Raw genomic sequence first — 278532 nt, 5'->3', positions numbered from 1 at the left:
TTTTTTTGAAGTTCTTTTATTATCAACATAATTTAACATAATTTAACTTGACAATTATATTCTTAATAATTCATGAATAATAGCATAGAGTTGAATTGGGACAAAAAACATACTTAAAGTTATGGATGGAGTAAAATTGCAGATGTTTCAGTAATAATTAATAGGCATAGTGAAGATCAAGGTATATAAATTTAAAGGAAAGAAAAATAAAACGAAAGAGAGAGATATGGCATCAAAAATATTTCATTTTTATTCTTATTTATAACTATAAATCACTTTATCATTAAACTTGATACCTAAATGAAACAGGTAGACTTCAAAATAAATAAATAAATAAATAAATATATATATATATATATATATATATATATTGTGTATATATTTATTGTATGTGTAGTTGTTTAAAATCATACGTAGGGTTGAATTTTGGATGATAATTATTAAATTTTGTAACTCCTCTGCTCTTTAGTCTTTGAAGTCAAATGTAAGACAATCCTAGCTTTTTTTGCAACTCCTCAATGTCTTTATTCTTTCTTTTTTTAATCGTTTTTCAATAATATTTTTTTTAATAAAGATCCGCAAAATTTTGCTCAATATCTTTTTTAATTTTTTGATATAGAACGAACAAAGAAGATGATACTGAGAGAAAAGTTTGCAAAGTAATTTAGAAATAGAAATGATTAAATAATAGATAAAATAGGAATTTTATATTTATTACTTTATTGAAAGTCGATCAAGAAACATATTTTATTGGCTTTGGTTCATTGGACTTCTAAACTACCAAGACTTTTTAAAAGTTAATTATCAAAAATTTCACCAAAAACTCTTTATTATTAGTGAAGGCTTTTTTGACTTAGAAGCTCGTTTTGAAGCTACAAAAAACCCAGCGAAACAGGCCTTAAATATTTGCAGACAACACCTACCATTTAAATTCAATTGGGAGATACATGTGGACTTTGGGCTAATCATTCGCGTGTGTATAATGTAATTAGGCTTGTTTGAGGAGAGAAAATCCATAAATGCTAGGCGGGTAGGTTGTGACTTTTGAGCATATATACAAACATACACACCTGTATGCATATACGTGCGCGCCCAAATATGAACTACAGAACTACAAAGAAGAGCTGTAAATGTACATGGAAAACCTCCTTAATCCCGGCATAGTAGGATTCGGAGAAAATAGAACAGAGAATATATATATATATATATATATATCGTATATAACTTGTATAAGTTATGAATATTGAGTGTGAACCTCCTCCTCCTCCTCCTCCTCCTCTTCCTCCTCCTTATCTTCTTGGTCCCTGTAACCATGGATGACCCACCGAAAAAGATGGGGACCAGAATGTCTTGCTGTTTTCCCGTCAATTTCGACGGCTCCTTGAAGCGAAGCTTCAAACTATCCAAGAGTAAGACCTAGCCAGCTGGTGAGAACTTTTTTTCCTTCACTTTAATGGATACCCATTTGAATTTTGACACCCAATATGCAATTTCACGAGAATTAATGGATAATCTGATTAAATTTAGATTATGGTTTTTTTTTTTTTAAATTTATCTATTGAATTTTTATTTGAATTGATCATGTTGTTCCCTTTTAATTGCATTTCTCGCAAACCATTTTGATTTTTGAGGAAAACAAGGTTTGTTTTATATTTATATGGGCATCAGATTTCTTCATAGTGTTTATTTGAGATTGTTTGATTCTGGGTTTATGTGGATTATTTGATTCTTGCAGATTTAATTCTTGAACAAAAGAATGTACTATTGTTGAGCATAATAGGATCACAAGTTGTTTTTGGTCATTAATTATTTGAAGTTCCTGCTGAAGCTTGTTGTATTGTATGTACCGATGTTTTCATGTTTCTTTGAGATTGTTTGAGTGTTTATTCAGTTAAATATGTATCTACTTATTTGAAAGGATTGCTTGATAAATCTATTATCGTTTGCTTTCCGTTTCCAATTATGTGATCTTGTTTTGGTTCATAGATGTGCTAATGTGCATTCTTTTTAAATGGCCCTAATCTTAAATGTGTGCTATTTGCAATTGATACTGACAATTATGTTTGTATCAATCACAGATGACCTTAGAATACAACAACAACAACAATCAATTCTTTTTCTCAACTACTCGAGGTCGATTATATGAATCCTATGTTTCCATTTCGCTCCATTTAAAGCCATAACCTCGGTCAATCCACATGCTATCATACCCTTCATTACTAACTCAAAAAAAAAAAAAAAAAAAAAAAAAAAAAAAAAAAAAAAAATCTCTACCCACTTTAGCTTTGGTCTTCCTCTTCCCCTAGTAGTACCCTCAATGTGGACTATATCACTTTTCTTAACTAGCGCACTTAAAGGTCTTCTTTGCACGTGTCCAAACCATCTTGACCAATTTTCTATCATTGATACTGTGTAGAGAAGAAACCACTGGTGGTTTGCTTTGGGGAACTGTTGATGAACTTTGTGCCGACTGCTGCTGGAGTTTCACTTGCAGAGGCAGACGCTTTTAAGAAAGCTCCGGGTGGGGCTCCTGCTAATGTTGCTGTTGGGATAGCAAGATTAGGAGGTTCCTCAGCTTGTTCAGTTGAAATCCCTAACTAGTTTATTATCACCTCTTGCAAAAAAAATATCCTTGTTAATGAAAGTTTAATGCAATTGCATCAGAGAGTTCTATCTTTTGCTTGCTCCGTAGACTCAACACATTTAATTATGTATTGATGCCACATTTGGAGCTGCAGAACAATCCTTGCCTGCATAAACCAAAAAATTTCATTGGTACTTGTAAGGGAAAGGGTTTTAGGTATTCTGTAAGGGTTATAAGTTTTAGACATTAATAAAAGTTTGATGGGGACTGCAGCCTTTTAGAAGCTAGTGCATTGTTTCAAGGGGTTTCCCTTGTGCTCTTGATAGGATAAGAATTCATATCAGTGGTTCTGGCATAAGTGCTCAAGCAAATGCCGTTATGAACATTTATCTGGTTAGCTCAAAAGCCAAAAACTAATAATAACAAATAAAAAGAAAAACTATAAGTTTCAAGAGAAAATTGAAAAGAAATGTAAATACTCTAATATGCCAATGTCAAAGGCCCTTGAATTTATGATGTGCACCATGAAACACTCATTTTGCTATCATTTTTCTCAGCGTGATCTGTTTGTAGTATGGCCTGTAACATGTTATATGCTTGCGTATGCCTGTCATTTTGCTCCTTGGCATCTTTCTTCTCTGCTTATCCAGTCTGAGTTTTTATGTTCGCGGCGATAAAATTAGCTTGATGCTCTTTCATTTCTGGCTTCAATTTTTTATTCACTTCTCGCAATCTTGTTCTTGTGCATAATTTTACCTTTTCAGCACTTCATGAACCATAGAACCGTCCAAAACTAATTTCTCTGGTTTCAATTCAACCTTTTTTTTTTTTTTTTTTTAACTACTGGTCTTCTTTTGTCTGCACATCAGGTTGGTGAAGATGAATTTGGTCACATGCTATCTGACATTCTGAAACAAAATAATGTTGACAATTCCGGAATCCGCTTTGATACTCATGCAAGGACTGCACTGGCCTTTGTTACACTGAGAGCTGATGGTGAGCGTGAATTCATGTTTTTCCGTAATCCAAGTGCTGATATGCTTCTCTCTGAAGCAGATCTTGACAAAAACCTAATTCAGAAGGTAAAACATCTTGGCGTATCACTGTATCAGAAGCAAGTAGAATGAAAAATGGCTTCCACTGTTTGTTCTAGTAATTTCTAGTAGCCTTTTTTTTTTTATGTCGGGGGTCTCTTGAATCTGAAACTTCTTTAACTAAAAAGAGTATGATAGCCAGAAACTGTTTACCATAAGATGCTGTTTTCTGATTATTATTTATGTAGGCAACCATATTTCATTATGGTTCAATCAGTTTGATCGAGGAACCATGTAGGTCAACTCATATTGCTGCAATGGAAGTTGCCTAAAAGTCGGGTTGTATTCTCTCTTATGACCCGAATCTAAGATTGCCTCTGTGGCCCTCAGAAGAGGCTGCTCGAAAAGGCATCATGAGCATATGGAATGAAGCTGACATGATCAAGGTACTTTCTCAAATGGTGCTCCAGAGTATCTTAGTAGTTTCTTCAACTATAATTTTTAGGTAAACTTTATTTTATGGCTGACCTTTTGTGGCTTTTGCAGATAAGTGAGGAAGAAATTACATTCTTGACAGGAGGTGACGAACCCTATGATGACAATGTGGTGTTACAAAAGCTTTACCACCCAAATCTTAAGCTTTTGATTGTTACTGAAGGGGCAGAGGGCTGCAGATACTACACTAAGGTTCACATCAAATTTTATTCGCCCTAGTAAGATTAATATTTTATTTGTCATCTGCAATTTTTTGTTGCACAATGAAATGGTTCCACTTGGGTTTATGTTGAGATCAGTAGATGATTTTCTGGTTTCCTTCTCTCTTTTGCGTTATGCATACAACCTCTTGATTTCTGTTTGATGTCAACCCAATACTTTCTGCAGGAATTTAAGGGTAGGGTTAATGGTGTTAAAGTTGCGGCGGTTGACACAACAGGTGCGGGTGATGCTTTTGTTGGTGGAGTGCTGCATAGCTTGGCTTCTAACCCTAATTTGTCAAAGGTTCAATTTTTACACCCACCTATTTCTCTTTTCATTAAGTTAATTTGTTTCATTGAAGGCACTTAAAGGAGTGCAACTCATGTATACAAAGTCCAGTAGTCATTCACCCATCTTTACATATCACCAATAAATTGGCATTTGAAATTGTGGATCGGCTCTTCAACTTCACCAAGAGATTGATGTCACTCAAAATACAATTTTTTTTTTTGGGTATGAGAAAAACTAATTTGAACCTCGAATGGGATTAAATATAACTTGTGATGTGTCACCGCAGGATGAGAAGAAATTAAGGGAAGCTCTAGCGTTTGCAAATGGTTGTGGTGTACTCACGGTGACAGAATGAGGAGCTATTCCAGCGCTACTCAGAAAAGAAGCAGTTCTCCAATTTCTCGAAAAAGCTACAACTTAACAAGAGCTACAACTACCATAGTTTCCAGCTCATATATGTGCATTTGTGTGTGTGTGTGTGTGTGTGTGTGAGAGAGAGAGAGAGAGAGAGAGAGAGGGTGTACATATTGAGGTTCCACTGCCTGGCGGCTGGCTATCAAAGTTATCCCTTTCCCTTTAAACTTGCATGGATTCATCTTTCTTGTTGGAAACTTGACTATCATGATCATAATATATTTGTAAAAATGAAGCCCATCTGACCACAGAAGTTGTATAATGAGAAATTACTTCTTGCGGTAATATACATGTATATAATTCCGTACATATATCATGCATATATGTACATATATGTATATATATGCCCTATATATATACAGGCTCAAATGGATTTGATAAAGCCTTGTTCCAAACATAAACCGCACATTCGATATATACATTAAATTTGCAGCATTTCAGTAGAAAGGTCTTCTATACAAAAGAAAATTAAGGAATAGAACCACAATGTAGTAAGTAGTATTTTTTAATCATCTCTTTAATGCATATTTAGAATAAACAGAATGTTACACTCACTATTATTTTATGGTTGCGTGAGTGCAAAATTGTTTATTATAGGCACCTATTTGGCAATACACATAGAAAATTGATGATAAATACTACCATTAAAAATAAATTGCAGACATACACAAGTGGTCTGCATTATTATCAATTACTTTGATGGAGTACGCTTAATTCTCCCTTCTGGTGGACCAATGAATAATTCAGTCTCCACATCTGACTTATCACTACCCTCTGTGCAGGTGTTTTCTCTATCTTCATTCGATCCTTCCTGTGGTTGGCGCACGTACTGAAAATGAACATATATAGAAACAGAATCAATGCCATGCAAATTTTATACCACGAGTAAAACTAATGAAGAAAAGTTGCCCATCCAAGTTTTCTTGGAGTGTGGAGATACGCAATTCCCGTTCGGTTTGGTCCGGTTTTTTGTGCGACTCCAATAAATACTGTCTAATAAGATATCCAAATTCAATGTTCCCAATAGTTCATTTAATTTGTTTCATTAATAGATTATTTGTTCCGATCGCGTCCCAGTCATCTAGCTCATCCGAGGTACCTGACAATATAATCTACCTCGGATCTTCGTCATTCCACTCGGTAAGAGCTCCACCTGTATCTCTTAGTGATTTTCATTACTATCACATCCTTGCAACCTGACCTGAACCTTACACTTTTCGTGAGGCATCCTCTAAGCAGAAAGTAATAAAAGAGTTAGATGCACCAGCCAAAGATTTCAATGCATGCTACAATGCTCGATCGGGACTTAACATCATTTTCATTATTTTGTATATTTTCTGGAGACAAAGGTCACATTTTTCAGCCAATATAACTACCTCTTAATAACTTTAATGAATGCAAGAACATTACATTCTTACTATGATAAAGAACTTCCTTTTGGTTGTTTCATCATGTTTGACACTTCCATAAACCTTCCGAGTCTGTCAACCACAATGCACATATTTGCCTCACTGGGAACTTAGAACTTCCAACCTTGCGTGTGGGAGGAAGAAGAGATACCACTTGAGCTAAACAAATAACCATTCCAAACTCGTAGTTTGTATGATTCAGAAGTTTCCTACTTTCCATTTCTTTTTTTCATTTTCATGACAACCAAAAATGAAGCATAGTGCCCGAGCTCGGAGGAGGAATTGAAAATAACAACAGTAAATAAGCCCAGAAAAGTGTAGGAAGATTAATTACCTTCTCACAAAGCATTGCATTTTCAGCTTCTAGGACTTTCTCCTGAATTTCATTAGGAAAAAATATATAACCAAACAGAATAGGCGTTATCATCAATGAAACAGCATATAAAGTATTTTTTTTGCTTAGTTTTTAAAGTTCTAACATCATACCTTTTCTTTTAGCTGCTCAATCTGTTCCTTGTATACTTGCACCTGAATTTTAGACACGGATGAAAGAAGGTTAGATTGCAAGTTAAAAAAAAAAAAAAAAAAAAAAAAAAAACTAGAAATCTTAGGAAATCAATGTGTTTAGTTTCATAGTGAACCTTTCTTGCGCGAATCTTGGTTACGCTCCGCTCCAACTGCTGTTCAATCTGTTGCAGGTCTTGAAGGGTGCACGAGCTTAGGCATTCTCCCAAGAGTCTCCTGATGCATTACAATTTCAATGTTCGGAGATGCATTAAACTCCAGTCACATATGAACTAAAAAATTGATTCGAGTTCAAGTGCCAAAAAAAAAAAAAAGGTGAAGAATTTAACAGTGTTTGAACCGTTTTGAAACTTCGAGATGCTCTATCTTCTTTGCCATGTTTGCTGCCTCGTGCTGCAAATGCTGGCATTTCAAGTCGAAATTGTGAGAAAACTCAAATTCACTAAGGTTTTTCATTTCTCAAGAAGGTGCGTAAAAAATGAAAAACCATAAAAAAGAGAGAAGAACTTTTGGATGCTTCTTGGCAACCAAATGAATCACAAGCATATATGTTTTTGTGCTATGGTACAAAAAACTCAGTTACAACTTCTAGAAAAAGAATAACTAGAAAAGCTAAAACCGTTGGCAAGGGTGAATATGCTCAGCACCTGAGATCGGATTGATACTCATGGTCTGTAAAGCAATGAGACCTTTTGAATGGTGTTTTTTTTTTTTTTTTTAAACCCAGGACCTTACTTGCTCTGCTACCATGTTTACTACCATCTACTCCGAAAATTTAAGCTGTTAGAGAAGATATAACCTTAATATTTAATCATTCAACAATTTTAATAACAATCAAAATTTCATTTCGAGTGCTTTTAACGACCATCTCAAACCAACAATGGCAAGAAGTACAATCAACCAAAACGGAAAATAAGGTGATACCACTTAAGGTGATTTGGGAGTGTGGAGAAATATATAAAAATGATGTACAAATATCTAATAATGAAGACAAAATATATCTTGTAGTAAAAAAATTTGTATGCTAAACTTCTAACCTAGGTTTTGATGTAGTATACCATAATTTGTGAAGAGAAAATTGGTGTGATTAAAATAGGAGGCATAACCTGCATGTTTTGTTCCATTAATGTGTTGACAGTTCGAACATCTTTCTTGTGCCTCTGATAGCGTTCTATTGTCTCCTGCATGCTGAAGCATTTCAAATCCAACATGAATGTAATTCATTTATTTTTCTTATTTTAGCCTTAAATAAAATACAAAATTAATTCTACACAATAATCACACAAAATTATAAAGATTTTAAGTTAAGATGATCAACCACAAAAAGCTCAATAAAACTAAAACATAAAACTGAAGAAGCTCAATAAAACTAAAACATAAAACTGAAGATTATTTGGTTAAATCTGGCCTCTACTGCGTTACAAATGAATCCCAAATTACTTGATTACCTCAAGTATGAATAAATAAAGGTTTCTTCAATTAAATAAGCATGTTAGATAAATTTGTAGGATAATCTGAAATAGAAATAAAATGTAAAAAAAAAAAAAATGCATTTATTAGACATATAGTGAATAACTTAATAACCAAAACTAGACATTGACCTATCCATTACAAAAAGTGATACAATCTTATAAGTATGAGCTGGTGTTTTTTTTTTTTTTTTTTCATAGAGTTACATGGCAAGAAATAAGTGACTCTTTTGAACTGCGTATATAATAACCTAAGAAAAGTTTCTCAAAAAAATAATAATAATAATAATAAGAACCACAAAATATCAGTGGTGACTAAATCTGCATAAATCTAGTCCTTCCATTCATATATAATCTGATTTATAATTTTCTTTTTTTGTTCCTTGTCGGAAACATAAAAATAATATAAAAAAGTAATTTTTTCATGTCACCCCTCAGAATTAAACAAATTGGACAATGGGATATTCTTCTCTAGGTAAAAAATGACATCTGGTTTGTTCAACTCTATAGCATTTTATAGGCTCTTCATAAACTGGTATATCAACCTAGTGGTAACTTGAGGCCACTGTGGACTAGTGGTATTGAACAGAAGCAAAAGGCTCTCTAAATTGTAATAGTCTTATGTTTAGCTTGTTTGACATGATCGATCACTTGTATTGAATCATCACCTTCATATGCAATTTTGTGATAACTTCACAATTATTATATGTCCTAATAAATAATGGTGAATCAGAATATCTGATTCAGGGCAAAGAATGATAAATTGTTTTGTCTTCCATCTCCATCAGGTTCTTTCTCCATCACAACCTTCCTACTAAGGACAGCAAATCCATGGCTTACCTTCATATTCCTAATATTTTTCTAAATGGGTGCCAATCTGCTCCATATGCGCTCCTACATTCACCTCTACACTTTTTGTGACTTAAATTTTTTTTTTTGTGTGTGATATGTAGGTTAGGCTCGAAGGTTTCATGGTGGTATGACCTTATTTGTGTACGGCTTTTCTCTCAATATAATTTACCTTTTGCTAAACTTTTTGTTTTTTCATTTGAAATTCGACTTGAACTCTCCGTATTTCTTATATTGAAAAGGTGAAAAATATAATTATACTATAACTCTTAATTTTTATAGAAAATTTAGTTTTTTAAAAAAAGAAAGGGAGAAACACCTAGAAATTAGTTTTATTCTTTTTGAAAATTGACTAGATTACTAATAAATATGTATAGGTTTCAAAAAAACACTAATCTACCCGCCACATGCATCAAAAATCACTACTTACACTAACCTGACTAGTTGGACATCCGGACTTATAAAAACTCAATGAGATGAGTTTAAAGTTTTCTAACAAGCGTGTGTGTATATATATACACACAAAAATAGTAAACCTATACTTACTGGAAACAAAAATAGTAAGGGCCTATTTGAAATGTGTTATGATATTGATTTTTTATATATTGGTCTTTAAATTTGGGTCCATATCATGTTTGGGACGGCTGATATTGGTTTAAAATAGTTCATAACATATCAGAATTTTTGGGCCAAATCCATATCACCAAATTAGTGATATTGTGTGTTTTGGTACTGTAGCGGAGGAACTAAAACAAATTTTTTAATTTCCCAAAACAAATTCTCGTTACCGACCATGGTTCTGATTTCTACCCAAAACACTCCTATAACAAAACAGTTGTTTTAGTATTAACCAATAACGCCTAAAACATCTAGCATGCCAAACGGACCTTAAACCTATGGTTATGGTATATAGTCAATGACCATACATTTCAACAAAAAGACACTAGTTTCTAATGTTATACTTTTTACTATTTTAGCCTAATATGATCATGTACTTGCATGAAAAGATTTTAACGTTTTTTTTTTTTTTTTTTTTTTTGGTAAACCCTAAGCAGTATCTGTGATCATATACTTACATGTAAGTGATCAGCTTTAAAAAACAAATATTAAAGAGAAAGTAATGGGATTGGAATGATGAGCTAAATAATTTGGGGCTCAAAATGGAAAATTATAATGGAATAATTAAGGTGAAAGAAGTTTGATGCTTCGTTCAGTAGTAAACAAAAAATTTGGATAGAAGGAAGAAAATAAGAGATGAATGAGACATTCCTAGATAAAAGAATGTGTACTTTCCTCTTTTTGTTCGATTTGATGGGAGAGAAGAGAATAATGTCATAATTTACTATGTTCGAGAAAGAAAGAGGGAGTTTTAATTTAGGATAGTAGTAATTTAAAACTTCTATAATAGCCCCACTTGTCTTCCCTCCTCTTTTCTGCCCCTATTTAGAGAGACGAAAATCTGTAAAGGATGAAGGATGACCCATCCCTCCTATATACTATCATTTCTCTGTTTGTCTCCATTCTACTAAACGATTTGTTCCTTCCTTCCTATCTTCCTTCTACACCTCTTCATTCTTTTTTACCGAACAAAGCATAAGGAAAAACCAAAGGAGAGATGTTTAAAGATACATTGCAGTGGAGTGAGGAAGTGTTACAAATAATTAAAAAAAGAAAAGAAAAAGAGAGAACGTTTTAAAGCAGGGTAAAAATTAAGCAACAAGAAGATTTAATCATGTGTAATAAACTCAAATGTGAAATAAAGAAGATAGTAAGCAAAGCTTACAAAAGGGCTTCTAACACAATGGTATAACTTTCTCATCTCCAAAGAGGAAGGGAGGGGCTCACAAATGTCTTATATGAAAAACTAGGCACAAAAAACGTGAAAAAATATTTGTAAATCAACAAAAAATCAAGATAGACCAAATAAAAACCTAAACCAAATTAGATATGTTAATTAAGAACATAGATAACACAATATTAATCAAAGAAAATGATATATTAATTAGATAAAAAAATATTGTTCAACATCTATTAAATGAGGAGTACCGACTTTGAAGGAAATGAATTTAATATAGGAATGGTAAATAAAAATACCAACAAGGAGATAGAGGACACACTTAAAAAGAAGGGGAATAATAAAGCCGTAAGCCCACATAATATTACCCATTTAAACTTGGAGAACATTAGGTAACATAGGAATTGAGTGGCTAACAAAGTTGTTTAACAATAAATACAAGGCATGATGACAAATGAGTGGAGAAAAAGTACAATAGTACCAATTTACAAAAATAAAGGAGATATACAAAATTGTGACAACTATAGAAGAATTAAATTATTGAATCACAATGAATATATGGGAAAGGTAATAAAACAAAAAAAGGAATCCATGGTATCCCATAACCAATTCGAATTCATGTCGAATGAGATAAACAAAGGAAGTTATATATCTGGTTAGACAACTAGTTGAAGAATATGTGAGTAAGCAACAAGACTTCCGTATTAATTTTATGGATTTTTTTTTTTTTTTTTTAAAAAAAATAAAAAATAAAAAACAACAACATATGATTGGATTCCAAAAGATATAATTTGGTGGTAACTATGAAGATAACAAATTCCTTTACAAATCATAAAAATATCCAAGATATGTGGATGAACACAAAAATTAAAGTACGTACCAAGTGTGGTGAAACTACTGAGTTCTCCGTAAATGTAGGATTGCACCAAGGATCGGAGCTAATCCCATATATTCGCAATAATCTTAGATGAGATAACAAAAGACTTCCAAAATGAGATTCTATGGTACATGATGTTTGTATATGGTATCATGCTCTTCTATAACTCTTACCTCTCTAAAGATAAATTAGCAATAAAAGTAGAAATGTGGTGAAATGTTTTAAAATCAAAAAGGATTGAAAATTAGTTAAACTAAAACAAGTATATGAAGTAAATTAAATAAAGACTTGGATATTGATAACACTTTAAGACCAAAAGATTAGCCAAATAACTACTCTCGCTATATAGGGTCAATAATACAAAAAGATGGAGAGATAGTTATTGATATAATTAATTAGTAAAATTAGAGTAGGTTGGACTAAACTAGTGGGATTTTATGTGATAAAAGAATAACTCTTAGCTTAGAAGAAAATTCTATAGGACCATTATTATACCAATTATATTGCAAGACTGAGAATGCTATGATGGATGAGAGGAGAGACTAGAAGAGATCCATTTATAGGGTCACTAATGAAAGTGTGAGAGAATTAGAAGCGGCATACATTGGTGAAAAGAAATTAGAGAAAGTAGACTTGGGTCGTTTCAACACATACATGGGAGTTAGGGATGGACGTGCTAGTCAAATAGGAAGACTAGTTGTCATAGAAGGTAAGAAATAGAGAGACTGACAAAATATAATATGAAATGAGATCATTAAAAATGACTTTAAAAAGTGAAATATAATAAGTGAAGTGACATAAAATTGAAAAGATTAAAAGACATAAAATTTATGTGGCCGACCCTATTCATATGGAATTAAAAATAAGATGACGAAAATGAATATAAAAAGACAAACAAATATATAAAGGCTTAAGCCTTAACCCTTAACAAGGGGAACTAAATAGCCAAACAAAACAAGGCCTAAGGTTGCTAGGATATGTAGTAATTCCAGAGGAGAAAACAAAGAAAAGTTGATACAAATAGTATTCCGACTAAGAGGGAGAGATCAACAGTACTGTAGCTGGAAAAAATGAGACTGCCACAATAAACCTCCAAGTTGATAAGAGTGGTAATAACACACTTTGAATCAAGATCGAGAGTGCCCATAAAGCAAACAGGAATGTTACTTAAGCTCCATTGAGCAGCAAAAAATACATCCAGCACTAGAAACGACAAAAGACATCATGCCAGCTTGTCCACCTTCTTTCTTGGGATACTTTAGTCAAATCACTATTGTAATTTTTTTAACTTGGTTGGGTTAGTATTGTAATTCTCAAGGAGGAGAAAAAAGTGAGGGTGTCATAGGCAACATTTATTTGGGGATGGAGGAGTAATAAATTAGATATCCCCACTGATTGAGTAGGTTTTCTCAATGAATCGGGATGTATTTGTGACGTTGTGGTCTGAATTTTATTTCATCTCGGGTTGGGTTGCAATCCAATTTCAACTCAAAAAATGAGAGAATTTTTTTGACTCGTCTTTTGCTTGCAGGTCTTGAGCCCTATTTAGAACTCTCTTGTAACTCAATATACAAGGGCGTTTAGAGAGTGAAAGCCATAGTTTTCTCATATTGAAACTTTTTGGCATAATGAAGTTTTTCGTCAGATCTTCACTCTATGTAGGCATTAGACTTAAGTCGAACTACGTAAATCATTCTTTTTGTGTGGCATTTTTACAATTTCTAATGTAATTCGTGATTCATTTTGGTTTGTCCTAACACTCTTCGGTGTATGGAATGGTCCAATACAATTTAAATTCAAAATATAGTAAACTACGTCAAAGATGCAACACCCATGTAATATCGATGCACACACTCAAATTAGGATGTTCCTAGGATTTTTCTTCTTGTAGTGCGTTGAAAATTGAAATAATAGTGTTTAAGCTTCTATTTTAGCATATTAAATTATTGTTTAGTTAATTACTTTGAAAGTATATATAATCATATAAAGCATCTATCCATTGGATAAAATATCTGAGAATAGGAAACAATGTATAAAGATCCGTGTCCTTTAAAGGTATTAGGTATACGTGTAGTAAAAACATGACAGTAATAGAACGTGGAAGTACTACCAATCCATTCATACTTTTCCCCATATAATAAATATATATTTATAGTCATATAGTTCAAAAGAAGTACAAATTTGATTCGATATCTTGATAGTGTGATTAGCGCCTTCAGTGGATTTTGAGAGTGACTTCGACTCTTTACATTTACTAATCTAACTTCTAACCTTTGTTGCTTTGTAAAAAAACAAAAAAAAAAAAAGTACAAATTTTATATTAAATTATTAATTTCTATTTTCTCACTTACAACCAAATGTATTTAATTCAGAAATCCCTTGATGTACATATACACACTCATCCACATATAGTAAACAAAAATTGGAAGTATCAAAGCAAAAAAAACACACACACCACAGAGAATCATATGAAGATCTATGAGACAAAACACATAAGGAACAAAACCCATGAAGCCTAGAAAGCTAGCTGTTTAGAAAGCATATATTATACCAAGTATTTTAACAAATCTGAAAAATAAAAATAATAAATAAATAGAAGCATTAAATTCAGTACTAGGGTATAATTTATTTCCCCCTATTTCTCAACATATGTTGATGGATTAATAATAAACAAAGTATCTGTAAGATGACACCTATGGAGTCAACAAAACAAAAAGTGAGCTAGACCCGATTGCAAACCAAGGGGAGGTCCATTTCTTATAAACCCTAGCTATGGTGTAAAATAGTATATAACCACACTTCTATATACAAATTTATTCACACACATAAATGATCAAGTACTTAATGCGTTGAATAGTGATCAGAATATAAACAATTTTCAGCAACTATAGAGAGATATATATATATATATATACCTTGAACTGGCGAATTCATAGAGCTTTCCCCTAGGAGAGAAGATGATAAGAGCAACCTCGGCGTCGCAGAGAACTGAAAGTTCGAATGCTTTCTTTAGCAGCCCATTTCTGCGTTTGGAGAAGGTGACTTGCCTGCTTGTGGCGTTCTCTATACGCCTCATCTGAGTCTTCCCTCTCACCATCTCAACACCTAAATTACATACATATATATATATATGTATTATGTATAGATAGCCAAGAAGAAAATGAAGCTGCTCAGTATCGATCACATAGAAGAAATCAAACAAATAAATACCATCAAGACTTTTCCAATACAATTAAGTATTATGTGTGTGTGTGAGTTAGAAGAAACATACAGATCCTACAAAATATGAAAAAACCCCATATCAAAATCAAGCTCAAAGAAAGAGAAACAATTTAAACAGCATAAAGAATAATTTAATTTTATTACAAGAAGTTGTCAATAGATCATTTACATATGTGTGTGTATATGTAAGTGTAGAATTGTGTGTGTATATCTAAGGGAAACATAAGAGATCTTACAGATTAGGCAAAAACCCAGATCAACAAAATGATACAAGAAGCTATCAATGTGTAATATAATACATTTGTATATATATCTGTATATATATGAGAAGAATACAGAAATCTTACAGATAAGGCAAAAACCCAGAACAAAATGAAGCTCGAAACAACATCAAGAGATTATTTTCTCAATACATATATATGTGTATGTATATAAGTGTGAGAATTATATGTGTGTGTGTGTATATATACATGCAAGGGGAACATTAACATAGAAAGAAATCTTACAGAATAGGAAAAACCCCAGAAAGCAGTAGTTTGTTGTGGTGGAGTGAAGAGGAGAAGCACAAGTAAGTCAACAATAGGCCAAATAAAGGAAATGACAAATCTGAGAAAAAGAATAAGTGAGGAAAAAACCCAGTCCAGGTGACCTAAAAAGGTTAATAGAGAGGTAGTAGTAGGTGCAGTGATTGATTGATTTAAATCCTGTGTTGTGGGGTACTTATCATCACATAGCATCACATATGTCTAGAGTGAGAAAGTGTAGAGAGAGAAAGAGACTTTCCTTATTCATATACCACGGTTACCACCCCTTCTCACCTTTTTTTGCTTTTCTTAACTTATTCAAACCCCACCCCAACAAAAAGAAAAAGTAATACTAATATTAAAAGACTATAAATGAACAAAGCTTCATTCTTTTGCTTGTTTTGGTAAACCCACAACAGAGACTTCAAATCAGAATTAGGCCCTAGTTCGTAACAGGAATATAAAGGATAAAACCAACCTCTACAGTACTAGTAGTGGAGCTGGGATCTTGTGCCGCACACGTGTAGAAGTTTACAGGTGCAAAATTGATTCGAATGGAGTCTAAAATGAAGTTAAGGTTCTTTTGCACGGTACGTCTGGCACACTTAATATTTATTTTTATTTTTATCATCAATGACTTACTTGTGGCATTCGAGCAAGAGTTGGATTCGTTAAATGTGCACGTGAGAGAATTTGGAATCTGCTGAATATGGTACACCCTCAAAAACGATCTAACTCTTTAAAAATTAGAATAAATATTGAGTGTGCTTGGCCTATTGTGTATCGAACTCATTCAATTTTATAAATATTGTATATGCACAAACAAGTATCGTGCACATATAACTTGGATGAGCCGATACCAAACTCGCTCAATGCATTCTCTTTATATCGTGCATATATAACTTGGATGAGCCGATACCAAACTCGCTCAATGCATTCTCTTTATAACTGATAAGATAGAGAGTTCTGTACTCAATTTTGTTATATGTTACTGTTCTTGGTTACTGATGGTAGAAACAAAAGTTTCTACTTTTACAGTTGAATGGGTTAGGTTTTCGAACCATCATCCTTGAATATATATAATTACGCAATATGATATATATATATATATATATATATATATATATATATATACATGTGACCATGTGTGGGGTGTAATTACTGTGTACTATGTGACTGTTGTAAATGGGTGGTGTCCGTACAATGTTGGGGACCGCACAATATTGCCAGAATGATTATCGTACCAACGAGCCAATGAAAAATCGAAAACTCATAGAGGGTGGACCTTCTGCTTTTGTCAAAACGATGACATGACCACTTACCTATCACGGAAAAGATGACGATACCCATCACCTCCATGACATCTCCCTCTTTCTCTCACTAGGGTGAGAAATAAATCATAGAGAGAGAAAATCACTAGTACATGACAAATTGATCATCATCAACCAATTAAATATGAGAAAGACTGCAGGGTAGTAAAGTTATTTTATTGTGATAAAAAAATCATGAGTTCGAAATATGGTCACAGTAATTTTATTTTTTATGTGAATGTAGTAATATTATGTGTGTACAAATTAACTTCAATAATATTTCATAAAATGTATGGTAAAAGTGACCCCCCAACAAGTAAGGATGTCATACTTTGCCGTCGCGGTATCGTTCACAATTTTGTGAACGAATATTAATATAAATTAGTTAGTTTATATATAAAAATGTATAACGATATCAAACTCTTAAAAAAAATTACAAATCAACTAATAGGTCGCGTATTAATCGATACGACGAACAATAATGAGTAATTAAAGCGTGAGAAAGAAAGTATTGAATATTTTTTATAAAATAAATTTAGTTGATATTAACATATAAAATGAAGATTTATATATAGATAAACTAGCAAAGAGAGAACAATTACAGTTTGTATAGGAGGTAAAAGATAAAAAGGACAACTGAAATTAATATTGGTTGAGTTTATTAGAAATGACCATAATGGATATTTATATAGAATGGAGAAAAGAAATTAATGCAGCCAACTCAATTTATAATATTTGTCCATATAATTGAGGTAAGGATGTACAATGACACCGAGAAATTATAAGTTGTAATAAATAAATAAAAAAGTTAAAGTAAAAAATTTATTAATTTGCAAAATATAAGTTATATATTGTATAAAATTTATTTAATATATTTTAATATTCATCGTCATCATTATCCTTGTCTTTATTCTATATAGATTGGTAATATAAGTCAAAAGAAATATATTTTTTCGGTAGTTTATAAAAATTCATAATAATATGACAATTTTAAATTCAATGTGTGAACTATATAAAATCTAAAAATTATAATTACGTAAACATATTAAAAAATTTGTAATTAAATATTATACGCACTGAAAAAACATATATAATTTATTAAATTAAATTGAAAATTTAATATACATTTTAAAATATTAAAAATTAGTAGTGTGTGTGTGTGTGTGTGTATATATATATATATATATATAAGGTTGGTAGCACCGTAGCGGTCCCCGTGGCGGTGTTGATGGAGAGAGAGAGAGAGAGGATAAGGGGGTGGGGTGAGGGAGTGTTTGATTGAGATTGATCCAACCCTTTTGGATTAAATAGGAGTAAAGATGCAAGAAATTCATACTCTCTTTCTCTCTCTAGAATTCTTACATTTCAACAACAAGATCCTCCCATTCTTTCCATTCCTTCCCTTATTTATAGATATTTACAAGATATTTACAAATATTGACGGATTGCTGGATCTGGGCCCGTTCCTCCATAAGTCCTGGTCACCTTTGATGGGCTTATTCGCGTTCGGCCCATATGGCAGTGTCTTTTTATGGGCCGACCCAGCTGTACGGACCGGATGTAGTGCTTGCAAGTCAGATCCGGCCCATGTCGTCCTGGGCCTCCTCAACTGCCCCCATAATTGCCCCTTATTTAATAAGGGGGTAATTATTGATGGCGTCTCATCATGACGTTGACGGCTCGAGAAAACCACGTGGGGGAACGGACGGTCAGATCCAGAATCAATGTTCCGGGGCTCGATGAATTTCTCGCCTTCCTGACGCTTCGGCCCTCGGGCCCCCCTCGCCTTTATAAGGCTCTAGAATACCACTTCACGTCTTTTTACCGTCTCCATCATCAGTCAAATCTCTCTCTTTCTAGAACAGTGCTAAGCTTTTTCTGGTGAAATCCTTCAAGAGTCATTCTTCCAGCGATCTTGCAGTCCTCTGAGGTTAGTTTTGTTCCTTTTTACTTTCGGCAGGCTTCTATTTACCCCCTTTTAGATCCTTCAAGCACTTCCACCATGGTTGTAGATCTGGATGTTCTTCGTATGAGACTTAGACTTCCTGACAACATCGAGGTTAGGGTTTGCCCTCAGGACGTTAACATTATGACCGGTGCCGGCCTCCTGCCCGGCGAAGTCTTATTCACGAACCTTCAATTGAATGTCGTTAGGTTCCCTCTGCACCCTTTCTTTAGTTATGTCTTCAATAGATTGGGGATATCCCCCCTGCAGGTAAACCCCAATTTCTTTAGAATCATATCCGTTATGCTCCTGTTGATGCGTGACAGAAATCTGGACCTTGACCTCATAGACCTTCTTCTGTGTTATAAGGTCAGTAAGATCCGTACTAATGAACCCTTCTACCACCTCTACCCGTTCGAGAAGATGTCCATATGTACGGACACAATAAAATCTGAAAAGGGTTGGAGGGATAGCATCGTGGGCATTAGTGGGGCTTGGTCTTCGCCGGCTGCAGAGGGTTACCCAATCCCGAGCGCCTTTGGTGTCTGTTCTGTTTCCTCCTATAAGAAATTCAAATCTCATAAACATGATTGCCCCTGCGAAACATGCGTTCCCCGTTTTTGTACTTTCTTATGCTGTTCCTTAGGAATACCTTGTGATGACTTGAGCTACAGTGTTTGCAGGGATAGGAGTAATTACTTGAAGAAATACGTTCTGAACGATATTCCTTCCTGCTCAGATCTCCTCACTTCAGACAACCTCTTAGCGCTCTCATCACTCGGCTACAACATGAGCAGGCTTCAGATTCCTTCTTTTGGCAGGAAGAAAAATACTCCCCCAGCCACTCCTACTGCTGGGGCGACCTCCTCTCCAGCATCAGCCTCTTCCTCAGCCACAATCTCTGACACTATCCCGAGCACAGTGGCTATTAACTCCGTTGTCAGCACCCCTGCTACCAACCCGAGCGCGTCTCCCCAAATTACCACAGCTCCTGTTGCCGCGGGGGGCGTTCGGGATAAAGAACGAGGCAAAAGGCCTCATCCTGACAGTGAAGTCGATCCTGAGGAGGAACCTCTCATAAGAAGGACCCGGGTCTCCGGGCCGGGTGCTCTCTTGCATCGTGCGATCAGAGCTTCTGCTCCCTCTGGGCCTACTGCAGTTGGTGGCTCCGCTTCTGCTTCAGGCCCCCCTTCTATCCCCACCTTACCGCCATGGGCCCCTCGGTACACCCGAACGGATGGGACGTTCTTGAAACCGAACGAGACCATGCTGAAGGATGGCCAGACCGCCATGGCGTACTATAGGAGCATGTGGACTCCGAAAGACCTTGAGGCGGCAAAGGGCCTATCCCAGAAGGATGTGTTCAGCCGCTTTCCCCAATCTGCTATGGAGGTGACTTTTATTTTCCAACTCATGAATTCTCTCATATTATTTGGTCTTGCCTTCGCCCGACCTGACTATTGGCTTAACCGTTCTTAATGTACACCTATGCAGACATTGTTCGGAATGATGGCTATGCAGAAGCAGGTGGAGATGGGGAACGCCAGGGCTCGTAAGTTTTCTGATAGCCTGGAGGTGGCTAATAAAGAAAACGACCTTCTCGCCATGAAGAATACCGAGGTACTGGCTCGGCTTGAAAAAACTGAACAAGAGAGAGATGTCCTGAAGAAGGAGAATGACTCTCTTCAGGATGAGAAGGATGCCCTCCAGCTTGAAAAGAGCGTCTGGCAGACTGAGCGTGACTCAATCAGAAACGAAAAGGCAGAACTCCAGCGCCTTCTGGCTGATGAACAGTCTGCTCGGATGGCTTTTGAGAAAAGAGCTCTGGACGAGCGTACCGCTCTGATCGATGCGATCAGCAGAGTGAGCGGTGGGATGCTGGCTCTTCACGCTCGGTTCTCAAGGGTCGGTGCTCTTAGATATGCTCAAGGATTCCGGGAAGGTTTCGCCGACCGAGTTCCGGATGAGGGACAGACCAGTTCCACCCCAGATGAGGTCGACAAGGATCTAGGGATCGAACCTCTAGGGGTCTATGTCGACCCAGAACCCACCGAAGCGGAGCGCATATTCGATGAGTGCCAGGACATTGCTTCCTCAAGGATCATCACAGCTCCTCCTACCGCTCTGCCTCTGACCGCTCCTCAATCGTCAACTGTGGTACCTTCCATAGCCACTGCTGACGCTGAGCCCCAGCCGAACGATTCAGTCATTCATCTTGATTCTCCGCCTCGTGAAGGTGAGACGGCTGATGGGGCCGAGGAGGCGGGTCGGCACAACCAGGATGCTGTTGGTACTGAGGCGTCTAGCTAGGGCTCCTTCGGACTCTTCGATTCCATATCTTTTTGTAACGATGGACATCTCACTTTTTGTAAACTCAATGCTTAATATCAATGAAATGACAGAACTCTTTTTCCCTTTGTGTTGTGCTCTGTCCAACCTATTTTCAATACATATATATCTTTTCTCTCTTTTCTTTTATATTAGCTTTGCCGTGTGTTTGTTTATGGCAAGTGCCTGGCGCTCGGCTAGAATGCCACTTGCCACTTGGCTTTAAATTTTTAGCAAGTGTCTGGCGTTCGGCTTATGGTGCCAGCTGCCACTTATCTTGCTTAAGTGCCTGGCGCTCGGCTAGAATGCCACTTGCCACTTGACTTAAAATTTTTAGCAAGTGTCTGGCGTTCGGCTTATGGTGCCAGCTGCCACTTATCTTGCTTAAGTGCCTGGCGCTCGGCTAGAATGCCACTTGCCACTTGGCTTTAAATTTTTAGCAAGTGTCTGGCGTTCGGCTTATGGTGCCAGCTGCCACTTATCTTGCTTAAGTGCCTGGCGCTCGGCTAGAATGCCACTTGCCACTTGGCTTTAAATTTTTAGCAAGTGTCTGGCGTTCGGCTTATGGTGCCAGCTGCCACTTATCTTGCTTAAGTGCCTGGCGCTCGGCTAGAATGCCACTTGCCACTTGGCTTTAAATTTTTAGCAAGTGTCTGGCGTTCGGCTTATGGTGCCAGCTGCCACTTATCTTGCTTAAGTGCCTGGCGCTCGGCTAGAATGCCACTTGCCACTTGGCTTTAAATTTTAGCAAGTGTCTGGCGTTCGGCTTATGGTGCCAGCTGCCACTTATCTTGCTTAAGTGCCTGGCGCTCGGCTGGAATGCCACTTGCCACTTGGCTTAAAATTTTTAGCAAGTGTCTGGCGTTCGGCTTATGGTGCCAGCTGCCACTTATCTTGCTTAAGTGCCTGGCGCTCGGCTAGAATGCCACTTGCCACTTGGCTTTTCATTTTTTAGTAGGCCGTTGGAAAAGAAAGTTATTTTTTGTAAATTTCAGTAACTTGCACATTCGTACGTATTTGATTGACAACAAACAACATCCAATTAAAGCCGAAACTTAGCTTTTATTGGTAGTACCTCTTCAGAGACGTGGCGTTCTAGGGCTTGCTGACCAACCTTCCCGCCATGGTTTCCAACGTATATGCCCCCTTGCCTATGACTTCTGCAATTCTGTATGGGCCTTCCCAGGGTGGCATCATTTTTTTGACCATCCCCACCTTTCTTTTCAGAACCAGATCGCCAGGGGCAAAATCCCTGTGTTTTACTCTTTTGTTGTGACTATTCGCCAATATTTGCTGATACGATGCTAACCTTATAGCCGCTGTGTCCCTCCTTTCGTCTATCATATCGAGGTTCAATCTTAACATCTTGTCGTTCTGATCTCGACTCCATGCTAAGCTTCTGATAGTGGGGACCAAATGCTCAACCGGTATAACTGCCTCGGTACCATATGCCATTGCAAACGGGCTCTCCCCAGTCGGCCGCCTTGGGGTGGTTCTGTAAGCCCATAGAACGTTCGGGAGTTCATCCAACCACTTCCCTTTATGGTCTTCCAGCTTCTTCTTAATGCAGGCGAAAATGGTTCTGTTTGTGATTTCTGCTTGTCCGTTGGCCTGAGGATGACTTACTGCGGCCAACTTCTGGTTGATTCCATACTCCTCCAGCAGCTCTCTTACTTGCCTGCTGTCGAGGTTTGTGCCATTGTCCATGACTATTGATCTGGGAACGCCGAAACGGCAGATAATATTGTTCCAAATAAATCGTCTCACATAAGTCTAAGTCACGCTAGGATATGGTTCTGCTTCCACCCATTTAGTGAAGTAATCCGTGGCCAGTAACACATACTTGTTCTGAGCTCTTGCAGTTGGCAGAGGACCGACCACATCCATCCCCCATTGCGCGAAAGGCCATGGCGAGGCCATTACGTGCAATTCCTCAGGTGGTTGGTGGATCAATGGTCCATATCGTTGGCATTTATTGCACCTTCGAGAGAACTCCTCCGCATCTCTTGACATGTATGGCCAGAAATACCCTTGTGTCATTGCTTTATGCGCTAACGATCGCCCCCCAGAATGATTGCCACACACACCCTCATGAATAGCTCGCAATACCTGCTGCGACTCCGCGGGGGTGACACACTTCAAGTATGGGCCAGAGTAGGACCTTCTGTACAGCTGGTTACGCACGATGGCGTACTTTGCAGCATTCTTTTTGAGTCTCCTAGCTTCATCCCTCTGCATAGGCAAAACGCCATCTCGAATATAGGTAATGATGGGGTCAATCCAACTCGGTTCATACGGTATGACGTTGACTTGCCAAGGGTCAGAGTCCAAGGGTTCTTCGAAAATAGATGGCCGGGTCAGTATTCCTACTGGAATCACCCTCGCCAATGTTTCACCGGAACTCGAAGCACTACATGCTAACCGGTCCGCATCTGCATTCTGTTCCCTCGGTAACTGTATGAATTCAATCTTTGCAAAGTCCTTGGCTTTATGCAGAACGGCAGAACGATATGCCCCCATCGTGTCATCCTTGGTCGCGTACTCACCATTTACCTGCCGAACAATCAGCTGCGAGTCACTATACACAGTCAAACTTTTGATATGTAGCTCTCTGGCCAACTTTAATCCATTTAGCAACGCCTCGTATTCCGCTTCATTATTGGTGGCTCGGAACTCAAGTCTGAGTGCTTGACTCAAGGAAGTACCCTCTGGGGTTTGCAGTTTGATCCCAATTCCAGCCCCCATCTGGTTAGAGGAGCCATCCACAAAAAGTTTCCAAGAGCCGCATCTAAGGTCTTCTTCCGTATCCTCGGCATCACATTCTAGCAGGAAATCGGCCACCGCTTGCCCTTTAACAGCTGTTCTCGGCTCATACGTTATGTCAAATGAACTCAACTCTATGGCCCACTTTGTCATTCTGCCCGAGAGCTCTGGCTTGTCCATAAGCGTTCTGATTGGAAAAGTTGTTAGAACAGCTATGGGGTGGGATTCGAAATAATGCCTCAACTTTCTTTTTGCATTTACAAGTGCAAGTACCACCCGTTCGGCCTTTGAGTATCTTTGTTCTGCCTCTGTCATTGTTTTGCTTACATAAAATACCGGGTATTGCACTCCTTCCTTGCAACGAATCAGAACGGCACTTGTCGCGACACCAGATACTCCAAGATATAGAAATAACTTTTCTTCCGGATCTGGGGCTGACAGGACTGGTGGATTCTGCATATATTCCTTCAAATGAGTCAATGCTTGTCGTTGCTCATCCCCCCAGACCTGCCTTCCATGGCTCCGAATCGTGTCAAAGAACGGCTTGCAGTGATCTGACAATTTTGAAATAAATCGACTTAATGCAGCTATTCGTCCTGTGAGGGCTTGCACCTCTCTGATCGTCTTTGGCTCGGCATTCTTAATCAAAGCCTCTGCTTGAGCGGGGCTAACTTCGATGCCTCTGCGGTTGACCACGTGTCCCAGAAACTGTCCGGAACTCACACCGAACGAGCACTTGGTTGGATTGAGCCTCATCCCATATCGCTTCAGTACATCAAATACATCTTGCAGATGCTTTAGATGATCATCCTTCTTCCTACTCTTTACCACCATATCATCAATATAGGCTTCCACAATCTTTCCCATTTGATTCTTAAAAATTTTGCTAACAAGTCTTTGATAAGTTGCTCCCGCATTCTTTAGTCCGAAAGGCATAACTTTGTAGCAGTATGTTCCTCGCTCGGTGACAAAAGAAGTTTTTTCTTCATCTGCGGGGTCCATAGGGATCTGATTATAACCTGAATAAGCGTCCAGAAAGGTTAAACGCTCATACCCGGTGGTGGCATCCACCATTTGATCAATCTTAGGCAGCGGGAAGCTGTCCTTCGGACAGGCTTTGTTCAAATTGGTGAAATCAATGCATACTCGCCATTTCCCATTCTTCTTCTGCACGACAACGACGTTGGACAACCAATCAGGGTAGTGCACTTCTCTGATAAATCCCGCATCAAGCAGCCTATTGACTTCTTCCGCTATGATTTGATTACGTTCTGGAGCAAATCTTCGCTGCTTCTGTTTCACTGGTTTGAAATTGGGATTGACATTCAGGGAATGACAGGATACGGAGGGACTAATTCCAGGCATGTCTAGGTGACTCCATGCAAATACGTCGGCATTGTGGGACAAGAAATCCACTAGCTCTTGCTGCTCTTCTCTGGTCAGTCTTATACCTACTCTGGTAGTTCGTTCTGGCCTGGACTGATCGATCTGCATATCCAGAAGGGGCTCCTCGGTCAAGTCGACTGACTCCTCCACCCTGTTCTGCTCGGGCGGAGGTTCCTGTAATTGCTATCTGGGGCTTGCCGAACGGACGGGCGCCTTCCCTTTCCCAGCATACTTTAGTGTGACGGAATAACACTCTTTGGCTGCAACCTGATCCCCCCGAATGTCTATCACTTTATCTCCATCGGGTCCGAGGCACCTCATGACCTGATGCAGAGTTGAGGGTACACCTTGGACTCTGTGAATCCATCCTCTGCCCATCAGGAGATTATACGAGGGGTGAATTTCTACAACCACAAAAGTTTCCATAAGAGCTCGTTCTGCAGCTTGAACTTCTACTTCCACCATCCCGACGGGCTCCACCCTCTTCCCATCGAACCCTAACAAGGGATTTCCAGTGGACTTGAGCCTCTCTGGTTTAATCTCGAGCCTATCAAATGTGTCCCTCGGCATGACATTCGCACTGCTCCCAGGATCGATCAGAACTCTGCGCACCAAGCAGTCCGCCACTGTCAAACTGACTACCAACGGGTCTTCATGGGGCAGTTGAACACGCTGCAGGTCTGTCCAGTCGAACTTTATCTGCATCGACGGGCTCTGCTGGTGTAGAGTATTCACACTGCTGACCCTTTTCTTCATCTGCGCCTGCCGCAGGCGCGCCCGGAGTAGCTCATCTGACTCTTCACTGGGCTCGGGTCGACCACGGATAGCATTGATTATACGAACTGGTTGTGAATTGTGGGAGCTTTGTTTATGACTCCTTTTTATTTGTTCCACCGGTCGATTCTGCTCTATCGCCGAGCCTTGAACATAACTCGCGAACTCCCCTCTAGCTATCAACATCTCCACTTGCCTCCTCAGGTTCCTGCATTCGTTAGTCTGATGACCGAAATCGGAATGGAAAGCACAATGTTTAGTTTGATTCCTCTGTTCGAGGGGTTGCCTAATTGGCAGTGGTGGATGAAACTTATCTTTGTTCTCCTGATACAGCCTCGCCAGAGTGACCTTCAGCGGAGTAATCAGCTCTTCCTCCCTGGACCTTTTTTCTGCCTTCCAAGAGGTCTGACGTTGCGGCTGAGCCTGCTTCTGCCTGATCTTTGCCTTGGACTTTTCCTCGGTCGACACGAGCGACGCTGTCCGAGCATTAGCTGCCTCCTCTTCTTCTAGGCGCACAAAGCCATCGGCTCTTTCATTGAGTTCATCCATAGTAGTCGGCGTGTTCACTACCAGACTGGTGTGAAACGGAGTTCCACGTGTCATGGCTAACTTGAAGGCTTGAACTGCTGTAGAAGGGTGGCATTCGATCACCATACTCTTAGTGAGATTAAACCTGGTAAGAAAAGCCTGGAGACGTTCATCCTTGTGCTGCCTCATCGTGAATAGGCTCGAGATGTCCTTCGGCGAGCGCTTGTTCCCATAGTACTGGCTTATGAACCGATCGCACAGGTTTCTGAAGCTACCAATGGAGCTCCTAGGCAAGTTTTTGAACCAGCTAAGCGCCGGTCCGGCTAGGCTTGTAGGGAAACATTTGCACATTAAAGAGTCGTTTTCCGTATTCAGGGCCATTTTCAACTGGATATGGTACACATGATCGATCGGATCGGTTGTTCCGTCAAACAGAATAAAGACGGGCATAGCAAACTTCCTTGGATGCGGTGCATTCAAGATCTCGTCAGTGAATGGTGAATCAACCGTCCGAGCTGCGGATCGGAGAGCTTCATTCTCTCTCTGGAGTCCAGCGGTAGCTCTGTGAGTTACGGTTCTGCCCTCCGAACCGCGATGAGTGATAGTAGCCATGGAGGGCCGGTAAGACGGATCGAACGACCGTTCCTCTATGAACTCTCTTTGCCAAGGCGACGCTACTCGACGGCGATCAACCTCTATCACTTCCTCTCGGTCGAACCTTTCCCGATGCGGATCGAAGGTTATGGCTTCATTCCGTCTAATCTGCTCATGTCGCGGATCAACGTGAGTCGATCCTTCGTGATCCTCAACTCGACGAACATTTGGCGGCAAATTGTCCATCATCCTTTCATCACGGTGGTGAGCTGACTGATTGTTCTCGTCCTGCTCGCCTTGACGCGCGATTAGATTGAAGACCTCCTTCACCGACCGGAGGTGGATGCGAAACCGCAGGTATTTGCCGATGTTGCATTCCAGCTTTCAATTCTGCATTCACTTTTTTGAGAGCTTCAATCAAGTTCATCAACTCCTCAAGCTTTGTTTGCTGGACAGCCTCCATCGGATTGGAGCTTTCACCTATCATTATTCCTGAACGGAGTAAAGGCATTAATCTCAAGTTCGCGAGTAGATCCGAGCTTCGTGAGTGGGAATTTTTCAGATCTGGTTTCGAATTCTCCGAATTATGCTCACCGTTTACGAGATCTGAATTGTCTGAACTCTAAATCCGTCAGATCCTGCCACAATCGAACAACTCGTTGTTGCGTAGATTCGAAGCCACTTCTGCCAAAGCTTCAAGAACTGTAATTCCTCCAGAGTAGGTCACAATCGCTCAGATCTGGATCCAAATCCCAAAGATCGAGTCTCGATCAACCGAATTGGTCTGAATCCACTCGATGTTCCTCAATGATCAACCAAACTTCCATGCGATTCCCACAGACGGCGCCAATTGAAGATGCAAGAAATTCATACTCTCTTTCTCTCTCTAGAATTCTTACATTTCAACAACAAGATCCTCCCATTCTTTCCATTCCTTCCGTTATTTATAGATATTTACAAGATATTTACAAATATTGACGGATTGCTGGATCTGGGCCTGTTCCTCCATAAGTCCTGGTCACCTTTGATGGGCTTATTCGCGTTCGGCCCATATGGCAGTGTCTTTTTATGGGCCGACCCAGCTGTACGGACCGGATGTAGTGCTTGCAAGTCAGATCCGTCCCATGTCGTCCTGGGCCTCCTCAACTGAACATGGGCCGGATCTGACTTGCAAGCACTACATCCGGTCCGTACAGCTGGGTCGGCCCATAAAAAGACACTGCCATATGGGCCGAACGCGAATAAGCCCATCAAAGGTGACCAGGACTTATGGAGGAACAGGCCCAGATCCAGCAATCCGTCAATATTTGTAAATATCTTGTAAATATCTATAAATAAGGGAAGGAATGGAAAGAATGGGAGGATCTTGTTGTTGAAATGTAAGAATTCTAGAGAGAGAAAGAGAGTATGAATTTCTTGCATCTTCAATTGGCGCCGTCTGTGGGAATCGCGTGGAAGTTTGGTTGATCATTGAGGAACATCGAGTGGATTCAGACCAATTCGGTTGATCGAGACTCGATCTTTGGGATTTGGATCCAGATCTGAGCGATTGTGACCTACTCTGGAGGAATTACAGTTCTTGAAGCTTTGGCAGAAGTGGCTTCAGATCTACGCAACAACGAGTTGTTCGATTATGGTAGGATCTGACGGATTTAGAGTTCAGACAATTCAGATCTCGTAAACGGTGAGCATAATTCGGAGAATTCGAAACCAGATCTGAAAAATTCCCACTCACGAAGCTTGGATCTACTCGCGAACTTGAGATTAATGCCTTTACTCCGTTCAGGAATAATGATAGGAGAAAGCTCCAATCCGATGGAGGCTGTCCAGCAAATAAAGCTTGAGGAGTTGATGAACTTGATTGAAGCTCTCAAAAAAGAGAATACAGAATTGAAAGCTGGAATGCAACATCGGCAAATACCTGCGGTTTCGCATCCACCTCCGGTCGGTGAAGGAGGTCTTCAATCTAATATCGCGCGTCAAGGCGAGCAGGACGAGAACAATCAGTCAGCTCACCACCGTGATGAAAGGATGATGGACAATTTGCCGCCAAATGTTCGTCGAGTTGAGGATCACGAAGGATCGACTCACGTTGATCCGCGACATGAGCAGATTAGACGGAATGAAGCCATAACCTTCGATCCGCATCGGGAAAGGTTCGACCGAGAGGAAGTGATAGAGGTTGATCGCCGTCGAGTAGCGTCGCCTTGGCAAAGAGAGTTCATAGAGGAACGGTCGTTCGATCCATCTTACCGGCCCTCCAAGGCTACTATCACTCATCGCGGTTCGAATGGCAGAACCGTAACTCACAGAGCTACCGCTGGACTCCAGAGAGAGAATGAAGCTCTCCGATCCGCAGCTCGGACGGTTGATTCACCATTCACTGACGAGATCTTGAATGCCCCGCATCCAAGGAAGTTTGCTATGCCAGTCTTTATTCTGTTTGACGGAACAACCGATCCGATCGATCATGTGTACCATATCCAGTTGAAAATGGCCCTGAATACGGAAAACGACTCTTTAATGTGCAAATGTTTCCCTACAAGCCTAGCCGGACCGGCGCTTAGCTGGTTCAAAAACTTGCCTAGGAGCTCCATTGGTAGCTTCAGAAACCTGTGCGATCGGTTCATAAGCCAGTACTATGGGAACAAGCGCCCGCTGAAGGACATCTCGAGCCTATTCACGATGAGGCAGCACAAGGATGAACGTCTCCAGGCTTTTCTTACCAGGTTTAATCTCACTAAGAGTATGGTGATCGAATGCCACCCTTCTACAGCAGTTCAAGCCTTCAAGTTAGCCATGACACGTGGAACTCCGTTTCACACCAGTCTGGTAGTGAACACGCCGACTACTATGGATGAACTCAATGAAAGAGCCGATGGCTTTGTGCGCCTAGAAGAAGAGGAGGCAGCTAATGCTCGGACAGCGTCGCTCGTGTCGACCGAGGAAAAGTCCAAGGCAAAGATCAGGCAGAAGCAGGCTCAGCCGCAACGTCAGACCTCTTGGAAGGCAGAAAAAAGGTCCAGGGAGGAAGAGCTGATTACTCCGCTGAAGGTCACTCTGGCGAGGCTGTATCAGGAGAACAAAGATAAGTTTCATCCACCACTGCCAATTAGGCAACCCCTCGAACAGAGGGATCAAACTAAACATTGTGCTTTCCATTCCGATTTCGGTCATCAGACTAACGAATGCAGGAACCTGAGGAGGCAAGTGGAGATGTTGATAGCTAGAGGGGAGTTCGCGAGTTATGTTCAAGGCTCGGCGATAGAGCAGAATCGACCGGTGGAACAAATAAAAAGGAGTCATAAACAAAGCTCCCACAATTCACAACCAGTTCGTATAATCAATGCTATCCGTGGTCGACCCGAGCCCAGTGAAGAGTCAGATGAGCTACTCCGGGCGCGCCTGCGGCAGGCGCAGATGAAGAAAAGGGTCAGCAGTGTGAATACTCTACACCAGCAGAGCCCGTCGATGCAGATAAAGTTCGACTGGACAGACCTGCAGTGTGTTCAACTGCCCCATGAAGACCCGTTGGTAGTCAGTTTGACAGTGGCGGACTGCTTGGTGCGCAGAGTTCTGATCGATCCTGGGAGCAGTGCGAATGTCATGCCGAGGGACACATTTGATAGGCTCGAGATTAAACCAGAGAGGCTCAAGCCCACTGGAAATCCCTTGTTAGGGTTCGATGGGAAGAGGGTGGAGCCCGTCGGGATGGTGGAAGTAGAAGTTCAAGCTGCAGAACGAGCTCTTATGGAAACTTTTGTGGTTGTAGAAATTCACCCCTCGTATAATCTCCTGATGGGCAGAGGATGGATTCACAGAGTCCAAGGTGTACCCTCAACTCTGCATCAGGTCATGAGGTGCCTCGGACCCGATGGAGATAAAGTGATAGACATTCGGGGGGATCAGGTTGCAGCCAAAGAGTGTTATTCCGTCACACTAAAGTATGCTGGGAAAGGGAAGGCGCCCGTCCGTTCGGCAAGCCCCAGATAGCAATTACAGGAACCTCCGCCCGAGCAGAACAGGGTGGAGGAGTCAGTCGACTTGACCGAGGAGCCCCTTCTGGATCTGCAGATCGATCAGTCCAGGCCAGAACGAACTACCAGAGTAGGTATAAGACTGACCAGAGAAGAGCAGCAAGAGCTAGTGGATTTCTTGTCCCACAATGCCGACGTATTTGCATGGAGTCACCTAGACATGCCTGGAATTAGTCCCTCCGTATCCTGTCATTCCCTGAATGTCAATCCCAATTTCAAACCAGTGAAACAGAAGCAGCGAAGATTTGCTCCAGAACGTAATCAAATCATAGCGGAAGAAGTCGATAGGCTGCTTGATGCGGGATTTATCAGAGAAGTGCACTACCCTGATTGGTTGTCCAACGTCGTTGTCGTGCAGAAGAAGAATGGGAAATGGCGAGTATGCATTGATTTCACCAATTTGAACAAAGCCTGTCCGAAGGACAGCTTCCCGCTGCTTAAGATTGATCAAATGGTGGATACCACCACCGGGTATGAGCGTTTAACCTTTCTGGACGCTTATTCAGGTTATAATCAGATCCCTATGGACCCCGCAGATGAAGAAAAAACTTCTTTTGTCACCGAGCGAGGAACATACTGCTACAAAGTTATGCCTTTCGGACTAAAGAATGCGGGAGCAACTTATCAAAGACTTGTTAGCAAAATTTTTAAGAATCAAATGGGAAAGATTGTGGAAGCCTATATTGATGATATGGTGGTAAAGAGTAGGAAAAAGGATGACTATCTGAAGCATCTGCAAGATGTATTTGATGTACTAAAGCGATATGGGATGAGGCTCAATCCAACCAAGTGCTCGTTCGGTGTGAGTTCCGGACAGTTTCTGGGACACGTGGTCAACCACAGAGGCATCGAAGTTAGCCCCGCTCAAGCAGAGGCTTTGATTAAGAATGCCGAGCCAAAGACGATCAGAGATGTGCAAGCCCTCACAGGATGAATAGCTGCATTAAGTCGATTTATTTCAAAATTGTCAGATCACTGCAAGCCGTTCTTTGACACGATTCGGAGCCATGGAAGGCAGGTCTGGGGGGATGAGCAACGACAAGCATTGACTCATTTGAAGGAATATATGCAGAATCCACCAGTCCTGTCAGCCCCAGATCCGGAAGAAAAGTTATTTCTATATCTTGGAGTATCTGGTGTCGCGACAAGTGCCGTTCTGATTCGTTGCAAGGAAGGAGTGCAATACCCCGTATTTTATGTAAGCAAAACAATGACAGAGGCAGAACAAAGATACTCAAAGGCCGAACGGGTGGTACTTGCACTTGTAAATGCAAAAAGAAAGTTGAGGCATTATTTCGAATCCCACCCCATAGCTGTTCTAACAACTTTTCCAATCAGAACGCTTATGCACAAGCCAGAGCTCTCGGGCAAAATGACAAAGTGGGCCATAGAGTTGAGTTCATTTGACATAACGTATGAGCCGAGAACAGCTGTTAAAGGGCAAGCGGTGGCCGATTTCCTGCTAGAATGTGATGCCGAGGATACGGAAGAAGACCTTAGATGCGGCTCTTGGAAACTTTTTGTGGATGGCTCCTCTAACCAGATGGGGGCTGGAATTAGGATCAAACTGCAAACCCCAGAGGGTACTTCCTTGAGTCAAGCACTCAGACTTGAGTTCCGAGCCACCAATAATGAAGCGGAATACGAGGCGTTGCTAAATGGATTAAAGTTGGCCAGAGAGCTACAGATCAAAAGTTTGACTGTGTATAGTGACTCGCAGCTGATTGTTCGGCAGGTAAATGGTGAGTACGCGACCAAGGATGACACGATGGGGGCATATCGTTCTGCCGTTCTGCATAAAGCCAAGGACTTTGCAAAGATTGAATTCATACAGTTACCGAGGGAACAGAATGCAGATGCGGACCAGTTAGCATGTAGTGCTTCGAGTTCCGGTGAAACATTGGCGAGGGTGATTCCAGTAGGAATACTGACCCGGCCATCTATTTTCGAAGAACCCTTGGACTCTGACCCTTGGCAAGTCAACGTCATACCGTATGAACCGAGTTGGATTGACCCCATCATTACCTATATTCGAGATGGCGTTTTGCCTATGCAGAGGGATGAAGCTAGGAGACTCAAAAAGAATGCTGCAAAGTACGCCATCGTGCGTAACCAGCTGTACAGAAGGTCCTACTCTGGCCCATACTTGAAGTGTGTCACCCCCGCGGAGTCGCAGCAGGTATTGCGAGCTATTCATGAGGGTGTGTGTGGCAATCATTCTGGGGGGCGATCGTTAGCGCATAAAGCAATGACACAAGGGTATTTCTGGCCACACATGTCAAGAGATGCGGAGGAGTTCTCTCGAAGGTGCGATAAATGCCAACGATATGGACCATTGATCCACCAACCACCTGAGGAATTGCACGTAATGGCCTCGCCATGGCCTTTCGCGCAATGGGGGATGGATGTGGTCGGTCCTCTGCCAACTGCAAGAGCTCAGAACAAGTATGTGTTACTGGCCACGGATTACTTCACTAAATGGGTGGAAGCAGAACCATATCCCAGCGTGACTCAGACTCATGTGAGACGATTTATTTGGAACAATATTATCTGCCGTTTCGGCGTTCCCAGATCAATAGTCATGGACAATGGCACAAACCTCGACAGCAGGCAAGTAAGAGAGCTGCTGGAGGAGTATGGAATCAACCAGAAGTTGGCCGCAGTAAGTCATCCTCAGGCCAACGGACAAGCAGAAATCACAAACAGAACCATTTTCGCCTGCATTAAGAAGAAGCTGGAAGACCATAAAGGGAAGTGGTTGGATGAACTCCCGAACGTTCTATGGGCTTACAGAACCACCCCAAGGCGGCCGACTGGGGAGAGCCCGTTTGCAATAGCATATGGTACCGAGGCAGTTATACCGGTTGAGCATTTGGTCCCCACTATCAGAAGCTTAGCATGGAGTCGAGATCAGAACGACAAGATGTTAAGATTGAACCTCAATATGATAGACGAAAGGAGGGACACAGCGGCTATAAGGTTAGCATTGTATCAGCAAATATTGGCGAATAGTCACAACAAAAGAGTAAAACACAGGGATTTTGCCCCTGGCGATCTGGTTCTGAAAAGAAAGGTGGGGATGGTCAAAAAAATGATGCCACCCTGGGAAGGCCCATACAGAATTGCAGAAGTCATAGGCAAGGGGGCATATACGTTGGAAACCATGGCGGGAAGGTTGGTCAGCAAGCCCTGGAACGCCACGTCTCTGAAGAGGTACTACCAATAAAAGCTAAGTTTCGGCTTTAATTGGATGTTGTTTGTTGTCAATCAAATACGTACGAATGTGCAAGTTACTGAAATTTACAAAAAATAACTTTCTTTTCCAACGGCCTACTAAAAAATAAAAAGCCAAGTGGCAAGTGGCATTCTAGCCGAGTGCCAGGCACTTAAGCAAGATAAGTGGCAGCTGGCACCATAAGCCGAACGCCAGACACTTGCTAAAAATTTTAAGCCAAGTGGCAAGTGGCATTCCAGCCGAGCGCCAGGCACTTAAGCAAGATAAGTGGCAGCTGGCACCATAAGCCGAACGCCAGACACTTGCTAAAAATTTAAAGCCAAGTGGCAAGTGGCATTCTAGCCGAGCGCCAGGCACTTAAGCAAGATAAGTGGCAGCTGGCACCATAAGCTGAACGCCAGACACTTGCTAAAAATTTAAAGCCAAGTGGCAAGTGGCATTCTAGCCGAGCGCCAGGCACTTAAGCAAGATAAGTGGCAGCTGGCACCATAAGCCGAACGCCAGACACTTGCTAAAAATTTAAAGCCAAGTGGCAAGTGGCATTCTAGCCGAGCGCCAGGCACTTAAGCAAGATAAGTGGCAGCTGGCACCATAAGCCGAACGCCAGACACTTGCTAAAAATTTAAAGCCAAGTGGCAAGTGGCATTCTAGCCGAGCGCCAGGCACTTAAGCAAGATAAGTGACAGCTGGCACCATAAGCCGAACGCCAGACACTTGCTAAAAATTTTAAGCCAAGTAGCAAGTGGCATTCTAGCCGAGCGCCAGGCACTTAAGCAAGATAAGTGGCAGCTGGCACCATAAGCCGAACGCCAGACACTTGCTAAAAATTTAAAGCCAAGTGGCAAGTGGCATTCTAGCCGAGCGCCAGGCACTTGCCATAAACAAACACACGGCAAAGCTAATATAAAAGAAAAGAGAGAAAAGATATATATGTATTGAAAATAGGTTGGACAGAGCACAACACAAAGGGAAAAAGAGTTCTGTCATTTCATTGATATTAAGCATTGAGTTTACAAAAAGTGAGATGTCCATCGTTACAAAAAGATATGGAATCGAAGAGTCCGAAGGAGCCCTAGCTAGACGCCTCGGTACCAACAGCATCCTGGTTGTGCCGACCCGCCTCCTCGGCCCCATCAGCCGTCTCACCTTCACGAGGCGGAGAATCAAGATGAATGATTGAATCGTTCGGCTGGGGCTCAGCGTCAGCAGTGGCTATGGAAGGTACCACAGTTGACGATTGAGGAGCGGTCAGAGGCAGAGCGGTAGGAGGAGCTGTGATGATCCTTGAGGAAGCAATGTCCTGGCACTCATCGAATATGCGCTCCGCTTCGGTGGGTTCTGGGTCGACATAGACCCCCAGAGGTTCGATCCCTAGATCCTTGTCGACCTCATTTGGGGTGGAACTGGTCTGTCCCTCATCCGGAACTCGGTCGGCGAAACCTTCCCGGAATCCTTGAGCATATCTAAGAGCACCGACCCTTGAGAACCGAGCGTGAAGAGCCAGCATCCCACCGCTCACTCTGCTGATCGCATCGATCAGAGCGGTACGCTCGTCCAGAGCTCTTTTCTCAAAAGCCATCCGAGCAGACTGTTCATCAGCCAGAAGGCGCTGGAGTTCTGCCTTTTCGTCTCTGATTGAGTCACGCTCAGTCTGCCAGACGCTCTTTTCAAGCTGGAGGGCATCCTTCTCATCCTGAAGAGAGTCATTCTCCTTCTTCAGGACATCTCTCTCTTGTTCAGTTTTTTCAAGCTGAGCCAGTACCTCGGTATTCTTCATGGCGAGAAGGTCGTTTTCTTTATTAGCCACCTCCAGGCTATCAGAAAACTTACGAGCCCTGGCGTTCCCCATCTCCACCTGCTTCTGCATAGCCATCATTCCGAATAATGTCTGCATAGGTGTACATTAAGAACGGTTAAGCCAATAGTCAGGTCGGGCGAAGGCAAGACCAAATAATATGAGAGAATTCATGAGTTGAAAAATAAAAGTCACCTCCATAGCAGATTGGGGAAAGCGGCTGAACACATCCTTCTGGGATAGGCCCTTTGCCGCCTCAAGGTCTTTCGGAGTCCACATGCTCCTATAGTACGCCATGGCGGTCTGGCCATCCTTCAGCATGGTCTCGTTCGGTTTCACGAACGTCCCATCCGTTCGGGTGTACCGAGGGGCCCATGGCGGTAAGGTGGGGATAGAAGGGGGGCCTGAAGCAGAAGCGGAGCCACCAGTTGCAGTAGGCCCAGAGGGAGCAGGAGCTCTGATCGCACGATGCAAGAGAGCACCCGGCCCGGAGACCCGGGTCCTTCTTATGAGAGGTTCCTCCTCAGGATCGACTTCACTGTCAGGATGAGGCCTTTTGCCTCGTTCTTTATCCTGAACGCCCCCCGCCGCAACAGGAGCTGTGGTAATTTGGGGAGACGCGCTCGGATTGGCAGCAGGGGTGCTGACAACGGAGTTAATAGCCACTGTGCTCGGGATAGTGTCAGAGATTGTGGCTGAGGAAGAGGCTGATGCTGGAGAGGAGGTCGCCCCAGCAGTAGGAGTGGCTGGGGGAGTATTTTTCTTCCTGCCAAAAGAAGGAATCTGAAGCCTGCTCATGTTGTAGCCGAGTGATGAGAGCGCTAAGAGGTTGTCTGAAGTGAGGAGATCTGAGCAGGAAGGAATATCATTCAGAACGTATTTCTTCAAGTAATTACTCCTATCCCTGCAAACACTGTAGCTCAAGTCATCACAAGGTATTCCTAAGGAACGGCATAAGAAAGTACAAAAACGGGGAACGCATGTTTCGCAGGGGCAATCATGTTTATGAGATTTGAATTTCTTATAGGAGGAAACAGAACAGACACCAAAGGCGCTCGGGATTGGGTAACCCTCTGCAGCCGGCGAAGACCAAGCCCCACTAATGCCCACGATGCTATCCCTCCAACCCTGTTCAGATTTTATTGTGTCCGTACATATGGACATCTTCTCGAACGGGTAGAGGTGGTAGAAGGGTTCATTAGTACGGATCTTACTGACCTTATAACACAGAAGAAGGTCTATGAGGTCAAGGTCCAGATTTCTGTCACGCATCAACAGGAGCATAACGGATATGATTCTAAAGAAATTGGGGTTTACCTGCAGGGGGGATATCCCCAATCTATTGAAGACATAACTAAAGAAAGGGTGCAGAGGGAACCTAACGATATTCAATTGAAGGTTCGTGAATAAGACTTCGCCGGGCAGGAGGCCGGCACCGGTCATAATGTTAACGTCCTGAGGGCAAACCCTAACCTCGATGTTGTCAGGAAGTCTAAGTCTCATACGAAGAACATCCAGATCTACAACCATGGTGGAAGTGCTTGAAGGATCTAAAAGGGGGTAAATAGAAGCCTGCCGAAAGTAAAAAGGAACAAAACTAACCTTAGAGGACTGCAAGATCGCTGGAAGAATGACTCTTGAAGGATTTCACCAGAAAAAGCTTAGCACTGTTCTAGAAAGAGAGAGATTTGACTGATGATGGAGACGGTAAAAAGACGTGAAGTGGTATTCTAGAGCCTTATAAAGGCGAGGGGGGCCCGAGGGCCGAAGCGTCAGGAAGGCGAGAAATTCATCGAGCCCCGGAACATTGATTCTGGATCTGACCGTCCGTTCCCCCACGTGGTTTTCTCGAGCCGTCAACGTCATGATGAGACGCCATCAATAATTACCCCCTTATTAAATAAGGGGCAATTATGGGGGCAGTTGAGGAGGCCCAGGACGACATGGGCCGGATCTGACTTGCAAGCACTACATCCGGTCCGTACAGCTGGGTCGGCCCATAAAAAGACACTGCCATATAGGCCGAACGCGAATAAGCCCATCAAAGGTGACCAGGACTTATGGAGGAATAGGCCCAGATCCAGCAATCCGTCAATATTTGTAAATATCTTGTAAATATCTATAAATAAGGGAAAGAATGGAAAGAATATTGAAGATGCAAGAAATTCATACTCTCTTTCTCTCTCTAGAATTCTTACATTTCAACAACAAGATCCTCCCATTCTTTCCATTCCTTCCCTTATTTATAGATATTTACAAGATATTTACAAATATTGACGGATTGCTGGATCTGGGCCTGTTCTTCCATAAGTCCTGGTCACCTTTGATGGGCTTATTCGCGTTCGGCCCATATGGCAGTGTCTTTTTATGGGCCGACCCAGCTGTACGGACCGGATGTAGTGCTTGCAAGTCAGATCCGGCCCATGTCGTCCTGGGCCTCCTCAAGGAGCATTTGTCATTTCTTAGTGAAAAAAAAAAAAAAAGGTTGATGTTATATATATTGAAGGGCAAATATGACATTTCACACAAAAGTAAATTGTCAAAGTAGCAATATTTTTTTCATAATCGGGTTGGTGATTGCATTCCAAAGATAAAAATCATTGGAGTACCTGAGAAAAGCAGATATCCTCGGTAGCTTTTTAGAGCAATCTCATAATCCACCGTGCACAGTATTGGTTTTTTTTTTTCTAAAGTTTGTTTTAATGAATTAATGCTGCGTTTGGTTTGGTGCATAAAAATGAAATAGAATAGAATGTTTATTTCAATTATTTTTTTATTTAGTATGCAATTTAAAGTGAAGGACAATATTTGTCTACTCACTAATTAATAAGAAGTACATATTTACCCCTGATGTGGCGTAAAAATAATGTGACAAGTGTCACTAAAATAAAAAATAATAAAAATTAAAAATTTTGAATGCTTACCGAGTCCACCAAAATGGATGCAAATCAAATCCTAATTTAACTCTCCCTCTTTTTCTCTCTCTCAAACTATTGCGCTGAAACCCTAATATGCTAATAGTAGAAGTTTTGACTTTTATCTTTCATGATTTAAAATGTAATCCTTATATATACTTATCAATTATTTTGATCTAAAGTACACCAAATTACATAAAATCTGGTTCACATAGTTTGATAGATAATTTATTGATTACAGGATAGATTGTTATTACTTATTTATGATCTTTTTTTCTTTTAGCGGAAAATAAATATCTATGTATCATTACATTTATAGTTATTCTTTCTATTCATCATCCATAACTTTGTTTGTCTCATTCACTTACTGGACAAAAAGAGTAACGTGAGAGAGGGGAAGAGACTTAGATTTGGATCATATTGGGTTTAATCCAATAACCTCTCAAATCTTTTAATTTTTATTATTTTATATTGTAGGAATACGTGTTCCACTAATTTTGTACCACATCAAGGTAAGCATATACTTCCTACCCAACGGTGAGTAGGCAAGTATTGTCCTAAAGTGAAAATGAAAATTAATTCCACAACTAAACTTATTGAATGGTCATTCCATTCCCAAGTTTTTTTTTTTTTTGAAAAAAAAAAATCAACTTCCCAAAAAACCCTCATGTTCCAAGTCCATAAATCACCATTACCTTTCATGGTTCCACCACAACCACCTCTGCCTTGCACCACCACCACCGCTGACTTCTACCACTACCACCCCCTTCCACCACCACCACCACCACCACCATCGATTTTCACCACCACCACCGCTTTCCACAGCCGTCGCCGCCACCGCTATCACCTTTTTCCACCGCCACCATATTCCACCACCACCACCGCCACCGCCACCACCTTTCACTACGTACAGCCACCACATACCACCACCACCGCTACCTTCCACCACCGCCACCACCTTTCGCCATCACATCGCATTCTACCACTACCATCTTCCATCACCACCACCACCACTGCCTTTCACCACCGCCACCACAGCCGCCTTCCACCACTACCACCACTTTCCACCATCGCCACCGTCACCACCTCCCACCGCCGCCGCCGCCACCACTGCCACCGTTATCGCCACCCCTTCCACTACCGCCACCTTCATTGTCTTCCACTACCACCACAATCACCTCTATTAGCTTCCACCATCGTCACGTCAATTGGCTTCTACCACTGTCATATACACCACAATCTCCTTCCACCACCATCACCACACTATTGCCATCGCTATCTACCAATACCACTGTCGTCTTCCACCACCACCACCACCGATGCCACTTTCCACCATTGCCGCCTTCTAACACCACTACCTACGCCACTACCACTTTTCACCTCCACTACCATTTATTTTTAAAAAAATTTACAAAAAACGTCATTTTGGTAATTTAATTTATTTATTAATAAGAGTGATATTTTGGAGAACTTAATTGAAATTATTCCATTCTAAATTTTAAATTGATCCAACCAAACACTAGAATGGTTATTATTATTCTATTCCTACGCATTTTATATTTACAACCAAACAATAAAATGAGAATAGACATTCCATTCCATTCCCATTGTCATTTCATTCCCACTTGCATGCCATTCCATTCTAAATTTTAAATTAGTCCAACCAAACACTAGAATGGTTATTATCATTTCATTCCTACACATTTCATATTTACAACCAAATAATAGAATGAGAATGGCCATTCCATTCCATTCCGGCCAATCCCATTTTCATTCAATTCCCACCTGCATTTCATTCCATTCTTGCACACCAAACACAGTACAAGGTGAAAGTCTTTCACTCTGTTTTGGCAAATACTTTTTATTTTTTGTTTTTACTAGTGTACTGTAGCGAAGCAAAAGCAGTAAGCATAAAACATATTTGGTAACATTTGCTACCATTTGAATAGTACTGAAGTGCTTATGAAATTGAGGCCAAAATTGAAAGCATAAAAATGATTTTTTTTTTGTTTGCTTCCGTACTGTTAATATATATATATATATATATACTTTCTAAAATGACATTTTTAACTAGCCATTCAAATTTTCAAACTTACAACATTTTCTATAAAACATGCTTTCATGTTTTTGCTTTAAAAAATCTTTTAGCAAATTTATGTTACCAAACAAGTTTCGAAATAGCGTTGAACACGCTCTAAAGCAGAAACAATGCTTTTGCTTCGAATCAAAATAAAAATACAAAAGAAAAGTGGTTGTCAAACGGGCCATGACATTAGACTAATGGATTTGCATATTAAAAACACAAAAAGGGAATAAGAAGCTTAATTAATAGGGATCTTAGAGCATCTCCAATGTAAAATGTTATTTTTTCATGTCAAAGTTATATTTTGAGAAGAGTTAAAGTGTCAAAATGCTATATTTTAGCAATTATGCTCCAGTTGTGCATTTTATCCAAAATACTATATGAAGTGTATTATTTTTATCCACCTGCTATATTTTGAGAAACGGTACTATATGAGAAAAAAAAGACATCTCAAAAATTTTTGAGAGCTGCTATATATGGCAATACTTTTAACAATCTCAAAATATGAGAGGTCTTTTGAGAGCCCATTAGAGTGTATTATTTTCATCCACCTGTTATATTTTGACTTTGAGAGGGCATTGGAGAATGGAGATGCTTTTACCCATTCCACTGACTACTAGTTAGTACCTTTATTAAAGTAGGGCCAACCATGGCACTTCAAGTCCAAATGTCATATCGGCTACTTTTTGTTTCTAAAAAGGATATGAGGTTATGTTTTAAAGTGGCTAGTTGAAGGTTTTACACATTTATACCACAATGTAATTGTGATACCCCTCGGATCCGAGACACGGGTTGATCAGGCCCAGGCCCAAACCCAAAGGAATATCAAACAATTAATATTTTAACGAACACGGAATATAAATTGAATTAAAGAAATAAAAATAATAAGCTGAAAGAAACTAGAATAAAAATCCTCAAAACATAATTATTTAAATCCGTCAATCTAAAACTCCATAAGTTTACAACTCAAGAATCCATCCAGTGGACCCCTTATTAAAACCCAATAGAAACTAAAATATCTGAACTAGAATTTAAGCTAAACATAGAAAAGAATCCTACGTAGTCGGAGGAATGAATATCTGTATTTACTCTGCACGTCCAAGCTCTGACCCTGGAACTGACGGACACCTGAAAAATAAAGAGTGGGTCAGGCCCACATGCAAGTCCTATTCTACTACGATCCAAGCAGTAATCCGATACGCAGATACATCCTAGATAGCTCAACAATATCTATCTAGTCCATACATATATATATCCACACTAAGGGACATTCACTGGACTACAGTAGGGGTCTCAACCTGAATAGAAGGCAACATGCAAAAACGCACCCAAAGGTGGGCATGAGTACCTAGACCTAACATGGTACACCTCAACATACTTTAACCAGCTACGCATCCACTGCATATATGCACCCTAACCAACGAGTCTGAGACTCAAGCTCATCTCGTGGTACCATAAACATATATATAAAGTCCGTCCAAAACCAGGGTATGTCATTCAAATACTTATTGAGATGACATACAATATACAAACTAGTTAGTCACTCAACTTATTCAGTTGATATGACTTAACTACCATCCATTAATCCAGGAAGCCATTCAACTTAGTCGCAGTTGATCTGACTCAATCACAATTTGGATTCAATATTTTTCAATCCATTCTTTAATCCATTAGGGTAGGTTTAAGCGTTTTGAGGTAAACCGTCCCTAGCATGTCACCGTCCCATACCGGTGCATACAATCTTCTATATCCATGTAAATTACAAAACATAATAATAAGCTAGTAATTTACAATCCAAACCATTATCCATATCATTGCAGAAAAGTATATAAAATTTCAACAATATAAATCCCAACATTAATTCATGTAATTGCACTAGAGAATTTGATATTCCAACAATTTACATCCAGAGCATGCATAGTTCAAACTTTAAACATAAAATGATCTATAATGCATCCAATATAAGATTTATAATCTTATTATAATCCATTATGTTGCCCAAAATTAAGCTAAGCAGTTTGGTTCTTTCCATCCATTATCAGTATACTAAGTTGTATGCTTTTATACTGATTCATCCTTTAAATAATTTCTAACAATTTATTTACATATCCGTATTGTTAAATTTCTTAAGCATAAGAAGTGTATTATGCATTCAAGAACCTTCCAAAGTCCATTTAACCTATTTAAATTAATTAAAATAGGTTTCAAAACAATTTTGGGCAATTAAAATTAAAATTCAGGTCGCGGCCCAACTTAGTTGGCTCAATTGCCAACTGAGCAGGCTAAGTTCCTAACTTAGTCGGCTCAGTTCCCAACTGAGTCGGCTAAGTTGCCAACTTAGTCGGCTCAGTTCCCAACTGAGTCGGCTAAATTGATGCTGAAGCCATCTTTTTCATCCGTTCAGCCCCTGTAAGCCCCAGAACTCCATTGTTAAGGCTTCTAAGCCTCAACCTACGTCCCATACGTCCATACTAAATTATTTTAAGTATTTTAATATGCAAATATTTATCTTAAACAACAATTATGCATCAAAACTTCCATAACCATTCAAAATAAGAAACTAAAACTAAAAACATATACCCTCTGTTTTAATCCAGTTAAGCGTGCATGATTAAATCAGTTTTAGCATGTATTTAAACCCTTGAAGTCTAGCTAGGCATGCACAGAACATGAATTAAAGGGAAAGAGCAAGAACAGAAACTTGTCTTTGAGTTTTAGATTTGAAACTCTAATCCACGTCTCTGAACTTCCAACTTTGTTCCACGCCTTTATTACTCTTGGCTAACCCAAAAGCAACCCACTCCTTCCTCCTTGAGCCTCTCTATTAAACCCTCAAAGTTCCCTCTCTGTTGCTCTCTGTATTCCTCTCTGTAACTCTCCGTTTCACAGTATTCGTGAATAGGTTGAATAGGGTTTGTTTTGTAGCCCTTAGCAGATGTATGCTTAGGTATTTATAGGTTTTAATCTAAACCCTACATTAAATCCAAAACCAACAAGAAGTCGGCTCTGACCTAACTACAATGTATAACATAAAACCCTAAGAATGAAGCAGCTAAAATTACATTTAAATTACAAAACCACATAAATAATTAAAACGCTAAAATATAATTAAGTTAAAAAAAAACAAAATATAATTTAAATAACTAATTAAAATAATTCCATCAAAACCATAATAATAAAAGAAAATAAAGCACCATTTAACTAAACCAATCCACAAGTAATTTAAACAACACAAGACAACCAAGCATGTAATCGATTAATAATCAAATAATCAATTAAGTCCAACACACAAGTAACTAAACAATTTAAAAAATTAAAAATTCAATTAAAACAATAAATTAAATACCAGGACTATCCTTCTGAAATTAGGGGTATTACATTCTTTCCCCCTAACAAAAGGAATTCCGTCCTCAGAATTCGCTCTTACTTTCTTCCAATATTTCAGGAAACTGCGAGCGAATGACATCCTCCCGTTCCCAAGTAGACTCAGCCTCATTGTGATGACTCCACTGAACACGCACCAAAGGAATAACCCTATTACGAAGGATTTGATCCTTACGGTCGACAATACGACTCGGTGGCTCCAAATATGTTGCATCCGGCTGCAACTCTATCTCCCCAACATCGATATGCGGATACCGATCCTCATCTCGCAGAAATTTTCGCAACATGGAAACATGGAACACATTGTGTACACGATCCAAAGTATCCAGCAATGCCAACGTATAAGCTACAGCCCCAACTCGATCCGTAATCATGAAAGGACTGACAAACTGTGGTAACAACTTTCCTTTCTTCCCAAAGCGCATTACTCCTCTCATAGGAGACACTTTGAGTAGAACCTGATCCCCAACCTGAAACTCCAAAGCACAAGTACGCCGATCAGCATAACTCTTCTGCCTATTCTGAGCAGTGCGCATACGATCTCGAATAAGAGCTATCTGCTCAGAAGTATCCTTGATAAACTCAGGACCCAAGAATCTACTCTCTCCAACCTCCATCCAACAAACAGGCGATCGACATGGTCGGCCGTATAACGCCTCAAATGGTGCCATCCCAATAGCCTTTTGAAAACTATTATTATAAGCAAACTCCACAAGCGGTAAGTAATCCTCCCAGTGGCCCTTGAAATCAAGCACACACACGACCGAAGCATATCTTCCATAATCTGATTAACCCTCTCAGTCTGTCCATCAGTCTGAGGATGATAAGCAGTGCTAGGGTGCAACTCTGTACCCAAAGCCTATTGAAAACTCTTCCAGAATCCTGACACAAAACTCGAATCTCTGTCCAATATAATAGACACCAGAATACCATGCAGCTTCACAATTTCTGAAACGTAAAGCCTCGCCAACTGCTCTGTAGTGAAATCAGTTCGACTAGGTAGGAAGTGAGCTGATTTAGTCAACCTATCCATGATGACCCAAAATGGAATTATGACCCTTGAAAGAAATGGACAATCCTTCCACAAAATCCATAGAAATGCTTTCCCATTTCCACTTCGGTATTGGTAGTGGCTGTAAAGCTCCTGGCAGCCTCTGATGATCAACTTTAACCATCTGACAGGTACTACACTGAAAAACAAAAAGAGCAATGTCCCACTTCATACCTGCCCACCAAAACTGCCGTTTTATATCCTGATACATCTTGTCTCCTCCTGGATGAGCAGAAAACTCAGAATGATGAGTCTCAGTCATCACGTCCTTCCTCAAATTGTCAGCAGAAGGTACCACGAAGCGTCCCTTGTACCTCAAGCCTCCATCAGTCCCAACATAGTAAAATGGAACCTCCTCAGAATCTATCTCTGTAACTTTGTCAATACACTGCTAATCCGTGAGTTATGCCTTCAAAACCTTGTGAATGATAAAAGGTGTAACTACCATGCAAGCCATAAAAGCATCCGACAACTTCTCCACACTCTTCAAAGCATTCCACTCGGTGGTGAATAAAGCAGAAAGACTACCAACAGGTCGGTGACTGAGTGCATCTGCCACCACATTCGCTTTCCCTGGATGATACTGTATAAAAAAGTGATAGTCTTTTACAAACTCCAACCACCTGCACTGTCTCATATTCAGCTCCCGCTGAGTGAACAAATACTGCAGACTCTTGTAGTCGCTGAATAATCTGAAGGACTCACCTAACAGATAATGCCTCCATATACGTAAAGCAAAAACCACAGCTGCCGACTCCAAATCATGCATTGGATAATTAAGCTCGTGAGGCTTAAGCTTCCGAGATCCATACGAAATCGGTCGCTCCTCCTGCATCAAAATACATCCAAGACCCTGCAACGAAGCATCCGTATAAACAAGATACTCGATCCCATTCTGTGGAGTAGACAGAACCGATGCCGAAGTCAACTTCCTTTTGAGCTCATCAAAAGCTTTCTGACAATGTTCATCCCACACGAACCGCACACCCTTCTTAGTCAGATAAGTGAGTGGTCCCGCAATCTTAGAGAACCCCTTAATGAACCTCCGATAGTATTCTACCAATCCCAGAAAACTTCGAATCTCAGTAGGTGAAGTAGGCTGTCCCCACTCAACCACAGCTGAAACCTTGGCTGGATCAACCGCTATCCCCCTTTCTGACACTACGTGACCCAGAAACCTCACTTCCCGCTGCCAAAATTCACACTTCTCGAACTTGGCATACAGCTGGTGCTCACGAAGCGTCTGCAAGACTATCCGAAGATGTCTAGCATGATCATCCTCCGTCCGAGAATAGATCAAGATATCATCAATAAAGACAATGACAAACTGATCCAAATAAGCCCGGAAAACCTTGTTCATCAAGTCCATGAACACTGTTGGTGCATTAGTCGTCCCAAACAGCATGACACGAAACTCATAAGAACCATATCTCGTGAGAAACGCTGTCTTAGGAACATCCTGCTCCCTAACCCTTAACTGATAATATCCAAAACGCAGATTAATCTTGGAGAAGTATGTGGCTCCCCTTTAACTGATCAAACAAGTCATTAATCCTGGGCAAAGGATACTTGATACGAATCGTAACCTTGTTCAACTCCCTGTAATCTATACACAGGCGAAGCGAACCATCATTCTTTTTCACAAACAGAACCGGTGCTCCCCAAGGTGATGTATTCTTACGAATAAAACCCTGGCTGAGTAACTGTTGAATTTGATCCCTCAGCTCTCTCATCTCCACCGGTGCCATCCTATAGGGTGCCCTAGCAATAGGCTCAGTGCCTGTAGCTAAGTTTATCACAAATTCGATCTCGCGACGAGGTGGCAACCTTGGAATCTCCTGAAAAATATCCGAAAAAAGTCCTGTACAATATACGATCCAATGACACAGTAACCTCCTCTTCCGTTTCCTCCTCCACATGGAACAAATAAGTGCTACCTCCACCACTAGGATATGGCATAGCTACTACATACATATCTTGACCAGGTATGGTGAACATAATAGACCTATCAAAATAATTAACTTAGGCATGGTAGTGAGATAACCAATCCATCCCATGCATCACATCATAAGTGTGCATGTCCAGGACCAAAAGATGGCTAGAAATCTGAGTCTGCCAATATCTAGTGTCACAGGCACATCACCCTCAAGTAAAATGACAATATCGCTTAAAGGTATAAAAACACCATAAGGTCTATCGCATACCTGTGTCACCAATTTAAACTATCAAAATCAACAATGTTGAATACTCCGTAGAGCAAAACACATAACATATATAACATACTCCGAAATCTACTCATAGTTAGAACGTCATTCTATTTTGAGAATTCTTCCTTTAATATCAAATTTATCATATTGATTTAAACAAGTTCTTTTATAACTCGTTAGCAGTCATCGGGTCTCAACCCAACGTACCAATTAGCAACTATCTGTTTACCTATCAAAACCAAATCACTCCACTGTGATGTTCATTTATCATCGCATCATACACAATCCAATATAGTCTAATAAAAACATATGTGTATATATCTCCAAAAATGCTATCACAAAACACAATAATGATAGCTAAAACCGCTAGTTCACTTTATTAAGAACTTTTCCAAACCATAAATTGTCAAACGAATAATCGTAAAATATTCTTTAACACAATCCTAGTGCACACGATTAAATCTGTACTACACTTTTACTAATACCTCCTTTATTACAAGTAATTAAAAGTACTCTTAAAAGAGTAGTCATCCTTGAACTTCGGTGCCCTCTATCTTGGATGCTTCGGTATCTCCTCCATCCTGATCTTTTTCAGAGTCTTCTTCTCCGCTTGGTTCAGTTTCGAGCACCACCGAAGTTGTGTTAGGTCCACAATATGGTGGCTAATCCCGCATACAAGAAACCTTCCTTGGCTTGTACTCCGTAGCAACACCTATTAGAACCAATTCCTTGGTTTCCCATTCTGCCTTCTTGGTTGGCCTTTGCAGGGGAATCATCGGAGTAACCTTCCTCTTCTTTTGGTCCCTCTTTGCTTTCATCGCGGACCACATCTTTTTCTTAGTGTCAAACATTCTGAAATTACAGAATAAACTTGACATCAGTACTTTCTAAACGAACTGTAAATGAATTCAACGAATCCTAAACTTAAGCTCTAATCAAGAGATAACGCTATGCGGAAGACTTAATATGAAACACCCTAGAGACACTTGAACCTGGAGTGCTCTGATACCAACTGTGATACCCCTCGGATTTGAGACACGGGTTGATCAGGCCCAGGCCCAAACCCGAGGAAATATCAAACAATTAATATTTTAACGAACACGGAATACAAATTGAATTAAAGAAATAAAAAAATAAGCTGAAAGAAACTAGAATAAAAATCCTCAAAACATAATTATTTAAATCCGTTAATCCAAAACTCCATAAGTTTACAACTCATGAATCCATCTAGTGGACCCCTTATTAAAACCCAATAGAAACTAAAATATCTGAAATAGAATCTAAAGCTAAACATAGAAAAGATTCCTACGTAGTCGGAGGAATGAATATCTGTATCTATTCTGCACGTCCAAGCTCTAACCCTGGAACTGATGGACACCTGAAAAATAAAGAGTGGGTCAGGCCCACATGCAAGTCCTATTCTATTACGATCCAAGCAGTAATCCAATATGCAGATATATCTTAAATAGCTAAATAATATCTATCTAGTCCATACATATATATCTACACTTAGGGACATTTACTGGACTACAGTAGGGGTCTCAACTTGAATAGAAGGCAACATGCGAAAACGCACCCAAAGGTGGGCATGAGTACTTAGACCTAACAGGGTACACCTCAACCTACTTTAACCAACTATACATCCACTACATATACGCACCCTAACCAACGAGTCTAAGACTCAAGCTCATCTCGTGGTACCATAAACATATATATAAAGTCAGTCCAAAACCAGGGTATGTCATTCAAATACTTATTGAGATGACATACAATATACAAACTAGTTAGTCACTCAACTTATTCAGTTGATATGACTTAACTACCATCCATTAATCCAGGAAGCCATTCAACTTAGTCGCAGTTGATCTGACTCAATCACAATTTGGATTCAATATTTTTCAATCCATTATTTAATCCATTAGGGTAGGTTTAAGCGCTTTAAGCTAAACCGTCCCTAGTGTGTCACCGTCCCATACCGGTGCATACAATCCTCCATATCCAAGTAAATTACAAAACATAATAATAAGCTAGTAATTTACAATCCAAACCATTATCCATATCATTGCAGAAAAGTATTTAAAATTTCAGCAATATAAATCCCAACATTAATTCATGTAATTGCACTAGAGAATTTGATATTCCAACAATTTACATCCAGAGCATGCATAGTTCAAACCTTAAACATAAAATGATCTATCATGCATCCAATATAAGATTTATAATCTTATTACAATCCATTATGTTGCCCAAAATTAAGCTAAGCAATTTAGTTCTTTCCATCCATTATCAGTATGCTACGTTGTATGCTTTTATACTGATTCATCCTTTAAATAATTTATAACAATTTATTTACATATCCGTATTGTCAAATTTCTTAAGCATAAGAAGTGTATTATGCATTCAAGAACCTTCCAAAGTCCATTTAACCTATTTAAATTAATTAAAATAGGTTTCAAAACAATTCTGGGCAATTAAAGTTAAAATCCAGGTCGAGGCCCAACTTAGTCGGCTCAATTGCCAACTGAGCAGGCTAAGTTCCTAACTTAGTTGGCTCAGTTTCCAACTTAGTCGGCTCAGTTCCCAACTTAGTCTGCTCAGTTGATGCTAAAGCCGTCTTCTTCATCCGTTCAGTCCCTGTAAGCCCCAGAACTCCATTGTTAAGGCCTCTAAGCCTCAACCTACGTCCCATACGTCCATACTAAATTATTTTAAGTATTTTAACATGAAAAGATTTATCTTAAATAATAATTATGCATCAAAACTTCCACAACCATTCAAAATAAGAAACTGAAACTAAAAACATATACCCTCTGTTTTAATCCAGTTAAGCGTGCATGATTAAATCAGTTTTAGCATATATTTTAACCCCTGGAGTCTAGCTAGGCATGTACAGAACACGAATTAAAGGGAAAGAGCAAGAACAGAAACTTGCCTTTGAGTTTCAGATTTGAAACTCTAATCCACGTCTCTGAACTTCCAACTTTGTTCCACGCCTCTGTTACTCTTGGCTAACCCAGAAGCAACCCACTCCTTCCTCATTGAGCCTCTTTATTAAACCCTTAAAGTTCCCTCTCTGTTGCTCTCTGTAACTCTCCATTTCCCAGTATTCGTGAATAAGCTGAATAGGGTTTGTTTTGTAACCCTTAGCAGACGTATGCTTAGGTATTTATAGGTTTTAATCTAAACCCTACATTTAATTCTAAACCAATAACAAGTCGGCTCTAACCCAACTACAATGTATAACATAAAACCCTAATAATGAAGCAGCTAAAATTACATTTAAATCACAAAGCCACATAAATAATTAAAATGCTAAAATATAATTAAGTTAAAAAAAATAAAATATAATTTAAATAACCAATTAAAATAATTCCATTAAAACCATAATAATAAAAGAAAATAAAATACCATTTAAATAAACCAATCCATAAGTAATTTAAACAACACAAGACAACCAAGCATGTAATCGATTAACAATCAAATAATCAATTAAGTCCAATACACAAGCAACTAAACAATTTAAATAATTAAAAATTCAATTAAAACAATAAATTAAATACCAGGACTATCCTTTTGAAATTAGGGGTATTAAAGTAATTGTGGCGACCGTGTTAGTGGGTGTGCCGTGGGCTAGTGCGAGTCACTAGTAGGCTACCACACTGGGCGAGTTACGAGTGCACAATCCCATATTGTCTAGGTAATGGAAAGGTGAAGTGCTTATATGTGGTGGTGTTATCTCTAATTGATATGAGGTATTTTGGGATAAAATATAAGAGCAAAACCGTGCGAGTTCGGGCCTAAAACGAACAATATCATACTATGTGGTGGAATGAGTCGTTACAAATACGAACCCAGACCCAAAACAGATAATATCATACCATGTGGTGGAGTGAGTCGTTACGGTAATTTTATCTAAACTAAAATTTCATGTAACTATTGTTTAAATACTTACCTTGGTATGTCTAAATGCCCATAAAGACCATAATTAGCAGGTTTAAGACCTATAAATGGACATCTTTTATGGAAAATAATTACATTTACGTTTTCATCAGTGAGTATGACCACTAATGTAGACCAATGAACACGTGTTATTTTAATTATCAAATCAAAGATGGAAATTAATCCACTATTTCTGATTTGATAAGCACTCAATGTACCCCCACCACTGATTTGGTAATTAAAGATGACGTGTTCATATGTTATTGATTCACGCAGCAGTCTGAAAGAAAAGCATCCTCACCGATAAAGACAAGTATTGTCCATCTTTTAATCAAAGTATAATAAGTGATTATAATAAGGTACTTTATATGTAAGCATATATTGTATTTTAAAATATATATATATTTCTAACAAAGTATAATTAATTATTTTAATACTACATATTAGAAAAGTTGGGGAAAAAAATAGTAGTAAATGCTAGTTAAGGCTCATGGATAAAGCAAATACTCACTTTCTAGTAAAACGTGAGAATAAAAAAATAAAAAAATAAATAAAAAATCACCTTTTATAAAAATAAAAATAACAGTATATTTGATAAAAATTTAACATACAAAGAAGAGTTTTATCATAAGTACATTTATATAGTGTATGTATTAGTTTTTAATTCATTCACTGATTACAATTTTTGTGGCACTGTTGGGTGAGGAAGTGGGGAGTGTGTTTGTTGGGAGTAGTAGCGACTCCCATTTAGCGAGGAAAGGTGGAATTGCTTGGCGAGAGTAAATTTTACTGAGTAAGGTAGAGTATGATGATGGGCTTATTGGTAAAATGGTAAAAGTCTAATTGTGGTGTGTTTGGGACCACTCGGCGTGCAATGCTTACCTTAATTTCTAAATTTAGAGCTTTGGATCTCGCTGTACAAATTGTGTTGGTGGTGGACCTGAATTTTAAACATATAGTACAACGTCATTTTCTTGATATTTGGTGTCGTCAGCTTTTTTTCATTATTAATATAACCTTAACTATGTATTTGGTTTGAATTCACTATCCGATGGTTTCTTCATCCAATTGTAGATGTTCTATGTCCCCCCTCCCTCTCATCAGATGCCAACATCCCTCCCCCACCTCCCCCTCTCGCTCTCTACACACACACACACACACACAAACACACAAACACAAATGTATATAAACATTAAATTAAAAAAAATCTATAATTTAGCGATATCTCATACCGAGAATTCAATTTTTTACTTGAAAAAAGAAAAGAAAAGAAAAAAAAAAAGGTCGAATATATAGCGTTAATACTCTAGCCGAATACAAAACAGACACAAGGCATGTGGGGCCCACTATTTGTACATGGTGAGTCCCAGATGCATTGTGTGGTGTTCCCACCAAGGATGAATTTTTCTTGGATATATACGTACATGGGTCTCACATGCTATCATTTTTGTTCCTCCTATCTAGATTTTCGCTACTAAGTTACATAAAGCTAACTTTTTCACACTTATTAAACCATTAATATAAGCAAAAAGTCTAAAATATCCCTTTGTGTCTGGTTCGACTGTTAGAAGTTCTGTTAAAGATAATTTCTTTTTAAATAGCTGTAGATGGGGTCAACACGGTATCATTTTTTTGCTTCAATCTAGATTTTCACATCTAAGTTACATAAAGATAACTTTTCCACATTTGTAAAGAAGGTTAAGGTGGATCGGTAAATGGAGTAGATTCTGATATGAATTTGATTCCATTAGTCAGATATGGATTGACCAAAAAATCCCATTAAAAACAAATTTTTTTTTTTTTCCCGATCGGGAACAATTTTAATCTTTATCATGAAGATTAAGAAATTAACTTTAGCTAAAATTTTAATAAATCATTTTCAAGTGTGATATATAGAAATTGAAAGGTTGCTATATATATATTACACACACACACATATGGGACTTCAACCTTTCAATTTCTATCATGTGATCTTATCATCGGGGTGGTTCTCATTGTGAAAGGTCACATAAAGAGCCGACCATACTTGGCAAAGGTATACAGTGGACAAAAAACAACTGGTTGTGACTCTTCACACCTCATCTCAAGTAGAGACAAGTGCACGTTCTTTTCTTTGACCTCGGAGCAACTAGCTATATCATAATATAATGCAGTTATATATCAAAATACAACACAGTGACCTTACAAAATATTGCAACACTTAAAACAATAATTTTTAAAAAATTATAAAATATTTATATTAGAGATACAATATTCATGCAACATATTACATTTGTATTGTAACGTTATATAACATTGTTAAATTGAGAAGATAACACATTTACATAATTATTGCATTCATGATTTAAAATTATTGCACTGATAACATGACAAAAGAGAGGATCCTAGTTCGAAAAATAAAATAAAATAAATTACACAAACTTGCTACAAAATTTATCATAATATCTTCCTCTTATTTCAAAAATTATACTTTGTTAACAGAGAATGCAATTTTTTTTTTTTTTTTTTTTTTTTTTTTCCGAACAGAGAATGCAATTTATTGTTTTGCAATTGAAATCTAGATTTATTTTTAATTCAATAGAACAATGTTATATAGACAAAATGGGTATTTTTAAATTTCAATTGCTGATATCAACAAAAATCGTTGTCAACTGGTGGACGGTTAAACTATGAGAGAATCTGGTAAAATCTGACAGAAAAATCTGTAAAATTATATTTACCAAAAAAATTATATTTTTTTCTAACATAAAAAACACACTGTAATAAACACTCATTATTCGCCTTATTAATAAGCAAAAATAATCATCAATTTTGTTAACAAATATATGTTCAGTAGGACCCATCAAACCATAATTCTTGATCCTTTTCTAAAAGGCTTTTTTTTTTTTTTTTTTGTAAAGGTTTCTAAAAGTTTATCATTTCTCTGGATTTGACATTCTATGATTCTGTCTTTGTTGAGCTGTTCCAGTCAAGCTTTACAATGTAACATGTCCAAGCCTGGCTCAAGCCCATTTTGTGAGCTGAATTTTTTTTTTGATAAGTAAAAATAGCATTAAAAAAGGCGTTCAAAAGGGGAACGCGTCCCAATTACAAAAAGGAACCGGGGCTAAGGCCCCAAAGAATTCAAGAAAGTAATTAAATCATCAGAAGAAAAACAAAAGCTCATCTTCACATAATTGAAAAGAGAACGAAGAATGTAAAGTTTGACCATAGTTATAGGCGTCTCATTCCCTTCGAACATCCTATTATTTCTCTCCTTTCAAATACACCACCATACACAATGTGGCACAATTCTCCAGAAATCGCTAACGTCTCTTCTCACTCGACAGCCTCTCCAGACATAAATTAATTCCTTAGTAGAACGTGGCATAACTCAACACATGCCAAACAACCCAATAATGAGATTCCAACAATCATTCGCCACAGGGCAATGCAAAAGGAGGTGATCAACGGACTCCTCATCATCCTTGCATAGACAACATCAATTAACAATACAATTGTCCCTTCTTCTTAAATTATCAATTGTCAGAATCTTTTCCCACACTACAGTCCAAACAAAGAAAGCCACCCTATTTGGAGCCATAAATCGCCAAATAGTTTTCCACGGGAAATCATGATAAGCAAAATTTGATAAACATAAGAACAATGATCTAACTACAAAGCGACCATGGGAAGAAGAAGCCCATAATAAAACATCATTACCATCGTCTACGCCCTCCTGCCGATACAGAAGATCTAGAAAAACACATATCTCGTCCATTTCCCAATCCCCAAAAGAGTGTCGAAAAAGCACATCCCATATAATCCCGTTGCTATCAAGCCGATAACAGTCAACTACTTAGGCGTGTTTATCAACAACAATACTAAATAAGCTGGGAAATGCACAAGATAGTGGTTGTTCCCCACACCAGAGATCTTCCCAAAACCTTATATAACGACCGTCACGAAGTTTAAATCTGATATGAGCTGAAAAAACATCCCATCCCTTCCGAATAGCCTTTCACATACCGACTCCTCCCGTCAGGGTAACCGGACGAGTAGACCAACCTCCAGCCTCTTCCCCATACCAACAAGAAACTAACCTCCACCATGAACGATGTCTTTCCCTTCCATATCCCTATAACCATTTACCCAGGAGAGCTTGATTGAAAGGAACTAAACGTCTTATTCCAAGTTCATCCAATTTCACGGGTTTGCAAACTTCCTCCCATCTAACAAGGTGGTACTTGAACTCATCGTCCTTACCTCCCCAAAGGAAATCCCTTTGAATTTTTCAATCCTATCTGCAACCGAACAAGGGATTTGGAACAAAGAAAGAAAATAAGTGGGAAGGCTCGACAACGTACTCTTGATAAGAATAACTTTACTCCCTTTTGACAAGTATTGCTTCTTCCAACCTGCCAATCTCTTTGCATACCTGTCAATCACGAAATCCCAACACTCCACTATCCTTGAGGAGACCCCTAGGGTCAAGCCCAAATGAGGAATAGGGAATGAACCCTCCCTGCATCCAAGGACAATAGCTAAAGAGGAAATATCCTGAACATTTCCTACTGGGACAAGCACACTCTTAGCCACATTGACCTTAAGCCCGGAAACAGCCTGAAAACAAGTCAAGACACACCTCAAATATCGTAGTTGAGACGCATCGGCATCACAGAAAATGTGAGCTGAAATTGGGGCTCAATTATAGTCTTGTTTGGCTGAAAGGAAAAATAGAAGTAAAGAAGAGCTAGGAAGAAAAGAGAGGGCAATGCAAAATCTTCTCACTCTTAAAAATAACCATCCAAACACCTTTGTCATTGAGTTAACCATTGTAGCACAACATAGATAATACTTTTGGCCATCTACAACATTTTACATCAACTCTTCAGGTAAAAGAACAAACAAAAAAAGGAAAGAAAAAGAAAATATAAAACAAAACCCCGAGCATAATTACTGATACAGGTCAAAAGTAAAAATAAAAAATAAAAAAAGAGAAAGAAATTTGAAATCTCCCCTGCACTAAAATATTGGCAATGGTAGCTTCATCCTCCATCAAGGAACACACAAATGATCCACATTGACCGAACAGCCTATGAAATTGATACTTCACATAATTTACTTTAGCATCCTAGCACCAACTTCTGAGAGCTTGTCACTAATTGAGGTGAGAAAAGTGGTATGATCAACGGATTTTTTCTTAAACAAGTAATAAAATCGTCCTTACTGATCCTCCCATCACCATCAACGTCAAATAAAATGAAGAGTTCATGGTTCTGCAGTGACAAGTATAATGAAGCTCGAGTGAAAAATTAACAAGTGAGAAATTTTTCAAAGAAATGTTGAAAGAAAGCCTCCAAAGTATCTATTTTCCTAGTGTTTTTTTTTTTTTTTCAAATGACATCTATTACTCACCTCATGCTCATTTAAGCTTGGGATTGCCTGTATAATCGATTCTCCTAACTGTTCAAGATGCATATAGGAACCAAGAGTGAGCAAGTTAAAGCTTGGTCAAGTTTAAATATATGGGAAATATCAAGAAAAAGAAAAGAAAGACATACTTGTCGTTCTGAAATGTAATTTTCCTTACTAACGTCACATGCGGAAAATGCTAATTCACAGGCTTGTCGGAAGAATGGCTGCTTCAGGACATGAGCTGATCCAAGCAAGAACTGCAAGCAATTTATACTCCAACCATGAGAAATTTGTGCACCACATTGGCCATGCACACAGATATATTTGGCACCAAAGGTTTCAAACGCAACAACAATGATTTCTTTGAGTTTAATCACAAGGACAGTTGCAGCATGTCAACAACAAAGTTTCACTATACATAAAAGGTAATTTCAACAACTGATCTATCTCAAACTTAAATATTCCAAAAACTAGAATAAATATTACAATAATTTTAACTGAGAAAAGATAAGCTTCCTTCCTTCATGGGGAGATTAGAATGTTGCCACTTCTTCGACAAAAATAACTCCATCACTGAGATTTCGACTATCAATAGTTTAGGTATTAATGTAATTTGAAATCCTCTGCTTTCCAATATTTTCATCTTATCGTTCAATAATAATAAATAACAATGTCATTAATAAAAATAAACCACTGTTATTTTGTGGTTTTATCCTTGAAAAAGAATATTAATGTCATGACCTCTGTCTCTCTATCATAAATGATATCACCCTTGTCTCTATAATTTGTCTTTCTCAGATGTTAAGTGATGGTTAACACAATTCACCTTAATAAAAACCTTTTAGCAACTACTTGGGGTAGGTCACACAAATCCATTTTTCCATTTTGCTTTATCCAAGGTAACCACGGTCAAACCACATGCTAACATATCTTTCTTACTAAATTTACTCATGTTCATTTTAGTTTCCCTGTCGCATGGAGCGCATACTTGGATTGCCTATTCCTCTCAGGTGGTGAGAAATTGTTGGATTCGTTGTCTTCGGTCTGACCCATCCCTTGGGTTGCGAAAGATTTGATCTCTTTATTGCTCAGACTTGTGTTGAACTTGTATATCTTTCTTTACATTCAGAATTTGATCTCTTTGTTACAAGGCAATGACATCACTGCTGTTAGCCTAATGGCATTATCATCACTTGGTATTTAACATAAAACAATGAATAAATAAATAAAAATAATAATTATACAAGCAGCAGTAGCATTATAATTACTTTACAACTTTTTTTCGGTAATTTAAATTTTCTTTCAGGTAATTTATTCTATAACAACTATTATGTTGGTATGTCCAACATAATATATTATTCAATTACAACCATCTTTTACTTTTATTTCTCTATTTACTTCCATTTTCAACCTTCAACTAATTACCTGATACTTAAACTATCCTACCGTTATATTATAAATTCCATATTTAAATCCTGTAATACACCTATACCTTATATGAATTATAATTCCAATCTTACCCTTCTAATTTTTTCTGTGCTAGTAAACTTCCCGTTCTTACCCTTACTATCATTTCTATCAAAATGAAAATAGGAATAGAATATTTAACTACCATCCTTGAAATGTTTAATTAAAGGTATTTTGCTTTATTAGTAATATTTTCATTATTAAATATGTCTGGTTAATAAAATTTTGACATTATATATTTTTTCCCTATATTAATTATTATTTATCAATACTCTTGCATGCCTTCAACTAGGATGCATAAACGCATAATACAGACGGACATATATATATGTAGTAGAGAGAGGATAGAGAGGCTACCTGTTTAAAAGTTATTTTACCATTCTTCTCCACGTCAATGAACCCAAAAATCTGCAGCACAGCACAATCTCCATGAACCAACAAAGATGGAATCTAGTAATAACTAAATTATAAACATGAACCAAATCAAATATCTATTATTGTTTGGTTTGTGTTACAACATGGACAGAAATCGACAATGTTCAAATGAGATTACAGCCAAGCAAAGAAAATCTATTTCACTTTCTTATATATATACATGACAAACACCTAAAATCTATTCTGACACTAAGGCTTAGTTTTCTGTCCATGCTCCATAGTTGTAAAAGGTTTCATTCTCTCAATTTTTGCTGTAACACACACATTGGATCTATATCAGTAATACTTATGTTCCAGTCCTCACAACAAAAGAATAAGCATGACCTAAAGAAGAAAAATGGAAAGCTAATAACAAGTTCAAGAGAAATATGCATCCATGAAGCACACATCAAGAGTTCAAAACAGTGGTTTTAATACTCTATAATATAATTTTGAATTATGATGTGACAACTATTAAACCGCCATTCACAAATCCCAAATTCATGCCCTTTTATATTTAGTATATATTATACTACAGTTTCATGGCGAAAAGATGAACTAAGAAACAAAGAAAACATGCAGACACACTTTTGTTGCTAAAAAATCAGATGGAAAAGAGTTGCACAAAGATAGCATGTGTGTGTGTAGAGAGAGAGAGAGAGAGAGAGAGAGAGAGAGAGAGAGCAACTATTTGGTACTGACCTTTTCAGAAAGCCTACAAGCTTTCAATCTTAGAACCCTGAAGAAGTCATGGATTTCAACATGTCCACTGTGACCAGGATGAAAATAGCGAAAATATGAGTTCTTGCATCAGCACAGTCATTAATAGTACAAACCTTTCACAACAATAAATGCATCATTTGGAGAAACTAAAAAAAATATATTCCCACTCCACTTTTGTAATGTTGCAGTCCACTTGCTTTTTTCAAAGAATGTGATATAATTGTCCAAAAACACTCACACTCCAAATTTATTTCAAAAATTTCCTCTAGCACTCCACTTTTGACACTGAAAATGGAAAGAAGTGAAGATATTGAGAGAAGCACTCTAGCACTGAGAGAAACGCTCAGCTTCTATCAAAAATTATGTCGGTGAATCTTATTTCATAGAACAAAGAAAGTCTAATAGAGTTCAATGCCTTGGATACAAGTAGGGAATTGTAGCAAGCAAAACACTCATGCATAAAATTACGAAACAGCAAAAGTTGCTATATAGAAATTGAATTCAAACAGGTTTGATCAGAAATACATTGTCTATGGTTCCCTCGTAGTCCAGACAATCAAAGCAATACACCATAAGTAAATGTAATTCACATATAATACTAGAAACAAAAATTTCATGCCACCATACCTGGGGTCTGGATTCATGGAAAGAAACTTATCCAGAAAGTCCACAGCTTCCAAAGTGCTTAAATGGAAGGACTGAAATAAAGGGTCACAATTCAATTCATCTTTCATTTCAATTGAGCTAGTATAAGATAATAAAAATAATCCATCAGGATTCGAGTCAGAACAGTTCCACACAAACATCAAGGCTCAATGAGTCATAAATCAAGAAATTTTTTTCAAGTATTTTAAACGGTTCATGGTTTTGCAAGTGCTATAAACAACTGTTCGTCTTTTCCCCTTTCTTTTTGAGAAGTAGAGAAAATTAATTAAAACATAAACGGAGAAAGGGAATGCCCCATGTACACCCAAGTTATACCACATACAAGGCTATCATCCTGAAAGATAAGCTGTTTACTAAATTCATAAAATTCAATCTCCTATAACCCATGGACCTCAATACCACCAACAACCCCCTTTCCTAACACCCCTTTTAGAACACAAATTGTCCCAAAAGCTAAAGTTGTGCAAATGGCTAGGCAAACAGACCAAACTGAGACGATAACACACCTAACCAGGGAACAAATGCATACATGAAGATTGGATAAATGAACCAAGACCTCCCAGAACCAAAGCTTTGATACTATGCAATACAAATTGAGATGTATATCATGTAAAACTAGAGTCGTTAGTGAATAGGCCCAATATGTATATCAATTTCTCACACCCTCCCTCACGTGCAATCCCATCTTGTAAGTTCTGAAACCTTAGTTGAGCACTAACTACCCCAAAAGTTTAAACTGTTTGAGAATGGACCCAATAACATATATCAAGTTCCAAGCCTCCAACAAACCCCCGCCTAACCACAAGAAGAAGAAGAAAAAGGAGAAGGAGGAGGAGGAGGAGGGGGTGGGGGGGAGCAGTTTTACCGAGGTTCTTCAAGCCTGTGCTCCTTCCAAATGTTCCAAAAAACGCACAAACAAGAATCTTACCAACAATGATAAAGCCGACCACAAACACCAACCATCTGCCAAATCCAAGAAACTTCCTTCTCATTGACGAAGTTAATACCAGCATCCCTCCAAACACTGAGAAAGCCAACCCCCCTTAACTCTATATACCAGGCAATGTGATGTGTGGGGCCATTTAACGCCACACTTTGCACATACAGCATCAATTTGACATCATTTACCCACTACTCATTCGATGATCAAAATGTCAAATTTTGTCTGTATGTGCTTCCAGCTCCACCGCCAAGCCCCCCAGCAAATGAGCAATCCCCAAATTTCCTTCATGGAAAACCTACAATAAAAATCCTCCGATGGCATCCTAAATTAGAATCTTAACTAATCATCCAAATGCTCTCAACTTTGGTCCAGTAAAGAACACCAAGAAGGTATCAAGTATCAACTGCCACCAAATGTTTGGTTGACAAAAGTCAGATGTATCCACACACCAAATATAAAGCCAAATGAAGACCCTTGACATATCAAAACACTTAATCTTCTAAAACACCCAAACTGAACCTTCATGGCTTCATGATACCGGTCTGACAGAAGAACCAGAATCCTCCTTAACAAAACAATCATCCCTCCCACGGTCCCACCAACAAAATTCCATCTTCACAAGATCTGTAATTCCACCACAGACCTCAAAACTACTTCCCAGTGAAGTACGTTATTGATGACCCAAAAGGACCAATCCTAACCCCCACAAAGAAACATTTTCCCAACGACCAAATGATATCGAGTTCGACATACACATCCTTTCACAGAAAGGCCTGTGAATCAGTAATAAACAATAAACAATGCAGTAGCTAGGGGATAATGCAATCCACTTTGGTCCAGTACGATGCAGACAGCAGCTATACATTAGATCTTTCAAAAATAACCAATACTTAATTATATAATCCCTCCATCCCAAAATAAAAGACCCTTTTGGGAACTCTTTTAACTTTTTAATGTGTTAAAATTCCAAAACCAGATCTCCAAATTTTAAGGATATAACTTGTTAATTTAGAAAGAAAAAAAAATCAAAACTAAAGGATAATTACGAAAAGTTTCACTTTTTAACATTGACTTTTCCAAGGGGACACTTATTTTGGGACGGAAGAGCAACACTAGTTGTGGAACAAAGGGAGTAATTGGTTCCAAAAATGTACATATAAGAAACATTTTATTGGCAGTTATATAAACATAGGAAGGAACCATTCATTATTCACACATTTCGGTTGGTAAGCATTAACTGCACAGAGCATGCTCTCAGCTTAAGGAGAATGAGTGCTGTCCTCTTAAATTGGAATTGTTCTCTATGTTTCTTACTAACGACAACGTCTACCAGTAAACAAAAAATTCATATTAAGTAATAGTAAATCATTAGAAACAGTAGAAAAAACTGAAAAATAAAAGTACTTCAAAATAAAGACTCACAGATTCCACTCTTGCCATTTCAACCATGTAAAGCGAGGGTTTTTCCTGCAAAATATAACCATGGTGCTTTTGAATCACTAAATGAACACAGCTTCAACTCCAAGCAACCATAAAAGAACAACCCCCAACATGAGCAAAGAGATAAAACAAAGTTTTGTGAACAATGCAGTGTGCTATTAGGTATTTCCTTATTTCTTCTAGTCTTGTATTTGTTGTACATGAACAACTTCTTGAATAATTTATACAAGTTAATTTATTATTTAATTAAAAAGAATGCAAAGGACCTGGTGGATAAGATGAAAAAGTTTGCCAAAAGCTCTCAAGAAAATACCGGGGATGCTAAAGAAACCAATAGTGTCAAGTTGCATCTAGATGACTGTCAAAGCCATTTCTCAAGGCTAGAGAAAAGTGCGCTCTTAATAAATCATTGAATGATATAGCTGAAAAAGTTATATAGTCCATCAGGAACAAGGTTACACATTAGGTATGACCAACTGGGCACATACTTGACCATCACAAGTGCAAGCATACTGTAAGAAAATAAACTAGCAGATAAAATAATACTCCCTGTCCCAAAAAAAAATGTCCCTTTTCGGGAACCTAACTTTTTAAGAGAGTGTAGTTTTTTTTTTTTTTTTTTTTTTTTTTTTTTTTTTTTTTTTCCTAGTTGGTATTTTTAATGTTTTTTTTATTATAGCGGTAGGTAATGAATTTCAAATATACCCTTCTATGGTGGGTCCACATAACTTGAATTGCTTTTGTAACTTCAAGGCAATGATAGTGCATTATAAATGGAAGGTTAGGAATATTAAAAAAATAGTGCATTGGAAGGAGAAGTGGGACAATTATTTTGGGACAGCTAAAAATGGAAAGGTGGACATTTTTTGTGGGACGGAGGGAGTAGTTCGCAACACCGTTTAAAAAAATATATATATGGACCCCAAAGGTACATGCTTCCTTGCAAAGCTTGGGAAGGTGTACGAAACTCACACCGCAAAGCTCAAGTCCAAATTAGATTTAGAGGAACATCTTGCGGCACCACCTAAGGGGAAATGTCTCAGATGTGACCGTGTGAGGTACTGAGGTGTACGTGTCCTGTTCTAGACTTGGATATGTCATGTTGCCTCAAACATTAACAGAGTATTACACCTAGGACTTCAAATACTGTTTACAGCATCCCTATTGACAAAACAATATTGGCTATTGCCAAATCAATATGCAACTATGGCACTTGCTTTAGAATAGCGGCAACATAATGTTTAGTGCTCTTCACTCTTTAGTCAACTTTTTGTTAACCACCATCTGCTCTAAAAGCTTAAGCAGTTAGAGTGTAACTTAAATAATTAAATCCTTCAACACGAGCCTTCTTTTTGTCCAACACGTGTTTCAATTTTAATTATCAAGGTAACACTGAGGTTTGAAAAAAGGGCCTTGCTTGCTATGACCATGTTAACCACCATCTACTCAAAAAGCTTAAGCTGTTAGAGAGGATGTAACTTAAATATTTAAATCCTTCAACACTTTTTAATTAACAACTCATAATACAAGTATACAACGAAAGACATAAGAAACAACAATCCATTACTTAAGTAGTAACTCTTTCAAAACTCAATGTATAATGGAAAGATCTCCTAGATACTGAAAAAGTTCATGACCATTTACTGACAACTTAGTTTTTCCAGTACTTTTTTGCCTCAATTTGCCTATATACTCATTTCAATTTACTGCTAAATCAATTGCGTACCATGCATGTTTACAATATAAACTAAAATAATCATTTAGACAACCATTACTTCCATCTACCGTATCATTTTTAAAAAGTGGATTGCAAGCTTAAGTAGTGTGCTTCAAGAACTATATATGATGCGTTATTTGGTCCATCACGAACAACTGAACAATGAAAATTCCAACATTTTAGAAGGTTCAATATATATAATACTCTTAAGTTCATTTGTTATGAGGACCCTGAAATTAAGTTGAAATGGTTATGGGCTGAAACTTACACTTCATTATATTTTTGAATAGGATAACAAATAAAGATAGTAGAAATGAACCACACTGCTCAACAGACATTGGAAGGCATGGCATATCAAGCAAGAAATGTTTACCTGTTTGGACTGAGACGCTCGGGTAAGAAGCATTAAGTCCCCATAGGAATGAGATGTTTGTATAACATTGAGAGATGTGGCAATAGCATGGCTAGTCTGCATACATGCATAGGCACGAATTTATATATTATAAATGTAATAATTTAAAATAAATAACATAATAGAAAGAAGGGTATATGCCCATGCCAGCTTGTAAAGCATGTATGTAAAGCTCCATATTCGACAGCACTGTAAGAGAATAATCACATCGATGAAAAAGATTCCCACTCCATTTAGCAGCATTTGCAAAAATTACGCAAGGAGATAGTTATAAGAATTGAGTTAAAAAAGACCTCAAATTCCTAGTCTAATTAGGTTTTTATTATTAGCAGAGTTTCTTGTTAGGTAAGCCTTGGGCTCCAACGAATTGTAGTCCTTGTCCAACAAGAAATTGAGTTTAGGACTCTACAGATAGATACCTAGCTAGTTGGGTGTGCGAGGGTCTTGGATCCTCTACCTCACACGACCCATAGAGATGTGGTTTACGGGTCGCTAGAGAGGATTATACACCAATGGCAACAAAGGAGTCTCGTGAATGGTACATGTAAAAGACTCTGGTATCAGCCTTTATAACCTAGAGTGGGAGTTGTGTACACGGTTCGGTGTTGGATTTTTCTCTTAACTTTGTAATTTCTCTACATTATCATAGTGGACTCACTTCTCATCCATGAATGTAGGCCGGATTGTGCCAAACCACATTAAATCTTGTGTTCGTGTGTAATTTCTTATTGTTTGTGATTGGATCTCCAATTTGTTTAGGTTTCGCTTTCTAAACAGTCTACATATCAACCACAACAAAGCAAGCAAAAAGGGAAAATATAAAAACTACTTGGGTTCAATAGAGAACTCTTCTTCCAACTGAAGTTACATGAGGCACAAATTGTTAAGTGCAACCTAATTTGTTACCAAATGGCATGCAACTGGGACCAAATAACAAGCCAAAGTTTTTCTAGCTAGGTTCCCAAAGCTCATGAATGAAAATCTTTTTGTGTATATTTATCATTTAAAGCCAAAGTTTTTCTAGATAGGTCCACAAAGCTCGTGAATGAAAATCTTTTTGTGTATATTTAACATTTAAGCACAATAAATAATCTTTTAAACCCTGACAAGGGATGACCAACTTGGTTGACTATGTGCATAAAGTCCAACAAATAACAAACTAAATAGTTAATGGGCATGAGTGTAAACACGCACCACACAGGGCCCACACATGAGTTGCAATACTTGGGAAGTTCAAACATCCACCAGTTCTGTAATTCATATACAACATGAAACGTCTGATACTTGGATAGAACATCTTAAGTCTTAACAATATAAAGCATTAGGCCTTTATATTGGAAAGAACACATTCAATTTTCTACCAGTAAATAAATGAAACTATGACAGGCACAAAATTGAGCATTCAAGTCTCAGAACAGCCACTTTCTACAAAGTAAAAACAAATGTTAAGTCCGTCTCTAGTCTTCTCCTTCAAGAACTCCACAAAGCCACGTGGGCAGTGGGCATACACTTGATAATGCTTTTCAGATAATTGCCACAATGTGTATGGAATGCATTTGCATATAAAGACACTTTGATGTGTAAGCACATTAAAAAACAATATTTATGACGAAGAAACAAGAGCAAATCAAAATATCAGCGTAGCCTCACCCTCTCTGCAAAATGAACAGCATTTTCCTTCTGATTTTCAAGGGGGAAAACAACAGGAAGATATTCCACCTGTACAATGTTGAAATAGATTGCCTCAATCAATTTTAAGCTAAATACAAGCAATGCAGTAAAAAATTAAAATTAAAATTAAATAGAAGGGCAAGCTTGCTATGTACGTATGCACGCATGTATGTTTAAAAGGAGGATGCCCACTGAAATGTGTACATGTGGTCTATGGGAAGGCATACCTATGGTCTAAAACAAGATTCTAGGATGATATTCAGTTTGAAATGTACAAAAACACCACAGCATGCTTTAAACAATTTATCGCAGCACAGTGTATAAAGACACGATGATAATTCATTGTTAAATAAATGCAGACAACAACTTTGTGGTTTCAAACTTTCCAGAGAAAGCTTCCTCTACCACTCTGGAAATTACCTCTCCTAGTTCAACTCTGCTCTTAAACTACGGCATCTCCTGGCGAAGCTCAAACATTATTTACATTACGAATGATTTTAAGTATAACCCAGGAAGCACGGACACTCCATCGAAGGTGCCGCGACAGTGTCAGATACAGACATGCCAGGGACACGGCTAGAAGTGTCTACATTTTTAGATATAGCCGGCACACGTTTCTGAACACATCGGGGTCAATTTGTGAATAATTTATTTTAAAACCATTGGGCTCAGCTCAAATTTTAAAATCTAATGGGGTAAAAATGTAAAAATTTAAAAATTAAGCTTAAAAACCCAACAACATAAGCATATTCATATCTTTTGTTTGTTCTTTTGCCTATCTTTGTTCTCACTTCTCATATCAAAGTGTAAGGAAAATCAATGAGGGAAAAGTAGAAGAAGAGGAAGAAGAAGAAAAAAAGTGTAGATATAGACGAATAAAAGAAAAATTGGAGACATCCCCTAGAATGTGTATGGTGTTATTGAAAAATTGGTTAAAAATAATTGTAGAATAATATATTTTTATTTGTTTGTTTTTTGGACGTATTATTGCCGTGTTCATGTCCTACTTTTTGAGATTTGCCGTATCAACCGTGTATCGCGTCGTACCCGTATCCCATGTCTAAGTTCGTGCTTCTTTGAGTATAAATACCATCCCAACTTTAGTCCAATGAGGAAGCCATTCATGTGTTGAAGGATTTAAATATTAAAGTTACAGCCTGTCTAACAGCTTAAGCTTTTAGAGTAGAGGGTGATTAACATGATATCAGAGCCAAAGGTCTTGAGTTCAATTGTTCAAACCTCACCGTCACCCTAAAAATTAAAATTGAAAACACTTGTTGGACCAAAAGAAGGCCACACATGAGGGGGGGCGTGTTGAAGGATTTAAATATTAAAGTTACACCCTTTCTAACAACTTAAGCTTTTAGAGTAGATGGTGGTTAACAACATGCATAATTGAATAGTTGTAATATGCATAATTGAATAGTTGTCCTCTTTGTTACACTTCACTTGCAAGAGTGAACTATAGGATTTTCAACGGTGTTGAGTCAGAATCAGAGGTTTTTAGAAGAGTGACAATACATAAATGTGGTGAAAGATATTGCTCATATGATCACCTAGATATTACTTTGTCTGGTCTTAGATATCTTACTTTACTTATAAGGAATACTTTGGATTACAAGATGAATAAAGAAAATAACAGGATAGAAAGAGAAATATCATGACAACCAGCATACTACTTTATTGGAACCAGATCAATCTACTTTTCCAAGAGTAACAAAGAGATTTAATCAACACCATGCACACTAATATATAGAGAAGAAACAGAACCAGGGAAAGGTGGGGGGAGCAAAATATATTAAACACAATGTGTTAACTAATGTCATAAGATGATGAGGAAAAAGAAGGAAACATAAACAAAAAGAAATCATATGCATGGATTATATATGAACATCAGATGTTTGCAGCAGAAATAAATGAATCTAGATAAAGGAAAATTTCGAGAATGAGTTTAATATTTCTCAGGAGATCAAAAAGGTAGATCATCCAAAGGCCTATCATGATTCATAACAATACCAAATTCATATGTATACATATATCATTTGAACACTAGATTATTCATTCAACAAAAAAAAATCGTGTCTTGAGCGCGCACAAAACAAAAACATAAGGGTGTCTGATCAATGGATAATCTAGTGAGATCAATAAAATCATAAGCAAAATTATAGAGCATTAGTGAATGCATATTAATGTAGCAACTAAATATGATTTTACACCTCGAGCATATGGACTAATTGCAAGCCAAGAGAAAGAAAGATGCTGTTGTATACCTCCATAAAATTGTGGAACTGCATGAACATTCTAAACAAGAGCTTCCCCAAAGCAACATGTCCCCTAAACAGAATAGCACACCACATAAAGCAAGGTTGGTAAGATACTCCTAAAGACAACATTAAACAAATTGGAAACAAGAGAAAATCCTACCAGGATTGGTCAAAGTGCACATGGGGATAGCGAACAATTACTGGCTGAATGGGATAATTAGGGATAAATGCACCAAGTTGGAATGAAATAATGACTCTTCCATTGGTCGTGGTTCCCTCGGGAAACAAAAGCAATCGAGGATATCTATTGCAAGATGCCTTTCTCTGTATTCAGATCCTTGAAAGCACAATTCTGTATCAAATAGCTTATAGTTTGATAAAACTTAATAGTTTGGGTTTTGTTTATTTGTTTTTATTTCATTTCATATGATCCAAGAAGAATGTAATGAAAATGGCATGTGCTTATTACAATAATCATCATCCTGAATAACTAAAAGAAATCATGACAAAGATGAGCAAAAAAAATAATCAAGATAAACTAGCTAGTAAAGATATAGAAAAACTCCATACCTTTATATCACTGACTGCTTGCTTCCTTGACGATGGTGAGAACCTATTAACATATATCACCTAATGACAGAAATAACAGAAAGCATGACTCTTATGTCAATTAATTTATTAAATTCAAATGCAAACTAAATCTAAAAATTATTGGTAGTTAATTTACCGAGACAGAACATATCCAAATATGTAACTACCATGTGCAAAAAGCTTCGTAATACCGTATGGAGATATAAGATTACCTGCATTGCTCTGATAATGGTTCCAACAAAGGGCATGGTATCATGCGACTCGGATGCAACAATGGTAGGAAAAAGTTCATAGAAAAAGAAAATAGGTTCAATGTATGACACGTGATTAGATACAACTATAGGAGCAGTCTCCCTTGGAGCAGGTCTTCCTTTTCGTTTTATCCAATGATAACTGAAACATCCCACAAAAAATACTCTATTTAAATTATACTGAGCAGATGCAAAAGGAAAATTTTAACAAGCCAAAACCTTCTTGCAGTTCAACAAACACGGTTAATTTAAGATAAATATCCTTAACTACAAATATATAGAAATTGAAAAGGGAAAGTTGGATAAGACAAATTTTAACATCAGTCACCCATGCCAACGAAAAGGGGATTAAAATACTATAAATCAATTGAACCAAATAAAATTCCAACCAATTGGAGTTGGCAACACACATCTATTCTCATTGTTCAACCAAATCTTAGGATTCATATTCACAAATGGGGTTGGCTTCATGAATTTCATATTATTCAGCCAAATTTCAGGATCTACGTCAGGAGGGTTTCAGAAAAGGTTCACCATTTGTCTACTTATTAAAACCCTCCTACACTAGCACTAAGCAAAATATGCAAAGGTTAAAACTTGTGAATTTATTACCAAAAGATTTTTAACATGCAATAATTATCAAAATTTTAATAAAATTTGGGTTTTGTCCTTCAGAAAATCGTCGTACTTTTTTCCAGAAAATCTTATGAGCATAATATGTTCTATAAAAATACTACAAAATGAAAGTTAAGTGGTTTATAATTTATATATATATCTCTTCGTCACGAGGGCTTTTCTTGTTCCTTCAAAGTTTCCTCACGCTTCCTTCCCATTTAACTGACTTGGATGTTCAGTTTAGGAGGCACTTTTAGGACTGGGAGATTGAGGATGTTACTCGTCTTTTGGAAGTTTTGTACCGTCAGGCGATCATTGTTGGGGATTCGGATTGCTGGTTTTGGGTTCCTAACTCTCACGGTCGGTTCGAGGTTAGGTCCTTCTTTAAGTGCCTTTCCGTTGATTATGGAGGCTCTTTCCCTTAGAAGTCTATTTGGCGGTCTAAAGCCCCCCTTAAGGTTGCCTTTTTTGCATGGACTTCCGTCCTAGGCAAGATTTTAACCCAGGATAATTTGAGGAGGAGGAATCAGGTGGTGGTCAATCATTGTTATATGTGCTTGTGTGATGAGGAGATAGTTGACCACCTCCTTTTGTACTGCAGTATGGCCAGAGATTGTTGGGATTTGATGCTTGGATTATTTGGAATCCATTGGGTTATGCCTAGGTTTTCTAGAGGGTTGATTGAGGCTTGGAGAGGTGTCTCTGTTGGGGCTCTTATTCGGGAGGCTTGGAGGGCTACGCCTCTTTGTATTTGGTGGTGCATTTGGCTCGAGCGAAATAGGAGTTATTTTGATGGAAAGAAGAAATCTATTTCTACGCTTAAGTTCTTTATTATTTCCACTCTTTTTTGTTGGGTGTCAGGGAGAGATTATAAATCCATTGAGGAGATTATTGTATTTTTGGCCTCGTTGAAGATTTAAGGCGCTTTGTGGCCTTTTTGTTATCATTGGTTCCGCTCCCCTTTTTTGAGCGTTTTCAATAAATTTTACTTATCAAAAAAATAAATAAATAATTAAAATAAATGTCTCAACGTAGATATGAATGCATTCATAGCCATTTTTAGTTAGAAATATGAGTTTTTGAGTACACAAAAAGCAAATTCTAGCTTAATATGACCAATGGGCCATTAGCCCAATGGCATAACCTCCCCAACCTCAAAGAGGAGGGGGAGGGGTTCAAGCCTCACCGTGGGCAATGTGTGTGTGAGTACTTATCTGATAATAATAATAATAATAATAAAATCTAGCTTAATATGCCAGAATTAATTTGTAAAAAAAAATAACAACTCATAATAGCAAAAACATTAATTTAATTTTTTTTTTTTTCTTAAATGGAACAACTTAAGAACTAAGACCCCGAACAAAAATGCCCAACCTTTAAGAAATGAAAATTAGTGTTTGACAAAAAAAATCCATCATATTGAAAATCACATGTGTGGAAATAGCTATGACAAATTAAGAATAATGAAAAAGCCACTGCCGGTTGTACTTTTTTTTTTTTTTTTTTTCTGAAAAAAATAGTGGTCCATATCATTTGTAACTAATAGTACAATTTCTGTCTTGGGGTGGTCGGCCTTTTGTGTGGGGTAAGTGGCAAGTGGCGAAGGTAAAAAGCTGGTAGATTAAATTTCATCAATATTCCCAAAAAAATGTTTTCTTTTATTTACCATTTTTTTCATCTACTCATCCTTCTGCAATCCTTCATTCCCCATTTTATAACAAAAACATGGTGGTATTCATGAAATAATCAAATATGAGAATAAATCCCAACAACTCCGTCACTTTACTGAAGTGAATTCCAGCGCAAAAGAAGCACCTTGCACCCTCAATGCACCCATATAAACAATATTTCAATCAATAGGCCACACCCACTGTTTGTTCTGGTAATTGCCAAGATCACCAACTCATATTCTTCATTTCTCTTGGTCAATATGAGGTCCTTCAATAGGAATGATGAAAAGCAAATATGTGGAAACCGGTCGTCATACTTAAGAGAACCCTAATTAGATATTTTGTAGAGCAAGTTACTGGAGGCTAGAGAGTGGTTTCTCGCTTGTTCTATTAGTTCCAGTCAAAGTATCCATTTTCATGCATCTCTCTACCAGTCTTGAAACTTTGACCTAGGGCTTGGGAGTAAGACCCAAAGCCACTACGACAAAGGTAGTCAAAGTATCAATCCATTGTAAATATGCATAAAAATCGGTATCATTAGTGTTCTTCTGGGTATGGGTATGTCGGAAAAAGTCTCAGATTAATAGTAGACAGATAAATATAGTTCATATAATTATTATGACATATAGTAGAATCAGGTATTGAAGATAGTACTTGTAACTTGACAACAGTAAATGATGGGTAAAGGCTGTAGGTTTTTTACTGTTGGAACAAAGGCTAAATTTGCATTCAGGATAGTAAAATTCCTTGCTAATCCCCTGCATTCCAAAATTTGATAGTAATTTTTTTTTCCTACATGCCCATAAATGTAGCTCCAAGTGGGTGAACAACAATAATCAGAAATGTACTAATGTTGCATTACAATTGGCACTTCTAATACTAATCCAATTTCCAAAACTCTTCTCAAACAAAATTCTAGAGGTTTCATAAAAGTTGCCAGACTGAAGATTGGTTTTAATACTTGAATGCAACCAAACTCAGACACCATCACTTCTCCATCAAACAAGGTAAACCCTTTCTTGCCATAGGTTTATAATTAAAACCAACAATAATCCATAATACAAGACCAACTAAAAATTAATGGGATAGTAAAGTTCCAGTTTTCCTGGAAACTGAAAGAAAAAAATGTTGATCAAATTAGTCAGTGTAGGTGTTTCTTCAAATTGTTAGTGTCTCTAGATATTTTCTCCACAGTCCACAATACCAGCAATTAACAACCAAGACAATACAATTGTTTCTAAAATATATGTCTTTCACACACACATTTGCATATACATACATACATATATAGAAAGTATTCATTACAACTACAAACTTACCCAAAACAGAAGAGGATGCACCGGGTACAAATCCGGGTAATCCACATGAGCCTACACCTCCATCTAGGCATTGGGTTCTGTTTATCCTTCCAACCCTGAAGAGCAACCTTGGTGGCCACATACCCGACCATCAAACATAACCCGAACGACACGAGCCGAATCAACGCAATGGGTAAGCATATCACCATCTTCAACCACTCATAAACCCCTTCGATCCTGGGCGTCTGGTTCCGAAACGGGTCGACGGTGGTCGACCCGGGAACGGAGAACCCGCGGGCCCCAATAAACTCGAATGGGTTCTCAATCTCCAAATGATTGCCATTCGTATGGTGATTCTGACTACTGGGTTGATTCTCAAGCTGTTGTTGATGGGTCGAGTTGTGGTCGATAGATTCAAAATCTGATTCGTCGCCGACGGTCAGGATCACTTGGGGCTCATCCGGCGAATGAGAGAAGCGGTCCGAGGGTAATAGAGGACTGACGACGTCGTGTTCCGCCATTGTTGGAAGGAGGTGGTGGTGAAGATGGATGCGAAGCAGGTAATGCTAAAGCTCCAGGGGCAGACTACAAAAAGTTAGAGAGAGAAAAGATAATTATAGAGAGCGTGTGTGGAAGAAGGGAAGGTAGAGAGAGAGAGAGAGGCTTTTCAGACAGTGTAGCGTTTTTCGTGCTATATGCTTGTGGTGTCAATATTTTTTTGATTCTCAATCGTCCGATTTGCGAAAAATGTGTATTCGATAATAAGTGGGTCACGCGATTTGCACGTGGCAAAAGAGTCTACCCTTTTTTGGCAAGTACTACTACTAGTGAAAATAAAATAATCATTTAAATAAATTATCGGGAAATATATATATATTTAAATAATATTTAAATCATTGTAGTATGTCATTTTATAAATGTTAAAATAAGTTTTATAGAGTTGTTAGAGAATGTTTTGGTATTGAATTTTTGTTTTATTTTATGTTATTACTACAATTTATTTTTCTAAATATATTACAACATTTTGCAACTTGCTTTAGTCTAGTCTAATTGTTTGTTACACAAAGTTAACCAATAAGATGTCATTTTCATTAATTATAGTATCAATTATTGTTAATTAATTAGTCACTGTATTATCCTAAAGCCTTAAAAAAAAATACAAGCATGTGAATGTTACAATATCTTAAGAATGATGATTTTCGGATTAACCAACAAAATTAGTCTCTTTTTGACTATTGAATGGTTGGTGAGGCTAATATTATCCAATATCATTTACTAATATTATCAACTTAACCCCACCGCACAAGATAAATTAAAGATCCCAAATCTAAAGTAGATTTTGCTAACTTTAATCACAAGGTTATAGCCACCCAATGATCCTATTTTTACCCATAAGTGAACTATGCAAGTTAGAAAAGTGAAATATAGGAACTTTATATATAAACTAGGTACATGATATTGCTACTACTTTAACTGATTTGGGGCAAGAATTGGAGTGCCTCAATTTTTTTAGAATGTAATATCATTTTATCTTGAAATGATTTATATCAAAATATTTAAAAGTTGTTTTGGATCAAAAAATTGATAGATATACTTATGGATTTGTATAACTGATTAACGCGAGAACATGACAATCATTAACTACACACTTTAAAAGGAAAAGTAATTGTAGTTAGTGCTTCCGATTAATTTTGAAGTGTGCATATACTATGTAATTTTTTCAATTATACATTGAGTATGGTTCACAATTTTGTTCAAAATGCGTTTACATAGTTAATGGGTATTTAAAGGGTGTTTATGCATATGAATGTCAGAAACTTCTCTCCTTTGGGTGACGTGGAACGTCACGTTGACCCATTCTCGCCCTTCCCTATTTAGATATGCTCATCTCTCTATTTTCATCTTGGAAATTAGCTCCGATATCATTTGTTACGATATACCCTACACCGAATACAAATTATTCATTTTGTTCATTCTCCTTTTAGCGTTCACGATTTTACTAAAAAAAATACATCTACAAATTTATAAATACCCACACATATAAATGTCATGAACTTTTCCAAAAAAACTCCGTACATAATAAGTTTGAGAGCCTAAGATGTTCCCATTTACCATTTTTCTTAATAAAACAAATTAAAAGTGAAAACTACCATAAATCTTTATCTAATATAAAAATGGGGCAAAGCCGACACGATTTGAATTGGGCCCAGTTTGAGGTATGTGTCAGATGACAGAACTAGATCCAATCACTGTCTAACAATGCTTATCACTATCACCTTTCTAGTCGGCAAAAGAAAGAAATTATTTCCACGTGTCAATAAAATTAGGCTCTTAATTATGGTATGATAGGCCCATTGGATCAATTAATAAGAGATGGGCCCATTGGATCAATTAATAAGAGATGGGCCCATTGGATAATTTAATTAGCCACTGATCCACAACTACTACTGAAGTGGTTAGACCATTGCTTGTGTAATAAATTACTTTCACACATTCTAGAAACAAAGGAGGGAGGAGGAACGACAAATACAAAATTATAAAAATCAAGGGCTTCCCTGTAATTAGAGTTATTTATTTTTGACATTCTTGTTTTATTTTATTTATTCTTTAAACCTTTTATGTTAATAAAAAATGCGAGACGATGACTGACATTAATACTAGTCATCAATATTTTAATGGAATAATTACAATAAAGGTTTATTTTTAAAAATTCAAATTTTATCAATGAAAATTTATCCATTTATTAGATTTAATGGACCTATAAAAATAAAAGTATATATATATATATATATATATATATGTAACTGGATAGTTTAGTGTGGAGAATTAAAATACTAAATAAAGTAAATCTAACCTGCAAAACTATTATGGTAGATTAATAATTTTTTTTGATTTCCATGATAATAGGAATACAATGCTTGATTGATTTATTTTCTTTGATAAAGCATGTGTCAATCTTTAAGAGACCATTAACTCAATATATATATATATATATATATTTAAAAAAAGACGTTCATGTATTTTTGTCACGAGAGAGAGAGAGAGAGAGAGAGAGAGAGAGAGAGAATAATAATAATAAAAATGATGTATGGATTAGCATTTGACAAACTAGTGTAAATAAACAACTTAACTCATAATTCAAAAGAACATGTTGATTGTAACTTGTTTAATTAAAATCGTTAGTATGGACAGCTGACACAAACTCATATAAACATTCCTCCACTGAACGTCTAGAGGCTTTTCCAAGACACGTAAACTATTTTTATAATAGGAAAAAAGAATCTAATCATTTTCTTATTTATTCATACAGATAAATCAAATATTATATTATTAATTCAGGACATAAGTCATTTTCACATATTTAAATTATTGACAGACGGTTGAAAGTTAAAAACGGGTGCAGAAGACTATATAGGTAGAAGTTGAGAGATTGGGGATTTATTTTCACAAGAGAGAGCTCACAGTTCCTTCCTTAATACTATCATTGTTGACATGGATTTCAAAGTGTGTGGGGTTGGTTAGCACTTTAAAATGGGTAATCAAAACCATATCCAAGTGAGTGAGATTTCTCAGAGCCCAGTTTCAGTTATAAGCACAAAGAGACGCAGTACAAATGAAACAGAGAGTATACCCTCAACCCAAAGTAACTCTAACCTGGCTAGCCACAAGGCCTGTGAGAATCTCAACTTGAAGGATTTACAACAGATAGCCCAGAAGTCTCTGCTTCAATGGATCCTTTCATGAGGTTTAATGGTTACTGGGACAGAAGGCCTCTATATCAAATGGGGCATTCCGGTAGATTACATCATCTACATATCTGACTTCATTACCCTTCTTCACGAAGCTTTAAAGCTCATCCCTTTTTTTGTATTCTAGACCTGATAATCGAACAACACAAGCATCCACTGCAACCGAGAACCAAGATGGTGCTTGTGCTTAGCAGCAAGAAAGAACCAGTTATTCACTGCCGGAGTAAAAATCCTCTCGATTGTTGTCATCATTCGAGTCCGTCTGTGCTTGACTAGTTGTTGCACCATTAACCAAATCACTATCTAGATTGTCAAAGGATTCACGATCTGTAAGAAATTGACTGTCCTCTATGGGCTTATAATTCTTTCCCCTCCATACAACAATCTGCTCTTTCTCAAATGTGACAAGGATACAAGGCACCAAGTCCTGTATCAACATTTCTTAAAGAATTAGGTCACGTTATAGTTTGCAAAGGACAATGTCAAGAAAGAAAATGAACCAAAGAAGTTAAGGTAGATATCTTTCCTCTTTCCTTTTCTTTATTTTCAATAAATCTTTTAAACACTATCATTATATAAGTAATAAAATCTTCAGTAGCATCAATATAAGAAATTAAGGCAAGTGGTCCTCTTCATTGACCAATATAAGAAATATAAGCTCTAGTCTTACTCTTCCCCAAGGAACCCTCAATAATGAACAAACAGATTTTCATTGAAGAGCAATATATATGTATACACACGCACATATGTTTATATGCTTTAAGCCTTTATCAGAGTTAAGGTTAGAGAAGGAAGGTGGGGTGTCCTTTTAGTGATGAATGAGGGGGAAATGCATTGAAATGAAATCAGTGAAGTGTCAGCTCCTACTTTTGGGATTCGCAAACCACGTTCTACCACTTCTTTCCCCAATCAACGTTAGCTCTAGTCTTACTCTTCCCCAAGCATTACCCACAATAATGATCACTTCACTTTCATTCTTTTTTTCTTTTTTTCTTTCCCCAATTGGTGTAGCTCTTGGCCGTTGTTGCACTTAACTAACCCATCTTAATTGTTTTTCTCTCAATTTATTTCTGATTGTTAAAAAAAGGGGAAGAATACGAACATGAAATGACGATTTAAAAACCAAAAAAAAAAAAAAACTCACTAAAAGTTTCTTTTTGTTTTTAAATTCTTCAACCGCATCACCATCTAATAGTAATAGCAATCCAGAATCACTTGATATGGGAGCACGTGATATTTTGATTAAAAAAAAGACCATCCCTTCCCCCCTCCCCTATTGCAGTCTGCAGAAAACATGCAAGTACTATTTTTTTTTTTTTAAATTGTTAAAACATATAATAAGCTACAAAAAGGAGCATCAGATAACACATATTTCATATTGGTAAATAAGAAACCTTCCACGGAGCATGATTAAAAGACCAAGTTAGTGTTCTACCCTCAGTTTGCAGCCAATTTTCTTGTAGTCACTCTTTTCAAGACCTTTGCAGTCTATCCGGACCAGCTCATCTGTGAGAAAAGCATCTCGAACCATGGGTACAAGACTGCTATAATAACCATTTTTAGCTGCAGTTGCAGCTTGCGTTAGACACCATAAAAATAAATGGTACTGAAAACTACTAGATAGAAAGAAAGTCTACCAAGTTTTGTTAAGGCAGAAACAGCAAGTCCTCTCTTTCTCATTTCCTTTGTTTCCTCAATGCTCAGGCCATCAATGGTAGTTTTGATAAGCCTTGGATATATGGGCTCATGGGGCTTCCATAGCATTAATGGAATAACAGGCCTCTTCTTGGGGTTATAGTTCCTACCCCTGTACAGTACCAGTAGTCCACCATGCCTATGGATAATCTTACCAAATGTCTTATCCTAGAAGATGCACATAAAATTTTGATCATATGGAAAATCTCAGAACCAGTCACATAAAAAATAATTGATTTCATAGGATTTGAAAAGAAAATGAAATAGATGCTAACATCTCGTTAACACAAAACCATTGGTAGAAGCACACTATAACACTGTGCATAAAATTCAAGATACCCAAGTACAATATAAGCATGAACTGCCTTCCGAAAAGGAATTCCTCTATTCATTATCCTTTTACAAAAAATTTCTAGAATGACATGAAATAAAAAAACGGAAGTGTTGCAAGTTTTGAGGAAGTAGAATACCTCTAGCTGAGCGCACACGTTTTTCATATCAACAGTGGGTACACCCATACACTTTATCCTGACCGATTCAGCATGTTTCCAATTATTATGGATGTCATTCAACATGTTGTGTGTTAACCCATCCCTCCCTGCAAAGGAACACATGAATGCCGAAAGTGAGAAAAACGTGTGTGCGTGTATGTACATATATATAGAGAGAAGGAGATCTATGGAGAACTACTGGACCATTCTGTTTAATAAAAGAGAAAGGAGCAAGTTGGCATTTGAAACTCATTAATGTCCTAAGAGTGCATTCTTTCAGTCCTAGCAATACTCAACAGAAGAAACATGAGCAGGGAATTAGACTGATGCATTTTTTTGCTAAACCAGTGACACTATGAAATATTACAGTTGGATGACCCTAAACTTCCAAGCTATCATACTCTTTCAGTTTCTGAAAAGAATTATCACTGACATTCAATATAAAATCAGTTGATTGGTCCTACTTCTAACACTAGTGTTTTCATGCATATATATAAGCTACACTTCTAATCAGCACAATTCTTTTCTGTTGAATGTGAACTTCCAATAGCAGCCTCTTTTCAATGTCAAGCATTTCTTATCATTTGTGACTTCATAAAACAAAAGGAAAAACAGAAAAATCCTTGCAAATAAGAGTAAATTTTGGACATTCCTATTGAATAATTATCTTCAAATTATATGCAGACTGAAGTTGGACACCTGTTTCAAATACTTCTTTGCTCTAAATAAAGCATAACTTTTTACACCTACACAAAAGCTTCACATCAGAGTGATAAATATAAAAAAAATAAAATTACATTTTGTCAGCAATTTCACTTGGCAGTCTTCACTACCCCAGTTACTGATGATTTTGACCAAAAACTATGATCAAATCAAATGTCTTCCCAAGTTCTTTAATCTATCGAAACTCAATATTCAATGATCAAATTTATATATTCCAAAATAATCAAAACATTACAAAATAAAAAATAAAAAATTCATACCCAGATTAACCTGCCGCTTTGTTCTATGCCTCTGACACATCTCCACAAGCGCTTTCCTCTCGGCATTCGTCAACGGCTCCCCAAGAATTCTCTCTCTCATCAACTTCCTCTTATCCTCCAACTTCGGGTCCTCCTTCCCCTCCTCGACAGATCTAACTTGCGGATTCACAGCCGGAGCACAAACCCCGGTCCATGGCCGGTTCACTCGGTCCGGTCCGAACGGCGAGTACTTGGGCTCACGGAGCCCAATTGGCCTCACCGCCGGATTCGTTTCCGTGTAACTGAACCGGAAATCGAACGGCAGGTCGGAGCGTAGCGGCTTCTGGCCAGCCCGGTCGAGCGACGAAGGCGGACGATACGGCGGCTTTTGCTTCTTGGTGTTCTTGTTTTCGGTTAGGTTTTTGGAGTGATGGTTAGGGTTAGAACTAGGGTGGAGTGAGAGGGGGGCCTTGAAGGCGTACCTTTCGTGGAGGTTTGAAGAACTAGAGATGGTGGAAGAGGAAGAGAGGTGGCGACTGGATGAGAGAGAAAGTGTGATTCGTTTTCGCCGGAGGATTCGATCGAGGAAGATGAACATTTTGTGAAACAGACGTTTCGCCTGTGATTCTGATATAAGAGAGTACGAGAGAGTTGCTAGTTTAGTAGGAAAGATAAACAGAAAATTATAAACAGAAATGGGGCGCTATATATTTTAGGGTTAAGCGCAAAATAAAAAACAAAGTGCAAAAAGGCCATGTGTGTTATAAAAGTTATCCCTCTACAGAGTCTATACTATCAATTTGATACAAATAAGTACCTATATGGTATAAAATGATAATAATATTCTCACTTTAATTCACTTTAATTGAATAATTTAATAATTATAAATACCAACCATGTAAAATAATCTTTTTATCCAATTTATGTAAAATTATGTTTGTTTGGGATAATTCACTTTAATTGAATAATTTAATAATTATAAATACCAACCATGTAAAATAACATTTTTATCCAATTTATGTAAAATTATGTTTGTTTGGGATAAGAATAAAATAAACCTTAATTTGTATAAAATTAAGATAAGCTAAACCAAAAAAACCTAAAACTAGATATAATAAAAATCGAAACCAAACAATCCCCTACTATATAAGACAAACACTATAGCACTATTTATCCAAAAAAAGCTAATTATCTGAGTCAAATCTAGAATGTATTGTTATTGCATTTCTCCACGATCTTTTGGGGAGGAACTCTCCAAAGAACCATTCCAGAGTCACGGGTAATTCTGTGTGTTCAACCCAGTCTTGCGAGCTACCATATCCAGAAGGAAATCAAGTCTGCCAAAAGTCACAACAAAATTCCCAAAATCACTTATGCCGCTTCCTCCCCACTATGGCCGCCGCCTCCTCCCACCTCCTCCCCACCATGGTCGTCGCCTCCTCCCACCTTCTCCCACTGCCCACAACCATCTCTCTCCTCTCTAAACCTATTAATAATATAGCCATACCTGTCGCACACAATGGCGTATCTAGGGTAGAGCTAGGCTGAGCTCCAGCCCACCCAAAAAAAAATATAAAATAAAGATTATTACTATGGGTTATACCCAGCCCAAAAAAAAAAAGCCATAATAAAAAATTTTGCTTAAGAAATTGTGTTATTAAATTTATGTTTAATTTTAGCCCATCCCATTGACAATTTCTGGATCCGCCCTTGGTTGCATAACCGGCCACCACCATCCTTACCGCAAAACTGCCACCACCGTCCCCACACATAATCACACACTTTAGGGTATTCCTTTGTGTTTACCCTAACATAATTTTAATTATAATTTTATTTTATGTGTTCATTGAATTGATAAAAATTTATAAAAAAAAATTACAGGCATAAGGAATTGATATCCACACTTAACCACTTAACCATTTTCTAACTCTAGAGAGAGAGGGGTGAGGAATTGGGTAGGGGGTTATATGCACAAACCCTATATATCAGGGATTTTTTTGTACTTAACCCTATATTCTATTTAAATTTTTCATCAATAAATGGAGCTTGAACAAATCTGGATCTTTTCTTGGTGGATTTAGGTCAACAAGAGAAATTATTAACGTGACTAATGGAGCCTGTTTGGGGGAGCTCAACAAGAGAAATTATTATATCTTCTACGTTGTTGTCTGGTCAATCACAATTCAGGGCACACGTGTAAAAAGCTGAATAAAACTGATATATTTGGGTGTTTATGAGTGGTAGATGTTTCTTGCTATGAAAAAAAATAAAAAAGACACACAAATCCACTTAATGAGAACATGCTCATTGAAGGATATGGATATGTAGGCTCGCCCGAGTAGTGTGACTCGAGGATAAAAAATGAAGTGAATTTCTTTTAGTCGGATATTTTGTAAATGACACAAGTGGAGCTTGATTCTAAAATCAAGATAATTAAGGATATGTTTGGTAACCGAAAATATTTTGTGTTTTTGTTTTCATTTGAAATGGTAACAACATTTTTAATGTGAAGTTTGTTCATTAGTGTTTGGAAGTACGTTTGATAAAGTAAGATTTTTAGAAGCAAAAATATGAAAACATATTTAGTAAACAAAAAAAAAAAAAAAAAAAAAGGTATTACAAGTTTTAAAATATTAGACAAAATTAAAAAGATCATTAGTCATTTAAGAGTTTTTCAAACATATTTATTTTTTTGATATTGTCCATTGCTACTATACTACAAAAAGATGTAAAAATATCAAATTGGTCACTATTTTTGAAGTGTTTTGATACTGTACAAAATCAATCATTATTTATTAAACATGTTATGGCTAAAACAATACTATAATATCAGCCCAAAACAAAAAAACATAAAACAAACATGCATAATAAACAAGGCCCTAAAGGTAAATTACAATTATATTGGATGTGAAAAATAATAGGACCTTTCTTTTGTTTTGGATAATTGTGAAATTACTTTTATGCCATTACTATTTTAAATAATTTTTAACTCAAAAATATCTTTTTATTGCAATTATTATTATGCTCACATAAAACTGCTTAAAACTCTAATAGACCTAATAATTCTAACACCCATTCCATTGTTTCAAGTGGAGAAAAGCTTGGTTGCGTTCGGTGCATCATGCAATGCACTCACACCCGTGGTGGGATTCACTGGTAGGGTGCACTTTTTGTAAGACAGGGCGCAATCAAATTTTTCTCGTTCCCAAAGTGTTGAAAAGCCAAGCACACAACACAAATATGTATTTGAAATTAGCAAGGGTGTGGATTTGGAAAGCCAAATTATTCTTAGCATAATGCCTAGGGCAAAATAAGAAAAATATGCTTAATGTTTATTTTTTATTTTTATTTTTTGGGCAAATATTATCCATATCCTTTAATTTGGGTATATAAGGGCCCGTTTGGGAAGTGTTGTGTAGTGTAGTGTAATGCTCTAGCCTATAACAGAACAAGTGTTTTATGATGTAGTGTTCTGAAATGAAAACAAAACGTGTTTGGGATGAAAATTTGGAGTGAGAAATTTGGAATAGAAATTTTTATTATTATTATTTTGATGATTAAAATAAATTAATTACAAAACTTGATTAGTTTGCAAAACAAGAATTATAGAGCTTGATTAGTTGATTTAGAAAAAAAAATTAAAACAAAACCCATACACACAGAATTGCAGTTGCAGAGGGAGAAAGACTAGGGTAATTGGGAGGCTGAAATGATTCGCCCTAAAAAAAATTAAAACAAAACCCATAATAGTTTGTAGTTGGAGAGAGAGAGAGAGAGATCGAGAATAGAGATTGAGGCGTTTGGGAGGCTGGAATGATTTGCCCTAAAAAAAAAATAAAACAAAACCCATAATGCTACGTTTGGTGTGCAGGAATGGAGTGGAATGGAATGCTCATTCCAACCATTCAGTTGTTTGCTGTGCAGGAATGGAATGGAATTACCATTCCAATGGAATAAAAATCCATTCCAGGGAACGAAAATCCATTCCGTTAGTAAACCTATGGAATGGCCATTCCATTCCATAGTAAGATAAAATATTTTTGTAATATTCCCAATAAGCCCTTAATCACAATCCAATAACGCAAAAATATTTCGCATTCACTAAAAATCTTTCACATTCCATTTTTCATGTTTATCGGCTTCTTTATTAGATGTGATAAAGGTCTTTCATCTTCCCTCTCTTCTGAACATACCCAGAGCTGTCATTGACAAAAAAGTTACAGGACTTTCAATCAAATTACAAGTATTAATTTCTTTGTTTATTTATTTTTTGATAAGTAGGTATTAAATCTCTTTTATCTTCTGAGTATTTCACTTTTTTATTTATTTTATTTATTTTTATTTTTATTTTTATTTTTTTGTATCTTTGTGTTGAAACATTTGTGTAATCATCTGGAACCAAAAGTGGACTAATTTGACTTTTGAACTGTAATACCCCGATAATTTTAAAAGATTTATTAATTAGGATTAATTATTTTATTTTATTTTTCAATGATTTATTTTATTTTATTGAGTGCTAGATTAATTATCTTATTTTAATTAAGTTATATTTCGTGATTATGTATGATGATTGATTGTTTGTGTGGTTGATTATTGATTGAATTATTGGTGTGTTGATTTTATTGGTATTATATGACTTAGTTGTAAATTCTTGTTTGTTTATGTGCTTCATGTAATTAGTTATTTTAATTTCTGTATTTAATTAATTATCTTATTTATTTAAATTAATTGGATTGGGCTTAAGGAAAGTTGGACCAAAAGATGTGGTCTTGGGCTTGTATGAAACCTTATTGGGTTAATTAATGAAGGTCCGTGGTTATTTAATTATTTAAATGATCACTTTTGTATCAATTATATTTATATATATATATATATAATTATATATAAATATAATTAATTAATAATTGTTATGGAAAGATATATATATATAGATATATATTTATTGATATTTATAAGTATATATGATTTAATTAACTAATGAGTTAATTATGGAAGGAATATATATTTATATATATATATATGTTTATAGATATAAATTATTTAAAGATTATTATTTTAATTCATAATACTAGTTGGAATAGGATTTGGAATTTAAGGTGTATAAAAATACACATAAGGCTTTAGGGTTAAAGGTTTTACACGTTAGAAAAATAAAACAGACAGAGAGAGAGGAAGAAGAAGGGCTGACAAGGAGGAGGTCGGATCTGAAAAGGAGGACGTCGGAATTGGAAGAGATAATTAAAGCTTAAAGCGTCGGTTTCGTTTCGAAACCTTCAGGCGAGTTTTCTCTAACTTTCCTCTTAGAACTCATAAGGATTTCACCTTGAGTATCAAGGCTTTAATTAAATTTATTTGTTTAAAAATTATGGTTAGATCGGAATAATTAAAAAGTATAAACTATTATATTTGATTTTTAGATTATTGGATTTTAATTGATATATATAGGTGTTATGTATATTTTAAAATCAATCTATAGGTGGATTTGTGACCCAAGAGAGTTAATTATGGTTTCTTTATTTTCTAGAATTGTTCTGTAATTTTCTGGAATTTTTCTGATATTTTTAGGAATTTATTAGGATTTATTTTCCTATTATTTGTTAGGAAAATAATTATATATATATATATATATATATATATATATATATATATATATATATATATATACTAGGTAACTGGCGCATGTGGAGCGGCGGCACAATAAAGAATTGATCTAGTGCAGCGCGGTGTAGGATAATAGGGTGTATACGCCAATTAGGGCCATTTGATTAATTAAACTTATGTGAATTGATATGGTGCATCGCGGCGCATAAAACTTTGGTGCGCATGTGTATCTGGACCATAGAAGTGGTCTGGTCAACTATGGGATTATTTGGTGTATTGCAGACAATGAGAAGATGGTACACTCGCTGATCTGGACCTTAGATCTATTATAGTTAATAGAAAATAATCTAGTGTGAGCGTGTTCATTTGCGCACTCATTTATGACCATTGTATGCGGCATAAAGGAAGTGATGGATTCAGTGTGGTGAGCTCACGGTAGCTGAAAGAGCTTAGCCAATACCAGCACACAAGGAGGCTTGAATCCAGCGCGTGCAAGTGCATAGTAAGCACGTGGGCGCGCGTGTGAAACTATGTTGGCCTAATTCGACACTAGAAATTAAAACGGTCATAACTTAGTCATTTTAAATCGAAATTGGGTCATTCTTGAGCTCAAATTCAAGGATTTTTCGTCTTCTTTCCAATGGTACCAATTTCATTATCAGATTCCCATCCTACTAGGAGATATTTATGTTTTAGTGAGAAAGTGTCGGAAAACTATTTAAACCAATATGGAGTATTTAAAGGAAACTATTTCTGACATATTTAGTTGCACTAATTTGTGTAAATATAATAAATTAATAATTTGTTATGGAAGGAAGTGTATATATATATATATATATATATATATATATATATATGTACATTGATTTTAAATAATCAAGGATTATTAAAGAAGGTGTTAAACACATATATACATTAAATAACATATGTGTAGGTATATATATATATATAAATCATTTAAGATAATTAATATTATCATTCTTATTTGGCATATCTTAATAGGCTGGTTGTTAAATTAATGATATGCGTATAATATGCATGTGATGGCTATGTATGATTTAGCGTATTGTTAATTTTAAAGTTAATTCATGGTTAAAGTGTGGGCATGGATGAATTGTCAAGTGATTAAATATATTACCTAAATATTTGTATGAATAGAATACATATATGGAAAGCATGGATGAATTGCTAATTAAATGTATGAATAAATATACCTGTGGAGGCATGGTTGAATTGCCAATGTATAAATATACATACACGGAGGCATGGTTGAATTGCCAATGTATAAATAAATATACTTATGGAGGCATGGTTGAATTGCCAATATATAAATAAAAATATTTACAATGGCATGGTTGATTTGCCAAAGCATAATTACGTTGTTATGTGTTAGATGATTAAAATATCATCTATGGTTGTTGTATGTATGGATTGGATTAGGGTTAGATATTCTTAAATGAGAATAGTTTAGTACTTACTGGTTAGTGTATTATTTTACATTAATAAAATAATATTGGGGAAGACGTGGATGATTTGTCAAAACTTGAATTTTGGATATGTGATTTAAACAATTAAAATCATTATCGGGTTGGGATTAAATAGAGTATTTCTTTTATTATAATTTGTTGTTTAAATGATTAAACAACTGACTAGGATGGGATTAAGGTCAAAGGAGTTTTTATAAAATGAAATGGTAGATTGGTCTAGGTATGAATATTATTTTAATAATTATTTAATAGGTATGGAAATTTAATAAACCTATTAATGGATGTGATTAGTATAGTATATATAATTATATATAGACATGTATATCGTGCTTTATTAAAGTTAAAACTTTATTAGGTTTGGTTTTGATCAGAGATGATCTGCTTATTGGTTTTCAGAGGCCTGGTAGAGTGAACTTGCTCGTAGGGTTTAACCCACGATTTATTTTTCAGGTTATTAGAGGTTCCAGTCTCGAGGTTGAGGATCCGCAGCTGGGAGACTGTCATTCGTCTATTCATCTTGTGTACTTTTAAATAGTATTGGATTATTGGATAATGTTTCAAGGGGTCCTTGAGTTATGGGATTTCTGAATTGTAATTGTTGGAGAATCATTAAGTAATATTTATTTATTAGTTTTCTTCAGCGGTTTATTTATTCTTTATTATTCATCTTTGTATTCTGTGCTTGTTAAATACTTAAATTGTTTTGATATCCCTTGATTTTGTGCGCGGACTTGATCAATCCGTGTTCCAAAATTAGGGGGTATCACATGAACCCTTAGTCAAGTTCATTGTTGGATGATTGGAGAACCTTGCTTGATTAGAATTTTATCAAAACTAGAATTTTTAAGAAATCTACAATAAAAAAAATTATAAAAAAAAAAAAAAATTACACAAGTACTTGGAAATATTATTAGGTTTTTTTGTTGGGTTAATGATTTATTAATTTCCTTAACTTTATTTGAGTTGATCTTATGGTGCACGATTTTTTATAAATTATTAAGATTGATATATCATTATATTATTTTTTAGCCTTTACATCAATTTCTTAGATTAAATATTCAATCATGGTGAGTTGGTTTAGTTATAATTTTTTATTTTTCTTTCCTCCAATGAAAAGGGCATTTTTGAGAAAGTGCATTCCCTTCCAGATTTAATGATACTCAACCAAACAATAAAATAGTAATAACCATTCCATTCCATAACGATTCACCATGTCACACCAAACATTAGAATGGTAATACTCATTCCATTCCATTCTCATTCTCATTCCATTCCAAATTTCATTCCATTCCATTTATGTACACCAAACGTAGCATAACAGTTTGCAGTTGGAGAGAGAGATCGAGAATAGAGATTGAGGCATTTGGGAGGTTGAAATGAATTTGCCCTAAAAAAAATTAAAACAAAACCCATACTCACAATCTAAATTGCAGAGTTCAAAAAAATTGTAGATTTTGAACTTCTGATTCTTGTAGATTTTGTAGTTTGTAGTTGCAGAGAGAGAAGGGGGGGGGGGGGGGGGGGGGAACGAGAATACAGATTGAGGCGGGTTTTGAACTTCTGATCCTTGTAGATTGAGAACGATAATAGAGATAGAGGCGATTGGGAGGCTGAAATGATTTGGCCTAATAAAAATTATCTCCGCTACAGTAAAAAAGATGGGACTGGAACAACATAGAACACCAAATTGTTGTTCCACCTTTTTGGGGCAAATAGTGGATGTGTTCTGAAAGTGTTCCACTACTGTTGAGAACACAACAAAACGGGCCAAACAATATGTGTTCTGAAATGGGCTACTGTAGCACTGTAGGGAACAACACAGAACATGGTAGAACAAACACCAAACAGGCCCTAAGTATGTTAAGTTTAAAAAATGTGGCAAAGAATGAATTAAGGTCTATATTTTGTTAGAAAATGACCTTTAAGAAGTTTATTTTCTTAAAACACCCTTTTGTTTTCTCCAAAATGCCCTTTATACCATTTTATACATAAATCACATTTCCCTCTTTTCGCAAACCCATCAGGGACGGATCTAAGAATTCTTTGTTTTTTTTTTTTTTTTTTGGGGTGGGGGGGGGGGGGGGGGGATTTATATAGAGAGATTTTTTCATAATTTAAAATTTTATGAGTATAAATAAAAAAAGTATAAATTAAGGGGTGTAAAATTCAATAATAAAAAATTTCAATGGGAGCAGCCCTTCACAAATCCGTCACTGAAACCCATCTCCTTCTTACTCTAGCCTATCTCTTTCTCACTTTCTTTATGATCTCTCCTTACTCCAAAATCTTTATTGATTTCAAAGGCAAAGTGAGAAAAACAGTCCTAATGTTTATATTGTGGGTAAATAATACCCATATCATTTATATTTATATTTAGGGTTAGGCATCACCTTTTTTTTTTTCTTTTCTTTTTTTTTCCAATTACATAAGGACACTTTATTCTTTTAATCGTTTCATTGACAACAAGCCCTTATTCGTACCAAAAGTAAATGTTATGAACTTTTAAGAACCTAATAAGAGTTATATACCCTATATGCATACTATAGAGATATTTATTACTCACGATCCTAGTACCTATATAAAGGTAAGAGTACAACGTGTGTGGGTTAGGGGCTCAACCATTGTCCAACTCAACTCAATCATAAATTAAAGATAATTTACCCGAGCCCAATCCATTCTTAATTTTTAAAGCTCGACTTGAATTTAGGCTAAAATTTTGAATTGAATTTGGACTTTTTACTTGAATTAGAATCTCATGTAATAACAAATAAAATAATCTAAACTTTTTCACAAATGAAATAGACTAAGATATTAGCATGACATAAATAATAAATGGATAAAAAATTAATATGTTCAATATGTAATTATAAATAGATATAATAAATTATTATATATATATATATATATATATATATATATATCGGGTTTGTTGGGTTTTGTAAATCCAGAAAGACTTGAATTAGGCTTCAAATTGCTAGTCACATTAACTTGAGACCATCTAAAAAGATAAGCGGGCCTTGATTTTCAATTTGACCTGAAGTGCAATAACCATTGCATCCAATTTCAGAAAATTTCAAGTTGGGTTGGGGTTTAATCCGGCCGAGTGAGTTACAGTAAAGCCACTCGAACTCTCATCGCCCTTCGGATCGGGTGCTTAACATGAGACCGAATTAAAGACTATGTCCTGACTCTAATACAACTGTAACGACTTACTCATTTAACTAAAACTTTAAACTATCAAGTATGGTTATATATCCGTCAATTTACACTCATTTTACTTTTCATGAGTATCTAATGTGAGACAAGCTACCCTTCTTACACTTTATTACATTGACACGTGCAAGCTGGAGAAAAGGGGATCTCCACTTCCTCTCTCACATATTCCTTAATATATTTGGCTCCTAACCCTAACCCCCACCCCATCTCTCCATGGACTCTCTCTGGTTCTGATTTGTTCGTCATGAGGATGCCAAAAGAACAACGGAGTCGGCGCATTGACGCCGGCGGGTCTACACCGCCGCAGCTTCCCAGTCGTCCAAGATCAAGACCAACTACAATAACACATGAGGGACACCGTGATTCATCGATGATGATGCAGCTTGAGGCGAGGCTCACAGCCATAGAAGAAACACAGAAGCAAATTCTCGACCTCTTGGCTCACCGGAATCTCCAAATCCCAATTCCCAATCAAAACCCTAATTCACTTCCTCCTCCTAATTCACAACCATTGAGCTCTGCTAGCATCAACCAGCCCGCTCTTTCACCATTTGAACAGCTCACTGCCATGACCATTGTCCCAAAACATCATTTCGGGGGTTCACTTCCTCCTTATTCACAACCATTGATATCTGCTAGCACCAATCATCTCAGTCCACCATTTGAACAGCTCCTTGCCATGTCCGATGATCCCAAAACACCAGAATATGTCATTGGTCTACCCTATCCTCAAGGTTATGAAACCCCAAAGTTCAAGCTTTTTGATGGCAGGAAGGGAAATGCTAGAGCCCATGTGCTGCAATTCATTGATGCGTTGGGAATTCATGGTGGTGATGAAGAGGTAAGAATGCGTGAGTTTTCCAAATCGTTGACGGATCGAGCTTTCACTTGGTGGTATTGTCACCAACCTCCAGGTTCAATCCCTACCTGGACAGACTTGGTCACTAAGTTTATGGCCAAATATGGAGGGTTACCGGAATGGGATTATCAATATGCAGCCGTCTCCGACTCCGACTCCGACTAGTTGGGAAAAAGACTTGGTTGTGGTTTTCGGTATGGGGGAGTTGTTAGGAAAGGTTTAGTTGATGTTTTTGTTTTGAAAATACAGGCCGACCTAAGTAGTTGGGAAAAAGGCTTGTTATGAAAGTATTTAGCGACCAAGTATTTCGAGTAAAAAAGAAGAAAAGGCTTGGTTATAGTTTTTGTCATGTAAATATGTAGCCGATCCTAAATAGGTGGGAAAAAAAACTTGGTCGTTGTGGATGTATTTCCATGGAGAGGAGAAAATTGGACTGAATGAGTGGTGGTTGTGAAATGTCACATCTTTTGTAGCATGCTTCTTCATGTAATCTTTATATATAATATATGGTTTATTATTCTCAATTCAGATTTCACAGGATGTTCCAAATGCGCTCTGAATCAGATAGCTAGTCTCAATCTTTACTCTTGGTGCTGATCAAATGTTAGATGTGTGTTATTACTAATCATTTGACAAGGATCTATAGGAAGCATCATATTCTTTTTCACGACATTAGTTAGATATAATGTCACATTTGTTTTCGTTGTTTCTTGTTTGAATCCCCTCGTTTTACTAGCCATTAGCTTTTTTTTTTTTTTTTTTTTTTTCTCACTACCATTCTCGAAATCTTGCCTAATGCGTGGGAGATTTCATGACGTCCGGAAATACTTGGGAGATCAGGGAGTTAAGATCCAAAGCCACCACAACAAAGGTAGACCTGTTTGTAGCTATTAGCTTTTTGAATTTACACATTACAATAAGTTGGCTGTTCTCAACTTTCTAATTCAATTTGAATATAGCCAGTTCACAAATGCCTCCATTGATCCTCTTATTAGTTCTGACGATCTCCATTTTCTTCTATGGAAGACTGCATGATGGTGAAAGCTAGTCAGAGTCCAAACAGGAAATTCTTTTCGGTTCAAAAGCGCCCTCATAATCTGATCTCTTCAACAATTAAGAGCAGAGAGTTAAGCTAATACAGTGTATACAACAACAAACCACCAAGCTCTTTCCCAATTACTTGGGTCGGCTACATGAATTCTATGTTTCCATTCCTCCGCTTTATTTAGAGCCATAGCCTTAGTCGATCCATATAGTAGGTCAAAAGTATTTGATAGAAGGTAGATATGAAAACGAAGGTTAAATATTGTGGGAAATTTTCATCAACCAGTTGTTATAGTACCAAGTCTCCAGCAGCCTTAAAACTCAAAGATAAAAAAAAGGAACCTTTATGTCCTTGTGTACCTGAGATTTCAAGACTATTAGAAATGCCAAACAGAATTAAACAATCGTTTAACAAACAAGTTCATGCTAATAAGAGGAAGAATCATTAAACGAGTTCTTGAAATCCCATAGACGCACTAGAACTCAACGCGAGCAGTATCAGAATTGAAAAAGTTCAATCAATTACATATATACAAGCCCTTCAGACATTTGGGCTTTCCTAAATTATTGGTTTTCAAGTTTTGTTCACAATCAACCAGAAGTTATTTGAGTATAATTAACAGCTCTCTCTTTAAGAAGCTTTTAACTGTTCTCATGACCACTAAAACACACAAAGGGCATGACTTGAATTCGACTTCAAGTAAGGGGTTCTTGATGTAATAGACTCATGTTTACATACCATTTCTGCAATCAATGTGATAATGATATCCTGATTATATCAGAAATATTAGTCCTGGACTCATTATCTCTAAGTCTGGCTTTTTAATTGCTTCACCAAAAATATATATATATATATATATAAATGAATCGTATTTGTTAGACAGGTCATAGATGTACATAGTGGCCCCCTATTTGTTAGACAGGTCCATCATGTATCCTTAAAATTGCAGTGGGAAGTTATCTGCTTTACAACAAAAATATCAAACAGAAACACAAACAACAACAAGAACTGCAAATGTTGCAGAGGAAGTTTCTTCCAAAAGTTAAAAACCAACCCTTAGCTATATGGATCATTGACAAAGAGTGCAAAACAAACAAAATTTAATTATCTTCCTTTTACGGTTTCCTATCGAAACACTCAACAACTAGAATTAAGAAGAAGTTAGGGTAAAGTTTCTTATTCTTATCTCTTCTGTTATTGAATTTTTGTTTCTACTAATCCTTCTCGTCTTACTTTCTATATATAGAGAAGAGTGTCTCCACATAGACAACTCAATACAGAGATATATAGCTCCAAGCTTTTTGTCCTGCAAGCATGTTGAGAGATGGATTTATCATTTCCTTTCCATTCCTTTCTTGCCTTCTTTCTCTTATCTTGACAGGTCTTTTAGCTGTAAATGGAGATGTCCAAAAGGTGTCACTAAGTTCTAGCTTCTATTAATTCTCTACATATTTTATGGTCGTGTCATCGAATATCATGACAAATAATTTCACTGCATAACTTGCAGGACTTTTACATTGTTTTCATGAGACATCATCCAGTTAATGAAGAGACTGTGCGTCAGTCTCACATCGACGTCCTCTCAATGTTGAAGGGAAGGTTGGTTGAATCCCTCTCCCCTCTGTGCTCTATCCTTGTATACATATACACACATATATATGTGTGTGTGTGCACATCATCTAAATATATTAATGCACATGGTGAGTGTTTGTGTGTGCGCACATCATCTAAGTATATTGATGCATATGGTGAGTAGCATGTATGTGTATATGTAAGTATATTTGTAAACACAAGCATACACATATCTAAATGGGCACAGTTACATCATCTCCTCTGCCTAATACATAACTATACATATACACACATATATGTGCACATCATCTATACTGATGCATATGGTGAGTAACATACAAAAATATATGTAAGCATTTCTGTATACATAACTATGCAACATCTAAGTTGGGCACATTTTCTTATCTCCCCTGCCTAATGTTGTTTACTCAAAATGTTTCTTGATAAATAAGAGTTTGTTCATAATATATGAAACAGTGATGTTGAGGCTAAGGAGTCCCATGTTTATAGCTATACAAAAAGCTTCAATGCGTTCGCTGCAAAGCTATCTCAAGATGAAGCCAACGAATTATCCGGTCTGTGTTAACTATTGATATTTGATCATGTTTAATTATATAAACAAATCGGATTTAAATTCATTTAAGCTATTGATGTGAATTCATAGGCATGGATGGAGTGCTTTCTGTTTTCGTGAACAAGTATCACAAGCTACACACGACTAAATCATGGGAATTCATCGGATTACCTGCATCAGCAAGAAGAAAACCGAAAATGGAGAGCAATATTACTGTTGGTCTATTAGATACAGGTTCAATGGTCCTGTTTTTTACTCTTATTCCATTTGTTCTTTCTTTTTTAATTTGATGAACAATATAGTAAATATTACTTGTATAATCCGAAAGCGATCATGCTATTGGCTTGCCAGGGATTACTCCACAGTCAGAGAGCTTTAAAGACGATGGATTTGGTCCTATACCCGCGAAATGGAAAGGAGGAAAATGTGGCCACTTTGCTAATTTTTCAGGATGCAACAAGTAAAATATTGGTGTCCTTTTCATTTGGTTTTCTTTTAAAAACAATAATCAACTAAAGGTCTTTTTGTTCACATTGTTTGTGCTATTAAAGGAAGCTCATAGGAGCCAAGTACTTCAAGCTGGACAACAATCCGGACCCAAGTGACATACTTTCTCCTATAGATGTGGAAGGCCATGGGACACACACATCCTCAACCCTAGCCGGAAATGTTGTCGCGAATGCAAACCTGTTCGGACTTGCTAGAGGGGCAGCTCGGGGGGCAGTGCCATCTGCAAGGGTGGCTATGTACAAAGTGTGTTGGGTTAGCAGTGGTTGTGCAGACATGGACATTCTTGCCGCCTTTGATGCTGCTATTCACGACGGTGTTGATGTCATATCCATCTCCATTGGTGGCCTAACGGCTGATTATGTAACGGACACTATAGCAATAGGAGCATTTCATGCCATGCAAAATGGGATCATCACTGTTGCTTCTGCTGGAAATGATGGACCAAACCTGGCTACTGTGGCTAACCATGCCCCATGGATTTTTACCGTGGCAGCAAGTGGTTTGGATCGGCAGTTCAGAAGCAAAATTGTTTTAGGCAACGGAAAGACCACCTCGGTAAGTATTACATATATACATATATGTAGATACACACACACGCTTATATGGTGGTTGAGATTTATAATGATGCCATTACTTGACACGCAACTCTATATGGTGTAAACCAAAATCCCTTTAAGAATTTTCATAGTTACACTAGGGTTGACAGACAGTCATGTACATTTTGGTGACAAAATGGTTACACCCATCAACAATTTGCTATGTAGAGGGAGATTTTATATGCATACATATATATATGTGTGTGTATATAATACATATATATGGTGTATACAAAAATTCCACAAGAATTTTCATATATAGTTACACTAAGGTTCATGGTCATGTACATATTTGGTGATTAAAAATGGTTCCACCCACCAACAATTTGCTATATAGAGGCCGGAGAGTTGAACGAAATGGAGAACCCAAGGCTCCCCATTCCTAAGGTTTTCCATTTATTGCACACACTCAACTAAGAGTGATATGGCACCCACTGTTAAATGGGGCATTCAAACTTTTCGGTATGAGTATCACCTCTCTGTATAAATAGATACTCGTATGGCGAATTGAGAGATGGATATTAGTGCAACAGTAAGGTTGTTTATTGTGACTACGGAGGTAAGATTGTGTTCATCTGACTCTCCACAAACTCATAATGTTGAGAGTTTCGAGCACTAGACTAGAATAGACCTGCTTATGCAGTGAATTGACCAGAAATAAGGCGCGTGTAATGCAGGGAGTCGGAGTGAACACATTCAATCCGAAACAAAAATCATACCCACTTGTCAATGGGGCTGATGCAGCCAAGACTTCTTCAAGCAAGGAGAGTGCAAGGTACCATTTTGTTGATCATTATAGGGCTTTCAAGAAACTAAGAACTATTTTAATTTAGAAATTGTTGCAACTATATATATATATATATATATATGATTACAGTTATTGCACGGAGGACTCAATTGACCCTATGAAGGTGAAGGGAAAGCTTGTCCACTGCAAACTAGGAACATGGGGTGCTGATTCTGTTATTAAGGGTATTGGAGGGATTGGTACTATCATTGAAAGTGATGCCTTCCTTGACGCTGCCCAAATTTTTATGGCACCAGCAACAATGGTCAATGATACAGTTGGTGCAACCATTACTGAATATACGCACTCCACAAGGTATATATATAATTACCCTAAAACACTAGCAGAAGGACTTTTATCCCCTAGATAGGTTTTAATGCTATTCTAGTCGATAAGTTAGATCTAAAACACTAGCCGAATGGATTTAACCCCTTAGATGGGTTTTATGTGATAAACATGGGTCTCATTTGAAATATATTAAAACATATCTAAAGGTAAATAAGACTCAAATACCGTTTTGAGTCTAACTTATCGGCTCAAATACTGTTTTTCATGCTAGAATATAAAAGTTCGACTATTTGATCCAATAAATGACTATTGACCATCTTGTATTCAATTTAGATCACCATCTGCCGTGATATACAAGTCCCAAGAAGTTAAGATCCCAGCTCCTTTTATTGCTTCATTTTCATCCAGGGGTCCTAATCCAGGATCAAAACACATACTCAAGGTGTGTGTGTGTGTTTTAATGTTTCATCCTCAACTGTATGTATGACCAACCATATAGTTGATCATTAAGCCTGTTTCTTTGATGAAAATGAAACTGCAGCCTGATATTGCAGCACCAGGCATTGACATCTTGGCATCATACACCCCTTTCAAGTCACTTACCGGGCTGAAAGGTGACACCCAGTACTCAGATTTCACTCTCATGTCCGGGACTTCCATGGCATGCCCACACGTTGGCGGGGTAGCTGCATATGTGAAGTCGTTCAACCCAAAATGGTCTCCGGCTGCTATCAGATCCGCCATCATGACCACCGGTACTGAAAACGAGCAACCTTAATTCTCTGTTCTTATGCCTAGCAATGTGTATATAACTTTCTTGCTTTTGTAATGTTCGTGTATCAAAGCTACACCTATGAGCAAAAGGGTGAACAATGAAGCTGAATTTGCCTATGGTGTGGGACAAGTGAACCCTAGAAGAGCACGGAGCCCTGGCTTAGTCTACGACATGGATACGATATCATACGTTCAGTTCCTATGCCATGAAGGCTTTAAAGGATCTAAAATAGCCGTCTTAGTAAATGATTCCAAGCCAATTAATTGCTCTGCATTGCTGCCTGGAATTGGTGATGATGGTCTCAACTATCCCACTATGCAACTCCCATTGAAAGACAAAGCGCCAAGAACAGCGGTTTTCCGGAGGACAGTCACTAATGTAGGTCCTTCCAACTCCATCTACAATGCCACCATTAGAGCCCCCAAAGGAGTGGAGATTGTTGTGAAGCCGACGAGTCTCTCATTCTCTCGTGCCTCGCAGAGGCGGAGCTTCAGTGTTATGGTGAAGGTGAAACCAACGTCAAGTACACAGATGATCATTTCAGGTTCACTCGTATGGAGAAGCTCTAGGCACTGTGTTAGGAGTCCAATTGTTATTTATTATAATCCAGAAGATACGGAAATGAAAAAAATGACTGAATTAAGGAGCCAAATGCATGAATAATGAGCAAAATGGAGGATGCATGCATGCTCCAATTACATCATGTACTATATGGAATGTGTGTGTACATGTATATGCTAATGTACTTGTGTATGAAGTGTTGAAAATATGGTATTTGGGTGTAGCATTTATTTTCAATAAGCAAAGGTATTTGAACCCTTTTTAAGTGATTAGTTAGGTTAGTGAAACCCTTTTAGCATTTCTCTTTGCAAATACTTTATCTCATTCTTTTTTTATTCATGAATCAAGAACTAATGTCATTTTATAGCATTACTTATTCCTAACACTTCGATTCTTTTTAGTTATGAATCAAGAACTAATGTCATTTAACTATAAAAATGAAGTGCATTTGTCGGGGGTAAAAAAACAAAGAAGCGCGAATACCACCTCCCTTTTAAAAATCTAGTAAGAGAATCAACCTTTACCACCTACATTTTGGTGTGGGGGAGAGTCACAAGCACTAATATTTGGCAGACTCATTGACTAGAATTGCTCAAGTTTGAAGCATTGCATATCAAGAGGGACAGAGCTTGCAAGATCTCACTAGTCCACATAGATTAGAAAGTTGACATCAGTATCTATAAACACACATGATAATAGCAAATCGCCCATTTGTCATCATCTTAAAGGCACAAAAAACTTTATGAACTAGATTATGGTTCTCCAAACATTAATGGAGCGAGAAATGAATAATTGGCTTCTCTTTTGCAGGGTGGAAACAACATGTCATCCGTTTGTGTACATAAAAATTTAATAAAATATAAGGCATATGTAAAAACAAAAAGAGAGAGAACCAGAGTGACGAGCAGGGCATTTTCTTTCATTTCTATCAGACCTTTTGTTTTCCTTTTCTGAGTCTTTCTAGCTCGGTTTCGGCGTCTTGTAACTGTTTCCTTAGTGTTGATACTCTCTGCTCCAGTTCTTCCACTGTGCCTTTACCGGTTGGAGGTTGATATTTTGATAGAAAATTATGTGAAAATGATTTCAACGCTTCCACCCCGGTAACCTGCAAAACCCACATTTAATGATCAAGGAGCTGATGAAAAGATCCGTGAAATTTCTAACAACTTTATATGGAGTGACAAATTTAGAATCTAGCAGTTAATTGAAGGAAAAACTGGATTTGGACAATAATTTAATGAAACAGGAAGCCAAACTAAAAGTTAAGATGTTACACCATCACTTTTTCAAGTAAGCTGGAAAAGAAAAAAAGAAAAAAAATAAAATGAAAAGCAATAGCCTAATCGGATAATAGTTGAAGCACATTTACTTCATTTTTACTTGAAAATTAATAGAATATTTGGGCTCATGAAGAAATCATATTACAATTATTTGAGATACAGTATTTAAAAAATAATTAAAGAATCTTGAAACTATAGTTTACCTCCTCTGGCAGCAATGGCAACTTAGTGATGTGAAAGTCATCGTACAACATGTAAAACTGATCAAGGTATTTTTGTTGCATCTTCATTCTAGCTTTAAGCAACTTAGACTCAGTACCTACAAAATCAAGATCAATTAGCAGCAAGAATATTAAATGAGAAAGAATTGCTGGTGCAACAGACATTGTAAATGCACCTTCTTCATCAAAAAGTACTTGGTTAATAATGATATTGTGTGTGTCTATCTCAAACTTTGTCAACTCCTGCACGAGTCTCTCTGTTTCATAGAGAGAGAGGAACTCCGGAATGCAAACACAGACAAAGGTCGTCAAGTCCTGCCAATAAGAAATACAAGCGCATTATATAGACAGTGAAACTTAAATATTATCTTCAATTTTTTTTTCCTCAAGTCAAGATATGTGAATATTATCCTATAATTCCGGCGACTCTTCCAGAGCAACAACTTTCATTACCCTTCGGAACTGAATCGAAAAGGCAAAACTAAAAATAAATAAATTATGACTAGATTTCTAAGTTGCATTAGCAAAAAAATTCTAGAGAAACCATCTCTGAGTTACTAATCAACCTATCTGACTTCAAATATGCTGAATATAAAAGACCAACTATAATACTGCTACCTCACCTGAAAGCTTTGAAACACAAAAGCAAACTATATTACCAAAAACCCAACCACAATGCTGTAACATCTCTTAAAAGCTTTGGATCACAAAGCTGACTACATCAAGCTCAGAAGAAGGTTTCCGATAATTGACACAGCACGGTTACCGGAAGTGTCTCTATGTATCAAACATTTCATGATAAATGCATCCAGGAGAGAGAAGCAATCTCCATTTGGTACAACTTCCAAAATAATGTGGAGTCCTTCAAGGGGGGAAGGGTATAGATGGAAGTATTCTATAGGAGGGCCTTTGACATTAAAGTGGCATTTAATGGATTAACAACTTGAAGTTCCTTATTTGCAAACTTCTCTTCCATCGTCAGTATGTAGTTTTGAAGAAAAAAATTAAATATACAATGAAGTCATGCAATATGATTCTTTCTTAATATATACTCCGTATATATATATTTTAAAATCTTTTCATGCTTTAACACTTTCCCATTATTTTTGACGCGGTAATTTTTTTTTTTTACTATTCATAGTAAAGGTCTCTGTTCATGTCCAAAGAATATTCTTTATTTGCTTTTAATGAGCAGGAAAAGGAAAAACTTTACTAACCAGAAGTTGACAAGAATCTAATTCCAAGAATTTGATAAAATGAGATGGGACTCATGATGTTAGATTCATAGATGCTTTGAATGTTTGCAGTAGATGCCCAGATGGAGAGAGCTAAGAAATCTAATATGATGTAGACATATCAAACCTTGAGTTGAATAATTAACCTCTGAAAGACAGAGAGGACATTTCTAGAGCTGATAAACAAACCATCTACTTCTTGCACAGCAGCACAGCTGTGAAAATCATGTATTATTCCTCTCAAGAATTGGCTCCATAAAGAATAAGTTTGTAAATCAAATAAAAAGGAATCAAAGGACTGCTAAATGAGCAGATATGACCAACTAAAGAAATCCAATCTGGTTCAAAATGTTCCACTAAAGTGTCTCCTCAGCTTCCCGAATTTGAGATTTTAAAAGCTACACTGACCAAGTTTACAGAATGAGCTTTTGCAAGAAATAACTTCGTAGCATGAACTCATGAAACAGTCAGAATTTCTCTAAAAGTTCTTCCAGGGCCAGAATCCCATTCCGAGCCTTCCCAAGAAGGCCCTGCCAAGCACACAAAACACTGGCAAAGCATTTTAGAGATCATACATTGAAGACAAAACCATTCATGCTTTCTACATAAAAGTTCACATGATTTTTCTTAAGTTGCAATTCCAAAAGCCTATGATCATGCTATAAACAATTGCAATGTTGCACTTCTAAGATGATGACACTATGCAAGAGCATCTGGAGTACATGAAAGGGTCGAGTTAGCCAACTAAACTACCAAGACTTCCAACTTAAATCTATTTCTTATACTTCAGTTGAAAATTTCTGTTTTATCTTCATTTTATAGATTGCAATAAAGTGCCTACCTTCTGTACTGAAAATTCACAGGAGGAGGTAATTATTTAATTCACCAAGTGCACAAGTTTTAGTCTAAGAGTAGTCACTTATGCAAAATATGAATGATTTGATCTACTACTACCAAGCTACCTCTGTCAGCATCTTGCATAGGAAGGCCTAACAGCTAGTAATGGTTTTTTTAGGTATAGGTTTGAACCTCTTGCAGAAAGTGGGCAGCAGATTGATAACCTAACCGTATAAAAGATTAGATAAGTGATTTTTTGCTTTAGTGGACTTTCTGGATGCCTGTGATACCCTAAGACTGGCAAGTGCTTTTCCTTCACTTTCCTCGCTCAATGTAATACCTCTTTGCCTCCTCCATTTAAGTCTGCTTTGAAGGAGTTCAGAGGAGAAAGTGCTTTTCTTTCACTTTATGAGTATTGCACTCCCTGTGAGGAGAAAGTGCATTAAAGCTTTGTAGCCTATAGGCCCTATACTAGTTAACAAATATAAGGTACTTACACTCTTAATATCATATTCACCTGCATGATAAATTTAGAGTGACAGCTGCTTTATACTTGCTACACAATATCAATAAATACTTCTATGGTTCGAACCCCTTCGTTTCTCTGATTCCCGGCTACTTTTTAAAGCCCCAATTTCCTGCTTACTTCATTTTATACCTTTTGCACCACACATTTGCTCACTCACAGAAGTTTGAATACAATTTACTTAATTTGACACCAGAAAATTCTAGAAATCTTCAAGGTTGATGAATGGTTTTTAATTTTTTATTTTGCTTCGGTATGGTGCTATTGTTTATCAGAAGGAATTGTTAAAAAACAAGAAAAGACAAACATATACAATTTATTGCAACAGAAAAAAACCACTCGAGTATGGGATCTTACTGGATCCTTGAACTGCTTGTTAACTTGTTCAATCATATCTTTCATGCCCTCAAGCCTTCCAAGGATTGCATCCTCACCAAATTCATCACCGACACCGAAGAGACGAGTCATCTGCCATTAACATTTATCAAAATCTGTCAGTTACATGATCGATATTACCAACAAAGAAATACTAGTCATATGACAACAGTTAGAAGATTACAGGTAAAAATTGTGAATAAATAAATTAGACTTCAAACATGATAGAAGATGTTAACCCAAGGAAAAAAACCTACAGACTGATATTAAAGTTGGAGTATCCATATCTAGCAAAAGCAAAAGATACAATGACCATATTGGCATTAACAACATAATTCCGGTTATTAGCATATGAATTTGATGCTCATGCCCAATTACAACCCACTTTGTAATTCAAAAAGTCATAAGAAATTGCTAACCTGCAAAACCTACAGTAATAATGCAGCCATTGTGTGTGCGTGGGTTGGGGGTTAACTTGATTGAACAAAATTGAAAAACAAAGTTCAACATAGTATGCCCAATATCCATTGAAGTGTTGCAGAGAGACGGGAGAAGAGAGAAAAAAGAGTAAACAGAATATGAACGAGTTTGAGCTTTGGCTTTAAGAAGAACTCCTAAAAAGGGGAATGAGAAAGAAAGACAAACTGAACCAATCTGTGAGATGGAGGTTATAGTAGTAGGAGGTGGAAGTCAGAACAGGCTCCCAGTGGGAATCAGACTTGCTGCACTTCTAGACAGCAGAAGGAAAACCTAATTGCTGCTGCTCAAGCCCATCATCTGAATTGAGAGAATCTCAGAAATAAAATAATATTGGTTAAAACTGCTAAAATCAAAGATAGCTGGTCCAATTCATAAATAGTGACCATCTACATGACATTAAATGGTTTGGAAGTCAAAACACTTTGACGTTTTCTGGGACCAGATGACAGTCACAAACAGTTTCACCCGTTAAAACTTCCTTAAACACGAAGGTTCTGCGAATGGGCCACTCAGCCCAGTGGCCCGGTTAAAATAATGTTTTATGGAAAAGTCAAAATTCTAGGGCTATATTAAAGAAAGGGCACCCTCATACGCTTATCACGGGGTTTCCTTTTGAAATCATAAGTCTGCTGTTTTGACTGGATTGTAGGAAACTGTTAGTTGAGCTTAAAAAACTGTTTGGTTGCTCAGAAAATTTGTGTCATGAAAATATATAAATTGTGTTGAATGTATTATAAGATATTTACATTCTCTTGATTTAGACCTTCTGTTAAATTTAGATATTAAAACAACCTCATCAATTTCTAGGCTTTGTTGCTAATTCATTTCAGTGGATTATAGTATAATTTATTAAATAATTAACTAGATTTTATTCATTTTCTTGTAAAAGAAAAAATATATTTTCAAATGTACACAAGCTTTGATGGATAAAAATACGTTTTGGCCTTTGATATTTGAAAATTTTGAGGTTTAATTTCAAATTTTCCTCAGTGTTTAGAATTTAGGTTAGGGTTTCATTTCATAGCAAAAAATTCTCCTTTTCTCGTGGTCCCAATCATGAAAATTGAGATGGAAAGAGGAGGCATAAATTAGAACCCTACCAAATTTAATATGAATTAAAAAGTGAAATTCTTTGTATGATATGTTTGATGTTAGTCCATCATTTTGCCATTAATGTTTTCCATAGATGAATATGGAGAGTCGTGACGAGAAATTACTAGATGATCTTGGACCATATGTCAATTGGTGGTCTAATCAAATTCTTTCTAACATCTTATTGAACTTTAATAAGTTCACTTTTCTTAGTTAGAAAGTTTTGATTGAACTTGACTACATGATCGAATTCCAGCTAACGATTTCTAGAATTTAAAATTTAACTGAGTGTACATTTGATATATATATATATATATATATATATATATATATATATATATTCTGTTTGTTTATCTATTGGAGTCACTAGCATTACTCTATATTTATTGTGGTCATGTGAACATCAACAACCACATTGGCTTAAATGTAATAGAGTCAGTAGGTAATGGGTTCATTTGGGAATGAAGATGCGTTCAATTTCGGAAAAATGCACAACCACATTAGCTTAAATGTAATAGAGTCAGTGGGTAATTGGGTCATTTGGGATTGAAGATGTGTTCAATTTCGGTAAAATGCATTCACGTGCAAGCTAACTAGCTCAGACATAAAGTGAAAGCCCGGTGCAATGAGTAGCTAACTAGATATGCTCTTTCAATATCCGAGAATAAAAATAGATAAGCCCCTCAGCAACCTCGGAATACAGTCCAGGAGTGCTCAAAACCCAAAAGTTGGGAAATATTCAGATTCAAATCCACTAAGCTAAAAGATCACAGATGAAAAATTCTGGCACTGCAAGGGGAGATGAATGAGTTAGATTTTCACCCGCGGAGTTAAATATTAATGAAGTGGAGTCGTCCCAGAACTCTTCTTTCCGGGAAAGAAGAGTTCATGCCCCCTATGTTTACTGGATTCCCAATCCGATTCGTGAGCTCAAAAAAAGCGCATATACTCTTGGTGTTGTATCTATTGGACCACTCCACAGAGGGAGCAAAAAACACTGCAAGCAGTGGAGGGGGTGAAGTTGAAATACATGAAGAGACTACTAATTAAGAGAAGCAAAAATTTTAAGGCGGCATGAGAGGATTGTCTGCATGCTATTTTAGAGTGGGAACCTTCTGCCAGGGTATACCTTCACACATTTATGATGGCACCGAGCTGTTTCTCAGGAACTCCATTGCTTTTGAGCAACGTTACTGGCCGGATTTTGCACTCCACTTCAAATGCTATGCTTTCCTCATGGATAAACTTATCAACACTCCAGAGGAATTTGAATTACTGGAAAAAGCAGGAGTGGTATATAATTATTTGGGTTCCAGAAAAGAAGTGTGTAGTATCTTCAACAATCTCACTAAGGACTGTGTTTTGCCTAATTTCTACTTTGCTAGGCAATGTAAGCAGGTCGATGATTACTGCGAGAGACCCTGTCCTAAGTTTCTAGTCAAACTAAGACGAGATTATTTTGGCACTAGCTTATCAGTTGTTGCTGCGTTCAATATTTTCTGGCTCACATTGGTGCAGAGTGCAGACCATGTACAGCCTCCCTTGTGCTACTGCTAATCATTGACTATATTTTATTTGTTAAAGTATGGAATTTCTTTTATCGTATTAGTATTTGTTTAGAAAATGTATTTGAACAAAAAGATTACTGGTTAATCAGCCAGGAAGCAAGTAGGTTCTTCTTCAAGAAACTGTCCAGCACAAATAATTGCTCGTCTCCGGCTACAAGGGAAAACCCATAATAAATGGTCGGTTGTCTCAAATGATTAGGTCCAGCAATCTCCCCAGGGCTCCATCCCAACTACTATAATTATTATTCCCACTAGAAATCTACTCAAATGGTATCATCCTTATCCAAATTTGGGAACAGAAAACAGTAATATGAACATTCTAGTTGAAGGATCACAATGTTCTTCTCTCCTCTTCCTTGTTTTCCTTCACAAATTGAGGGTGTCAAAAAGATTGGTTCATCAGCAGAGGATCCAAAAATGGACTATATACCAAGACCTGCTGTTTAGGTAAGAAATACTGTAGGGAAAAGTAAATAGGGATCTAAGCAACTAGACATGCCACTTTCACTCAGCCAACAATTTTCAAAAGATTTATGAAAGAGCCACTAATCATCCAAATGAATTATCATCTCATCATTCCATGAGAAAGCAATTTCTGCCTATATGCTTAATGAAGGCTATTTAACATATATACTTATATTAGAAAAAGGAGACAGAGAGAACAAAAAATTGCACTTCAGCATATATGAGAACCTACATGTATTATCTAAGAACTTTCAGACCAGGGAAAGAAGAACAATAATACCTGACTCAACACGCCACCAAATTTATTCTTCAAGGTCATCATTTTACCGAGTCCTTTCTCCAATGTTGATGGAAATTGCAATAACCGGAGAGTGTGGCCAGTAGGAGCCGTATCAAAAACTATGACGGAATAGTCCATTGTTTGGACCAATCTAATTAAAACATAAAGAAAGAGATCAATAGAAGTAAACTGTGCAGCATAAGACAATCTACAATGAAAAATCAGTCAACTTCTAACCGACATATTAAGTTATAGATTACAAAATTCATTTTATAAAAAAATGGAAAGATATGGAATTTGACTAATAATCCCCCGCACTTCAGTGGTGATGGGAAAAGTTAATATCGGTGAGTGTTCCATTGAAAATTAAGCAAATACAATATTGGGAGTTGCCATAATGGCATAATTTCAAATTATCAAATTTGGTAGGAGGGAGGCCTCTCTCATTCGGTGGTCAACATCATAAATTCATAATTGAGGTAAGCTTTTCTACAGTGATAAAATGGTCAGAGCAAGAACTTAGTCATCAACCCATCGTTGTAACCAAAAACTAGTACTCAAATTTGTGGGCATATATCTTAAAATGATACAATCAATCGCCTCTCATAAAACAAAATCCTCCTGGAAATCAGCTAATTTAAGAGCAAACTTTTCAGGTATAAAGCTATCCTTTCCTTTTGAAGATTTTGAGTCACTATGCCCCCCTGATAGCTTACTTTGCTATAATGTTGCTCCATTTTATTTGCTCCTTGGTGACAGGGTTGTTTGAACGATTTCTATCTCTCTTTGCGTCTAATGTACTATTTTCCATGATTAATTTTGTTTTCATATAATAAAATATAAAAGTCCTCACCAAATGGGCAAAGCCCAGCTGGTACAAACCCACCTCCCCTTTGGTTAGGGGTTCGAGCCTCAGTGGAGGTATGGGTGTATGTGAGTTTGCTTAACCTTCTAATACATATATATAAATATATATAAGTCCTCAAAAGTCAAGGTTTGTTGATTAAAAATTAATTGATCAGAAAGCTTCTCAATCCACTTAAACATGACAGAGGTATAGTAACCTGAGGCATTTACTTTATGCAAAGTTATTAAATCAAATAAAACAAGCAACTAACTTCAGCATCTCTGCAAAGCTCATAGCCTCATCAATTCCAGGAATTGAATTCGCTAGATCAGAAAAAAAACCATCCATTCCATCTCCACCATTCATATCTTCGTTCTCCACATTGGGATCCACCTCCTACAGATACAGGAGACAATCATAAAACCAGGCAACAAAGTATTGAACTAAAGTATTAAAAAAAAAAATACAATCAACTAGCAAAGGAGACAACCAAAAAATCTGGACAATTATCATCTATTTGAAGATAAAGCACGTGACCAGAAGTCATAACAACCCTGTAACTCAATCTTCAAAAATAAAAAATAGAAACCTAGATTGTTCAAGTTTTCAACCCAAGCAAGATAAATCCAATGAATGCGTTATTTAAATTCACAACAAGACTTCTCACTCACTGAGCTCCAATCATCACATGCAGGTGCACACAAATCTATATGTATATATGTATATCCATGTGTAAGTATGCATGTGCATATATATATATATATATATATATATATATATATATATATATATATATATAGTACACAATTACAATCACATATACACATGACCATAAAATTTTTAACTTGAACAACAAATTGTACACAGAAATGAGACAAAACATTGTAATTATAAACTGGGCATTTCCCAGATTCATCAAAACCCACATTTTCCTAAAACAACGATGAATTAAAGGGGTTCCCCAATAAGCTGAACCAATGTTGTATAAATTCACAACAATACTTCACTCACTGAGCTCCAATCATCACATGCAGGTGCAAATAAATGTATATGTATATCTATGTGTAAGTACGCATGTGCATATAGAGAGAGTACACAGAACGAAACAAAACATCATAATTATGAAGTGGGCACTGCCCTAATTCATCAAAACCCCACAATTTCCTCAAAAAATGACGAATTGGAGGAATTCCCCAAGAAGCTGAACAAAGAGATAGTAAGTGAATAGAGGAGAAAAGGGTGAGAATGAATGCATACCATGGCGTACAAATTGGTGAACCCATTGACCAAAGTTGGGGTTTTGGTGAACCGCTGTTGGAACGCATCACTGAGATTGTGAGCTGGATCGGTGGAGATGATGAGAACAGTGGATCGAACCCTAGAGAGAAGGATGGAGATGATGGAGCTACAAGTGGTCTTGCCCACGCCGCCTTTGCCTCCAACGAAGACCCACTTGAGACTCTCTTGGTCCAGTACGTTCTGTACCGTCCCTTCCGGCAAGTCCTCCCGATTCAAAGCCATGAATACAAGTTCCTCTCTCTATACTTTCTCTCTCCTCAAGAATCACACAAAACCCAGTAATTGAAGAGAGAGAGCGGTGATGTTGGAAACTCAATTAGATTCGAAACACAGAGAGAGAAAGATAGACGGCGTATGTATCCGGCTACGGTGCTAACGTGCCCGTTTAGCGTACGGTTTGACTGTGTGCTCGTGTCTCGTGGTTGTCACGGATCTGAGTCATTCGTGGGTGCGCGTCACTTTCTATATTTTAAAAATTTTATTTTACTTTATTTTTTTCTCTCTCGTAATTTGAAGCAAATGAAAGGTTAAATCCGGAGTACATTTGTTTCACGTGGTTATATGAAACAATTTTTTATTAATTTCTCCGAAGAAACTGAATTCATGAATATTCTCAAACTCTAGCTTTTTTTTTTTTTTTTTTTTAATAACTCACATTAAAAAAAAAACACTTTGTTTTTCATAAATCCTTAAAAATATTCTCATTTCACAATTGTTCTTCTTCTTTTTTTTTTTTTTTTTTTTTTTACGCATCATTTATTTTATAAAATCAGTAGATTCCTAAAGTACTTTTGATGTATTGTTTTTTAGAATAAAATGAGACATTTTTTTTACTAGTATAAACTTATCTTTGATGCAAATAGTTCCATAAAGATAATTTATAATAAGGTATCAATATAGTTGTGTGACGCCAATCAGTACTTACTTTGACAATTATTTTAAAAAATAAATAAATTGAGATTTTCATTTAAATTGGTCATTTATAATTAGAATTATAGGTATATATGGTTGTCTTTAAAAGAAAATCGCTTGACGTATTTGTGCTGAATAAATTATTTTTACTTTTAAAACTTATGATATAAACCCTTCCAAAGAAAAAAAATAAATAAAAAGAAAAGTGGAGTAAATGAAATCAAAATTGGTTTTCTAGTATGTATTTAGTTAGAATAAAAATTTATCCAAGAAAATTGTAAGAAAATATCAAATTATAATTTAGATACCTAAATTGCCCTTATTTTATAAAAATAGTAAATAAATAAAGAATTAATTAATTGTAAAGCATATAAAAAATGATGGAGTTTTTAATTAATTTAAACCTTACAAACTACTATTTATTTTATTATGCTGGAAAAACAATAAGAAATAGAAGTCAAGTTAATTAAAACCTTATCCATGAAAAAGTTGTTGTTGGATTGCAATTTTTTGAAACCCAGTAAAAAAAAAAACATGTTGGTTTCCAAATATAGATGAAGTTATTGAGTAAAATAATATCAATGATTTAAGTTAAGTAAAATAATAACGCAAAATAAAAAGATGCTATTTTCACATGAAAATAATTTTTCCGTGTTTTGTGTGGAAACATTTTGGGAAAAATAAAGTGATACAAGAATTTTAATTTTCCAGAACTTTTTCTTCTCTATTTAAAGTTTTAATATTTTCTATTTCCTTTATTTCTTTTCTAGTTGATTCTATCTGACCAAACGACACCTAAAGCTAATAGTGTTACTTCTTCGTGAACATGTTTTTTTTTTTTTTTGGGACAAAACTTCAACATGTTACCAAGTGCCATTAACTGACATAACTTCCTCCAACCAAACATAATTAGTAATAATGACTAACAAGCAAAAATGATCATTAATCACCGTGAACAAAACACCCCCAATCTGCCAAGGTTGGTTCATCTTGTGATTGGTCTCTTCACCATTAACATGTACAGTGACAGAGCCATAAATTTTTTTCGTGGGGGCACATTATAGTATTATATACCATAAAATATATTTACAATATAATGTACATGCATATGAGTATATATATATATATATAGAAAGAGATAGTGATATTTTTGGAATTAAATTAATTTACAGATATAGAATATAAGTATTAAGGAAACAATTTAGGAGAAAAAAAACCTATGAAACATATATAGAATTTTATGAAGAATAAGAAAATTCAGGGGGACACTTTCTATATTTTTATAAAAAAAATCTATATTATTATAAAATATATATAGAATAAAAGAGAGGGAGAAAATTCAAGGGGGGCACGTGCCCCCTCTGGTCCTTCTTGCGTCTGACTTATCCAACATGTAAATATATACTTACAGGAAAGAAAAAAAAAATGTTATGTGTGTGTATATATATATATATATTATCTCAGTATATGAACTCGTATTGGCAGCTTCATGCAGAAATGTATGGAAATAAAATGGACATTTGCATCTGCAATATACTAGACTGCATAATTTATCAGGAAGTTTATCAGTAAGCTAGTTTACACATGTACATACACCTTATAATTAAATGTAAGGTGATTAATAGAGATAATTGTAGGTGAAGCAGGTAGCAACAATAGAAGATATACAAATAAAGAGTGAAGGAAGTAGGGTGACATTCAGGAGCGTGCTCATGCCCCAATATCCGGCCAGTGTTATTGTCGCATCTGCAATTACTCGTGCCAGCGTCCCTGCTTCGGTTGAAAGCAGTCCACCATTATAGGTCCCACGCGAAAGCCTTGATGACATGACCCGAGATAGGAGTGATAGGTTAACACCTGCATTGGTGAATAGGTTGACAATGGAGTGAGTGAGGTTTGGAATGTCAATATGGTGGTGTTCTATTAGCCACTTGATCACATTGGAGATTATTTTGTACAAAAAAAGAACAAGGAGTCTCGTGCACTAGGTTAGCCGTTTTGTGTCTGCATGTGCGTGTGTTCTTGCTGAAATTTTGACTTTTGCCAAAAGCACTAGAAGAAAACCACAAATTACCTTCAAGAACTTCTGCAAATACAAATGTGATCAGAGCTGAGCAGACATACTGTGGGACAGAGTAATCAATTACCATATGGAAGCTCAGGACTATACCTAAGCATACCATGATTTCCGATGCCAGTAAAACTTGCCTGCAAGCATATCATCCGAAGTATGCATCAGCAGAGAATAACAGAGATAAAGATAACATCGTCAATGGTAAGGCATTGCTGCCTTAGATTTTATTCATCTGTTGAATTTTTATGTCCTATCAATCCATTTTTGTCAACTTTTTTCCACATTCCATGGAGTTTGAATGACCCCATTGTGTTTGCACAGTAATAAATTCATTATTCCTTATCAGGAGAATAAAGAAAATGATGTTCATCACTTTCATTTTTGTACTTATATAACAAGTTTAGGATTTTATACCTTGTTACGATAATTTTACCATCATTTTTTATGGAAGCTGCCACTACCTGATATTGTGGATTTTATATCTGGTTAAAGTTCAAACACATCCTGGCAGAAGTTTTTCTCAGTTAAAGGTATGCATGAAGGATTAGGGGTATTCTAGGTGAAAAATATATTAGTTTGTAACGTTTAATACTGATAAGACAAATTTAAGTCGTATGGCAGGCATGGTGAGGATGTCTTACCTCCTAAATTGAATCAGGAATTTGACTCATACATGCCCGCAAAATTTTTTGTCACAAATGTGACTGATTGTGAAGAATGACACGTTCAATCTATTTCTGTATTGCGGGGAAGAATTGCCATGGAATCTTTTCTTCTTTCCCCGCCAGGACTTTATTTGAACATTCTATATAATGATGAAACAGACAACATTAATGAAATTTTCTGTAAGATTTGGAAGTTTACCTTTCCTCAAACATGTTGCCAATGTAGCTTCCAACAAAAATGTTCACAGGAAGGACAGTCAGCCCAAGACAGGCAAGAAAAATCGCCACATTTGTGGTTGACCATACGAAGTAGTACGTGGTGATGACACTTGATTCCGCAAGTAAAATCTCCATGGCATACTTGAGCATAAAATAGATGAATAGCTGAACCTGATTAATGTTATCATGATTCAAGTGAGATCATTTTGAAGTTGAACAGTGTTTTACCTCAGATAAGAAAATACTATGGACAATATGACACCCATTGCAACAGCACATACTTAAAACAAAAGGAATGAAAATTACCTTCTAAAATTCTAGATAATAATAAACCAGACGGGCTTAAAGCAAACATAATACCTTTTGTCCCCTTTTGTAAGGTTATATATATTACTTTCAAGAATTAACATAGCCATTGTACTGTTGTACACAGTAACACAATGGTAATAACAAGGTATAAATGATAAATCTCATTAACCCCTCTGAGTTGATTCCAAATCTCGTGCTAAACTTTTATGCAGCTGCACCATTAGAAAATGAATGTTCACAATTGCCACTTTGATTCAGTGACAACTCTCTGTACTAAAAGAGAAACATAATTGATAAGAATATATACAGATCAGTTTCAATTGGAAGAGAGATGTGTGTTTGGATTTTCATGCCCAAAGTTTGATTTCTCCAACAATTATTACTTTGCCATGAACTTAAATGGCACATAAATTCAAATGCGTTGGAGTGAAACTTAAAATTAGATCCTCACCTTCACAGATGGTGTAAGCATCCTATATGCAGACACAATTGAAGTGACAGGCTTGTGAATATCCTCCGAAGCTTCTTCGCTAACATCATTTTCTTCATCTTCATCTTCATCTTCATCGTCATCTTGTTGCTTCTCTCCCAAACTTAAAAGCAACGGTTGAGTAATACCATTCTCTATTACACCAGTTTCTATTACTCCATATATAGAAAGAAATAAAAAGTATATGTTAGGTCAACGAATATCAATAGAATAATTTTATTGTTAATATTTGTAAACATATATTCTGAAAAAGCCACGAGTAACAATCCAGTGGACCTACCAGTTTTGTGTTCCTGAGATGCAATATTCTGTTTAAGCTCATCATAAGGGTCTCTAAAGGAGATCCACAACCACAATAAATATACAAGCCATGCCAAAGCCATAACCCACCCAGGCAAGGTGTTGTCATTAAACGTAATATTATATATCTTGAATTCAGTTTGAAGTAAGCAAGCAAGAGCAGGACCGCATGCCATTCCAAGCGCGCTGGCACTAACAAAACCTGCAGAAGCTTGCATTCTCATTTTAAGAGGTACACAATCACTGATATAACGCCTATTAACAGCTCTAGCAGAACCCAACCTGCAAAATTGATTAGTGTGGCATTGTTAATTTGTTGTATACATAAATAAATGAAAATGAACCATTTTGGGGAGAACAATCAGCATGTAGCCATGTACTAAATATCTAAGAATATGAACTTTTTTCTTTTCCTGAATATGGTAATATTATTAATGAGAATATGAACTATTATTGTAATAATATTTTAACATGAAACCAAATAAATAAGCAAAATTACCCATTTATGCTTACAATAAGGTTGTATTAATGCAATCGCAACGCTCTGGTGACACCAATTACTTCTGGCATTAACAGCAGGTGAAAATCCAAAAGAAGAGAAAAAAGGTCAACAAACTCGATGGATTTCAGTACAGACAAAATGTTGATTTAATACACTAAAATCCATATAAATGATTTCATCTGCAAGCTTGATATCCTCAAAGAGAATGTCATTATTTTATTTTTTGGTAAGTAGGAATGTCCCAGTATTTAAAGAAAACATGATCTTTGGTCTCATTACACTGAAAAAGTACTTACAAACCAAGGGAAGAAAAAACTGCCATCAAAACAAAGTCAGAGATTGTTGCATAAGTGTCTTTCATTAATAGCAGGGCAGTTTTGGAATTTTTTTACATATACACATCTTATATTCTACCAGCATAAATATAGTGAGAATTTGTTCATGCATCATACATATGTTACTTGATACATATCTTTATACAGTTACTTTAATTGGAAACTATCTGGAATTTTCCAATTTTTGTGCACAATTTATTCAATATAACAGATTTCAAACAAACAAGCAGGAAATGAGCTTCTTAAACACATTGATAAGAAGAAAAGTAAGCTGAAATCACTTTCTGAATGCTCAACAACTACGTCTTCTCATATGCAAATGTATAATTTTATTTTCTATTTTTTTTTTTTTTTGCAAGGAGATTGATGCATAAAAAGTTTCAAGAACAAAATCTACCAATTCATTAAGTACATGTTTGGACAGTTAACATAACAAATTTCTAAATATAAGCTTGACAGCTCAAAGAATGAGAGTGAGAATGTAATCACTTACCCACAGAACAGGCGGCCAATTAGAAGAACATACATCGAGTTAAGATCATACGCGAGGGCATATAAGGTGTTTCCCACGAGAAGAACAACACTGCTAAATATGAGAGGTCTCATGTATGATTTATTTGACCATGCACTAAAATACACTGAAGAAAACACCTGCGCAACAGCCATTGACCCAATAACAGCACCACACACAGTTGCAGCAGCTCCAAGACTCAGAGAGTAGTCGTCTGCTGTTGGAACTATAATATACGTGTTGACCATATATAAAAATGTATTTGCCAAGTTCAAAAGAAGCGACATAAAATGATATCTCTCATCAGCAACATCATCCTCTGATGGAACTGGTAACTCCTCTTGTATGATAAGTGCATGCTTTCCCAAAAATTGAAGGAAATTTGTTGAGTTTGTTAGCCTATCCACTGCTGCTTTAATAGAATCAATGATAGGGTCCTGCAAATAATACCACTAAATGAAATCCACTAAAATACAATACAAATACAGAACCAACAGAAACATAGCTACAGTTTCCATTGACAAAGTTTTATAGTAGGTTTTGCAGGACATGTCACATATATGTTGTACATGGTTATTTCCGGATTTCTATAAAATGTAGAAACCGTAAAGCTAGATAGTGAATGAAGAAACAAATTTGAAAATTAGGCACAAGCCCCAGGAGGATTTCAGGCCCCTCAAGTGGGCGATTCCTCTCCTCTAACTTTTGTTCTTATTTTTTACTGTGGAGGTTTCATCATTATTAGTGATGGTATTTCTAAAAGAAATATAGACCACCACTGAAAAATGCATCATCTTCCATAAATAGTCGGAAAAAAAAAAAAAAAAAAAAAAAAAAAAAAAAAAAAAAAAAAAAAAAGAGAGAATTTTTTTTGGTAGGAAACAAGTATTTTATTCTTTGGAAGAAAGTAAAAGTTTAAATGATGTAAATTCAGGGCTAACTACTTGATGTAATGATTAAAGCTTAGTTGAACCTTAGAGTAGCCACTTTTTGCAAACAATATAGGAGTCAGCTTTGTATTCAGCCAAACCTTCCCAACACCCCACATATTTGATATGAAAAATCTAGTTTGGGTTTAAATATTGTACTCAATGGCTTTAGAAAGCATGGAATCAACATCCAATGGCTGTCATTCTGCAAGTTTCCAACAACAATGGGTCCATCATATAATTATATACAGTAATTTTTTTTTTAGTGGGCTGATTTTCTTCACTAGTCAAAAACCATTTTTGTCAAAACTTTAAGCTACTCATATCAGCACATATTGGGAATCCCAGTTAACAATCTATGATCTATAGAGCATAAGGTAGAAACGCATATTAGGTAAACAATAGCTGTTGTGGCATGTAAAAGCCTGCACCTTCGTTTGTCATTTTTCCTAATTACTTCCATTAGGTTGGAATATATCTCATATCTCTATGTTCACAATCCTTAGATGTGTTAGATTTCAACAGAAATATTATGAGCACTTCCAAAGGCAATACATAAAGTAAAAAATTTAAAATAAAAATAAAAGAACCCATCAAATGATTGAAATACATTTAAAAGAAGTGTGAGGAAAAACCTGGACAGGAAGAGCGGGCTGATCATAAATCGATATATAGCTTCCCTGATGATCTTGAAGATCTGCAAGATTGCGAGTTATGGCTCCTACAACAGCCCCAATACCCTACACATTAAGTTGTTTACAGTTTTTGGTCAGGTAAGTACTTGCACACCCATTGCCTATGACGGGGCTCGAACCCCTTCCCTCCCCCTCTTTGAGGATGGGGAGGTTATACCATTGGGCTAATGGTCCATTGGTGTTGTTCAGTTACCAGTTGATAGAGTTTTCGTATAAATGTAGAGAATATATCAGGTAGTTCATGCTGGATGTAGTTATTACCATATCATATATCAAAGCAACTCAAAGCCGAATCTAAGAATGAAAACACGATAAAAGAGAGAGGCTTTAAAATTTCAATCAAGTTTAGAAACATTCTTGAAGCAATTTAGAAGTCAAAAATATTGTGTCTGGACTAGTTGTATTACCACGTGCTTGAAAACTTGTCTCAGCTGAGAATAAGGATGGTTTGCCCGAGTTTTGACATAGTAACCAGTGAATCTATATCCAAAGCGCTTGTCGAACTTCTTCAGTATCTTACGAATGCCAATGGCATTAATTTCAAAGAAAAAGAGAACCCTTAAAAGATCCCGTCCGACCTCTCTATATGATTCTTGAAATTCAGAGATATTTGAACCATCTACGTGCTGTTGAAGGGCATCATACTGTTCACCAAGATTAAATAACCTGCTTGCTAGTGACCCTTGTTGTTCCAAGAAGAACAAGACAATCTTTTCAATCTGAAATTGAATCAAAGAAGGCAATACTCACTCTCCAATCATCACTAAATAAAATTTTGCATGATAACATGATTCATGACTATACAGGGATAACGTATAAACTAGAACAGTTCAGTTCCCAGCAGTGATGACGACACACTAGAATTTAGGCTCTGAAATGAAGCAACCAACAGTAAGATGCAAAGAATGCAACTCTAATTAGGACAAAACTGAGATGAAAATATTGTTAAGAGAAATGATCTTTTAGAAGTATGTGACTGTTTAGGGCATATAAGGAAAACTTTTCCTAAATAAGTTTAAAATTATGAAAATGTTGGTGTAGCTGAGGTGCACTTGTGGGTTACTGTCGTGAAAAATGAATTTCATGATTAGTCTGAAATTTTATTGCATTATATCAATTAACAAAAGTAAAAAGAAAAGCAATAAGATCTACTACCAAACACCAGAAGATAAGAAAAGGCAAAAGAATACAAAGGAGAAGAACAGTGATAGCACTTAGAGAGTAGCCAGAGTGAGGTATAAAACAGGGAGCATGTCTTGATCATCCATGAACGGAAATGTTAAATAATCCCAATCACAGGACTACTGATACTAATAAAATTATTGCAAGTTAAGACTTTTCATAGGAAGAGTATGGACAGAAGTAAAATGCATCATGATACTAAGGTAGTTGTATACCTTTTTAGATATGACCTTTAGAATAATTCAAGTATCAATTGGAGATACATAGCTGGTAATACTTTGTAATGCGTAATTCACATTATTACAAAGCTTTCAGTTATTTGTTCTAATACTTTCACAAATGATAACAATATTAGCTTGAAGTAGATGTAATTAAAGCCCTGCAAACCAGTGGTTCTAAACTTGTCCACAAAGTACACTCGTCTCCTTTGGCAACTAACGCCTAGAAAAAACTGAAGTTCATAATCTCTTTCCTATGCCTAAGCTTTTAGTTTTATGGGTTAATTACAATGACACCCCCTGAGGTTTGACATATTGACAACCATATACAATTTAGCTCTTTTTTGGACAAAGACACCCCCTGTGATAATTTTGATCCAAAAAAGCCCTTAAAATGTTTGAAAAGACGAAATTGCCCTTTAATATTTAATTCATTTTATGGTAAAATATCAAAACTCATGAAAAGTCAAATTTGCCCTTATATATATACATTATTGCCCTTATATATAGATATGTATATGTATATGTATATGTATATGCATATGTATATGGAAGAGCAGCGGGGAAGATAGAGCACCAGCCGCCACCACCCTCATCGATGCCGCCACACCCAATTCCCTAACCTCCTCCCGCCACCTAATTGAAGACAACCCAAGAAAAAACCCACCCCTTCGATTTCACCCACCACCACTCACCACTGCCTAGGTTTCCAATCAAACCCCAATTGATTAGTGGCCATCTGAGACTCTTGGTCCGCCGCCGGCGACGACAGACCTTTCTGTCCTTCCTCCCAACGACCACAAAGGCTTTCACATCTCCAATCAAAATCAACCGAATCACCACTCACCACCACCGACACCGCTGTTGTCGTCAATTTTGCCGCCGTGGATCGTCAATGGAGATGATCCATCTTGGCCACTGGCAAGGTAGATGAAGGCATGTGAATCCGCTTGTCCAACGGATTTCTTGAGACAATAAAATGTTTTCAATAACAAGTGGAAGCTTCGACTCGCACCATCTCTCGTCAACCACGGTGCCGTCACCGCCACCATCTCTCTGCACCCACTGCCACAACCATAGCCACCACCACCGTCCACAACTAAGGCTACGAAACCACCCCCAAATTTTTCTTCTTCCCTTTCTTGCACACACACACACACATATATACGTATACATAGAGAATTGAAATTGCTTCTTCCCTTTCTTGCGCGCATACACACATAGATACATATATACACAAACAAATTGTGTTTCTTCCCTCTCTTGCACACACACATACATAGATACATATACACAGACACACACATATAAAGAAACCCACCCGAAATTGCACAGAAATTGGGGATTTGTAATTTCTCCATCAAAACGAAGACAAATAATTGAAATCGCCACCACTGCAACCACATATCTAAGCGCAAACGAGCCGCACCGCTGAGGACGATGACGACAACTCAACCTTCCTCGACCTCTCCCTCATCAAAGCTATTGACAAATCCCAAAATGGCATCGTAGGGCTGTGATATCGCTCTTTCCATTTTGTATTTTGTGATATTTGGTAGCTCTATTTCGAGAACCATGGTGGTGGGTCTGGTGGCGACTATGGTATGGCTGTGAAATGGGTGGTGGCGGGTGTGAACTGGTCGTGGTGGCTGTTGGTTAAGTTACTAGGGTATTTTGGTCAATTAAAAAGAATTGTATTGGATAAATTGGTAATTGCATATGTCAAAGGACAATAATGTCAATTCACTATGTGTAATGACCATTGGGGTGTTTTTGTTAACTTTATTAAACTTAAGGGGGTGTCTTTGTTCAAAAAAAGACTAACTTGTATATGGCTGTCATTATAGCAAACCTCAGGGGGTGTCATTGTAATTAACCCTAGTTTTATACTGTTGTGGCATGTTTCCACTTCTTGGCACGCTCACAAATCACATATCAGTATTAATTTTGAAGTTTAAACCTTGTGCAACCTATGAGAATTTTTTTTTTTACAATTACTTAGTGAAAGATAAATCCTAATAGGCATGCATAATTCAATGGATCTAAAATCTGTACAAAAACAGCAGCTCTCCATCTGTCCTGAGTCAATTTACATTAGTTACGCATTTGTAAACATTAATATGTATAGTAATAATACCTGTTTATCCAGCATTCTTGAAAAGTCCTTGAGAACGTAATGGTGATTGTCATCTCCAATCTCAATTTGTCGAGCGTATTGCTTTACTTTCTTCTTCATTAACTTATAATTAATGTAATATCTGGAAGGGATCAAATCATAAGCATACAAATAGATAAAATTGTAGATGGAAACTGAAGGAGAAGAAATATGTTATATGGTTGGCATGATATGAACAATACACACTTTTCACATAATACATGTAATGATGAAAATGTATTAGCATTAACCAAGAATATTCAAGACCAATTGAAGTATTACAACTATAATATACAAAATAGAATATAGAGAAAAAAAAAAATAAAATTACACTTTTTATCAACTAAGTGGAATCATGCCAAAAATGAGATGCAGTTTCCATTAATTAAATCAATCAAGATATATTGACCTAAAAAAAATTCAAAATATAAATAAAAATGAATAATAAGAATATTAGCAGTTGGGAAACATGTAATGTTATTGCTATGAGAAGCCATCCTCCCTCTTACAAGTATTTTACTATCCAAAAAATGAATAAGAAAGAAAACAGTGAATAAGAAGACTATTGTTTAGGGCCATTAATTAACAAAGCTTAATTAGGGACACAAAGGTTATGAACTACAGAGTATTTAACTATGCTGTACACTCGCATTCGGAATGAATAATACAAAATAGAATCTGCATTGTTGGGAACCACATAAAATCAAATGATAATTGTGCAGTTACATCACATCTGAACAAACTAGTTCATCAAGTAAATGGCTGTCATCACAAAGATCGAATTCATGTTTATTTGGTTCCCTGATGCTCGGAAAGAGTTGAAGCACATTCCCTAGTCTACTTTAAACTTATTGTGTGTTATCACATTCAAATGGACATGATATAATAACCGTGCCATAGAATTGATGAACTAAGTAACCTAAAGGAATAAAGTATAGAAGTGTGATTTTTTAGCATCAACTTGAATCTATTTATCACAACTTATAGTTTCCATTGCAATGGTATTATGATATCTGACCATCAAGAGAAGTTCACACAATATAGCCTAATGTAAAGGAATGCGATGCGAAGAGCATGAAGATGATAAAGTATAGGCAAAGTTACTGAAGCATACCCTTGCCATTCTTGAATTTGCACTTCTTTCAACTTTTTCCCAAAGGCAACCATCTTTCAGCAAACAAATTTTCTGTAAACAAGATATCACTTATTTAAGTGAATGACACCAGAAAAATAAATAAATAAATAAATAAATAAGTGCTAGATAATCTAAGAACAATAATCTTTTACAAGTTAGTTGTTAACCCAATTGAAGCAATGAAATGGTACAATAAATGCCACAACAATATGCAGAAATCAGATAGCTAAATTCCAAATATCAATTAAGTAACAGAGAAAATTGAGGTACAGTGTTGGGGAAACCAATACCAGTAGCATTTGAAGTATATTAGACCATTAATATTTAATTGATTAAGGTAATAAGTTATTTCCTAATTCTATTATAATCGGGTGAAATGCCCAAAAAATAAAAAATAAAAAATCTGTAGTTTGAGAAGTGTTCGAATTGTACTCTGTATGTAAAGTGAGCAACTAAGTGTAAAACAAAAAAATGGCATGTGCCTGTCATGGGACCAAAAAAGCCAATTGAATACCAATATTACCTTTCAACGCTTACCAAACTACCCCACTCATGAAGAATGAAGTGTGCAAACAAGAATGAATTGTACAAGCCTTTGGCACCTCTCACCGGAGGAGATGAAATAACCCTGTGGTGGTAACCGGAGGTTCTGTCATTTTATATTTTATTTATTATTACTATTTTTTTTTCATCTTCATTCCAATTATCTACTACTACTTCCATGGATTCCGCCATAATAACCACCATTCCGCCTCCACAACCACCACCACAACAACCACCATCCTCATCCCCAAACCACCGCCACAATCTTCACCCCGATAACCACCACTAACAAGACTCGTTACAAACAATCAAAAACCCACAAAAAAAAATAATAATAATAATAATTCAAAAAAACCACCAGTACCCATCCAACACCACCATCGTCGCCGTCGGTTATCTACTTTTCCCCGATCTATTTCACCAAAATCGTACAATATTGTGTACGACATTGACACTGTGATAACCTAAATTGGTGTCGTTGAATAACCCATGAAGCCCCATCACTGACAACCCAATCCCTAGCCGCAGCACATGAACCCAAGCTAATAGCCTTCACCGCCTCCAAATTGCTTCTTTATCTAGAAAACTGAAACGAAGAGAGTAGAGGAAGTGTTGTTACATTTTTAATTTGCAGAGCAAAATTGAGTCCGTACCGGGCATCGAACCCTCCGTTACAATCGCAACAAACCCATTTGTGAAATCACAATTTCACTGATCGATTCCTGAATTTGTTCAAATTACGATGAAATTTATTCTTCCAAGATCTGGGTTTGTGTTATTTCTATCCATTTCCTCTTTCATCTTGGTGTGGCAGTGGCGGTGTTGATGGTGGTGGTTCACGGTGTTTCAGGTGGTGTGTATAGACTGAAAGCCCACAATGCTCCCAAATCTTCCTCTTGAGTTCCCTCCCTTGCCGCCCCCTTCACCTAAAGCAGCTGCGACTGTGATGGGTTTCATTGCATGTTTCAACCGATTACTGGCTTTAAGAAGTGTTGCTCACATGTGATGTCTTTTCTTGCTGCTCTTGGGTTTACTTATTGGCGGTGGTCCTGGAGATGATATATAAGAAAAAAAAATATTTTCTTTCTTTCTCCCCTGAATCTCTATTTCAGAGTAAACTCATTAAAGATCAAAGCTTAATTGGTTGTGAACACGAATATATATATGTCAAAAAACATTAAATGTGTACATAAATGCATACATATCTATACGCAATGTATATATGGAGAGAGATAAACAAAGAGAACATATGTTTTAGAGAGATAAAGTGACCGGAAAATCTAACGGGAGATTCGCAGCAGACTATTAAGTTGTAACATTCTGTTTTCAAATACTAGCACCTATTTTGGTGGTCGTTATTTTTGCCCATCCCAATTTATTTACTAGTACATGACAAAAAGTCCTTAGTTTGCTCACTTTACATGCTATAAGAACACACTTTTCAAATTTAAAGAGAGTGTTTTTACACTTCACCCTAATATAATAATATCCTTATTATATATATATATATATATATATGAGAATTAAGAAAATAAGTAAGAAAATAACATATTAGCCTCAGTTGAGTACTAACGTTTTCTTAGAAATCAAACACCAGAAAACCTAATTTTTAATATCAAATTATGTTCTTTCTGCGTTTTTTCCAGGAACCAAACATATAGGTATCGTGGAGATAGAAAATCCAAAAACAAAATTCAAAGAAAAAAGCTTGAAAGATTGCATTTGGATTACATATAATACACTAAACTAGAGAGTGAAAATTGTAGACGAAGCAGAGTATTGCAATAGAGCTAATTAACCTTCTACAACCAAACAGAGTCAGAGAGTGTGAATCAAGAAAGGAATGGAATTGAAATTCTCCGTTGCATTGCGAAAAAATGAATCATCAACTTAATGCAAGAAAATTATATATATATATATATATATATATATATATATATCTATTGGTCTTGTAGAGTGAGAGAGAGTGAGAGTTCCAACGAGGAGTTGTGTAGTTTGGAAAAGATGAGAGTCCATGCTACAATCTCTTGCCTAATTGTTTAGTTGTTGAAGATCACCAATTCACGAGGACATGTGTATTGGCACGTGATCGTGGCATAATCTACATGGTTCAAAATCACAAAGATTAAGATTGCTTGCAAAACTTGAGAATGAAAGCGAACGCAAGAACAATTTAATTGCGTGACTTATGGTTCCTTCGACATGTGTTATGATATTATTTTTCTGATATTGGTATTTAAATTTGGACTCATATCATGTTTGAGACTGCTAATATTGGTTTAGAATAATTCATAACATATCAGAATTTTTTAGTCCAAACTCATATCATCAAATTGGTGATATTTGTGTATTTTGGTATTGTAGCGGAAAAACTAAAGCAAATTTCTGAATTTCTCAAAACAAATTTTCGTTACTAAATTTGGTTTCGATTTCCACTCAAAACACTCCTACAACAAAACGGACGGTTATTTTGATATTATCTAAAAACATAACACCTAAATCACATCGCTTGCCAAATGGGCCTTAGGGTTTAAAACTAGAATGATGGTTCAAAAATCTCTCAAAGTTGGTATTAATAGATGTTTGTGAACTACTACTTACATTTGGTGGTCTCAATTTAGATCCATGATTAAAAAAGTAAACTGAATATATGAAGAATGCTAGTACTTATACTTGAATTGATTTTGTTGTGATTTCAATAAATAATATCCAATAAGACTCATACACAATAATTAATTTAAATTATTTAGTTTAAGCTTTAATGTTGATTAAAGTGGAACGAGTAATTTGACACCCAATTTATCAAATGACCTAAATATTATATTTAGTGAAATGGTGAAAGTGTTTTACAACTTCTTTTTCCAACCAACAATATAATATTAATGTGTGGCATTTTGTTAATGAAAGGTATTATAAGAGGACACTTTCAATTGCACTCAGCTGAGGGCGTAAGCTCATAGTAAAAGAATTCAATTATAGTTGATACGAAAACATGGAGGGTAATTAAAATCAATAACTTTAAAATTATAGGAACTTGTAAATGTGTAGGATCAATCACTGCCTCTCCTTAGTCTCCATCTGATGTGCAAAAAATATTGTTGTGACCGTTTTCATAAAAAAAAATGTTTTTTATTTAATTACAATTGCATGAATTCAAATTCATATTCGATACATTAAATACGACCTTGATAGACATCAAATCAAAAATAGCAGTGAATCTACCATTCAAAAAAAAAAAAAAAAAAAAAAAATTTATCATACCATCCAATTGCGTCACGTCAGGACTTGGTGTCACTGTTGTATCCTACCATATTTTACTAGTTGCCAAGCCTAATATCAAATTAAGTGTCCAACAATATCTATATGTAAATCATCAGGTGACACACCACATACATACATATATATATATATATATATATATATATACAGCAGTCATTTTCTTTACCTAGACTGTACGTTCTGATGACGACTTCCACATGTTTGGACCACTGGATATTCTATTTTGATGCTCTAATCGCCGCAAGAAGTGTAATCTGCTTTTTGTTTCGTTTTACATAAAGATGAATGGAGTACTTTTTAGTTAATGCCCTAATTTTAATTTTTATTTTTTATTTTTACTTTTACACAAACGCGGACATGAAACACAAATATGAAACACAAATAACACACAGATACTTTAATACGCCAATTTTTTTAAAAAATAGGACTATAACGTGGACAATTACATATAAATATAAATATTTATTCAATAATAGTATTAAAAAACTTTAATTTATTTATAATTTCTAAGAGTTACTATAAAATGAATTAAAATAATAAAATTATGTTATTATTGTAATAATTTACCATTATTTCATTACTTTATCAGGATAGTATTTATATTATTTTCAAAATTATTAGGTAAATTTGTGTTAGAAATGTTTAGGAAGTGTCGGAAAAATATCGGTGAAGTATTGGTCGGCGAAGTGTCCGAAATAATAAAATTAATTTTTATTTATAGACACGTATATGAAGTATTGAACATGTATTTAAGGAGTGTTCGAGGAGTGTCGGTGCCTGGTACAACGTGTACGACTCCTTCATAAAAGTGTATGTGCTTTCTAACTTCAATGCCATGACTCATCGTCACTCATGTACGTATTATAATCATATTCATTGTTTATTGGGGTCCAATTGGTTGTCATGAATATTGTATAATTAAATTTTAAAAAAATAATAAGAAGGAGAAATATATTTACATAGTCAGCCACAACCATAAATAAATCAAGATAGATAAGTGTAACTTTAATTTGAAATACGAGTAATTTTTTTTCAATAATTTTACTGCTATATTATAACAGAGAAAAACAATCCACCCAACAACATAAAGAGAGAAGGAAAAAAAAATTAAAAAAATTGATTTATTGTATTTGTTAATTATTTATAAAAGTAGAAGGATTGTGTAAGTTAAACCGATTGTGGTAAGAGTAATGATAGGGGAACCGAAAAGGAATCACTGAATTAGTATCGAATTTGACATGGTTGGTCATTCTTATCACGTGTTGAACAATTATTTTTGGAAACTGTTTAAATAGATGAGGTGGACAAAAACACGTCAAATTCGATACTTATTCGGAGTTAATTCATCGGTTTCCCTATCATTATTCTTGTGGTAAATGCACGAATTTTAAAATATTGTTAGGATGAATTTGGGAAATTTGGATGAAAATTAGATCATATAATAATAAATGAAAAAACTTCAAAAATTTACATGACCATGAATTAATACACAAAAAATTCTAGAATTATTAAAATGGGCAAAAGCTGTCTTTCAACACACTAGCTGATGACTTGAGTCCAAAAAGAGTCAATGAGTTAACTCTTCTTGTGTGTGTGTGTGTGTGTGTATTTGCCAACTCCAATAATAAACTAACCAACTTGTATATCATTAATATTAATATTTCCAAGTATACATATGCAAGGTAACTTAGGAGAATACATGTAATGCAGAGGAATTAAGTATACTTACAGTTTCAGAGCTTTGTTTGGAAGAGCTGAGAGATTTTTGATGATGTTATTAGTACTGGACTTGCCTTCACTATGAGAGAGAAGATATCAAATATGAGAGAGAGATAGAGAGAGAGAGAGAGGGAGAGGTCACTATGCATGTGTATGGCAAGGCCCATATATATAGTGACCTCCAACAAAGTGATTTATCAGCTCATTATAATGTGACACCTGTTTATTTCTTGTTTGTACCAATACATTGTTAAATAAGAAAATTATCCAAATAAAATAATAAAAATAATGATAGTTTTACTTTTGAATGAAAACACTATGGACATGTAGTTGTATGAAAGATATGTGTTACCGACACTTGTAATAGACGTTAGTAGATCATATAATTAAATTCAACAGTTGAGAGGCGATAGTCGTGAAAACAATTATAAATAGGTTAATACCCACATTTTATTAACTGAACAAGGGGGCTAAGAAGTAAAGGATGCTTTATAATTTATAAATGCATTCAATTTAAAAACCCTCCTTCCATCTTCGATCTTTTTTTTCTATTTTTCGAAAGTTCAAATAAACACACCTATTATGTATTTTGCCCTTACCAGGGTCGAATATTCAACTTCTTCTTTTGAGGAAGAGAACTTATACTATGTAAGCTAGTGGCCATTGATCCTACTTTATTTTTCTTCTTCTTAAGATTATATAATATGAAATTTTTTAAATTAAAATACAAACTTCCTAGTTTTGTAATTTAATTTATTCATTCACTGTCACTTTTTTTATAAAAAAGAAATAAATAAATAGTTAGGGGAAGTTGTTAAAGTTGATTCTACCACTTGAACTGTTTTTTTAGGGTTGAATGGAAGTCTTTTTATCTTGCACAAACCAAAAAAAAATATCTCTGTTTTATTTAATGACAAATTTACATAAAGGTTTGATTCAGAATTGATCTTGTTTGTACCCACCATAAATAACAAGAATACTGTACCTACTTAAACCAGATTTGTTTTGGTTTTAATAAGTTTACCTGTCAAAATCATATCCTTTCCAGCACCATCAAAAACAAAATCATTTTGTTTTGACAAGATGCCCTTACTTTTTTTGCTTGGGGAAGTGGACATAAAGTGGGGAGAAGAGAAGAAAAAAAAAAAAAAAAAAAAAAAAAAGTCGTTTTTGCATTATGAACTTTCATTATTCATGGAGAAAATGACAAAGCACATAATGATGTTAAAGAATAAAATAAAGTTTGGTGCTACCAATATTAGGCTACACAATGTAAATAAGGTCAAATGTTTTTAAAATTTTTGACGGTTCATGTGAATTCTAAATAGTGATGGGGTGCTTGGTTCAATACTAAAAAATTTCCAAAAAACTTAGGTTAAAAAAATTATAAAATATGGAACATCAAAACGTAGAGTATATCGTTCCACGAGTTTTTAAATTAATTCATTAAAAAATTTCTAATTTTAACAAACACCGAACATCAAAGCATAGAGTTGTTTCTCATTTTGCGAATTTTCAATTTGATTCAGGGTTAGGCTCCAAAGCAACGTAATTAATAATATATAATAAGATTGGTGTTGATTTGGAAGTGATACAAGTGTCACATGAGTGCCTGATCTATCTCTTTGAAAACTAGCACTAAATCAAATAAAGCAAGTGAAGCTAGTGTTTTAGTGTTGATTACAAAGCACATGTGGGATGACTCTAAAAGCTACCGTACTATATTCTTCTCTCCCATTATTCTTTATCCATTTAAAAGGAGGAGCCACTTTTCCTCTTCTTTTATCTACCGGAAACAAGAAGAAAAGCAAACAAAAATATCTGGCTTTTCTTCAAATTCCCCACAAGTTGATTTGAACAACTTGACAATTGTGGTCACAAAGTATTGGATAACATAGGCCATTTAAAATTGGTCCTCTGGTTTCTGTCTTTCTCAAGGCTATATTCTATATAGATTAACACAAGGGTAAAGTGAAAATAAATAAATAAATACTCCACATGTTTTAAATTGATCTAATAGACATTTCTAAAATGAGGTCGCTTTTGAGACAAAGTGGGTGTGTGTCAAGGTGGAGGGTTGGCACCTTCCGAGACAAAGAATGGGTGTGTGAGTTTCTTGCGTCAGTGACTGTCATTTTATCACCATACAACGAGAGCATAGACAAAATTTCCCTCCTTAATTATCCAACAATAATTTAAATAACATTGGACATAGATGAAATCTTCAATCCAAGGAATGTGTGTATTCAAACTAACCCAGAAATGGGTTGAATATAGAAGCTAAAAATCATACTGCAAAAGAAAAGCCATGAACAATTACATTTGCAAGATTGGTAGATTGATTGATAAAATTGGTTACAAGGTCATCACTTTCATCTTCCCTCGGTAAAAAAAAAAAGTAAGAAGGGAATGTAGAAACAATTACAGTGCAGAGAAACATGATTGGTGTAGCGACTCCAACTAGTTGGGACAGAACTTTGTTAATTTTGTTGAAATATATATCTTCATGAAGCCGCCACACTCAGACTCTTCTGACAGTTTCCAGACACTCAGCTGATCTGTCACGTCACCAGTAAAGAAAAAGCCACTTGGACCTATCTGGATTGCTCCAACTTGTCATCTGACAAATATTTTGCCCTTTTCTATCAATCTAAAACCAACAAATTAAATATATATATATATATATATATATATATATATATATATATATAGTTAGCTGTCCAGACAAACTACACTCAAGCACCACCCATACACAAAAAGGAGAGAGAGAATCATATTCATAATGCCTTTTATGATGCTTGGGAACTCGGTGGTCATCTGAACATATGGAGTAAGTCTCAGTTTCACTCGGTTTCTTTTTGTTTCTCTACCCGAAAACAAGGGCGCATCACTTTCATTTAAAGGTCAGTAAGCATATTGCATTGCATAGACCACCAGTGATAAATTGTTGGTGAGAATAATAACTAAGAATTCCGAAATTTCTTAGTGTGTGTGTGTGTGTGAGTGTATAGATATATATATATATATTGTTAAGTGAAATTTCTTAGTATAAGTTAGATAAATGGAAGGACAAATAGCGCAGATGGCATGTTTCAGGCAGCAGGCAGCAGCAAATCTATCTAAATGGGTTTTTCTTCACCAACCTCGGCTCAGTAAGAATGTCCCTCCAGTCATGACTTCATGAGAGAATTTGGTTTCGTACAAATGTGCACACAAAGGGTTTTTAATTGATGAGACATAAATACACACCAGATAATATTCGTCACGTGTGTCTAACCTAAAAATAACAAATATAATGGGCACTTCATCTTATTAATTTATACTCAAGAACATTACTGACCCAACCATAAAAGAACTCTAAAATTTGCGACCCCAAAAAATGCTATTAACCAGAGGTGGTTTTGTGTGCTTCAACCATGATAAGCAGTTACCATGGATTTAGTCAAGTCAAATAAAGGGCTGAAGGGGCATAAAATCCCACTGGGCCAAGTCTGGTTCGGCCCACCAATCCAGAAGGAAGCCCAGTGATCTCCCAGTCGATTCTCTCTAGTGCGAGGCCTGTACTAACTTAGGGATCAACCCAAGAGAAGGATGAGCCCGTTGAAGAAAGACTAGGCCCATATTATCTTAGGGACTAGGAAGGCCCAAGAGTTTATTAGGGCAAGAATAGACTTCTATAAATAGAAGAATGAGCAAAAATGTAAATGATTCGATTGAAGTGTAAAAGATATACTTTCTAATTATAGAGAGAGATTTATTGCCCTTTCAAGGGCCTTAACCACTACATCATGGCTAATGAAATATTGGAACAGGAATTTTACCCATGTTGATTGCAGTTCATGGAAATCTTTTGAGTGCAAGTAACGTCTAGTAAATTGCACACACAGTAATCCAAAGACTTTACTTAATAGGACATTCAACTTAAATATAATAATATCATTCCTTACATTCAAGTAAGATGAATTTATTTTGGAAAATGATAGGATCACCAAATGATTTTCACGAATAAATACCGAATCAACGTATTTTTGTCCACCCCATCTATTTAAACAGTTTTCAAAAAATAATTGTATAACACGTGCTTCATATAGCCAACCACGTCAAATTCGGAACTTATTCGGGGATTCATTTTCGGTTCCCCTATCATTACTCATTTATTTTACATAATTCTGTTCCTATAGAAAAGCTTTATTAGTGTAGCATGTTCCCAATGAACATACAAGTTCTAAAATTAAAAGTCACCTTCCATTAACAAGGTGTACTTTAAGAAAAATTAAATTCTAACAGGTAACAGATAAGATCTAACATGTGTAAATATAAACAAAAATGATTATCATAGAATGATATTAAATAACTTACATGCCCTGTATTGTGTGTGTGTAGGTTACTTCCAAGTTCCCAACAACAGTAGCAGCCCAAAAGGAAGGAATCAGAGTCACAAACTTATAATAAGATATATATCACGTTATAATAAGACAACCAACACCAACACGGACCCGATAAGACAACCAGGGCGTGAACTGCCCCAACTGGTCCATCAAGAGTCAGGTCGGTATGACTCTTGGTGTTCCATGCCTGCAACACACCGGTAACAAAGATATATATCACGTTACTTATACTTATCTCAATACAATACATATTGAACAACTTTTGAATATTATATACAACTTTTTCAATAATAATATGGAAAATTTTATAATTTGTTTTTAAAATAAATATTATATATTTATTATTTATTTTAAAATCTATGCATACAATATAACTGTCACTCTTATTTTATTTATTAATCATAATATCTAATAAAGAAATATTATTACTCCCTCTATTCTATAAACTATATGATCCTTTTGAAAATTTAACTTTTTAGGAGTGTAATTTTTAATATTTTTTTATTATTGTGGTAGCGAATAAATTTTTTATTTTTCAGTGAAGAATCCACATACATACTTTTATAACTTCAGGCCGCCTGAGTAAAATTAAAAATATTAAAAGAATAATACATTGAATTTGAAGTAGGACAATTATTTTGAGATAAACAAAAATGAAAAGGTGGGTGCTTTTTTTATTATATTAAAGTTTCATTGCTACATATATATATTGATTTTAATGCATATCTACGTTTTTTTATAAATATGTATATTGTTGTAATTTTATATTGTGCATTGATATGTATATTGTTGTAATTTTATATTGTGCATTGAGCCATTTATCATTGCCACATACATATTGATTTTCATATCTACGTTTTTTTTTATAAATATGTACCCATATTCTATTTCAAATTGTATATCCGTATCATATTCATATCACATGTCATTATTCACGACTATTAGGCCAGACGATTTTATTTGTCCTTTTTGAAAATGTTGTGTTTGAGTCTAATCAAGGTTATTATTGTGAATGTTGCTTCGATAGTTGGGATAAGGGTCGGAGCTCTACGTGGACTTGGGCTATAGCTCAGGTCCAAAAAATAAAATAACAAAAATTTGTACTATCATTTCCTATTAGCCATAACCCAGCCTAGCCCAACCTAAACTATCCAATCCATAATAAAACATAAAATGATAAATGGCTCGGTCCAGAAAATAAGCCTATAAACAAATTAGAACTAGAAGATTGAAGAAGACCTAGGGGCCGTTCGGTGTGGTATTGTTTTTGGTATTTTGGTTTCAAAATTTAAGCCAAAAAATTGGGATATCATATATATAAACAACAATTTTCTAAAACCTCGCATTTGTGCCCTCTCGTTTCTCTCTCTTCTCGGTCAATTTTTCTGGGTGATTCGACTGGAACCCTAGAGTTTAGTTGTTGTGCCACCACTGATCTTAGGTTTTGAGCTGAAAAATCATTGTTTTGTCACTCATTTTTCTCTGTTGTTTCATTTGGTGTGAAGCGATTCAAAGCCCATTCGACTGAAACCCTAATTCGTTGTTCGTAAAGGGTCTTTGCAACGGGAGACCAGGAAAGCCCACGAAGGGTTTTTTATAAGGAACTGAATCACAGCTTTGACTTAGTATCTCTCCAGGTTATTATATCTCTTTCTAAAATCTGGTAATGTGATTTGGGTTTTATTTTTTGGATTATTGTCTGAAAATTTTGGATATCGGTTCCTTTATTATACATTAAATTTTGATTATTTTGTATTGAATCATGTTGTTGGATTTGGGTTTCTTCATATTTGGATTTCTCAGAAGAACTAATAAAAAATTTTCCCCAGTAAATCATTTTCTCTGCTTGAATTTTTTTTCTCCCAGTAAATCCTCTGCTTCCCCTCCCCCCTTTCAAATTTTGGCTCCGCCCCTGCTTGGGATCAATTGTACAAAAAAGATAGAGAGATTGATGATGATGTAAAAAGTAAAATTGAAATAAATTGGATAAAATGGAAGAAAGGTAGTGAAGTTCTATGTGATAAAACAAATGCTAAACAAATCACATGGTCTGTTTGGTTAGCCAGAAATTGATGATGGAAAGTGAAAGGAAAGAAAAGAAAACCAAGTTTCTGTTATGCATTTGATTAGCATGATTATTTTTTTGAAAAAAATTGTGAGAAGATATTATTTCATTAGTCTGGATAGCAAGAGAGTGAAAAATGATTTTATAAGCCAAAACTATTCTTACTTATTCAATACTAATTTATTCAATACTAAGTAATACATATCACTGTATAAATAATATTAATAATATTAATTATTATGAATACAATTGGGTTTATGAATAAGGTAATTGGCACTTTACTATAGTGATTTTTCCTTTTACCTTTTTTTTGTTATTTTTTATTTTTTATGTGTGTATGATTGTTTTGGGAAGATTACATTATATAAGCTTACTTCTTTTGTAAGTGCGGGAAGTGTACTAATTTGAAGAGTTAAAAAGTTGTAACATAATTAGGAATCTTAATTTCCTGAGAAACAACTAAAAAGTGTATAATAGGAAACTAAGACATAATGATACAACTAACCAAACATTTTGAGAAAAATCAATCGGTTATGAGAATATTACTTTCCTGATAACTTTATTTTTCACGCTAACTAAATTGCTATGTTTCTTTTCCTTTCTACCTAGCTAAACAAACTAACCTAAATTTGGTTAGGTGGAAACACCTAGAAAAAAAAAAGGAAAGAGAAAATTTTTAAGTTTTTTTTAGAGTTTGGATAGATAAAAAGAGAAACCTAATAGAAAATTTAGTTTCCCGTTGCAGTTTCTTTTTTACACATAACTTAATCGTGCAAAGTTCTCTCCACAACAACTTCTATTCTGAGGTAAGTTTGTAATGAAAATTATACACTTATATATACACAATATCAATAATAATTTGAGTAAAATTGTTTAAAATAGATCTTGCTTCTAAATAGAATTTTTTATTTTTTTTTAATCATCTGTTCTATGTTGCCACTCATAATTCCATATGGATATATATATATATATATAAGATGCAATATTTGATTTTTCTTCCAAACAATAGTATTGCCTCTTCATCTCTAATTTTTTTTTTTTTTTTTAATTTGTTTATCTTAAACTAATAATTAGTTTATAGATAATAGAAATGAATATAAACAATTATATATTTGAATTTAATAATTCATTATTTTACTTCATAAGGATAGTTTTGATATACATAATCACTTTCTTTTCACTTTTATGTTATCTAAACTAACAAACTAATATTTTTTTACAATTTTCTTCGATAAATTTTCATGTTAACCAGATACATGCTAGAAAATCTCTTTTCTTTTCATTCACTTCACTTTTATTTCACTTTCTTTTTCTTTTCTTTTATTTTCTTACTTATTTTCACCTAACCAAATGGAGCCAAAGGAAAAATATACTAGACAATGATTAAACCAGCAATGTTACACAGAGAATATTGGTCTCTAAAAAAGAAACGTGAATACATCCATATAGCCGAATTGCTAAAGTTAATATAGATATTATAAATACATAACAAAGATAGAATTAATAATCAAAGAAATAGGATGAGACCAGGAATTAAGTATACAAATGGGAAAATTAGATTTTAATGATCAATCCTAAACATAATTGCTAATGAGTGATTTGATGATATATTCCGTAACTGTCCTTATTATGACAAATTATTTTATAATTTGACAAATCTAACCTTGTCCATATTATTTACTACAAATTTGATGACCGTTTGGACACAAATAATTTCATTAATTATTTTTTCAAAGATCTTCAATTTTATCCCATGAACCTAATACTGAATGGAGAGAATAAAGTTTTGACAAGATTTGGATAAATAGGTATGCAAGATTCAATATAAGAGCCCCAACCAAAGTTATGAAAAAGTGAGTGAATGATACTTCAATTAATTATATCAATCTTAATTTATTATAGTAATTTAGGTATTCATTATATCAATCTTAATTTATTATACTAATTTAGGTATTGGCAATAAACAATTGTTTTCGTACTCACATAAAGCGTGCAAGAATTACTTGTTATGAAAAATAAGTAGGTTTGTCGTGCAAATTAAAGTTGTGATTGAAGAATGTTTTTTTCTTTCCTTGTAAAGAATATAAAAAAGAACAATCCTCTCTGCGCAAGTAGTCTTCTCTCATGCTGACACTTATCTAAAATAAATAATAATAAAAATATGAATAATGTCCATTGTCTGGATTAAACTTGTTTTTCCTTGTCACTCTCTCCACTCTCTCTTTCTCTCAGCACGTAATTGAGGGGGCTTTGGATGTGAGTTTTATGGTAGGGTAGGTCCTAAAATTTAAGAAAAAATGGTGTTTTTATCATTTAAAATAAAAAAAATGATATTTTTGACGACAAGATTATATTGACAAAAAATGGACATCCACGCGACACTAAGCTATTAGTTTTCTTTAACCAAACTTTCTCCTGCATTCTTAATTTTTCCGGCAACGATGTTCCCGTTGCTCTCTCTGACAGACTAACTCCTCTACTTCCTCTCTCCTTACATCCTCAAATTTTCAAACTTTCTTATATATGCTTGTTCACTCTCACATTCAGATTGTGTGGATAGCCACGTGAGTGTTGATAGGATGTCGATTCTTCCTAGTCTGACTGTATAGCACCACTCTTAAAATAAATTAGAATAAAGATAAAATGATATAGGTGGAGTTCAATAACAACTCCAATAATTAAATAATTAAGTAATTTGACAAAATTAGCCTTAAACGATCACTTACTAGTATTAAGTAAGTCCATTTGACAAAATTAGCATTAAATGGTGACTTACTAATATGATTTACATACGGCGCTTCTCTCCCGTCAAGTTCCTAGTCACCTAGAAATTAAATAAAAATAATACTACTAATTTTGGAGTATCCCACTTAATGGTCACTCGCTCTTATAAGCAACTACTAATTTTGAAGTTCTTTTTATTTATACAAACCCTGATTGTGTGGGCATTATCATTCGAGTCCCAAAAATTAACACGGCTCAACCACATACAGAAATTCCTACTACTAAGTACAAATAAACAGATCTGATCAGTTCGAAACATAATATTCGAACTTAAGCCTTTTCTCTTCTTCTTCTTCGTTGGTGTTTTCAATCCTTTAGATTATTTCACATTTTCTCATTTAATTTATTGAATATGATACGCATTCAAACTAACCCAGAAATGGGTTGAATATAGAATCTAAAGATCATAGGACAAAAGGAAAAATTTGAACAATTAAATTTGCTTGCAGAATTGCTGCATTGATTGATTAAATTGGTTACAAGTACAACAATAACATCAATATGGCCCCTTTGTATATTCTGGCATCTAAAAGGGGCAAAAATGAGTAATTTTGGTTTTTGCTTCTCATCACTTTGGGATAAGAGAGTACAAAGAAATGTAGTAACAATTACAGTGCAAATAATGGGGTTGCCTCTATACAAAATGGCTACACGACACCATTTAGTTTGGGACAGACAGAGCATTGTTAGGTATCATCTTCAAGAAGCTGCCACCATGCTGGACTCTTCCGACAATTTCCAGACACTCAGCTCCCCTATTGCATCACCAGTGAAGAATAGGCCTTCAGGACCTCTCTGAATTGCTCCAACTTTCCCCTTGGCAAATATTTTGCCCCTTTCTTTAAAGCTAAAGCCAAATAAAAGATATAGTTGATTGATCAGCAGGCAAAGAATAAATTTATTGACCAAAACAAAAGACGAAAATTATCATGTTATGATGAATTGTTGAGACAAAAACTATGATGTAATGATAAATTGTTGATACTCACGATGGTAATTCCAATAAGCACACAGTGTTGTCGTCCAATGAGCAAAGCAAGATTGGTTTTTTTTCGGCATCTTGTATCCCACAGATGGTAAGAACACCCTGAAACAGTCGAATATAATATTAATTAGTTCGTGTGTTGCCGCTAATCACAATTGAGAACTGACTAGAAATAAGAAATGCAAAGAATTTATCAGATTTAAATGACAAACAATTTGGACCTCAAAAGCCACACTCAACAATCACCAACACACAAAAAGGAGAGAGAGAGAGAGAGAGATCATATTCATAATGCCATTTATGATGCTTGGGAACTCAGTGGTCATATGAACATAGGGAGTAAGTCTCACTTTCACTCGGTTTCTTTTTGTTTCTGTAGCTGAAAACAAGGGTGCTTCAGATAAATGGAAGGTCAAATAGTGTGGGCGCATTTGTACCAAACCAAATTCTCTCATGACTCATGACTGGAGAGACTCATGAGCACTTCATCTTATTGATTTATGCTCAATAACATTACTGACCCAATCATAAGAGAACTCTAAAATTTGCAACCCCCAAAAATTCTAACCACAGGAGGTTTTGTGTGCTTCAACAACGAAAAGCAGTTAGTATAACTATGGATTTAGTCGAGTCAAAAACAGAGCCTTAACCACTACAACATGATTCTCATGAAATAATGAAACAGAAATTTTTACACATGTTGATTGCAATTCATGGAAATCCTTATGAGTACATAATTAAGGTCTACTAAATTGATAGACACATGGAACTCCAAAGGCTTTACTTTTTAGGACATTCAACTTAAATATAATCATCATTCCTTACATTCAATTAAGGATAATTTATGTGTCACATAGTCCTGATCCTATAGAATTTATAAGTGTATCATGTTCCCAATTGATCATACAAGTGTTTAATAACAAAATCTCTCTAAAATTAAGTCACCTTCCAATAAACAAGGTGAGAAAGAAAAAAAAATGCAACATTTAAGAAATAAGATGAAACAGGTATAAATACATACAAAAATGATTATCAGAAAATGTCATTAAATAACTTACATGCCCCATATTGCGTGTGTGGATTACTTCCAAGTTCCCATCATCAGTAGTAGTAGCCCAAGCCTGCAAAAGGGGAAAAAAATCAGGGGCACAAACTTATAATAAGATAATGTAAAATGTATCAATTAATAACCAGAAAAGAATATAACCTTTATTGTTCTATCTAAGGAACAAGATAATAAGAAGATGTCCCAGCAAATAACTGACATCACAGTGTCTGTGTGCCCATTTAGTGTATGAATGCACTTTAAAGTGTCGAGATCCCACGCCTGGAAAGAGAAATGCAATTATTACTAATCCTTAAATATAGAACCTATCATGAAAAATAGAGGGCAGAGCAGAAGGAAAATGATGATAATCAACTTACCCTTATGGTGTGATCCATGGAACCAGAGTAGAGCCTATTAGCTCCAACAACAAGGGAAACAACAGCACCGCTATGACCCTTCAATGCTGCAGCAAGCTCAACGGAACCGGATTTCCATGCCAATATGGTACCATCCTGTTCAAAAATGAAATAGCGACTATTAGATAAGCATCCAATTTCAAAGCAATCCAATAATCAAATAAGCACCTTTGATCTCAAAACTATGCTAAAAAGTACGAGAAACAGTGCGAGTACTAAGAGTAGCTACCTGAGTTCCAGCAAAAAGGACGTCGTTACCCACAGCCATGGCGTGAACTGCCCCAACTGGTCCATCAAGAGTCAGGTCAGTATGACTCTGGGTGTTCCATGCCTGCAATATCACCAACACCAACATGAACCCAATAAAAACCCAATAAAAATACAAACTAGATAATTTAACGACCACAATACTTGAATAAAATATTATAGTAACATTCAAAAGTCTAAACAAAGTACCTTAACAGCATTTTGCAAACCCGCAAACACCCATGGACCTTCACTAATCATCGAATAAATTTCACCCTCAAGGTTAAGAACACCAACAGACTGCATCAACAAAGTAAGAAACACAACTACATTATGAAATATATCACTTAAACGAGCAAACCAGACTTTAATTCCTGAACAAAGAATAAAATATCCAAAAAAACAATACCAACCTGACCAGTAACGCAGTCCCAACCCCGCACAGATTTGTCCCTGCTCCCCGAATAAAGTTTGTTGGAGCACGAAGGAAGGGCAATCCCAGTAACATCCTGTTGCCAATGTCCCACAAACACAATGGAGAGTTTAACAAAAATAATTCAAGGAACTACACAAATATAGATGCAAAGAATGATTATTAGTAAAGTACCTTAGTATGCCCTACTAGCTTTGTTATCACTGAAAATCCATTGCCACTGAACCATGAATGCAAGTCCCCGCACTGGTCTCCATGCACACAGTTTCCCACTATCCAGTACTGGCATATGGCTTTTTCTGGGGTCTTTTCAATAATTTTAGCTCCACTCCCAGCTCCACCACTTGGAGGGTAAGATGACTTTTTGGGGCTTTTAGCTCCACTCCCAGCTCCACCACTTGGAGGGGCAGATGACTTTTTGGGGCCATAGTTGGGACTCCTCTGCCAAGTGTTCGACCCAGGATATTTGTTGTATGGTGATCCTCTGTGACATTGTTGTTTAGATTTTTGGGGCAGTGATTCTTCACTGTGCAAGAACCGACATGGCTTTCTGGTACATCTTCCAGCAAGCCAATAGGAACAAACTTTGTTCACCACTGGTCCTCCTCCTCCTCCTCGTCGATTGAAAACTGATGATCTTTCATTCGTATCCGAAACTCTTCTCGTTGCTTTTATAGCCATACTAAACACAAAATATACATATAGATACCGTTAATCATACATATAGAAAGAGACGCCTTTAATCCAATGAAATCTTTCTTTGCCGAATAAAACCTCGAAAACCCAATTCTAACAAATCAATGAAAACCCAAATCGTTACTGATCATTCAATTCATTGACAATACGGATCTCTCTCAGCGCCTTCAATCATTCGGTAACACAGTAACACAAAAGACGAATAAAAAAAATCTAAACGAATCCAAATTACAGAAACCTAAATAGGAAACCCTAAAAATCGAAACCCTAAAACTCTGAGAAAGATTGATTGCTGCAAACCTGAGATCGAGTATTTTCTGTTAACGATCGATTGAACAAATGCTTTACTAGGGTTTTAGAGGGGGAGAGACGAATTTTTCGGAGAGTTGTTTCTTGATTCGGCGTATTGTGCAGTATATATTTATAGAGTCGGTGATTTTTTCTGTTTCCTATTGTGTCCCGGATTTTTACCCTAATTAAATGATTTAGTCCAAAATTTATTCATACAATATAATCTCAATTCTTATTTTATTTTATTTTATTTATTTATCATAATATTTAATAAAAAAATGTTAATAATGATGTATATAACAATAAATAATTATTATTTAAATATTTTCACAGAAAGATATATATATATATATATATATTTGTATAAAAATAAATGCTGATGTATTGTTATGTACCCATATTTTATTTTATTTTAATTTTTTGTATTACATCATGCCCATATCCATGTTTTATGAGTGGTAGCCCACATGGTTATATATATATATATATTAAGGAAATGAGAAGAAGGTCCTAAGCTTATTAACACAACCACCATCGTTTTATGATCCCGTCCTTTTTAACTATAAACTTTTTTCTCATCTTACCTTATTTATTATTATTATTATTATTTTTTTTTTCCGATCAAAAAAAAAATTTACTTAACTGAAATTATTAGGATGAAAATTTATTCAACTGAAATTATGGATTCAAATTACAAGATATTTACTAAACATTACAAATCTTTCTCTAAATTTAGAATAGTCACTTATTGATATTTTAAGATGAATCATACATGTCATAGTTGTATATGATACAATGTATTTTTTATTTTTCTATTATTTCCATAAATCCATAATCTTGTAATTTTATTGTTAAAAGAGTTAGACATTTATTTACCAAAAAGATAAACTTAAAGATTCAAAGAAATTTCAAATTAATTCTTAAAAAACAAGTTTGACAAATAAATAAATAAATAAATAAACTAAACTCAAATCATAAAATAGAAAATAAAATTTTAAAAAAATAATTATTTACCATTCCCATCACCATCCCAATTAATTCTTATTAAACATATTAGGTAAAAAAAAAAAAAAAAAAAAAAAAAAAAAAAAAAAAAACTGAAAGCAGAATAGAAAAGTAAAAGTAGCAAATTATCATTCCGATCACCATTGGCGTTAAAGGAGTTTATTGGTTCATGATGTTTTAATAGTTATTGAATCTTTTATTTTTTATTTTTATGCTAACAAGAACAATTACTTGATTCTAACTCTTTTCCTTCATCATTTGTGAAATCTTTCATTGTTACTTACAAAGATCAATATTAAATTTGAATGAGAGAGAGAAGAGAAAGTTAATATGAAGTTAAAAAAAAAAAAAAACACAGAATAGAAATGTAAAAGACACAAATTATCATTCCGATAACCATTAGCATTAAAGGAGTTTATTAGTTCATTAAGTTTTAATAGTTACTAAATGTTTTTTTTATGCTAACAAGAACAATTACTTCGTTCTAACTCTTTTACTTCTTCATTTGTGAAATCTTTCATTGTTATTTACAAAGATCAATATTAAATTTTAATGAGAGAGAGAAGAGAAAGTTAATATGAGGGAGAAAAAAAAAATTAGAGAGAAAGCAAGAGAAAAGAGGGACTAACAAAACAAAAAACGCATAATAACAAAAATGTTAATTGGGAAAGAGGTAAATAAAAAATATATGTATCATTTTATTATCCATCATCCTAGTTTTCTTTGTTTGGGTGTAACAGTAAAAGGAGGGAGAGGTTAGATTTGCAAGAAATTTATTTTTTAAGATTCGAAGAAGAAGAAGAAGAAGAAGTATAGTGTTTTTTTTATTCCCCAACTTTTTCTCTCAACACCACCACCACCACCGTCCCAACTTTTTCTCTCTCCATACCACCACTGCAATATCTCTCTCATCTATTATCGAAACCTTACTACAGTAGCAGAACGAACAGAGAATGGGAGTGGAGGACTGAACAATGACCCAATCTATAATGTTGAGGGGTAATTGATCTAAAAAAATGACCTCAAAAAATCATTAAACAGTGTTAAGTTAAAATACCCCACTCAATATAGTTGAGGGGAGTTTCCTTTTAAAAGTATTCATAAGGAAGATTTTCTGCAAGTGAGTGATAATCGAGAGGGATTTTTTGCAATTCGCAGTTAAAATTATAATGCAATAGTATAAAATGGGTTGGGCCCTGTTCGATGCAATAGAGAGGCTCATGTGGGCCCCTTACTATTCCATCAACTGTTAAATTAGCCCCAGCGTTTTGACCAGAATGTTGAGCCTAAATAACACCTCATTATATATATATATATATATATATATATAAATTTTTTTAATTGGTGCTCACACATTCTCCCTCAAAAAAATTATTTGTACTTAACAAGAATCGCACCAAAATTCAAATCTTTTCCAACCAACCCCTTGGGTTCATTTTATATATTTAACTTTGTATTGCAATCTCAATTGTGATCATTAATTGATTTTATATGGAAAAAATTAAAAAAGTTAAAAAAAATAACGTGTCTGTCCTAATTTTGCTTGTGACAAGTTGCATATGGCTTCTAAGGACTGCGATGAACTATTGCCTCCAAAGAAAAACTATTGGGTGAGCAGAGAGGTCACACAATGTAAGGTATCAAATAGGAAATATAATTATAATTTGATGGTCATTTTGACAAATTCAAGTTGGAGAGTTTGAGCATGTAGTCAGCCGATGCATGACTCATATCTACCATGCTGAGGTGAAAGTCTACAATATTTTAGGTTATCGTATTTTTGAGATTCTCAGTCATTGAATGTGGTGGTAGAACTCACTTGATAATTGATTCAACGATTGAGAAGTCTGAAATATCGAGTCATTGAATGTAGTAGTAGAACTCACTTGATAGCTGCAGGGGCAGGATATGATAGAATATGGGATTGAATAGATCAAAATGAAAATATAGAATTCATGTTGCTAACCTTAAGTAGTTTTAAAAAATGTTTGATTATTGTTGTTGTATATGAGAAAAGTAACATTTAGATGTCATCTTTACCACTTTTATTTGCATTTACTCAAGCCTAATTTTTCATCTAAAAAAGGACATTAACTATCCTGGTTTGAAAATTGTTGTTGATTTGCGTTTCCATTTTCATCTGAAACAGAAATAATGTTTTTATCAAGATTTGTGTTCACCTATGATTGTTCTGCATGAAATGTTATTTCTCTCTCTAGTCAACCCTCATTAGTTCCCACCCACTAAAAATAAAATATGAATAAATAAAAAATAATATCCCATGGTCACAACAGAAATTCCTAATACAAATAAACAGATCTACTAAATTTAATAAATGTTATATATTTATAGTATATTACATGTATTGGATCAATCATAATCGATCACCAATTTAGCTCAAAACATATAAATTTAAATTCTTGCAACAAGAATTGTTTGAAATATGAAAACAATAGTCCGTTTAATTTTGATCTTGCCACATACCAAGCAGTGACGGAGCCAGGATTTCAAATGAGGGGGGCACACTACCAAAAAAAAAAAAAACAATACGGAGTACATACATATATATAACAACTATAAAATTCAAAAAGACAAAGAAGAAGAAAATTATTAAAATATAAAAGGAAAGAAAAATAAAAGAACTTTAATAGGAAATAGTTAAAAAGTTTCAATTGAGGAAGAAAATTTTGATTTTTTCTACTAAAGAAATTTAAGGAATGTGAAAAGTAAAAGAGAAAATAAAGAAAAAATACGAATATAATTTTAGGAACTACAAATTTGAGGGGGGTACTATATAAATTTTTTCGTATACATTAAATTTTTTTAAAAAATTACCATATATATTATAGGTTGCTGGCCAACTCAGGGGGGCACGTGCCCCCCCTAGGCCTTCATTGGCTCCGTCCCTGATACCAAGTATTAGTGTGAGCCTTCCACTTCCTTACCACAACTGTCACTACATTTAAGATCCACCACATTATTCTATCTCACTAATGGATGGTTTGATAGGACGGAAGACCGAGGAAAGAAAGAATAAATTTTTTCCGTTTGGTAGAGGGGAAAAGAAAGAAAAAAAAAAAAAAAATGATGGAATAAATTTTTTTCGTTTGGTAAAGAGGAAAAGAAAGAAAAAAAAATTGATGGATAACTCAGCCAACCTTTTGTGTGATTTGCTTCACAAAAGTTCATCCATTCAAATATGGACGGAAGAGAAGAGAGTGAGGAAGGAAGAGAAGAAAGACCATTATAAAAATTTAAATTACAATATCACCCTTCATAATTATGCAATCTATTTCCTTCTCTATCTCTCAACAAATAAGAGTAAGGAGTTACCGTCCTTCCATTCAACCAAATAAAAAGAAGGAAGAGAGTTATCCTTACCCTAGGGATGTCTTATCTATCCATTCTTCTCTTCCTTCCATCCAATTTTCTTCCTTCCAAACAAAGCATAATGCAGTTATTTGCTACACACACAGTCTGTCCTTTCCAAAGTAAATTAAAAAGAATGACCACAAATTGCTGAACTTTCAGCTAGAAAATTAAAAAATAATGACTGAATAGACTTCAAATGAAAGATTCAACTTTGATTTCATTGTGAAGTTCAAATTAGTGAGACCACTACAAATATGCAGTAAATTTATACACCTTAACCCAAACTTGCAATGTCAGTTTCTTTCTGAAATAAAAAGCCACAAACCAAGAGGACAAGAACCCTGCAAACATCTTATTTTTTATACTATCTAATACCATTTAAAGGTCATAAACTGGATGAAGAAATAAGAAATCACAGATTAAAGCATAGATTATTGTCAGACCAAAGACCTTTTCTCTTCTTCTTCATTTACCACACGAGTCCTATTTTCTTCACCGTAAGAAGGTTTTTCAATCCTGGCCGTGGAAAATGAGGCACCCGCCCTTTTGGGGGGTTTGTTCTCGGGCAAAAGCTTCAATATGATCCCCATGGATATCAACAGGAGTCCGCTCCCGTGCTGCTCAGTTAATGGCTTTGTAAATATCATGTAAGATAACAGTAATGTTACCGCCTTTCTTGCCGTTGTCACCTGTGTGATAAAATTCAATGGTGAGATAAGTTCCATACACAAAATTCGAAGTCTTCCCCAATTTCATTAAATGTACATGTGATATGTAACATATGTCCTGAGATCCAATTTAAAACCCCTCAAGCCTGAAAACTCAGATGGAAATCAATGAGAAGACCTATTGAAAATGACAGCAAACTGCGGATATTCATTCACTATTCATCACATACATTTTAGGAGATAAATTTGGAACCTTGAAGCTATTAAAAATTCTTTAATCCCATCAATGCATAGATTAGCATAACAGAACCAGGAAAAGTTTGTGACACGAACTTACCATGGCGGTGGTGGCAGCACCAAAAATGGCAACGAGGGAAAGGACAGAAGCTTGGCCAATGAATGTGGCCATTGCTTCAAAGACCAACACGCCGTATACATAAAGATGCTGCATTAACAGTAAATGGTATTCAGAAACGTATACATCAAAGGGAGAAAAATAGATTTTGGATTTTTACCTGAGAACATGAATTCCATGCTTTGAATAATTCTCCCGTGAAAAGCATGGGCGGAATCAAGAAAGGGAGACCAACCACAGTGGAGCAAAAGAGCATCTCCGTCTATCCAAAAAGATTCCAAGTAAAAATCCAAACGTGAAATAAATATTTCATTATGACCACTTTGTTCACATTTAAACACACCTCACAAAGTACATCCATCACATGTATCTCACCTGTGTTGTTTCAGGATTCAAAGTAAAGATTGCTTCTTGCAAATTACCCAAAAAGGAGTCCATCACTAGAGCACCGGACACCATCACAACACCAATAAGACTAAAGTTTGGCGAAGTTTGTGCATCCGCTAAAGTGAAAAGAATCAAACCCACAACAAGAAGCACAGCAGAAATATACTCGTGAGGAGGGTACTTCCGTCTCAAGCCAGGTATGAATGCACCCATTATCATCACTGGCAGAACCTGAAATACAACAACAATAATGCCCAGAAAATAATGCTAGTTTCACAAACTGGTTCTAATGATAGTTCAACGAGCAACAATCCTCAAATACTACACTAAGTTCAATAAACCCGAAAAATCATCCACTAAATTCTATTGTTCCACAACTCTATAAGTTAACCAACTTCTTTCAGCTCAAATAAACGGCTCCAGAGGCAAAACAGAAAACAAAATAACATGTGTCTACATTCTCTAGCCTGCTAGGACGACTTCATGTTTGATCAGGATGAAAATGTATATACATATTTGCCCTAATTTTAATTGCTTGCTTCACAAATATAATTCAAATTCAGACCTATTAATAAAGATTGAAAGAATGGAGAACTTTTATCTAGCTCAAATTAGCGGCTCATAAGGACAGAAAATTATTAAACAAATAATTGATATACTCATTGTTTATAAGGCTCGAGAATTTCTGTTCACCTTGGTGGACTTGAACATGAGCTGTGCCGGGTAATTAAGAAAAGCCAAAGACCCTTTGGTAAGTCCATGCGAACCCATAAGCACGACGGAGAGCTTCACATAAGTCTTCCATGGGTTCACCATCTGCTTGGTGGTGAAGCCTTGTACAAAGTAAATTAGAAAAAGATAGACCAACCCTTGAACAAATGTGAAGTACCAACCATAGCTGAAGGAAGAAAACCATCCATACAAATATATCATCATCAAATCAGATATTAAATCTCAAAATCAAGTGTTTAGTAAGTAGATGCAAAACTGACCTGAATTGGAGCCTATTGTACACATATTCCTGAAATGAAACAACAATTAATCACATAATCAATTAGAAGTTAAAAATAAATAAATAAATAAAAATTGTAGTTAGGCTAAACTAAGATGATCAAATTTTCTAAAGAAATTTGATGATACAATCCAAGCTTTGGAAAATAAGTGGTAAATATTAGAAGAAAAATCTCAAGTAATTCAAAAAAATTTAAAAAAAATTAATTGGTGAAAGATAACTTCTAAGATTACATTATCACTGATTTTTAATTTTTAATTTTTTTTTTTCACAATGAACATTAGTGGTATACTGAGAAAAAAAAAGAAAAAGAAAAAAAAAAAGAGCATCCATGGAATCCATGTATAATGAAATTTACATAATATTAATTCCATCAACCAATGATGATTGTGATAATAAGCAAACTTAAAATCCTTCAAACAAGATTAATTAATGGATGCATTAAAAAGGAAAAACTCATCGGTTATGATACCCAAAGGAAACTGTCAACTCATAAACATTAATAAATATTCTTAGAAAATTAGCTTTGAACCCTGTTTGGTTGCTAAGAAATCAATAGAAAATCAGGCGAGAAAACAAAACTGAGAACTTGTGAACAAGAAACAAGAAACCCCAAAGCTAAAAATCCACAGATTTTTCTATATTCACATGATTCGAACGACTTTTCAAGTAAACAGCAGCGAATGTGATTATGTGACCGACTTCAAAATTTAACCTCTTCACACGAATCTATTTTCTAGGGAAACAAACAGAGGGTTTTACGCATCATACCTCACATATGCCATTGACGAGATACCCAAAGAAAAACCCAGAAGAACAGATGAGAAATTGCTGCCATTTGGGTCTGTCAGAGAGAGAGATTCCAAATAGAAACCAAGTTTGCTCGTCGTTCTTCATTCTCTCTATGTACTCTGCTTTCAGCCCAAAAAAAAAAAATGGGTACTCGGTTTTTCAGAGTCTCGACTGCGTCTATGCATCGATTTGAAATCAACTTGGTTTCTTCAACATCTGCATGTTGACTATAGAGAGAGAAACAATGTGGGGGAAGAAAATAATATCAGAGAACGGTATCGGTTCGATCACGTTGATTGCATATATGTATATTGTATAGGTATATGAAGAAGAGACGGAAGCTTTATCAATGAAGAGAGAGATTTTAGCATTGATTAGTGTCATGGTGTACATGTCAACCATTTAGTTCAAAGACTTTGTTTTTCACTTTTTATTTTTATTTTATCTTATTAGAATGTACATCATGAGTATATTAAAGATAAAATTCACATGTTATAATTAGAGATACTGTTAATTTAAATTAAAAATATTTTTACTCAAATTTATTTTTTCTTTTCTTTCTGAGTCTCAAAACCCTTGACCCCCTTCAGTGTCAAAGACCCAAAGTCAAAACTACACCAAATGTTAAAAAAACAAAATAAATAGAATGAAAAATAAAAGGATTAAATTGGTATAGGCAAAGGTTAAAAAAAACCATTTCATAAAATTATTTGAATGATTAAAAAAAAAACATTTCAAAGAATTATTAGATTTATTATTAACAAATTAGAATTTTATGGATTATATGACTCTAAATTTTTGGATGGATTTATTTATGTAGTTGAATTTTAATAGTAAAAGTAAATTTGACACCATCTGCATCGTGGAAGACTTGTGCATGACCTTGATCAATTTACTGATCTTTTTGGCTCTCTAGTGAAGGACTCGGTGCACTGCACGGAGTGTAACCCGAAGAAAGTATTGGGTATGTCTTGTACATCGTGTATTGAATTTATTTGAGTTATATGTGTTGGGTATGCATTGACATATTATGATCAATAAAAATTTATGTAATATTCAGTGAAGAGCAATTTTAAAAAATAGACGACGAATTTCATAGAAGAATATATTTTTATTGGCAGAAAAGCATTTTTCATGGGTTAATTTCTAATTAGGTTAAGATTCATTTTTGAGGGCCTTATTAGTGCTAAACTCAAATATAATTTCAGGACTTCCTAAATATATCTTATCTTATCAATTAGTTTGTTGAATTTTGTGTTGATAATAACCAAAATTAAGGTATAGGTGTTTGAATTTGTGTGGTTCAATTTTTGTTTTTCTTAATTATAAACTTAATAACAATATCATTCCTTTTATGATAAGTATATTTGTTCAAACGTGTACCTCAATTTAGCTTTGCACGCTCACGACTGCGCTTACACAATTAAAAAATCATTCACATAAAATTCATGAAATTCAGATATTAAGGTTGCATAATTGCAATTGTGCTGAGTACAATAAAATGTCAAAAATGTCCTTGTGCTTTAAAGGGTTTTTACTCATTTGTTTCTATCTTTATCTCACTTCTCTCCCTCCTACTCTCCTGTTCTATCCTTGTAGCAAACCTCTGCAACCTTCTCTTTTTTTTTTTTTCTTTTTTTTTTTCAGTAATTTCGGATCATTTGTTAATATTTTTTCAATTGTCATAATCGTATGGAGACAAGTATGAATCCAATCAAGGGTTTTATCAAATTGGAACTAAAAAAAATAATAATAATTGATTTGTTTGGATTGACAAAATAAATTGATTTGATCAATGACTTGTCCATATCTTTCATTTGGATTCAATGCATAGACATTTATTGTTTATACTGTGTATATTTTGTCTTGGTGGACGTTTTTGGAATAAAGAAAAACAACTTTAGGTTTGGTGGAAAAGAGAAAATGCAAGGAGCCGTGAAAGGAAGGAAAGTAAGGAAACGTTAGAGGAAGAAAAGGAAATAACTATTTTTTAGGAAAAAAGAAAAGAGGAAAGAGAGATGTAGTTTAAGAAAGTTGGATTAAGGTTTATTATGTCATTTCAATTTAATAAAGCAATGGAAACGTCATAAGTATATTTTTAGAGAGAAGGAATCGTGAGTTAAAAGAGAAGAAGAGCCTGCTACCAGATCTCACACACGTGTGAGAGAAAATTCTCTTCATCATTAAATGACCCGTGAAAAGATTGAATGATTTAGGTTTAACTTTTTAATTTCTTTAGACACATGCCATATTGTTATTAGCCCAATATTAGCCCGTATCAACATCAGATGAAAAACTTTGCTTATGCAATCTAAAACAAACTTTTTCCTATTTCGAATATTACCACCCAATTTCAAATTCACCTTTCACACAAAAACCCGAGATATATATATATATATTGGTTATGCAGTCTGTAAATTTCCAAATTTGCTCAAACTTTTTCACTTTGCATGTGATAAATATCAAAATATTCGAACTTTAAAGTCAGTGAGGTATCTTTAAAAGCTGAGGAGACGAAGGGGCCGGTTATTGGGTCCTCATCACTCCCTAAAAGGATTAAAAATAAAAGTATAAAGTGGGACCCATTACAGTGACACGTATACCATTGTGATCCACGTGGCAGTCAAAGGACTCAGACACTGAGGTGGAATTGATTACGGTACAGCTGGGTTTTAGTGCATGGATTTTGCAAACGTGGCAATTAATGCTTCTTTGTGGGCCCACTTTTCTAATTAGGATTGTACAGAGCTGAAAGGCCCAAATAAATGCTAGTCAAAAGCTTCAAACGTACTGCTTCTTTTGTCTTTAACCATGAATGAAAGTTTTATTGCACATGCAATTGCATTATACAGTTGTCGTTTTGCACTTCCCAAAAGCAAACTTACCTCATTTTCATTATTTTTAAAATTAATTAAGGATCTGTTTGATTAGCTTAGAAATTGGCGATGGAAAGTAAAAAAAGAAGAATGTGGGGGTGAAAGAAAAGAAAATTAATTTTTTATTATGCATTTGGTTAACAAGAATTTTTTTAAAAAAATTTGTGAAAAAATATTATTTAATTAGTTTAGATAGCAAAAGAATGAAAGAAAAATGATTTTATATGTCACAATTACCCTTATGAATTTGATAGTAAAATAATAATAATATTAGTAAAATAACATATACAATTAAATTATCCTTATGAATTTAATAATAATAATAATAATAGTGATAAAATAATATATATAATTGGATTTATAAATAAATATATATGTCTAGATATGTATGCGTCTCTTTATATAGGTTTTTTTTTTTTTTTTTTGGAAGTTTTCATTTTATATTAGGACTTTGTTATTAGATTAGTTTACTTTATTTCAAGAGCAGAAGAGTTGTAATCAAGAGTATTAATTTGTGTAAGAAAACTCTCTTTTCGTGGGTACGAAGAAACAAAAAGAAACATTTTACACAAGGGTATAAGAAGAAATTAATATATAATGATATAACTTTCACGCGAAATTAAAATTTTTTCATACTTTATAGAGGAAAACATTTTGCAGAAAATCAAGCAGTGAGCCAACAAACGGCTAAAAATTTTAAAAATTTTCTATTTCTTTTCCTTTCTAACTAATTCACGCTAACCAAACTAACCCTAATAGATCATGACTCTTTACAATTTTTCAGACAAAACCCTATTTTATCTCTCTCTCAATTAAAAAATTAAATCGGTTATTTTTATGAAGAATAATAAAATGATAACTTACACTAATGGTCAACAAGGAGTGTTTTTTAAACGAATTGTACACATGATATGTGTGCTATGAGTTCAAATATCAATGATTCAAAATTATTTAATAAATTTTTGGGTTTGTTTGCACATTTTTGAATAATTGCAATGATTTTTTTTTAAAAAAATAATAATGATAATAGAGATGAACTAAAACTCACGTGAAATGAAATAATTAAAATTGACCTCAAAATTTTAAATTTTATAAAGTACATGATGTATGATAGGAAAGAAACCAAAAAAAAAAATAAAGAATTCTCATCTCTATAATATAAAGATAATTATGATAATGATGATGAAATCATTCGATAATCTTTTTTTTCCTTCGATTTTATAATCACTATTGGTAAGATCTCATATTAGAGGGTAAATTCTAACTAATTTCCTTAAACTATTATCTTTTTGAAAATAACTCCTTTGAATTATTGATTTGTTGCAATTAAAGACAAACTCATCCCAAAATAATATTTTAACATTTCTCATTAAAAATTTCATTTCTTATTAAATTATTTTTATTATCTTTTCTATTATCGAAATATTAATTATATTATTTACCTTAATTTTATTATTAGTATCAATTTATGATAAAAATGAAAAAAAAAAAAAAAAAAGATTTGTAACTATTATTTTTTAAAATAATTAATTTGTTATTTATAATAAAACTTATTATATCCAGTTTAAACTTTTTTACCCTTGTCTTCTGTGTCTTACGGATGAATAATTAATAGATTACTTAATACAATCTTTTTCATATAATATATTCATAAAAAATTAATGAAATTATTTTAAAATTTTCTACTTAAACAATTAATTGTCAAAAATAAAGGTAGCTTTATGCTAATTTAATGAAAAGCATGTCATCAAATTAATATGATGACATCAAATTAATATGATTTTTTTTTTTACGATTTATTTCAATAAGAAAAATAGATTAAGTGTAATTCAATAAGAAATGAATTATGATCATTTAATGAAATATAATCTAAACATTGGAGCATTTTGTAATAAAATGTGAAAATTCAAAAAAATTATTTATAAATTCAAACATAATTAAGAAAGATTTTTTGCACTTCACCCTATTAACAATTACACTTTGAATTTTGGAATTAAAAGCCAATTTGGCTAATGTGATTTTGTATTTATTTTTAGAAGTTGAGTGGAAAGTGTCGATGCCACTTGCAACTTACTAAATTGATTAATTTATTTCTCAAAGTTACACAATTTGGCAATTGTTTGAATAAATAAATTATTTAACAACACGTGTTAATTACAAACATAGGAAGTATAAACCCTACCCTTCATATAGTACAAGATGTGAGAGGGTATTTTCAATTTAAAATACTGATTAATTAAGACATAGAAAAGAAAGTACTCTACTACCATTAATTAATTAATCGGACCACATGGAATTAAATTGTGGGTTAAATAATGTTACAACTTCTTCTAATTCCTTATACTTTATTATCATAGATGGTCAAATAAATACCTTCGAGTTCCATTTTTCCTTGGGTGACTACAAAATGTCAGTTCAGAGGGTAACAACGTGCCCATTGGTCTTCTTAAATCAAATTGTTTAAGAGCATAGTTATTTTTCTTTTAATAAATAAGCATCCATCAAATGTGTTATGTACATTGTCAATTCGACGGGTCTCACCCCGCCCTATTCCATTTGAGGGTAATTTTGGAAATTTGATTATGTAAAAAGAAACGGAGATGGAAACTATTTTGAAAAACTTGACAGATTTTGAGATAATTATTAAAAATTAAACAGGAATGAGAATGGGGAAAGAAATTCTCACCCCCAAACTGCCTAATTGCTATCCCTACTTGGACTTGGTGTTTTATTTTTAATGAGTGAAATTTTGGCCAGAACAATGAGAGTGAAAGACTAACCAACCAAATGGGTCAACCCAGAAAGCATTTCTCTAGGGTTTAGCTCATTTTTGTTGTGGACTCTCATGCTTCGTTTGGTTGGAAAGATGGAAAAATGGATGAAAGGGAGAAGGGGAGGGATTGATGAGTTATCCTGAGGAAGGAAAAGTGTTACTTTCATTTTTTGTTTGGTTGAATGGAAGGGACGGCAAAAATAATTAATGAAGTGCTAGTTTTTTTTGTTTGGTTTGGAGGAAAGAAATGATAATTTATATAATTTTTTATTAATATACCCCTACTATATACAGTTATAAAATTAATTAGTTTAAAATTATTTAATAATTTTGAGCTCTACTAACAAGTTGTCCGATCAACATTACCCATTGTGGAGAAATATATTGGGTACCCAAGATCTGGCACTCCATCCAGTTGGAAAATGATAATTAAAGTCAAGTCAATTTTTAATAATAAAAATGACTAAAAACTATCTAAAAAACAAAATGTGATTGTATACAGCCATCCAAAATTTTGTCCTTGTTAAACCATCTCTAATGCAAATATTTTTATATGTCAAATCTATATTTTGAGAGGAGTTACAGTGTCAAAATGTTATATTCTAGCAATTTTGCTCCAATTGTGTATTTCATCCAAAATACTATTTTTTGACATAACAACCATTATTTTTTAATTATCATTCCTAACTACAATTTTCAATAAACATTTTATTTTTTGTGAGTGTTTGTATTTTATTTAGCTTATTTACCTTATTAAAAATAAATAAATTAAAACACAGACATATATATATATATATCAGCACAACATATATATATATACATATATGTATATACACACAACAGACATATACATATATATACACACAATCCTGACATATATATATATACACAAGCACAACATCAAATTGGTAGCGCATGCGAGAGAGAAGGAAGAGAGCAATAGCAGATTTGGCAATAGCTATATGTTCTGTTATATTTAGCAGCTCATTTGGCAAAGTTATATTTTGACAGCCCATTTGACATGTCATTGGAGAACCCATTTTAAACCCACATACTATATTTTGAAAATAGCAACCCATTGGAGTTGCTCTTTATGGGTTTTTTGTGATGATATACAATTACCAAAAGGGGGAAAAAAAATACAATTACTAATATTATTTCATAGATGAAAGAACTTGAGATATGACATTGTATTGCTGGTGTCACATTCAACACTTTGGTAGATTTCAAAGAGTATCACTGAGGAAAGTAAAAGTGATTTTTGGTAATATTCCAGATGGATAATTTTAATTAAACATCACGAAAACATCACCATTGCTGAATATATTTCACATTTTCTTTCTCTACTTTTTCATCTCTCGTACCAAATGGAGTAGAAATCGTAACAATTTTGTGGATTTATTTAATAATTAATTATTATTATTTTTTTAAAACTTTTCAAGTTAATTTTTTTATTTCGTCTTCACTTCTGTCTCCATTTTCCGAACCAGGAGCCAAATCGATGATTTTAAGGAAAATTAGAATGAAGCCATTTATCCCTCTAAACCTAGGGAAGAAATCTCCACCTTGCTTATTCTAAATTGAATAAGCATTACAAAGGTGGTCTCTTAGTAGCATAATTTGTATGCACGTGTAGAACTTTTGAATTTCACAAAAAGGACAATAGTTGCTTCCAAACAACTGAAGAAACCTTTCAATATTTTTTTTTTTTCTAAATTTTAATTTATTGCAAATTTCAATTCGTACATTGTTGGACACATTATTTACAAAAAGTTACGGGACAAGTGGCATTTTTAACATTTGGCTCCCCCCATGAACTCATTGAATGAGTCATTGACTTAACATATACATTGTTGGGCTTTAGATGAGACATGGACTTTATGTACATTGTTGGGCTTATTTCTGAAGGATAGGGCAAATTGAACTTCTTTGTCCCTGGATGTTAGAGGTTCTTGTCAGACAATGAATTCGGATGGAGTGCATCTTGAGCTGATCAGAATAGGCACACAACTCCACCTAACAGTTTAAAGTTTTAAATCCGATGGTAAGTATCTGACTTGTTACAAGGGGTAACCGAGTAGACACAATCCAGTTTTAAATCCGATGGTAAGTATCTGACTCATTACAAGTGGTAACCGAGTAGACACAATCCTTAATCGGACGTCACGCCAAACATCTCTAAGGTAGTGAAGTCCGGTCGCTATCCTCCTTTTTAAGGAATAGAAAGATCAGCCAAAAGCTCATCCACCAAATAGCTCAACACCCCAATCTCCACATCCAAGACTAATTCTTCTTGTTCCTCTTCAAACTTGTTCCACCTAACTATCCTCTGCATGTCTCTACTATATGCTTCTCTATTGCTCTCCACTTTCCATGCTAGTGACTTCCCATCATTTTGTTGTCCACTAATCCAAGCTTTGGCTACTCTAACCATCTCGCAATCAGACTCATTTTGCTGTTGATTTCTGCCTGTGGTGGTCAGTTCATGGCTAAAGAAATCAAACAGCAGAGTATCCACATTGGCTTTGCTATCTACTGAGCTTCTTGTTTCGAGTACTTGATTTAGTAGCTGCATTGCCTTTTCTTCAGCTCCAATTTCTTGTTCTTCATCTTCATCTTCTCTGAATGGGAAATCAAGCACCGATACGGGGCTGTGCTGTTCTTCCTCCTCGCAAATAAACTCTCCCTGTTCATATGTACCATTTTCAGTCAAATTTAAGGTATAACTCAAGCAAACATAAAATGATACTACCATTCTAGACAAATTGAGTTGTTCATAAAAGCTCTAATTTATAATGTAGAGTCGTATTTATACCCGAGATTTGCACTCTAATCTTAATTTCATGATCCAGTTTCATAACAATTTGAGATAAATTTATCCAGAAGAATGAATCTAAGCTCAAATTTTCAAATTTTTTTTTTTTTTTCTCTTGCTTCAAATCGGAGCACAAAAATTTATGGACTCTAATAGCCAATTTAGGCTCAACTTTGTTTAATTAAAAAGATAATAGAATTCATTAGTGGGAGGATTTATCTGACTGATTTACGTGAAATGTGTTTGATTTACATGAGTGGGGATTGCATCATGACGATGATATCAGTCGTTACTTACATAAAATGTGTCTGATCTCTTACATAAAATGTGTTTGATCTCGAACTCCTAACATTATTTTATTACTGACATCATAATATCCGTTATTGCCTACATAAAATGTGTCTAACCTCAAACTCTTAAATTATTTTATTACTAAAAAAATATTATAAATTAATTAATTATTACATTCTCACGTGGATCTCTTATAATTATGGATAGTAAATATTTATTGAGTACTTTTACAATTAACCAATATCCAACTGGTTAAGTGTCTTAAGCAGGTGGTGTGACACTGGAGTCAATTTTAAAACATTTCACATTTATTAATACAAGGAGAGTGAATTACACTAGTGTTTAAATTGAAATTGAAATAGTGATGCAAGTACTTTCTACAAAATCAAATAAAATCATATGGAATTAGGAATCTGTATGATTTTGAATAACTGAGTAAATTTTGACAACTCTAAAAGTGATTACTCACCATGGGGTCCACCGTTTCTCCTGTTGCCTCCTCCATAATATCTGCGCCGACACCACAATCGGTTAAACATTTTTTACCCATTTCAACCTCCTCCTCGTCGTCACATTTACCGCACCAAAACGGTAAATTCTCGTCGGCGGTGAAATCGCTATCACACCAGCTGCTACTTGCACTTGTACTGGTGGACTCCGTCCTAGTTGTGGTTGTGGTGGTGGTGGTGCACCGATGCGGAGAACAATCAAAATCCAACGGCGGAGATTTTTCTTCAATCAGGTCCCGGAACGATTTCAATCGCAATATGTCCCTCACCTTGACAGTAACCGAGATCTCCCGTAATACGCAGTCGTTTTTGCGTTTCGAGAGTCTCCGGGAAATGTTTCTCGGCAAAAGCGACGGAGACCTAACGGACCTGATCGGGAGGTGTTTAACGGCGTTAATCACGACCTCCGATGCTCTGTGAATTGCAGAGAACGCCATTGAAGCTGTTCTTGATCGGGTTCGGAGTAATTTGGTCGTATTGTTAGGCCTGAGATCAAGTTGGAGAAGGCTCCGTACAGTCGAATCGCATGAATTTGATTCGTCTGTGAGGAAGTCTTTGAGAAATCGAGGTCGTTTGTCTATGGAAAATGAATCCATGATAGGGAGAGATTTTAGAGAGAGAAAGAGAAAGTGATGGTTGAGTGTGGACTGTGGAGTGAGGAAGTGTGACGCGAGAGATATATAAAGGGAGAAGATGCTGTGGCAATCTAGAGAGAGAATTTGTGTGTGAGAGAGAGAAAGAGAGAGGTAGGTTCGGAGGTTAGAAGAAACAATGGATGGAGAGAAAATGACAGTGAAACGTAGAAGTGTCCAGGACAGTGCATAGTGAAATATATATAATATATATATATATAGAAGATGCTGCTAGGTGAAGCATGTCGGAGGACAAATTGGACTGACTGTGCCAATCAATCAACACCAGCTATAATTAAGTGCTATAATTAATTAAGTATCACTTGATTTAATTTTGTTTCATACTTATCACATGTAGACAACGAAGGAAAGTCCAAGGTAATACGTAGTAGTACTACTTGATCCAATATCATTAATCTTTAATTTGTAGGCCTTGATTTGGAAATGAATGACTAATCTTATGCAATGTGTTCGGTCATTGCACTGCACAATCACTCTTTTTGCACCCCCATTATGTTGCAATCAACTTGACTATCACGCTTGTGAAAATTGTTAGAAGTGAGCATCGAATGACTTGTTTAATTTGTAATTCTGAAAATAATTTTTTATTTTTTTAAAAGAATATAAAAAATTCTATTTGATTCACTTTCTGAGAACTGTTTTATGAAATTCAGTTATAAAAGACTTATTTTCATAAAACTGTCTTTTATAGTTTTCTGAAAACAGTTTTGTTAGAGAATTCTTTAGAACTGTTTTCAAATTAACAAATCAAACATACCCGATTAATTGCAAAAAAAAAAAATCATATTTGCGCTTGTTTAAATTATTTACTGAAAATTTTGGTATTGTAGTGATTTTTAACACTATTGCATTTATTTTCAACATATTTGTATCAATTTTTTAGTCAAATGTAATATGTTGAAAAACATATATAAGGTGTTGAAAAATATGTAACTCTATTACAGTAGAGAGATTATTAACTAAGTTCCAGGACTTTATCTGTACAGCGTGATGCGAAACCTAAAATATAGTATCAGAACCATAAGTCCATTCGGATCAGATCAGGACCACATGACCACATCGCTTGTGGGAAGAAGCCATCTGGCTCGACCCTCACTACTTTTTCTTTTTTGGGGGTAAAAATAATAACAAAATGACATATATAAATGGTCGAACTGAAAGAAAAATAATTAAAGTCATTTCAAATTAAAGTTAAAGAGTAGTGCATTTATCACCTCTTAATAATACACAGTATGTGTGTATATATGTACATATTGAATATATGAACATATATACAAGGTGTTTGCATGGGGAGGCTTGTGTGGATGTTGGTGCAGGCGTGAGTGCATGCTCATTCTTTAATTGTAAAATCAACTCAAGATTTCAAAATTTTGAAGTTTGTCCCCCAACGCTCCTACCAGCACCAAGCGATTGAAAGATTTGGGGACGTGAACGTGGGTAGTACTAATCGGAATCCGATGTTTGAATTCATTACTTAATTAGTTCTCAAAGCTATCATGTCGGCTCCATCCACTCCAACCCATGCGTAAATTGAATGTCATCAATCCAAATTTAATTTACCTTGATGACATTCAATTTACGTATAGTTTTATCGAGTGTATGCCCTATTCTATCTTCGCTTGTGAGCTTAACCTAGTTATACCTAGTTATAGAGACACATCTTTGAGGCAATGAAAAATACTCTTACAATTAAGAGAGAGAGGTACTGGTAATTGAGACAGTGCAGTGATATATATATATATATATATATATGTGTGTATATATGTATGTATATAGAAGAGATGATGTTGTCGGTTGAGGGATGTCGGAGGACAAATCCCAATCAACACTAACTATAATTAATTAATTGTCATTTGGTTTTAATTTGTTTCATATTTATCACATGTAGACAACAAAGGAAAGTGCAAGGTAGGTAATACATGCATTCATTAGTATTTTATAAATGTCATTAATCTTTAATTTACAGGCTTGGATTTGAAAATAAAATGATTAATCCCTGAAGTTGTTATACAGAGTGTTCGTGTCATTGTCCTACACATCTACTCAATTTTGTGCGGACTGTTTTAAAAACTGTATATAAAACAAGCGCACGATGTGAAACGAATAATAATGAAATGACATACATAAGTGTCCCTTATACTTATTTTCCTGAATTGAATAAAAAATAATAATGTCATTTCATATTAAAATTGGAGTTAGAGGGAATCTATGATAAATTCTCACCTCTTAATGAGAAATATGAAAAAATGTTTTTGAAAATTTTACATTTCAATTTTTTTTTTCTTTGATGAATAATTTTGTTGACTCCGGGAGATTCCTTAAATTTTGAAATCACTAAGACAATGAGGACTTGTTTATGTTCATAGTTTTGATTAAATTTATTCGGTTTAATATGTACAATCACTGACTAAAACATTAATTAGGATCAATTATGCACATAAACAAGTCCTCATCCTCTCAGAGATTTCAAATTTTTAGGCATCTCCCTATATCAACAAACATTACTAACAAACCTAAGCATATAAACAGATGATGATTATGCTCTCTCTAGTTTTTTCAACCTCAAGGTTGATGCCTTGATGGTCCATCATTAAGAGGTATGAAGGAAATGGATACAAAATGAAAAATGCATTGGAATTTGCCCTAAATTACAACATTTTCCATCATTAAGAGGTGATAAATGCATTAGAATTTAACTTTAATGCACTTCACTCTGATTTTAATATATATATATATGCTTATGCATATCATTAAGAGGTGATAAATGCATGAGAATTTATCATAAATGCATTCCAACACCAGTTTTAATATGAAATGACATGATTATACTTTATTCTATTCGTATAAGGGACATTTATATATGTTATTTAATTTAATAAAACCAAAATAATAGGGAAGTAATAGTGAGGGTCAAGCAATCGAAGATGTCTTCGCTGTCTTGACACTCATGGATTTATGATTTTAATACTATATCTTACCTTCACATTATGCCGATATTATTCATTTTTATAGACTCTCAATGTTTACGATTTTTAAAACACGTTTATATATACCATTAAAGAAATGAAAACCATCATGAATGGGAAGCAGCCAAGTGTAAACTTTATTGCTTTTACATCATTTTTAGTAAAGACAGGTAGGCATTCATACAAACACAAAATCTCACAAAAAACAATTCTGACCTAACAAGGAGGACCTGAAAAATAAATGTTAAATTTACACGTAGTGCTTGGTGTGCACACCAAGCTTGTTTTAAAAGCTTTTGTAGTGCTTTGTGTGATCTTTCTTTTCAATCCTCAAAAGCCAAACTGAGTATTGTTAGAACTGTTGTTTTTAGAATTATAAGGATTAGTGTGTATTTAGCAGAATGTGTGACCAAAAAACTCTAGTACTTCTCATCATGGTCTACAAAAACTAAGCAAAACCATTTGATAAAGGTTACATGTTAAGAAATTTAAATGAATATGACATGACATGTATTAGAAGAAACTGCAACACACGAATCATATAGAATTAAACTAATCAAAGCAAATGAAACTAATTAGCAAGGAACACATGGAAAGGCTAAACCTCGAGAGTAGCTTAAGCTAGGTTGGAATGGTTCCTCGTTATCGGGAACGGAAAAAAATGTATAAAAGACGGTTGTCAGAGTCACGAGTCTCATTCTATATAACAGAGGTAATCTCATAAGCCAAGAGAGAACAGAGAATATACTTAATAATCACCAATCTCAATCTAATATGTTCTGCCTCGAAGATGTGTTTCTATGAATGTGTAGTTATCGACCAGAAAGAAAGCTATATAACAGAGGTAATCTCATAAGCCGAGAGAACAGGACATATATATACTCAATAAAACCAACAAATTTTAGGAATCGGTAATGCAAGAAAATATTCAACACAAACCATGCGTAAATTGAATGTTATCAATGCAAACCTAATGTCATGAACGGTGATAAATACATTCATATCTGTGAACTTGCTATACTAGAGAACCAGGAAAAAAACAATTAATAATGAATATTTTGAGGCATGCCCTGCATGAAAAGATATCATGAACTGAACTTCACTACATTATGTTGAGAACAACAAATTGATAATAGACCACATACTTTTTCATAGTGTAGTAGGCAAGGGTGTCAATTTGGCTCAAAATTAATTTGTTGGAGACCTTGCAACACCTTATCGAAAATAAGGATATTAGAAATTTTCTTTACAACTTAAGTTCGTAATTTGCTAATCCTTATCTCATGATATCTCTTCCCCAGCTCACACTTAGGTTATGATTTTCTTTTTCTAAACATTTGGTAAAGTTAAAACCTTTCCTTTTTCTTTTTTCTTTTTTCCCATGAAATTTCCTTCCTAGCTCGATATAAATAACGTGAGACATAACTGAATTAAGAACTAAAAAAAAATGTAGATTAGATTAAAAGTTAATTTTTCTAGTGAAATAATTGAAGCCATCCCTAAAGCTATGCAGAGTTCTTGCCACCGCACTAGGCAATGATCTCCTAGGTCAACCGTTCACAAGGGTCCCACCTAATTATGCATGACAAAAATACGATAAATTTTGAGCAGGAAGAGGGGAGAGTACAAAAATTCTTGAGGTAAATCATTTATGACACTTCCTCTCTCCTATGCCTTGTGTTCTTTACAAGGTATGCCTTTTGTTTCCCCTCCAAATTAAAAACATCTTCTCGACATACTTCATACCTTTATCAAGCATAGACATCAAAAGTTACTACTTGAATCAAGTCAATCTATGGGAACTAAAGAAATCTGTATACTGGTCATCGATAATGATCCTGCGTGTTTTAAGATTGTGGCCGAGATGCTTCCATGCTGCACTCATAAAGGTATTAAACAGAAATCACACTTTAAACCAAATTTTATTCCTTTTAGGATACTGTTTATATAGAACTTATACAAGAGCTTGTGTTTGATTTATAATCTGCAAATGCTTTACTTTTATATTTCAGTCACATATATCTGTTCCTTATAGGGTATTGTCTACTCAATTCTATAAGTTAAGTTGAATTCAAGCCTCTACTTCTTTTGGAGTAGTAAAAAGTATTTGATACTATGAGATATCATGAATTTATGTTTTTTCATCATTCTAAACATCTTTCTCTCAGTTTTGCATTTTGATCAGATCGCCAACGCATTAAACACCATATGGAAGAGCAAAGACAGGCTAGAATTTGTTCTAACAAATGTTCAAAGGTCAGATACAAACAGATTTGAGATCATTCAGCACATAGAGAAAGAATTCAAACTTCCCATCATTTGTAAGTATGATCCTTTTTGATCACTTGTTTTTATCCCATTTTTTCCTTAATTATTTGATACAAATTGTTTTCAAAGAACGCATTAAATCCTCCTCGTTTTACACTTCTCATCCACATTCTCAGCAATCAAACAGATAAAATTCTAGTCAATTTTTATTCTTCATCTTGAATATTTTTACTAATTTTTATTTATCAAAAATATATATATTTTTACTAATTTTCGTTGACTAATGCAGCAATATCATCGGATGAAAACAAGAAAACTGTGCCACTAGGTTTGGAAAGTGGTATTACGCTATATTTTCTGAAATCTTTGAGCATGAACAACGTTAACAACCTCAGACATTTTGCATATGCGAGAGAGAAGGGTAAATTGGTGGAACCTGAAATTGCAGCCAGTGCTCAAATGGCCTCAGCAACCGAGAATGCAATTGATCAGGTGGGTACCAGAAATGAATCATCTGTTGGTGAAGCATTTGGAGGATATGAAAAGCATAAGAGAAGAGAACTCAAAAGGACAGCTGAAAAAAGTGAAGATAGTCCAAATGACTATCCATGTGAAAAGAAGCAAAGGGTTGTTTGGACTGCTAAGATGCATAATAAATTTTTGGAAGCCATTCAACAATTAGGCCATGAAAGTAAGATATATTATGTGTTTCTCATTTTCTTATTATTTTCATCTTCAATGTTATGTTTAATCTCTCTTTCATTGTAACTAACTTTTTATCTTTCTGCATTCAGGGGCTTTTCCGAAGAAAATAGTTGAAGTTATGGATGTCCCTGGATTGACTAGAGAAAACGTTGCTAGTCATTTACAGGTTTGTTCTTCCTTAGATTTCAGATGTTCTCCAATTGTCGTTTCCACATATATATTTGAGCAGTATAGAATTCTTTGACAAAAGAACTTTTTCTTAAAGCAAAAGACAATACCATGCCAGTTAATTTTGAGTTTTGATGCATGAGGGTCATTAATTATAGAAAATCAGAAAGATAATATCAGAATCCTTATTTACTAAACAAAGATGATATGTGATATCGGCATTCAATGCCCAAAATTTTGCAATCAAAGCAACGCCAATTACGACATGTTTAACAAAGCATGGTAATGTCTTATTTAAAAAATAAAAAAATGTAACACGCTAACCTCAAGAGGTAAAATGAGCGATCGACATGGTTAGTTCAACTTTTCTTCTTGGGTATCCCATGAGGTTTTCCATGCATGCCGGGCAAGCAACCTTAAAGAGGAACGTGTGTCGCAGGGAATTAGTCTTGCCCCAAGGGTTGGCATCCCTTTCATTTCCAAGAAAGAGAGAATTCTGATATGTTCTTTTTCCTCTGTAAACTTGTAAAGGATGTTTTTCATGATCATTGTGAATCTCTTTATTGATGAAACATGCATACATATTGCAGAAGTACCGAATGTGCTTGAAGCGATGTCAAGAAGCAAAGCAGTCCACCGGTTCAAATTATGGAATAAACTTTTCAACTGACGTCGAAGGAACATGCTTTCCATCAAGCTATCCTCTACGGAATTTATACTCTTCACAAGGAATTTCTCCCTATCCAATGCAGCAAACCAACTTGACACCTCTCCAACAGCTATCCAATTTCACCATTTCCATGCCTCCAACTAATAATTTTTCCTTTACTAACCCCGAAGCATCAAACCCTATGTCAAATTTGGGGTACCAACAATCACTTACACTGAGCAACCAGGGGAACCTACACTACCCTTATACACACAATGTGTCTTCTGTTCAAGCAATGCCACAGAACAATACCGATTACGTGGAGTTTGCATCTATACAACCCAATTGTCAAAGAGGCTCAACTCCAGTGGAATCAATATATCTCCCCAATATACCACTCAACAATAAGTTCAGGCTATATGAAGAACACACCAAGAACATTCTTTTCAACATTGAGAACAGCATGTCATCCAACGGCACAAAACATCTGGGCACAAGTTCAAATACCAGTAGTGCTTATGTTGGATACAGATTCACGAATAATGGGAAGTCGGTTAAGTTTGGACAAATGGGTGGTTTAGGCAATGATGAGATGATCGGAATAGAAAATGTTCTATCTGCAGAACGAAGTTTTGTGAATGAAAGTTCAGTCCACCACCCTTCAACATCCCTCAATTGCATTTCCCAGGAACAACATGCTCTGCCGCCACTACTGCAACTACAACATGAGTTGATGGACAGTTTTGAGGACGAAGGAGATTTAGATGATCTGCTGAATGCTACAGAAAACACAAGCCCTCGAGATTTAGATGTTCTGCTGAATGCAACAGAAAACACAAGCCCTCAATGGTTTTGGGATGGCGATTTTGCTGACACACTTTTCAACCATTCTCACTAATCTTCCACTCAACGGGGGCTTTACTCCAACTCCATTTTGTTCAGGTGTTACTTCATCTTCTTCTTTTTCTTTCCTTGTCATTATCAACATTTATCGAACTAGCTTCCAAAATTTTAAGCTCTACATAGAATTAGGTTTTGATAGTTGTAATTAAGTTAGATACAATTTGGACTTGAAATATCTATACACAGCTACTGATTTGGATGAATCATATCTCATGAAAAAAGGTAGGGTTTGGATTTGGACATATTACTTCCTCTTGATGACTCTTCTGAGCCAGTTTGGGATTGCTTTTAGAATGTTAAAAGCGCTTTTAATAGTAGAGCCGTTATAAAAGTACTGTCAGTAAAACGCATTTAAGCGTTTAGTGACACATTGTATAAAGCACTTTTTATACTTGAAGTACTTTTAAAACTGTTTGGTAATAATATTGCTTAAAGTACTTTTATTACTAATTTTACTATATTACCCTTACATTAAACATATGATATTTGCTATTTGTTTATTACAGAGTCCAAAATAAACTAGGATCACATATTTTGTTTACATATTTTTTAAATATCACATATTTTGTTTATTACAGAGTCCAAAATAAACAAGGATCTTTGTTTGTTACAGAGTCCACGCGTTATTTGCTATTTGTTTGTAGAAGCCTAAAAGGGATAAAATTGTATTAATAAAAAATATAGAGGGATTAAATTGTCTATAACAAAATTAGTTACCTAAAAACACGTACCTCTACCCGTAACATAGTTCTAAAAGCTACAATTCTTAACTTTAATTAAATGCACTTTTTAGGTCTAACCTCTACTATGTTTAAAAGCTTTTTTTTTTCACCAAACACTTTGCACCGCAATTTTTTAAAATAGAAGTGTTTTTCAGTAATAGAGAAGCAGTTCCAAACACCCACTCAGTAAACTTCTCTAGCTTCAACATGCACTTTATATATGTTTGTGTATGTATTTGCTGTTCTTTCACTAAATAATACAAAATCAAAAGCACCCAAAATGACCAATAAATTATCTCATCCTAGCTTCCACTATACTAAATTCACAAACTTAATATATATGTAGCATATACTGAAACAAACACATACACGCAAATAAAATAAAATACAATAAAGGAATCTAAATTATTATCAGACAAATTGAATTGCCAAAAGAGCTAAATATATAGATTATGATTCATTAATGCCCTGTCACTGACCTGTAACTACAACAATGCCATTTCTGAAACTCAAACTCAACCATGAAACTGATAGACAAGATCGAGAGACCTCAACCTGGTCCCATGAGGATCAAACCCGCCTGAACCGCTCACCAGCTCATGATCATACCACCGCCGCTGCTCCGCCGCCGCCGCCGACGGCGACAGCGGCCGCTTGGGGCGCTTGTTCTGAATGAAGCAATCTCTCATCCGTTCCTCCACCCTCTCAATCGTGGTCTTCGAATTCTGCTCCGCCTCCGCCTCCTCGTCATCGCGGTCGCCGAGTTGCATCGGCTCGTTGTCGTTGTCGTTGTCATCCATGTAATTGCCGTTGCCGACGGCAGATGAGACGGAGTTCTCGGCGGCGAGAGGAGGAGGAGGTGGTGGTGGGGGTGGTGGGGGATGGAATTGGGGTGTTTGGGAGAGGAAGGAAGACAGGTGGTGGTGGGCGGAGTGAAGAGTGGAGTAGATTTGAAGGAGTTGAGATGGGTCTGTGGTGTTTGGGAGTTGTTTCGCCATTAGGGTTGCTTGCTCTAGAGTTAGAGCCAGGTCTGTTAATGCTGGGTATTCTGTCACCATGTCCATTCTCTCTCTCTCTAAAAGTATATGTTCTCTTTCTATATGTTATATCCCCTTCCTCCTCTTTGCATTTCAGGTGGGTCTACATTTCACAATCACAACCTATGGTTGTTTCGGAACAGTCTCTCAAACCGTGCTTTCAAGCCTTCCATAAGTAAAATCATCTGAGATCGAAGCCCTTTTTAGTAAAAATACAAACCTGTTTGGCTGGGCCTGTAGCCTCAAAACGGGCTTCTAAGTATTAAAAGTCATTTCCCAATAATAAAAAGTGTTTGGTAAAATTTTTAAAATGGACTTTTAAAAAATGTCAGTAGTTTAGAAGCCCGATTGACCAAAGCTAATAAAACATACTTCTTAATCGACTCCCCACAAACTACACACTTCTTCTAGGTAATAATTATAAAATTTCAATATTGTCCATTATTTAACCTATTTTTTATTGCTGAATTTTATTACAAACTTTTATCTTTCTATTTTTTCATCATTTTCTTCCTTCGTTCTCTATCCAAAAATTTTAAAAAATAATGCTGAGCAAAATTTTACTAAACTTCATTGAAAAAACTATTATTGAAAAACATTCAACAAAGGAGAACAAAAAGATTAAGCAGTTGCAGGAAAAAATAATATTGCCCCTTATTTGACTTCATAGTTTGAAGAGTTCCAACATTTATAAACTCTTGTCCAAACTTCAATTCTATGTAGAATTCTTAATAATTTTTTTTCCTCTCAAAAAAAAAAAATATATATATATATATATATATACACACACACACATATATATATGTGTGTGTGTATAATTTTTTTTTTCTTTTTTGAAGGCTACCCATTCCGCTGTTAAAGTGATTTATAAATATAAATAAGACTAAAAATGGAATATTTTTGCTGACATCTCTCTCTTTTGTTTGTTTTTCTTTCCTTTTCTTTTTTCCATTTCTTTCAACTTCTATCATGTAGTCAAGGAAAAAAAAAAATTTACCATGTAGATTGGGTTAAATTTGTATATCATGATCTTCACTATGCCAATTATTCGTTGTTGTATCATAAGCAATTTTACTCCATCACTTTAATTATGATTTTTTTTTTTTCTTTCCTTCTTTGTACATTCTAATTCAACTCTTTACTATTATTGATGGTATTATTCATGGTTTATTAATGATATAATTGTCAAGTTAAATTATGTTAATAATTAAAAGAACTTCAAAAAATTTATCCACCAAACAACTTTTTTTGTTTTAAATTCCTTTTATCAAAATGCATTCTTCAAACCGATTGAGTGGAAGGAATTTTAGAAAGTGAAAGTTCCGCCAAACAGGGCCTAAAACATGTTACATGTCCGTACCTGTCGTCCAGATCCTTTGCGGTAATTTGTATGCGCTGTAAATTTTTTTTAACACACTTCAATTAATTTTCAACCAATTCCTAATAAATTTTTACCGTCCTTTCAACATATTTGTTTGCTACTTTGCTCAAATTTTCGACAAAGGTTTTAATTTTAAGAAACTTAAATCGTGTTTTAATATATTTGTTACATCTGTTAAAATTGTATTAAAATAAAAAATAAATATATTGAAAAATATTACTGCAGAAACCACTGCATTAATATTTGGATGAATTACACTCACATTCCATGTTGTACAAAGTTAAGATTGACTAAAATTCTTACAAAAAAAAATAATAATAATAATAATAAAATAAGAAACTGAACATCATAACATTTTTGTAAAATACAACACTAACGAAAGGGATAGGATTACTATTTCGTATGAGAGAATTTGAATCCCGTTAAGAATGACAAACCATTAAAGTGAAAGGATAATTATAATTTAATTTTGTTGACAAAAGCAAATTTTGTGAGCACTAGACAAAGTAGACAAATATACCTTGGAAAATTAGAATTTGGTGATCAAATAGAAACAAAATTGCTTTTAAATGACCTTAAAGTTGAGAAAAGATAAATAGTTATCAATTTTGAAACTTAATTGCTAACAAGTGATTATTTGATGAGTTATTACCTAAATATCCTTATTTTACCGGATATATATATATATATATATATATATATATATATATATATTAATTGAACAAATTTATTCCCAACATTAAATACTTTTGTTGTCCGACAATCAAAGGATAAAATGAAGACGAAGAGGGAAGTGCAAACAAGATGTGTGTGTGTGTGTGTATATATATTATTCGATCAAACTTGAAAGTATGTAAATTTATAAAAATTATAATTATGGATATAATATTCTTAGTTTTGTGCATGTTTTTCGATCATGGTGAAGAGCCGTGAAAAAAGAGGTTAATAAATAAAGAAATTCTAAATTTAAAATATAAGGTTATTAAAGAATTTTTAATTTTTTAAATGGTAAGTTGTAAACTAAATAGGAAAAAATAAAACAAGAAAGATAAAGGAGAATAAATCAACAATTTTGTCATCTAAAATTTATTTTTAAAGTATTTTATAAACAAGTAAGTATTCTTTTTTGACCAAATTGCCCTCAAACGGTCACTTATTAGTAATTAAGTTTTAAAATTGGTCACTATCCATTTTTGCTTGACTTTAATAACTTTTTAACAATTTTGTTTACGTTTAGTCACCAACATCTAATTTTCCCATATATTACCTTTTGGATCAATGGTCCCAATGAAAAAGTTATATGTAAATTATGTTATACTTTAATAGGTCACTTTATGTAACCAAATTTCCATTAATTCCTGTTAACCATGACATTAAATGTAAATTTCTGAATAATAATTAATCGTAGAAGATGAGATTTAATAGCATGACATTTCAACAGAAGATCAGCCACTTCGGAAAGAAAACCTGTGAGAGTATTAAATCCTTTTGGTTTATCAAGTTCTAAGAAATTTTTGAATAACAAATGTTGCTTCAGGAACAGAAATGAGAGCCCATATAACCCTATAATGAAAATTTGGCATTATTTAGATCAATAATCACAAAAATTCACAGAAATTCAGCAAAAAGAACATATACATACACACTTGAGCATCTAAAGTGAACATCTACAAGAAATGTACAAACTCTTGGGTGACTAAGCTTTTAACATCCGAAGATAATCATCAATTATGGACATGGCAGATGACCGGTAACCGGAACCAAATAGATTGTAGTGATTCAAGTAATGATACAGCATATAAAGATCTCTCCTCTGCTCAAAACCTGGTTGTTTGGGCATCACCTGAAAACGGCAATAAAGAAACGAAACCAAAGAAGCCAAATGCACCATTTCAATCCCTAAGTCAAGGTTTCGAGACTAGTAGAGAGAGAAGAAAGAAAAGAACCTCAAAGCTTGAGAAATAAAGGCAATTTAACAACCAAGACAAAATTTCTCCTAAAAATGTAAGTTGATGTTCGGGTTCCAAAGGATAGTCTAAGTGGTGATCGAAATGGACCTTTAGTCAGTTTGATTCAGTCTTCATGTTTGTTCTTGGTTGATAAAATGCATATCAGTGGAGATTAGGTTCACCATTATTTTTTTTCAAATGTAAGCTATAAATGTAAACATAGTTTGTACCATAATATCGAAGACAACCAATTAGAATTTAGGTTTCTATAAGTTTATAAAGAAAGGGCCAGCGTTTGATCTTAGCCTCCGGTCGTTTGGAGTCTCTGGTTGGTTTCAGTTGAATGCCACTAACTAGCTCAATCAGAATTGATTTCAAGCTGATTCAACTTGTATCAAGTATAGTTCCAGTGGCTAAGGTCCCTCCATAAATGAACCCCTTCATGTACCCAAGCCACCTAATATTATAACTTCTGGAAACGCATACAGATCAATAACCAGTGTAAGAAATATGTTTTTAACTAATGAATTAATATCACTATATTCATGAAAATATTAAATATATATATATATAATTGCTATTAGGGCATATAATCCCAACAATTAAAACAACAAATAGACAATATAAGATTTTAAAAAGATTGCTGTTTAAGCTCATAAAATAGTTTAGACCAAAGAAACGATGGCTTTGTATATCATGATGAAGAGCAACCAGTTAGGATCATCATTATCTTCCAAATTATTCAACCAAAGATTTGTAATACAAAAACTCTCCACCGTGTCTTGCAAAACCTAGTATAAAACAGTCTTCCAATACTCAACTGATGGGCAAGGCTGTTTGTGGCATCATACATTCTTTTGTTTTAAAACATATTCACATGCCCTAATCTTTTAAACTTGTTTATAACATCCATTTAAATGGTCAAGTACACAAAAGAAATGCTAAAAACAAACATAAACAAGCAAAATGTGTTCACATGATCTTCTAGCTTAACTGTTAGATCTACTTAAAAAGAATTGTGATAACAAGGATACCTCAAAATAGGCATTGTAGAAAGTTCCTCTAAATCCAGCACACCACGACATTCCAAATTCTGCCTCATTATGTCCATCTACATAAAATGCAAGGATTTGCAGTTATCAATGCAGTTGGTGCTTAAAATTGCAACCTCAATAAAGTTCATAAAGCAAATATTTCAGCTTTTCTTTATTTGAGTCTTAGAATAGCAAAACAAGATTCTGTAAGCGACCCCAAATAGTTGGGACTTGGGACAACTTTATTGGGTTGAACTTAATCAAACTTAATATTTATTGAACTTCCTGTTTAGTATTATTATCAAGTTTTCAAAAATACATGGTCCACAACAATTCTGCCCCGTCATTCCAATCATCAAAATAAGTCGTTATTTTTCATCCCTTTTCTTTTCCTGAAAAACTGGTCTAAGTGTCTAACTCCACCTGCATGCTTTTTCCATTGTCCTATGACATACAATGCAGGTATTAGTACGTTGCGTGGTCACATTTTTTTGGCAGGAGTGTCAAGAGTGTAATCAAGTTACAAGAAAACTTATATGAACACAAGTCACGCAAATAGGGTAGAATCTGTCTACCATTGAGAAAATTAAATAATCTACAGGAATTAACTAATCTATGTATGCTTGCACTTTGCATCATCTAATTCAAACTAAAAAATGGTCATTGGAAGCTGTCAACATATCAATTAACCAACAGACTTACAGTAACATGCTGGGTCAAGTATAACAGGCTCGCCATTCTTGTCAGAGCTGACATTCCCACTCCATAAGTCTCCATGTAACAAGCATGGCTCTATTACAACATTTTCAAAGAGAGGAGCCATATTCTTCGCCAGTCTTTGTCCTGTTAAATATGACAAAGCAGATAATATCAAACACAATGCATCATTTTTTTCTTCAATAATTCTAAGAAAGGAAATCCAAGCGAGTTATATTGACAGCGAGCAAATTTTCAAAAAATAGATATAAGGGATTACAATTTGTCAAAAAATAGATATAAGATGATTTAACATTACCACAGATGGATTTTTTAAATTTACTTTCCAACCACCTAGATTTCTAGTTTCTTGATGTGCTAGACTATCGAAGACTACATCTTATGTCAGTTTTGATTCCTTAAAAGAAAAATGAAAAGATAAGGAAATTTGAAAGCTTCATTTGGGATTGGCAAACTCTTGCACTCTTGCATTAATGTGACAGTCCATATGCTAAGCCAAAGAAGAGAGTCAATTGGCTTTAGCAATCAAGCAAGGGATCATGTACCTGATTATTGATACGAGCTTATAAAAGTCACAACTTTGTTAAGCACAAAACAGAAATCAATAGTGAAAATCTACTTTTCTTATGCAACTAACGTAACGTAATTAATTTAGTTAGTATCAACATCATTATTAATTTTAGCACAACTATGGTATGAGATCAAACTCATTATACAGAGATACTACTGAACTAAGTTGATTGAGAACCTTTTTCATAAATGGTTGAATCGCCATATTGTTCTCGTGCCAACTTCAGTTGGTAAACCAATCTATGCTCGGCAAAAAACTCAATCCAATCTGATGTCCAAGTGTTTATCTGTGGAGTACTACACCAACACATAAATTATTATTTTTTTGATAAGTACACCAACACATAAATTTATCAAACTTTAACAAGTATTCAAGTCTGGCTGATATCTTAAATGCCTCCCAATAAACTCAATAACTTAGAACATGGATATCAAAGTTCAACCGTTAAAATGAAGAGATCCAAAAGTTATTCAAGACAGTTGTTGCACAGATGATAATAGTGATAATTATCCAATAAGACATGTACCTGCCAATGGTATTATCAACATCAAATCCAAAACCTTTTTCGGATTTCCCTGCTTTATGCATTTCAGCGAGCTGCCTCCCTAAAACAGACTAAGGACCGATGAATGGTCAAATAGTGAATGGAAAACTGTTACTATAACCACCAAGTTGCATACAAGTTTCACTCCTTCACCTGATCACCTCTGAATGAACCAAATTCAATAAATTCCATAATGATGTATGAACCACCTGTTGGTAGGGCTCCGACCTACAATTGATTGAAAAGTGTCTCTAAGGTTTTACTGCAATATAAAGGACTTATATTAACGATAAGACCAAATTTGATGACTGGCAAGCTGCTATGGGATTACAATGAATAAATAAATAATAAAAAGTAAAACAAAAAAAAAAAAAAAAACAAAAACAAAAAAACAAAAAAACAAAAAAAAAAAAACAAAAGAAGAAAAAAGGAGAAAAGCAAGGAAATTACAAGTTCCTTACCTTAAATGGTCTAGGCACACGGATTGCTTTGGTTTCATACATAGCACTTAAACCCAAAGCCTCTCCTTGAAACATTGATTGTCCAATCCCCCTGAGCAGTGTTCAAACAGAATTAAGTTGGGTAGCAGTCCCACCACCCTCTTAAGCACCCAAGATGAAAAAATAAAAATAAAAATAAAGATAGAAAAGTTGAAGAATGGTTATATAGGAAACAGTTCATACAGTATCTTCAAAATAGAACTTTTACAAACCTTTATATACATCATTACCCTTTTATATTTGATGTAATTGTCATTTTATATTCAATGTAATCAATTGATATGCTTATTACATCAAGATTCTCTTGAAACAAGAAGGATCCACCAAATGGTATTGTTGAGATTTCTTTAGTACTATGATTTAATAGCATATACAATTATGCAACGGCAAATCCAAACAGAGTAAAACTAATTTAGTGAAAAAAAAAAAATTATTGTTTGTACAGCCAATTAACTGAACATCAATTGCCCCCAACCTGTTTTGTTTAACAAAGAAAGAACCGGCATCGGTGTCATAACGACTGGCATTATTGATGCAACCACCACCAACAGGACTGATCCTCGTAATTTGTGATGCCTTTCCTTCTGATAAAATCCATTCACGGATTGGATCATCGCTCATTGCTGCTACTGTCAAATGACCAAAACTATTGGTAAGAAAAAGATGACCAAAACTATTGGTAAAAAAAAGATGACCAAAACTAATGTAAATATCAACAAATTCCAAAGATATAGTCCCTTTCAAAGAAACCAATAGCCTGAAAAATACATCTTATACTAAATTAGGCTGCTGATGTACTGTTATAAGGGGTAGTTTCTTTAAAAAAAAAAAAAACATGAATGGTTCCGTTTCAGTTCAACTATTAGAGAGGGGAAGGAGAATACACAGGACTGACTTCACAGTAACAATAGACTGCAAAAATACCATTTAATTCAAATTCAAAAAAAAAAAAAAAAAAAGGCTGCAAAAATGCTAATAACAAAACATCATATCAATATTGGTTAGTCTCTTAAAACCCATTGAAAAGCACAAACAGTTAAGTATATTAAATTATTAATTATGCAAAGAAACAAAAATACTCATTAGAAAAGCCAGATTAGTGATAGGTTCGCTTTAAATTCAGCAATTACAGTTCAAATCGATCAATCAAGACAACCAAAGAAGTTTATAATAGTTCTAATAGCACTAATAGACACTAAGGAAGCCCCAAGAAACCAAATAATGGTGGATAATCTCTTAAACCCTTAAATAGGTCCCTAAAAAAGCTAAAATTAGTAAATTTCTAACACAATATTAGAAATTCAGCCAAAAAATACACTTCGGAATTGTAAAAATGCTAATACCAAAACATATCATATCAATGTTGTTTAGTCTCTTAAAACCCATTAAAAATCACAAACAGTTACGTATATGAATTACGCATAGAAATAGAAATACTCATAAGAAAAACCAGATTAGTGATGGGTTCACTTTAAATTCAGCAATTACAGCTCAAATCAATCAATCAATCAAAACAACCAAAGAAGTAAATAATAGTCCTAATAGCACTGATAGACACTAAGGGAAGCCCATAAGAAACCAAATGATGGTGGATAATCTCTTAAACCCTTAAATGGGTACCTAACAACAGCTGAAATTAGTAAATTTTATACATAATATTTGAAATTCTGCCAGAAATACACTACATAAACTATGGTTTGTTCGTACTTACCTGCAAATGGTTTGTGTTTGGTGAAAGAGGGTTGACGATGACGAGGCAAAGAAGGAAAGCAAGAGCCGAGAGAATTCACTCCCAAATGTGCCACCATTCTCTCTCTCTACTCTCTCTCTCTCTCTTTCCCTCTCCCTCTCTGGTGACGACCGGCAGTTCCACAGATTTTGTAACACCAAACTATAAAGGCGACACGTATGAGAAGGGAAAATAGATTTTTTTTTTATATTTTATTTTATCCCATTGGATTTTTACTTTTTTTATTTTTATTTTTTCCTGTGCATGTCCTTTTGTTGTATGGGTTAAATAGTTTGATTTTAATTTGGAATTTGGACTTTCTCACCTTTTGTTTTTCTTATTTAAAGTTCACACTAATTTAGCATCGCTCTAATATTTTTCACAAGGACCAACTCAAATCCAATTTGATTTTAATCCTATAAATAATTATTATTACAATTTGGGCGGATAACATAGAAAATTTGTGATTAAATTTTATAGGTGAAGTGTTAGACATCTCAAAATTAATGTGCATCTAATTTAATTTATTATAATTATTTTTACAATTAGGGCAATAAAAAATTTGTAACTAAATTTTATAAGTGAAATGTTGGACATCTCAAATCAAATTAATGTGTATCTAATTTGATTCATCACCATCTTTACTTCGTGGTTGCTTTTGTATGTTTTCGTTCAAAGTTTTTCCCATCACTTCATAATAATATGTCTTTAATTAAAGATTTTCGTGATTCAACATGCATTTACTCTTATGTTATTGAAAATTCAAACTTAGCATTTGTTGTTTGGAAAGGGATTTAAGGAATGAAAGAAATGAAAATAGAAAAGTATATATATTGTGTGTGTGAAGGGAAATTGTTGTATCAAACGATAATAAAAATAAAAAATAAAACCAAAAAAAATAAGGAAGAAGAAGAAGTAGTAGATAATAGTATTCACTGAGAACAAACAAATTTTGTCCTTTTTTGCGCTTCTGAAGGGAGAAGGGAAAAAAGGAGAAAGAGAGAAGCCTTCTCTTATGTTTTTTGAAAATTAAGGATTAAGAAAAGGGACTATTATTCATTCTTTTGAGTAATAGTATTAAAGTGAGTATTGAGAAATTAGTATTAAAGTTTAAACAGAAATTCAATTGTTTTTTAAAACAAGGACAAAAATCTTGTTAGTAAATAGTAACTGGGAATATTTGCTTTCATAATTTTACTTTAAACAGAATAGTCAAAAAAAAAAAAAAAAACTTTTACAGAGGGTTTTCTTGGACTGGCCAATGCTCTTCCCATTTTTCGTCCAAAATATTTCTCTAGTTTCTAATTAATTAATCGTGTATCGATCCTCAATAACAAGGGTTGTGATGGTGCTGCTGACGTCATTAAATACTAAGTATAATGAAGTATGATGACATATGAAAAAATATGAAGATTTATAATTCAAAGAATGTACTAGAGGATTATAACGGAGATGGGCCCTCCTGTGTGGTGCCTTTTCACCCGAATGGTCAATTTTTTTTTTTTTTTTGTTTTTCTGTTAATCACGAGTCATGACAAGCCATAGAGTTGAACGTAGCTGATGTGGCTAGTCACTTAAAGTGGTCAATCCAGTCTCGTTAGTCCAGCCAATCGATATGGTGCTCGCTAAGCTGACCACTTTTATTTTTTTATTATTTTTTGTAAAATTTTTAAAAATTTATTTTCTTCAATTATTTGTTTTGTCATTTTCTAATATATTTTCAACAACTATATAAATCACTCATTTTCTCCTCTTTGAATCATCAAGTCCACTTATTTGCATATTCAATTTATTTTTTATTATTTGAATTCTTATTTTCATTATAAAAAAAAAAATTTTAAAAAAAAAAAAAAACACAAATGGTTTCATCATCACAATCAATTTCGGTATTCGAGTCTAAGCCAAAGACAAATCCAAAAATTGACAATAGGGATATGCTGCAATTAAACATAAATTTAATAACATAATTTCTTAAGTATTTTTTTTTTATATAACATAATCTAGATAAATATTTAAATTCAAAAATTACAAAATATCTATATAAGTTATGCTCGAGTCTTTAAAGACTCGAATTCGTCGATAATTGAAGACAGAGGACTGAGTCGTTTGTGAATTGCAATTCTTAGGGCTAGGACATAGTACTAGTTCATGTATTAGGACCTATTTGGATTAGGCCTTTATTTTAGTACTGTGGCTTAATAGATTTGGGTTTGTTTGAGTGTTCTAATATTAATAATAATTTTTTTGGCTAGGCTAAATTTACCCATAGTAATTTAAATTTTTTTTTTTTTAGGCTGGGCTCCATGGATCTGCCATTGGTCTAAGCGTTCACAAAATTCATGAGAAATAGTGATTTCATCAACACGATCTATTCTAGTACTCAAGTCTATTAGTTCAAAATTTTCACTGATTGGGAGACAGTTTTTCTAATGCCAAAGATGGACAAGAATGATTTTGAATATATTTAAAGGCATTATTTTAGTCTCTTATGCTATATTTAGTAGAGTGAAAAATAAAAGAAATGATAACATTAATTACAAAAGATAGTGTGAGTTACTTATCATGTTTGGTTGACTAATAAAAGAAAATAAAATAAATGATAGTAATGTTTGGAAAAAGGAAGAAAAAATAAAAAACTATTTTAATGAATTTACCACTATAACCTTTTTCAAGGTTCTTGTCTTTTATAAAAATAGGAGTAAATTTGACATTATAAAAATTTCATTAAAAATGCTACCATTTCCATTCATTTCCTCCCATTTTTTAAGGGATAACATAATAACCATTCAAGTTTTAAACATGTTCCTCCAAATCCTTACATTTCTTCTCTTTTTCTTCTAGGCTCCGTTTAGTTAGATGGAAATAAACAAGAAAATAAAAGAAATGGAAAGTGAAAGAAAAGTGAAGTGAATAAGAAAAAATTTATTTTCCACCATGTATTTGGTTAGAATGAAAATTTATTTAAGAAAATTATAGAAAAATATTAATTTGTTATTTTGGATAGCATGAAAGTGAAAAGAAATCGATTAAAGATACCAAATTTACCCTTATAACTTTAAATACTAATAAATAAATGAATTTGTATTTGTTGATGTCTATTTTTAGCAAAGAAATAGTAAAATAATGGTATAATTATTTATATTTAAAATAACACTTCATAATATTTTCTATGGCAGAAGTAGAAGTAATTATTAGTATATGAGAAATGAAATTTAAAAAAAACACATAGATGTATTGATGGCAATACTAATTTTTTTAGAGAGATTTGATTGTATTTTGTTGTTCACCAATTATATATGAACTTGTGCAAAAAAAAAAAAAAAAAATGAAAGGTGAAAAGAAAAAAAAAAAAACGAAGAAAAAGTTGTTTTGGAGCGAACTTGCCTCTTAGAAATTCAGTACACAAATAAAAGAAGAAATTATTTTTCATAATTATGTTAATGGGTAAAATAGGAATGTCAAGTAAAAAAGCAAACATTCCAGGCAAAAAAAATTATTTTCCTATGTTTTGTGCAAGAAAAGTTTTGAGAGAAAATAGACAAGTATGAAAACAAAATTTTTCATTAGTTTTGTCTTTCTATCTATTCAAACTCTAAAAAAATTGAAAAAATTTCTATTTTATTTCTTTTTTTAACTATTTCCATCTAATCAAACAAAACCTAAAATTTATATCAAACACAAAACTCCATGTCCGTTCCTTTCTTTTATTTTGCCTTCCATTTATTCCCGACCAAACTGACCCTTAAAGAGACGACGTATTAACTACTAAGCGTGATTGTGGTAGATCTAAATCGGACAGTTTAAAAAAGTCAGATAAGAGATCAAAGGGGTCAAAATAATCACCAACAACCATTTGTCTTACCAAAACAGATCCTCAACAGCTCACCATGGCAGACCCAGCACTCCACCCAGAGACCCCACCGCACCAAACCGAAACCCTCAGACAAATCGCCGTCGACTACACCCCCGACGCCTGCACCCACTCGCAGGATTCCGACTCCATCACCATCACATTCGACCACCGCGGCGGCGCTCGGTGGCGCTCCACCACCCGCTTCCTCCACGGCACATTCTCCGCCCAAATCCAGTGCCCGAAAGGCAACACAAGTGGCCTCAACTTCAACATCTACCTCTCCTCTCTCGAAGGCGACAAGTCCCAAGATGAGATCGACTTCGAGTTCTTGGGCAAAGACAAGTCCATCGTCCAAACCAACTACTACACTGTAGGGACTGGAAACAGAGAGATCGTACACGATCTGGGTTTCGATTGTTCTGATGGGTTTCACGAGTACGTGATCAAGTGGAGCCCAGATGTGATCGAGTGGTTGATTGATGGGAAAATGGTGAGGAGAGAGAAGAAGGAGGAAGGTTTAGGGTTTCCTAAGAAACCCATGTTCTTGTATGCCTCTGTTTGGGACGCCAGCTACATTGATGAAGGGAAGTGGACTGGGCCTTTCGTGGGCTGCGATGCACCATATGTTTGTCACTACAGGGATGTTCGTGTACCGGTTGGAACTGCAGTCCATGATGATTCTTGATTTGGTGAGTTGGGTTTATGATGATGTTATTTGGGTTTGATTTGATTTGAGTATTTTGATCTGATTTGAGCTCATTTTTTATTATATGTTGTAATGTGTGTGTCAAATGTTGAATGTTAGTTGAATTTTGAAGTTTTCATGGTATTGGATTTTGAATTTGTTGCTCTTTGTAGCTTATATGATGTAATGTATAATGATAATCTCAATAATCAATAATATTCTGTTTGATTCCTTCAAAAGGTTGGAACTTTTTTCTTTACATTTTTTAAGCTTTTGCTTTTAATGGTGTTTGTTCACTTTAGCATCATGTAGTTTTGACTTCTGATTTCGAGGTTTCAGAATACCTAAGTTGAGGGCAGGTCCATTGTGACCTTCACGGGTTCACAGTCTCTGGGTTGTGTGCATATAACTCTCCCCAAATCTGGTAGTAACGGAGCCTCGTGCACTGTGCTAGTCCTTTTGAGAATAACAAGGTTGATTAAACAGATAGAGATGCATTCAACTCTATACTACCATCTGCGGCCTACCTTGTTTATTTTTTTGGTCTTTAATACAACCTTACAAGACTGCCATAGTTAGTTTCTCCAATGTAGATAAAAACAAGTAATTTCAATCAATTTTGAATCATGGCACATGTTCAAACTCTAAAGTGAATGAAAATTCACGAGAAGACACAGATTATGTGAAGTAAAAAGCACGATCTTTGCCCAACTTGGGCCGCACCTTTAGCTATCAATGTGCTAATTCGTATTTCATATATTATCCACTGTTCATCAAGAAGGAACTGCTAGGAAAAAGAAGAATTTTCTCCTTAAATTGTGTAATATAGGAATTTCTTTTCTTAGTGGGCACATGTCTACTCATTAAGGCATTAACAACCTTGACAAGAAGCCCATCCCCACTTCCCAGCTATTTGTCTAATAACAATTTGTTGGTTGATTTTGGCTGCTAAGGATAGCTTGTTTACCGCGCCTTGTCCTAGTGGGACTATGGCGAATAACCAAACAAATTTGGCACATGAGGAGGAATAATTGAGCAATGTAGGTAGAGGAAGCAATACCATGAAATTCAACACCAAATCACTATGTTTGTAGGAGTTATCAGATGCTATGATGATGAAAATCTTCATGGAAGTAATACAACAATACACAATGTGCTAACAAGACCGTGAATTCAACACCAAATCACTTTGTTTGCAGGAGAAGGATTTATCAGGTGCTATGATGAAGAAAAACTTGAAGATGAAATAAATCGTCTTTGATGTAGAGAACTCCACATAATTGTGGATGGGGTGGGTTGTTTTGGGTGGGGAGGGGGGGATTTGATTCTTATTGCCATCAACCAAAAAATTCACAGAGAATCACAATGGAATCAAATCTATTGTAGGGTGAGTTTGATTCCATGAAAATTCTGGACACCCCTCGTGGCTGTCGATGCATATCTTTTTAATTATATAAAAAGAATTGGTACCTGACATCGTATTGCTGTCTATGGATTCCTCATTAACAGAAGCATTTTTACCAGCAACTTGCAATATAAGACAGAATTGTTTATTTTTTCCTGTACAAAAATCCTTAGGTCTCTCTCTCTCTCTCTCTCTCCCCCCCTCTCCTTGTGGCTTTTGTTAATTTGAATTTTTATTTAGAAAATTGTACATCTTAACAGTACAAGACTCTTATCTGCATGGTATTTCATAGAGGCCTTTTGGATGTTGCTAATTTGCAACTTATAGATCTTGCAGTTTGAAAATCTCATTGTTTGGTGCAGTAGTAAAAATGTAAAAAGTCATGTTCGTAGGATTTATACCATGGATTTGAATTTGATCCCACACACTTCTGTAAGTAATGTCAAAAGTTAGGTTTATACCCAATTGTCCCTTCCAGCGCTCGTGATTAATGGGGCACATTATGTGATGGCCTAATGACTTAATCTGACTAGGTACTTCATTATCGATAAGGAGTAATATGGTGCAATTTAAGGGCTTGGCAAGCATTTCGCCAACAAAGGCACTTGTGGTAAGTCTTGTTTCTTCAGTATCAGTACATGGAGGGGCAGGGATAAAATCTAGCTGGGAAAGTTATTTGTTTTTTGAAAGGGAAAGAATCAAAAGAAATATAAACTGACTTGTTTTGGGAAGAACACACTTCTCAACCCACAATATAATTATTTAGTGCTGTCAAATATAATGACCTATTTTAAATTTGCATTAAAAGTAGGTTCTATATATAGGTTAATTGTTTACTTCAATTAATTGGCTACTGACAGTAGTTTTGTTGGGCATCTATCCAATGGCTATATGACAAATGAACTCCTGCAGCTTTGCTGTAATATGTTTGGACCTTTTTTTTTATTATTATTTTTTATTTTATTTTTATAATTTAATCTCTCTTTTAATATGTCCTGTTATTGGTACTCTAGCTGGTTTCTATTTTATTATACCACTTGCAGCATTCTATGATAAGAAAAAACTAGTCTGACTATCATACCTGAATATATGTTACATGCATTAGACTGACCTTATCAATTTGTCAGAATTATACCACTTGCAAGTTTCTATTCTATCAAGACTTGAACCTTTGACCTTTTACTTTAAAAGGTGAAAAAATACGACTAATTTTAGTAGGAACGCTTTTTTAGCAATTTGTTTGAGCACTTGGTGTTTGGTAACTCCTGAGTTTGTATTTTTAGTTCAGAATTCTAGATCCAGTTATCAGCGAAAGGAGTAGTAGTAAGAACATGGCCCTGTTTGTTTATTTCATTTCGGTGGTAGTGAATGAACTTAATCTGATCATAAGATGACTGATTCGCATGTTACAGTTCTATTGTCCGAAAAGATTGATGTCATAAGAATTCTGTCTTGTGTAGTAGTCATTTAAGTCGCACAATTTTTTTGTGCGGTTCTCATACTTCGTACATTGTTTCCACTCAGTGTGATAATTTTGTCTTTTCTACACTCCCGCTTCCACTTGTGTGACTAGGGTATTATTCATACCATTTTGCTAGTTGGATATTTTGTGACTGAAACTCAAAAATCATGCAAATATGCATTAAGGGTTAGCCCAGTCTACGGAACTCCGTCATCGAGGGGCTTGAGGAGGATCGAACTTTTAACACTTGTCACTATGCCAAGTAACTACCATTGGCCTTAAATTTGACAGAATTACAATCTCCTCAATAACCCTCCAAGATTAGACCAATTCAGTTCATAACCACAGTCAAAGGATTGGGTAATTATAATCATAGTTGGTGATGGATGATTTATTCATTATTAGGGTTTTGGGTTAGTGAAATGCAGACAACACAAGCGACACTACATGGAATTCCAGGGCCCAACAAACTGTTGTCTCTCCCAAGTGGTGAGGCGCAAGGGGTTACCTACACGTCTCTACCAGATTAAACTAATCTTTCCCGCCAGATTTTAAAATTCTGAAATTCAACGTTCCAAAACGCTCTTTCATGTACAAGCTGACAAACTGGGACAGCTTTTCTTTTGTCTGGTTCTCTCAGATTTAATCCTTGGGAAAGGTGTTTGACTCAGCTTGAAACTGAATTGATCCACTGCTGCCAAACCTGTTTATGGTTGATTTTGGACATAAGTCTATTTCAAATAGTTGAACTAAAAATTGGTCAATTACTTGGTATTGGTCCTCTACATACATGGCTTGTTAGAAAAATAATTTTGAAAGCAAAGAATGAATACTCACTCCTAGGCTGTATAATTCATCTCTTTGAAATCTCAAGAACTAACAATACCATGTTATATAATAGTGAGCAACTCAAATCACTCACAAAAAGTGTGAGTGTTATGTTATGACAATACCGTGGTGTATAACAGAGGACAGTTCAAATCTTTCACCAGTGTGAGCATTCTGTTGTAACAACATCACTCATACATGTAGCGTTCTGTTGTAACAACATCGCGTTATACAATAAAGAACGACCTAGAATACTCGTACGTGTGAGCGATCTAAGCCATTCTTTATTACATACACAAGGTACTGTTACAACTTACAACAGTACATATGGGATAGCTGAGACATGGTTGACACTTGATTCATCAAGTAGCATAAACTATTTGTATATCTAATTCCTCTTGTTTTGTCTAGTTTGAAAGTACATATGGTGCACAAGAGTGGGAATAAAATTTAATGGGATAAAAACAAACAAATAATTGAGGAGAGCAAGTACTATACCTTCATCACTTCTTTGAATAACCTTATTTATAGTACCATATCAATACCAGCTGTTCCTCATGTATAATTCGCATGATACTATAGAACAACTTCTTCTTCTACCCGTTTGTCCTCACCGAACCACACACACACACAAGGGAATCCTATTCATAATTCAACATAGAACTCCACTTTGACTAGGTTCTGCACATGTTCATGGCCGGATCTGAAACTACAAAGACTAACCTTGTTATGACTTCCACCACCGCCGCCGCTGCCATGGCACAGCCGACGAAATCTACAATTCGTAGATTTGTTGGTGTACGACAAAGGCCATCGGGAAGATGGGTTGCTGAGATCAAGGATTCTTCTCAACGTATGCGACTATGGCTTGGAACTTATGACACCCCTGAGGAGGCAGCTCGAGCCTATGATGGAGCAGCCAGAGCACTGCGCGGAGAAAGGGCGCGAACCAACTTCACAGCAACTAATTGGAACTCAAATCAATCTGGCTTAACACCAGAATCAAATGGGCGACATGAGCTTAGCTTCTCTTCCTTCAAAGCCAAGCTAAGCAAGAACCCAGAGAGTGTAATGGCTAGGTCAACAGATAACAAGTCACCAAAGAGTAGGGTTAGTGATCACTTCAGTACTTTTGCTAGCATATTCAACTTCAGGAGCTACCAATACAAAAGTCCTGTGCATATCAAGAACACTGAGAAGGTTCAACCAAGCATTATGGTGCCCCACGTGGCTGATGATGCAGCCTCCCCTTCTTGGGAGATCAGCTCTAGGGTGTCCGATTGTAGCAACGAGTGTGTCAGATTCCGGCAACACGGAATGGAGTCAGATGGGTCAGACTCCGGGGATCAAATGGTGGGTTGTATGGATAGTTCAGAGGAGATCAGTATCGGCAAGAGCTACAACATTTCTAGGAGTAAGAGGTTCAAGGTTTCTTCTTCTGTGGTGGTTCCTCCATCCTTTAGTCAATCTCCATATGATATGTAAGAAAAGATTAGTAATAAAGTTTCTGTCCAAAGAGCTGAGAAGCAGTAAAAATTTGTTAATGGTTCGAGTGTTGACTGTTAGTAGTGGCGAATCTAATCCTCTCCAAGAATGAGTGTTTTAATCACGAAAATGAATTATTGGTTATTGTAATTTATAGGCACTGTGAAATTATTTTTATGTCACATTTCACGAAAATGCTTTATCGTTAATCTGATATAAACCACCCAATGAACTGAGAAAAGTTTCATGTCTTGTTCATCTGTTAGGCACCAAGTCTTATTGTAGCCTCTAACACTGAAAGGATTAGAACTATTAATTCTTAATATACAGTCTAATTAACATAAGGTCTTCTTTCAAAAACTACTATGAAACGATATTCAACAATATCATTAATCTCCTTGTCTCCAATCTCATTCAGGTAGGATAGGGAAGTAGACAAAACAAAATTTTGGGAGAAAAAAAAAAAGGAAGAAGAAAAAGGTTTATATATATGCATGGATACTACCCATCAGTACACACTGGTTTTCTTTTTCCTTCTGTTTTTTCTTCTTCCTTTATATATATATATATATATATATATCACCCAATTTTCCTGTTTTTTTTTATAAAAATTAATGTCTATTTTCACTATTATGTATAAAAAAAACACGTAGTTGTCAAAGATATGCGAGGCGAAAGAATGTGCAATGGAAATTGTAATTGCCCATGTATGTGTGTAACCCCCAAATTAGGAACCATAACATGGACAATAAACAATGCATAAAGGGAAACATGATGGATTATTCAAATTTCACATAGTTTCAAATATTGCCTTCCCCAAAGTAACATAAGCAAAAAGTGTGGTCAATATATAATTCCCCAATTAAGACTTGTAAAACAATGGAGTACTATGGTATGATCTGACCACATGAAGTACCCTATCTACAAGATATATTTTCCAGTCAAAAACGGTTCTATAATTGATACAACATGCAAGTCAATCCATTTTGCATTTGCAAGCCAATGTGATGGACAAGTGACCAATTCTTGTGTTAAGAATATTTGAATGTAAAGGACACAACATATTATTACTATCAAAAGGGGAAGACTAAATGTGAATCTCACCCTACATGTCAGCAAATTGCTCAAAATCATACACTAACATGGATATATATCAAGAGTCTGAAAGATTATTTAAATAAACAGTGAAGCTTGTTGGACAAATGGGGCTGCCTCCTTCAGGATGTCTTGGCTTTCTGTGGCGACGGAAGCAACTGCATAATAACAGAAACAAGGAAAATCTTAACAAACAGAAAAGCAGGGCGACTTGGAAGTATGGATAGTCATGAAAAGAAAAAGGCAGGACCTTTACTCAGATTTCCCCACCTTAACTATGCCAAAAACAAATTTATTAAATATAGATCCCAACCATGATTTTCTAACGTTCATAAATCTCAAAAAGCAAATGATTGCTAGGGGATTGTTCATCTCAAAATGCAAATGATTGCTGGGGGATTGCTTGGTGTAATGGTAAAACGCTGGACTGGCAAGCATGAATATACCTGGTAATCAATTCACCAATGTACGGCTGATAGTCTAAAAGTAGTCACTTTGTGTTAAAATAATGCCAACAGTTAGGTTTGTCTGACTTCTTCCTTTCACAGCACACCATCTAGAGAATACCGGCACTTGGTAATGGCTTTTTTATTATTGAGGGTAATGCTAAGAGAATAAAATGATCAAAACAAACTAGGGATAACAGAGTTGGGAAAGATATGATAGCATATGGTTTATCTGAGGTAATAAGGTAAATGGCCTTGTATTTATCTACCCGACCCCAAATAATTGGGGGGCAAGGTCTTTGTTGAGTTGATTTATAGTTGGTTTGAATAGTTAAAGATTCCACAGATATAATAATTAATTTTAATTGGCATGCTATTAGGCATGACTATATAAATGATCCTTTTACAGTTTCCCAGTCAAATTCTGATATATATGAATGCAATTATGAATAGAGATTGGAGGTAAGAATTTATGAGCACCTGATAACAAGAGATGAGAGAGCTAACAAATCCAAAGGCTCCTGTTACACGAGGAGTGACTTTCTTTGGTGCCAGTTGAAGCAGCCCAACTGCAACCACTATGTCCATGCTTGCTTTAATGAGGGCTAGGGACCTCTCATTTGACTTTTTAAGTTTACTAAGGTACTGCTCATTCTGCATTCACAAATGCATCACAAACCATAAAAAATATTTCATAACCAACAATAATTAGAAGCTCATACTGCCATGACAAGGTACCTTATGTTTATCACTACCCTTAAGATCCTTTTCTAACTTCTTCATTGATGAGGAAAGCCTTCCAAGCTCCCCAACCTAAAAGGAGAAGCGGCGAGCGAAATTTGTTACATAATTATCTAACGCTTGTACAATTTGAAACAAAATAAATAATCAAAGCATTAACTACAAAAATAAAATATGCAAAGTAAAAAGAGGAATGTGGCAAACCTCAACCAATGTAGTGCAGACTGAGGAACCCATCCAACAGAAAAGAGATATCCTGCCAAGTAGCTCTACACGTTCTTTGTTCTGAATATAACCAACACAATATCTAAGTTCTTCTTGCCAAAACTTCCCATGGAATTCAATGCAAAACCATAAAACGGAATAAGACGCTTTCATTCCATACGGAACATACCTTATAAATGCCCGTCCTCCCAAGCCAGACAACTTGATCAAGAATCAAGAAAGTTGACAGTAATGCGTTTTTAGACTGAGACAAGCATAGTGGTTAGGAAGTCACCAAAAAAAAAAAAAAAAAGGAAAAAAAAGAAAAGAAAAGAAAAAAAAAGAAAAGAAGAGTAAAGTATCCAATCAGCAGTCCGATTATACCTTTCCCAGCAAAACAAGTGGAAGAGGAGTTCCTTGAGGAGTTGGACTGATAAGAGCATGCAGGTCGTTGACAAACTGCATAGAAGATGAAAAATAAAATATGCAAAAATATAAATGAAGGCATACCAATACAAGTTTATCTCTTTTAGTCTTTTTACAGCATTCTCTCAGCAAAGTCTTCATCCAACTACATCAGGCTAGCAATCAGTTTCACAACATATATAACAAAACAGGGTGCCTCTGACACCCACTCACATAAATGGATATTCAGCCAGAACATTTTCTTCACTGTCAACTTAGTATAAATAAAGGGGCGTAATAACGAAGTACATGCACCAAAAAAATAAATGAAGCATACATTAATCATAGTTACTAGCAACAATAGACTGACCTTAAAAAGACGGAAAACTTTTCGAGCCAAGCTGGTTGATTTGTCAACATTTTGGGCTGTGCCAGGCTGTCCGTCACTCAAAAATTTTGAACCATATTGTATTGCCCTGCATATCTTGTCCCTGGCTTCAGCTTTGTTCAAATACAGAACCACAAGAGCAAGTTCTGCTCTGGCTACGTCTAGTGTACTCATTCTCTATCCTGAATGTACCTGCAAAGTCAAGGTATTGGCAAATTCAATCCAACTAACCTGAAAAAGCAAAAAAATAACATTACAAGCATGCTAGGTTTGTTTAACATATACAAGCAAAAAGGTTACATTGACCAAAAGCAACAACAACAACTAAACATAGTTAATCTAAAAAGAGAGAAAAAAAAAGCCATCCCTTTTCTTTTCCCTTTTTTGTAGTGATCATGCACCGTGCACCAACATATGCATATTACAAAACCCAAATGAGGTGATTCCCAACCTCATGAAATGCAAGCTGTGTTAAGCAAGGCAAAAGGTTTCATAATTCCTTTTCAATGTGTCGTACAACCATATCAAATACCATGAAAACTAAGAGTATTGGCTGGCATATCAGAAGGCATTCAGTGAAGGGGAAAAAGAATGGGGTTGGTGCAGTGAAGAGAAGACTAGTCAAAGCATGAATTCCAATATCTTAGACCTTTGAGTGGTCCATTCAGTTGTACGACACAGGAGTGAAGGAAGACCTTCGGGGAGTTTGAAGAAGTTGGAAGAATCTGCATTCTTTAGTTTCTTTATTTGTATATAGGTTTTTGAATATGATGTTTGTCTATGTCCATGGTGTGCCAGCAGTTTTTAGCACCTTTTTATTGACAAATACTCCAAAAAAAAAGAGTATATGACGCATATACATGGGTAATCCTTTTACAAATAAGGGGGAAGCCGGGACTAAGAAGCAAACCCAGCTAAAAAACTTGATGATGAAGAACAGATGAGAAGCACAGCAATATAAATCACAGGGATTTATATGATTTAATTCCGCTTTCTGTATCAGTTGCCTGCCTGCCCCTTGAATTGTGCGGGACAAACAAATCACACAAAGTTGCCTCAAGAAAATCAATTAGCTTAGGATAAATAAAAGAAAAACCATTTGATCTAACAAATTCCATATTTCCATTAATATTTAGAGAGATGTACTCTCAGAGAGCCTGAAGCTGCCAGTTGCTAGAGAGATTAATATTCAAAAAGACCTTTTAAGTAATATCGGAAATGCACCAAAGTGCAGAGGACATTTTAGTTATAATGCATCAATAGAATTGTAGCCTTGTCTCTCAAACCATTTTTAAACAAGCTGCAGTCCTAGACACAAATATAATCATAAATAGGAACTTACAACTGTTATTAGCATTTTGAGAGTAATAGTCAATATCCAACTTCAACCATTAAACAAATATAGATTCTATTCAAAACTCCAACTCTAAGCAATTGCTTTCAAGGAGCAATTATTCATGCAGATTATGGACTTATGAGAATTTGAAATCCATTAGTTATTTCATTGGTATGTGAAACAAGAAGATAGGGAAATTAGAATAGCATGATTCAATTCTGAATCCAAGGCCTTACTTCAATGCAATCAAAATCCAAACTAAAATGCATTTATTGAAGCATCCAAATGACATTAATAAAGCTTGATAATCCAAAACTAAAGGTGAAAACAATCCATTAAATTAACCACTACGTCATACAAATGTCCCATGTCAATTATGCAGAATAATATCCGGCAAAAAACAGACACATAAAACTTACCTATAAACTAAAACCCAAGCATACAGAACCATGTAATATAAAAAAAGGATAAACAAAAACTCCAAACAAAAGAAAAAATTACATAAAATATTCTGCATAACTCAACACAGTATGTTTACAAAAACCTCTATTTCCCCAAATATATATGTTTTGGCTGTGTTGAGCTCATCATGTTTTGGATCAAAGCACTGGTAAACATATTACTCAAATTTCACTTATTTTTTCATTTCCTCCATTTTCCCAGTATCCAAACAAAGGGTGACACAGTAATCAGATCAACCAAATCCTAACCTTACAAATTTAATATTTATAACTTAAAACTCCTCCCTAAAAAATTAAAAGACTATTATTTTTTTCCCGTTGACTAGAATTAAAAGATGAAATTGGCTTGAACAAAACAAATCAAATCACAAAACCTTTCCATCAATCAAATCTTTCGTCTCCAGAAACAGTAAACCAAATAAAAGCATACAAACGAGATCGAATCAGCATACATACACCCTTATTCATCAATCAATAACAACTCATGTAAAAGAAAACAGATTAGCTATCTCTATACCTGAAGCAGCGACCAACAATCGAAAGAAAGAAGTAGGAATCGCAGATTCTACACGTATATATATATATATACACAGAGAGAGAGAGAAAGAGATTTAGAGAGAGAGAGAGAGAGATTTTACCGGGGGGTGTGCCTGAGCTTTTGCCTTGAAATTCACACCCTCTCTCTCTCTCTCTCTCTCTCTAAAAATTTCAGAGGCTTGGGTTTCTGGAGCGTCAGCTATCTCGATCTTTCGTGGTAGAGTCTGAGATAAGGGCTTGTTTTGGTCCTCTCTTTCCTTCCTAAAACAAACAAATTAAAAATTGTTACGTTTTATCGAATGTGTTCCAGAGTAACGTAGGCATGGTGGGTCCAGGTGTACTCTCTGGGCCCCACTTTCAAGTCATGATCTTGTCCGTTGATTTTCCTGTGGAATCGTATCGGACGTTTGTTGAGTCATTAGAGTGTGATGGTGGAGTCGCCGATTTTCCGAGGTATATGCATTGAATCTGGCGATGTGACGACAAGGGGGTTCTCTCTCTCTCTCTCTCTCTCTCTCTCTCTCTCTCTCACACACGCGCGCGCGTATCGATATGTATACGTGAGTGTTTGGATACCGTAGGACTTACAGGAGTGACTGGACACAAGGATAATGGCAATACTAATCTGGATTATTTTTCTGTTGTCTTCTCATTTTCGGATCCTCTACTTAGATTTAATTTTTTTTTAAACCCCTGATCCTCTAATAGATTTCAAGAGAATAAATGTGTTGAACACGATTTACATACGTGAAACCAAGAAATAGTGATTGAAAAGGTATTTTTTTATTCACTTAAATTAAGTTCCTACATATTTGTTCTACATTTCAACGCATAAAACAATTGTTGAAATTGAATTTAAGGTTATGTTTGGTATGGTAGAAAAAAAATATATATATGAAAGAAAAGGAGAAGATAATATTAATAAAGTGTGTTTGATTGATTAATAAAAGAAAAATAATGAAAATGATAGTAATCATATTTGAAAAAAAGAAAAGAAAAAAAAAATCTATTTTAATGCATTTACTATCATACCATTTTTAATAGATTTTGACCAAAAAAAAAAAAAAATTGACTTAAATAAAAATAAGAACAAATTTGGTATTGGCAAAATTTATTTAAAATACTAGCCTTTTTTTTTTTTTTTTTTTCCATTTGAAAAGAATACAAAAATCAATTCATCGGTATCACTCCAAATCTTTTTATTTCATTTCATTTCCTTTCCTTTCCTTTCTTTTTCTTTTCAAATTTATAACTACCGAACACACCCAAAAAAAAAAAAAAAAAAAAAATCTTTCTATTTCCCTTAGGTCAATTCAATACATGAATTTAGCTTCTTTTGTATACACTTGCATGTGAATATATATATATACATATATATTTATTTATTTTTATTTATATATATATTGGTGAAAAAAGTAAAAAGAAAGCTGGTCTCATACCATAACATGTCAATAGAAGGTTAAGATAAATAATGAGTGGTCTCATCCAAAAATGGTGGCATTTTGAAACTGAATGAAACAATCTGTCATAAAGAGTGTTAATCCAAATTACTGCATTAGTAGTAGAGAAAGTACCTCGACTCACTCTGCTCAGCGGCCACTAAAAGTTGTTACCATATCATTTTTAAGGCCGTTGATCAGGACAACTATTCCCAAATGTTCATCGGTCACGAATGTCATTCCATGTTAAAGTCCATGTGCTCCATGCTGACGGAGGTTGAAGCAGAATGACCATGCCAACGCGGTGGGGCTGGAGGCCATTGTGCAATTTGTGCTGTTACCGCTGCATAACAAACAATATCTTCAATGATGTCGTGTTAGTTTTTTCTAAACTTGGCGGTGGAAGCATAGCAAAACCAACACACAATCTTTGAATATTTTCTTCTAAGAGTTACATAGCTGAGATCAGGTTCTGTTTCGTTGCTTGTTGAGAGAAATTTTCTAGAAAATGGACAAAATGCAGAACATGGGGGTTTAGGACTTCATAAAAAGGCATAGACTGCTAAGCTGGTCAATAAAATGCAGTAAATCACCTTGATAACCAAGCGATGATGATGATAATCATAAAATTGAAATTGAAGTCCTCAATGACCTGTCGGAATCAGAAACAAACTCATTAGAGACTACCATACTCAACTCATCTGAAAATGCTACATATGAAGTAGATAATGATACATACCTGTCGGAATCAGAAACTAACTCATTAGAGACTACCATACTCAACTCATCTGAAAATGCTACATATGAAGTAGATAATGATACATAACGATTTCCAGAGCATCCAAAAGATAACGAACTAGAGCCCAAATTTTCCAATTTTGCAAGTAAGAAGTTCTCTGTCATATAAAAAATCAACCTTTATTTTCATGTCGGTTGGCTGAAAAATCAGTGACATGTTTGGTCCAGCTTTACTTGGAAACATTCATTTCTGAAGGACAGAGGGTACCAAATTTGCCTTCCCTGTTCAACAAAGATGCTATACAATTCAAATTATTTCAAAAAATTTGAAATTATTTCAAGGTTAAACAAAATCTCATTGGAATATAAACACAGCATAGAAACATGCAATATACATGAAGAAAGGCATTTAGATATGTACATTTAAGCTTATTTCAAACATCAAATATCATCTGAGTTCAAGTTGTCAGAACTCGGTTTTAATATAAGTATCAGCATTTCCACCTTTGGCACATTAGACAGTCCATGACAAGATGTACAAGAAACATCATCGAATTGGAAACTTAAGAAGCTTAGAGAAGAAAGAAGCAATCTTCCAAAAATTTCTATTCAGCCTTCAAGATAAAAATGATACCTTCATTCAGAAAGTAGATACAGCTGTAATTTCTTCGAAGTTTCATCTTTCTGATAGAGGCTCAAATGCAACATTACACATATTAGAGAAATGGAAGGTAATGCAATGGCCTTCGAATAATGGCAACCTTTCCAGACTCTATAATCCCTAAATTACCTAAAAGAAATTACAAAAGAGAATGCAATATTATAAACAGAGAATGGATATAAGAGTACGAGATCTAGGAAAAACAATGTGCAATAAAATCCTTTGATGCATAGCTTACCTTGTTGAAGATGCTAGAGCTATTTTATGGTATTGCTGAAGATGGAAAGATGCAGAAAGTTGTTGCTCCAACGGCCAACGGGAGTCATACATAAATGGTGAAACCGTCTCTAGTCGTTTGAGATGATATACCTAACTGTAGAATCCCCTTGTTTCTTTTATTCCATCCAAACAATCGAAAATAGAACAGAAAGGGAGGAAAAAAAATCACTTCATAGATTAACAAGCTTGCGCATTTGAATTCATATATTAACAACTTTTTTTCATACAGATAATGAAACAAAGATCATCCGGAAAGAGGAAATAGGAAGTACTTCATTATACAAGGACAATCCAAAATAATGTTCTATTTCCTGCTGAACAAACTTCTTAGCTTTCCCTTTTCCAACTGCTCGAGTAGCTTCTTGGCACCAGGGATGTCCATCTCAGAGAGCTTCTTGAGATACCCAATCGCTCCATACGAAATCATCAGCTTCATACATTTCTTGCTCGAGGAGAGTGATGCAAGGCAAGAAACTACATATTTTTTCACTGTGTTATGAGGACTTGGGTCAAGCAACTGGACCAGATTTGGCACACTTTTATCGTTCCTTCTAACTTCTCTGCAATTGTATGAGAGTGTCACCAAAATTGAAACTGCTTGTGCAGCAACTTCTCTGGCACTGTTTGTCTTAGCCTCAAGCATTTTGACAAGCAGTGGTATACATCCAGCTTTACCAGCCAATTTCTTCATCTCTGTTGAAATGCAGGCTCGACAAATCACCGATGCAGCAGCTTGTTGAGCACCTAAGGATCCCAATCCTAGCACGTGAACTAAACGGGGAAGGAGATCAAGTGAACACAAAACTTCCACAGAAATCAAGCCAACCAAATTCTTTAATGCCCATAATGCAGATTCTTGGGTTAAGGGACCATCAAGATAAGCCAATAGGCCTTCGACTCCACCTTCAGAAATAACAGACCTTCGAAGATCGTCATTACTGGAAGTTAGATTTTGCAAGCAGTCAGCTGCATATTCTTTAGATCCCAATAGTACCCCACAATCCAGGAGATTGATCATAACTTTTACAATGCCTTCTTCATAAAGAGTTTGCTGCACTTCCAGAACAACAGAAATATTTTTCAAAGTACATGCAGCTGCAGCTTGGGAAATAGAGTCACCAGTTCTACAGATCTCAATCAGTGGCCTTACCCCACCATGTGCAACAATTGAACGGACTGCGTCTGCTGACATTGACAATCTTTGGAGCGAAATTGCAGACTTTTCTTTGCACACTGCACTACCAGACTCAACGAGCCTTATAAGGGGTGGAAGAACACCTTCTGAAATAAGCCAATTCTCACAACTGCCAGATTCCGCAAGTAAGCAGATTATTGTGACAGTCTTTTCCCGGATTCGAGGAGAAGTTTCCATGAGCAATTGGACTAAAGCAGCAACACTGCTCGGCCCCAAACCTGCCAAAACATTCCTTTCATCCTCCTTCATGAGTTCAACAAGGCTGTCAAGAGCTCTGTGTTTAGCCTCCAAGTGCCCAATCTGAAGACGGGCAAGCAATTCCCTTATACTGCCATGAATTGCCGCCCCTGGTTCTCCTGAAGAATTAGCTACTGCTAATGGGAAAGTAACCTCACTGAGTACACCAGTCTTGATCAATAGCCCACAATCTTGCAAATTCAAATATAATTTACCAGACAAAGCATCAAGATCACTCTGCATCTGAAGCTTCCCCTTGTATTTCTCTTCAACACACAACTCTGCCAATACAATTGCTTCATTCAATGCTTCCGAAACTGCCTGCAATTGCTCTCTACATAGTGCATTCTTTGAGAAGCAAGGGTGGCTTGACAAATCCGACAGATGCGATGGCATCTGCTCCAGTTTTGAGATTATCCTTTTCCACCGCCCAGAAAACCCCTTGACTTCCCTTGCCTTCTCAAGTGCCACAGGTACAAGTTCTTCGGCACGCACTAACCATTCTTCGGCCGACTGGCTGTTGACCAAAGCAGCATGTCTACTGTCCTCCACCATGATATTATTATGGAGGTGGATCAAATTGATAACTGGAGTTTGAAAGAATTGAAATTTGGAGAAATCAAACCTTCAGAGCAATGATCCAGGTGAGAAAAACAGTAACATATTCGATTTTTTCAAACAAAATGATCTGGGTATGGATCAAACTGGTTGCTTGAGAGGGTAGAAGTAGAAATCTAGAGAAATTCAACCTCAAAAAGGTGACAAAAATAAATCATCATTTATGTCAGACAATTACTAGCTGTGGGACAGTTGCAATCATCAGAAATTGTATTACTAATTAAAGAAACAATAAATCAAATAGAGAGGGCTAAAGTTAGGAGCTTCGAGAATCTTGAATGATAATTGCTCTTTGCTGAAATCGAGACCCTACAATAAATAGTGAGTATATCTAATGAAGATTGAGTCCTCTCAGAAGCTTTGTCAAATGATTATTCGATTCCATGGACAACAAGGATAGTGGCACATATATAAATACATATGTATGTCATATGTGTGTGTCTATATAGATTATAATATCAGAGCAGATGAAAATGAAGGAAGGAACTTTCAACCACTAACCCACAACTGTCCAACTAAGGCCATCAAGAGATATTTTTCCAATTCCCAGAATGCCCTTTAATAGTCCAAGTAAAAGCTGTAAAACCCATAAAATACGAGGCACTCCAACACAATGCAAAGAGTAGTTGGTCACTTGGACTACATCAGATCCAAATACCTAAAAATCTAAGACACAAGTAAGATTGTAGCTACTTCTTTTAAAATATAAAAAAACGGAGGAGGTTAGATTGTAACTGTATACCTAGTTTTTTAGTCATAAATATACGTAGTGTGAGAAAGAGACTTGCTTTGAATAGAAGATAAGAGTCTCTGCCTGCAGTTGCACATATATGTATTTAAATTCATGAAGTTGAACCAACCCCACAATAATTATTAAGATATCTGTTGCAATAAGTACAAAAATAAAGTACCTCAAATTGCATTGCTTTCTATTTCACTATCATTCAAAGCACTGTAACAGCCAGCGAAATAGCACTAGGTCTCTGCTGTTTTTACAAGCAAAAATAGGCAGAATCAGAAGCAAAAACCCAACTGAATAAAGCTAAGATAACAAATATTCAGTTAAAAGGAATCATTAAAAACCCTAATTTCTAAAGGAAAAGGGTTTATATAAGAGAAAGAAAAGGAAAAAAAATCATTTTTTTTATAAAGCATCAGAGAAAGCAAGACCTTTTACCTTCAGAATGAAAATCAGAAATAGCAACCCAGAACCAGTTTATAAAAATTGCAAATGCCCACAAAACTGATCTCCCAGAACACTCACTCTACCTACTCTATCTCTGTCTCTCTCTCCACAGAGACTGCCACCCAGAAACAGTTTCTAAGAAACAAAGACACCCAGAACGTTATTTTGCTTCCTGATGATGAAGAAAGCGTGAAACAGTCGAAAACTCTTAGAAAAATGGAAGAAAATCAGAGAAGGTTGAACGAAGAAAGTGTTGAAATAAGCAGAGAAAAGAATCGAGCTCTGGCGAAACAAAACAGGTAAAATAGAGAGAGAGAACAATCACATTCAAAAATCAAACCCTCTTCACATCTCTCTATTTCTCTCTCTCATGAAAGGAAATGTCAAAGTCTGGTCCTTTCAGCTCCTCGATTCTCTCTGTAATTGAAGAGAGAGAGAGAGATAGAGAGCAGATTCAGGTCGGAAAACGACCTATGGTTCAGCAAGATAAAAGATCTGACGGCTGTAATTGGAGGGTCAGAGAAGATCCGACCGCTTAGGATTGGTTGACATTTTGAAAGTGCTTTTAGGAATTTTTTATCAAATCGAAAAGATGACGTGGCTTATATGCCACGTGTAAAGTGGTCGGTTAAGATGATATTGCAACCTACATGTTGGACTGGTTAGGACAAATGATTCCCTACCGTCCGATACATTAAAATAAGATCCAAGTAGTTGGATCGGTTGGTTGATATTTATCTTAATTTTTTCAAAACACATGTTAAATTTACAACTATATACGTAGTCTATAAGAGAAGGTTTGTATCTAAGGTAAAATGCCAAAAAAAAAATCCCTTCAATTATGCTTGAATTTCTAAATAATTCCTCTTAATTATATTTTGTACACAATACTCTTGAAGTAATCACATTTTATTGCAAAATATCCCAATATTTAAACTTTATTTTATTAAATGGTCTTAATGCTCATTATATTTTGTTAAAAAATGTCCCAATGCCTAAATTATATTTTATACATGATATTCCCTGAACTATTACATTTTGTTGCAAAATATCTTAATGTCTAAACTATATTTTATTATAGAGTAATATACTTATACTGATTTGTTATACCAAATGTTTCTGATTAGTTATTTATGCATAGTACATGTAATTGGAGGGCCCCACTCTTTATTTATGCGGTTTGTTGTATGAAGCCCTTCATTTACATGTACTATGTATAAATAACCAATCAGAAACATTCAGTGCAACAGATCGGTGCAAGTATCATTACTCTTTATTAAATGGTCATAATGCCTATCACATTTTGTTGAAAAATGCCCCAATGCCTAAATTATATTTTATTAAATGATCATAATACACTTTCTTATTGAATTGCACTTAATCTATTTTTCTTATTGAAAAAAATTATGAAAAAAATTCATACTAGTTTGATGATATATTCTCTATTAAATTTGCATAAATTTACTTTTAAATTTTAAAATTAATCGTTTAAATAAAAAATTTAAGTAATTGTTTTAAAACAATTTAATTAATTTCTTAATTTTTCATGAATATATTACATGAAAAAGAAGGTATTTTTTATTTAAGTAATTTATTAATTTTTCATCAATATATTGTATGGAAAAAAAAAAAAAAAAGTATTTTTCTGCGGTAAAAAAGGTATAATAAGTTTTATAATAAATAATTAAATTTTAATAATAAGTTGATCATTTTAAAAAATAGTAGTTACAAATTTATTTATTTTTTTCAAAACATATGTTAAATTTACAACTATATATATGAGAGAAGGATCGTACATCTTTTTTCGTATTTATTCAGGACTTCTTTTTTTTTTTTTTTTTGATAGAAGACTTCTAAATTATAGTAGTAGTCAGGAAGAGAATTGGAATTAATTATTTGAAAATAAAATGACTCCGTAATACATTTTTCGAATTCTAAGAATTTTTACAGTGCTGTGTGAGTGGGGGCGAAAATTCCACTGTATCATAACAGGTTAATGTTATGTGATAAATCTCACACTCCCACCTACATATTTTTTATTTGACATTGTCCTTTCAAATGCAATTGTGTGTAATCATATTTTATGCATATTTAATTAATTTTTTTTTTTTTTTTGTAATGCTTTTCATAACAGATTTCATCCACTGCCCAAACATGAAAAATTATCTTTATTTACTCTTAAAGTTAAGGTTGAAGTTCTCTTCCAAATTGCTATGGGAAAAATATTAAATACTCCGAGATATGGTATTTTAGAGTCATTCAAGTTCTTAAATGTGGTGGGTACACTATCTCATCCATGATCCAACAACTTCCCTACTCCGAATTCCATACCCCGAAATATTTAATAATTTCTCATTGCTATGATGTACATTTTCAAACTAAAATGTCAAGTTATCCTCAACATTCTACTTTTCACATAATTAATTAATTTTAATACCCCTAAATCACATACCAAAAAAAATTAGTATTCAAACCCCAATTAAAGTAGCAATCAAACTAGATTATTCAATATATGATATAAAAAAAGCATTGCAATTCAATGAAAGAGATGAAGGTACTTCACTATTGGCTTATTATAGAATTGAAGAAGTTGGAGAGAAACAGAAAAGGTGGAGGAGAACCTTAACCCTTTCAATAGTGTTTTAACTTTCCTTCAAAAAGTGAACAATAGACTGATAGAGCAATATATTATAAGAGAGCCACAGATTATATGTGTTTGTTTTTGTTGTTACAAACAAATGAATTCTCTAAAATATCTCTAAACTTGATAGTCGGTTGTCTCTCGGGGTTGTGGTGAGCAAATCGATTGTCTCCGAGAGTTGTGGGGCTCACCACAGCAATTGCCCCAATAATTGTGACCCACCCACAATTATTGTTGAGTATCGTCACTTTTGAAATTATTCTTTTAATGAATTTTCAACAACCAAATAAATTTTTTATGTTATGTTTGGTGTAAATTTAGAATTGAAAAAAATTTAATTTAAAATTTGTACTAAATTTTTTCTAATCTCAAATTCAAAATGTCAATTAGTGTTACCAAATGTTTTTTAATTTTCAGTTCTCAAAAATATATATATAATTATTTTTTTAAAAAAGGGCCAATTTTTTTTCCCTATTTTACTAAACTACAGCAAATATGCAGCGATTAACCATCCAAATATCCTTCGCTAGCCATTAAGGGTTATCCCTCATAAGCATCTCAAGTAACAAAACAAGAAGGGAATACAGAAAGCATCTTACGTAACAAAACAGGTAGGAAATACAGACAGCAGAGGGTAATCTTTTGTACAATATAGAAACCAACTAGCATAATTTCCTGAATATTTTATACAATAAAACATCTCGCAAAACAAAACCCACAAAAACAAAAGAAGAACAAAACGAAAATAATAACAATAATAATAATAATAATAATAATAATAATAATACAGATTGCTTCAAGGAATACAAACACTACGGGCCCCTAAAAACCCACCTGCCATGCTTCTATATTTACAGTTCTCACCACCAAACCTGGATTCTCTCTGGTGCCTTTACATCGCTTATGCAACAATTCCATTGTTACATCGTCATTTCATGGTGTTGCAATTCGTGATGAGGCTGTTGCACTAGGATACTAGTGCACTAGCGACACAAGACCATAGCACAGGATGCTCTCCTATGGAAGGGATCCGGTTTCCTCATCACCTACATAAAAGATCCACTGAACTCTTTGCCCAAACTACTAGGGCATATCAAAACCGAATCCACACACAGACCACCTTTAGTATGAGTGCAGTCGATCTGAGTCAAAGAAAATTTGATCTTTGTCAATTCTTTAGGCTGCTCAACAACAAAATCTCCTGCATGGTAGTGTACCCAGTTCCCTGGATTGTCCAAAAAACACCGGGATATAGCATGTTGACCATCGGATGTGGTTAGCTGGAATTGCACAGGTTTTACATCCCAGCCATGGATCTGGTCAGGATTACAAACCCGACGACCCAGTCTTTTTGTGGCCCTTCCGAGCTGGAGTCTGAAGAATAGACTATATGTTCCTTCCGGAAATTGGAACTCAAAGTCTCCTACTACTTCGAGCCACCAGATTTGTTGAAGATATGCAACTGTCTGGAATCTACATGAAATGGAAGTGAACAAGTCAAAAAAGGGTAAAATCACACATTTTCAACATATAATGATACGAAAATTCTCTGTACAAAGAAATGCAGAGGCCCTCATAGCACAGGCACAGTGAACATTGACAGAATTTTAGGCTAAAACATGTTCGGGTTAAATCACTGGGAAGGTATTCAGGAAAGAAAAAAAAATCACTGGGAAGGCAAGAACATTTTTCACTAGGCCAGCATAGCTTGTACACGCGGAGTTGGAGCTATGCATTTTTTTTATTATTTTTTTATTTTTACAGAAAGTTCAAGCAAACGCACACCTATAGTATTACCGTAAGGGGGGCTCGAACTCTCACATCCCTTAGGGAGGAGAGATCATACCATCTGCAGCCCATTGGAAGTTGGAGCTATGCACCTGAACAATTCAATTATTTGACCTAATATATTACTAATTAATCGTAATAAGGAATCAATCGTTTTACATTAAGTTGGTGTGTTCAAACTCCAATAGATGGTCTTGAGAAAAGGTCACAGTTTATCTACCAGATGAGCACAAATTTGTTGACCTGAAAATTGAAATAATACAACCATGTACCATTGATGAATTAACAATATTCACAATAAACCAAATCCAAAGAGAACAAATTGTATAACACCATGTGTGTGTATCTATATATATATATTTGATAAGTTGTGTGTGTGACTGTGTGTGTGTATATATATATATAAGAAATTTAGTAGTATATTTACCACAATAAATTTTCCTTATATACATGTGATCAATAAATTTGAATTCCGAAAGAAAATGAAAGGCCATAGAAAAATCACAATCATGACATACACATACTCAACTAAATCTAAGATTTAATATATAATAAAAACCCAATAAGAAATTAAATCTTAAAGTACTGTGTCACAAACTAATAGCATTAGATTGTGATTTATTAACTAATAGAAACCAAATTAAAGGGGATTGAGTTCACATAACTTACATACCAAGAACACACACACACATATATATATATTCTAATTTTATAAACACAATATTGTCACCTTGAATTAAAAGAAACCTAATAATATATGACAAAGATCAAAAGAAGAAGAAAAAATAATACTTATTATATTTGTGTATATGTACATATGAGTTTGGTGGTTTTATATATAACTCACCTAGATTCTTCTGTTGAAATATGATTCCAATATCTCCGATCATCAATCCCTGTGATGGTCAACGCCTTTGACGAAATCGACAAAAGAACACCACCAGAACTCTTGTCAACCCAAAGTTCCTGTAAAAAACCCAAAATTCCCAACACATTAAAAAAAAAAAAAAAAAATCAAAATCAAAATGCAAACAACACGCCCTTAAAATCTAGGGAGAGAATGTGCGATCTTAGAGAGAAAATCAAACCTTTGTGCCACCATCGAATGGATTGGGCCGACAGAGCCTCGCATAAATATCCTTCTTCCCCAAATTACCCCCACTATCATCCCACAATTTCTCCGTAATATACCTGTAATTGGAGGGCAATTTCGGTTCCCAAATGAAATCGGCCGACGAAGCGCCGCGAAAGACCCGATTCAACCGGGCCAAGTTGCAGATCTCCGGCGGGTCCAAATATCCCAGAACCACAGCGACACAGCTCTCAGGTATGTCGCCGAGATTGGGCTTCAATCGCCGGTTGGGCTCGTCGTGGTCTGATGGAATAGCAGAAGTGTTAGCCCCCATCAAAGTCCTAAACCATCAAACCACTATATATATAGAGAGAGAGATGTTGAGAGAGAAAATGTTGTCACGGAGTTGGGATTTTGAGGAATTGGAAGAAGACGAAGGTCAGGCTGGGGGGTTTTGGGTTCATCAGCCTGCGATACGGACACGTACACTCCGCCGTTTTAGAGAGAGAAACACAGAGGGATCCCCAACTTGGCCAACTCGTCTCTATATTCCGTTTCAGGGTTTCAGTTTTGAGTGTGAGGTGGAAGACAGGGTTCTTATCCAGTCCAACGTTGGTATGAGAAGTGTGAGGCCCACGCTCGTCGACAGAGAGTGGAGTACACGCTCCAACAAAATGCTGAGGCGGCCACATTGTCACAATCGAAGTGGATTTCGTGGAAATTACTGAAAGTACTTGTGTATATACAACACAATTTTTTCTGACCATGTCTGTCCAATTTTTTTTTTAATATGCATGCATAATTTTCTATTTTTGATTTATACTGGCAACAGTCGTTTCTGAGCTGTTATATGTAGTGAAGAGGGGATCCTATGCCGTCGTATCCATTGAATAGGGGATCCTATGCCATTGGATTTCTGAAATGGTTCTTGGTCAGGGAACTCATAACATATGTTATATTGAGTTTCGTGTCTGTGCACCAAAATAGTATGTGTATAACTAAATGAATGGAATCGGACAAATAATCATGATTCTAGATAGTGGATGAATTTTGGAAGTTCAAATGAGGAAGAAATTGTGGTATTTTTCGTGTAAACATAGAATGATCCAATGAAATTTTTCTGAGGACTTAACATTTGTGCAGATGTGTTGGTATTATATCGATTAATGCTCTAATGCCACCTAGTCAACGTTAGCTTTGATCTTGTTGCTGTTTGTTTGTGACATTTCGATTGAAACTCATTTGGGCATTGCAAATTGCTCTTTGATTAAAATTTGTCCCACTTAAACTATAGTATAGAAAGAAGGGACAAGTGCATTAAAACACACTTGAAATATATTACAGTATTTTTAGCTCTATTTGAAAAAGTATGTAAAAAACACTTCTAGTCTTTTCACATTTGTCTTTTCACATTGTACAAAAATACTCTCTCTGACATAAATTAGTATTGTAATACTCGATTTGTCCTTTTACTCTTCCAAAAATGCCCAAGGGAATACATATGCTACTTATGAGTGTTATGTGCACATTACCTTATATATTTGAATTTTTTTTCTCTATTTATATCTCTAAACATTTTCTTTTTTTGAAAAAAACTTTGAGAATTTGTTAAGAACAAGGATTTAAATTTTTTGAGATTCTACTTTACTCTTGTCTACTAAATTTTTTTTTTCTTTATTATTTTTTTTTTCGTACCAATGCTATTAAACAAAAATAAATAAAAAATTTCAATATCAGTGTGCACTGGTCTTCGGAGTTTGGAAGAATTTTGTTTTATTTAGTTTGAACTTTATTTTTATTTTTTATTTTTATCTTTACTTTTCTTTTATACTTTTATTTTTATTTTATATTTGTATCTTTACTTGTCCATTGTCGGCGTCCTCCAATAGTGTCATTTTCGTTAATTTTATAAAATTATTTATTTTTATATATTTTATAAAATGGTTCAATAAGGATAATTTAGTCAACTTAATGTTTAAATTTGTTAGAGGGACCTATTTGCACCAGATTGAAACTTTAGGGGTGTTTTTTTTGCACGAGAGGGGCATCCTCTAACAGTGTCATTTTCGGTCATTTTACAAAATTATTTATTTTTATATATTTTATAAAATGGTTCAGTAAGGGTAATTTAATAAACTTATGGTTTAAATTTATTAGAGTGGTCTATTTGTTACAAATTGAAACTTTAGGGGTATTTTTTTGCACATGAAGAGTGTGATATATACTGTAAGCATATTTTAAGGGTGTTTTTTACACTTGACACATAGAAAGAGTTACAAAGTAGCCCTTTTGTTACATTCCCCCTCCAAAAAAATTTTTTCATTCAAGAGAAGTTGAATTTTAAACCTGATATTTCATGAAGGACCAAATTTAAGTGATTTATCCACTTAAACCAATCCCTTAAAAATTTTACAAATCTTTTTCATAATTAAAGACGGTGACATATTATATCTAATTCAGACTTGTTAAGACTTTACGGAGTAGATAGGGAATTTTTTGTAATTAAGTCAAAACAAAAACAAATAAACTTGAATTGAATGGTAGTTTTTACAAATTCTAACTATTAAAATATAGTGTTATCATATTATGGTATTTTTTCACTTTATAAAGTAAAAGATTGAAAGTATAAGTTAATTGGTGTGACTTTTTTTGTTAAGGTAAAAAAAGAATGAAAACAATAATAATGAACTATAAAAAAATAAAAAATAAAACAAGCATTGTGTTGTACGATAAACAAGATAACATTTTATGTGGTTGGAGTGTTTAGTACAAACAATGAAGAAATGGAAATTATCCAATCTCATGTTTGATTCAAGTAACTCACCCAAAAAAAAAAATATCAAGGGCGAGTATAGAGTGTTGTCACGCGCTCGGAACAAAGTGGCCAGTGTTTCACACAGAAAATTTGGCTTAGAATATCATTTAGGTGTGACTTGGCTTTTAATATATTAATAAATAATATGTCACCTGGAAAACATATGGATATGGATGTGGCTAATGGGTAATTTACTCCCACAGTAATAAATGACCTTCCATTACTGAACACTCATGATTAAGACTTTGAAGCGTAAAAATTATTATTATTATTATTTTTTTTTTACTCCCACACTAATAAATAACCTTCCATTACTCAACACTCATCCCTAAAAATTATTTTTATTATTATTATTTTTTTAAAAAAAACCTAAATTTTTATAATTATTGAAAAAAAAAAAAAAAAAAATCTTTCATACCTAAATATAACACAAGGTATTCAACTATGTGTGTGTATTGACTATGGCTTCAAGCCTTAACCACACAATATAACTATCTACTATGTTTTTAACCATTGAAATATAACAATTACACATGTTATAAAATATATTTATATAGACAATAGGATTTGAATATAATGTTAAAATTCAAAAAAATATTGAATACTCAGTATTACATTCTCAAAGTACTGAAATTCACTCTTTAATTCTTCTTTAAAATAGTATGTTTGTGTTATAATATTTACATTGAATAACTTTAAATGTAGTTATACAAAACAAATATTCTTGGCCATTGAAATTGGAATCCATGTAAGTCCTTATCCAAATTTGAAAGAAAACAAAATCATTAGTGACCCAACATAGGTTTCATATACAAATTTCATGGGGTCCAATCTTTCTCTTTCAACATTCACTTGTTTTTCCCTCACACTTCAAAAAAACGTGTTGATTTTTAATAAATTAGGAAATTTCTTCCAAGCCACTACTTTTGTGTGCAACCATTGAAAAGCAACAAAGCAACAATAATTTAGAAATAATTAGACTAAGTAGAATAGGTTAGGTTTTGACCTTTGCCCTATTTAGAACAATTAATTACTCTAATTACACTAAGTATAATAGGTTAGGTTTTGACCTTTGCCCTATTTAGAACAATTAATTACTCTCCAGTAATAATATATTTTGTCTACTAAGAGCATTCACTATAACTGTGACACGAATCATATAATTAGCAAGCAAACAGACCTTTACATGTGGAGCCGAGTCAGCGAAACCTCCTGACCATACACGTGGCAATTAAGCCTGTACACGTTCAACACAGTCAGCATATATATCTGTGTTTGTAGAGGGAGATTGTGTGTTCGTTAGATCTTGATTCTTGGTTAGGGACAGCATTTGGATCATTGCCCATTTGAATTAGGCTCGTCACTTTGGTGCAAGTGTTTCTTGCGTTTCTTTCTTTGTATTTTGGGATTAATTACACATGTTGAATTCTACTTTAATTACTTTTTGAATTTCTTTTATTATGAGAAATTACATTAACATCTCCTAATTTTGATTTTTTGCTAGATATTCTCCTAGTTTTACATTTGACAACTTAATTTTTTCAATGGGCATTAGTCTAGAAAGAATAAGCTCATGTCTTCAAATTGAATTTTTTTTTTTTTTTGGTACTTACACACTTATGTCTCCACTAAGACTTGAATCTCTGACCTCCTTTTAAGAAGTAGAGACTTGGTACCGCTGAATCACTGACTCGTTGATTTCAAATGAAAAAGTTGAGTGTGATGCATAAAATATTATAAATATATATATTTGATGCACCAGTTAGACACAAAATCCCCTATCAACGGTAAGGAATTCGAAATCCATTCTATTGAATACTGGAATTTAGCTTGCATTGAGAGCATTTAACAAGAGTCACGATTTAAGTTTGTACAATGCAACCAAACACCCCTACAATTGTTACAAGAATTCATGCCCTTTCACACTATTTTATGCATTTTGTTGTTAATTGTTCTCTTGCATCCATATGTCATTGTATCTTATCTGCAAATCACAAGCTAAGCCTGCAAAATGTGAGCCTAGTGACCATGTACCAACTAGCTAATGCAATAACAATTGCAGTAATTTGATTTACTATTCTCTCCATTCTTAGGCTTCCGGACTAGCTGTTGACCCTAAAATCGGCTCCTAAGATCCGATCTTAAATTGATGTGAAACGGGCGTGCCAGAACCACTTGGGTGGTTCGATTGTGAATTGTCAACTTTAGTCCCTTTGAGAAAGTTGACTCTCAAACGATGCAAAGAAAAATGGAACAAATAAATTCCTTTTTTGGGTTCAAAAATGCCTTAGTTAAAAGGACTTTCCAGTGAACAATTTATAGTAACGTATCAAGAGAATAGAAAGGGGAAGAAATATATATAGAAAGTGATAGGGAGAAGAGATAGGGAGAAAGAGATATGGGGAGAGAAATAGAATGAGACTGAAATAGAGAGAGTGAGATAAAGATAGCAATAATGCTATTTGGGGAAAGTGCTTGAGAAAGCAAACAAATAAATTAAAGGATTCTGAGGGTGCTGGACCTAGCGCAAAGTATGCCTATAGCATTATTTATAGAAAACTATATAAAACAAACTCCTATATGCAAGTATTTTACTTGCATTACAACTTTATCACTTAATCACTTATTAATTCAAAGTAAACTAATCCTATAGATAACATAATTATACAACTAAAACTAACTAAAAGATAAATCTTAAAACAATTATCTTTATCCACAACTTATTCAAAATACTTTTCCCATCTTTGCATGCAATTTCAACTTCAATCTACGTGGAATATCACCCTTCTTTATTGCTACGTCATCAATTCAAAATTTACCAAAATGGGTGTCAACAATGCCCCCCATTTTAAATGTCTTATCGGCTGTCGGCCGCCCAAGTCGATAAGATATTTAAAATTTTAAAATACATTGAAAAGAAATTTTGAGTTAATCAATTGGAATAAGATTGCAAATCAGCAAGTTCCAAAACTTTATTTCTTCTGAAGCACCCTAAAGATGATCTTTATTTAGCAAAATCTGCCGATTTAGGCTTCTTCCTAGATTCTCAGAAAGTTTGCCGATATCATTTGCCCAGAAACCCAGGAAGGACTTGCCCACCATGCGTTTTCTAACTCCGCTAGCAAATCATGATCATGATCGGCATGAATTAAATTATCGTGAAGCGTCATTCTAGCCGATCTGCCTATTATCTCTACTAGATGAATGACATTGTGCTAGCAAGGAGTTGTCTTAGCTAATTTCCTTCTAGCCGATTGTCTTTCAGCCGATTTTGCCTTCAGCTCAATCGACAGGACTGCATCATGCCCAAAAGTCCATTGATCTGCAAACATGACCTCACTATAATCGGCAGGCTGAAGTAGAGAGTATGAATCAACTAACTTTTGTTGGGGTTTTGCAATCACATGCCCCCCGGCAGCCACTGGTTTTTTAGCCGATTTTCTTTCAGCTGATTCTGCCTCAACCGATTTTCTCAACTAATCTCTAAGTAACCTTTTGAAATTAACATCAGCTAGTCTTTTTTTTCTTTTCTTGAAATTGGGCTGATGACAGCGAGTTAAAACAATTCTTTTAGCTAATGATTGTTTTTGCTGATTTTTAGATGTCACAATCGGCAAAGAATTCTGGTACATAGGCCGCTTTACTTTCAGCTGATTTGTACCCTTCCATTCATTGCAACCATGTTGAATGGGAGCAAGTTGGGTTTGTTCTATCTTTCCGTCTTGATTTATAGGAGCAAACGACTGATTTACCACTTGCTGATACTCGACTGTTAGAACTTGCCGATAATCAGCAATCGGTGACTGATAATATTCTGGCAAACTTTGCTGCCAATTTTTTGGTAAATTTTTTTGCCGAGATCAGCAAGGTTGGCCAATTTCGGTACTGGTTATCGGCAACCCCTCATGTAACGGAGGTTGTGATACAGGGGTGACATGCTGAGTTACCACCTGGTCAGGATGAGGTTTCCTATATACAGGCCGAGCACATCTACGCCCTTGAGCTACCTCAGCTTGGATAAGCTGAGCCATCAATTCTTTAATCTCCTGATCAATCTCCCCCATTTCTTGATGTTCTTTTTGAGGGGGAATCGGCATAACTGGTAGGCGTTGTAGAATAACCCTTGCCGATTTTGCATTTTGTTCAATCGGCATCAATGATATTTCTATTATTATCGGCGGATTGCAGATGGGCATACCAAGAGTTATGTTCGGCAGGACAATTCTTGCCATACTTGTTTGTGGCCCTTGAGAAATGTTTGTCAACGGTAAAAAAAGACGTTGAAAAATTGATTCAAGAGATGCTGAGTTTTCAGCTTGATAACGACTTTGGATAGTCGATATATGAGCCTTCATTGCTTTCAAATCCTGAATAATCTCCTGCCAATCGGCTGCTGGTGACTGGTTTGCCACTTGTTGATAATCGACTACTGGTCGCTGATAACTTTCAGTCCAACCATTCGATTGATTGGCCATCGGCTGCCCCCCGAGTATCGAAGATTGTGATACGGGAGTGACATGCTAATTTACCACTTGCCGATAATCGGTTGCTGGCATCTGCTGATAATCGGCTGTTAAAACTTGCCGATAATCAGCGATTGTTGGCGTTTGCCGATAATCGAATGTTGGCGTCTGCTGATAATCGACTATTGGTACTTGCCGATAATCGACTGTTGGAATATGTCGATAATCAGCGACTTTTGGAGCATGTCGATAATCAGTTGCTGGAACATGCCGATTATCGGCGATTGATTGCTGATAATTGTCTGGCCAACCATATGGCTGATTAGAATATTGGTACATCGGCTGATTTGACTGTTCATAATATTTGTATGTCGGTTAAGAAGTCAACTGCATATTTTTACTATAAATCACTCACCTAGTGGGGTCCCACCAGGCGTGCCAAAAATGTTGACCCTAAAATCGGCTCTTAAGATCCGATCTTAAATTGATGTGAAACGGGCGTGCCAAAACCATTTGGGTGGTTCGATTGTGAATTGTCAACTTTAGTCCCTTTGAGAAAGTTGACTCTCAGACGATGCGAGGAAAAAGGGAACAAATAAATTCCTCTTTTAGGTTCAAAAATGCCTTAGTTAAAAAGGACTTTCCAGTGAACAATTTATAGTAACGTATCAAGATAATAGAAAGGGGAAGAAATAGATATAGAAAGTGATAGGGAGAAGAGATAGGGAGAAAGAGATATGGGGAGAGAAATAGAATGAGACTGAAATAGAGAGAGTGAGATAAAGATAGCAATGATGCTATTTGGGGAAAGTGCTTGAGAAAGCAAACAAATAAATTAAAGGATTCTGAGGGTGCTGCACCTGGCGCAAAGCATGCCTATAGCATTATTTATAGAAAATTATATAAAACAAACTCCTATATGCAAGTATTTTACTTGCATTACAACTCTATCACTTAATCAACTATTAATTTAAAATAAACTAATCCTATAGATAACATAATTATGCAACTAAAACTAACTAAAAGATAAGTCTTAAAACAATTATCTTTATCCACAACTTATTCAAAATACTTTTCCCATCTTTGCATGCAATTTCAACTTCAATCTACGTAGAATATCACCCTTCTTTATTGCCACGTCATCAATTCAAAATTTACCAAAATAGGTGTCAACACTAGCTCTCGCCAGAGTTTTTGCTCCTCCTTTTGGCTTCACTGGATCAGCGCACTAACACTCTCCATTAACGGTCTTTCAAAACTGTTAATGGAGGTTATTAGTTCTGGGTTAGGTTTTTCTCTTGTTGGCCCTTTTGGGCTTGTTTTCTTGGTCCAAATGGATTGTATGGCCTAACAGCCCACATTGTAAATATTTCTTTTTATATATATATTTAAGTAGCTTGAAAATTCAAAATATATATATATATATATATATATATATATATATATATATCCGGCCTATTCGTCCCATTTAGAACCTATGAGAGCGATTAATGAAGTGAAAGATTAGAGTTGAAGATTTTTGAGTTGAGAGAGAGAAATAAAATATTGAAGGGGTAATTTTGTCATTTAAATAATCTAGTAAGTTAAATAAAAAAATAATATTTTTATTAAAGGACAATGTCACTTTTTTATTTTTACATTAAAAAAAAAAAAGTCACTTTTTTAATTTTGAAGGACTTGTTTGCATCAAGTTTCTTGTCCAAAAGGTGAAAAAGGAATCAACTTTCATCTAAGTATGAATAAGACAAATCTCAAGGATGGGTCCATGCGCGCTAGTGGTCGTCCCATCGATCGGTACTGGTCGTCCCTCTTTCTAGTTTACCCTCACTGGGCTCCCATGGTGGATCAACTGTGGTCTGTGCAGTGCTTAATTCCCTAGTCCTGGAAACTGGACCATTGATGGATATCGCAAGGTTTCTTGCTAGAGCGGGCAAGTTGTCGGTGAAACTCCATAGTTGTATGTGGCGTGGGTCCTGCATGTCCGGCTTTCAGAAGGTGTGGTTTGCAAGTGAAGCAGTTGCCCAGGATTTCAGTCGGTGCTTTCAACTTCTCATCATTGTCTCCGCAAAGGATGATATTTGTTCTCTTGTTCTGTAATGGTTTTTCTTTTCCAGGAAAAAAAAAAAATGACAATCACATTCGACGAAGAAAAAAAGAAAAGAAAAAAAAAAAATCTGGTTTGATTCTCATAAGGCATAAAACATAAGGTTAAATGATATGTATGATTTGTGGGTGATTGCATATACAGTATTTAAAATTTACAAATCATTCAAAAATTCAAAGTAATTGATGTATAAATTAATTCTTCATTACAAATAATAATAATAATAAATTAATAAATAAATGAACACTATCTCCATGTACCAATCTTGTGATTTTGTTTTTGTTTTAAATTTATTATTTTTTTAAAATAAAGTTTATGCTAGCTTTAGGGTTTGTATGAATTTAAAACTTAATATATATATATATATATATATATATATATATATATATATATTTTGTTGATGACAATTAAACAAAATGATCATTTTACATGACTTATATTTTTATTGATTCATTTTTTTTATGTTACGAGGATATTATAATTATTTTAAGTCTAAAAAAATATTTTTACAAAATTAATAATGTAGGAGGGTTTTAATTTTTTTTTTCCACATATTACAAGGAATTTTCTGTCTTTACCCTTTATAGAACTTTCGAAACAACACCATAATATATTTCTAGTCTAATTTAATTCAATATTTTTCCTTAAAAGCGGCCTAGAAAAAGAAGGAATTTATAAAGTGGGCAGCCCAACATATGATGAGACCAAACAGGCTCCAAATCTAAAAAAAGATGTAACCGACTTTGAAGCGTCCTCGAAGACACCGGAGACGTAAACTTTGATAGTTGAATTTTTCGTTTCCTTATTTTATATATATATATTTTTATAATAGGTATATATTTTTTAAAAATGTGTAAAAGTACCCCCTCAAATTTATCCTTCCCTTATATACTTTATGTGTTTCCTTAAAAAAAAATTCTTAAATTGTTTCATTATATTTTATATATGTAATTTATTGAATTACCTTATTCTAAAAATATCAATCTCTATTTATATTTATCCAACTATTTCTCTCTATGTATATATACTCCATAAATATTAATTTATATTTATTTAGTGTATAATGTGCCCCTGAACAAAAATTCTGGCTCCGTCCCATCCTTGTGATTTTTCTGTTCTTCGATTCCTTCTACCTTCAATCAAACTGGTTTGATGGGACATGGCTAATAATAATAGTAAAAAGAATTATTATAGTTGTTGGTCCGACCTTCTTCCCCAAGAGATGCTGGAGTTGATCATGGCACGTGTGGCCACAACTATGGATCTTCTACGTTGTCGCAGTGTATGCCATTCATGGAGATCTGCTGCAGTGAGGTTCATCAATAACAATGGAGTAGCAAAAAGTAGTACTTTTACTCCATTACTACTCCTTTACAGTAATAAGAACTTGTATGATGATGATAGCAAACTATTGTGTCTTGGTAGAAACACCACCATGGAGTATAGGTTCCGTAGACCCAAGATGAGGAGGTTGCCTTACAAGGACAATGGTCCTGAAAAATTTACAGAAGGCCGTATTGAATTTACAAAAGCCATGGAGAGTGTCTGGAGGAGAGACGACTCCGTCATCGATGAGGAGGCCGAGGCAGTCAACAGTGGTAGCGGTGTTGCTATTCCCAGAAGGACCACGTATGTTGCTCCCCATCGTGGATGGCTACTACTCTATTCCTCACGTGAGACTGCGCTATATCTCTTCAATCCCTTCTCAAGAATGGTTGTCCAACTTCCACCCCCGCCACCACGACCAATTTTCTATGATCCAACCAAACTAAACTTCATCTCATCATCCATTCTTACTGATCCCACTTGCATGCTCTACGTATACACCACAAACTCGCACATAAACTTACGGGAGATCACTATGTATAGATTTAGTGACAAGGAATGGACGCCTGTTTTCACTAGAAACTACATTTGCTGTTCCATGATATTCTATCAGGGTAACTTCTACTCAGTTGATTGGTTTGGTGTGCTTCGACGATGCTTGTTCGATAAATCTTATTCTAATTACAAGGAAGAGGAGGTATGCAATGTTACTAGTACTAACAACCCATTCAGGTACTTAGTGGAGTCGTGGTTCGGTGAATTGTTGATGGTTGTGAGAAATCATGATTTTTACCGAGATTCTAATGGCAAATCGAAAAGAAGAACCAAGTCCTTTGAGATTTTTAAGTTAAACTGGAGCAACGGTAAATGGGAAAAGGTGAGAAACTTCGGTGATCAAGCTCTATTTTTGGCCCGTAATGATTCAAAATTTATCTCTGTTAGAAACAATCCTGATTATAAACCGAACTCGATCTATTTCATTGAAGATGCTAACTCATGGAATGAAGATTTTGGAGTGTATAATTTGGAAAACAGTGAGATTGAACCATTAAATTTATCTCACGAACAGATGCAGTATTCGTATTATCGATGGTTTCAACCAGTGTTATAGACTATTTTGCTTGATGTATATATGTAATCATTATTATTATTATTTTTTCCCTAAGATATTATATTTTTTTGATCATGCTAGTAATTTAGATAAGGATAATGGTTGGAGTTCTACTCTGGTTTTATCATAATATTAATAGAAACATTTTACATATGAGTTTTGTTTAAAATTTTGGCATGTTTAATATATGTTTTATTTTACAAGCCACTGGTTTTGTGTGCACTAAATCATTGAAAAGCAACAAAGCAAGAATAATTTAGAAATAATTAGTCTAACGCTTTGTTTGGAATCAATTATTTTAAGATTTGGAAAAGGAATCAGAATTAGAAAAGGAATTGGAACAATTAATTACTCACCACTAATAATATATTTTGTCTACTAAGAGCATTCACTAACTGACACGAATCATTTAATTAGCAAGCAAACAAACCGGAGCCGAGTCATCGAAACCTCCTGACCATACACGTGGCAACTACAGCCTGTACACGTTCAACACAGTCAGCATATATATCTGTGTTTGTAGAGAGAGATTGTTGGTTAGATTTGATTCTTGGTTAGGGACAGCATTTGGATCATTGCCCATTTGAATTAGTCTTATCACTTTGGTGCAAGTGTTTCTTGCGTTTCTTTCTTTGTATTTTGGGATTAATTACACGTGTTAAATTCTACTTTAATTACTTTTTGAATTCCTTTTATTATGAAAAATTACATTAACGTCTCCTAATTTTGATTTTTTGCTAGATATTCTCCTAATTTTACATTTGACAATTTAATTTTTTCAATGGACACTACTCTAAAAAGAATAAGCTCAGATAACTTGATACCGCTGGAACACTGACTCTTTAATTTCAAATAAAAAAGTTGAGTGTTGGATGCATCAAATATTATATATATATATATATATATATATATATATATATATATATATATATATATTTGATGTTGGGCACAAAATCCCCTAATATTTGATGCACCAGTTGGGCACAAAATCCCCTATAAATTGTAAGGTATTCGAAATCCATTCTATTGAATAGTGGAATTTAGCTTGCATTGAGAGCATTAAACAAGAGTCACGATTTAAGTTTGTACAATGCAACCAAACACCCCTACAATTGTTACAAGAATTCATGCCCTTTCACACAGTTTTATGCATTTTGCTGTTAATTGTTCTCCTGCATCCTTTAGTTGCTTGATATGTCATTGTATCTTATCTGCAAATCTCAATTAAGCTGGGTCTGCAAAATGTGAGTCTAGTGACAATGTACCAACTAGCTAATGCAATAACACTTGCACTAATTTGATTTTCAATTCTCTCCATTCTTAGGCCTCCAGACTAGCTCTCGCCGGAGTTTTTGCTCCTTTTGGCTTCACCGAATCAGCGCACTAACACTCTCCATTAATGGTCTTTCAAAACTGTTAATGAAGGTTATTAGTTATGGGTTGGGTTTTTCTCTTGTTGGCCATTTTAGATTTGTTTTCTCGGTCCAAATGGACGGTATGGCCTAACAGCCCACATTGTAAATATCTCCTTTTATATATATATTTAAGTCGCTTGAAAATCCAAAAATATATATATATATATATATATATATATATATATATATCCGGCCTCGTCCGGTATTTGTCCCATTTAGAACAGTTATGAGAGTGATTAATGAAGTAAAAGATTAGAGTTGAAGATTTATGAGTTTAGAGGGAGAGAGAGAGAGAGAAAATAAATGTTGAAGGGGTAATTTTGTCATTTAAATAATTTAGTAAGTTAAAAAAAAAATTAATTAATTAATTAATTAATTTTATTTTTATTAATGGACAATGTCACTTTTTTTTAGCCATTAAAAAAAAAAAAATTTCACTTTTTTAATTTTTAAGGACTTGTTTGCATCAAGTTTCTTATCCAAAAGGTGAAAAAGGAATCAACTTTCATCTAAGTATGATGAATAAGACAAATCTCAAGGATGGGTCCATGCGCGCTAGTGGTCGGCCCATCGATCAGTACTGATCGTCCCCCTTTCTAGTTTACCCTCACTGGGCTCCCATTGTGTTCGATCCTTGCCTTGCTCTTTCTCTCTTCATTTGATAGTCTACCCTCACTGGGCTCCCATGGTGGATCAACTGATGGTCTGTGTCGGTGAAACTCGATAGTTGTATGTGGCGTGGGTCCTGTGCGGCTACCAGCGTTCCTGATGATGTCGACTCTCCGGCGATATTTTGGTTTATGCTTTCAGAAGGTGTGGTTTGCAAGTGATGCGATTGCCCAGGATTTCAGTCTGTGCTTTCAACTTCTCTATGTGTTTTTTTTAATGTGGAAAAAAAAAATTCTAGTTTGATTCTCGGCATAAAACACCATTAATGATATGTATAATTTGTGGTGATTGCATATATTGTATTTAAAATTTACAAACCATTCAAAAGTTCAAAGTAATTAACGTATAAATTGATTCTTCATTACAAATAAATTTATTATTTTTAAAAAAATAAAGTTTATGCTAGCTTTAGGATTTGTATGAACATAAAGCTTTTTATATATATATATATATATATATATATATATATATATATATTAGGAAAAGGCACGATGCACGTGGTGAATATTTTGTAACTTATAAAATTTTTGTCTTTATATTGATTAATAAAAATTTATTTTATATTAATAAATAAATACTAAAATATTGATAGAGTTTAAGTTTCATAAATTAATAAATTCTTTTATGTTTTTATATTAATACTGAAATATGTATATTTTATTTTTTATTAAACAATAATTTTTTATTTTAATAGTGAAATATTTGAGTTTTGCAAAGTAACAAATTTTTTTAAGTAATTTGAATTTTATTAGGTAATTTGTAATTTGAATTTTATTAGATAATTTGAAATTTAGTATAATTTTTAATTTACAATAGAAATTCAATTATATTAATTTTTAAATAAATTTTAAAATAGAAATTCAATTATACTAATTATACATTAGATTGAAATTGATATAAAAATTTAGGCATAATTTCACTAACACTTCCGGTAGTTTGGCAAAATATCAGTTTAAAACATCTTTCGAAAATAACTATTAATTAGGTCCAATTTCACTATTCCGTTACCGTCTCCTTTAAAAACGTGTGAAAAGACATGTTTGCCCTTAATTTTTTAATCACATTTAATACAAAATACACCAGCTACTTAAATGACCATTATACCCCATATATATATATATAACAATCACGTGTATCTATATATATAAGTGTGTGTGTGTGTGTAACTGCGACGATGACGGCGAAGGGAGATCGGTTGGGCACTGCAGCGATGGCCGAACCAGAGAGTGCGGGAGGGTCGCCAGACGGTGGTGGTTTGGGGAGTAGGAAGACGCCGAACCATAGGTTGTTGCGCCGTCGACTGTGGGTCACTGTCGTGCGTCGCGGGTAACAGTCTTCTCGCCGGCAGTTTGCGTGGTCATCGTGTGTGGATTGTCTATGTGGGACAGCGGGTCGTGTTCTCCTACGGCCACGGTTTGTTGGAACTTATTCTAGCACCAAACTTTTCAAGTACCTCATCATCACTAAAACTACCCATAGAGTTGGAGTTTTCCATTTTCTTGATGGACACCAAATTCACATTTTCCAGATGAGTCTGCTGAGATATTTCATGCTCTGATTCGAATGGACCTTCGTCCTTCGAGAATGAAAACCAATCATCCTGAGTTCTTTGACTAGTAGATTCAGAATGACACCTTCCATATCTAAGTCTCTCTGATTTTGTAAGAATTCTCTGTGCTGAAAAAGACCTCTTCGAGTAGCTCCCAAACCCTTCAATCCCTCTACTTAGCTTCCTAGCTTTATCCCTTTTCTTGTTTGAGAACAGAACCTTTTTCAAGTAGCTTCAGTATTCTCTCGGATTTCTTTTTAACATTAAGTTCCCAATTGAATCTGCAAATTAAATTTTAGAAGCTCATGATAACAATCATAGTACTATAATAACAAATAAAAATAAAATAAAATAAATAAAAATAAAAAAAACCCCAAATGAGGAATATGAAAAAAAGACCCTTTCTCATCAATATAGTGAAAGCTTCCCATCTCGCAGATAACATCTTTGTCACTCTGAAACTCCTCTGCAACACTCTCTGGTCCATGGGTCAACAAGTATTCAAGCACAATCAGAGCCTTGTATGAAAACCTCCAATTCTTCGTGTCAAACCTACCCAATCTATTGCACAAAAAATCAAATTCAATAACACAAAAAACACACATAAAAAACACAGACATCAAGAAAATGAACAACTATTATTAACCCTCCATACATCTATCCAAATCATGAGCAAGATGATGAGACTCTGAGGCTACCGACACTAAAGAGCACCATAACGACACATCATACAAATCCAACAAAAACCATTCGAAACCTCCATTATTTCCGACTAACAACATATAATTACATCACCAACAGTTTCGACATTACAAAATAGACCCACATCATTCTAGCGAGCTGTATGACATTGAAAACAAGTCGTAAACAGAACAGTTTCTAGCCGGCATCGTGCAATTTTCTGGCAGTTATTCTCGTCGGATTCTCACTACCACGTCGTCGTCGTCGATAACGGAAGCCCCACACCATCCTCAGATTTTCGTCAGCAGAGCCACGTGCCTTCATCGTCACCGGAATCTTCATCAGTCATAGTCGTCATCGTCAACTGTGGCTGCCGATCATCGTCGTTCTCTCTAGTCGTCGTTGGAGTGACGTGTCACTGTTTGGCCCCAAATAATAAGGTGAAATAAAAAAAAATATGGTCAGCAACCAATAGGACGTAGACACATGGGTGAATTGAAATAATATGTGAGGGTATAAATGGATAAATATGTCATTTGAATGAGGGTAAATATGTCATTTCAATCATTAAAGAAATACTTAAATGGGTCAAACCAAAGTTAAAGGGTAAGAATGTCTTTTTACATGTAAAAAGTGGTCTGACACACTTTTCAACTAACTTTTGGGGTGTGAGTGAAAAACGGAGCAAACGTTTGTAACGTGAGTGATAGTTATTTTCGAAAGATGTTTTAGACTGATATTTGGCCAAACTTCAAGGGGTGTCAGTGAAATTATCCCAAAAATTTATTATATGGAGTTTGTGGTTTTTGGAAGACCCTAGGTTATATTTTATTTTATTTAAATATGTAATTTGTGGTAAAAATTTATAGAAATTATTTTATTTTATTTTATTTAGATATATCTTTGTAAAATTAGATTTTCTTTTATTAAAAAACTCATAAAAAATAGATAAATATAAGGGTTGTATACTTATATGCGATAGAGTTCTCTTTTTGTATTAATTAATAAATATTTTTTATATTAAAAAATAAATACTGAAATGTTCAAATTCTTTAACATTTATATTTTATTTATATCTATTATTATATTATTATATATTTTCTTTAAATATATCCTTGTCTAATGTGATAGAGTTATAGAAATTGTTTTATTTTCTTTAAATATATCCTTGTTTAATTAGATTTTATTTTATTAGAAAACTCATAATAAATAGATAAATACAGGTTATACGTGATAGAGCTTTAAAGAAAATAAAATACTTAATTTGTGGTAAAGTTTTGGTAATTTGTGTTAGACTTTTATAAAAACAATTTAAATATATCATTATCTAATGTGATAGAGTTTCATTGCAAATAAAATAGGTAATTTGTGGTAGAATTTTATAAAAATTATTTATTTTCTTTAAATATATATATCCTTGTCTAATTAAATTTTTTTTAATTAAAAAACTCATAATAAAAGGTAATTTGTGGTAGAGTTTTAGAAAAATTATTTTATTTTTTATACCAATTATTAAATATTTTTTATATTAATAATTCTTGTCTAGTTATATTATATTTTATTAAAAAAATTCATAATAAATACTTAAATAGGTAATTTTTATTAGAATTTTATATAAACTCTTTTAAAAAAATATTTATTTCCTTTAAATATATCGTTGTCTAATTAGATTTCCTTTATCAAAAAACTCACAATAAATAGACAAAAACAAGTTATATGTGATAGAGTTTTAAAGAAAATAATATAGATAATTTGTGATAGAGTTTATAGAAATTATTATATTTTCTAGAAATCAATTTATAATAAATAAATAGGCAATTTGTGTTACAGTTTAATAGAAATTCTTCAAAAAAATCTTTTTATATCAATTAATAAATATTTTTTTATATTAATAATTCTTGTCTAATTAGATTTCCTTTTATTAAAAAAACTCATAATAAATAGATAAATATGTAATTTGTGTTAGAGTTTTATAGAAACTCTTTTCAAACATCTTTTTATATTAATTAATAAATATTTTTTTATCTTAACAATGCTTGCCTAATTAGATTTTCTTTTATTAAAAAAACTCATAATAAATAGTTAAATAGGTAATTTGTGATATAGTTTTACAGAAACTATTTTAAAACTCTTTTTATATCAATTAATAAATAATTATTTATATTAATAATACTTGTCTAATTAGATCTCATTTTATTAAAAAAACACTTAATAAATATATAAATAGAAAATTTGAGTTAAAATTTTATAGAAACTCTTTAAATATTATATATTTGTCTATTGTAATAGAGTTTTATTGAAAATAAAATTTGTGATTTGTGATAGAGTTTTATAAAAATTATTTTATTTTCTTTAAATATATCCTTGTTTAATTAAATTTAATTTTATTAAGAAACTCATAATAAAAGTTAATTTGTGATAAAGTTTTAGAAAAATTATTTCCTTTTATATATCAATTAATAAATATTTTTTATATTAATAATTCTACTCTAAGTAGATCTTCTTTTATTAAAAAATTCATAATAATAAATAGATAAATAGATTAACTTAAATTTTATTAGATAGATTTTAGAGCTTGATTGACATTTTTTTTTTTTTATAAAAACTCTTTGCATATTAATTAATAAATATTTTTTTTTTATAAAATTAGATAGTTAAATACTGAAACTCTTTGCACATGTAATAATACTATAGATTAAAAAAAAAATTATATTAATTAATAAATAATTTTTTATATAAATAAATAAATACTTAAACATCTTGGCACAACTTCTGTATTTTACTCAGAAAATTAGGTTTTCTTTTATTAAAAAATTCATAATAATAAATAAATTAATTTGAATTTTATTAGGTAGATTTTAGAGTTTTATAGAAGTTTTTTTTTTTTTTTTCTATAAAAACTCTTTTCATATCAATTAATAAATATTTTTTTATATAAATAAATAAATACTGAAACTCTTTCCACATTTAATAAATAATTTTTAAATAAATAAATAAATACCGAAACTTTAGATTTACTTTTATTAAAAAATTCCTAATAATAAATAGAGAAATAGGTTAATTTGAATTTTATTAGGTGGATTTTTTAGTTTTATAGAGTTTTATTTATTTATTTATTTATTTTTATAAAACTTTTTTCATATCAATTAATAAATATTTTTTATATAAATAAATAAATACTAAAATACTGAAACTCTTTGCACATTTAATATTTTATTTTCTTTAAATATATCGTTGACTAATTAAATTTAATTTTATTAAGAAACTCATAATAAAAGTTAATTTGTGGTAGAGTTTTAGAAAAATTATTTTATTTTATATATCAATTAATAAGTATTTTTGATATTAATAATTCTTGTCTAATTCAATTTTCTTTTATTAAAAAATTCATAATAATAAATAGATTAATATGTTAATTTAAATTTTATTATATAGATTTTGGTGTTTGATAGAGTTTTTTTTTTTTTTTTTTTTTTAAAATACTTTTCATATCAATTAATAAATACATTTTTTAATAAATAGATACTTAAATACTGAAACTCTTTGCACATTTAATAGTAATATAGATAATTTTTTTATATATTAATTAATAAATATATTTTTATATAATTAAATAAATACTGAAACAGTTTGGTAGAACTTCTGTATTTTACTCTGAAAATTAGATTTTCTTTAATTAAAAAATTGTAATTTGTAATACGTGTTAGAGTATGATAGAAAATATTTTAAAACTCTTTTTACATGAATTAATAAATATTTTTATATTTTAATAATTCCTGTCTAATTAGATTAGCTTTTATTAAAAAAAAAAAAAAAAAAAAAAACTCATAATAAAAGGTAATTTGTGGAAGAATTTTAGAAAAAATATTTTATTTTTTATATCAATTAAAAATATTTTTTATATTAATAATTCTTGTCTACTTAGGTTTTCTTTTATTAAAAAACTTATAATAAATAAATAGGTAATTTGTGTTAGAGTTTAATATAAACTCTTTTAAAAACTCTTTTTATATCGATTAATAAATATTTTTTATTTTAATAATTATTGTCTAATTAAATTTAGTTTCATTAAAAACCTAATAATAGATAGATAAATAGGTAATTCGTGTTAGAGTTTTTTAAAAACTCTTCTAAAACCTCTTTTTGTATCAATTGATAAATAATTTTTTATATTAATAATACTTGTTTAATTAGGTTTCTTTTTATTAAAAAACACATAATAAATAGATAAACAGGTAAGTTGTGTTTGAGAAACTCTGTTAATAGAGTTTTATGGACAATAAAATAGGTAATTTGTAATAGAGTTTTACAGAAATTATTTTCTTTTCTTTAAATATATATACTTGTCTAATTAGATTTAATTTTATTAGGAAACTCATAGTAGAGTTATATAAAAATTATTTTTTTTATATATCAATTAATAAATATTTTTTATATTAATAATTCTTGTCTAATTAGATTTATTTTATTAAAAAATTGATAATAATAAATAGATAAATAGGTTAATTTAAATTTTATTATGTATATTTTAGTGTTTTATCATATTATTTAAGAAATATTTTTTTACATAAATAAATAAATACTGAAACTCTTTACACATTTAATAATAGTATTGATAAAAACTCTTTTTATATCAATTAATAAATATTTTTTTATATAAATAAATAAATATTGAAATACTCAAACTCTTTGACAGAGCTTCTATATTTTACTCTGGAATTCAACTCTTTTTATATCAATTAATAAATATTTTTTATATATAAATAAATAAATACTGAAACTCTTTGGCAGAACTTCTGTATTTTACTCTGAAAATCTATATTTATAGAATTCTCAATTTCTGTACCCCTTCATCCTTCCTACATGCCTCTATTTATAGGTTTCTTGAATGAATAGGATAATGACATATATCCTTTTCTAATAATGACATAATCATGACTGGACCGGGCCGGTTATATTGTGATAATTATCCATAAAAAATAACTAAAAATAAGAGTTTTATATATAATATGATTGATTTTATTAGGTAATTTTTAGATTTTTATAAAAATTATAATTATCCATAAAAAAAAATCTAAAAATAAGAGTTTTATATAAGATGTGATTGGTTTTATTAGATAAATTAGATTTTCTTTTATTAAAAAACTTGTAATAAATAAATAAATAGGTAATTTGTGTTATAGTTTAATATAAACTCTTTTTATATCAATTAATAAATATTTTTTATTTTAATAATTCTTGTCTAATTTGATTTACTTTTAGTAAAAAAACTCAAAATAAATAAATAAATTGGTAATTTGTGTTTTAAAAACTCTTTAAAAACCTCATTTTGTATCAGTTAATAAATAATTTTTTATATTAATAATACTTGTCTAATTAGGTTTCCTTTTATTAAAAAACTCATGATAAATTGATAAATTGGTAATTTGTGTTAGAATTTTATACAAACTCTTTAAACACATCTAATAATAATATAGATAAAAACTCTTTTTATATCAATTAATAAATATTTTTTTTGTATAAATAAATAAATACTGAAAACTCTTGACGGAGCTTTTGTATTTTACTCTGGAATGGATTTCTAGAATTCTCAATTTCTATCCCTTCCTCCATGCCTCTATTTATAGGCTTCTTGGATGAATAGGATGATGACATGTGTCCTTTTCTGATAATGACATAATCATAATTGGGCCGGGCCGGTTATATTGTGATAATTATGTATAAAAAATAACTAAAAATAAGAGTTTTATATAAAATGTGATTGATTTTATTAGGAAATTTTTAGAGTTTTATAGAAATTATAAATATTCATAAAAAATAACTAAAAATAAAAATTTTATATAGAATGTGATTGATTTTATTAGGTAATTTTTAAAGTTTTATAAAAACTATTTCTACAAAAACTATTTTTATATCAATTAATAAATATTTTTTTATATAAATAAAAACAATTATTTTACATACAGTATTCCAAACAAAATACTCCTCTTTTATTTTCTTTTATTTTCTTCCAAACAAAATACTCCTATCCTTTTAGGAAACTGAGTATAAAATACAGTATTCAGAAAGAGGAATTATTTCGGAATTAGGAAAAAAAGAAAACATAACAATTAGGATTTACTCGTATTGCTTGCTCTCTCTCTCTCTCTGTATATATAACTAGGGTAGGTTAGGTTAATTTCATCCTTGTGATTTTCCTGTTCTTCGATTCCTTGTACCCTCAATCAAACTGGTTGATGGGACATGGCTAATAATAATAGTAAAAAGAATTATTATAGTTGTTGGTCCGACCTTCTTCCCCAAGAGATGCTGGAGTTGATCATGGCACGTGTGGCCACAACTATGGATCTTCTACGTTGTTGCAGTGTATGCCATTCATGGAGATCTGCTGCAGTGAGGTTCATCAATAACAATGGAGTAGCAAAAAGTAGTACTCTTACTCCATTACTACTCCTTTACAGTACTAATCACTTGTATGATGATGATAGCAAACTATTGTGTCTTGGTAGAAACACCACCATGGAGTATAGGTTCCGTAGACCCAAGATGAAGAGGTTGCCTTACAAGGGCGATGGTCCTGGTGACAAATATATGGAACGCCGTACTAAATATACAAAAGCCCGTATGGAGAGTCTCTGGAGGAGAGACGATTCCGTCATCGATGAGGAGGCCGAGGCAGTCAACAGTGGTAGCGGTGTTGCTATTCCCAAAAGGACTACATATATTGCTCCCTATCGTGGATGGCTACTACTCTATCCCTTACGTGAGAGAGCGCTATATCTCTTCAATCCCTTCTCAAGAATGGTTGTCCAACTTCCACCCCCGCCAAAACTACCAATTTTCCATGATCCAACGACACTCAACTTCATCACATCATCCATTCTTACTGATCCCACTTGCATGCTCTACGCATACACCAGACAGATCACTATTTATAGATTTAGTGACAAGGAATGGACGCCTGCTTTCGGTAGAAACTACGAGTGCTGTTCCATGATATTCTATCAGGGTAACTTCTACTCAGTTGATCCGCTTGGTGTGCTTCGACGATGCTTCTTCGATGAATCTTATTCTAATTACAAGGAGGAGGAGGTATGCAACGTTACTAGTACTAGCAACCCATTCAGGTACTTAGTGGAGTCGTGGTCCGGTGAATTGTTGATGGTTGAGAGAAATCTTGATTTTTACCAAGATTTTAATGGCCAAGAGAAAAGAAGAACCGAGTCCTTTGAGATTTTTAAGTTAAACTGGAGCAATGGTAAATGGGAAGAGGTGAGAAACTTCGATGATCAAGCTCTATTTTTGGCTCATAATGATTCAAAGTTCGTCTCGGTTAGAAACAATCCTGATTATAGACCGAACTCGATCTATTTCATTAAAGATAGACGGAACTCGTTCTATTTCATTGAAGATTTTGGAGTGTATAATTTGGAAAACAGTAAGATTGAGCCATTAAATCTATCTCACGAACAGATGCAATATCCGTACTATCGATGGTTTCAACCAGTGCTATAGGCTATTTTGCTTGATGATATTTTTTTTTTCCCCAAAGATATTATATTTTTTTTATCATGCTAGTAATTTAGATAAGGATAATGGTTGGAGTTCTACTCTGGTTTTATCATAATATTAATAGAAACCTTTTACATATGAGTTTTGTTTTAAATTTTGGCATGTTTAATTACTATTATCTGCTACAATTGTTATTAATTGAAGTTTATGTGGGGGCATTTCATGGGATGCTTCTTTTCGAATCTGAATATATATATATGTGTGTGTGTGTGTGTGGAGGAGGGCTTTTAAGCAATTGGTTCAATAGTGAATAATATTCCTTGTGGATTAAATTTGTTACTTCTTGCCATTTCGTGATGAAATAAAATGATATTAGAAAATAGAAAGAAGGAAAATTGTCGAATGTGCTGGCAAGAGTTGAGATGAAATAAGAGTTGTTTCAACCCCTCTGTGGATGCCAAGCAAGAGGATAATATTTTTTTAAATCATGATTCTGCAATGCTTAATGCAGCTGACATAAATCAGCACTTAAATGATAATTTAGAATGGGGTTTTGAATCATAATTTAACTCAAATATGCACTTAAATGATAATTTAGAATGGGGTTTTGAATCATAATTTAACTCAAATGTTGGTACCAGTTTTGTTGGCCCAGGGCACTTAAGAGTGGCCTACAGGTTGGTACTATAAATTCTTGAAGCCTCTTCTTTTCCTGAAAACACCTTTACGATTATCACTCTAATCTTCCTCCTAATGCTGTAAAATCTGGTTGGGTGCAACAGATACAATCTTGGGCAAGGCTACTTTGCAACACATACAATCTTGGATACAGCAACTTCCTCTGTTGGTTGTCCCATGATGGGTTAGAGTGCGCATGCAATATCCCCATAAAATTGGTCCTCAAAGGAAAAGGAACGCAATCAAATAACTTACCCATGCATTTTTTTAGCATCACATTCGTATCAGCCTCTGTGTTCTAAGAAGACATCCTTTGCTGCGATCTCTTACTCCAATCTCAGTACCCTTCCCAATCATGGTGATCTCCATGCCCCTCCCTATAGGAAGGATGCTTCATAGATCTTACTTTTCCATTCCTTTGACATGGCCTCCCAACCCTTTGCTCCCTTCCAACAAGTTGTTTGCCACCACCACTGATCTTCTAGGATTAACATCCAATAACTTTAGCAATCTCATATAAATTGTCAGTGTTGCAATTGACAACACAGAAATCAATGTTTTAGTAATTCGGCAAAATCTCAACAGGTTCTCCAGTTTTAAATTCTACTCTGTCATCCAAAACCTGAATCTTCAATTACTTTCTGCACTTCGTCCTCTGTTGGTTCTGAAAGAATACATACACAAGCATGCCACCAGTTTGTTGAGCAGTTGCTGCTGCTGCTAAGGACACCTCGAGTGTGACTTCCACGATTAGTTTTGCACTCATCCCTGCTGCCAAGGCTGATATGAAATTGTTGCTCTCGAACTCTCGTGTTTAACAATGAAATTCAAATGAACATTTTACCCCGGCCTTTATATATCAATGGGAAGAATGGAACCCCTAATCCCACCCTTACTTTTTAAAATGCCATGCCAAATCTTCAATGGCTTTGTCCTATTTTTACTCCTAAGGAGTGGAATGACTAGGTTGAGAAAAGAAAGAAAGAAACTACGTTATATTATGTATGGATTATGTTAGTAATTTAACTATAATTCTTATAACCGAGGCGCACATATCTCTAAAAGCTTTAAAATGAACTATACCAATTAAGGGATCCTGAAATCAGAGAACAATTAAACACAAGAAAGCTACAGAAGCTCAGCTTGAGAGTAATGGCGATGAAAATGAGGTCAAGGATGTTGTTATCTGATAAATAATGTTGGAGTTTATAAGATATGTTTCGACTCTGCCCCTTGTTGATAGTCTTTGCAAGAGCTAATTGACTTGTCTCAGAAATATTTCATTGAAGTTGCTATTCCAAAACTGGTAACCAAAAAAGTAATTTGATTGATTTTCCAATCATTTGTCCGTAAACATCAGTCTTTTAATTGCCTCTAGCATTTCATTGTATGATACATGTTGGAGATTTTTGTTCTTTGGAACTCTCACCAGTTGATGGACGGACTCTAACTGATTACATGCATACCAGAGGTCTTTGGATCCGTTCTTTGGGACAAGTTGTAAGTGTCTTATGTTGAAAAGCTTTTAATAGAAGATAAATAAATGCTAGATCTAGTTGAGAGGAATAAACTTGAAATCGAACTTGTGAAATGTTATAATATGTTACATTCTACGTTGAATGATGTGAGCTTATTTTCTTAATCAGCTTAAGCTTTCTGAAAAGTTATCGCACCGTCCATTCTCTTTGTATTCATGAGATGATAGTACGAGCTTTTAAGCAAATTCTGCAAGCAGTGATTGCTGCTGTTGTTAATACCAAGCAAACGGTTGTGTCAATTGCTGCTGCATTAAACCTTATGCTTGGGGTTTCTGAAAATGACTAGTTAAGACGGCCTTGCAATGTCCATTCCCTTGTGTGGAGATGGCCGGAGGTATTTCTGAAGAAAAGATATGACATCATATATGATTAAAGATAGAATATATTTACTGCAATTATGACATCATATATTCTATCTTATCCCAAATATGATTAAAGGGGTCAGTTTTTTCGAGTTTTTCCACTATCTGTTTCTTTGCAGCAAGCAGCATGCTCATCTGCAGATGGAAGACAACTTCTGAAATCGTCAAAAACATCTCTAGATAAGAGAAAACCTGAATGTGCAGTTTGCTTTGGGACAAAGGTAATGGATGTACAATCATGCTTTTACTCCTTTTCATGCGTAAAATAGTAATTAGATGGTTCAAAATCTGTTCCTGTCACTTATCATAGTGGTAGAAAATATGTTATATGCCTTTATTTTGCTGTCTCCAGGCTCTTGCAAAGCTGGTAGCAGTTTGTGGTCCCTACCATCGAATGACGGCAGGAGCTTACAGCCTTCTTCTTGTAGTTTTATATCACACTGGAGACCTCAATCAGGTTTGTTGCTTATTTTTGTTGTGCTGTGAAGACATGTTCTCTGAACTAGGGCAAACATATTAGTTTCATCTTATTAAATTTTTATTGAATCATTTCTAGAAAGTACCTTTTAGATCTTCTTGTTAGGCTTCTTTATCCTGCATGGACATCCGAATTTATAATATTTTGATATTCTCCTCTCTTCTTTTTTTTCAAATAGGTTTTTGGTAATAAAATAATTCAATTAATCCTATTTACAGACCACTATTTATCAGCAAAATCCTCGGATATCCATGAGAGAGAATTAGGACTTGATCATCCAGATAAGATGAAGAGTTATGGAAATCTTGTGTGTTCTACTACAGACTTCAACATACAGAGCTGGCTCTCAAGTATGTTTTGTTTTTTCTTATTGTAATTTTTATATGTCTGTCTTCGTAAAATTATCCATGTTCATTCATTTGAAACTCAATACTCTATCTTTGCCTTCTTCTTGTTGTTGTTGTTGGGGTTTTTTTTGGTTTTTCTATTGTTTATTTTTTATTTTTTATTTTTTATTTTTTGTTTTTTTTTTTTCCTTTTGTTTTTAATATTTAGTTAAAGTGAGACATCGAGATTGTTATGAAAAATGCCGTGAACCAAGAACGCAATCAAGAAACACGACAAAAAAGTAAACACACACCACATCAAGAACACAAAGATTTACGTGATTAGGCGTAAAGCCTACGTCTATCGTGAAAGGAAATTATAAGTTTCAGCCCCTAAACCCTCTCTCTTACTCTCTAAAGTGCGGCTTTCAGTTTTCTCTCATACCTTACTCCAAACCCTAAAATCCCTTATACATTACACTATAAGAAAGTTCTAGAACTAGGTCCACAACCCACAAGAGAAATAAACTGGTCAATTTTTTTTGCCACAACTTCACAAAGAGATCATGATAGCACCTTTGCTTAAAGTCACATTTCAGATTTAAAGTTTATTTAGTGAGTTCTTATTGTTCATGCTAGCATATTCAATGAGAGAATGACTGGTGGAGGAGGAGAGGAACGGAGAGGAGAAAGGACTGAGGAGGAAGAGAAAATGGAGTCCCCAAGTCTAAGGCGTGGGGATAAGAAAAAAAGTCAGAACCAGAACCGAAACCCCCTACTCGCAAGTGGTGAGGGTATTTCTACACATGTCTGCATGTATGGCCTAGAACACATGAAATGCATCCTTTATGGAATGTCTTGGTCATTTCTGGGATATGGGTTGGGTAGTTAGAGCCTAGTGTCCTTGTTGGACCGTCCCATTTCTTAACAGCTTAAGTTTAAGGTTTTGCGGCAATTTATAGTCTAACAAGTTATCAAGATTTTTGTTTCAGAAGGTTTTGGGTTCAAGTCTCCGTATATGCATTTGTTCCCCAATTTGGTGTGCAAGATTGCCCGTGATTTCAATTTGGTTTATTTGCCTTCCTATGTGCAAGATGGGGTTAAGCATTTGGAGCAGATTGTGATTCTCACATTTGATTATTAAAAACATATTAAAATTTCAAATTTTTTCTTTAAGAAATAATTTCTAATTAAAAAATCATGATTTTTTCAATGCTTAGTCTCTTTAGTCTCTTTACTTTCACGTCGTGAAAATTATTGATTTCATGCTTCTTGTTTATTTGTTCTCTGGACGAAATTTACTTTTGTCATTATTCAGATATGTAAAGCGTTCATTATAATTAATATCTTTTACATCTCACATGTGGACCGTCAATCCAAACACTGCTGCAACATACATCAATGTGCCAATGATGGAGGAAGGCTTGGGAAATGTGTATGTTGCCCTCAGATATCTCCATAAAGCTCTAAAATGTAATCAAAGGTTGCTGAGCCCAGACCATATCCAGTATTTTTTTTTTTTTTTCTTTTTTTTTTTGGCAAACAAGCAACATTACATAGAAACATAAAATAAATCAGCCTTAGCCAACTCAATTACAGATGAAGGCGCATGCTCTAACACCATATCAGGATGGCGAAGGTTCTTTGAAATATTTGCAACCGCATGAGCAACAGAATTACCTTCCCGAAAAATATGCGAAATGCTCACCTCGTTAAACCAACTCATGCTTCTTTGATATCAAAAATCAAAGTTGAGAGCTCTTTCGGAGGAGTCACAGCACCCAAAACTGCATCAACCACCAATTTTGCATCACATTCCACCCAAATACATTGGAACCCCAGATAATTGGCCCACCATAAAGCCTGACGCACACAATGAGCCTTAGCACAAGTTGCAGATAAAGCAAAAAAATGATTTCAAAGTAACCACATCACTTATAGACCCGGCTGAATCCCTGAACACAACTCCACCACCCGCGGCTCGTGACCTTTTACAAAACCAGGCATCAACATTACACTTGATCCAACCATCCGTCGAAGGCTTCCATAACTTCTGAGGATGCAAAAATTGAAAATCAGTATGTAATCGACCTCTCCGATTTTGAGCTTCCATAAATTCTGAAAAGCAGGAACAAGCTATCGCTGCCACTTGCCAAGGATCTTTTTGTCTCTGCTCAAAACAAAAAGAATTACGCTCTTTCCACAATGCCCAAGCACAGAAAGAAGCTAAGCCCATCCGTTGAACACGCAGTTCTTTCGATAGCGATCCAGAAGCCAAACTCTTCCACCATCCCGCAAAAGATGTAATTTTCACACCACAAAAATCCAAATGAATGGGAGAAATAAAATAGGACACCAAATGTGTATTTGATAGTGGGATGAGACAATAAAATAGGACTGTCTTAGAACATGGATTTTCTTGCCCTAGTTTATGAAATGGAATATCTTGTGCCGCATAGGCATAAACTGCAAAATGTGGTCCGACTGAGGTTGGCTCGATTATTAATTCTGTTGAAATTTAATAATTTAATTTCAAGTGCAAGAGGGTCTCTTTTCAACCTATCGTGTGTAATTAATAAGGTGTCACCTTTATAACAATGCAGTAGTCTTCATCTTAGAAAAGCTTTTTTTTCTTTCCCATAAGTAAACTTGTTATATAGCAATCAATTATATGAAAGCATAACACCAGGTTTTTCCTACATGTGTGGATTTTGTCTAGAAATATCCAACCATAAGTTGACTGTTTGGATGATGTCATTCCTCAGGATGTTGCTTGGTTCATTTGTTTGGTTTATCCCAGTTTTTTTTTTTTTTTTTTTGCCCTTTGTATGTGGCTAAGTTTCTTTTTACTTGTGGAATGGCACAAAAAGTATTGTCCATTTGATTTTGTTCGTGGGCTATGCCCTCCAGTGTTGGCTGCTTATCGTATTGTTGGTAGCTGCTACGACAAACGCCATGAACCAAGAACACAAGCAAGAAACAAAAAAGTAAACACACACCACACAAATAACACAAGAATTAAAGTGGTTTGATGTAAAGCCAACGTCCATGGTGAAAATCCAATGAAAGATTTTACCATACGAAAAAATAAGAGATTACAAGTTTCAGCCTCCAAAACCCCCTCTCTCAGTCTCCAAACTGTGGCTTTCAGTTTTTTCTCAATCCACACTCTAAACCCTGAATGCCCTTACATGTTAGGGTACAAGAGAGTCCTAAAACCCAGTCCATGACCTGCAAGAGAAAAAAAAAAAAAACACGTCGCAAAGAGAAGGTTTTCAGCGCCTAGATATCCCTAAAGAAAGATCAGTGATGTAACTAGTCCTTGGAAGGTAAAAATGAAGCAAACAACCTCAATTTGGTTCTGCAGGCCGATCTTAAGGCCCATATGTGAGCCTTCCCACAAACCTCATCTATCATTTGTGGCTAAACAGATAAGGGTTTACCATAGGCCACATACCCAGGTCCATTACATCCTGAAGGGGGGTGGTGAACAACAATAGCTTGTGAGCAGCTGAGATTTACGGCATAGAATTTCAGCTCACGCATGCATGGGAGAGTTCCTGTATAAGCAAACATTCCCTCCCATTTAAAAGTAAGAAAAAGTTGGTCTTTATTTTATCATATATGGTACTACAAACAAGAAGAGAAGGTTTTCTCATTCATGAAAAGAAGAATATTTTAGGGCAACCCCTACCTCAGTTGGAATGAAAATCCACAAGAAACAAAGGTTGTGGACTTTAGGACAACCCCGACCTCAATTGGAATGAAAATCCCAATTACCACCGAAATGGAATCGCCTCAAAATTTTCTGTCCACAAAACAGATTTTTCAGCTTGACACTTTCAACTTTGAAAATTCATAAAAAGTTCAATTCTCATCCAAATTGAATAAATCCTAAGTCAATTGAAACTTTAAATACTATAATTTGAAAATATCAATTTAGTTTAACAAAATCTTTTCCCCATTGAAACAGTTTTGACACAAAACTTCGAATCCAATTCTGCCCAGAAACAGATTTTCAGCCTATAACTTTCAACTTTGAAAATTCATGAAAAATTCAATTCTTACCCAAATTGACTGAATCCAAAGGCAATTGAAAGTTTAAAGACCTAAGTTTGAAATTATAATTTTACTTTACCAAAATACCTCACCATTTGAAGCAGTTTTGATGAGAAAAATCAGAGAAATTCCGCCTCCAAAACAGAATTTCCAGCAAACTGACTCCAACTTCAGAACTTCATAGTAAATTCATTGTTTAACCAATTTGTGTGCAACCGAGTCTCAATGGAAGATAAACGACTATATTATCATAATATCAATTCATCTCTACAAGATAAATTTCGAATTTACATGAATTTTGGGCAGAACATCAGCATGTAATTGCTGTCAAAAAATTTCAGAATGCACAAAAGTTCAATTCTGTTTTTCAAGCAAGTAACAACTCAATTAAAGAGATAAAATTCACCAAATGTAAAGGTTGTGAGGTTTAGGACAATCCTACCTCAAAAGGAGCCTTAGATCTTGCTAGACTACCCAAAAGCCACACCAAGGAAGGATTAAAGCCACAAAATTTAGAAGAAAATGAAGAACACCCTTTAAAATACAAGCACCACCTTTCCTCTTTAAAACCCCCTTTTGAAACCCAAACAGTGAGAAAATATTTGCAACCTTTATATCAAAAGGAAGTCCAAGTTCACAGGAACAACTTTTATTCCCAAAGCCCCCTCAAATTCCTTACACAAGTACCTCAAATTTATATGTAAAAGAAGTGACTATGGAGAGACAAGAAAAGAGAGCCGAAGGAAACTACAAGGAATAAAATACAAGTCTGCAGAATTCCTTCTAATCTCTATACATGTATATGCCACCTACATGCATGGGTGTCAAGCCACAAAATGGTCAAAAGTATGACCTCCTACAATGACCACAAGGCCCTCCAACATTCTGTAAATACCTTCTATGCCATTTGCATAGTAAAAGTCCCCCATGCCCCTCCATATCATACCAAATACCAAGTATGTTATTTACATAATTAAAAGTCAATAATACCCCTAATGAAATAATCAAAAGACCTCCCACATATTTAATTTAAATAAAGGAAATGATACTAATCTCAACAACAAAATAAAATTGCAATAAATATGAGAAGTCCGAAAAATACAAAAGTGCAAGTCATCACACTAATTGTGTTTTATTTAGTTACAATATTAAATATTATGTGACAAAAGCCTATGCATTATGCCATTATCAGTATTCCTTAACATTAATTCACCTTTACCTTTGCTTCTTCATTTGTTATGTTTCACAGTACTAAAAGTAATGTTTACTTTTAGGAGTTGATATTACTGAGTGACACAACCACTCTTTGATCAGCTTTCAAGTAAAAACTCAAACCAACCAACTGTGCTTGCATATTTCGAATCCTCTTATATCATCTTTATTAATGTAGTCAACTAATTAATTCACCAAAATTTTAACGATATGTATCATTTAAGTTCCAGATAATGGAATATCACTCCTTAAACTTTCTCAGCACTAGAAACCCGAATCAATTATTTCATTATATGTGTTCTAGAGTGTTTTAAATTGTATGAAAATGGCAGTTTTAGTCACTAATATCACTCTCATTGCAGTCAGTGGCATAGCCACAAAGGGACAAGTGGGGGCAGTTTTATATGGAAATTTTTTTATATTTATATAATTGTCCCCTTTAAAATTTGACAATCCACGTATATATACTATATATATATATATAACCAAAAGCCTTTAAAATTTGACAGTGTACGTATATATACTATATATATATAACTAAAATCTCATTCACGGTAATCTATCAGATAATATAATATTTATTTTCACTTTCCCAAAATATTATATTCTTTTCCACTTTCCAAATAATAATAATAATAATAATTTTATTAAGATATTCTATCATACTTTTGACTTTACACAAACAAATAGATTATTTTCATTACATTTTCAGTCTTCAAACATTTTCCACAATCCAAACAAAGTAAGCGGAATTACCAGTAGACAGAGACTCAATGTAGTGCAACAGACAGGTAATTTGATATATATTTTTTATCATCTAAATTTTACTATTATTATTTGATATTATAATTTTAATTAGATAAATTATTCGTTATTATTATCAAAATTATTTTAGAACTTACTGTTTTTTCAAATTTTAGTTTGTGTAATTGTGTTATTAATTATTATTCTCTAAATAAAACTTAGAAAAAAATTTTTTTTTTTTTTTTGCAGCCCAAATTAATGAAATCACATATTCAACTCTATCAAAATTTCTGATGGATTGAATTATCTTGTTATAACTTATAAGGTTAGATTTGATTATCATGGTTTTTTATTTTTTTTATTTTTTTACATATGTGATATATTAGAACAATTAGGTAACGTAGTTATTTTCTTTTTCATATCTTATTTTTGATTCATTGAATTTAAATTTTTTGTAGTATATTTAACTCAATGAATTAAATTTTGAAACAACAATGAATAATGTGAAAAATCGTTGTGAATAAACTGAATAGAAATATTATGAATCAATGTTTTAATTTTTACATATACTGTTTTACTAAAAATTATATATATATATATATATATATATATATATATATATATATATTTATTGCTATTAAATATTGCCCCTATTGAAGGAAATTTCTGGCTAACACTGCATCGATGGCGAAGGCATGCCCATCATAAGGGAGGATAATACAACCTACACAGTCAAGGTTGGGCTGAAATCTGCTGTGTTTAAGCTCTTTGGAGGTAATAAATTATTTACTAAGTTTTTGTTTTTTTTTTTAATAATTATTTTAAAGTTTTATTTTCTAACTTTCCAATTACTATTCTTGGATTGCATTGCAGACTTGCAGTTACTTTGTTAGTGACAAATACGGTAGTTAATTGCCTGACGGTCATTGGACATCCTTATAAATTCAGGCTGGTATGTTAAAAAATTTAAATTTAAACATTCACTAATTAAAACCGGTTTTAATTCAAGCATCTAATTACCTAACCTATAATTTTTATTTATTTTTTTTTTTTCAAGGGACTGCATTTCATTTTGGAGTTGGATGGTGATGCTCAGCATTCCAATATAGAGTGTGCATGGACATTCAAAATCTTCCGATCAGTTTTCCATTTGTGATACCAGCTCCCGTGGCAGACCTGATGAATTCGGCTAGGGAAGAAGATATTTTTTGGGTATTTCTTACCAAGGAATTAAAGAAACCAGTGGGGGTCAAATTCTAGTGGGACCAGCAGTTGCCAACTTTAGTTTTAATTAAATCTCACAATTGGAGGCAGTAAATTATTAACTTATTAGAACATGCTACTTGATTATAATTTAATTAGTAGGCTTAATTTTTGTTAAATTTCAGCTTGAATTTCAAACTCTACTTGGTATATTTCAGTGTTTGCATGTTATATTTATGGTGTTGATATGATGGTATTAGACAATGTTATTAATGTTATGTTTGGGTGCATCGAATTTAAAATTTAGTTCAAAAATCGAATTGAATCAATCCCACCATTGTTTAGTGTCATGCCCCGCCTTAAAAGTTATAGCACGCATATACCATGCAGGGATGATGATATGAATAGTTTTTATAGCAATACATTCTAAAATTCTCATGAATTTAAAATTTAGTTCAAAAATCGAATTGAATCAATCCCACCATTCTTCAGTGTCATGCCCCGCCTTAAAAGTTATAGCACGCATATACCATATAGGGACGATGATATGGATAGTTTTTATAGCAATACATTCTAAAATTCTCATGAGTTATATACCCCTGAGTTATATAGACTTGTGTATTATTATCTAAAATATTTTAATAGTAACCTTGTAACCATCCTAGATATATTTTAGAGTATTCTATAACAAATCTCTCACCATTAGATAGGCTACATGTGTACAGGCACAGACCCAGCAGGTGACTAGGGGCAGATGCTCCCCTGAATTTTTAATATTTTTATTTTATACCCTAATTTTTTAAAATTTTATGAAAATGGCCCCCTAAAATTACAATTCGCCCCTACTGGATTCTTTTTTTTAGCTTTTATACATCAAATTTTGATAATTTATGAAGATGCCCCACTAGAATTATAATTTGCCCCACTGATTTTTTTTTTCCTTTTCATTTTATACTTTAAAATTTATGAAAAAAAACCTTATTAAAATTACAAAAATGAACCCATCATATAATTTTGTACCCACAAATTAAAAAGCTGCCCCCCTCACAAAATTTTTTGGATCCGTCATTGCATGTGTACAGATTATGGTTGATTATAAAGGACTTGTCCTATTTATTTAATTGCCACCACCACAAAGCAATTCTATTGGAAACTGAAATTCAGTCCTCACCATCCGAAACTGGAAACTGTAATTCAGTCCTCAAGAATTCATCAAGAAAATATCAAGAATTCTTGATTATTCTCAAGAATTCTTGATTATTCTCAAGAAATCATCAAGAAGTACGTGAGAAATGAAACTAAACAGTAAACACATAAAGAAGAAAAGGTAAATTCAATAAGAAAATGGTACGAGTTACCTTGTGTGTTCATCATGTCAACACCATCTTTGACGTAGATTGTAGTCATCCTAATGCAAAGTTCATGAACTCTGGACTTGTAATGGAGCAGAAGCTCTTGAACATTTACCCGAACTCGACCCGGCCTCGACAATAGAAAGCTTCCGAAGGAATCGGAAACTCGGTGTAGCCGTCAGTCCACGAAATCCCACAAAACCCTCATAATTGCATTCCATGTGTTGTATGAAGAAATTTGCAGTGATGCCATGGAGCTTCCAAGAAAAAAAAGACAGTCAGAGAGACTTGTTTGAAGTCTCTGTTCCATCTATTTATACACCTTATGCATGCACTGATTCAAAATTTATGTAACGGTTATAATTTAAATTTTAACCCAGATTTCTAGTTTTAAATTCTAGTTATGTGTTTTTTTTTTTTTTTTTTTTTTCGGTAAATCAGTATATAATCAAAAAAGTGAGATGTACAGGGCTCACCAACAAGCCCAAAAAAAGCAGCCCAAAAGCAGCAAGAACAAAACATCAGGCCCACACAAGAGACCAAACCCAAGAGCCCCAAACAAGGCCCAAAAGGAACAAATTCTAGTTATGTTCTATCTTCTAAATGGAGAGATTTTTTCTTAAAATATTTGTTACTACTACCACCACCCTCACCACCAATGCCTTCCACCACCTACATCATTGCCGCCTTCCACCACCACCGTACCACTAGCACCGCGACTCCCTTCCACCATCATCAAAAGAAATAGTTAGTAATGCAAAATGAAGTGAAAATATATATATATATATATATTAGAGAGAGAGAAGATGGAATGATAAGTTGCATAATATAAAAGAAAGTTGTAAAGAAAAAATATTTTTCGTAATTAAATTTTATTCAAAAATTATTTTAATTTTTGAAAATAAAAAAAATTAATTACTTTAATTTCACTTTGTGAAAATATGTCATTGTTACTTTAATGAAATATTAAAAGAAATATATATCATTTTAACAAAACAAAACACAATTAGCATGAACAAATTAAATGAATGCTAAGAAAAATATTTAATTTTTTAACTAAATAAAACACAATTGGTAGGAACTAAAATAGAGAAGTACGTGCTAAGAAAAAATATAATATTTTGCTACACACAACAAATTAGCTAGTAGGAACAAATTATAAAAGTGCTTTAATAACTTATACAAGAAATAGTTATAAGAATATAAAAAAATTTAAAAAAATTTCCAAAATATCCTTATGTTCTAAGTCCAAAAACTACCACTGTGAAAGTTTAGTTCACAAGATATTAAGTGATGTGTTTTAATGTTATAGTCTCTAATTATTATTATTATTATTATTTTTTTTTTTTCCAATTGGTACTCACACACACACATGTTTCCGCTGAAGTTCAAATCCCTTACCTTCTAAAGTAGGGGCAAGATTCAATTCTCTTTAGTGATAAATATGGGCCAGTGAGTTTTTGCCTAGAAAAAAAAAAAAAAAATTTCCCAGTAGGATACTAAGCATGTAGTTAATTTGATTATCCCCTTGGTTTTTTTATGTGCGCAACTTGGTAATATGTTGCTTTACTTGCTTGAAATGAAAAATGAAGTATTAATGCATGCATGTGTATTGAAGAGCTAAGTTTGTTCAATATTGCTAATATACACTTCATGAAAAAATATGTGGCATAGATATAAGGTGTCACTTTAGGATTCCATTTTCTAAGTACCATGGCCAAAATCAACTCCGGACTCCATCATCTCTTCTTGTCATTTTTCCTCACACTTCCTCATATCTTTTTTTTGAAAAAAAGCTACGAGCTATCTTGAAATAAATAATTGTTTCACTATATATAGTATGGAACTAAATATTTCTTTCAATGGTGACCGGTGAGAGTTAACAATGAATTTTAGCACCCCTTTGCCCCAAAAGAAATGTATAACAAGTTACATGAATAGGAAGTTTTTGAATGCCAATAACAGTTAACAAGTTCGATGCAACTTGGGCCGGGTTGGACCTGCCCAACCCAAAGTTTGTTTGGTTTGGGCTTCATACCACAAAGATAGGGTTGGGTTGGGTTCAGGTTTAAAATTTTCAGTCCAAATTATTTTTGAGAAATTACATTAGGGCCTGTTTGGTATGCGCTTTGTTTTTCGCTAAAACAAAAACAATGTTTTTGTTGTAGAAATATTTTGAAAAAAAAATCGGAAACACGTTTGGAACGATATTTTGTTGTGGAAATGTCGGGAACAGAAACATGCACAGTTATGGTTTTGGGCCATAAACAGTTGTCAAAATAAGAAAAAAAATATTTTTTTGGTATATTTTGGTTTTGGACCATTATTCACGAAGTGTTTTAGTACTGTGTAAAATAAAATAAGGACGCACTAAACATGTTTTTGTTGCCAAAATTGACGTTATAGCAGTCCAAAAACAAAAACAATAGAAACAAAACGCATGGCAAATGAGGCCTTAACATCTCCCAATTTTGGTTTTCTGCTACAGATTCTGCTTTCTTCAGTCAAACTCTAAGTAGACATCACTTGAACAAAATCCTGTAAAATGGCAACCTTTTGCCTTTGTTAGAGTTAAATATGGTAAAAGATAAAAAAAAAGTTCTCAATTATGAAAATAATAATAATAGTAGGACGAATATAGTGCAACAAGATATTTGAAAAGGCTGTACTTTGAATAGTTCTTGTTAGAAAAAAATTAGATTTCGGTGAACAATTTTTTTATAAAAATAAAAACAAGATGGACGGTAACCTCAAGAAAAAATAAATATTAACTAATTTTTATTTTATTTTATTGTAAAAATAATTGTCAATAAATGATTATTTAAAGTTTAATGTCTTAAATAGCATATTAAAGTCCTAAAGGATTGCCGAGTGGGGGTCCAGTGACAACGACAAACTAGATACAACTTACACTTGGACTAACATCTAACAATATCCAATTGGGAAAAAAAAAAATTTCCAACAATATGCCAAATAGTTCATGGTGAAAACACAAGCAAAATGTACGTTAATAAAAACAAACATATGGGTTGAGAAAAGGATAAATAGATGAAAATTACTCATTTTTTGGACAGTGACACCCCTCTTTTGAAATTCCATCGAAACAAGGCTTTAAGTCATATAAAAAAACAAAATTACCCCTCAATATTAAATTTAGATATATTACAAAATATCAGACCTTGCAAAATGACACAATGGCCCTTATTCATTTTTTTTTTCTTATTCTCTTCCTATTACACTGTTCACACCATCTATGCCTCATTTGTCCAAGTTATTAGGGAAGAATAGTCTACAATACAAACTACTTACTAGCTCCTCATCTTTTTGACAAATTAATTTAGATCTTTGGCGATGGCGCTCTCTTAAGAGGTCCTGTAATCTGTTGAGATCATTTCCAAGAAGAAGTTGTGCTAATTCAGGATCCGTTTGTAAGTACAGAATAACATTTGTAGTGTCAAACGAAGTTGCAAGCTACGGGTAAGAAAAATATTTAGATCAATAACAAGATGGTACAGTGATGGAAACCTTAATTTAAGTAAAGCATGTCATGGTACCAACAAACAACAAATCAATGGAATATTAGAAAATATTATCGCTGCAGATAAGTATATGCTTCCAATGACATGAGATGGCAAAAGAGGAAGAGAAGTATATCATTTTCCTTCAAAGCATCAAAATTCATTGCCCACAATGTTCAATTGCAAAATTCCATATATAAAATTAACAAACTACATGTCTCTTATGACCCATATATTTTCATGCTTCAATTTGATATTCTATTGTCATGTATATATCAGACTAATCAGTATATATGTTTTTTGATATATGTGACTCTAATTGATTTCATGTATTGATGATGACATAAAATTTGCACCCGCCTTAAAAACACATATTTTTCAAAAAGATATTCTATTGATTTCAATTTGATACTCTAATTGGTTACCAGACATGACTGATACAGATGGTGAAATCGACATACTTAAACACATATTTCTCAAAAAGAAAGCTCTCATTGTTTTTCATGACGTAAATAACTAGATAGGCTATCTCACAGCTGTTGCAGGGTTTCTTTTAGCCATTAAAATAAAAAGGGTTTGTTTCTAGTTGACAAATAGAGGTGCAAATGGTCGGTCTCGACTTGCAAGAGCTAGAAAAGTGTTCGAACTTAGATTCAGGATCATCATGCGAGCTGGAATCAAACTCAAAATCTATCGAGGAACATTTTGAATATCAATATACATACATACAGAAAGAAAGGGGGAAGGGTTTGGGTTTAGGTTTGATCCAAAGGTATTTAAGTCAATTAAAATATCAATTTTATATCAAATGGCAATAAAGTCAATTCACTATTGTCAGGGTCTCTTTGTCCATTTTTCAAACTTGAAGAGGTGTCATTGTCCAAAAAATAAGTAACTTTCACCTGTGTGTCCTTTTGCCAAACGTCAGGGGTGTGGTTGTACTTTACCCAAACATATGCTACTTACTCAAAAGTACACCAAGTTGGGCAATCTTTGAATATCAAATTTTCATTACATATGCAACCCTAATATATGATGTTGATGTTGAAGACGTTAGGTGCAAAGGGGTGATTAATTGTGACCACAATCGTTAACGGAAAGTTAAATGCGGACAATATTGTGTCGGATAGGGTAAGAATTGTTACAAATGGTATCAAAGATAGAATCCAATTGACAGGCTACGAGTGTCACGATCCCACATTATCTCAAGAATGTGAAAGGAAAGTTCAATATGTAGGTTCAACACCCTTCTATAATCGTTAATCGTGCTTAATTATACTAGAGTGTTGATGTGCCGTCCAGATTTAGTTTCAAATTTTAGTTCCTGAGTGGAGTTTGCATTTCAAAGTCGAACATTTTGATCCTTTTTGTTATGTTGTGATTTAGGTAATGTGTGATGACCTTGAATTTTTCAACCAAGTGTGTCTTGAATTTTTCAAAAAATGCGAAAGCAAAACATATAATGAAAGTCAAAAGGTGTGCTTAGGCACATATTACATATTTAGAACAAAAATACAAGTTTTGTCATATAAGACTACAAAAGGGCATTTCATGCTAACATTTGCATGAAATGAAACTTAAAGCTACAAGTCATCCAAAGCAAAGGAAATCTCCAAGTCTTAAATCCCGTACCTGAAAAATGACCCCAGTAACTTTGGGGTGAGTAACATAAAGTTACTCGTAGGAGATGAGCATGCATCGACCTAGCATTTTACAATTATATCACCTTAAGGTGAAACGTGTAAAAGGGCTCATGCCACCTAACGTCTATGTCAAAATGAGACTCAGGGAGCATCCTAAGCTACATGAGTATAAATCAACATGAATCATGATATATATACATATATGAAACAAATCAAGGTTGGGATAATCCAAAAAACACGATAAGAAGGATACTTGAATATAGATCAACATGAATCGCATTATCAATACAATTTAGCAAGGTTTAGAATAATCCATACAACACGACAAGAAAGATGCTTGAATGCAAGGATCACAATATCAATGCAGTTAACATGATTGGAACATTCCAGGTAACAAGACACGAATAATACATGAATCAAGAATAATGCATAATATCTATGCAATTAAACAAGATTAGAGCATTTCATATAACACGACAAGTTTGAAATCTTCAAGGAATAACAATTTGAAATTTAAAGAGTGAAATCAACCAATGTGGATACTCAGATATCGCCAAGATTAAAACCGTACTCTTGGGATCACTTTAGGGCTACTAACCCATGGGTACCTTCCCCTAGTGCGCACTATAGTGTAGGGAGCTTTCTATCTCCCATACTAGAACCAAGTCCTAGCCACGTCAATTCTTGATTGATATCCAGTTCCAAAATCAACAAGTTGTATAAGTCAAAATAGTATCAAGATACAAGTAATGCATTAAACCACATTCCATACATAACCAAGATTTTGAAACACACAAGTCATGCCCTAAGTTCTCAATTATGATGGCATGTGAAATGTCAAAAAATTATAGTATGCATCTACATAGACTACAAACTAGAATACATTGCACGTAAAATTCATTGATGTAAATATACCACTAATATAACATACATGATTTAATTATTTGTCTAGTCATACATGAATAATTTAATCACTCCAAAACAATTGTGCAAGTTCATTAAACACATTAATGAAATCAAGTTATAAGAAGTTTAGATACATGATAAAAAGCTAACAGCCCCATGAAATACAAATCCGATTCATAAGTTTAACAAAAGTTCAATACCAAAACATAATTGACTCGATGGAAGCATAAAAATGGAATTTACTCAACTTAAATGATTAAATTCTCAAGACCACAAGGTAGCTCTAAATATCCCACGAACAAGATATGTCAAGGACAAGTTTAATATCATGCTACAAGTCATATACATGGTTCAACACATACATGGTTCAGCAATACATGGTTCAACACTTACATGGTTCAGCACATACATGGTTCGGCTCATACATGGTTCAGCATTTACGTGGTTCAGCACTTACATGGTTCAGCACATACATGGTTCAGCAATACATGGTTCAGCAGATACATGGTTCAACACGTACATAGTTCAGCACATACATGGTTTAGCAGTTATATGGTTCAGCACATACTTGGTTCGGCACATACATAGTTCAGCACATACATGGTTAAGCGTTATGACGTTTTGACGTTCTGACCTACATGGTCAAGCGTTATGACGTTCTGATCCACATGGTCAAGCGTTATAATGTTCTGACTTTCAGCACATACGTGGTTAAGTGTTATGATGTTCTGACGTTCTGACCTACATTGTCAAGCGTTATGACGTTCTGACCTACATGGTCAAGCGTTATAACGTTCAGCACATACATGGTTAAGCGTTATGACATTCTGACGTTCTGACCTACATGGTCAAGTGTTATGACGTTCTGACCTATATGGTCAAGCATTCTGATTGCTGAATGATGAAACAAAAAGCAACAATTTGCCGAACGACAAAACAGAAAGCAAGTTTAAGACTAACCTTTAAGGCTATACATGCATTCCAAATGATCCGGAACAAGTTTAAAACATATTTGTGAACTTTAAAATTTATGGCTCTTTGCCTCATGTTATACATACAAAATGAATGTCAAAAGGTGTAATTTAATATGATGCCATATGTGTAAACCAAGTTATAACCAACCGGGAGAATCAAATCTCATACAAGAAAAAAATAAATAATAAAGTTTCTAAATTTGATATCAAGGCATGTGAATAAGTTGTATAAGTATCAATAGCATGCAAAACATGAAGAATATAAACCTATAACATCCCTTACCTTAATTTGAGATGAAAATCTCAAAAGCCACCAAAATGAAACCGCTCCGAATCCGATAAAACTTCGGAGTTTTGTCGGGGACAACACGATGAACATGAACCCCAAAGAAGCCCCATCAAAAACACAACTTGACTTCAAACCCGAACTCAAGGAATGGTCAAAACGAGATTCCAATCGGTAGAATCGAAGGCTTCGCCAAGGTGAACATAAAACACTAAGGCACTACGGCGTTTCACTAAAGGGAGAGGCTCAAAAGAGGAGAGAGAAGGTGGCAGCCATGGCTGCCATGGAATTCGGCCAAGAGAGAGGAGAGAGAGAGAAAGAAAAAAAAAAAAAAAAAAAAAAATCTGATTTTTCTTTCTAAGACCCCCTATTTATAGGAAAAACCCTAAAAGTGCCCCGAAAGGGTCCCGCCGGGCCCGGAAAAGTGGAATCTGAGCAGATGCTCTCAAACGGCGAAACTTCTTGAACAAAAAAGAACCAAAATGAGAAAATATGAGCAACGGAAGAAACGGCATCGAAAACTAAGTCCCGAGCAAAGAGATATGCCCCGAACAAGTTCGGCGGCAACCGGAGTCAGAAATCCCTAAAACTAAGGGAAACGACCGGGAGGAAATTCTAAGTGTTCATGAGTTGACGAAAAGTGAAAATGAATCCCGTACGAGGATCCAGGCTCAAAACGAGGTATTTTTGCAATAACTTTTGTTAATTGCACAATGGCCACTCCAAAAATGTTTAACTGCAAAGCTGGCCCAAAATGAAAATATCTACCAAAAGATATTTTCTTAAAAACTCCTAAAATAAAATATCTTCAAAAGATATTTATGAAAAACACTGCAAGAAAAGAAAAAGATTCTGAGGAACTATACATCCATGCCATATGGACACCTAGAGCAATCAGAGTACTTTTTTACAAAAGTAAAGATACGTATTTCGTGGAAACCACATAGAATGAAGATACGTGAAGTCAAAAACCAATTCCAAGCATGAAAAGTGAGGTTGTGCCAAAAAAAGTGACCAACAGGGAAAAAGACAAAATAGAGAAAAGAACAAAAAATGAATAGTGTCGAAAAAATGAAAATGTGAAAATGACTCGGTCCTTAAAAGAAATTGTCAATCCAAACGAAATAGTTTTGGAAACCATTTCAAGGCACTCGAGACGACACTAAGTGATGAAAAACCGAACTCGGAAAAGAAAATTAAACGGAAAAAAATTTATTCGTAAAATTTGAGAAAAAGGAAATGGAGGAAAATGACCAGGTCATTACATAATGTCCTTTGGTTTTGGGTCACTTTTTGTAAGCTTGGTTTATGCCATGTTCCTTGGGCTGAACTGGTGTTGACTTTGTTTTTGTTGCATTGTATGCCTTGGCAATGCCCCTTATACTTAGGGCGGACCTAGAACTTTAGGTAAGGGGAAAAAGACTGAAATTTTATAATAATTTCACGAGGGGCATTAGCAATAATTTTAAAGGTACACAGTGAAAAAATGAAAAAATAGCATGGTATATCTCCCCTCCCCCCACCACTTGCTAATAGGTTTAGCCCTAGTTGTATTAATGTACAATTTTTCATTTTTGCTATTTAATCCTTACTTATGGAAAATAATAATAAAATAAAATATCGGGTGACCAAGTTACCCCACTGACAAGAAACAGGTGTCACGATCTCACATCGCCTAAAAATGTGAAGCTTGAAGAGGTCCTATGGTTTTGTCATATGCCTCAATATTATAGTATTTTAAGGCACAACAACTCACCTTTATTATAACCTTCTAATATATATATATATATATATATATATATATATATATATATATATATATATATATGGACAACACTTGAGTCCTTCCCTTCGAAGATAAAGTTTATACTCTCAGCTGATGTTGTCCAATACAATTCAGACACATGTATAAAATTTTAAAATTTTTAAAAATAATCCTTACCTATTTCTTACTTGAGTCTAATACGATTGTTTCTATACCAACAATCGTGATTCTTTTGTTGAATAGGGAAGGAATAGAAGTTTAAAATATTATATAGAAATTTGATGTTAACCTATATTTGAATAGAATTTTTCTAGTATATTTATTTCTGGTCAGAGTTAGTTTTTCTAGTAGATCTATCTTTGATCAGAGTTAGATTTATCTTTTGTATCCCTCCAAGCTCCCAACACCATTAATTGATAGAGCTAACAATTTTTTTTTTATTTTTTTATTTTTTATATTTTTTGTCCTTTCTCTCATTGGTGAAAAATATGGAAAAAGAAATATTAAAAGTTTGCGAATATTGCAAATTCAGATTGGTGCAATTTTGTATCATTTATGTTAGTTTGTATATTGTTTTACGTATTGAATAAAAGTTGAGTATTTGATTGATGTAGATAGAATAGGGTTTAAGATGGAGGTTGGGTATGGAGATTCTGGGAGAGGGAGGTGGGGGAGGGAGAGAGAGAGTCATGCTAAAAAAAGGATTCTAAAAATTTAAATACGGAAAGAAAAATAAAAAAAATAAAATTTGGGTTTAGGTTTAACAAGTAAAAAGTTGGATAATAACCATTATTAAATATTTTAAAATTTTGGACATGTGTCTAAATTGTGTTGGGTTAGGAGAATAAAGTTCATCCTCCTATGGGAGGACCCAAGTATTGTCCTATTTCCTCTCTCTTCTTCCATATCGCTATCACTCTATTTTTTCCACCTCTTACACCATATCTTCTAACTATGGCCATCTCCACCTCTTACACACCTCCCCTCTTAACCTCCTACCACCACCTCTATTTCCACCAATCATCATATTTATATACACATATACCTTGGTAAGGCTGTGCACCTAAACCCATATATATAAATCTAATTTAAACAAGAACTAATATATCCAAGCAAATACACTCATAAATAAAAATATATATATATATATAATCATTCATTGTTCTTCTTTATTGAAATTCTTTAATTTTTTCAATTAGTTTTCGTCATGTTGATTTATTTTGAAGGCTGATTAATTTTTTAAAAACAAAATAGGTTAGTTAAAGGAATGGGCAAATGCCGCCGTAATTAGTTTTAAATGACTGCTAACTATGCCTCCAAACATAAGGTACATGATAAATTTTGTGATTTTCACCACAGGAGGGGATCCGGATCTCAAAGTGAAATGTTAATATAGGTTCAACACAAACACCCTTCTATGATCATGAACCTATTAAAGCCTCCGCAATTAAGTTTGTTTACCTAAAGCCAACAATATTCTGTTGGGTAGGGCTGTTACATGTTTTATACGTATTTATATAACAATAAAATTACTATATTACCCTTTATATAACATCCTTTCTTCTTTATTCAAACCATGATTCATAGTCACGGTATCAAGAAGAACACCAGCTTGATTATTTGATTGCTACTGCCAAGCTTATATTCTGCTGAACAAACCAAAAAAGTGCATCTTTAGTAATATTTTAGTCTGCAAGGCATTTTAAAAGCAACTGATTGATGTTATTGACTGGAGATCCAACAGCAGGTTAAAACAATCATTTATCAAGTAATGTAAAATTTCAATTGTGTTTGTTTGGGGGTACTGAGCTTTGAGAAAATTTAATACAAATTTTGAGTTAAATTTTTTCTAATTTCAAATACAAGACATTGAATCAGTGTGCCTAAACATAACGTTATTAATAATTTTCATTTCAAATGAGTTTGTAAGTTCCTTGCATAAAGGCGTCAACAAGTTGGTCAACAGGGAATGAGGTCATCCTTCAGCCAAACAAGTAACCTGTAGGGTGAGAAATTATTAAATAATTATGGGATTATTGGTTTCAATCAATTCACTGGTTAATTGGCAAATAAATATTTCTGGGATCATTGGTTTCAATCAATTATTAATTAACATGTTAGAAGCGCAGATACATGCAAATATGATACAGACAAAGCGATATGATACGACAAATTTTTAAAAAATAGGATACGAGTATGAGCGGGATACAATAAAAAATAATATTAATAAATACAATGATCATATACAAAAGCATATACTCCTATTTTTAATCAATTTCTTATAATATTATGAATCTAAATGCAATTATTAATATAATATTTCGCAATACATAAAACAAACATTATCGCAACACAAAAAACAAACATTCTTAATCGTCACTTAATAAATTTTGAATTTTTCTTGACAAATCATGTTATTATGGTTGAAAAAGTTACATTTTAATGTTTAAAATTTGTTAAAAATGTAATTAAAATTTATTAAAAATATGTTATGAAGTATTTGAAAAGTATTAAATAAGCTATTGAATTGTGTATCCACCATATTAACAACCTACACATGTACGTCACTTTTGTTTATTCAAGTGTCACTAGTAATTAGCCTGCGATCATATAATAATTTCACTTCCAAGCTCTAAATTTGGAATGTATTATTATGCGGAGTCTCGTTACACATAGAAGTCGGTAAATGGTACTTGTATCTGCTCACTTTTCCAAACTTGGGTGACGATATGCGGGAAAATTCAAACTAACCTCTTAAAAGAAACCTCCTCTCTCTCCCCAATTTCTCCCTTTTTCAAGACTATAAGATTCAACAATGTCACATACGAAGAGGAAAAGGATTCTTGAGGTTTTTGAATTCCATAATTTATCTTATTCGGGTTCCCCATTTAAAAAATCTGGTTATCCATTTATGTATTGTATATAGTGGTTTCTAAAGTGCGGCATGGTTGAAGACTATACAGTTCATGACATGGAGATTTGTTGTATCATGCTTGGCCACGAGAAAGGATTTGTTCTTCCTCTATACATCATTAAAAAGAGTGTCAAATGATCAATGCAGTGCTTCTGTCATTACTGTCGATGCGCAAGTGAGATCCACACTAATTTATAGTTTGAGAATTTCAATTTTGGATTTTTATGTTGTTAAGGTTAGGTTTGTTTAATTCCATTTAACTGTTTCTTTTAGATTTGCATGGATAAATTCATTTTTGGAATTAGGGTTATAGGTGAAAGAAACTTTAATTCGATCCCCGTTTCTTTTGATTTAGTTTTTCCAATGGTGAATTCAATTTCATTACATAAAATTTGTTGGTTGCAAGTTGGAGTCATCATTTTGTATGCAAAAGAGTGTTGAATATTGTGGCTCAAACATCACCCATGACATCATCATGCTTGGCAGCCAAGTTGTGTATCCAGCAAGCATAATTCTTGGTCACCAAGAATTCTTGGACACCAAGTTTGAAGCAGCTTTAGCAAGCATTCTTGATACCCCATTTTGGCTATAAATAACCTATGATCTCCATGATTCAAGGCATCCAAAAATCATCAATTGAGTGAGTTATCAGTATCAGTTAGTGGGTGAGAGATTTTAGGGTGTAATTGGGTTTTGGTTGTGAGCCATTTTGCCCTGTATCTCTTTATTTTCATAGCTAAATACTGTTTTATTTCTCCCCGTGGACGTAGGCATAGCCGAACCACGTAAATCCTTGTCTTGTTTATGTGTGCGTTATTTTATTTTTCTTGTCATTTATTTTTCTCTTTTGTTTTCATAAACTCCTATTCGATCATTTTTTCATAACAAACTGGTATCAAAGCTCGATCCGTGTATTGTGTATAGATACTGTTCACGGATACTATTCGGGTACTGTTCACAAATACGGTACTATTCACCAAGAAATTTTTTTTGGGAGTTTTTTTTAAAGATGTTGACTAGATATGAAATTGAGAAATTTGATGGCAAGATTAGTTCAAGCTTTGGCGCATTAAGGTGCAGCCCTGCTGACTTAACAAGGTCTAAAGAATGTGCTATTCAGGAAGGACAAGTTGCCAGAAACTATGTCCAATGAAGACAAGGAGGAGGTCGATGAAAAGGTGCGCAGTGCGATTCTCCTAAATCTAACTAATGAAGTGTTGCGTGCACTTATTGATGAAGAGACGGCGGCAAAGTTGTGGCTGAAATTGGAGAGTCTGTATATGACGAAGTCTTTCACCAACAGACTTTACCTGAAACAGAGACTCTACACCCTTCGTACGAAGGAAGGTATGCCTCTTAAGGAGCATATTGATAATTTCAATTCTATTATTATGGATTTGAAAAATACTGATATTAAAATTGATGACGAGGATCAAGCCCTTATTTTGTTGTGTTCTTTGCCTCCTTCCTATGAGCATTTTGTTACCACATTGCTCTATGGAAAAGACACCATTAGTATGGAGGATGTTAAATTCTTACTGAATTCTCAAGAGTTCAGAAAAAAAAAGGTGCCTGGGAATAATGGAAATGAACATGTCGAGGGTCTGGTTGTGAGGGGAAGAAGTGAGAAAAAGGGTTCTGATAGTAACGGCAAATCTAGATCTCATAAAAATGTGGAATGTTACTATTGTCATGAGATAGGGCACATCATTAAGCACTGTCCCAAACTAAAGGCAAATAATGGGAATGACAAAGAGAAAGTTTAAGAAGCAGCTTCTGTGGCATTTGCTACAAGTGATTCGGAAAGTGACAATTATGTTCTCATGACAACCTTATGTTCAGGTATGTCGTTTAATGACAGGTGGATTCTTGATTCTGGTTGTTCCGTTCATATGTGTCCCAGTAGGGATTCTTTCTCTTTCTATAAAAAGGTGAAAGGTGGTTCGATTTTGACAGCAGACAGGAAAGCTTTCAAAATTTTGGGAATTGGAATAATCAAGATCAAGACGCACAATGGGTTGGTAAGAACATTGCCAGATGTGCGACATGTACTGGATTTGAAGATGAATCTTATTTCAGTAGGTATGCTAAACTCCAAAGGTTACAAGGTTGTAACAGAAAGTAGAACAATGATGGTCGTGATGGATTCTCTTGTGGTTCTACAGGGCACCAAGGTGTGATACCCCTCGATTCTAGAGCCACGGGTGATCAAGTCCGAGCACAGATCCGAGGGATATCAGACAATTAATATATAAACAAGCAAGAATAAAACTTGCATTAATAATAAAATAATGATACGCTGAAAAGAATTCTAATTGTAAAACCTCCAAAATAAAAGTATTAATATAAATAAACTTTCCAATCCGTACAACTCGGGAATCCATTTAGTGGACCCCTAATATTTCCAACTGGTAAAACATTTACAGAATTAAAATCCAAAACCAAAATAAGAAAGAAAATCCTATGTAGTCGGAAGAGTGAGTGACTGTATTTGCATCACCACGATCAAACCCTAAGCCTGGTACTCACGAACACCTGAAAAATAAAGGTGGGTCAGGCCCACATGCAAGTTCCATCCTACTACAATCCGTACATAAACCCGATACGCAGATACATCCTAGATAGCTCGACAATATCTACAATAGTCCATAGATATTTATATACACACTATAGGATGCTCACTAGCCTATAACATAGTTCAGCCTGGGTAGAAGGTGACATATAAAACACGCTTTTCAGCGGCCAAGTACCTAGACCCACCAGGGAACATTAGCTATATCTAGCTACTCAACCTTTGCAATATACGCACCCTAACCGTGATCAGGAGACTCAAGCTCGTATCACAGTACCATAAATATATATATAAATTCCTTCCTAATGCCGAAAGATAAAACAAGCATCCATTATGTCGTTCAACTGTTTTAGTTGACAGGACATGTATCCATGTAGGAGTTAACTATTTTAGTTAATCCATTTCGTATGTAAGAAGGGGTATGTAATACCCCTAATTTTTAAAAGGATAGTCTCGGTAATTTGTTTAAGTGTTTTCTGTTCATTAATTATTTTTGGTTCATTAATATTTTTGGTTCATTAATTGTTTTGAATTATATTTTAATTGACTTTTTAATGATTTGATTTAGTTGACTTATTTGTGTTATTTGAGTTAATGAGTTAGTTTATTTGTTTTCTTTGGGTTAATTAATTATTTGAATTATTTACAGTAATTGTGATTATTTAAGTAAATTGTTTTAATTATTTATTTGGCTTTAATTCTCTGTAAATTGTATGTTATTTTCTGTTTTACGGTTAACTTGGAATTTTTATTTGTTTCTTTAATTGAATTAGTAGTTAGCTTGGAATTTTTATTGTTGACTTAGTAATTACATGTTTTAATTTGTGACTAGGTATAAAAGTGTGGTTAGGGTTTTAGTTCTGTTTAGGTTTAGGTTTATTTAAGGAGCCGACAAGGTTTATAACCTAGGTTGTGTTTATGGGCCTCGTTTCAGACCTTAGGTATAATTGGACTTAGGGTTTTGGTCGCCTATAAATACATAAGATAAGTCTGCTTAGGGAACAAAATAATACACCCAAAACACGTCTGTGGAATTAGAAACGAGGAACAGAGGAGGTTGCAGTAGGAGTCGCCGGAGATTGTAGAAGACAACGTAGTGAATTAAACAAAAATCTCAAAAGGCAAGTTCTAACCTTACTCTCTCCCTTATACTCGTGTTCTTTGCATACTCAATGGTTCCAGGATGAATTACTTGTTTAAAAATAAAAGACGTTGTCTGTGTCATACCTAGAGTGTAACTGAAACTGATTTTGGTTTAAAACTTGTAAACTGTTAAACTTTGAACTGTCTTATTTAATTCTTGGTTTAATCCATATTAGTAGCATAATAAGGACTGAGTTAAGGACTGGAATCTTCTAGGATTAATTGAAACTCTCTGAAACCCTCTACTGTGAAGTGTCGGAGGCGTAAACGGCGACCGGAGAGGAGAACACGAAGAAGAGGAGGGAGAGAGCCGGCTCCTATTGGATTGGAGCCGGCTCCCCTTGGACTGGAGGCGGCTCCAATGGTCTAGGAGCCGGCTCCAGGGCCATTGGAGGCGGCTCCAATATTCTGGAGCCGGCTCCAGGTTGTTTATGCGTGAGTTTTGATTCTGTGGGTTGTTTTTCCAAATTTTTTTTTCAGTGATTAGGCTTCCTACTGATTGTTTTAATGTGTTTATTGGCGAATGAATACTGTAATGGGTGATTTAGGAGTGGTCTAGGGTAAACATAAATATGCAAAGACCAGATTAACATAAAATTGGACACAAAGCGTTAACCATTAGGATTACATGGAGTTAATTACGAAGGTCTTGTAGACTGTGTAGATTTGGAGTTTCTAATTTCTTAATTATATTAGAAATTTTCTGTAAGAGCTTGTCCACTCGAATTATATGTTCATGGAAATAGAAACTATGCTAAAAATTTATATTTCACTGAGAATTAGTTGGTGATTAAATTTAACGGTTAGTGCGGCAAGTTGTTGGACAGGAAACTATAAGTATAATAGATTATTTATATTTATTCTGCATGCTATAGATGTGAGTGGAAAAATATCTATTTAGGCTCTGTTAATTCTATGGAAACTGGGAATAGGTCATCATTATAAATAAAGCCCTGTATGATCAAATTATGGATTCTGAATTGGCTTGCTTAAGCATGTTTGTTAATCTGTTCTAACATGTTTAGTTTGGAACTGTTGGTATTGACATTTATATGGTCATTATTTTGTCAACTGTGAATGTAAATAAGCAGGTTGGTTATCTATGTCAATATGCATAGTAAGGAGTAGTTGACATTGATATTTATATTTTCAATGTGAATCAATTATTGGTATTTTTAAGAATGGTTGCTAATGCATTCTCTTGTGTTTAGTATGGAATTGTTGATATTGCTATTATAATTATCGATGCTATATCAACTATTGGACGGATTGGATTGTATGTACCGGTATGGGACGGTGACATACTGGGTTTGGATTAGCTCAAATTGCTAAGTTCTACCTATTTTGGAGTAAGGGCACGGGTTATAAACTACAATCCTCCTTATATATATAAGTCGGTACGGTTAACTACGCCGAGTGACTTACTGGATTTCTGGTGGATGGATAGAAACGGAGTTTAGATATATTTTTATGTTACCGTGTCATGAGCTTGAGTCTCAGTGTCGACGGTTAGGGTGCGTATATGCAGTTGGATGTGTAGCTGACTGTGAAGGTTAAGGTATACCCTGTTTAGGTTTAGGTACTCATACCCACTCAGGTGCGTATTGTGTGATGCCTTCTATCCAGGTTGAGACCCCCTTCATGGCCTAGCGAGAGTCCAGTAGTGTGGATATATTTATGTACGGATTATTAGTTATTGTTGAACTATTTAGTATGTACATGCGTATCGAGTCTCTGCTTGGATTGTAGTAGGTTAGAACTTGTTCGTGGGCCTGACCCACTCCTATTTTTCAGGTGTACGTCAGTTCCAGGCTTGAGCTTGTTCGTGCAGAGCAGAGACGATCTTCCATTCTACCGAAGATGTAGGGTTTCTTTCCAGATCTTGGATTTGGGTTTTATCTTTTATTTTACTTTCATTTAGTGTGAGACTTTTATTAGGGGTCCACTAGAGATGGATTCCCGAGTTGTTCAAATTATGGATATTTGGTTTATCAAATTTAAGTATTTAATTATTTAAGGATTATCTTTTAGTTTCTTTTCAGCTTTAAACTTTCATTTTTTTTAATTCATTTTATATTCTGTGTTCGCTATAACATATTAATTGTTTGATATTCCCTCGGGTTTGGGCCTGAGCCTGATCAACCCGTGTCTCGGATCCGAGGGGTATCACAGGGTAGGACTTAGCTTTTTGATCTAATCCATCCCTGATATGTCACCGTCCCATACCGGTACATATAATGCAAATGATCCATAAACGATGCACATTCATTAGAACATCAAATAAATCCAGAAACCAGCACAATAGAAAACAGATATTATTAAGATCCTATTATGCATCCAGTATATGATTATAATCATTAATCCTCCAAATAAATTGTTAAAGTATTGATAAACAATTTATATTATTCACATCCATACAATTGATAAAACAGAAGTTAAACAGTTCATCAATTAACATCCATAACCTGTTATAATGATCAGTCAGAAATATGAACTAAATACATTATACTAGATATCCCAAACCATCCTCTCATACCATATTATTTAAATTGCCAAAACAAAGACAAGTAATGAAATCCTCCATAAATCCTTAACAACATAAAAGTTAGCATTTACACCACATGACGTCCCTTTGATCCTCCACTCCAAAACCTGTGCCTGATATAATATGACACTCTGAATTCCAAACTGCTCATTATATGAAACCCCAACAGTATTCCCACACTAGTCCATTTAGTTCGCTAAACCAAAACTAGCAACTAAAATTCCTACCACTCCTGACAGCATACCATTTAATATTTAAGTTAATACTGTCTATGCCCATATCCCACACCGAACTTTCTGGCCTCCATTAAAGTATATAAATAATTTATATAATATCCCAAAAGTAATTCGATACCAGTCAGTTTAAGTTATTAAAACAAACTTATTAACTTAAACATTCATCCTTCCTTGACAGCATGCCTATTCCACGTTTCTGTTTCCTGATGCCCCTTAAGATTAGCACCCTAGCATAACCAACTATTTAAAGGTCTTAATAGGTTAATTTTAACATATTTGAAACCCCCTTTAATTTTCAGTATTTGCGTTTAACCCCAGAACTCCGGAAAAATTGCAGAAAACACCCCGTAGGGGTTTTTTTCCATGGGAGCCGGCTCCCCTTTATTGGAGCCGGCTCCTAGGCTTCTAGAGCTGGCTCCCCCTCATGGAGAGCCGGCTCTCTCTTCATGGGAGCCGGCTCCCACCATTTAGGAGCCGGCTCTCACCCCTGAGAGCCCCTCTGCATCGTCTCTACTTCGTCCGATGATTTTTCTGCGTTTCCGGCGAAGTCCGACGTTCCTGTCCCAAGTATTTTAACATTCCTAGGGTTCAATTTAAATTCTTAAAGCCCTAGAAACTTCTCACCATCCAGCATGCATTAATTGACAAAAATCTAAAACAAAACAAAACAAAACCGTATCCAAAAACGCCATTCACAGTTAACTGAACGTATGAACAATCTAAAGTCTGATCACAAGTGTCAAAATTCCATTATAAAGGTTAACTAACTTCCTAACCATCCTAACAACACCCCACATCGCATTATGAATTAATTTACAGAGGTTTAATACATAATCTAACAATTTATGCAAGGGAAGCCATCTTCAGTTAGTATACGGTTAACCAAATTTCAGACTAAACTAATATGCATAAAATTTGTTTTAAAAGTTTTAATTCAATTCCTGGAGTCTATTTAGAATGCACAGAACACAAGTTTACAGGAAGGAGAGAATGAAACTTGCCTTTAGATTTCGTTTTGAAACCTTACAGCCGTATCGTCTCTAAGTTTCAGAATTCTCTTATACTGCTCCCACCTCTGACCATTGTTCCATTCCTCTGTTCTTCCTCCTTAGCTTCATAGATTAATACTACGTGAATAATGTTTTATTTTAACCCGTGCAGATTACACAAGAATATACACATTGAAGTGTATACAACCCTCTCTATGTATCTCTGTTTTTCCTCTTAAATTACCCCTACGTGAATAGGGTTTTCTCCCAAAAACCCTTGCAGCATATATTGTTATATATATATAGACTCCTCTGAAACCCTAATCCCAAATCCAGTAATCCTAACCCTAAGTCCAGCCCAACTACAAGTCGGCTACCTAATTACTTAATCATAACACCCTAAACCTAATTAAGGAAAATAAATAAATAAGGAAATTATATATCAATTCAAAATACCAATTCAATTAAACAATTAATTTAAAACCAATCAACAAGTAAAATAAATCAATTAATCTAAAACAAATAATTCACACTTAATCAATTAAACAAACCAATCCACTATATAACAATTAAATTAAATACACACAAAATAATAATAAATCAACTAATTTAACCAAATAACAAATAAGTCCAATAATTTAAATAAAAATGAAAAACAAACCAAAATATTCCCATTTTATCCTTTTGAAAACTAGGGGTATTACATTCTTCCCCCCTAACAAAAGGAATTCCGTCCTCGGAATTCACGAAACTCTGAATTAATAACATTACAAAATTCATTTCCGTTTTCGTGGGGCACAGCCGCTTATATGAGCTCCACCATATTCCTAACATAACCAACAACATACCAAGTTTCTATGTAAAAGAAAAATAGTAGAAAAAAAAAATGTACAACTCCTAGGTTGTATCTAGCCACGATCCCATCTTACCCAATAGTTAATGAAGGGTAACCATCCCTCGGCCTTCCAATTCCATAGAACTAACACATAAAAGTCCTATGCATTCAGCGCTAGTTATTTAGTAACGCTAAACAATAGGCTACATCCTAACTCGAGTGACACATCCCGGAAAAGTCAGTGTAATACATAAAATTGACCTGCCTCTCAAAACATTGTTTCCAATACGGAAGTCCTCCCAACAACCATTTGCTGATAGAAAACACTCATGCACGAGTTCAACGATCTACAAAATCCGACTGCCGCCTCCAAACCGTGCGCAATCATTACCAACTGTGATACCCCTCGATTCTAGAGCCACGGGTGATCAAGTCCGAGCACAGATCCGAGGGATATCAGACAATTAATATATAAACAAGCAAGAATAAAACTTGCATTAATAATAAAATAATGATACGCTGAAAAGAATTCTAATTGTAAAACCTCCAAAATAAAAGTTTTAATATAAATAAACTTTCCAATCCGTACAACTCGGGAATCCATCTAGTGGACCCCTAATATTTCCAACTGGTAAAACATTTACAGAATTAAAATCCAAAACCAAAATAAGAAAGAAAATCCTATGTAGTCGGAAGAGTGAGTGACTGTATCTGCATCACCACGATCAAACCCTAAGCCTGGTACTCACGAACACCTGAAAAATAAAGGTGGGTCAGGCCCACATGCAAGTTCCATCCTACTACAATCCGTACATAAACCCGATACGCAGATACATCCTAGATAGCTCGACAATATCTACAATACTCCATAGATATTTATATACACACTATAGGATGCTCACTAGCCTATAACATAGTTCAGCCTGGGTAGAAGGTGACATATAAAACACGCTTTTCAGCGGCCAAGTACCTAGACCCACCAGGGAACATTAGCTATATCTAGTTACTCAACCTTTGCAATATACGCACCCTAACCGTGATCAGGAGACTCAAGCTCGTATCACAGTACCATAAATATATATATAAATTCCTTCCTAATGCCGAAAGATAAAACAAGCATCCATTATGTCGTTCAACTGTTTTAGTTGACAGGACATGTATCCATGTAGGAGTTAACTATTTTAGTTAATCCATTCCGTATGTAAGAAGGGGTAGGACTTAGCTTTTTGATCTAATCCATCCCTGATATGTCACCGTCCCATACCGGTACATATAATGCAAATGATCCATAAACGATGCACATTCATTAGAACATCAAATAAATCCAGAAACCAGCACAATAGAAACAGATATTATTAAGATCCTATTATGCATCCAGTATATGATTATAATCATTAATCCTCCAAATAAATTGTTAAAGTATTGATAAACAATTTATATTATTCACATCCATACAATTGATAAAACAGAAGTTAAACAGTTCATCAATTAACATCCATAACCTGTTATAATGATCAGTCAGAAATATGAACTAAATACATTATACTAGATATCCCAAACCATCCTCTCATACCATATTATTTAAATTGCCAAAACAAAGACAAGTAATGAAATCCTCCATAAATCCTTAACAACATAAAAGTTAGCATTTACACCACATGACGTCCCTTTGATCCTCCACTCCAAAACCTGTGCCTGATATAATATGACACTCTGAATTCCAAACTGCTCATTATATGAAACCCCAACAGTATTCCCACACTAGTCCATTTAGTTCGCTAAACCAAAACTAGCAACTAAAATTCCTACCACTCCTGACAGCATACCATTTAATATTTAAGTTAATACTGTCTATGCCCATATCCCACACCGAACTTTCTGGCCTCCATTAAAGTATATAAATAATTTATATAATATCCCAAAAGTAATTCGATACCAGTCAGTTTAAGTTATTAAAACAAACTTATTAACTTAAACATTCATCCTTCCTTAATTGATTAAGTGTGAATTATTTGTTTTAGATTAATTGATTTATTTTACTTGTTGATTGGTTTTAAATTAATTGTTTAATTGAATTGGTATTTTGAATTGATATATAATTTCCTTATTTATTTATTTTCCTTAATTAGGTTTAGGGTGTTATGATTAAGTAATTAGGTAGCCGACTTGTAGTTGGGCTGGACTTAGGGTTAGGATTACTGGATTTGGGATTAGGGTTTCAGAGGAGTCTATATATATATAACAATATATGCTGCAAGGGTTTTTGGGAGAAAACCCTATTCACGTAGGGGTAATTTAAGAGGAAAAACAGAGATACATAGAGAGGGTTGTATACACTTCAATGTGTATATTCTTGTGTAGTCTGCACGGGTTAAAATAAAACATTATTCACGTAGTATTAATCTATGAAGCTAAGGAGGAAGAACAGAGGAATGGAACAATGGTCAGAGGTGGGAGCAGTATAAGAGAATTCTGAAACTTAGAGACGATGCGGCTGTAAGGTTTCAAAACGAAATCTAAAGGCAAGTTTCATTCCCTCCTTCCTGTAAACTTGTGTTCTGTGCATTCTAAATAGACTCCAGGAATTGAATTAAAACTTTTAAAACAAATTTTATGCATATTAGTTTAGTCTGAAATTTGGTTAACCGTATACTAACTGAAGATGGCTTCCCTTGCATAAATTGTTAGATTATGTATTAAACCTCTGTAAATTAATTCATAATGCGATGTGGGGTGTTGTTAGGATGGTTAGGAAGTTAGTTAACCTTTATAATGGAATTTTGACACTTGTGATCAGACTTTAGATTGTTCATACGTTCAGTTAACTGTGAATGGCGTTTTTGGATACGGTTTTGTTTTGTTTTAGATTTTTGTCAATTAATGCATGCTGGATGGTGAGAAGTTTCTAGGGCTTTAAGAATTTAAATTGAACCCTAGGAATGTTAAAATACTTGGGACAGGAACGTCGGACTTCGCCGGAAACGCAGAAAAATCATCGGACGAAGTAGAGACGATGCAGAGGGGCTCTCAGGGGTGAGAGCCGGCTCCTAAATGGTGGGAGCCGGCTCCCATGAAGAGAGAGCCGGCTCTCCATGAGGGGGAGCCGGCTCCCATGGAAAAAAAACCCCTACGGGGTGTTTTCTGCAATTTTTCCGGAGTTCTGGGGTTAAACGCAAATACTGAAAATTAAAGGGGGTTTCAAATATGTTAAAATTAACCTATTAAGACCTTTAAATAGTTGGTTATGCTATGGTGCTAATCAACTAATTTCACCAAATAACAAATAAGTCCAATAATTTAAATAAAAATGAAAAACAAACCAAAATATTCCCATTTTATCCTTTTGAAAACTAGGGGTATTACACAAGGTGAAAAATTTGTATCTTCTCCAAGGGAATATAGTGACAGGTGGAGCTTCTACAGGGTCTTCTACAGTTAGCAGAAATCTGCGTTCAGGTCTTGGCAAACGAAGAGTTAAAAAGAGAGTGACGATCCTAATTCTCAAAAGGGTTGTGAGGGAATTACATAACATGGTGGGAGAATGAAATCCATTTTCAGATGGCAACCGAAATTACAGCAGTCCTTACAGGGAGGCAGACCCATGAGGACAGGTGTGATATTGACTTGTAATAATCTTGGTGGCAATGAGATAGTCCATTTGAGTGCCATTAAGATGCGTGGGAGGCAAGTAGTTGGTCATAACAGAGATGCGAGAAAAAGTCAAGGACGTCCATTTTTCCACAAGGGTGAGAAGATGATTTTTCATTACCAGCCGATGGTTTGTGGACTGTTGGAGAAGGTACGTTGTTAAAGGAAATGTCAGACTTGGAATTTCTGAGGTTGCTTTTAGAAAGCATTTAGAGTTTAACATAAATACTGAAGGTATGCTTGTGGCTGTACAAGACATGCACGGGTTGAAGAATAAAAGCCTGAGGGTTAAGTTTGAGCATGACTCAAACTTAACTAAAATTCTCAAATGTTGAAATTGCCCTTAGGGGTTTAGTGGAGAAGACAAGTTGTTTTGCAGAGATACAGTGGCTCATTTGAATTTTTCGCCAATGTGGAGTTTTGTTGAATATTGCGGCTCAAACATCACCTATGACATCATCATGCTTGGCAGCCAAGTTGTGTATCCAGCAAGCATAATTCTTGGTCACCAAGAATTCTTGGACACCAAGTTTGAAGCAGCTTCAGCAAGCATTCTTGATACCCCATTTTGGCTACAAATAACCTGTGATCTCCATGGTTCAAGGCATCCAAAAATCATCAATTGAGTGAGTTATCAGTATCAGTTAATGGGTGAGAGATTTTGGGTGTAATTGAGTTTTGGGTGTAAGCCACTTTGCTTTGTATCTCTTTATTTCCATAGCTAAGCATTGTTTTATCTTTTCCCCATGAATGTAGACATAACCGAACCACGTAAATCCTTGTCTCATTTGTGTGTGTGCTTATTTAATTTCTTGTCATTAATTTTCTCTTTTGTTCTCATAAACTCCTACTCGATCTTTTTTTCATAACAAAGATATTATCAGTTGATAATTCTAGTGGATGATGAGTGGAGTAAGCTACTCAATGAAGGTGTTTTTCATCTCCCATCTCTAGCATGGGGTGATTCATGGCAATGGCTATGGACATCTGCTCTGTATCAATGGAATCCAAGGTGGGTATAAGTACCTTTTTGGCAGAGAAATCATGGATCTCTAATAATTTGTAAAAGAGAACGTATTTGAAATTATGCTTGACTAGTAATATTGTAAAATTTCTTCATATTGGATTAGGCACTGAAGCTAATTGAACATGAAGTTATCTACCTGCAAGGCAGAGAGTTGTTAATGTGGTCAATCTAGATCTTGTCTTGTTAAGGAGATTTCTGTAAGTTCAATTATTGACTAAAGTCAATAAATAAAGTAAAATAGGACTCCCTAATATTTCTTAAAACTCGATATATGTGGAATTTTGCTAAAATGTGATTGTGTTGACCATTTTGTTGTAGCGAAAAAGCTTTCTTGATTTACATGTGTATAAAAGAAAATGATGTAGTCCATATAGAATATAAAGGAAATGCATACTAAGGATGGCCTAAATCTTGTTTAGTTTGAGAAATTGGGAAAAATAAAAAATAAAATAAGGAGTTGATATTTGTGTTCCACATTTATCCTCTTAGTCTCCCACCTCTTTTATTAAATAGTTTGAAATGACATATTTTTCTTCAATGTATTTCTCATCCTTTTTAATTGATTACTTTGATATATTTATCTTTCATGTATTTTTCCTCTATATGGTGTTAGTCAGCCAAAAAAACCCATCGGATTGCAATCTCTTTCCCATCTAAGCCGCGTTGATATTCATAGATTCCATCCGAATCTCTCACAAAACGGTCAACAGGAGCTTAATCACCCAATTCAACTTAATAAATTCTTCAATTCCAAGACCTTCGTCAAGGAAAAATGAGGGTTATTTTGTGTTTGTGTTATGCTCTGTTTGGTAGGAAGAAAGAAAATTAGATGGAATGAAGAGAAGAAGAGATGAATGAGATATTCATAGGAAAAAAATTATGTCATTCCCTCTTTTTGTTTGGTTGGATAAAAGAAAATAGAATAAGATAATATCTTATTTTATTTGTTAAGAAAGAGAAGAAGAAATAATGTTAATTACTAGGGAAAATTTTGTAATTTAAGAACTTTTATAATAGTCTTGTCTTCTTTGCGTCGTTTTTGTCCATATTTGGAGAGATGAAAATTTGTGAAGGATGATTCATCCATTGCCGTTTCTCTTTTCTCCTTACCTTCTCTCTATCAAATGAAGGAAGTTTGTTTTGTATCTTCCCTCCACCGCTTTTCCTCCCTTTTTATCAAATGGAGCTTTAAAAACGAAAAAAAAAAGGAAAAAAAAGAAAGAGGATGATAGGAATGTTATGATTTGTTTGGTTGGAAAGATGAAAAATGAAAAGTGTCTCACTCATTTTTTATTTGGTTAAATGAAGTGAAGTGGATAGTTCAAATTTTTAGAAAGGTTAATTTTATTTTATTTTTAAAGACTAGTAGTTAGTGGGGGATAAAGGGTAGGGAATTGGAACCAAATAGTATAGAGCACTTAACTCTCGACTCTTTGCAACTCGGGTAACAACTTGAAAAAGATTAAAATTTTAAACTACATATTTATTGGTAGTTATCTTTTTCTTATCTCCTCCCATTTATCCCTCCTCAATCATTCCCTCCAACCAAATATACCATTATACTTGTTCTGTCCATATTTTTTAAAATAATCCTTTCATATTTCTTTCCTTCACTATCTCTTTCAAATATGATCAAGTAAAATATCATTATCCTTCCCCACCTTTTTCATACATTTTATCAAAACATAAGAAATGATTAATACTATAATTTAACTCTACAATTTCCTTCCTTTTTTTTTCTTTCTATTTTCTAATTTCATTACTAATAGTTTAATAATGTACCATTTTTATTTATTTATTTATTTATTTATTTTCTCTCTCTTAATTATCCAAATGAAATTAAGAGTGCATAATTACTTGTTTTATACATATTTATATAACAATTGAATTACTATATTGTCCTTTATTTATTTATTTATTTATTTATTTAGAGTTGCACGTGCAATCCGCCCTCCCTTCCCATAAAACAACTTCACAAACAATACTATAAGGAGAGAGAGGAGACAGAGAACGTAAAGGCCGTGAACTCACGTCGTTAGGTTTAAACCAGAGACCGCCATGGACGGCGAAGACGAACCTTCGGGACAAATGATCGACGATGAGATCTACGCCAACGGCGGTGACGATCCCCAGCGTCACCGACCAATCATCAGCGGCGAACAGCTCGACATCGAGGCCTACGCTGCCCTCTACGCCGGTCGCACGAAGATCGCTCGCCTCTTCTTCGTCGCCGACCGATGCGGCAACGCTTCGATGCAGTTGGAGGCCCTTCGAATGGCCTACGACGAGATCAAGAAAGGCGAGAACACTCAGTTGTTTAGGGAGGTTCTTCAGAAGATCGACGGACGATTGGGCCCCAATTACGGCCCTGACCCGGCTTGGACTGAGACCGTCGACCGTCGGGCCGACCAGAGGAAGGACAAGCTCGAGAATGAACTCAATGCTTACAGAGTATACTTTAATTTTTATCTGAATCTGAATGTTGTTTTATCAGTTGTTATTTATGGTTTCAATTGCTCTCTTTGCTATATATATACACATATTTATATAATAATATGATGGAAGTGATGCAAGTTCGTGTTATTTTCCTGTTCTAATTGCATTGCCTTTTTGCTTGAATTGAATATTTTTACTTTATTTGCACTGTGTTATTCATTTTTTGAGGGTTGGTAATTGGCTAGCTGCGTTTGAATATTTTGTTTTCAGTTATCTACAATTTAGTGTTTGATTATTGCTTTGCTATATATGCATATATAGGTTTGTGAATTTGATGTAGGTGTTAGAGTTAGTTCTGTTTCGAGCTGATGTTCCTTTAGTAAGATGACCTTTATATAGTCAGAAACTAGACTCAATGAATCAATTAGAAATTTAGTTACATTGGACTCTCATCACTGATGGAAAAAAAAAAAAAAACTTCTTGTTGTTGTGGTTATGTAATAGCTGAGAATTAGTTAGATTTTTATTCAGAGTGCCTTATAGTGGGAGTAGCAACAAAATTGTTTTGGGACATTCCTGTTTTAAGTTAATTTATTTAGTGAACTGATTTGAATGATTTTGACAAGTTTTTTTAATTTCTCCCGTTTTAATTTTCTTCTCAAAATGATGCTACATTTCATTTGGTTTTGTAGCTAAAGTCATAAAAGGTTTCTTTTATTTATTTCTTTATTATTTTTTTAATATGGATTTTAGCGAGGATATGGGGTAGTCATCCTGATATTGTCAAAGGTTTATTGAATTTAATTGTTATCCGTTTCGTTGCTACTGCATAATAGTTGCAACCTTGAGAATGGAAAGCCGCATAGTTCACTTCTTGGCTGAGGTTGGTAGCAGTTAGCTGTCCTCTATCATATAGTATGGCAATATAAGGAAATATCATGCCTATATAAGAGCAAAAGTTGGGTCAAGGATTTTAATATTAAGCAAGACAATAAATGGTAGAACTTCCAGTGCTTGAAGAGAAGTTGGGAGAACATGGCTGCAAGATTTACTGATGTGCTGTGAAGCACAGAATATAGGAATACATTGTGGTCAGTGCGTTGAGTCCCAACTTTAACAGGTGGTCAACTTGGGTCTAGAAGATAATATGTAACATGTGTTGAGAAGGAACAAGGAAAACTGCAGATGTAGCTATTGTGAATCATGTTTTTTTAATTAGATTAACAAACCAATCATTTTTCTTGAACTACCTGAAGAATTTAGTAATTTGGCTTATTTGTTATGGAAAGTAGGTGGGTGAGGTCAACAATGGTCTTAAAACCAGATATTAATGATGGTATACACTTGTAAACTCCAAGAAGTGACTTCAGTTGGTCTATTTGTGGCATGTCAGATAAGTGTTTAGCCTTGTAATATAGAATCTGCAAAGTTGATCAATTTGTTCAATATGGAAAATAGTCTCATAACTGCGTCCTCTGACACTAAATATTGGTTGGAAAATGCAGGCTTATGAAATAATTCAGTGAGCGATTGAGGTTTTGGGTCTTAGGTTGAAATTCTACTACATAGGATGCAGGTGTGAGGGTCGTTAACAATCCTTAGGTTGAAATTCTGCCTACATGGGATGCAGGTGTAAGGGTTGTTAACAAAATTGCAACTGCTTTATTTCCATTCATTCTAAGAGTGTTTTTTAATTTGGTAGTTTGGCTGCTAAATTCTTATACATGCCAAACAAATAATATTGTAGGCTTTTTAGTAATTAAAGTCTCCTGGGCTTTAGGTAGTTTGCAACATTGGAAGAATTTTATTATGTTGCATCTTCTGATTAGGTTGGCAATTGTGGACTAGTCCTCTTACTTATCTAAAAAAAAATTGGACCTGTCCTCTCCTAATATTATATGCATAAAGGGGACAAATCTGCATAATTGCCTTTTTCTACATGTTCCCCTTTTATTTTTCTTTCTTCTTCCGTATATCAAATATAAATTGTCTTGTTATCTTTTCTTAATTCTGTCTCCTTTTGTGCAGACAAATTTAATCAAAGAAAGCATTAGAATGGGATACAATGATTTTGGAGATTTTTACTATGCTCATGGGGCACTTCCGGATGCATTTAAGAATTACATTCGCACTCGTGATTATTGCACAACATCAAAGCATATCATTTACATGTGTCTGAATGCAATTTTGGTCAGTATTGAGATGGGTCAGTTCACACATGTTACGAGCTATGTTGGCAAAGCAGAGCAAAATCCAGATGCCTTGGATCCCATTACAGTAGCAAAACTACGATGTGCTTCTGGATTGGCTAACTTGGAGGCTAAAAAGTATAAGCTTGCTGCACGAAAGGTTTGTCATCTAATCTGTTGTTGTTTCCAATATGATGTGCTTATCTTCGCTTATAGATTTGTGGTTAGACCAGAAACAGAAATATATGATATATGTTTGCAGTTTGAAAACTGTATTTATGCTAATATGACTGTGGTGCGTTTCATCTTCAGGGCTCATGAAAATTGATCATCACTAGAATGTCCTACGACATAGATAAATACAAAATAGAAGGGTCTTGAATGAGAAATGTCCAGTTATTTTTTATTTTTTTTTATTTTTTTATTTTTTATCATATTCTGGAAAATGGAGGAAACTGGTATTGATAATTTCAATCTAGTTCCAAACTCTTACTTTGTCTCTCTCTGATGAACAAACAGACACATATAAGAGATTGTCCTTGAATGGTAGTGCCTACAGCCTGTACAAATGCCATTGTAACATAACAACAGTTAGAAATACCTAAATTATTTGCATCAGATGAGAATATTTGCTATATGATGATACGGTATAATGGAAAATCAACTGTACAGGTCTTAACAAGGCAAACCATATAATTCCATGGAGAAACTAAAAATCATCCACTCTTTTTTTATTTATTATTATTTATTTATAAATGAAATGACAAGCATTTTCATACTCCACATTCTTATTTGGTTTTGACTTTTGAGGATTGTTAAATCATTTTTTTTTTTTAATTAAAAAAATAAAATAAAATAAAAGGTAAGAGTGTAAGAGAACTTTTAACAGCACTGCCCTAATAGTATAGGTGTTTCAGTTATTGTGGTCTTTTACAGAGTATCCCTATAATTGGTATAAACTTTCCTTGCTTTTTAACAAACAAGGAAGAGTTGTCAACCAGTTCGGGTATGCGATTAGCTAAGACTGAACTGATTATTGGGCTTTCGAGCTTTGCTTGGTCAACCATAACGTTTAAGCTCCACTCAAGCTTTAGCCATGTTCAGGCTTGCTTGTCAGTAATCATATGAGCTCAACCTTACTTCATCCTGCTGGATTAAGTGGATGAAAACTTGTGATTTAAAATGACACTCTCTTACTTTGATTTGGTCTGGGTTTACCAAAAAGGTTTCTCTTTTATTGTTATTCCATATGGATGGTGCTTGTTAGTACATTTCAGTTCCAAGGGTACATAGTAATCAGGAAGTTAAATCTGTGAAATGATGCGTGCCCCTTTCAAGGACTCTTTGCTGTTATTGTTAGATGAGGTGAAATATGTTGATGGCATTTTTAAATAAGTATGTGCCTTTAATTGAGTTGGTCCTTCTTCTGTTATGCATCTGTGACTTAAGAACTCTTGGTGTTTTGCAGTTCTTGGAAACGGGTCCTGAATTGGGGAACAACTATACAGAAGTGATTGCAGCTCAGGATGTTGCAACATATGGTGGACTGTGTGCACTTGCAAGTTTTGACCGATCAGAACTGAAGGCAACTATACTGTGTTTCTTCTTCTGAATAGCTTTGTCAATAAGTCTTAGGTTTGAGCCATGATGGGATCACTTTCTAACATGATGATTTTGTTTGGCAGAACAAAGTTATAGACAATCTCAACTTCCGGAATTTCTTGGAGTTGGTACCTGAAATAAGAGAGCTTATTCATGATTTCTATTCGAGGTAATTCAATGTTATCGCATATGTGATTCTTTGGTTTACATTGCTGCTGCTGAGCATGTGTCTGTTATATTTAGAAATTGAGTTCTTGGTTAATTTAGACTAAAAAATTTTGGAATTGGCAACACTCACAGGACTTTGGGCTGGAATAAGAACTTACTGGCCCTTTAATAAGGCGATAAATAGCAATGAATTACTTATCCTTGCATTGTCCTTGGTTTCTTGCCTCCTTTTGTTATAGGAGAGCAGCTTGACCTTTTAGATGCCTTCTTGGTGAGAGTTTTTTTGGATAAACTGAGAAATCAAGTACCGTGCTTGTTTCAATTGTTTTCAATTTTGCTAGTTGTAACTATGACAGGATAAATGCTGTTTCTTTCCTCCTGCTGCGATGAAATTCCTGTTAGCTTCTGAAACCCATCTGGGAAGTTACTCTCCTGAAACCATTTCAGTATCATCTTCTCATGTCCATACAGAGGTCACTACAAAGGGGACCTTTTGTTGCCAAGTGCCACCTATCACAGAAGAAAACCTCAAACCTTGACGCAGAAGAATTGACACCTTTGAATTGTACACTATTATGACAGTCCAATTGTATTGTTGGTTGGTTAGAGAATATAAATTCTCTTCTACTACATACAGAAGTGATTTGAGTCTGGAATTTGCTTAAGTGGGCGATCCCCAATGCACTCTGCTCTTTGCATCTGTTTCAAGGGGAAAACTAACATTGGTCTCATATTTGGTCTTTCAGATAAAGCATAGGATCTTAACTTTTTCCTTGACATGTTTAATTTTTCTTCCTTTCTTCATCCTCTAGCTTTTAGTAACCTATTAGTTAGCTAGATGATATGATTTATAAGCGTTTAACATCATGCTCTTTTATCTACTGTATTCCAGCCGTTATGCCTCATGTCTGGATTATCTTGGAAGTCTCAAAGCAAATCTGCTGCTTGACATCCATTTGCATGACCATCTTGAGACACTGTATGATCAAATCCGTCACAAGGCCCTCATACAGTATACTCTCCCTTTTTTGTCTGTTGATCTGAACATGATGGCTAATGCTTTTAAAACAAGTGTTGCGGGCCTGGAGAAAGAACTGGAAGCTTTGATTACGGACAACCAAATACAGGTAGTGCTTTTAATAAATTATGTTTTAGGTACCAATGGGTTTTATATGATTGAAACTGGGTAATCCTCCTTTGTATGTTCTGGATGGAGTTGGGGGTCTAACCAAACCTGTGATCCTCCTGCAGGCTAGGATTGACTCGCATAACAAAATACTGTATGCACGACATGCTGATCAGAGGAATGCCACTTTCCAACGGGTTCTGCAGACAGGCAATGAATTTGACCGGGATGTCAAGGCCATGCTTCTGAGGGCAAACATTATAAAGCATGATTTTAGCGCTAGGCAATCAAGGAAACATTAAAAATTCATTAGTAGAGTGATAGCAACGCATTTTTCCTCGATTGGATTCAGACAGGCCATTCGACGTGTTGGATGGATGGAAATTAAGCATGGGAGCTTCCAAAACAAAACTGGCTATCCGTGCTGGTGGTTATTCCGGAGAATGTTTTCATGCAGTATAACCTACATTTAAGAGATTTGATGTGTATATACTCGGATTCGTCGCATTAATTGCTGCCCTTATGTTTTTTGGGTCATTTTCTTGTTTATTGCTATATTAAACAGTGATGCGAATCAAGTTTTAAAGCTTGTGAATTGACTAGGCATACATTTTTCTTTTCGTTGTGGAGTTTTCTACTTTTGTTTACATGCTAAACATGGAGCAATGTTTTTGCACTAGAAATTCCCTTCCTTTTTATTCTTTTTTTTTTTTTTTTTTTCACGTTAAGCTTGACAAAAAAAAATACATGTTAGTGAAGTAATAAAAGATATGCACGTTTGAAGATCACAATTAGTTTTTCATTGAACCTTTTTCCACATAGCAGCTGCTGCTTATTATTATTTCACCTCAAATGCCAATGGTGGGATCATATTGATTTTTTTTTAGTTTATGCAAAATAATGGCAAATATTAAGTCTAACCATGAGAATTTTTTTTTTTTTTTTTTAAATCCTAAAACCTAAAAATAAAAAATAAAAATTAAGGAGTATGAGAAAAAAATTAGAATGAGAATTTATATTGCAAACTCACAAAAATTTCATTATAGGATTTTTATTTTTTGTCATTGATATATATATATATATATATATATTTTCATAGAGGAGGTATCCCACCTTATTATTTTTACCATTATATCCAATAAATATTTATAATATTATAATTTATAAATGATATTATTGTAATTTAAATTTGTATAATTTATGATAATATTTAATTTAAAATTTCTATAATAGTTTTTATTTTTTTCTTTATATCAACTCTACCAATAAAGGAAATTCGTCCGTTCCTTCCCTCCTATTTTCTTTTCATACCTAATAAAATTTTTGTGACAAATGAGCGCGCTCACACAATACAATGACGATGAGAGTGGAAGTGCATGGGAGATGATGCCTTACCCACAATTGTTTAGGAAAGATGAGAGAGCAGCCTATTGCACTTCCAACACAAAACTCAGTCCCCTTTGGTTTTTGGTTTAAGAAAATCGACAAATTGTGAAAAAGTAAATGGCTCAACCTTAAATCTATCACGAACTGCAATGTCGCAACAATTTCATTATATTGTTTTACAATTGATATTTTCATTGGAAAATGGGCTAAAAGGATTACTTAAATTATCATCATCATAGTGTTTACATTACCTGAGTATGAAAGTCAATATTCTAATTATCATATTCCTCACAGCCCGTATGTGTGGCTCTCTTTCCCCATCTTTACTTTACTTACTACTAGTGCCCACTACTTATATACTATATAGTCTAGGAATACAACTGTAGCATAACACTTCCACTCTCCAAACTCAACAAACCACTTATCATTGTGCAAATTGTGCATACTGCTTCTACAGAAAAACACCCAAACCTCAGATCTGTACACTCCATCACCAAATTCACTTCCTCACCCCTATCTCTCTCTAAACCCTAGATATTATCTATGTATATATACATATAGTACACACATACAGCTATTTCTTATACATATATGTATATTCACTTATATTTTTATATATCGATGTGTATATGATCAGATCTTGAATTTGTTTCTGATAAGATGGGGCATCTAAACCTCCCCTCGTCAAAGCGAAATCCTCGGCAATGGCGACTCCTCGACCTCATCTCAGCTGCCTTCTTCGCCGCCGTGCTGTTGTTCTTCCTCCTTGTATTCACGCCGCTCGGCGACTCGCTGGCGGCCTCCGGCCGCCAGGCTTTGCTCCGGTCCACGGCGGATCCGAATCAGCGACTTCGATTGGTAGCTTTGGTGGAAGCTGGACTTCAGCCGACTATCGAGTCGTGTCCTGCCGAGGCGGTGGACCACATGCCGTGTGAGGATCCGAGACGGAACAGTCAGCTGAGTAGGGAGATGAATTTTTACAGAGAGAGGCATTGTCCCCCGCCGGAGGAGACGCCGCTCTGCTTGATCCCGCCGCCGGATGGGTACCGTGTTCCAGTTCAGTGGCCGGAAAGCTTGCTCGAGGTATTACTGGTTCACTCTTTGATTTGTCAATTTTGGGTTTAAATTTTTTACTTTTCCATTTGTCTTATTTACTATTAACAATAAGAAAACTCAGTGAATCTGGAATTGTTGAATGTAATGTTATTTCACAATTCAATTCATAAATTGAAATTGTGGTGACATTAATTACCTTTCTTTCCAAAGGTAACCTTTTTTTTTTTCCTCCCCAAAAATTATGTTAAAGTAGTTTGGTTGATGGCATGCTTCGCATTGTTTTCACGAAAAGTAAAAACAAAACTTGCATTGGGATGACTGATATTGAACTTCTGTTTTAGAACAATTTCTGGAATTGTATTTAATGGTGGTGTTAAAAGCTAGGATCCCCTTTTGTATGGATGTTGCTTGATAATCAAGCTCAAATTACGAGTGCGAATACGCCACAATGAGTTGCGTATTGGACTGCTCAAATGCAGCTTGGTTGAACTTGAATAAGCGTTTTTCCAAGTTTGAACTTCTCTGCCAGTCTTTGTTTATGAGTCTAAATGTTGAACAACAGACGTATCTGTCCCAATAAGTGAAACTGCACTTGTGTCAATGTAGTGATGTTGGTACACTCCTTGAGCTTGCTCAACTTTGTTCGACAAATTGTTAGCTTATATCATATATAAGCAATGTTTCTTAAAAATTTAACTCTAAATATTTCTATTTATTTATTTTCTATGGCTTTAAAATTTCATTGTTGCAAAAGCTTACTTTTTAAGCAATCAATCCAAAAAGTTAGAGTTTGGCTTGTAAGGTTGATGACCTCACTTGAATGATGACTGTTGAGCCAACTAGGCAACTAGCCAATATTGAGTTTTTGGAGTAGCCAATTCTTTACTTGCCCTAAATAAGAAGCATGCCTTCTAATTGAAATTGAATTACCATCCTGAAAGAGCACCATTTGATAAGAACTTATTTGTCAATAGTTAAGGTATCATTATTTTATGTACAGATATGGCACAGCAACATGCCACATGACAAAATTGCTGATAGGAAAGGCCATCAGGGATGGATGAAAAAAGAAGGTCCACACTTCATTTTCCCTGGTGGTGGCACAATGTTCCCGGATGGAGCAGTACAATACATTGAGAAACTTAAACAGTACATTCCTATTGCTGGTGGGGTTCTGAGGACAGCTCTTGATATGGGATGTGGGGTGAGAACTCTATTCTTGTGCCTCTTTGGGCTTTTACTGATAACTGTACTTTTTTAGAACCATATAATTAATAATTTAATCCCCTTGCAGGTTGCCAGTTTTGGAGGGTACCTATTAGCTGAAGACATTGCAACTCTCTCTTTTGCTCCTAGAGATTCACATAAATCACAAATACAATTTGCACTGGAAAGAGGAATACCGGCTTTTGTTGCCATGCTTGGCACTCGAAGACTTCCATTTCCCGCTTTCTCATTTGACTTGGTGCACTGCTCCCGATGCTTGATCCCTTTTACAGCATATAGTGAGTTTTGACTAACTTATGTGCTTACACTTCTGCTACCTTCTGCATTCGTCCTTATTATAATAGTTTTTTTGTTTTACAGATGCAACCTATTTCATCGAAGTTGATCGGTTGCTTCGCCCTGGAGGATACCTAGTCATATCTGGTCCCCCTGTACAGTGGCCTAAACAAGATAAGGAATGGGCAGATCTTCAGGCGGTGGCTAGAGCATTGTGTTATGAGCTGATTGTTGTAGATGGGAACACTGTCATCTGGAAGAAGCCTAATGGGGATTCATGTCTCCCTAACCAAAATGAATTTGGGCTTGAATTGTGTGACGAATCTGATGACCCAAGTTATGCATGGTAATTGTTCTGCTTTAACATATGTTAAATGATCTCGGTTCTAATCTGCATATTGAAATTCTAAAAGGAAAATTAAATAAAATCTGGAATCGAATCTATACCCTCAACATTGTTGCACTGAGCTCGATAATAGCATTGTTGACAAAAGCTCATCCAAAAGAACAAATTTTAAGGTGAAATTCAGCTCGATAATAGCATTGTTGACAAAAGGTCATTCTAAAGAACAAATTTTAAGGGGAAATTGAGTTTAGTAATTTTGCAGGTACTTCAAGTTAAAGAAATGTGTGAGCAGGACATCTACTGTAATGGGAGAATATGGTATTGGAATGATACCAAAGTGGCCAGAGAGGCTAAAGAAAGCACCTTCAAGGGCCTCTCTCATGAAGCATGGAATAGACGTGTTTGAAGCCGACACTCGGCGGTGGACAAGAAGGGTTGCATACTATAAAAGATCATTGAACTTGAAGCTGGGAACCCCAGCCGTGCGAAACATCATGGACATGAATGCATTTTTTGGAGGCTTTGCTGCAGCACTATTATCTGATCCTGTCTGGGTGATGAATGTTGTTCCTGCTCGCAAGCCTTCAACGCTAGATGTTATTTATGACAGAGGCCTTATTGGAATTTACCATGACTGGTGAGTTATTATGGAGTGTCTGGTCTTCATGGCTTATTAGAAATGCAAGTTTTTGGAGCACATCAATAGATGTTACATGTCAATTACTAAGTGGGGCTATCATATTTTGCTTGGTTCTAGCCTATTTATTGCAACTTGTAAAAGTAAATATTCTTTTGTGTAGACAGTTGCCCTGACACTTGTTAAGTCTTCCCATTCCTTTGTCTCTTTGGGGCATTATGTTTTACCAGACTTGTGATACTTGTTCACCAATATGACATCTACTAATGTGCTTATGATATATGACAGGATTTTGCTTAGATCATTTCCTTTTTCAATATGCATTTCCTTCTACTTTGAGAGCAAAAACACTCTATTTATTTATTTTCTGCCTCTGGAATCTGGTTCCTCTGTAATTTATAAATTTAAGTATCAACCTGTTTATTATTGACTTTTAAAGCTATATAGATGGTCATGAGCCGAAAGAAATAGAAATATCCATGAAATGAACCCAAATAAATTCCTTTGTATGCTGATTCTTCTCTAGTCATGGGTTGTAGCTATGACAGATATAATTTTCCCAGCCTACAATAGAACAATATCTGTTGATCTCTGAATGGGTAACTTCTACTGTTGAACTAATGTTTATAATTGATTCTGATAGGTGTGAGCCTTTCTCAACATATCCTCGGACTTACGATCTTATCCATGTTTCTGCCATCGAGTCACTCATAAAACATCCAGGTTCTGGCAAGAGCAGGTAGAGAAATCTTGGTCACCATCTTTGAGTTTAATTCCTGGAATATTTCTCAATAAATTAGCATCTCTCATGATTTTTTATGGCATGTTGCTATAGAGTTATTGAATCTCCTTGTTTATTGGATAACATGAAGCAGTTTTGCCCGATACTGAAACCATTTTGATATATCATGTAATTATGTTGTCATTTCATTACCGTTTAAAGTAAGTCCATTTTTACCAATTGCGAGAAAGGCTCCCAAAGGTTAATGTTAGTTGAAGCAACAAAAACGTCTTTTATAATTTTAATTTAATTATTCACTATGTTATGCTTGTTAATCCATATTGATGTTATATCTGATACTAGTTCACTCATGAAATTAATGGGACGTGGCTATATATAGTTGTTTTGTCTCCTCGTTAATAAAGTGGAGAAGTTTGGCTGAAACTGAAACCATTTGTGTTAATCTCATGTAATAGGTAGTTGCTATTTTGCTATTTCATAACTGCTTAAACTAAGTTATTTTGTGCCTATCATGTAGTTGAAGCCGCAAAAACAAGCATTTATACTTTGATTTGTTTATTGTTATGTACTATGTTATGCTGCTTAGCCCTGTTAATCCATCGATTCATTGTATACCTTTGACTAATAATTTGAAGGTATTATTTCAAAATTTATGAGGAAGAATCATAATAGAAAGGGATCATGTTGAAAGAAAGGTAGGAGAATGAGGATTCATGTTTTTATTGCAGAACTGCTGAAATTTGCCACCAAATTTATTTATTAAGCTCGTTGAGGAAATCATGTAATGACTAGGCAAATAGAACCTTTACAACGTAAAGCATAGTCCAGGACATAATTCTGTCTTATTTATGATTAGAGTAAATGGCCCTTAATGAATCAGATAGGCAAAGAGGGAGTCATTTAGATGTGATTTAAATGCCTGGGATGATGCTTTGTTGAGTTGGGATTGGGATTCTGTCTTGTGTAGAATCGTTTAATCATAGAAGTGACCATGTTGGATAAGCGTCAGACTTATGTGCTATTTTTCATGTACAATGCCAAAATTCCATTTTGTTATTCTGTCATTGAAATTATCTTGTGCTGACCATGTTCTATGACATTTATTGCCCTGTCCTCCAAACCAAAAAAATAATAATAACCAATAATAGTAAAAAATAAATCTCTTTACCAATACTGCATAATAACTATCTTTAGTTGGAAGAGGTGTAATCTTTCTTCTTTTTTTTGGGACAAGAAAAATGCATGAAATTCTTAACCAGTGCATGAAGTGATCGACATCATCTCTTCATGACTTTGTTGCAGGTGTAACCTTGTGGATTTGATGGTGGAGATAGATCGAATAGTGCGTCCTGAAGGAACAATTGTCATTCGGGACTCCCCAGAGGTAATTGACAAAGTTGCCCGTATTGCTCATGCCATAAGATGGACAACTACCATACACGAGAAGGAACGTGAATCACATGCAAGGGAAAAAATTCTCATAGCAACAAAAAAATTTTGGAAACTACCATCAACGTCTCACTGACTCATATCCTTCCTTCCTTTGTACTGTAGGTATTTTTCCTTATATTGTTTCATATTTAAATGTTAAGATGTTATTCCATGCATCAAAGGATGCAAGCTTTCTTTCTTGTTCCTCACATCAAGAGGGAGTTATGTTAGAGTGGGGAGGAAGTATACAGAGATGGAAAGAGGTGTGCAGCTTCATAGTCGAATATTGTTCCCGATGGCAATTGTATTTGTAATATGATAGTTATATATTTTCTGTGTTTCACTGATAAGAGGAATAGAGTTATATATTTTCTGTGTTTCACTGATAAGAGGAATAGAACTTTGTAGGAACCATTTGAAGCAGGATTAAATTTTTTAAGTTATCATCCCGAAAGGGAAAATCTCCTACCAACCTTA

At 34.7% G+C, this 278532-nt stretch overlaps 22 protein-coding genes, 1 long non-coding RNA gene and 1 pseudogene across 37 annotated transcripts; 9 read left to right on the top strand and 15 right to left on the bottom strand.

The window, feature by feature from the left end:
* Positions 1-1312: 1312 nt before the first annotated feature.
* On the top strand, positions 1313-5148 carry LOC132300951 (probable fructokinase-7; annotated as a pseudogene).
* A 264-nt stretch (positions 5149-5412) lies between these two features.
* On the bottom strand, positions 5413-15862 carry LOC132299065 (MADS-box protein SOC1). Of its 3 annotated transcripts, none has more exons than XM_059795512.1 (8): positions 15672-15858; positions 14859-15048; positions 8060-8141; positions 7294-7355; positions 7070-7169; positions 6915-6956; positions 6763-6804; positions 5413-5848 (listed from the first exon to the last, which is right to left on the bottom strand). In XM_059795512.1, exons 2-8 carry the CDS (start codon positions 15038-15040, stop codon positions 5711-5713), a joined length of 648 nt encoding a protein of 215 aa, XP_059651495.1. In that variant the 5' UTR covers positions 15041-15048; positions 15672-15858; the 3' UTR covers positions 5413-5710. The 3 variants fall into 3 exon arrangements, with proteins under 3 accessions (XP_059651495.1, XP_059651496.1, XP_059651497.1); XM_059795513.1 differs by lacking the exon at positions 15672-15858 and adding an exon at positions 15513-15645; XM_059795514.1 differs by lacking the exons at positions 5413-5848; positions 6763-6804 and having other exon boundaries at positions 6909-6956; positions 15672-15862.
* Positions 15863-20220: 4358 nt separating this feature from the next.
* LOC132300950 (uncharacterized) lies at positions 20221-41207 on the top strand. The gene is made up of 3 exons (XM_059798254.1): positions 20221-20336; positions 20439-20705; positions 41181-41207. Exons 1-3 carry the CDS (start codon positions 20235-20237, stop codon positions 41205-41207), a joined length of 396 nt encoding a protein of 131 aa, XP_059654237.1. The 5' UTR covers positions 20221-20234.
* Positions 41208-56735: 15528 nt separating this feature from the next.
* LOC132299064 (lysophospholipid acyltransferase LPEAT2) lies at positions 56736-74190 on the bottom strand. Its single transcript, XM_059795511.1, has 14 exons — positions 73524-74190; positions 69881-70061; positions 69648-69707; positions 69238-69401; positions 69084-69147; positions 66793-66861; positions 65104-65199; positions 62996-63040; positions 60592-60662; positions 59944-60010; positions 59185-59235; positions 57507-57617; positions 57361-57408; positions 56736-57221 (listed from the first exon to the last, which is right to left on the bottom strand). The coding sequence occupies exons 1-14, from the start codon at positions 74021-74023 to the stop codon at positions 57069-57071; spliced, it is 1680 nt and encodes a 559-aa protein (XP_059651494.1). The 5' UTR covers positions 74024-74190; the 3' UTR covers positions 56736-57068.
* A 2571-nt stretch (positions 74191-76761) lies between these two features.
* On the bottom strand, positions 76762-81089 carry LOC132299063 (CRS2-associated factor 1, mitochondrial). The gene is made up of 5 exons (XM_059795510.1): positions 80421-81089; positions 79417-79544; positions 78889-79114; positions 78687-78814; positions 76762-77678 (listed from the first exon to the last, which is right to left on the bottom strand). The coding sequence occupies exons 1-5, from the start codon at positions 80995-80997 to the stop codon at positions 77460-77462; spliced, it is 1278 nt and encodes a 425-aa protein (XP_059651493.1). The 5' UTR covers positions 80998-81089; the 3' UTR covers positions 76762-77459.
* A 12774-nt stretch (positions 81090-93863) lies between these two features.
* On the top strand, positions 93864-98542 carry LOC132299061 (subtilisin-like protease SBT4.14). The gene is made up of 11 exons (XM_059795508.1): positions 93864-94020; positions 94115-94206; positions 94657-94754; positions 94844-94987; positions 95105-95213; positions 95305-95818; positions 96537-96634; positions 96737-96961; positions 97268-97376; positions 97476-97689; positions 97780-98542. Exons 1-11 carry the CDS (start codon positions 93922-93924, stop codon positions 98370-98372), a joined length of 2295 nt encoding a protein of 764 aa, XP_059651491.1. The 5' UTR covers positions 93864-93921; the 3' UTR covers positions 98373-98542.
* A 357-nt stretch (positions 98543-98899) lies between these two features.
* On the bottom strand, positions 98900-109196 carry LOC132299062 (ATPase GET3A). Its single transcript, XM_059795509.1, has 7 exons — positions 108734-109196; positions 107748-107872; positions 106630-106780; positions 102727-102837; positions 99948-100086; positions 99754-99869; positions 98900-99375 (listed from the first exon to the last, which is right to left on the bottom strand). The coding sequence occupies exons 1-7, from the start codon at positions 108995-108997 to the stop codon at positions 99199-99201; spliced, it is 1083 nt and encodes a 360-aa protein (XP_059651492.1). The 5' UTR covers positions 108998-109196; the 3' UTR covers positions 98900-99198.
* Positions 109197-111187: 1991 nt separating this feature from the next.
* LOC132299060 (SPX domain-containing membrane protein At4g22990-like) lies at positions 111188-127078 on the bottom strand. 6 transcript variants are annotated; one of them, XM_059795504.1, is made up of 12 exons: positions 126958-127078; positions 123930-124050; positions 121386-121457; positions 120254-120374; positions 117124-117435; positions 116657-116761; positions 115075-115529; positions 113725-114026; positions 113406-113599; positions 112626-112816; positions 111762-111895; positions 111188-111544 (listed from the first exon to the last, which is right to left on the bottom strand). In XM_059795504.1, the coding sequence occupies exons 3-12, from the start codon at positions 121436-121438 to the stop codon at positions 111306-111308; spliced, it is 2106 nt and encodes a 701-aa protein (XP_059651487.1). In that variant the 5' UTR covers positions 121439-121457; positions 123930-124050; positions 126958-127078; the 3' UTR covers positions 111188-111305. The 6 variants fall into 6 exon arrangements, with proteins under 6 accessions (XP_059651487.1, XP_059651485.1, XP_059651490.1 ...); XM_059795502.1 differs by lacking the exon at positions 123930-124050; XM_059795507.1 differs by lacking the exon at positions 123930-124050 and having other exon boundaries at positions 113406-113593.
* A 9515-nt stretch (positions 127079-136593) lies between these two features.
* On the bottom strand, positions 136594-140426 carry LOC132299059 (zinc finger CCCH domain-containing protein 48-like). 2 transcript variants are annotated; one of them, XM_059795501.1, is made up of 10 exons: positions 140309-140426; positions 139487-139994; positions 139293-139388; positions 139090-139179; positions 138863-138964; positions 138595-138729; positions 138377-138496; positions 138228-138290; positions 137174-137271; positions 136594-137031 (listed from the first exon to the last, which is right to left on the bottom strand). In XM_059795501.1, exons 2-10 carry the CDS (start codon positions 139991-139993, stop codon positions 136884-136886), a joined length of 1359 nt encoding a protein of 452 aa, XP_059651484.1. In that variant the 5' UTR covers position 139994; positions 140309-140426; the 3' UTR covers positions 136594-136883. The 2 variants fall into 2 exon arrangements, with proteins under 2 accessions (XP_059651484.1, XP_059651483.1); XM_059795500.1 differs by having other exon boundaries at positions 139487-140426.
* Positions 140427-144880: 4454 nt separating this feature from the next.
* Positions 144881-148614, bottom strand: LOC132298600 (UDP-galactose/UDP-glucose transporter 4-like). Its single transcript, XM_059795000.1, has 7 exons — positions 147870-148614; positions 147079-147107; positions 146780-146984; positions 146075-146317; positions 145860-145961; positions 145682-145789; positions 144881-145365 (listed from the first exon to the last, which is right to left on the bottom strand). Exons 1-7 carry the CDS (start codon positions 147993-147995, stop codon positions 145114-145116), a joined length of 1065 nt encoding a protein of 354 aa, XP_059650983.1. The 5' UTR covers positions 147996-148614; the 3' UTR covers positions 144881-145113.
* Positions 148615-155241: 6627 nt separating this feature from the next.
* Positions 155242-157959, bottom strand: LOC132299058 (uncharacterized). Its single transcript, XM_059795499.1, has 2 exons — positions 157115-157959; positions 155242-156225 (listed from the first exon to the last, which is right to left on the bottom strand). Exons 1-2 carry the CDS (start codon positions 157748-157750, stop codon positions 155752-155754), a joined length of 1110 nt encoding a protein of 369 aa, XP_059651482.1. The 5' UTR covers positions 157751-157959; the 3' UTR covers positions 155242-155751.
* A 4609-nt stretch (positions 157960-162568) lies between these two features.
* LOC132300949 (two-component response regulator ARR1-like) lies at positions 162569-163990 on the top strand. The gene is made up of 4 exons (XM_059798253.1): positions 162569-162662; positions 162942-163094; positions 163331-163732; positions 163836-163990. Exons 1-4 carry the CDS (start codon positions 162569-162571, stop codon positions 163988-163990), a joined length of 804 nt encoding a protein of 267 aa, XP_059654236.1.
* Positions 163991-166506: 2516 nt separating this feature from the next.
* Positions 166507-167388, bottom strand: LOC132299057 (uncharacterized). The gene has a single exon (XM_059795498.1). It carries the CDS (start codon positions 167250-167252, stop codon positions 166704-166706), a length of 549 nt encoding a protein of 182 aa, XP_059651481.1. The 5' UTR covers positions 167253-167388; the 3' UTR covers positions 166507-166703.
* A 2776-nt stretch (positions 167389-170164) lies between these two features.
* Positions 170165-175803, bottom strand: LOC132299056 (protein-ribulosamine 3-kinase, chloroplastic). Its single transcript, XM_059795497.1, has 9 exons — positions 175633-175803; positions 174397-174550; positions 173883-173973; positions 173575-173649; positions 173404-173492; positions 173055-173173; positions 172292-172432; positions 171590-171666; positions 170165-170449 (listed from the first exon to the last, which is right to left on the bottom strand). Exons 1-9 carry the CDS (start codon positions 175727-175729, stop codon positions 170303-170305), a joined length of 990 nt encoding a protein of 329 aa, XP_059651480.1. The 5' UTR covers positions 175730-175803; the 3' UTR covers positions 170165-170302.
* Positions 175804-179537: 3734 nt separating this feature from the next.
* On the top strand, positions 179538-180188 carry LOC132300948 (probable xyloglucan endotransglucosylase/hydrolase protein 27). The gene has a single exon (XM_059798252.1). It carries the CDS (start codon positions 179538-179540, stop codon positions 180186-180188), a length of 651 nt encoding a protein of 216 aa, XP_059654235.1.
* Positions 180189-184576: 4388 nt separating this feature from the next.
* On the top strand, positions 184577-185368 carry LOC132300947 (ethylene-responsive transcription factor RAP2-11-like). Its single transcript, XM_059798251.1, has one exon. It carries the CDS (start codon positions 184577-184579, stop codon positions 185366-185368), a length of 792 nt encoding a protein of 263 aa, XP_059654234.1.
* Positions 185369-186373: 1005 nt separating this feature from the next.
* On the bottom strand, positions 186374-191242 carry LOC132299055 (peroxisomal membrane protein 11C). Of its 4 annotated transcripts, none has more exons than XM_059795494.1 (8): positions 191083-191242; positions 188630-188839; positions 188239-188313; positions 188045-188119; positions 187855-187935; positions 187648-187722; positions 187390-187563; positions 186374-186621 (listed from the first exon to the last, which is right to left on the bottom strand). In XM_059795494.1, exons 2-8 carry the CDS (start codon positions 188819-188821, stop codon positions 186586-186588), a joined length of 708 nt encoding a protein of 235 aa, XP_059651477.1. In that variant the 5' UTR covers positions 188822-188839; positions 191083-191242; the 3' UTR covers positions 186374-186585. The 4 variants fall into 4 exon arrangements, with proteins under 4 accessions (XP_059651477.1, XP_059651478.1, XP_059651476.1 ...); XM_059795495.1 differs by having other exon boundaries at positions 190962-191238; XM_059795493.1 differs by having other exon boundaries at positions 188630-188878; positions 191083-191238.
* Positions 191243-194250: 3008 nt separating this feature from the next.
* LOC132299054 (vacuolar protein 8-like) lies at positions 194251-197748 on the bottom strand. Of its 3 annotated transcripts, none has more exons than XM_059795490.1 (4): positions 197326-197748; positions 197060-197134; positions 196891-196962; positions 194251-196117 (listed from the first exon to the last, which is right to left on the bottom strand). In XM_059795490.1, the coding sequence occupies exons 3-4, from the start codon at positions 196904-196906 to the stop codon at positions 194403-194405; spliced, it is 1731 nt and encodes a 576-aa protein (XP_059651473.1). In that variant the 5' UTR covers positions 196907-196962; positions 197060-197134; positions 197326-197748; the 3' UTR covers positions 194251-194402. The 3 variants fall into 3 exon arrangements, with proteins under 3 accessions (XP_059651473.1, XP_059651474.1, XP_059651475.1); XM_059795491.1 differs by having other exon boundaries at positions 197060-197131; XM_059795492.1 differs by lacking the exon at positions 196891-196962.
* A 2971-nt stretch (positions 197749-200719) lies between these two features.
* Positions 200720-203422, bottom strand: LOC132299053 (F-box protein PP2-A13). The gene is made up of 3 exons (XM_059795489.1): positions 202852-203422; positions 202611-202729; positions 200720-201448 (listed from the first exon to the last, which is right to left on the bottom strand). Exons 1-3 carry the CDS (start codon positions 203167-203169, stop codon positions 201022-201024), a joined length of 864 nt encoding a protein of 287 aa, XP_059651472.1. The 5' UTR covers positions 203170-203422; the 3' UTR covers positions 200720-201021.
* Positions 203423-213376: 9954 nt separating this feature from the next.
* On the top strand, positions 213377-214654 carry LOC132300946 (putative F-box protein At5g66830). Its single transcript, XM_059798250.1, has one exon. It carries the CDS (start codon positions 213377-213379, stop codon positions 214652-214654), a length of 1278 nt encoding a protein of 425 aa, XP_059654233.1.
* Positions 214655-231584: 16930 nt separating this feature from the next.
* Positions 231585-232098, bottom strand: LOC132300945 (uncharacterized). The gene is made up of 2 exons (XM_059798249.1): positions 231790-232098; positions 231585-231725 (listed from the first exon to the last, which is right to left on the bottom strand). Exons 1-2 carry the CDS (start codon positions 232096-232098, stop codon positions 231585-231587), a joined length of 450 nt encoding a protein of 149 aa, XP_059654232.1.
* Positions 232099-232505: 407 nt separating this feature from the next.
* LOC132298599 (uncharacterized) lies at positions 232506-234673 on the bottom strand. Of its 2 annotated transcripts, XR_009479911.1 has the most exons (4): positions 234364-234673; positions 233557-233670; positions 233212-233422; positions 232506-233093 (listed from the first exon to the last, which is right to left on the bottom strand). It is a non-coding gene; the product is annotated as an uncharacterized LOC132298599 (long non-coding RNA). The 2 variants fall into 2 exon arrangements; XR_009479910.1 differs by having other exon boundaries at positions 232506-233422.
* Positions 234674-265409: 30736 nt separating this feature from the next.
* On the top strand, positions 265410-271574 carry LOC132299052 (COP9 signalosome complex subunit 1). The gene is made up of 6 exons (XM_059795488.1): positions 265410-265884; positions 267898-268218; positions 269527-269643; positions 269744-269829; positions 270721-270955; positions 271080-271574. Exons 1-6 carry the CDS (start codon positions 265492-265494, stop codon positions 271254-271256), a joined length of 1329 nt encoding a protein of 442 aa, XP_059651471.1. The 5' UTR covers positions 265410-265491; the 3' UTR covers positions 271257-271574.
* Positions 271575-272699: 1125 nt separating this feature from the next.
* Positions 272700-278437, top strand: LOC132299051 (probable pectin methyltransferase QUA3). Its single transcript, XM_059795487.1, has 7 exons — positions 272700-273423; positions 274397-274600; positions 274691-274901; positions 274984-275245; positions 275508-275882; positions 276526-276621; positions 277927-278437. Exons 1-7 carry the CDS (start codon positions 273001-273003, stop codon positions 278147-278149), a joined length of 1794 nt encoding a protein of 597 aa, XP_059651470.1. The 5' UTR covers positions 272700-273000; the 3' UTR covers positions 278150-278437.
* Positions 278438-278532: the final 95 nt, after the last annotated feature.

Source organism: Cornus florida, unplaced genomic scaffold (assembly GCF_030987335.1).
Source record: "Cornus florida cultivar Cherokee Brave unplaced genomic scaffold, ASM3098733v1 CherokeeBrave_3.0.0_Hap2_Chr03, whole genome shotgun sequence".
NCBI classification, from domain to species: Eukaryota; Viridiplantae; Streptophyta; class Magnoliopsida; order Cornales; family Cornaceae; genus Cornus; species Cornus florida.
This window is presented reverse-complemented; position numbering and strand designations above follow the sequence as displayed.

Bases quoted from the DNA above. Each gene is read 5' to 3' on its own strand.
- LOC132299065 (XM_059795512.1), bottom strand. From the start codon at position 15,040: ATGGTGAGAGGGAAGACTCAGATGAGGCGTATAGAGAACGCCACAAGC. The intron at 8,142-14,858 runs GTATATATATAT...GAAATGCTTCAG, and splicing joins TATGAATTCGCCAGTTCAAG to CATGCAGGAGACAATAGAAC. The intron at 5,849-6,762 runs GTAATTAATCTT...GTTCATTTTCAG, and splicing joins ATGCAATGCTTTGTGAGAAG to TACGTGCGCCAACCACAGGA.
- LOC132300950 (XM_059798254.1), top strand. From the start codon at position 20,235: ATGGCGTACTATAGGAGCATGTGGACTCCGAAAGACCTTGAGGCGGCA. The intron at 20,337-20,438 runs GTGACTTTTATT...ACACCTATGCAG, and splicing joins TTCCCCAATCTGCTATGGAG to ACATTGTTCGGAATGATGGC. The intron at 20,706-41,180 runs GCAGAACTCCAG...TGTTTTTACTAG, and splicing joins ACTCAATCAGAAACGAAAAG to TGTACTGTAGCGAAGCAAAA.
- LOC132299064 (XM_059795511.1), bottom strand. From the start codon at position 74,023: ATGGCGGAACACGACGTCGTCAGTCCTCTATTACCCTCGGACCGCTTC. The intron at 65,200-66,792 runs GTGAGGCTACGC...GCATGTATGCAG, and splicing joins CTGTTCATTTTGCAGAGAGG to ACTAGCCATGCTATTGCCAC. The intron at 63,041-65,103 runs GTAAACATTTCT...TATATTTTGCAG, and splicing joins GAGCGTCTCAGTCCAAACAG to GAAAAACCCTCGCTTTACAT.
- LOC132299063 (XM_059795510.1), bottom strand. From the start codon at position 80,997: ATGTTCATCTTCCTCGATCGAATCCTCCGGCGAAAACGAATCACACTT. The intron at 79,545-80,420 runs GTATGAATTTTT...GTTCCTTTGCAG, and splicing joins AAAGCGGCAGGTTAATCTGG to GGAGGGATGGGTTAACACAC. The intron at 78,815-78,888 runs GTAGACTTTCTT...CTGCAACTGCAG, and splicing joins TTCTGCCTTAACAAAACTTG to CTAAAAATGGTTATTATAGC.
- LOC132299061 (XM_059795508.1), top strand. From the start codon at position 93,922: ATGTTGAGAGATGGATTTATCATTTCCTTTCCATTCCTTTCTTGCCTT. The intron at 94,988-95,104 runs GTTCAATGGTCC...TTGGCTTGCCAG, and splicing joins TGTTGGTCTATTAGATACAG to GGATTACTCCACAGTCAGAG. The intron at 96,962-97,267 runs GTATATATATAA...TATTCAATTTAG, and splicing joins GAATATACGCACTCCACAAG to ATCACCATCTGCCGTGATAT.
- LOC132299062 (XM_059795509.1), bottom strand. From the start codon at position 108,997: ATGGCTTTGAATCGGGAGGACTTGCCGGAAGGGACGGTACAGAACGTA. The intron at 107,873-108,733 runs GTATGCATTCAT...CTGTATCTGTAG, and splicing joins TCACCAATTTGTACGCCATG to GAGGTGGATCCCAATGTGGA. The intron at 102,838-106,629 runs GTATTATTGTTC...TGTTAATGGCAG, and splicing joins TTGGTGGCGTGTTGAGTCAG to ATGACTCGTCTCTTCGGTGT.
- LOC132299060 (XM_059795504.1), bottom strand. From the start codon at position 121,438: ATGGTTGCCTTTGGGAAAAAGTTGAAAGAAGTGCAAATTCAAGAATGG. The intron at 115,530-116,656 runs GTTTTTCCTCAC...TATTATTTGCAG, and splicing joins AGCCCGCTCTTCCTGTCCAG to GACCCTATCATTGATTCTAT. The intron at 113,600-113,724 runs GTAGGTCCACTG...CTATATATGGAG, and splicing joins ATCTCAGGAACACAAAACTG to TAATAGAAACTGGTGTAATA.
- LOC132299059 (XM_059795500.1), bottom strand. From the start codon at position 139,993: ATGGCTATAAAAGCAACGAGAAGAGTTTCGGATACGAATGAAAGATCA. The intron at 138,965-139,089 runs GTACTTTGTTTA...GTGATATTGCAG, and splicing joins GTTTGCAAAATGCTGTTAAG to GCATGGAACACCCAGAGTCA. The intron at 138,730-138,862 runs GTAGCTACTCTT...ATTTTTGAACAG, and splicing joins TCCTTTTTGCTGGAACTCAG to GATGGTACCATATTGGCATG.
- LOC132298600 (XM_059795000.1), bottom strand. From the start codon at position 147,995: ATGAAGAACGACGAGCAAACTTGGTTTCTATTTGGAATCTCTCTCTCT. The intron at 146,318-146,779 runs GTGAACAGAAAT...GTTGTATTTCAG, and splicing joins TCATGTTCAAGTCCACCAAG to GTTCTGCCAGTGATGATAAT. The intron at 145,366-145,681 runs GTAAGTTCGTGT...TTTATCACACAG, and splicing joins GTGCTGCCACCACCGCCATG to GTGACAACGGCAAGAAAGGC.
- LOC132299058 (XM_059795499.1), bottom strand. From the start codon at position 157,750: ATGGATTCATTTTCCATAGACAAACGACCTCGATTTCTCAAAGACTTC. The intron at 156,226-157,114 runs GTGAGTAATCAC...ACATATGAACAG, and splicing joins GAGAAACGGTGGACCCCATG to GGAGAGTTTATTTGCGAGGA.
- LOC132300949 (XM_059798253.1), top strand. From the start codon at position 162,569: ATGGGAACTAAAGAAATCTGTATACTGGTCATCGATAATGATCCTGCG. The intron at 162,663-162,941 runs GTATTAAACAGA...TCTTTCTCTCAG, and splicing joins TCCATGCTGCACTCATAAAG to TTTTGCATTTTGATCAGATC. The intron at 163,733-163,835 runs GTAAGATATATT...TTCTGCATTCAG, and splicing joins TCAACAATTAGGCCATGAAA to GGGCTTTTCCGAAGAAAATA.
- LOC132299057 (XM_059795498.1), bottom strand. From the start codon at position 167,252: ATGGACATGGTGACAGAATACCCAGCATTAACAGACCTGGCTCTAACT.
- LOC132299056 (XM_059795497.1), bottom strand. From the start codon at position 175,729: ATGGTGGCACATTTGGGAGTGAATTCTCTCGGCTCTTGCTTTCCTTCT. The intron at 174,551-175,632 runs GTAAGTACGAAC...GTCATTTGACAG, and splicing joins CAAACACAAACCATTTGCAG to TAGCAGCAATGAGCGATGAT. The intron at 173,174-173,403 runs GTACATGTCTTA...GTGTTGGTGTAG, and splicing joins GTTGATAATACCATTGGCAG to TACTCCACAGATAAACACTT.
- LOC132300948 (XM_059798252.1), top strand. From the start codon at position 179,538: ATGGCAGACCCAGCACTCCACCCAGAGACCCCACCGCACCAAACCGAA.
- LOC132300947 (XM_059798251.1), top strand. From the start codon at position 184,577: ATGGCCGGATCTGAAACTACAAAGACTAACCTTGTTATGACTTCCACC.
- LOC132299055 (XM_059795494.1), bottom strand. From the start codon at position 188,821: ATGAGTACACTAGACGTAGCCAGAGCAGAACTTGCTCTTGTGGTTCTG. The intron at 188,314-188,629 runs GTCAGTCTATTG...TCTTCTATGCAG, and splicing joins AAGTTTTCCGTCTTTTTAAG to TTTGTCAACGACCTGCATGC. The intron at 186,622-187,389 runs GTGCTCATAAAT...GTTATTATGCAG, and splicing joins CTCTCATCTCTTGTTATCAG to TTGCTTCCGTCGCCACAGAA.
- LOC132299053 (XM_059795489.1), bottom strand. From the start codon at position 203,169: ATGGGGGCTAACACTTCTGCTATTCCATCAGACCACGACGAGCCCAAC. The intron at 202,730-202,851 runs GTTTGATTTTCT...GGTTTTTTACAG, and splicing joins CATTCGATGGTGGCACAAAG to GAACTTTGGGTTGACAAGAG. The intron at 201,449-202,610 runs GTGAGTTATATA...CATTTCATGTAG, and splicing joins ATTTCAACAGAAGAATCTAG to ATTCCAGACAGTTGCATATC.
- LOC132300946 (XM_059798250.1), top strand. From the start codon at position 213,377: ATGGCTAATAATAATAGTAAAAAGAATTATTATAGTTGTTGGTCCGAC.
- LOC132300945 (XM_059798249.1), bottom strand. From the start codon at position 232,098: ATGGGCTTAGCTTCTTTCTGTGCTTGGGCATTGTGGAAAGAGCGTAAT. The intron at 231,726-231,789 runs GTTACTTTGAAA...TGTGTGCGTCAG, and splicing joins CCGGGTCTATAAGTGATGTG to GCTTTATGGTGGGCCAATTA.
- LOC132299052 (XM_059795488.1), top strand. From the start codon at position 265,492: ATGGACGGCGAAGACGAACCTTCGGGACAAATGATCGACGATGAGATC. The intron at 269,644-269,743 runs GCAACTATACTG...TTTGTTTGGCAG, and splicing joins TTGACCGATCAGAACTGAAG to AACAAAGTTATAGACAATCT. The intron at 269,830-270,720 runs GTAATTCAATGT...ACTGTATTCCAG, and splicing joins ATTCATGATTTCTATTCGAG to CCGTTATGCCTCATGTCTGG.
- LOC132299051 (XM_059795487.1), top strand. From the start codon at position 273,001: ATGGGGCATCTAAACCTCCCCTCGTCAAAGCGAAATCCTCGGCAATGG. The intron at 273,424-274,396 runs GTATTACTGGTT...TTTTATGTACAG, and splicing joins GGCCGGAAAGCTTGCTCGAG to ATATGGCACAGCAACATGCC. The intron at 274,902-274,983 runs GTGAGTTTTGAC...TTTGTTTTACAG, and splicing joins GATCCCTTTTACAGCATATA to ATGCAACCTATTTCATCGAA.